General features: G+C 43.2%; 2 protein-coding genes across 4 annotated transcripts in view; both read right to left on the reverse strand.

The window, feature by feature from the left end:
- Positions 1 to 233: 233 nt before the first annotated feature.
- Positions 234 to 184,640, reverse strand: SPTBN1 (spectrin beta, non-erythrocytic 1). Of its 3 annotated transcripts, none has more exons than XM_031467034.2 (36): positions 184,425 to 184,640; positions 132,675 to 132,869; positions 67,128 to 67,279; positions 56,120 to 56,293; positions 52,313 to 52,404; positions 50,985 to 51,065; positions 50,495 to 50,610; positions 47,151 to 47,263; positions 46,184 to 46,371; positions 45,024 to 45,141; positions 43,857 to 44,015; positions 42,888 to 43,190; positions 40,666 to 40,819; positions 39,120 to 39,990; positions 38,880 to 39,017; positions 37,313 to 38,069; positions 36,300 to 36,502; positions 31,406 to 31,496; positions 26,372 to 26,518; positions 25,261 to 25,524; positions 23,852 to 24,076; positions 23,349 to 23,438; positions 22,907 to 23,188; positions 22,125 to 22,255; positions 20,685 to 20,889; positions 19,923 to 20,297; positions 15,865 to 16,109; positions 14,551 to 14,689; positions 13,690 to 13,774; positions 11,854 to 12,050; positions 10,648 to 10,760; positions 9,858 to 9,921; positions 5,289 to 5,527; positions 3,908 to 4,081; positions 2,385 to 2,427; positions 234 to 1,582 (listed from the first exon to the last, which is right to left on the reverse strand). In XM_031467034.2, the coding sequence occupies exons 2-36, from the start codon at positions 132,820 to 132,822 to the stop codon at positions 1,364 to 1,366; spliced, it is 7,095 nt and encodes a 2,364-aa protein (XP_031322894.1). In that variant the 5' UTR covers positions 132,823 to 132,869; positions 184,425 to 184,640; the 3' UTR covers positions 234 to 1,363. The 3 variants fall into 3 exon arrangements, with proteins under 3 accessions (XP_031322894.1, XP_031322895.1, XP_031322897.1); XM_031467035.2 differs by lacking the exon at positions 184,425 to 184,640 and adding an exon at positions 183,737 to 183,822; XM_031467037.2 differs by lacking the exons at positions 132,675 to 132,869; positions 184,425 to 184,640 and adding an exon at positions 101,971 to 102,389.
- A 92,055-nt stretch (positions 184,641 to 276,695) lies between these two features.
- The window catches only part of C15H2orf73 (chromosome 15 C2orf73 homolog), a 19,461-nt gene continuing 7,798 nt past the window's right edge, over positions 276,696 to 288,358 (reverse strand). Inside the window, exons 3-5 of the mRNA XM_010989736.3 lie at positions 286,440 to 286,593; positions 277,894 to 278,009; positions 276,696 to 277,064 (exon numbers count right to left, since the gene is read on the reverse strand). Coding sequence (XP_010988038.1) covers positions 276,696 to 277,064; positions 277,894 to 278,009; positions 286,440 to 286,593 — 639 coding nt within the window. The remainder of the gene's footprint in view (positions 277,065 to 277,893; positions 278,010 to 286,439; positions 286,594 to 288,358) is intronic.

Raw genomic sequence — 288,358 nt, forward strand, 5'->3', positions numbered from 1 at the left:
TTTAGCAAGCTCTCTGGTAACTTCTTCGTAAGTGAAAGAAAACATCTGGATGTACAGATGTGAAACGTTCCATGTCTGTTACTCAGCTGGCTGTAATTTCCAAAGCTGGTGCACCACACCTGCACGAGAAGGCAAGACAGGAACCGAGATGGACAGTCTAACATTGCCCCTTCGCTGTTTCCCAAACACGGCGTGAACGCGAGGAGAGGAAAAACAACAAGTACCCACTGCGCTAGATTTAAAAGCATTTAATGACATAGCATATATTTAACAGAGAGGGCAGAGGTTGAGAGGTACAGGTCATACGACGGAGCACCGGGCCTGAGTGACCACCTCCCTGCTCAGGCCCAGCCTCTGGAGTTCATTCCTATCAATGCCATTTTGATTGTGCAGTAAGATGAAAATTTGTCATTACAATCATTACAGTGACAGAGAAATGCACACTATGTATCAAAGAGCAAGGTAATGAAGCAAATTATAACACAGTGTGGCAACGCACAAGCAAGTAACCATTAGGGTAACATTACTTTGTCCAGTAAATGCTTCAGTTCCACTTGTACACTTACCAATGATTTAAAGGGTTTATTATACATCTAGTTTTATTATACTTTGTACTAGAATTATCTCAAACATACAATATAATGTATTTCAGCAAAAAAAAAGAAAAATTGAAATTACAGATTATTTAAAACAGTATCAGTTTTCTATTCCTTCTCGTATACCGACATTCTTCACCGTTGTCACAGCTGATGCGGAAAAGCCGCATGTCGCGTGTTAGTAAGTGATGCCAGATACAAACGGTTTGGTCTGCAGAGTTAACAATGGGGCCGCGCGACAGCTGCAGCAAGATCATAATACACAATCTGTTTCATCCAGGTAAACCCATCGCGAGCACTTCTAATAGTCAAGACTCAGGGTAACCACTGGAAGTAAATGGAAGAGAATGGTGTCGGGAAATCGGTACATTTGTCTGTGGTGAGCATGGGAAATATTGTTTGAGCACCGCTGCCTTGCATACCAACAGCACTAGAGGCGGGTTATTTCCAACACAGCCTCACAAAATTGAGGAACAGTTTAAATATTGAGATCTCATCTATATAATTTCATTTAAAAAAAATCTGGTCTTCCCTCTGCACCTCATACTTTTGTAACTTGGAGATAAAGTGTTTAGGTGTATTTTTCCCCACCGCCCCCCCCACCCCAAGAAATGCTCTATAAATTAAAAAAAAAAACAAAAACAAAACCCCAAATCAACCACATTGATGAACATTTAGGCACAGAGAGTACTGTGTTGGTTCTGAGCTTGCATGCTGGAATTTCACTGAAAAGGTAAGAGAAGGGCAGGAGGTGAAGGAAAAGGAGTTCACTTCTTTTTGCCAAAAAGGCTGAACCTCTTTTCTTTGTCTTTCTCTTTGTCCTTCTCCCGTTTGCCGGGACTGGACTCGCTGGTGATGGTGACGACGCTGGTGGGCAAAGTCTGTGCCCGGCTGGATGCTGGCGTGCTCTGGGTGCTGGCAGACACCTCATGTTTGTCAGAGGTGATGGCAGAGGAGATGGCCTGGATCCATGTGTTCATTTCCTCCTGGACGAAGGAGGGGACACAGGTGAGACTCAACCAGGAGGGATGGGCGCGAGATGCTCTCACTCTGCCTGGGGACCATCTGAGCCTCTGTGGGTCAGAATGCTGGGGAACAGTGTGTCTGCCTAATGAGGAAGGGAAGGCAGCTCCCAAATGAACCTCTACTTTGTCACGAGAGCAGTGAATATGGTTCAACTCGCACCAGAATTTGCTTTGTGGTACCTCAAGGTCCTCACTCTAGCACATGGTCCTATAACCATGGAGGAGCTGGAGGACTGGTCTACAGTAGGGTGGCAGGTCCCACCCTAGAACGTGCTTCTTCTTTTCTTTTTTAAATTGAAATATATGTGACATACAACATTAGGTAAGTTTAATAGAAGTTGCTTTTTTTTAATTGAAAGCCCTACACATGGTGTTTTCTCATTGGCGGGCCCCCTCTCCCTTCAAGGAGGAGCCTGGTCATACAATGGTTAGTTAGAGGCAGTGGAGTATAGCGGGGAGGTTCCATGCCCAGTCCTGGGACCACCTCCCTTGGGCTGGGCAGTTTTCCTCTATGGACTTCAAGGGACCCTGTGCTGGCTCTCCTGCCATGGCAGGAGGACAGCGAAATGACATTCACTGAGAGATATGCCTCTGAGAGACATACGAGAACCAAACACCTTCCAGCGTTCGTGACCTTGGAGACTAGAGGACAGAAGCACCACTGATCATCATTTATATGAAGAACATCATAAATAAAGCTCATTGTGGTACAAACACTTGCAAACTTCAAAGTGTTTAAGAGAAATGAATCTTAGAAACTTACATCGTCTTTGGCTTGGAAGAGGTACTCATTGCCATCATTTAGTCTGTAATTTGAAAGAAGAAAGTCAGTCACAATATAACTTAAGAAAAAAAAAATCGTTCAACTCTCTTGTCCTACGTGGGATACAAGCAGCCACAGGAATCACACCTGAAATGCCCATTGGAACTCTGCACACATCACCCACCAGGCCTGGACATCAAGTCGCCACCTAAAAGCCACATACATCGTTGGGCCAATAGACAGAGATAACTTGGGTGTTTCAATCGCTGGAAGGATCAAAAAAGTTCCAAACATACCAACATCTGGATTTTGTTGTGACAAAGACCACTTGGATGACCGGTCACTGCTCTAAGCTGAATTCAAGAGAAAGCTCTTTAAAAATCATGAGCCCTTTTGAAATTCTGCCACTGAGCTTATACCCCCAGTGTTTACAAACACTGGACTTTCTGAAGTGATATGTGGAAGAAGTCTCCTGGGTTTCTCATATGTGTGTCTCAGCATGAGAGAAACTGCTCTTGTGAGGAGGGTGGGGGGAGGGGGCTCCCTCGCTTTCCACTGGGGTCTAGAGGAGGGGGCGGAGGCGGGGCAGAGTTGATAAGTGCCCTCTGCTGATATCCTGACCCTCTGAAGCTGCATCTGGGAAGTACAGAGCGGCAGGCAGCCAGGGAACCATGCTGTCTGCTGCTGGCCTCCCAGTGTGTACAGCGTCTCAGGTCCTGAAGAGTCTGCCTCCAGTGCTAGAAATCACACCATCTGAACCGTTTCTGTGTGCAGTCCTCGGCCTTGTCCAGCTAGCGTGAGACGCACCGGTCACTGAAGACCTGAGCTTTTCGGAGCCCGAAGCAACAGATCAAATTAGTGTTAGACTAAGTATCATCCCAACAACTGACATGTTTACTTTTTTTATTTTTAGAAGAAAAACTGATTTTTCTGCCCTTTTCCAAGTATAAGCAGAACTTCAGACCTTGGATCCACCCTGTGGGGAGGTGTATGTGTTCTCCAGGGTAGAGAGATTTGGAACGAGATGGTTCCAGAGGCATCTGGAACATCCACTGGGTGAGTCAGGGGAGCACAGGGCCCCAGCCCCACCCCCCACTTCCTGTTTGTCTCCATCCAGCCCCAGGATGACTCAGCTTGACCCTTCTCCAGATAAGTCATGAGCAAAGAACAGCATCTCCTGGGTCTGGATAAGCTGTAAAGATGGGGAAACTATTTTTCTAAGCTTCCCTTAAACTACAAAACAGCTCACCTTATCTTAGGAAATGGTAAGCTCTAGCTTACAAAAACGGAAGTGCCCTTTCTTCAATGTTCAACTGCGCCATTAACCACAGGGATGCCAGCGACTGGCCACAGTGCCCAGAGACCCTAACCGAGACTTATGCCTGTCCAGTTTGTCACTTTATCGGTGATTTTCTAAACAGCAGGAGAGGAACTGACTGATCACCACATCTCTGAATCTATCTAAGAAAACCAACTCCCAGAGTGGAAATAAAACACATCCCCGCTACCCCGGCAACTCTCACCTTAGCTTGAACACGTGTTTCTTCTTTTTGTAATCAAGGGCCACTTCACAGATGGCTTCTTTCAAACTCACAGGGACCTCGCTGTGGTAGGGAATTCCAGAAGCAGCTGTCTTTGCATCTTTGTAGAAACCCATTTCTTGGTTATTTATGACACAATAAACATTGTGCCAGGACCTGAGCAGTAAAGAAAGGGAACGTCAAGGTTCTGTTCCACATTCCCTTAAAGAACTAAGAGTTTGATTATTAGGTAAATGATTCTCCCACGACAGAGTGTGATCCCATGTTAAAAGCCCTTCCTAAATTCTGCTAAAAGTAAACAAAGGAACAAAATTCCTCTATGTCCTCCATGTCCCCAAGACAAGGCACATGTTGCTACAGTGGCAGGTTTTGGAGGGCTACTTCTTGCTCTGAATTGGAAGAAAACCACAGTGCCCTCTTCTATTAAATAAGGGTACTCTGCTCTGATGGGAAAGCTTTTTCTTGGTGTTTCCACTCTTTGCTGTAGTGCCTTTTCATGGTAATGGGGTGCAAGCCAGCCTCCTTACTGCAAACATGCCTGTCCTTAAGCAGCATTTCAACCTTAGCTTCATTCTTTGACATGGTCTGGCAACTTGACAGGGAGACAGATCCAGGGCCACTAGCACTTAGGGTACATCTTTGGATGAATGATAAAATGGTAGCCTTTCCCCCATGATATGGCAAACTGTCATAATATACAGATTTTATCAGAACAAGATACTTTATTGTATTAACAAATAAGTCTATATTGTCCTCACTGTGGATGGCAACTCTTAGATGGGATTCCCTTGTACAGTGTACAACCAGCACAACTGTACATGATGGTCCCAGGCAATTTATTTTACTGGTTAAGCACCCAGGCTGTGGAATCAGATGAGTTTCACCCCAGCCATGTCATTTCCTAGGTTACTAAACAGGGTGAGCTTTCTTAACCTCTCAGAGCCTCGATTTCCTCATGTGTAAAACAGAGATAATAGAAGTAGGGCTATTGGGAGATAATGAAAATAAAGACTGCCATAGAGATAAGGTCGGAGAAATGGTGAATGTCTTAAAACATCCCACAAAGAGGAAAACAATAGGGAAATCATTTCATTCCAGGGAGGACTCTTCCAGCTCAACCCCCCTTCTCAGGAGGAACTACTGAAGATTCTTCCTGCTGTTCCCACACACGCTGAACTCTCCCTTCTCCTGCTGAATGAAAAGTACGCTACTCCCACTTCCCGGTGTCGTTCCTGAGAATGTGATGCCTGGGAAGTTCTGGGACAAACCAACCACCTGAGTGCACGCTCCCTGTTCAGCTCAAGGGCAGCCCGCCTCCCCCCTAATGGGCGACTTCCCATCTGACCACCTCTGCTACCCTCACCTGCTTGAGGCTTTCTTATTGTAGGCCTCCCACTCGTGCTTTCGATTCAGAAAGCCTTCCATCTGGGCCGAAGGCGTCTCCTGGGTCCTGGCTGGCAAGGTGGCGGCACTCTGGGCTGGGAGGGCAGTCTTGGCTTTGCGATCGGAGGTCGGGGAAGGGATGGGGCTGGACTCTTTCGAGCTTGTCCTCTGTTCTGCAGCGCCATTGACCATTTCGCTGGTGTCCACCGTTTCTGCCATCTAGGGACAGCGGAGAGGCCATTCAGCAAACCCCGTGGGCCCCGGGGGTGACCACATACGCTCTGACTCGCACACGTGGCTGTGTATAAATGCCTGGCGCAGATCGAGGCAGTACAGTAAAACCATCACACATCCCACAAAGCCAGCGGGACACCAAGGACATTAGAAGGTGGGAGTGGATTAATACCCGCCCATTTACGGGGAGATGAGAAAAGCGAAATGCCAGTATGAGTTTTACTGCACTCTGCTCCTCGGATCACTCCATTTTCTCTAATAGAACTCAGATCGTTTCCTCTCATGGTTACTTTAAAACAAAAGGACAACGGTAACAATCACACGTATTAAGTATGAGAGAGTGGACGTTATACAGCAGCCACCTTACAACCAAGGACGCCACCAGAAGGGCTGGAGGTTTAAGCGAAAGGGCATTCACAAACAGATCTATAGACAACTCTATCAGAACTACACAGCATTCCCCCGAAGTCAGACAAGAAAGACCTTTGGTGTCTGAAATGCTCTCCGGCTCGCCCCACCCCCCGCCCCTGGATACATCGTCATAAACACATGCAGAAATTAGGACGGCAGTCATGCACCTCACATCTACCATCCCCGTTAGACTTGGGAACTTAGGAGCTGGAAAGAAATGAGGCAAGTCAACAAACATCAACTGAACCACATCTGCCGAAGTTGTATCGTGAGTGGGTTGTAGTTTGTGTTAAAGGAGCTGGAAAAGCCAATCACAGTCACTCAACACCACACGGCTATTTACCCCCAAACACAGACAGAACCAGGGCCTTCCCCATCACGTGCTGGTTGATCACGGTGCCTTGCTGCACTGAGACGAGGAAGCCCAGCCAGCCAGGCTTCCAGCGGCTCTGACCCTTCAGGCGGGAGACGTCTTCAGGAGCTGTTCCTTCCCAAGCTCATTTCTATTGTAACCCTCAGGGCTTTCCGGCTTGGGAAATGCGGTAGGGTCTCCATTCATTATCGCTTTCAGCCTGTGTGCCATCAACTGTGTACCATGAACTGTAGCAGCCCCTGGCTGGGACACCCAGGGCGTGGGATTAGCGAGTTACTGAAGCCGGGGGTGGCTGACGCTTTAGTGGATTACAGACAACCTGCACCCCTCGTACACGGACAGACATGGAGGTGTCAATGGCACGCTCGTTAGATACGTCCCCCACCACTGCTGCCCAGAACCAAGTGACGCCAAATCAGCAGCAACAACCTCGACAGGATCAACGGTAGACTGGCCACCTCTGCTTGAACACTCAGATATGTCAACTCGCAGGAACTGGATCTCTCCGTTAGGGCTCATCTAAGTGGCAGGGCGGGAGTCAAGTTTATATCCTGTCTATACGAACTATCACTGTTAGCATCAGGGTTTAGGTTTAGGGCCAGACTAGAGGCTATGCAGTTGAAGGGTGTTTTTGATTAGAACCCTTTATCCACACAGAAATGTGGACAACGATTCTTAGGGCAGAAGAGCTTCGGGGAGGAGATGGGCAGTGATTATCCTGGCCTTGCAGTGACAGCCTGCAGACATGAGCTTATGAGCGATAGGCTACTTAAGTTTTTCTCTCTTCCCTTTCACTTTTAAAGGAGAGATGGAGGGGAAATTAATAACCAAAATGCAAAATCCCAAGTAAGAGAAGGTGGGTGGATTTTAAAGTTGACAAATCTGTTCTAGTGTGAGATTTCAGGAAACTTCTGGTGTGAAGTGTGAGATTGGTCTGGAAGGCCTGTGCCAGGCATGAGTCCAGGGAGACATGGGGTTAGTGTGTATAGAAACCAGATTAAAAAAAAAAAAAATTAGTGCTGCAGCTGTGACTTGAAAACTGTTAGTGACTGCAATGACCTGGATAGGGGAATGTTTAATGGAAAAAGGCTGAAATTTATCATACTTGGTCAGACTTCAAGGTAGCTGAAGGCCAGGGGAAGCCTCTTCTGGGGGAAATTCTGCAGCAAAAATTTTTTTTCTTTAGAGTTAGAAGGAAAGAGAAAACCCCAAACCAGTATGCAGAGATAATTAATGTTTATGCAAATGAATCACTAACCAAGGAAACAAGGAAAATAAAAGGAACAAAATGAATTTTAATGGACATGTACTTAAGCATGCCAACAGACAACACGCCACTAGAGACAAACATCAAAAGCAAATCATAGTGCTGTGACCAAACAGTGGGTACATGTGGATACACCCCCACCCCCACCCACATTGCTTCTCTTTAGCGATTAGTCCAGAGTGCTTTAGTGGCTCGGTACACCTGAGATATTTCAATCAGGAGGTGAACATAAATGCAACGTGACAACTAGTAGCACAAGAAACACCTGATTGGTTTTCTAAGTGTACGAAGCAACACTATTACTTTCAAGTTCATTAACTTGAGTCTCTGCACCGTAACTCAGAAAAAAACAAATGAAAAGAGCTTTTCTTCTTCTGATACAATCCAATCACAATTAAAAATTTTTTTCTGGCAAGCTACAATTTAAAAATCTAGATAAAACAGGCATGAGAACAAATGCCAAAAACATCTTAGCACTCCTTTCCTGTGTGCTCATGTGGCATTTTCTTTTTTTTTGGTCTTCTGAGTATAAAAAGCATAAAATTGGATGTTAATCCTGATGATACAAAATTTAAACATATATATATATGGACACATCACATATATACATATAGACCAATGACACATATAATTTGGAGCCAGAAACACATGCTCCTAAAGACCAAAGATGAAGCAGTAGTTTTGTTCTAAAATGAATTTTGGTGTGTTTTAAGGCAGAGACCCAATAATGGTGCGGACTACCCCCAGAACAGAAGAAGCTTGGCATCTATCTATATACCCATCTACAGTCGCAAGTAGATAGATATGTACATAGAAATAAGGAAAAAACAAACAAGATGCTATATGATGTTATCCTGACAAAAGAAAAAAAAAAAAGACATGCATCATGAAATGAAAAGACAAATTAGACTTAACTCATGGAGAACACATATCAAAACAGGTTTTCTGATTCCACTAACATCTAAATATGGCAAATGAGCAAGTGAATGTCTCCCAAGGCTTTGACATGATACGGATCTGGTTTGGTTTTGCACTTTTCAGTACCAGAAAATCACCTCCTCATTAGCTTCTATTCCTAAGGAACAGAATTTCTGTTAAAACATTTTCGATTCCTGCTGGTGGTCTGATAAATGCCATCCTAGAAGACTCATTAGAGAGCGCCACAAAAAAGTTGTAAGAAAATGAAAAATGAATCAGAAGATCCGTACAAGACGTACAACGGCCTTTCTGTCTACGGAGACACTGAAAGGACTTCTAGAGCTGGGACACACGCAACGGCTCCCGGTTGGTCCACCAAGGGCACGGGTTCAAGTCATCAGGGTGAACCAGAATGGCTTTTGTTCCACTTGTTTGAAAAATTTAAACAGTTTGACACCCTGAAGTCATCAACTGTATGGGGAGGCCAGGAAGTCTGGTAGGCAGGCTTCTGAAACAGGCCGAGAAGTGCTGTCACGCCTGCCCTGACCCGAGGCCGGCTGTGCTCTCTGCCGCAAGTCAGCCTGGAGTTCCCAGCTCGGGACTTGGCAGAAGAAAGTAACAGAGGAACGGGTTTGTAAAAAAGGAACAAATGATCCGAGGATCTTAAAATGTTTCAGATTCTGGGCCTAAAATTAAAATAGCTTCCAAAGTAGATTCAACTGTTGGGTTTTTTTGTTTTGTTTTGTTTTGTTTTCAAAAAATGAATGAATCTTTCATGGAATGTTACACAGCTGACTATAAGTTTTAATCCTAGTACTGAAAGTCTGCTTCCTTATACACCAGTCTTCCTACTTACTGGTAAACTACTGCAGGTTAATAGCGTCTGTAAAGGGGGCTAGGTATAGTGCGGTACTGCGCTCTGTTAGTATAACTGGGTGCGTCATACCTGTCGGATTCTAGTTTTCTTCTTCATTTTGTTGTAATCTCACTTAATTTCAATTACTCACGTAAGGCTTTTGCTGCAAAATCTTAATAAAGTAAAAAGCTCACGATAAATAAACAAAAAATACGTATGCTGCTTTCAGGCAACTGAGCATCCATCAGTTAAAAGACTCAAATAAACATGAATTAAACGCAAACAAATATGAAACCAAGGAAGGCTATGAATTAAGTAAAATTTTAACACTGTGGGTGAAGTGGAAGCCAAAAGGTCAAACCAACAGGATTTGGAAAGAGTGGTTCTTGACAAACGGTAGCGAACTTCACAGTCCAGACCACGGCTGGTCACTGGCTGTCCGTCTATTAAAGTTTTTGTAGTTTTGGTAGGTTTGAGAGCGGTAACTAACCCGTGGAGATCCCTGATCAGCCGGTAAACCATTCTGGGAAACTTGCTCTCCTTTTGAAGTATCCCTGTTGGGAAAAGGGGAGAAGAAGACAGAGGAGTGGAGGGAAGGAGAGGGGGACGGTGGGAGGGGAAGGGAAGGAAGAAGAAGACAAGAGAAAGAGAGGACGAGGAGGACAGGACGGGGGAGAACACAAGTCAACGTTACCACAGGCTTTCTCTCAGAAAACCACACGCAACCCTCTTTTACATAATGAGATTTCTTTTTTAAAAACTTCCCCAAGTGTTTCAAATCCACCCTAGATAGAGAGTAAGCCCACAGGCAGGACCCCTCCCTGCCCATAAAGGTGGCACTAGGGGTTGTCACAGAGCTTGGCCACAGGAAAATAACTGGCCTTTCAGAAATAAGAGTGACTTCTTCTGTCTTTTGTATGAAGTCACTCGATCTTTCAGAAAGCACCACCACACAGTCACTGGCCTGACATCTGGGCGGTCCCCTCCATCCATTTCGTATGGAAACTCTTAATGAGTGTGAACGTGCACACGTGAGTGCACGCATGTGTATGGACACGCATGCACACAGCAGAGGAGCGCTGTCTACGTTCCATGTTTGCTGCCGACGCAGCACCGTGACTGGACAAGTCAGTGTCCCCAAACATGGTCCAGAGGTGACTGTGTGGAGTCTGAACAGTCTACGGACATGATTAACAGGAAGGGCCTAGCGCAGCACGGGCTCAGGAAACGCGCTCCCTAAACCTCCCGTGCCCCGGAAGCTGAGAACGCCCATGACTCACCACTGCTGCTGGGACTCGGTCTCCTCGGAAACCTTCGTGCTCGGCTCGGGAGAAGGCGGCCGCCTCTTCCTCTCCTCTTCCTCTTGCTGTCTGCGCACTTCCAGTAACTCCAACTGAAGGAGAACACAGCGATGCTCAGCAGAGCCCCGAACTCCACCTCTTTTAAGGCAAGGGTTCTGGGTGAGCTCTCCTGTCTGAGTGTGTCACACTGGAGCACAGTGGACAACCAGAAGCTCTGACAACCTCAGCAAAAATCACATGAAGGTCATAGGAACTGCAGCAACAACCCCAAAGCACAGGAAACAAAGGTCTTAGTGATGAGACAGGTCTGTTCTGGGGGCTGGCAGAATCCCTGAGTTTTGTGTGCCCCCTGGGTCGTTGGGTTCAATCTCTGAATGAACTCTGCAGCTCTCAACTTTGCGTAGGAAGACAGCACCTGAGCCTGAGGGTCTGTGCCGGACATCCCATCAGAGCTCAGACAAACCCCACTAAGACAGAGCTGCAATGACTCCCAGGGAGGTTTCCTGTGCCATGGTAGGGACTCAACCCCCTCCTACCCCAAACACATTAAAAAAAAAAAAGCTATGGAAATGAAATACAAGCAATATGCATGTACCAGAAGTATTCCATTTTAACACAAATGTATGCAGGTACATTTTAGATGCCCAGAACTGTAGAAAGCAGAAGGAACACCATTTTTGTACATCGTTAAAGAATCAGCCTTCCACCAGGAGTCAGAGTGTCTTGGGAGAGAACACCAGTGAGCAAGCCCTATTCTCAGGCCTTTATTTTGGCAGAAGAGGTTATTAGGAATGGGGAGAATTTTCAGTGGTCTAGGATCAAGCTGCTGCTATTTGATGGGACTTCTAATTCTGAAATCAGAGAAAACTGTAAGGCTGTACTTCCTAGAAACCACAGCTTCTAGGAGGAAAAGCAGATCAAAAAAGAAAAGCAAACCCTGATCAATCAATCAGTTCCCAGACAGGAAGTGATCACAGATCCAGGGGTCCAGAAGGTGAATGAGGGGGCAGTAGCCCCGGACAGGCTCCCGAGGTCCTGTACCAAGAGAAACACCATCGTCAGGAAGACCCTTCCTGCTGCTATGAACAGAGCCACGAGGTGAACTCCCCAGCCTAGGAAGTGAGCAGGAAGAGGCTGCCCATGGGCACCAGGGGCACAGCGCCCCGGCTCCCAGTGGCCGCTTACCGTTGTCAGCCTCTCCAGGGCGGAGAACCTCTCATCCCAGGTCGCTGCAGACTTTTCAAAAGCCTCGTGGCGCTTGATGAGCTTCTCCACCTCGTCCACGCTCTGGCCTATTTCTCGGCTGGACAAGTACGGCTCCTGTCCGAGCAGCCAGGCCTCGGCCACGCTGGCGTCCCTTGAGAACTGATGGACCTCCAAGACTGCACAGGGAGCCAAGAGTGAGTGTGGAGGGCAGGCGGGGGTGGCACTGCCCTCTGGTGGCAGCTGCGGGGCCCCAATTTACAGTCCGGCCTAGAACAGCGCCGTCCAACACAAGAGCCTTGTGAGCTACGTGCGCAACTTTAACGTTTCCACTAGCCACGTTAAAGATGGGTGAAATTAATTTCAAAAGCCTGTTTTTGGACAACCTGATATAGCGAACCGTTATCATTTCAACATGTAATCCGTATGAAAAAATTACTGAGCTGTGTTATATCTTTTTTCTTCTGTCTTTGAAATCCAATGTGTGTTTCATACTCAGAGCATATCTCAGTTTGGACCAGCCACATTTCAAGCTCTGAAGAGCCCCACGTGGACAGTGGCTACTCTATGATCGTGCAGAACTGGAAGGTATACTCTGCTTATCCAGCCCTGCTTCAGTGAGGTAAGCCCCACAGCCCTGTAGCAATCTGCAATCTATGCACAGCCAGATGATGCTGACGGAGCAGCCACGCATTGGTCACCCTTTCTGGGGTGGAAGTGCTATGTTTTCCTCAGAGGGCGGAGAGGGAGGGGAGGATCTGGGAGCACTGTAGGAAGTGGGGACAGTGCGGGCTAAGGCTTCTGCTTTGTCCACCCTGCCCCCTCCACACGGGAGGAACACAGCATGACCTCCATCCACTGCAGCCGTGAGAAGCAGGTCAAAGCTCAGCTCTGCACTAGGGACATGTTACCTCATCAGGAATGCCCAGCGTACAACCTGGTGCCTAGCTCACAGTGGGGCATCACCTGGGTTTTGCTGAACTGAACTGAACTGAACCTGCCCTGGCCATTGGCAAAATTTATGGACCAAATCCTCATCCAAAGAACGGTCAAAAGTGGGATTTCTTTTTCAAGAGTTGAGGTGCCTCCACCACATCTTTCAGAAAAGGCCCCTTGGATTCTGCTTCTAGAAGGCACCCCTGCTGTTTGACAATGGGGTTACAATGCAAGGACAGAGCCCAGAGCCCCAAACAAGGAATGGCAAAGTGTGGTAAATAGTCATCAGCGGGGCTACTGTCAGTGTTCATACCAGCTATGAATGCTGTTCCCAGTGCTGTGTATTAGGAGCTCTGTGTTAGCTCACATATTCCTTTATAAAATGAGATTAAAAGCAGAATCTACCTGAGAGGGTTACTGCGGGGAGTAAACAGAGAAGAGTGTCTGAAACACTCAGAATAATGTCCAGTCCACTACAAAATCTTTACCATTGTTAGCTTTCGTAAGACCTAATTAAGCCAACTTTCCATCCTCCTGACCCTGCAGTAACGATCCTCCTTCAAGACAAGAACGAGAGGCCTTATTTGCACCTTTCCCGAGGGATGCCACATTCTGTCCTCTCCACACGGTTCCTGAACACCCAAACCCTGCTTACAACATCCAGATCAATCGTGGGATAGAAACATAGTGAATATGCTGCTGGGAACTACTTAAAAATACTTACTAACGTGACATGGTGAAATAGCACATTAAAAAAGAAGCATTTAGAAAAACTCCAAAAATCATTAAGTGATAAACATCGTATCAAGTCAATTAAAATAAACTCGCATGCTTTCAGTGCACCGTAACCAAAAAGAGCAGAGACATTAAGCACGTCCTTACTCAGTCTCAACCACTCCCATCGGTCTTCCCACTTGTCAATCATTTCTTTCCTCTTCTCTGTCAACTGCAGTAACTTCTCCTTGATCTGTGAGAAAAGAAGGACCCCAGGACATCTTAATGGAATGTACCACACCCTCCTAGTCCGCCCTTCGATGGGCCACTTCACAGAAGAAAAACACACGTTGCGTAGAGACAACCACTAAGCCAGGAAACATCTAGAGACCCGCTCAGTCTATCTGCGCACTAGGACAGGAGAGGAAGGTGTGGCGACGTTCCTTCCAGAAGGGGCTGGGAGGAAGGCCAGGCTCCACCTGAAGCTGCTTAATTGCGAGGAGGCTAACAACACACTGAGCCCTCCCCGCCAGACTCAGGGGCTTACTCAGGAAGAGAGGGATGAAGAGACAGGCGAAGCCCCGAGCTCTCCGAGAGCCTGTCCAGACCCTGGGAGGGGCCACACGCTGAGGCACCCCTCACCACTCCATTACCAGCACCCTAACTCGAATTAGCAATTATCCACCAAAGAGCAAACTGATCTGGGGCATGTGTGACAGAGAAGGGGGTGTCACCCAGAGGGAGGATGGATGGAGGAGGTGAGAGAGGATGAACCCTCAACTGGGGGCCCTCAAAAATTGTCTTCTGTGCCACAGATTTATTGGCTCTGCACCTAGAGTCTTGCCCAGCTGTCTGACTCCACACACACAGGAAAAAGGCAAGCAGTTCAGAAGTACCTATCAGTGTGTGTACATGTATATGAGGACAGAGACACGCACAGACACACATACTCACAAAACAGTCATTTTACACCTGCACACCAGCTGCACTCACGCCAGGGACCCCAGGGCAGAGCGGCGTCCATCTTACCTCCTCGGATGCGTAGTGCTTCCTTGCCAGCAGGGATTTCCCAAGTTCAATGCAGGTTGTGAAACTGTCATTACGAGCATCGATTTCAGCTTTGATACCTTGGTGGTTATTCATTAATAGTTCAACAGATGATACATCCCTAAAATTAGACAAATAACACTTCCTTTAGGAAATGAAGCTTTTCAAATAAACGTGTGGGTTTCAAAACATGCAGTTGGTTTGAAGGAAACTGGCGGCACAGAGTGCGTTTCAGGTCTGATTCACAGTCTGGGCTCAGGCTGGGTCACTGAGCTACAGTACAGCGGTGTAATGCAGGACCAGCCATGCAACCTGACACTGAGAATAAAGCTACTTTTATTTATGTGTGTGTGTGTGTGCTCGGAATAATTCAAAATTGTTGCCAGGTGGAGACCAGAAAAACCACTGGATTTCCGTTCACACTTCTACTTTATAACGCAATTCAGACTCTTCAAGAGGTGCAGAGGCTGTAACAGGAGTCCCCAGTCGGACCCCAATAAGTTAGCTGCCAAAGGTTCAGGACATGTATATTTCAGAGAGCAGCAAATACTGTCTCCTGATTTAGACATGAAGACATACAGTGCAGAAACCAGCCAAGAAATGAGCTGTGAGAACTTCTTCCCAATCAAAACCTACTGGCCGTGAAGTGCTGACCTAAGGAAACACAACTACTCTATTGTATATAACAAATACATTTCTCCTCTTGGGGCAGAGTCCATTTCTCAGTTACGCTGGGGGCTGGCAGTGGCGGGGGTGGACAGGGGGGGTTTCTATGTGTCTGCTTGTTCATCTACCAGCTTCTCCTCACTGCTCTGCATGAAATGCAGCCAAAGAGAAGATATAGAACAAATATTAAATAAGAATCCCAAGACACCATTAAAGCAGGTGTTGAGGGTAAGAGGCGCCTTTAGTAATGTGTATAAAAAAGGATACGGTGGTTTTCAATGTAACAGACACAGGAAAGAAAACTCAGAAAAGCCATCTCATTCCCATGGTGAGCGGAGCTAATCATGCCCAAGGTGTGCAGCTGCTGGGAAGCACGAGGCCTGCAGACGAGGACAGGCGGGCCCGGCTAAGCGTGGACCAGGAGGACAGGGCTGGGAGGGGGAAAAAGGGAGGGCTTCACAGCATAGGTGCCTCACTCGCTGACAATCATGTGCAGGAGACAAGTGAAACAGCGGCGGCTCCCCCAGGACTCCTCCCCGCCCCTGTTCTGGCCTCAAAGCTCTCAGGCTGGGGCCCCAGGGTCAGGGAGCCTGATGTGCTCCCACACGTCCGGGAAGCCGGCAGCATTACCTGGGCTTCTCCTGGGCTTCGATCTGCCGGATGACATCCTCCATCCACAGCATGAGGTCGCGGACCATGCTGAAGAAGCGGAACTTGTCCCCCGTGTCCACCAGCCGCACCCTGCGTCCCTCACAGGCGTCCAGCAGGGCCTTCCAGGCTTCCAGGACCTCGTTCTCCCGCTTCTGGATGTCGTCGGCCTTGTCACCCGCGTAGGCTGCCTGGAGGCGGGCCGCATCCTCCTGTAGCTGCCTCACCTGCAAAGCCACGGGGGAGACAAGCCAGGTCAGAGGGCTGGGCCCCTGCTCAGTCGCCTGCCGCCCACTCCCTCTATACTCGCCACACACTGTTCCACCTTTGCACTGATAAAAGCACTGAGTCAAAATGGGGCTCCCCCATCCAGAAGCAGCTCACAGTTTTTTGGGGAAGATCCAAGTCAGAAAAGCCCAGGTTTACTATATTCTGAAGTTCTGCACTAATGCTAAGACAAATAAAATGCTACACAGATGCAGACAGGAGATCTGGGTCAGGAAAGGTCCCTGAAGGTGGCCAGGGGTGTAAAGACTGTATAGAAAAACACAGTACATATCCAGTATGTTTAGAAATAAACGCCCAATCTGTTTCTGCACTTTTTAAAATCATGAATGAGAAACTGCCATGAAGAACACGTTTTGAAAACACCCTTTTGTTGCTATGTGATGTTTTTGCTGAAAACAATACACGATCACCTATAAAAGCTCCCACAATGGGACATTTCAACTTGAAAAACAAAATGCAGCATTTAATGTAACTGATGCCAAAGAAGGTGAAATTTTAACTGGACAAATTTCAATAAAAACTTTGGAGAACAGGAAATGCAAATGAGTCTTAGGAAAAGATGCTACATGGAGATGCTGTAACTTGCCATCACTTAGTCGGCAAAAATTCAAGCTTGATGATTTATCTGCCAGTGGTGCGGCTTCACTGCTGACAGGACAAAAGGCTACAGCTCCTATAGGAGGTGTGGGCAGTATCCACCAAACGTACAAAGGCATGTGCTTTCTGATTTTATGATTCCACTTTGGAGAATTTACCCTATGTATATTGCACTCTTAGGAAATGAAATACACATAAGGTTATTTACTGCAGCAGTGTCTCTAAAAGCAAAAGACTGAAAATAAATTGAACGTCCATCAGTGAGGGGCTGGTTAAATTAGGATAGCACCTCTGCACCGGAGGCTCCCAGGTGGTCACAAAGAAGAACGAGGAAGGGCTCTGCTCTGCGAGCTTACATGGAAAGTGCCCCGGGAGGACGGCTATGGAGAAAAAGCCAAGTGCAGCGATACCTACTTTCCGTGGGAAAAGAGGGAGAAAAGAAGAGACTTTCACCTTTTGTTGGGGGTGTGGCGGGGAGAGACACCTTTACAAAGCAAACTAGTAACCAGGCCTTATTTTATATCTGAACATTTCCTTCTCTTATGTTTTATACAAAGTACATAAAGTATTAGTAGTGCCTTCCACAGATACAGCTTTTAATGAAAAATGTATATACACATATGGGGGAATGTAATGATACTCGGTCTTCATCTACTGATCAGAGTCCAAAGACAACGGCTGTCCTGGACAATAGCAGTCTTTAGATGCCTGTGAGGGGAGGACGTGAAGAAACACCACGAGATGGATGGACAACACTGGGGCTGAGGGAGGTGGACCACTGACCCTGACCACACAAAACGGCTTTAGGTGGTGGTAGGTAAAGAAAACTGCAAATGATGCAAAGAATCAGTGGGGTTTGGTTTCCATGGTGATTTGATTTCCATATCCTAAGAGAATTTTGGAAATACTCCTTAATTATGGCTCAGGTATAACTGAAATTACAATGAGCAAGTTCCTAGGAAATTATCTGAAAAGCTATACAACTAATCAAATCTTTCCAAACAAGTAGAAAAGAGAAGGAAAAAAAAACTCTGCCTCTGGTTGTTTTTAATTTGTTCTCACAACAACAACAACAAAAAAGGTGGAGAAAGGATAGCAAAAGTGGAGATTCTCACAAGAATTAACTACTGCTTTGAGAAGTCACTGAAGATCATCATCAGAGGCACAGGCTGAGTGGTTTCCTCAAACCCCATGGCCCCATGAAGAGAGACTGGGGGCGGGTCAGGCTGGCACAGGAGCATAACGGCCAAGGAGCTGTCAGATGCCACCAGCTTCTGGGAGCCTGCACCACATGTCTTCCCTGCTGCTCTAGCTCTGTTCTAACTGCAGGCTTGCAGAGTTTGTAGCTGAAATAGCCTGGCCTGGCGGGTGCTGTAAGGTGGGCTGTCAGGCCTGATGGAGCAGATTCCTGCCCCGAATATTCCTGGACCCTCAGTGGGCTCCCTCATCTCTCTGAGCCTCACAAAGTGAAGTGGTTTAATGAAAAGATGAGGGAGCAACTCCATCATCTCTAGAGTCTCTTGAAGCTCTAGAAGTAAACGGTTTCAGAGGTGCAGAGGAGAGACCTGCTGCTAATCAGGCTCCCAGGCATTCCAAAAGTTCCCCTGAGCATTTTAAAAATATAACAATAGTTGAGAACATTCAGAGCTCCTGTGATAGCATACGTTCTGCACCCATGTCAGTCCTTAAAGCATCAAGGAACTGAAGCTCAAGGCGGGAAATTAAACTTGCAGCCACACAGGACTGTTGTCCAATTCAGTCCAAGGTCTGCCCGTCTCTGGTGGCCTTGCTCTGAGCGCACGTCAGACTGCATGGTTCAGGCTCCCTGCGTGTTCACACGGTGACATCACGTGCAATGAAAAATGCTGAACAGAAAGCTGACAAGTTTCAGAATGGTGGGTTTCCACAGAGCTGGGGGGTCCACCAGCTCTGAAGGAAAGCCTGGAAACGCTCACAATGCACAATGAGCCCTTTTAAATCCTGCATGATGCAGGCCCTCAGCCACTCTGTGTATCTCTTTTAACTATTCCCTCCACACCTGCCTCCTTGATGGAAAAGCTGAAGCCACCTAAATCTGAACGGAGCCCTAGTTGTGACCTACCTCTGCTGTGAGAAGGGGCAAATTCAGAGGACAATGGCAGTAAAGGTGGTCCCTCCACAGAGCAAACCCCAATGCACACACAAGAGTGGGGCCAAGGCTGACGCACCTCATTGGGGGTGGCCTGCAGCGGAATCTGGGCTGTGTGTTTTTATAAATAAAGATTCGCTGGCACACGGCCACACCCTCACTTCCGGATTGTCTACGGCTGCTGTGTGCTACAACAGCACAGCTGAGCAGTTGCAACAAGGACTGTACGTCCCACAAAGCCGAGAACATACTATCAGGGCATCCACAGAGAAGCCTGCCAACCCCTGCACGAGATCGTCAGTGCACTTCTGACAGATAAGAACAAACCCCCTGACATCCTCAGGGCTGGTATCTCGAAGGAAACTGACTTCTTCTCTAGGACCATGAAATTTTAGGGGAAAAAACAGACACAATTTATTTTTCACCTAACAGACATAAGGCTAAACAAGAAACTACACAGAATGAGTGTGAACTAGGGAGTGGTTATACCACAGATCCTTAATGTCATGTTGTTATCACTTTGTCAGACATCTTTTAAACAAAGTCGTAGTGTTCCCCCTTTATACTGGGGTGGGGGAAGACCAGGCATATTAAAACATTAGAATTTTGCTTTCTCTCTCCTTGGATATATAACTCAGACTCTGGTTGATGGAAAATAGTATGGTATTGTTTCAGAAATTATTCTGGATGGATACACCAACGTAATACAAATTCTTTTTGAGAAAACTTGTAACTTGCAATTCTTTGTGCGTGTACCTACTTTATTTTAATCATGGGGATGTTCATCTAACAATGTCTGCAACTGTGGCAAACTTAGAATTTCATGCACTGGTAAGTTCTCCCAAATGGAACATTACAACAATGTGAGTGTGTTTGTGTGTGAGCATATGCATGTGTGTTTAATGTGGGCAATTTTCTGAGGCAAGTTCTGAGGAGCCAAGGACTGGAGAGAGATGCATCAGAGAAGTACAAAGATGCTGTCTGGCAAGATAACCTCCCAGCACCCCTGTGCGGCGCCCCCACCTACCTGGGTGCCCAGAGCCTGGATGTCGTGCTCAAATGTGGTGTGCATCCTCTGTAAGGTCTCCACTGTGTTCTGATCTCTCCCGAGCTCCTCGGGGAGTTTCTTGTGTTTGTCCTGGATGCGACCGAAGATCTCCTTGGCATCGTGGTAAAACTTGTGCAGTTCATAGGAGGCGGCGAGGATCTGTGTCCTTGTGTCGATGAGCTCCAGGAGGTCAGCCCAGGCTTCATTGAGCCCGTCCTTCCACTCGGCGATGGTGGCGGCATCTGAATGTCCAGAGTTGATGAGTTCGTCCGCCATGTGATTGACCGTGTCCACGCGCTCCTGCCCTATGTTTCCCGTGTCACGGGCAAACTCCCGGAATCGTTCCTGCAGCATCTGAAATGGGGATGAGCGAAAAGAAATCAGTGTGATGATGGTGAACACTTTATTCCTTGATCACATGAATGCCCTTTGGAAAGAAACTCTTGACTTAACAGATTTCAGCTCTAAAGCCTCTTATCAGTCAGGCTTCCGTCTTGTTCTACACTGCAGTCGACTAGGGCACGGGCTCCATCTCCTTTGACCAGTGGAGAAGAGGGAGCACAAGTTAGGCAACCTCCAAGTGGCCAGGAGAGAAAAATGCTGAGTTGAAACGAAACCCTGTGACCTTTGATTCAAGTCGAGTCCGGGGTGTCTTCTCTGCTTGCAGACAAGGAAGGCAAACAGGCTTCCATAATCCACCACACACAGCGCACCCACTGGCACCCTGCCCGTGGTACTTGCCGTGACGTGCTCGTAGTCCTGCCCCAGTTCGTGCGAGCCTGCGACCACCTCTCTCTCGGCGATCCACTGCTCCAGGTCGTCCACCTCCCGGTTGAGCTGGAACAGCCGGTGCCTCTCGTCCAGCTTGCCCCTCCTCTCCTCAGCGAGGTCCTTGAGGCCCGCGTAGAGTTTGTCCACCTTGGACTGCCGCATGCTGATGCGCTCACTGCGGGGAGGGGGTGGGAGAGGGGCCATAATGATACATCTTCTTCAGGGAGACAACAAATGAGGGGGAAGCGCCAAGAGAGCACATTCTGTATAACTTCTCAAAGCAAACTTTAGGTGAACCTATTTAACCTAAAAAACGGAACTCTGAAATTTCACCTCAACTTCAAGTAATAGAGACAACATCTAATAAAACACAGCAATTAAGGACAAAGGCCACCCTGCTTGTGGTGACAGAGGAGGGGGAGAGACGCCTTAACACGGCACTGCTGGCTCTGTACATCAGGATTTCCTCTGATGTTAAAAGTTCACCCAAGATCCGGGGCCGTCCTCTGTTCTCAGGTGCCATTGGGCCAAAGGGAAAATGACATCCCTGTCTGCATGCACCTTGACCTTCTCTGGCTTTGTGCTCCTCCCTGCCAGGAGGGTGGGCCCTGCTGCTCCGTTGCCTGGGGGCACTGCATCCACCCCCACCCTCCAACTTCCCTGAGAATGACTCTTTCAGCAGGAGAGACAAGGACTTGCTGGTGCCTGTCCTTGGCAATGAGGAGGGCGACTTTCCTGGGACTCCTGACCACCAACACCTGAAAGAACCCCTACACCAACACAGCCACTGGCCTTATCTCCAACCTGCCTGGGTTAATGCACAAAGCCAACTCCTGAGTCATAAAAGGCAGTTACAGAGAAAGCCGAAAATGAGGGCCAGGAAAGTGAGCCCAGTCTGTAACAGGGCAGGAGTACCACACACAGCCCTCTTTCTCCCTTATCCCTGAGGCATTCTCAAGCCTTGATGTTTAAGAGTTAGAAGGTGGTATTAACTTTGTTCTTCCCGGGAGTTCTTTTATTTTACAGATCTGTGTCTTCTTATACACCACTCTCTTAAAAATAATAATTACTTTCCTGAACTGGATCACTTTTCAACCCAGGAGTAGGTGTTTTGACAACCTGTTTGTGTGTGCAGGTCAGTCTGTACTTCTGACTCACGACACCAATCAACTCTCAGTAAGTCTTGGCCAACAGGAAGCATGTTAGGAAATACCTCCTGTGGATTAAATAACAGTTCACCCTTCCTATTCAGCACAGGCCTACTGGATCTGCTGTAAAAATGCTTCCCAAAGACCTACATTCCCAGTTACTCACGATGAACGCTGCCATTTTCTTCTCATGGGTCAGAGCAAGAGGCCCTGAGTGGGAGGAACTGCTGGGTGGGTCTCATCTTTACAGGACGGCACTCACCTTTCAGGGTGGCTGTCAGCCACCAGGGCCCGGCTGGTCTTAGAGAGCTGATGCACCGTCTCTGCATAGTCCTCCACGGCTTGTTCCAGGATCTGGTGCTTCTTCAACATGGAGACGGCACTCTGCTCATCCTGCCAACAGAAGGGGCTGTCACAACCACAGCCACGCCCCCCCCACCTGACACCACCTTAAAGAGGGACCTTTGCATGGGGCGGGGCCGGGGCAGGAGGAAGATTCATCAGAAAGAAAAGATCCTCGAGGGGCTGAGGGCAGTGGGACGCAAAGCTCTTCAAGAGCATCAATGTGGACTGGACTGCGAGAGCCTCTGAAAGGCGACCATGAGGATGATGCAGGCTGATGAGGACCCTCTGCAGGACCCTCTGCAGAATGGGGGGAAGCCCAGGCAAACAAGCCAAGGGGCCCGGCTGCCTGAGATGCTTCTCAGTCTAACAGACACATAGACGACGTTCTCGTGGGAATACTGTCACATACTCTGAAACTGTTTCATAAGCACCTTGTATGTTGTCAAAGAAAGACTCCGGCAAATTTCTATTTAGAAAAAAAGGGCAGGATGAACCCAGTCTTAATGACATGCCAGGATTCAGAGAAGAAAATTCTGCATCAACATCAAGGGACAAACAGCCAGGTTCCAGCTACCTCTACGCACCATGCTGCCCCTGTGACCAAGGCAACAGTGCAATGATTCATAGAGATGCCACCAGCAGCAGAGAACAAGTTGGAGTCTGGTCAGTCAGGGCAGGGCTGGGGCTCAGCTTCCTTACCTTGGCCTTCTCCTCTGACATCATGTACAGCTCCTGCTCGCTCATCCACGCCTCGGCCTCAGCCGCATCAAAGTAGTACTGCTGGGCCCGGTGCGCCTCCTCCAGCCGCCGGTGCCGCTTCTCCGTCTCCTCGATGAGGAGGCCCCACAGCTGCGTCAGGTCGGCCAGCCTCTGCCGGATGGCCTCAGCACTGGGGCTGCTGCTGTCGGCGACGATGTTCTGGCTCCTCTCGAAGATGTCGTCGATGCGAGGCTGGTGCCCCTGGATTTCCTTCTGGAGGGTCTGTGGGAGCGGGGACACACTGGGGTTCACCAAACAGCATGCCCCTGTGCCACGCTGTGGAGGCCAGGGCCAACCGCCAGCCCTCAGAGCTCTCACGTTCTCCCCGGTAACCTGGAGCCAGTATCTATTGGACAGAGTAGGCCCTGGTGGAAACGCCTACCTGGTTTTTCTTGATTAACAGCTGCACGGTCTGGAGGTTGTGGCCGTGATCTGTGGAAGTTGCCAAAGGCATCCTCTCTCCAACCCACAACTGGAAGGAATTATAAACAGGTGGTCAGGGCCGCTCAAAAAGAACAAATACTGGATGCAAATGAGAGCAGGAAACGATAGCAGGGAGGCCCGCTTGAGAGACAGAGTGGGTTTAATCCCATAGGGAAGGGTGGCTGCGGGCACCTGCCCTTCTTCTCCGACACAGGGTGGGGCTATAGCCTTCAGCCCTCACTTCACCCTCCATGGCAGACTCTGTGAGTTCTCATTCTCTGTTTTTGCAACTCCTATTCTAGGGGCACCAAAACCCTTGAATTATCTTTAGCAAACCAGACAGAAAAATAAGAGTTGTACTTGGTGTGAATACACAGAGCTCAGCCAACCAACGCGGCCCGAGGTGGGTCGAGCATGGAAGCGGGAATGTGGGCACCAGGCGGGCAGGCAGGGGTCACTCACGATCTCGTCTTCCACATCCCTGTTGAACTGATGGATCTCTTTGGAGGCCAGCAGGTTCTGCTTCCTCTCGTTCAGGGGCTCCAGCAGCTCCATGAACTTGGTCTGCACGGTGAGGCGCTTGCTGTCCACCTCGTCCGTGCTCTTCCCCTCCTGGCTCAGGGCCTGTGCCTGGCTCTGTAGCTCCTCGATCTCCTTCTTCCGCACCTCCATCTGATTCTCCAGCATCTGAGGGCAGGAGACAGACCTACCTTCACACCTGAGTCAGGGGAAACACAGACAGTGCGACATGTGTCCCCCTTTGGCATCAGCCCAAGTGGAAGCTCGAGAAATATTAACACAGTGACAGCCTAAGAAACGGTTCCGCCTCCGCAAACTAGCAATCAGCATGCCACTTTGTCAGCTGACTTTAAAAAAAAAAACCCGTTCTAGGATTTCTAAAACTTGGGAGCAACAGTCAAGTTTATCCAGGAACTTAGGAGGCAAATGATGGGGGAAACAAGAATTAATTATGTGGAAAGGACAGTCTTCATCTGTCTGCTCAGAAGCCATAAGGATGTTGGAAAACAGCTTAACCAGCAGGAAGGTGTCAAGTCTTAGGTTTCCAGTTCTTTTAGGCCAGAAGGACAGCTAATGTTACCATCTCTTGATTTCTTCAATCAGAAAACTGATCATTCTTTTCAAACATGCTGGATAATCAGCTGCAAACAGACTGACTGTGTATTTACATGAGGCAAACAGGCAAAAGCAAAAGCAGAGGTGTTTCATTCAGGAAATATTGCCCTGGCAAGACCAGGTACTGATGGCTTAGAGACAAGGGGATAGCTTCTGGGAGTAAACTGACTCCTTTCTTAAGGTGGGAGAGGACTCGGCCATGCCCTGCAAACCGAGCCCGGGGAGCTCCTGGAAGGTTCTGTCACCAACTTGCTTGTCAACCTCACTGGAGCTATTATCTCCTATATTCGAAGTAAATTCGTTTGCCCTGAGAAGGGCTCTATCATGATGCAATCCCCCATCCCCAAATTTCTTACCTAAAAGGTACCCTGAACAACTCAGGTAACTATCACGTATCTACAGGTTATATAGTGAAGTATGAGAGTATGACTATGTTCTCCACGTAAACTGCGGAACTAAATGAAGTGAATATTTACTCAACTGTTGAAGGGTGATACTACATCAACTGAGATGATAGTGAAAGAAGATTCACGCACGGATGCCCAGTACTCCTAGTGACGCTGTGTCTTTCCACCTGACTCTACAAATGTCCTGGACACTGTCAGAGCCCACTGTGCTGGGTTAAAATCCCTTGCACAGGAAGCAGGTATTTGAGAACCGGGCTGCGAGTTAAGACTATGAGCACAAGGGCAGGGAAACAGCCCCGCCCCGAGAGTGCACTGGCCCCGCCCACTCGCCTGCTGCTTTTTCAGCAGGATGTTGACGCTGGTGAGATCTTTGCCGTAGTCATCAGACTGAATCTGACTCTCCAGGCCATGCAGCCACTTGTCCAGATCTGCGCAGCTCTGGGTGAAGAGCTCAGCCTTGTTTGCATCAAAGAGCCGCTGGGCCTTGGTCTGGGTGGTGGATTCAAGGACTTCCCACATTTTATGTAAACCCGTGAGTTTCTCCTTCACCACGGCTTCTGTCTCAGGCTTTTCTGAAATGAGCTGCATTCCTTCCTGGAAAAACACACATAAACACAGTTTTCAGGAGAATAGATGTCACTGAAAAACAAACCTGAGATATCTGATCTGTGATTTAGTTACTCATTTAACACACACACAGTCTTTCCACACGCAGTTCCGACTCAATAAAACCCACAATGGCCCGGTCTATTATGGCCTTCACAGGAGTGGAGCACCAAGTGACTGCTGGGGCTTTGGGACATTTAATGCTAATAACCTACAACTTCATCCCCTTCACATCACCCCCCAAGAGACCAAATGCATTATTTTAACAGTTAAGAGCCTGAAACAATATAAAGAATGTGGAGAAAGAGAAGGGACGGTGGGGAACGTCGCACGTTCAGTTATGCTACAAAGAACCTGTGCCAAAATCATACATTTTAAATTATTACCGTGTCTACTATACAGGAGTCACCCAGGAAAAATAGAAATATTATGCATTTTAAAGTTTCTCTAAGTTCTGTATCCTTGGGGCTGACCAGTCTCTGTTGCAGCCCAGTACACGTCACACGATCAAACAGTGAGGGCGCCGCCCCGGGCCACGGTCTATGGAGTGCAGCAGACGAGACACGACAGAGATCAAACCCCTGGACTCATTAAAAGATAATGGAGGCGATTTGTGCCACTGGACTGGGTTTCTGCTTTTCTCCCTTCTGCTGGGTTGAAGTCAGGAGTTGGTAAATGGAGGTGGGGCTGCTCCTGGCTGTGTAACTTCTGTTCGTGGTCAGATACGACTCAAATATGCTAAAAATTGTGCTAAATACAAAGAAGCTCATTCCTACCTCGTTCGTTTTCTCACCACAGCTGGACTAGTGGAGCCCCACCAAACATTTTAACTCACCTTCTCAATTTTGTCAAGCCATTCTTTGTTGGATGCGAGTTCTGCCATAAACGCTTGATGTTTTAACCATTTACTGTGCAGATTTCTGGCTTCATCATAAGACATGTCCTGGGCTGTAAGCATCTTTTCATTGATCCAGAGGGACAGCTTAGGAATTAAAAAAAAAAATCAGGAAGGTTTCAGAGATTGTGATCAGAGACATCAGCCTTTTTTCTGCCTGGGAAGAGGTGTTACGTCACACTATGCATACTGCATGTTTCCATGGCAACAGACAACCAAACATTCACTTTACAACTCTGAGCCGTCACAACACATATCTCCACTGTATGGATGCTGTACCTGAGCCCTGCTCCAAACAATGTATCTAATATTAAACCCAGAAGCACAGAAGTGCTCTGAGCCAGCTTTCAAACTGTTTGGCTCTCTTAACCAGCTCTTCCCTCAAAGGCTTGTGTTTAAAATTCTGCCCTGACCAGTCTAAGTCACAACCTTCTCTCTCCTTCAAATATCCATGGCCAGTTATACCACGTTAATCATGATTAACTGTCTTTTATTCCATTTGGTAATCTTTTTACTCTTTTAGTTCTACTGTATAAAAACCAAACCCCTCACTCTTTTATCCCTCCCTCCCTCCCGGGCGTGTCTATGGGAATGCCACAGAGCAGAAGTAACTTGCTCACTGCAGGGGTAAGGTAACAACAGTGTCCTCTCAATGCTCCCTTCAAGTCTGAACCAACTTCACCTTTCCCTCTAAAGCCTGTCACTGTAAAGAGTCTTTCATTCACACCAACAACACTTCACACGACTTGATTTTGAGACCCAACACATCTGCCTGGATCTGAGCTCTGAGGAGCTTCTTCACAGAGCCTGCCGGCCACTGACAGGTCTGAAAGGGGCTTCTCTTCAGCCCAGCCCCAGGCCCTGGACATGTTTCTCTTGCTGGCTCTCATCCCAATTTGTCCAGCTCCGCACTGCCTGCCTGTAGTTGGCCATGCCAGGGTCCCAACTCCTGCCCCATACAAAGCACTAGCCAGGAAGAGCTTCTGTTTGCCCAGGCGGAAGATACGCAAATACACAAAGGGTCAGCCTGGAACCAGAAGCAAGTGTCTTCAGGGGCCATGTCCCTTCTGTGTGACCATGAGAAGCCACTTTTATGCCCGGTGCTGCCACAACAAATGTGCGCCCAAACTGCAGTATGGTGCCGCCACCAAAGGTTTAGAAATGCTGTATAAAACCAAGAGGAACCCTTGAAATCAACAATCCCAAGGCTATTTGCTCGCACTCTGGGCTGCTGCTGGGAAAGGCTTCTCCATAAATTTGCTTCAACAATAGGAAGTCTGTTCTTTGGAAACGATGTCGAGGGGTGTGAGGGTCACAGGAGCACTCCGGCTCTACCTTCCCCAGGACACTCACCCACCAGGCAGGAGGGGCTGGGGGCTGAAAGCAAAAGGTAGCGAGATCTCTTATGTCACTCTTTATTAAGGGGGAAAGCAGCAGTAAATTTCATAAAGCTCTTTGCAGGCAAGGACCACAGATTTGTTCCACAACAACAGAGACACTGAATTTCCTACTTTAAAAGAATTACCTATTTTCCTTACAGTTATCTAAGTCGCTAAGATCTGACATGCTATGGCCATTCAATCTAAGGAGAAAAGAGGTTAAAAGGAAACCAAATGGCCAAATGCTCCCCTGTATTCCATACACACACACTAAACACAATAAAAGGCATTTATCCAAAGTGCAAAGGGCATTCACATATTTGCGCTATTCATAACCACCTACCCGAGAGAGATTTAAAAAAAAGAGCTACATAAAAATCAAAGGCTTATAAACAAATCTGCTCTTTGCTGAACACATCATCCTACAGATAAAGCAGCATGTAGTGCAGCACAATGAAATGGAGCCATGGAACTTGCTAGTTCATCAGCCCTCCATCAGCATTCTGGAATCAGAACCACAGTTATTATCTGTGGGCATTTACAAAGGTCATTTAAGAATATACTCATTCTCTGCAGAAAAGAACACTGTGCAGATTGGGAAAGGATAGGAAAAATGCTTTGATCGCTGAATTAAGCTCAAAGCAAAGCACTGAACTCGCTACCCCTGTGCCACCACATCTAGTTACACTGTTTTCCTGGGGGGGAAATCAGTTTCAAAAAACAGGAGGTATGGTGGGAGAGAATAAAACAGGAAATTAGTACCTTTTAAATCCTTCATTTTTCAGGATATCACCTTAAAATAACACTACAAAAATCACGATGCTCTCTGTAGCACCATGTGTAACTGGGCCTAGATGGCCCCTGCTCATTCCCCCACCACTCCGCACTGCTGCACTAAACTTACCCCTCCAGAAAGAGTCTGCGGAGGGTGGCAACCCCGGGAGGTTTCACTACCCAGCCTCCTCTAGCCCCCAACGCACGAGGAAGGCAGTGTGACAAGGAGGCGACCTGGGCTCCCTAGACCTAGAATGGTACCAGCAATGGTATTAAATCTGACCCCTGGGTGCTCTGTAAATATCTAGCAGCACAATAATAGGAAGGTTTTCAAATGTAGGACTGGTCTACATGCAAGCTCCATTCTTAGAGTCTGGATCTCTGAGAGTCTGGGGCATATTTTAATGAGGCTGAACGACGGGAAGTTTACAGCCAGGGAATAATACCTATCACCCCTTTGCTTGTACTTCTTCACTAAGGGTTTTACAGCCTCCAAACCTGACCTAAATTCCGCCACTATGTGGAAGCAGTCTCTGCTACTGTGGGACAGCTGGGACTCCCAGCAGATCCTAAGGTTGTACTAAATGATATTCAAGGAAAGAAAAGGTAAACCAGGGAGACTGCAGAGCAGTCCCAGAGAGAACTGTGAATCATCTCCGGCACAAAAAGCCCAGCCAAGACCCTTGTGCATACTTTCAGGAGAAATCACGCAGGACTGAACGCTCTGGGCGTGCCTCACAGTCACTGGTGTGTGTTAAGGAGTGAACGCCTTGAACCAAGGATGCTAATTTGGAACAAGCATTAACAAAGATCTAAAGATCTACTGAAACTGACTATTTCCTGTGATTCTACTTGGAAGGACTATCGTTTTATCTACTTACTTTTCCCACACATTTCTATTTATGAATCCACACGTATGTAAAGGGAAAACCGGGGGCTGGAAATTTCAACTGAGCTTCTCTGGCCTCTCACCTTCTGCTCATTTCCTGGCATTCTTCTTCCCAAATGTTTTACCAGGCTCACGTCAAGGAATTACATCTCATCAACTTGCCGTTTAAGCAAGGATATGGAATCCTACTGATTTCCCCAGCACATCCCCTTCTATATGGCCTGAGGTTAAAACAAGTCACCGATGGTGCTTCAAGGGAAACATCCAGGTAGTTTAAAGACCTCCAATTTGGGAAGGCACAGCCCAGGCTGCACACACCTCCTGACAACCTTCACTCCTTCCAAAGCTGAAGGACCACTTGGTATTCACTGCAGCACAGTATCAACTCCGCACAGCTACCAGTGGATCCCATTACACTCCCCGATGCCTTGTCTGGGGACATGAATGCCTCTTTTAAATGGGTATCCTCTTCAAATGGGTTGTTAATGCTGGGTGTCAGTTGAAGGGGTACTCTTGTCCTAAGCCTGTCTGGCTCCAGGCAAATCCTCCAGAGCCCAAGATTTATCAGTATGGCCCTGAAGCCGACAGACCCTGAGCGACATAGTTTAGGGGCTTTCTTTCCTTTGTAAGGTTTAGCTGCTAGAGCATATTGTAAGATTCACAGCAAGACAGCAGTTTCCTGGACATGAAGGATGGCTTCTGTCACCGACGATCTAACACGACTGTTATTAGAGCTGTATTTCTCCTAACACACAGCTGCAACTTTGCACGTGAGGGGTTTGTGATGGCTTCAGTCATGTTCTTAAGCACAGGACCTCGATCCTCTCCACACCTTCTAGCTCCCTCTCCCCAGTGTCCCTGCAGCTTCACTTAGATGCTCTTCATCCCATTTTTGCCTCTGATAGGATTTAATCTAATAAAACAGAGAGGGCTGAGCCTCACCGCTGCTCTCTGGGAGACAGTGAAACGTGATGTCCTCGTGATCTCACACATGTGAAGTCACCTAGATGCTTTCTGCCAACCAGCTTGCAGAGAGATTGTATTTTTCTGGCTGACTTTAGTTTCCCAAGTTTGCTTATTATGCATGTATCAGGGGAGAACGAAATAGTAGGAGAATCACCAGATTAATACCACATGTTAAAACTCGGAGTTTGAAATCAGGGTTACTGCTCTTGGACACGTGCCTGAGGAGCCTGAAAGATGAATAATTTCAAGGTCTTCAGTGAATAAGAAACTCATTTTTTATTTTTTTATTTAGTTGTTTGTTTAAAAATTCTTGTGTGTGGGGTAGGTAATTAGGTTTATTTGTTTCTTTGATTAATGGAGGCACTGGGGATTGAACCCAGGACCCCATGCATGCTAAGCATGCACTCCACCACTGAGCCACAGCCTCCCCAGTTCGTATTTTTTTAAATCTTTCTTACCTGGGTAGTCAAATGCAGTTCCCTTTATTCTTTCCTTTCATACTATTAAATATGTGTTACTTTAAATAGTTAAAACATAGTATTAGATGCTTTCATGTTATAGAATGTGTTAGAATATCACCACCTTTGACAATGGAAATGTCCTACATCTGTGTATCCAATGTGGCAAGCCGTGAATCACAGCTGGCTGCGGAGCACTTCAAACACAGTCAGTGTGACTGAGAAACTACACTCTTAATTTTATTTAATTTAAAATGAGATAGCCACATGTGGCTAGTGTCTTCTGTACTGGACAGCACAGTTCTAGACACGATATTCTAGATTATAATAATCTGGTTACTCTAAGTGGCAGTTTGTAGGTTAGAGAACTGACCGGCCCCACCTGCAAATTATGTAAGTGATATGAATTTCTGGCCTCGGGTAATTTTATAATTGAAAGGGCTCTTCTGCCCAATGCTGGATGGCTCTTGTTACAGAAGAGGAAAGGAGGGGTTAAAGGGAGACATACCTCCTGACAATCTTGCAGGAACTTCTGAAGATCTCTGTTGTCCTTCAGTCTCATCAGGAGCTCACTGGCTGCCTCACGATTCTTCCTATGTCTGTTATAATAAAAATAAGAATTACTTTTAAAAAAGGAAGTAGGGAATCTTGAAAAACAGAATTTATAACTCAATTCTTTCCTGGGTTTCTGTATATGCTGAAAACAGTTTGCCTACGGTTCTCAATTACATCACAGAGACAAGACTAACAAGAGAGTGTAGCATCTTCAAAATGAGTAAGCCATGGTACAATAGACCAAAACACCTGTCCCAGCCAGGCAACAGGCCAGGAAGCAGTCAAATGAGCTTCATAAATCTGGTGCAAGGGGAAGCACCTGAGCACACGCTGTTGCCCATGTTAGGAGCTGTGGGAGAATATGAAATAGATCTTCAAGAAACTCAGACCTGAGTGGCAGGCTGTGTACGCAGCTAAGAAAATATAAAACCACATGACTGGCTTTTAGTGAATGTTTCCTGATAACCAGATTCCCATCTTGAGAAGAACTCACCCAAAACAATAAACCAAGAATGAGAAGTTGTAAACGTGAGATTATCTACCTACTCAATCCCACTCTTTACTAACAGATAAGCGTAACCGAGGTTTAAAGAAGTTAAAGCACAAAACCTTAATCAAAAAAAACTTGCAAGACTTGGAAGGAGCTGCTGAGCTTGGTCAACGACAAGAGACCTGGGTGAATGTTCCCCATCTCGAACGCAGTACACAGGGCTTCTCAGCACACAATGCGGAGGTGCCAGAACTCACCACCACCAGCCTGTGGACAAGAGCCACGCGAATTCCATGAGTGCTGTGGAAAGGGCCACCTTCACATGGTCCTACTGCCACAGGGGAGAGCGGGCCACACTGAGAATCAGAAGCATTGCAGGAACACAGCTCCCCGAGAGTCCCAAGGAACCCAAGCCAGCGGGCCAGCCGAAGTGCAGGGCGTGGAGAGGAGCGAAGGGACAGTGCAAATTGGGAGGTTTGGGGTTTTATATCCAACCCCCAAGGCTGTGGTGCTTGAGCAAGGTCTCTCGACCAGCCCTCCAGCCCCCATGGTGGGGAAGAGGAAGATCATGACCTCTGACTCTGCACAACGCCAAGAAAGGGCAGCTCGGGCAGCACTTGCCACTGACTGGCTTTTAGAGGACCCTATTCCGGACCAAGAAAGATCTTACAGGAATGCCATGTGTCACCCAGGTCCCCAGTGAGCGCTGGCAACAAGTGACAGAGACAGCACCGCACCCGTGGTCTGCCTGGGACCAAAGGGAAATGCTCTCCGCTCCTACAGCTACCAGTGACTACAGAACACAGAAGAAAATAAACACAAGTAATACTGTCAGGGAATTGCGAGACACATACAATGACTTTTCAAATTTTTTTCTTTTTCAGTTGAAAAGGATTCCCTAGTTTTAGGAGAAGAGGTCTTAATAGGTTTATGCCCCTTAGGCAAAGTGCAGAAACAGAAAAATACTTCTTATATAATGCTAAATGAAAAGAGTTCAGGCAGAGCCAATGACGTAAAACTCCAAGGCACAGATGAGAAAGCAGAAACTAAAATGGTGTGTGTGTGATGGGGATGAGATTAAAAGGCAGTTTTCCACTTCCCTCCCGTTTTTTTCTTTATTGTGATTCTGCCCAAATTTTTAACAGTGGCTTTTATAATGACAGAAAACTGAAGGCCAAAGCCCCTCTACTTCACTGCTATCCTTTCTCAGAGACCAAAAATTAAAACAAAATTTTTTTTTCAAAGACTGTTACTGATTTGGGGCTAAAGGAATGAGTCATCTAAAAATGTGGGTGGGGATGGAATGTCAAGAAAAGCTCTTCAAGTTCCCAACCCTCAAATTCCAATCACCACCTGTAGGGGTTTTTAAGAAAATAAAACAAACGTTCAGGAGGAAGGTAACCTGAGTTGGAGTTAAGTCACAAAATGCAGGAATCCTGCCTTTAGTCAAAAGCCTTGAATAAAAGGGCCCGTTCCCTCCTGTGGCGTCAGACGAAGATGCTACCATGGCAGGGAACAATCAGAGACACGGGCAGTTGCATCAGGACGTGCAACCTTGAAGCTCATGGGAATGATGGAAGTAAAAATAACTTCAAACACTATCAGACAACTCACTGAGAGACACATACCACCAGACAGAATCTTGAATGTATCTCTTACATAATCAAGATTTACACGTGCCCAGCAGATTTGTCTGGACAATTTTTCTCTTGCAGTGGGTCCATGGAGGAGGCAAAGGCCTAATGGTAACTTAGGGTCCCGTGTCCAAATGACACAGATCTGCGAGGCATGATGATGGCCTCTGAGTAATGTGCTCTGTGGAGTGAAAGCAGCTGTACTAGCAGCTGAGACCGGTGGCTGCTCAGAAAGCCCCAGAGGGAAGAGAGCGTGGCTGCACTGTGTGCTTGTGGTAACCGACAGTGCTCATGGGAAGTGAGACCGGAAAGGTCTTTCAAGGCTGGATCGTGGATTTACTTACAGGGAAGGACCTTCTAAAAATCGGCTGTAGTTTCCCACAGTCCTAAGAGTGCTCTCTGGGGTGAGGTTAAATCTCTTGCTTTATTTCCATCTCTTACCTACAGTGAGACTCAAAATGAGGTGGATACGGGGTTTAACTCTCCCTCTAGTGAAAAGCGAAGAACTAAACAGGTATCTGTGGCAAAGTGGGATGGTAATTTTAAAGCTTTTTCCCCATGTGAGACAGGGTCTGGCTTTATGAACTGGACACTTTTTCCTTTTTTCACAGGACGGCCTCGGGGCTGGAGTCTTCCTGAGCCAGGAAGCTCATCCGTTCGCATCCCCCGGGCAGGCTTGGATGGCAGGCTCCTTTCCGCCCAGTCACAAGCACTCTGAAGGCCACTCACACCCCACCCACATCTGTTCAGAGCCAGTGTCTTTGTTCTAGTACTTTTTCATTTCAACAGACTCAGTGGTAACAGGCGAGATTTCCAGAATGTAAGCACATTATGATGATTTTGCGTTCTACAAAAATAGCTTCACAGGAGCATCAGAATGTTTCTGGACAGGGATCAGATCTGAAGGATTAGACATTTACTTTAGCTTGTGCTCCAACACCACATGGAACTCAGATTTGTGGGGGTTTTTTTTGTAACAGACCTGTATCCTCTAGAGTCAGTTTCAGATCTTGAGGCCTCTGGGGATGTTAAAGTGAAATCAGAATTCAGTAAACACTGGCCGAGGAAAATAAGAAAACATAGTCCTCCTGAGGGTAGATCAGTGGAAAGCCCCGTCCCCCTTCCATCTTTCCTAGGCTTATGGAGAGAAGAACTCTCCTCCCACTGCCTTTTAGAAATAGGTATCCTAAGGGGACCTTGGAACTTTAGGAGCCCAGGTTCTCCAACAAGGGCAAAAGGAAGGTTAAGCCACAGCTGAGAGATGCTGAAACATTTTCTCATATCCCGGAATCTCTGGTCTTGACAGCATCACCTGCTTCCAAGCCCTCGCAGCTGCAGCACCGGGGACGTATAAATACACTGAAGAAGCTGCCAGGCAGCTGCACGCCTGCCTGAATACAAGTGTCCCCAACGGCCAAGCCCGCTGTCAGGAAACCAGCTGTGTGCACCTAACGTGGAGGAACGTGGGGTATCATGTTTACAAAACAATGAGAATTAACATTAGGAGAAAAGGAAATTCTATTTCCAGGTTAAGAATTCCTTGCCCAATGCTTGTTTCTCACACTCATCTAAGAAAGGCCTGGCAGAGAGATCTTTTCTTCTTATTTTTTCCAGCTATTTAAAAAGCAACAGACACAACATTATCCTAATGTACCTTACACCCTATTTCATAGTACCACACTTAGGGTATATGGATTCGGGTCTAAATCAGCGCAAAAGGCAGGCTGGCTAAAGTCAGGAGTTCAGTCTTTTTTGGGGAAAGAGTAATTCCCTCTCTTCACTGCATATCATAAAAAGTTCATCTGGCCCAGGGTCCCAGGAGACCCTCTCAGACATGTTAAGTAAAGAAACACTCTGAGCAAGGAGTTCTTCCTCTTCACTGCACTTGAAGGTCACAGAAGCCTTGGGGAAGAGCTTGTTTCTCGATGACATCAATCTCACAATGAGCCCTTAAATCCACCCAAACTGGGACCAGAGAAGATCAGCTGGAACAAAGGATAGCGACTGACTGAGATGAGCCACCCTGGGACAGAAGTGGCCGGCCCAGAGCCAGCCCACGCTGGTACATCCAAACCAGATCTGCCCAGACGTAGCACTTCAGTGATAACCAAGGCAGACAGAGAGTTAGGGATGTCCACAGAGAACACTGGCCTTCAGGCAGGGAGAAAAATCTTTTGGAATACAAAGAAAGAAAAAAGTAAAAATAAAAACAAGATCACCTAATCTTGGAGATGCCTTGACAGAAGAGGAAAAGGATCTTTTCTCCTATTATGAAGAACTCACGACAGTATTATCCAAGCCAGTTTTCTAAGAAAGGCCTGATGATGCTCCTTTGTAGCTCTGCCTGCTACTCAGGACCAGCAAACCTTGCCCTCCCTCCCCACTCCCCCCGACAGGCCTCAGAGGAGTCTTGCATGGATGAAGGTGAGTGTGGGTGGAGCTGGGGAAGCGCCTGGTTCTCGGGGTCCCGTTAGGTGACATGCTGGATATCACCTCTCAAAGGGCATGGCTTACACCCTGAGTGCCACTCAGCACAAAGACATCTTTGGTTAAGGATTAGTTTGGCTTCTCAGGCTTTTCTTTTGTAGATTAGATTTTGCTAGGTGCCCATATCCTGCCTGCTGGGAAATTTACACCCACAGCCCCAAGGACTGTGGCCAGTGATTCAGATGTTATAGACTCCCAGGGTGGACAACTCCCTTAAGAACCTCAGGGCACCATACCTGTCATCGATAGAGTCCACCTTCTCCTGGATGCGGTCTGAGTTGATGTTCCCATCGCTCACCAGCCTCCGGCCAGTCTCCACAACTGCGTTGATCTTCTCCTCATTGGCATCCATGGTGGTCATGAAGTCCTCCTGTTTCTTAATAGCTGCTTCAGCTCCTTCCAAAGTGGTGGGCATTTCAGTATGGGCCAAAACATATTCCTTATTTAAAAAGGGGAAAACAAAGTTATAGCAAAATGAGACATCATGAAACACAACTCACTTCCGGAAAGACAAAAGCACTCTTTCCTACACCCTACGTTTTCAACATATGTGGCAACACATTTGCTTTGTTACACTTAAATGAAATTATGGAGTCAGATGACATACAGTTGGGAGGGAAAAAAAATCCTGTGCAATACTGTAAGTGGTTAAATGCTCTAAACTTCTTCCCAAAGTGAGTGAGGGAAGTAAACAAAGGTTTGTGCATCAGCCACAAGAGTTCACTCATGGGCTCATAAGGCAATAGCAACAGGCCCTTCAAACTCCATCTTTTAAGAGAGATTAACCATCAGGATGTTGGTGGTCAACCTCAGCTCTTTTTCTCTCTCTGATCTCTGCCTTGTGTCATTGTCATCAGGAGAAGTCCCTGAGCATGGAAGACAGCCATTCAGGGGGTAAAAAACAAACAAAAAAACCCCCCCAAAAACCACCTCACTGTACGTTTTAGAGGAGATGAATAATGTAACAGAACATTACCAATTGCATGAGCCACTACGTGGACATACTGTGAACTAAAGAGGTCCTCAACAACAGAACTGTACTTCGCAAGGTAAGAAAGCCCCTGCAGGAACCTTCAGCTCCTGACCCCTACACTGTCACTGGTTTCAGTGCCTTAGAAGGAGGGAGAAACTAATGTCTCTCAGTTACTCTTCTGATTGCACATGGTGAAGTTTAAACTGGCGGCCCCGTTGGCAACATTTCCGAAGGCAGGGAGGCTGCTCCCACAGGGAGGTGGCGGGGATGCTTTACCTGGTTGTTAAGAAAGGCTTCAGCCTGCTTCGTGTCCCGCAGGAACTGCTGGTAGGCGTGGGACTGGGAGAGGAGGTTCTGCCTGTTCTCCCACATCTTGTGAAGCTCGTTCCAGCCGGTGTCCAGCGCCTGCAGCCGCTGCCGCAGGAACATGTACTGGGCGTCGGTCTGGCCCTGGGTGACCATCTCACCCATGTCCCTCATCTTCTGGTAGTCCTCCTCGTAGTTGTCGATCTCGTTTTTGATGTTTTCGTGCTGCGTCAGGAGCTTCTCGGCCTCGGTCAGGGTGTTGGGCATGTCCTCCGAGGCAATGGCCGTCTGGGTCCTGGAGAGCCAGGACTGGAAGTCGTCCAGGTCCCGCAGGAACTGCTGCAGCTTGCTGGCCTCGCCCAGGGAGGCCTCGCGGTTCTTCAGCGTGGTCTTCATCTCTTCCCACACGTCGCTGATCTCGGCCAGCCGAGACAGGATGGCTTGGGCCTGGTCGGGGTGCTCGGATTCCAGCTTCTCGGCCTCCTTCTGCAGGTCGCTCAGCTTCGCCTCGATGGCCACCAGGTCCCGCTCCATGCCAGTCAGCTTGCGCTGCAGGGCCATGACACCAGCCAGGTCGTTGCCCAGGTCCTGAGTGGATTCGATAACTTTGGTCTTCTCCCGAATCCAGGATTTGGTTTCGTTGCACTCAAGATGGTAGTTCTGGATGCTCAGGGCAGACAGGAGAGCATCCTTCTTCCGGTCCACCAGCTCCCTGAACTGACTCCACCTGTGGGTGCAGGGGCGGCAGAGAGAGCAGTGTGAGAGAGGCCAGAAGTTCAGAGCCAGACACTGACATTAACAGTGATGGTCAAAGCTGCAATTTTCTCCCCTCCATCTCAACTTTGACTACGTGTCTTTGGAAAATCATCTCCCTCAATGTATGGACACCAAATATCATCACCGAAACTGCTCAGGGACACAATATAATCTGGAAAAGTCTGACACAAAAAGGGACTTGTAAAAGAGCTGCAAAGTGAGCAGTGATAACACATCTTTCCCCCAAAGGGTCCCCTAACTCATTTACATGCATATTTTACTTATCCCTGAGCTGCACCCTTTGAACATACTCCACACCCAAAGGCTGACTGTCACCTTCAGAACCCAGGCCAGCTTGCCACCACGACCTACTCAAATGTGTTTATTCAACAGAAAGATAAGGCCAGGACAAAGGTCTACGTTGATAATCAGGACTTTCATTGGCCAATTACCTCTCTAACAGGCTAAAACCCTGGCCCAGAAATTATTTTAAAAGGGATAGCACAGGTGCCACGCTGATGCTGTGATCCACCAGGGGTCTCACCCAGGCCCTTGCATCCCACGTGGTGAGGGGCTGCCCCAACAATGTCACCCCAGAGGCACTTCTTGTAAAACCAGGGTCCATCAAAAGGCAGATGCCAATGCCATGACATCAGCGCCACGATGCCAGTGACCCTGGGCAGGAAATTCCTGACTGTGAAGCTCAGCAAGTGACATCACCACCCCACCCCTAGCCAGCTGGGTGCACAGGGAGCCGGCATGCCTCTGGCCTCCTGCTCACCTCGTGTTGAGCTTGTCCTGCTGGGCCTTGATCTCCTTCTCGCTCGGGTGGCCACTGTGCATCAGCTGCCGTGCGATCTGGTTCACCACCGCGACCCGGGAAGCCTGGTTGTTCATTTCTGGTTCCAGGCTCTCGAATCTGCAAAGGCAATTCGACAGGGCGGTCACCTCCTCAGTTGCCAGTGGTCACGAGGGGTGGACAGGCCAGCTCCCTGCAGCGTCCCTGTCGCACCCCGCTCACCTGTGCTGGATGACCTCCAGGTCCTCCAGCTTCTCTGGGATCTGCATGTTGTTGAGCCACTGCTCCTTCTCATCGATCCAGAGCTCGCAGGCGTCGGCCTCGCTGAACATCTTGTACAGGGCCAGGGTGTCCTGCAGCGCCTGCTTCCTCAGCCGTGTCAGCTCGGCCACCTCCTTGTAGCGTTCCTCGATGCCTGCCAGACGGCCCTGCACATCGGGAGACTCAGCGTGCTCCTGGGGGAGGGCGCCGGCCTGCTCGTGCAGTGAGTCGATGGTAGGCCGGTAGTTGGTGATCTCCTCAGCCACATCCTTGTGCTTCTTGACCAGAGACTGGGTGGAGTATTCATCGTGGCCCACGTCGTTGCTGGAGACGATCTTGAGGATGTCCAGCATCCAGGCGTCGATGTCATCGGCGTCCGCCTGGAACTGGTGCAGCAGCGAGGCCTCCTCCAGGCGCTTCTTGCGGATGGCCGAGAGCTGCTCCAGGTGGGCCCACTGCTCCCGGATGTAGGCGATCCGCTCCCGGATCTTCTCCGACCCGAAGTGCTCCTCAGCAATCATGTCTTCGCCCTCCTTGATGGCCTGCTCGAAGTGGCCGCTGCGGCCGCTCATCTCGTCCTCGAATGCCCGGTGCTTGCTGAGCAGGCGCACGACGCTGGTGAGGTCCTTGCCATAGTCATCGGAGGACAGGATCTTCTCCTTCTCCCGGATCCAGCCTTCCTCCTCCGCCATCTCCCAGAAGAACTTCCACAGGCGACGGGACTCCTCCAGGCGGGCCCGGCGCTCGGCCGCTAGCTGGCAAAGCTCTTGGTAACAGAACTCCATGTGGGCCACGCGGTCTCGGATCACCTGGGGGTCGCAGGGCTTGTAACCTGTTTAACGCCAAGGCAGGCACATGGGTGATGGTGTTCAGCCCAGGCTCCTGCACGTCTGCAGGCAGTAATCTACACCCCCCCGCTCTTCCTACTAGATTACCAGTTCACTCTAAGTGCAGGGCCACGCTATGGGGTAACGGAGCACCTTCTAGGATTGTGTTTGGAAGAGGAGGGAGGGGTAATGGTAGGTGGTTTTTGTTGTTGTTGTTTTGCCTCAAATATTATTATTTTTTTGGATCACTTAGGAACCAAAAAAACTCACAAACTGTAAGAAAGAAGACAGCTGCGTTTAACTGTTTCTAAAATAGGACAAAACCAAATCCTTTAAAACATCCTTTAAACAAAGATACGTACAACCAGAGGTATGAAAGCCATGAGATGTCTGAGCAACCACACTGGTTGTGGGTGAGCATAGGGTGTGGTCTGGCCAGTTTCACTCCCCAAAACCAAGCCACTCAAACCCAAGCAGCATTCGAGTATTTAAGGTAAAGACAGATTCATTTCAGAAAAGCAAGATAGAGTAAAATCATTCAGAAGACCACCCTACTGCATCTCATTATACCCAGGACATGGCCCTCTGGGAACCCACAGTCTCTTCAAAGGCCCCATCTACTTCTCTCAAACAGATCTCTGGTGATGAGGCTGTTAATATCTCAAACAGTCCATCCTTACCTTCCCCATCTGTTGCAAACTTCTGGGCAGAGGCATTGACACCTCTCACCCGTTCTGCCTGGATGCCAATGTCCGCTTCAACCAGGGCGTGCTTCTGTAACAGGTCTTCCACGCCGAGCAAGTGTTTGCCGTAGTCTTGAGACAGTAATAGCACCTGCACACAAGAGGCAACAGAAAAGGTGCCCATGAATACAACCCTCACTTCAGTGTCTCCTATTCTCTGGATGGGATGGGAGCCAACAACCGACCTGCACCCTCCCTCTGGCCAGACAGCCTCCCCGTATTTTTAGGGGAAGGTGATGGAGAGCAAACCAGGGCAAAACAAACCCCAATGCCGGCAGCAGGAGAGACATAATAAACTAATGATTGTCTACCTTGGAATAAGCAAGACAAACCTATACTAAAAAGTACAAAACGGGGGGAAAAAAAAGGAAGGGGGAACCAGTAAGAAATATAAACTGAGTCTCCAAGAAGAAACTGCTACAGTAACAGCTGTTCCAGAAGATAAGCTATACAAAACAGTAACAGACTCATAGACATAAAACACAAACTTGCAGTTGCCTAGGGGGCGGGGGGTGGGAAGGGACAGACTGGGATTTCAAAATGTGAAATAGATAAACAAAATTATACTGTATAGCACAGGGACATATATTTAAGATTTTGTGGTAGCTCACAGCAAAAAAAAAATGTGACAATGAATATATGTATGTTTATGTATAACTGAAAACTTGTGCTCTACACTGGAATTTGACACAACATTGTAAAATGACTATAACTCAATTTAAAAAAAAAGAGAAGATAAGATAAAGGTAATAGAGCTGTTTCATGTCAAAGTTTAAACAAATCTCAAAGAAGTTGCTGACACCTTAACTGGACGCGCTCCTCACCTGAGAGCTCATTGGTATGCCTCTGCAAAACTTACATAGTCAATGGGAGAAGAAATCTATTTGAAAAGCTTATAAACCACATCTCTAACCAAGTAAGAACAGGGTCAGGTGACTGTCATGTTTAGGGAGTCCTGAGCAACACCTTTGGTGGAAGTTTGAACTCACTAACATTTTCTTTTATTTCTTCCATCGGCCCAGTTTGGAGGTCTCATCATACATCTTCTCCAGATGGAATTTCTACTTTATTTTTATTTCTGAGGAATCTCTGGCCCAATCTGAATTATAAAGTGCATCGTGATTTCTAAAATGAAAAGCAGCTCTCTACTAGATTTTATGAAAATTTCTATTTTAAGAGATCAAGATAGACCATATATGAGAACATCATAAATCTGGGACAATAAGAGGGAAAACTGATGGTATCAGGTGACCTTCCACCTCTGTCTCCTGCCAGGAATGGTTCAAGAGGTAAGCCAAAGACCACGGCTTACATCCCAGGAAGGAAATCTGTTGCATGAGGTCAAGCTTGGGAACATGGTGTGCTGAGATAAAGAAGGCTTCAGGGTGCGGCCTGCAAACTGCCCTGTTCTGTCCTGGCTGCGAGGTTTCCAGCAGGGGAACTGCTGGACACGGGTGAGCTTTCATCAGAGGCCTGCATCAGAGGACGTGGACAGGCTCAGGACTATGGCACCATGCAAGTCTCTTCCTGCAGGGGCTGGAGAAAGCTGGGAACTCTGCGCTCAGAGCTGTCAGGAATGGAATGCACACACCAGCCCCATCCCGTGACATGTGCACACAGCTCACACTTACTCCTCGCTGTAACCAGATGAGGCAGACAGTAGGTACATGCTCCACGTACAGGTGAGGGAGGGAGGCTCACAGAGATTTGGAACCTGGCTGCCTGGTTCCCGGGCTGCGTTCTGTCCAAACTGCCTGCTACTCTTCCATTTCCCCACACCACTTGCCTGGACCCCTCCCCAAAGCAGAGCCACTCACCCAGATCAGTGAGATGGGAAACTAGCTCAACTCTGAAGAATTAAAACCACAGGAAAACCACAATTTGATTGATTTTCCCAGCATGAATTATATCTAAATTAGATCTGCATCACAGCAGCAGACCTCCAGCTATGGAGCTGGTCGTCGTTACAACTTCTTCACGCTTCACATCTCATTTACCTCGTGAGCTAACAACCTTCCTGGCGGGGGACGTGGGTCTTCTCTGGCTGTCAGTGGCAGTTAGACCAGGGGTGCAGATGAATGTTGGGGGGTTAGTGGGTGGGTCCCAGAAAAGAGAGGCCTGACTGGATTAGCTCTGGCCTCCACTCGGCCCAGCTTTACCTTCATTTCATCCATCCAGTCCATGATGTAGAGCATTTCCTGGAATATTTTCTGCAGCCCCAGGTTCATCTCGAGACGCTGCCTGCGGGCCCGGAGCAGCTCCAGCAGGTACTCCCAGAGCCGGATGACGTTGTCCTTCCTTGCTGTGATGCGCTTGATATCGTGGTAGTTCTCCGCCTCCAGCTCCCTGGCCACGGCCACCACGGCCTGCACACGCTCCTCATACGCGGCAATGTCCGTCTCTATGGCCTCATGCTTTTTCGTGGCGGCCTCGACTGCGGGAAGGTCAAATCCAAAGTTGTCCTAAGAGAAAAGGGAATGAAAAGAAGTACAAATTCAGAAGCCATTCAACTGGAACAAAGAAACAGAGAATGGAAGTGGAGCCCCGAGCACACCCCTTAATCTTTGGTAGTCCCAAAGCCAAACATCAACCTCAGAGTCCCAGCTCCCACTGGTCTCTGCCTTCCCTGGGGCCTGAGGACTGTGCCTGAGCTCAGATGTCATCCCCAAAGCAAACCAGCAACTTCTCACTTTGCAGAAGGGCATGGTTCGTATGTAGCATCTGACTTATGAGACAGGAGGAGGTGATGGCTATGTTAAGCCAAACAGGAAAGAAGTCATTTATTTATTTCATGACCAGTCTACCTGCCTTCAAGGGGTAAGCTGGCCAAAGACTTGGGGAAAGAGGGAAATGCTTAAAAGCTACAGAAATGTGAATGTTTTACACACACTCACTGGCTCTAAACAAACTCTGTTTAAGCTACTTCCAGATCTATGAAACATTAGCTAAATAGAAGAGAAAGTATATTGGAAATTATAAACATCCTCTTCATGAGAAGTGGTGAGATGGCTTAACAGCTGCTTCAGAACACTGGGTGTTAACTAACAGCTGCCCTAAGGCCCCTGGGTACGGTCTAGGTTCTAGGCCACCCAGGCAGCAATTTCTCGAATGCTGTTCTAGAGTAGGACCTGAGACACCAGACGCTGGTTCTCGCTCAGCCAGGTCTCTCTCATAGCTGCCTTGCGGTCGAATCTGCGGGCGAGCTGTTCCAGTTTCTCCTGTCTAATGAGCTCGTTCCGCAGGGCCAGTTCTCGCTCGTGCTCCGCTTTTTCCAGTCTTTCCCAGGCCTGTGGAAGTGAAAGAGAACAGTTTCCTGCAGTGTTCAAGGAACCGTCCTTGGCTGCGGTTAACAGCCAGTGCTTCTCAGAACTACCCGAGAACTTAAAAGGGAAATCTCATTTCCATCCTCAGTGACTCAAGCCTTGGGAAAAAACTCCCTTTTCTCTCAGTTGAGTCCCATGGGAACACTCTCCCCAATCTAAATCTAAAGATTCTGTGTTGCATCTGGGAAACAAAATGGTGTGCATATGGAGCAATGTAACTAAGTTACAAATCTCTTACTTTAATTGTGAGGAAACAAAGTATTTTCAATGGTTCTGAGCATAAAAAAAAGATAAATAATCTTTCCGAAGAAATCATATTATGAATCTCTCATCTACATCACCCTGAGTCACTTGTTTTTAATTCAGGAGTATTTTTTTCAAAATTCTCATCAACAAATAAATTCATTCCTATGAAATATATCTTACTTCGTATTAAAAAATTTCCACTGAAAAGAATCTAAATGTGAACAACTGACCACAGTTTTAGATTTTTTAAATTTCTACTTGGGAATAATGCTCACTGTGAAATTTTATAATTGCAGACATAATAAGCATGGTAACAAAAAATTTTTGACAGCTTCTTTAATGGAAGGAGCCCAAATCCTAAACCCCAATCTCTAGGGAGATTCCAGATACATGAAGTAAGACTTTGAGTTCTCCCATCTTCAATTTAAAGATGTTTTGAGTCAAATGCCTCAGACAGATGAGAGGTAAATTGATTGTGTACCTGAGTAACAAGATAAACAGGCTGAACCAAGACAGGTTTGATAAAATCTAACATCCCCCACCAAACCTCTGACAGGCTGGTCCACCACAAGCACTCCCCCGACCCTCCACATTGCCTGAGCAACAGGTGCCACTTATCAATGTGGCAGGACAGGAAGGAGCCTTTCAAAATCACTTAGCAGTCAAGACCCAGTGAAAGAACCTGAAAGTCTGGCCCTCCCGGGACACCAGACGGATCCATTTTACCTTGTTAATATCAGAGATGAGCTTCCCCTCCCGGGGCATGTAGACCTTCTGGTTATTGGCCCTCATCTTGCTCTGAATAGTGAAAAGCAGGACTTCCAAGTTCCCCTTCTCAGTAAATCTAAGCAGAGAAAACCAGCCATTAAGATTATCTACTCTATTTTGTTCCTTCAAAGGGGAAAAATTCATTTGCTTCTGGAGGAAAAAAAAACTTTATGCAGCCACACCGTTTTAAAAGTCATTTATCTCTGGTTTGATTTATGTGGAACGCATGTTAGAGAAACCGCAGTGGGCTAGTTTTGGGGCATTGCTGACCTCAAAATGGGGCCAACTGTGGGATTTTCCTGTGGCTGTTTGCTGTGACTGAGATTTATATTTGGGGGTACAGAATACTATTCTTCTGTTAACCAACTCCATCAAGACTTAGACCCCAAGCCCTGGATGGTGAACTTGTTTCATTCAGAGAGCATAGCTGAATGCATTCAACAAAGATCACTTTAAACTACTACCCGCTGTCACTGTCAATGGGTTGCAGGGACCTCAGCCAGGAATTCACAACTAAGTGGAGCTTTCAGGAAAAGGAGGAATGACTTTTGCTACAATAAGCAAGAGATAAGGTCCACAATCCTTACTGGACAATTATGCATTTTAAAGATATGTGAAAAATCAAACTTTTGAGGGTAGTAAAACCCGATCCGAACTGCTAAGAAACTACTGTCTTTATTCATACATTGTGAATATTAACACAATTTGCTACAGATATGTCGGTGGGCTTGATTATGAGTTACTGCCTCAGACTCACCTGGAATCTTACAGTACACAACATAACATGCATCCCGCTACTTCTCTAAAATCCAAAAACTATGGAACTCTGAAACACATTAGGCCCAAGAATTCTGGATAAGGAATCGGGGACCTGCACCATTTCTTGGGATTCTCATCTATCCCAGGTATCAGTGGCACATTTCTACTGGAAAGGGCTCACAGAGGGTATGACGTGTAACACAACTCAGCAACAGAGGCTCAGGTGAAAAGGAGCAGGACAGGCTGCTGCTGAGAAGCATTCACTGAGAGAGGAGACCACACAAGTCAGAAAACGGGTCTGTGGCTGCCATGATCTCTCTTCCCACGTTAAGGGTAACGTGTTCCAATCTGCATCTTACTTGGGTGGTTTCTCCACAGTGCGGTATGTGTTGAATGCCTGAAGCTGTTGCTGAACCCCAACCAGCGAGTTGGCAAATTTGCGATTGTTCAAAATAATGATGGTTTGTTCAATCCATTCCAGAAGGTCGGAGGCAAGGGATTCATACTTTTCAATCATTTTTTCTGTTTCAATAGCATTGTCAAGCACCTGCAGACAAGAGTTAGAACAATGGAAAAGCAAGATCGTATTGTTACTTAGAGGGAAACATGACTGCAGCCCTATAGGAAGCACACACACACTTAATGACTGGCTTTGAACGGGTCTAGGAGGCTTTGGCACAAGCACTTTTAAACTCCAGGAACCATTTGCTAAAGGCACTCAGATTGTGGATATTACTTGTGAGCAATGACATCTTAACTCAACTGCAACTGGTTTCGTAACCTCCCAACCCCCAGGCAAAGGGTTTAAGATCCTGAATGACTCCTGATGCCTAAACTCCAAAATTCCTAGAGACACAAAAAGGGCTCTATTTTGCTAGGTCCTGTCCTGTGAATCCCTGTGACGTTTCCTTTCTATTGCGCTGGGGAGACAATGTCATCTGGTCTGATGTGTTTTGAAATAATACATGGCAGGGGCAGGAAGATCAGCCAAACGAAAAATACTGAGGCCTTTCCAAGTGGGGTAAGTGGGATTTTCACTCCCATGACGTCAGGCAACTCAGATTCTCAATACTCAATTTTCTGGCAAAGCTGAGGGGAGGGATGTTTCTGGGTCTGAGATTCCCCCTGAAAGCCCTTCCTAAATATTTAGCCACCACTCCTACTTCCTGTTGCTCTTTGGGATGGAGTGGCTTCTGCCCACTTCCCTGCCGTGTGAAGAGTCCACCACGATCTCCTAACAGCTGAGTGCCTGAGTGCGTGGCGGCAGCACATTAAGACATGGCCCTTGATTATGTCCCACGACTTACAGAACTAGTGCGAGCTCACCTTTCCAATTCGTTTTCCTTCAACAGCCAAGGCCTTCATCTTGGAGAAGTAGTGGTAGTAGGTCACCACGTAAGTGATAATGGACTTCTCATCGGGGTGGTCCACACTGATATCTGTAACCCAGAGAAGCCTCTGTTCAGTGCTCTGCTCAGGGTGCCGCCGCCCAGGCAGCAGGAACAACCCAGGACAGCTGCTCAACACTGAACAGGCTCATGTTTTTGTTTTTTGCACTTGAGAGTTCTGCCATCAGTGTGTTAATTGTACAGCTAACTAACTAATGAGGGTGAGACCCCCTCACTGGCTCTTTTACCACACAAATACTCAAAATGCCTTCTACTGCAATAAGGACACAAAAGTCTTAATAGACACAATTCTTTCTCTAGAGGATCCCAGGCCACCAAGATGACAAAATATATGTAAAACTACTATACAGAAATGAAGAACATAGTAAGAATTCACTCAGCATTCTTAGCAATGTGGTTACTACTCAGATACACCAGGTCCACCTCCCTACCTCCCCCATCTACCAAGCTGGTCTGTGCTTCAGTTCTAACTTTTTTCCCTAGTCACTAAGTCTACAGACATTGTTGTCTCCTTGTTACCCATGTCCAGTTAGTCACTAAGTCTGAAAACGAATGACGAAATCATGGTCACTCATGGGGCTGACTCTCATGGTCACACAACCAGGCCTGACACAATGGCTTCCTCACTGGATCTCCCTGTTACTCAATTCACTTTACACACTGTCCCTAGCTGATCTTCCAGAAACACAGCTGTGAACACACCTCCTCCTAGACTGAGTTACTCAAAAGTGCCCTGCAGTCTGAAAAATAAAGTTTAAGCCCCCAAGTTCTCCATGAATTGCTGTAACTTTCCTTCCTTCCATCCAGCTTCAAATATTTACAGGCTTCCTTAAAGTGCCAGAATTCCGTTTCAGGCATTCTACTAGTTCTTCTAAGACACCTTAGATCTGAACCAAACGGGACTATTCATCACTTCCCCCTACACACCACCATCCTCCCACCACCACAACTCCCAAAATTCCCTCTCCTCACTGACAAACACCCTTTGCCTGAAAAGGCTTTCCCCACCCCATCACCGTCTTCCTATCCTTCCAGGTCCAGCTTAGAGGCTACCACTCCTCAGGGCCATTTCTGACCCCTACAGCTGGAGGAACTCTCTCCTCTGGTTCCATAAGGGCTCTGTTTACATGGACACAGAGTTTGCCTTCTGCCAGGAACTATGATTACTTATGCACATTTCACTAGTCTCACAAGACTAAGTCCCCAAGGTAGGAACACAGTCTTGGGGAGCCCTTTGCCACCCTACCTCCCAACCTCTTAAGGGTGCTTATGCAGAGAGGGTGGCCAATGAATGTTTATCGAGGAAGGGAGCAAAAGAACGAAGGTGGCAAGGCTTCCAGGTACGGCAATGTTCAGGGAGGTGCTCAGCTCGGAACAGACTGAGGAGAGAAGCCACAGATGGTTCATAATCAAAAGATTGGGCTCTTTTAAAATGTGCGTTCACATGTGTACCTCACTTCTGGCAGCCTGTGTGAGGCAGGGTTGTTTCTCTTAAAGATGAGACCACCAGGGTGCAGGGCAGGAAAGGTCCCTGCTCAGGGTCACCGAGGCAGCTGGTGGCAGTGGGGGCCACAGCTACTGTTCCCACCCCAGGGCTGCTGAGGCCGACTCCTGTGTCTGCCCGGTCCCATCAAAGTGGGCCCTTCGTAGAGAGAACTGGAGGGAGGCTAGGGGAAAATGACGGCCCTGTACGCAATTTAATAAACACAAAATGTTGACATAACCGGCAACGAGCAAGCAGGCAAAACCTTCCCCTCAACCCCTTTTTAACTTGTTTACAACTGTAATTTAATTGATGATCTCTGGGGCACCGGACAGCTAATAATAGCAGAGGACAACTAATAATCAAGATCAAACCCACAGAGTAAGTGACATCAACTGCCTTTTTTAGCTCCTTGTCTTCAAGTGATCTGGGAAACATCAACCCCCTTTTCACAGTGAGCAGTCATTAGAAAGATTAACTAACAAGTGAGTTATTTTAAAAATTTTGTCTTGGTGATTAAAAAAAAAGGTTCTTTATCAAAGGTTCTTTCCCAAAGCTAGGATTCAGGAAGGATGCCTGTCCACAGTAAGGCAGGGGTTAAGTACAAAGATTTATCATAGCCCAAGGAATTTTAGTTTTTTGTTTACGTTGAGAAATCACTTAATGGGCTAGAGCAAAGATAATTTTATCTCAGCTTCCTGCAGTGAACATATCAGTGAATCTGATGCACTGGAAAATAGCAAGAAGCCTGCCTGCAGCCTCCTGACCTTGAGCTGCCCTTGGGGAGCTCAACTTCCTGTTCTATATTTATAAGAACTTTAAACTTTCACTCTCTAATATTTGCTCACAGTTGAGAGGTTCTAAAAAGCTCCAGCACTACAAACAAATCCTCTTATATTTTAAAGGTTTCTCCATGTTAGAAAAAGTCTCCACAGGAGCTCACACTAAGACAAAGCCTACAACTGGGATTGTGTTAAGCAAGGGAGCTATGACCTACGGGACGGCCCCACACAGGTCAGCTCTGTGTCACCTGCAGCCAGTCTTTGGGTCCCACTGCAGGGATCTGCAGAGCAGAGAGAGGTGGGCTCCATGCAGAGCCTGGGGTGCTGGCCCCAAGCAGCCAGCCGTGAGGAGGGCTGTGAGTGTTATCTTCTGCTACCCACTTGCTCCTGGTGCACCCTCCTCATCTAAGCTCTTCTTGCTCAGGAGCAGACACCAGTCTCCTAGGGAGGCCCCCGCCCCCATCTCCACAGGAGCCAAACCAGGCTCTTGCCACCATGGGCTGAACGTCAGTCAACAAGCATGTGGAGAACCTACAGCATTTCCTTTCCTTGAGAACAGAGGCTAAGAGCCTTCAATGACTCCCTACTGCCTGCTGAACCACATCTGAAAATGTTAACCTATCAGGCCCCCGCCTACCTCTCCAGTTGTATTTTCCCTATTACCACTCTAAACACCATCCCCAATGAACTGCTCATCCCCAAACACAGCCTCCTCTTTCCTGGTCCCTCTGCTCACACAAATCCCTCTGCCTAGCACGTCCTTTCCTTGAGAACATGTTTATTAAATCATACTCATCTTGCAAGGCCTTTTAACATGTAATCTTTTACACAAATTCTCAGGTAACTCCCACACCAAAATTAAGCTCCTCTTCCTGAGAGAATCTCCAAAGCATGCTCACTGAACAAATAAAACTGACACAAAGCAGATTTTATACTTAGCCCTCAGCACTAGAGATGCCCAACCAAGGTCCCACCTCCCACCACCCGAGTCCTCACCTTCGGGATCCAACAGCTTTGTGAGGCCGAGGTGCTGCTCTGCCAGGTTGAATGCATTCTGCAGATTGTAGTGTGCATTGGATTTCTTCAGTTTGTCAAAGTCTATCAGGTCAGGCCTATGAGAAACAAAACACAATAAAAACTGTGGCTTGAAAACACATCGTGTGACCAACAGGACACAATGACTGCTCCAAAGAATCCCCTTAGCGTAGTCAAAGCCTATAGTACTATGTAATCATCAAACAAGGAAAACCGATTTTTGAATAAACACCTCGAAGTTTATTAAGAGAATCGAAGAGAATGGGCGAACTTGTTGCTTTGTTTTGGGAGAATTCACACATTCTCTCCCATTTTCCTCAAGTGGAAGGCAGGAAATTCCACCGTGGTGCAACATCTAAGGCAACGGACTTGTCAAAAGTCACCCGGATCTGCTACAACTGGAGGTCAACATCCTCCCCCAAAACTGTTAGCGCGACTTCCAAGGACTCACCGGTGTTTGTGTATCAGTGCGTTGAAGGCCATGCCATCCCTCCAGCTAGTGGTGAAATTGTGAATGTTGACGTTGGGGTACCTAACACCGACAAGGCACAAGAGAAAGGCAACGCAATTACCAAATAAAGGTCTGTGCTTTTGCAAAATGCAGTGTTTTTTTTTAAAAGTCTGTAAGCAGTGTGAAAACATAAGGCAGTGAATATCAATAAGGACAATCAAGTCCAAGCGAATATTGCCTCAACTTCCACTTGCTGTGAAATAAAAATAAAATACACACCCACGTGGCTTTTCTTCGCTTGGCAATTCAATCTGAGAAAAGATGTGAACTGTGTCCTCGACTGAAAACACCACCCTTACTAAGAAAAAAGCGACCACAACCTAGGTGCCTCTGAGGCCTCCCTGCTTCACTGGCTTTCCTTGCCCCCGAGAGAGGTACCACAACCCTGAAGTCACCAAGACCCAAGTTCACCCAGCACTTCGGGAGAGGAAATGGCTGGGATGACCTGTTTGAACACCCAGCTTTCTTTCTTCCCCATATCACTGAGCTGGATGGGGTTTTGTAAATCAAGTAGCTCCCCAAAAGACCTCCCTATGTTTGAAACTTACCCCTCCCTTATCAATCAGCTACTCTGCACAACACTGACTGAATAATTTTCTATCTGTGGTTGATTAAAAGTTCATTCCTAACTTGATCCTCTTATTAAGCCTGACAACTCTTTATTTTCCATAGTTATCACTGACTGATCCTATTCCCTATAGTTACATCTATCCTCCAAGAAGTCCTGACAGTACCTTCTAATTACCCTGGTACAAAACCAGTTCTCAATAAGTACCTATGAGCTTGGACAGTTTCAGTGAGCAATAAATAAGACGCAGTCCTCTAAAAAAATCATTTCACTGAAATTTCAATAAAAGACTAAAAGAAAGGGAAACTGAGATAATGTGTAAAGATAACCCTGAAGTTTACTGCACAAAGCTTCCCAAAGTAACAGAAATTAGAGAGACAAGAAAACCCACAACTTTTACAAATGTCATGGACGTGATTCTTAAACATGGTTTCAGGGTTTTAAAATTCAAGATAAACTGCTCTCCAGGGCTTCCCTAATAAACAGAGGGAAACTGAGCAGACGACAGGTCCCCAGTATACATCAGAACTCCTTCTGTTCTGAGAACTAGCTGAAATGTTAGTATATCAACAGCTTTCGAGTTAACAAGATGGCTCATTGGAAGCAGTGAAAAGGATACTAGTCAACGCCTTGTTAAGTGATGACCATGGCAGAACCTGGTCCTGGGAGAAGCAGCCCCAGGCCCCGAGTTCACGCTCACCCAGCTGTCTTCATCTGGCACCACAAGAGCAGAGCGTCCTTGGCAGATTTCTTCTCTTTGTTGTCTTCAGTTTCCACACTGATATCCTGGATCTAAGATTTACAAAGAAATTTTAGATGAATAGATGGGTCAGCTTCCTAACGAAAGCCACAGAAGACCAGGTCTGCGTATACATAAAGAGTAAACTTTAGATCAACACCCAGCCCTGCAGACCGGCTACTCTGAGGGTCAGACGAAAACTGGTCTCTGAAGCCAGGGTTCACCTCTTAGAAACACCAACAGAACTCGGTTTTCTACTCTGCACAGGGAGAAGAGTGAAGACTAGTTATCTGCATGACTTCCCAGAAACAATCAGGGGTCACTTCTACCCCCAGCATAACCCACCTTTCTAACTAAAAGCCAGCATGGTGGTTCACATGGTAGACCTCGAACCTCACTGGACTCCAGAAAAATACTAGGTTTGGTTTTTCATAACCAAAGATTTTTCACACCAGGGAGAGCGAGTCCTTTGTGGATGACGACAGTGTGTGCATCATTTCCTGAAAACGGACCCAAACTCTGAGAGAAAGAGCGCACTTAAATGCTGTTTACGTGGTCTGTGCTGTGTGGTCTGAGTGGATGTACCCCCCACAAGTTCTTACGTTGAGATCCTAACCCCCAAAGGCAATGGCATTAAGAGTTGGGGCCTTTGCCGAGGTGCTTAAGTCATGAGAGTGAAACCATCACAAATGGGATCCTCGCCTTATAAAAGAGGCTCCAGAGAGATCCCCAGCACCTTCCACCCGGCGATGACATGATGAGAAGTCTGCAAGCCACCTGACCATGCTGGTCTCAAACCCACAGCCTCCAGAACTGTGAGAGGCAGATTCTGTTGTCTGTAAGCCACCCAGCCTGTGGTTCTTTGTTAAGCGGCCTGAACGGCCCACGGCAGTCTGCATCCATAAGCTACTCACAGGCTGCTCCTCTTCAACATCACGCAGAGCCTGGTCCACTGGCACCAAAGTCAGGCTTCCTGGTCTGAATCCAGGCTCTCCACTGACTGTGCGTCCTTGGGCCAGCTCCCTGGGGTCCCCTCCGAGGAGTGGCTATCTAACAGGGCTGCTGGGCCCTGGAACTCTTGGGGAGGACACCCGAACAGGTGGGCTCTTTGGATCACAGGCTGCCTACCAGTCACACAATTTTAGACAAATGCTCTAAATCACCTTTTGCCTTTAGTTCCTTGGTTATAATAATAAGATACGGGGTGGGAAGTAGAGGAAACAGTGTTGGCCTAGAAGGCCATCCATCCATCCTCTTTCAGCACTAACCAATTCAAGCTTTCCTGTCCTGGCCCCCATCAAAGGTCTTACCATTTAATCTAGAAACACAACCCAGGATTCTTTTTGAAGAAAGAAATAGGAAGAGGATAAAAATATATAAATGTAAGATTAAAAATCAGAAACTTTCAAGTAGGAGTAACACCTAGAAATTGGAATAATCATACTTCTAAAAAAATTCTCCACTTTTAACTGTAGTAAGTAACTCAAGTCAACTATGAGTTTGTGTAAGCTCCAAACTCCAAAGGGTGAATGTGCAAGAATGATTCTCCCTGGAGGGGTGAGACACGGACTCAACAGGCAAGGCAATGGAATTTTACACACTAACTCCTTGCCTTTGTATGAAGGGACTATGCTTCCAGACTTGTTCATTTAGAAACAAAGTCTACCCTTCTGAAATGAACATAGTTCCCTATGTGGACTAGGCAAACTCGAACACTTTCATTCACAGTTTCTCACACCAGCTTTTACTCTCTCTTTCAGGGAAAGAAGCATAAAACCCATCCGTCATCATTGGTATTCAAAGGACACCTGCTACACCCATCAGGGCGAGCTATGTCTTGGAGGCTCTGGGGACACACACACGCTGGAAACATAAGACAAGGCTATACGTTCAGGAGCTGGGGGAAGAGAGATCTTTGTCAACACTTGGGGAAGCTTTATAGGGGAGGCAGAATGTGCACTGGCCCTTGACTGGTGCAGAGTCAATGTGTCTGTGGAGCAGGGGATGATCTGACAAAGCTGCTGGAGGTGGGGGTGAGGAGAGCGTCGTGCCAGACACCAATCCTGCCGGCCATGCAGTAACATCACCGGCCTGTGTTTCTTGCCTCAAAGGAAAGTGAGAAAGTACTTATCAGCATTTACAGGTTCAAGCACAGAAAAAGGCAAGCTGGCAGGAAGCTAATGAGTCAATGACTCAACCCAATTCATGCTGAGAATCCTGGAAAGGGCTGTGTGTGCCAGCTCCCCAGTCCCCATGGGCACCGACCTGCTGTCAAGAGAGGCCACGCTCTGATTACTACAGGCCACAGGCAAGGGAAACAGAACTTTTTACTCTACAGAATGGATATGAGGCTCAAGGAGGGTCCTGCTCATTTCACCTCTGCTGGCCTAAGGCCGAGAGCAATAATTAGTGAATTTAATGGTATTCACTCCATTTTCAAATCCTTCAGGAACTAAATGACATAAGCCTACATAAGCATTCTGTTTGCAAAATAAAGCCGTTGATTGTTGCAATTAACTCCATTAATGATGTCATCTTCAACGGTGGTTCCCACCTCAGACCTACTTAATTAGAAGTGCTGGGGCTGGGAAGGGGAACCTGAATTAGCAGAAAGCTTTCCCAAAGAGGCAGATGATCACTCAAGGCTTAGGAACTACCCATTGGGGGAGTGTCTTTGTTCAGTCCCATCCCTTCACCCACACAGACCACTGAACTACAGCCAGATCCGATCCTGAGGGAAGTGAGAAGGAAAGCGATTGGTTAGAGGTTGAATACAAAGGGAGCTATAATTTGATTTCTGTTTTTGCCCTTTTTGGTGAGATTTTTATTTACCCAGATAAATCAATCAGACTTCATCAAAGGGGCCTAACAGGAAGGAAAGGCACAGAAAACACAGCCACCGAGGAGACAGGACTGCTAGGGCTCTTGTTTATAGAGTAACCTGATGCGACAGTAAGAAGTCTGTCCTGCATTTCAGATTTTAATTGAAAAGCAAGAGCATGAAGCAATATCCTGGAGAAAGAGCCAGTAATCAGGCCGATGGTACTTCAGACAAGGAAGGCTGAGCTCTCTCCTATGGGGTCAGAGGCAGACACAGCAGCCCAGCCTGGCCGTGCGATCCCTGGCAAGGCTCCTCCCTTTCCTCACAAAGTGAAGGAACCGCACAAAATGACCTTGAGAGAGTACTTTCTGGCTTAGAGTATTTCTAGACTTAGAACCTAGTATAACAAACCCATAAAAGCATCATCAATTCAAAAGAGCATAAGGCTTTTGCACATTCCCCCCATTCTCCCTGAAAACTGCTTCCTCACATCCAAAGGAGAATGAGAAGGTGAAAACGGAGCCCACACATGTGTCATAATCCTAAACAGCTTCTCCTAAAAAAATATTCTATGATGCATGCCACAATCTGGTGAAGCTCAGATGTTCTAGAGGTAGTGGCTCTGCCACATCCTTATACCCCTGCACCTGGAAGATGAGCAGCAGACACCAGACATTCAGAGTAGGTACCGATGATGTGGTGAGCTGGGACACAACCCAGAAACCACTTTAAAAGAGCCCAGATTTTCAGGAGCTAGCAAGACTGAAGGAGGATATGGTGGCTGCCACATGCCCACAGGGCCGCCAAATGTGATACACAGCGCCGCATGCCTGACTCGGAGATGCCATTTCAACCTGGTCTTCCTGTCCCTCTGAGATGGGGAGCCAGATTCACAAGGATGCTCGTAGCTGGGAGGAAGGCAGACGTGCCAGGGCCATGTCCCTTACCTGAAAGCGCAGGATGATGGTCCAGATGAGGCCAAGGGTCAGCCGGTGGTTCCCATCCACGATGTCATGGGAGCCCATGTTCTCAAGATGGACTCTCTGCTCCTTCAGGAACTGAAGGGCCTTGTCCACATTTTCCAGACAGTGGATGCGCATTCGTCCCTTGGTAGGTTTAGGCTAGAAACGAATGAGCAAAGGTAGAAACAGGTCATCTGGCAGGGCAGAGACAGGCTCAGAGCTGCTGCCCAGAGCTCACACGTGCCCGTTCATGCAGCACTCTCCCGCCCCCACAAAACAGCAAAACCCTGTGCTTCTTCAGTCCGAGGACAGTATTTATCTAACAGCCTTGGGAGAGAGAAGTTTACTTAGGGGGCGACAACCGATCACTCTTTGGAGGTTTGTTTAGTTGTAGAAGCTACACAATTTATAACGAGTACAGAAGCTGGAAGTTTAGAGAAAAAGGAACCCAATTTTTATAAAGAATTTCAGAAGCTACTGTGGCCATCCACATAATTTTTTTGCAGATGCATGGCAAAACACAGAGGAGTTTCTGGCTCCTTTAAACGTGAAAATAGGTTTGCCACCGACTGGTTTGTGTCGTTTCCTAAAGTTGGCTCAAAATGAAAAGGGGGACACACCGCCAAACCAGAAGCATTCCGAGTGGGGTTTTCGTGAGGAAGATGGGGAGGGGGCTGAGTAAAAGGGTGTGACTTACTGAACAGAAAGGATACAGGAAAAAAAATATGAGGGTAGTCTACTTTCAATATCCCAAATGTCTGTTCCTTTTATTCAGTTATGTTGAAATCCAAAAAAGGCCCTTTGAAGGTGAACATTTTAAATAAACAAAGCAAACGATAAAGAGATATATATATTCACACACACACGAAACTTTCAATGGGTCTGTGTCGTCTCCTGTGTCAAGAGCAAGCTCAGGGCTCTCCCGCTGGCTCCGTCTTTCCTAGCCCCTCTGTCACCCATCACTGCCCTCTAGCAGAGGCTGCGTCTCAGGCTGATCTCACTCTTCCTCACAGCTGCCACCAGGCTGGACACATCCCACTGGCCAGAAGATGTGCTCGGCCTGGCTGCTGTCCTACCTCCTGGGCCACCACCACACCCCACTCATCTTCTGATGTTCGGTTCAAAGCTCATCTTTCCTTCTAGGAGTCACTCCCAACCATTCTCAACCACTCCAGCTCTCTCAAGTCTCCCTCCTCCCAAGACCTGTATATTCATGGTCTGGACCACAGAGTTCAGGAACTACTCATGTATCTTACATTTTTGCTATTATTTCATATGTACCGTTCTTAGTAATTCCAACTAGATTACTGGCTTCTTGAGAGCAGGGGTGATACTTTATAATTGTTATATTCTCAGTGGCCTCTGGTTTGGTTCAGAGTATAAGGCCCACATAGAGTGAACCGAATGCCCACAGATGGACAGGGCACGGTGTGTGCTCTGAGCTGGTGTCCCCCAGGAGAGGCAGCCAGGTGTGTAGCGACCTGAGCACACGCAGGTGAGGGCGCGGCTGGTCCCACGGTAACATCTTGCCTGTTTCCCACTCTCCCCTCTGTAGGTGAGATCCTCTGGTACATGCTAGATGGAAAACATCTGCAGAGAAGACGACTGGGGTAGCAAGTGGCCACTCTAAGTACCAAGCTTCAGAGCACATTATTTTTCTCCCTTGACCTTCTCTTCTCCTACAAAAAAGGACTAGCAGGCACAGAACAATGTGCTTCGACTGAGGAAGTAAGACTACAAACAGAGGCCTTACCACAAGCCGCAGGTTCTATTTTCAAATAACAGCAGTGGAAAAAGAAATCCCTGAAAGTCAGGCTCTTCACACTAGTCGGCCCTGCGTATGTATCCACGGCAGGTCCCGGAACCAAACCCCTTGGGTACCCATCCAGGGAAGTCTGTATTATGGGAGTTTTGCTTACAATCTCCCCACCAGCAAACAAGACATTCTCTCTCAGAAACTCCACAACTAATACATTTCAGGTATATCAGAAATGCTAGGACTTGTTATTCACGTTAAGTCAAGTGATAACATTTACATCAAAATCAAGCAATTCAGCGTGGTAAGAAAAAGGTTAGCTATGAAAAAGAAAGGCGGTGGGACACCATCTAAAATTCCAGGGAGCGTCCAGAAGCCTCCCCCGGGCACCCTGCACCGGGTGTCACCATGCTCCTTCCTCAGAGGGAGAGATGCCTCCGAGAGGTAGGGGTGCCTGCGCTCCCTCGGGGAGGCAGTTGCTGCCTCCGCGTCTGTTTTCATGTGTGAGCTTTCAGTTCTGATTTTCTCTGGATCAGCAGTCATTTCTCAAGGTGACAAAGTGACAACTCACAGTGGTCCCTTGTTTTTCTCATGTCCTGGGGGCTTCTGGACTGAATGAGGTTCCTGCTAAACCTCAATTCAAAGATGAGTGATGGGGATTAACTGCCTGCAGGAGGTGCAGGCACTCTGGTCCCCAGGCTTCTGACATTTCTCACTGCTGTTCCACGTCTCTCTAAGGCTGGAGCCCCTGACTGGAGAGACTGGGGCTGAAACACCCTGTGCCTGGCAGCACATGCCGAGATGGAGGACGGCAGTGATGTTCTCCCCAGCCTACCTCTGCAAGGCCAGAGGAGGTTATCTCCTACCTGAGCGTGAGAGGACAGTGCGGATGGCATTAGAATGGATGAAGGGAACTCAAGTATCAGGACCCACAAAACGGAGGCCGCCCCAGCGGCCCAGCCCATGTCACAAAGCTAAGTCAGCCTGCACGGAAGGAAAATCCCAGGCAAGGAGACCGACCACCACTCACTGCAGCTTTTCACCCAGCTTGGCCAGCTCACCGCACTCCGGAAAACAAGGCCCGCGCCCCCTAAGCTGGTCCCCTCCCTGGTCCCCTGCTGCCTCTCTTAACCTCTGTAAAACCCGCTCTGGCCCAGAATCCCTCAGGAAGACTGCCCCACCGCCTGTGAGGTGCAATCCCCCACCCATGGACTGTGTTCCCTTGAATAAAGGACAGCAAACTCTACTAAATTGTTTCAGTCCTGTCGGTTGACCTGAGCAGGAGGAGAACAAAGAACAGGCTGGGCTGGGGGGCTGTAGGGAGCTTCCCAGGCTCCAGCAGGCACGACCATTGTTCTTTCACACTTTCTCTTGAAAACCTCTATCTCGAACACACAGGAGACAGCTTAAGCCTCTGTTCTCTCTCTGCGAAACTCCAGTGGCTCATGTGTTGGTTTCCACATGAATATAGGGTGCAGTGGTGTGGGAGGGGGAGGGCTGTGGGAGGGTCCAAACCTTTCCCGCAGGGTGGGAAAGTCTAATGCCACACGGCAGGGACCCCATGCAGGTGCTGACTGGTCATACCAGGTGGGAGCTATGGGTGGTTCACTCCAGACCTAGATGCAACTCAAGTCCCCTCAAGCACCAGCCATCAGACACCAGTGCATGGAACACAGAGGAAGGAACTATATTAAAAATGGCAGAAAAACCTCTCCAGGTAAATGATCAGACTCCTTCAAATGGTTAAAAAACAAACCTCACCAATTTCCAAAAGTCAGAGGAAATGGAAAACTTCCAGGAGACCCCCTCACCCTGCTTTGTTTTTCTGCAATTCTCCTAAAAATCAAACCAAGATTTGGGGGAGGGATGACACTCTGCTCTTCTTCCGCTAAAGTTCCCCTTTCTTTTTAATTTTCCTACTGCTCCTGGCCTTGATATCTTTTAAAACATCAAACATGAGCAAACCAAGTCTATGCATATGTTACTGCTGGGCAGTTTTGGTGTAGAAGATGATACTGGTGTTAAAATGTCCACATTTAAGTTACAACTTCCCTTCTTTCTAGCAAATCAGTGCCTTACTTCTCAACTGTTTAATCTATAAAAGGGCGATAAAATCAATAATTATCTCAAAGGGCTGCTACATAAATCGTAAACTAATCATTATGATATTCTTAAACCCAAAGTGTCTCTACCAAGAGGGCACTCTCTTACTTGGGCTTCAAATTGTTTAAAAATACTCCTCTCTGGAGACAATGGGAAACGTTCAGGGTCTGGACAGAACTCTTCCTCTGAGGACCAGAAAAGTTGATATATGTCAACTGAAAGGCAAATTTAAAGCCAGAGGAGAATGTTACTTAAAATAGTGGTGACAATATTACTCTTCTAATCCTGACACCCCTAAATTAAACTCTGGACCGGAATGAAAAGAAAAGGTGGTAGAGAAAATGCATGACTGGTTGGTGTCTGGAGAGGGGGAGATGGGATGAGGGAGGGGGGAGGATGTGAAAATACCCAAACCTCAACCTTTGGGCTTCTATATATATAGTAAGAACTCTAATTCTAAGCTCACTAGAAAACAAGTCAGGAAAGATTTACCGAGATATTTTAAATATTACTACTACTGTTGTGCAGCTAGTAATTAAAACTAGGCTCACTGTTGTGTAGCGAAAGTTGCTTTATCGCCTCGCTATACCTCACTTCTTGTTTTTCAAACACTTCCCCACGTTTCATCTTATTGAAGCTCACTCATTTTCAGTGGCACACGAACCCCCTTTAAACCAAAAGAACAAACCAGATGTGCCAAGGTCAGACGATGTACTGGTGGCACAACGTGAGGGGTGAGAATCAAGACTGAAGCTCAAGAACACCAGCTCCCAAAACTTGTGCTGCATCAGCTTCAGAGACGGATTCGACAATGTCCTCAGGAATGAAACCCGGGCAAGTTTACGGAGCAATCGTTACAGGGAATTAATTTTAAGAAGTGTTAATGATTGCACGGAGCTGTACATCAAAACATGTAGGGTCATATAAACGGCAGAGCTCCCAAGACCTAGAAATTCTTAGCTGTGCAACCATGTTCACCTCTCTGTTAGGTGGTTTACATCTGTTATCACATTTCACTGTTGCAGTAACACTGTACAGTAATAATAACAGTTACTCTTGTTATTTTACAGATGAGGACACACCGGTTCAGAGATGAGGGGTCCGCATGGCTGGGGGGGCATGTGCTGAGCTCGGATCCCGGAGTGTGTGCTCGTCCTGCTACACCGGAAACCAAGATGCTCCCACGTGAATGTAAACAAGGAGACGTGGTTTCCACCTGGCAGAGAGTTTCCATTTTTTCAAAAAAAGAGCTATTTTTATTTTACTCAACTTCCATCTTCTCAAAAGGAAGACGAGATAACAATGGAGAAAGTAAACACAATGGAACAGGGGGAAGGGTGTCTCTCAGTAAGAAGCACTGAAGCGTTTCCCCAAGAGCAGCTTATTCTGCCAAGAAAAGGAGGCTTCTCTGTCTTGTCTCCATTAATTATTTTCAGATTCCCTAGGGTGGCACAGGCCTGTTTCCAGAGCAACACGAGCATCTCTGTCCTCTGTGTCCTTTCTGACAGGGCAGTGTGAAAGGCCATTAATGTGGAGGCAAGGATCGGTACCAGACTTGTGTGCGACTCAGAAACAAGGGGGGCTCTGCAGGCAGGGAGGGTTCCTCTGAGGAAATGCCTGTTTTTACTGATCCTCTTTTAAATCACTCTAACAAGTATCCCTGCTCTTCCCACACCAGGGCCCGTGTTCCTGTGTTTTGCAGGCACTTTTCCTGTTTCCCCTTCCCAAGGTCCCTTCTGTCCCTTCTAGTCCCAAATCTCCAACCACAGCTCCAACCCAGGGCTTGCTCCAGAACCCTCTTCTTTCCAACTTCAAAGGAGGAGTGGGAATTATGGGTCTAAATAACCAACCTCCAGCAGCTGACAGCATAATTCTAATTGCTTATTAGAGCAGCTAGTCCAAGCCCTATCCCCAAGAAGAGATGTGGTCTTGGGCAAACTCGCCGACCTCTCCCGGGTTCGTATCTCTCCCCCAACTGCTGCTCAGACTTGAGTTTGGATCAGTTACACGTGGAGGGCATCAGGATTTGCAGAATTATGGAATAACCACAATGGCAGGGTTCCTGTCAGAGTCCAGAGATGAAAAACAGAAAACAAATGTTCCCTGGAGCTGTTTTTAGTCTCCTTGAATAGAAGAGGAAGACATGAGGGAGGATTCTTGGCAGGGTATTTTGGGAGGCCCGAGGGGGGCTGGACCACTCTGCTCCACCCTGGTAAGCCCCATTCCGTCTGGTTTTCTCCATGGGTGTCCAGAGCCACCTGGAGCCACCTGGAGCAACAGCCCTCCGAGCACTGCAGGGCAGACAGAACACCATTCCTGGGACTTGGGAGAGGCCGACTGCCACATGCCAGCCGGACGGCCTTGCCGGCTGCTTACTCTGAGTTCCAGGACCTATGAGATAAAGGGGTCTAACTTCACTAAGTCACTTCCAGCTACAAAATACAATCTATGTGTAGAAGGGTGAAAGACCACTGGCATGCAAGTGCCTGCTGATCTCCTGTCTGGGTGAAGAAGAGATAGAGAAGACACTACTGGTCTCAGTATACCAGTGTGATGGACACTTGCTCATGTTTTGTCTTTTAATCAAAAAATGTTTCCTACACACACCGCACACAAATGCTTCATTTAATAGAGAGGAGAGGATGGTAAGCACTAATTCCAAAATCCCCTCTGATATACAGCCAAACTCATTTCACTTTAAGTCCCCAACCACCTTCCCTACCCATCACACTTTGAGCTTTAAGCGTATAAAGGATTCCTGCCTGATTAAAATTAAACAACATGCCATGTTCCATGAATTCCTACACATCTCCTTTCTGGTCGAGACCCACCCCCAAGGAGAATCTTCTTTAGCAGGCTCAGCACAAAAGGAGGGGACCAACAGACAGGAGAGTGTGTTGAATTCCAATTATATTAAACAGTAGCAATAACTGGTCTTGGGCAAGACCCTAGTCACTCTGTCTGTTTCTTCTATAAAGTGTAAGTGTCCACTTTATTAGACTGTGAGAACTAAATAGATTACGTATGTGACAGTAAACATGAAAAGTAATGGACCATCACCACTCCTTCCAAAAACAAACCCCGGTTTAGCCAGGATGCTTTGCCTACACCAGCTCCCCGCTGATGTCCACCCTCAAGCGCTCTCTGCACTTATCCTCACGGCTGACCCTCAGCCCTCTGTTCTCTGGCTACCCACACCTGAGCCTCTCCTCCTGGATCCAGTTGGACCCCACCTGCTGGCTAGGGTTTCTAGACACTCCATCCAGAGAAGGTGTGTTTCCCCTTCTGAACTCTAGGGTTGGGGGTCATTCATTAGGTACTTTATCATAAGGTATTACTATTACCTATTACTATTAATTCGTTTTTCATATTTGTGTAATTAGACCTTAATTTAACAGTGGCATTCCTCTGTGGCCGGTTGTTTAGAAAAAAAGCAAATTCTCCCACACAAATGATATTAAAAAATAGGTAGGTTCTGTGGCCAGTTCATAAAACCTCATTTCTACAACAATACATACCAGTATGGTTCTCCTAACAAAGGCTTTATGTGAAACTCACGCAGGGCAGTTCAACGTGGGATTTAAGGCTTAGCAAATCTCATGTAAATCTATCTTCTCCACCTAGCTCAGCCTGTTTTGGAATTAACGGTGGCAAAGAAAAATGAAGTCCTTTTTTTTGGGGGGGGGGTTTGTTTTGTCTTCTTTGAGATTGATTAGTAGAATACGAAGACAGAGTATCAGGAAAATAACAGGCAAGCAAAAACCAGTGATATCTGCTACTGGGAATAGTGGGGGCTGAGGTGAGGGCACAAGTGTTCAGAAAACCTTGTCTTCCCGGTCAGAGGTGGGGGCTCAGTCTGGCAGGAGCAAGGCAGGACACTGTCTTACTCAGAGCCACCTGGAGCAACAAAGCCCCTCTTCACGCTGAGGCCCACGGAGGACAGGGACAGACCCGGGCAAGCTTGTAACCTGGACGAGGACCCGTGGGCTCCATTTCACCACCGAAGCTCACAGGCCCCACTCCCTCCCAATGTCAGTGTTGCCATAGGACAAACCTCTACCCCTCCAGTCCCATTCTAATCTGGCTCTGGGACCTGGGACCGATGACAACATGACCAGCAGAGGTTGTGTTCACCCTTTTAACCTGGTCAGCAGATGTGAATGTCAAGGGTGGGTCTTTATTCTTTATGGAACTTCAAAAAGACATTTATGAAGTTAGAGTTCATGGTAATTCAGAGTAACACATTGGAAATGAACGGTTTTCTCTGTTGTCAACCCAATCCTGGTCAGCAGCAGCTTCCTGGCTCAGCCTCAGTCCCGTCCCCCCCCCTCCCCCCCCCGCTCCCGTTCCCTGAGCTGACACACCTTGAGGCAGAGACAGCAACACTTCTGGACACGGGCTCTGCCCAAGCTGGGACCAGAGGTGGGGGTTCTGCCCTCTGATGTTCCTGAGCACATCAGAATCAAGTGCCTGGATAACCCAAACACCAACCACAAACCTGTGCAAATCTAACTCAAACTTCATTAAGCCGAAATGCAGGGTGGGGTTAGGATAGAACAGTCTTGATCATTAAGCTAATGTGTTTCTCTGAACTTCACTCAGTAAAAATCAGACAAATTTCCTCCTCTGTAAAGAGGGATTAACTGGCTCCAAGAATCTATTAATAAAACAAACTTAGATACTCCAGTCCCTCAAACATTTACCTACTACCTACTGCTGGTGCCAAGTGCTGGAGCTGAAATGCCGATGGAGACATGGCTCCAGATGGAGCACAACTGTTTACGTGACCGAGTTTTGGATCACTGGTGCAGAAAGCTCAGTGCAAACTGAATGTTACCTGACAATACACATTTAGTTGTGGACATTAATCTAACCAATTCTGGAAGCTCTAGCAACCTCATTCGTTTTGGAATCTGAATATGCAAGGATCCTGTGGGGTGAGCCTTTGAGGATGGATGTCCTCTCCTGCAGGGAGGGTCTCTAACATGAGTGTCTGGCAGCCTCTGCAGCCAAGAGCAGAGTGTGGCCTATGTCCCTTCCAGAAGATTCCATGAACCAAATAAACCAGCGGGCCAAAGAGGCCAAAAATCTCCAGTACAAATGAATAAGAGCTCTAGCTCACTCTATCTATGGTATCTTTATTTTTGGAGTAAGAAGATTAATCAGACTGCCCAACCTATAATCAGGGTTGGCTGTGAGAAATTAATAGTAAAAGCAGTCAAGGCACTTGGGGTTTTACAAAGTGGTGGTCACTGCTAAACACAACTTCTGGCACTGACTACCTGAGAGGTTGGAGATGGTGGCCTCTCATGTTCCTGCCCATCCCTACTCTCCCAGGTCTCTGGGATACTGCCAAAGAAAGAAAAAATTATTGCTGGCAGCAAACAAAGAGAGGAGTGGGAGGGATCCACAAACAACCAAGAATTATGCTTTGCTGGTTGCTTTTTTTCCTCCCTACTAATATTTTTGTTGCCCTTCTCAGAATAAAGGGCAAAAGGCCTGATCCCATGTATTATGTGGACATTATCAAGGGCACAATCTTCTTGGTATAAAAGGATTATGGCCCTTCAAAGGTGAACAATTTACTCCCTACAGCCCTGAAGACTGGACACTGCTGGGACAAAAATAAATGTTCAAACTAACTTCTATCCACGTGACCTTTAATGATTTTTTTAAGCTACTTTCAAAACATCATTCCAAAAGAAAAATCAATAGACAATCATACTAGGTTAAACATTAAGAGGAAAAAAAGAGGGGATTGAGAATTAGGGTTGAAAAAGTCTAGTTACCAAAATTATATTTCAAGATGCACATCACAATAAATCTAGCCTAGACTCACCTCAAAACCCAAAATGCAGCAAATGACCGGCCCTCCCAGTGTGGATCCACTGGCCCACTCCCAGCTTACAAACCATCTTCCAGGCAGCCATCAGTCACAGAGGCAGGAGCCTCCTTTGTTTATCTAGTTTGTCTAGCTTGACCCACGACCTCTCAAAGGAAGCGAGGCAACAAGACCTGCATGCTCAGGGATCACAGAGCACAGACAAAACTCACTGAGGATGAGACAGGGCTGCACTCTCTTTTAGGGGAGCCTGTTCTTGAACAGAGGGGCAGGGAGAGAGAAAACCGACTGATTTTACCCAGGCTCAGAGAGGCCCTTTTGTCCTTGGGCTAATGACAGGACAGCGTACCATCTCAGCCCCTTGCCTGTGGTCAGAGGTGTGTGGGTCAGTCTGCGTAAAGACTCATTGTGGCTGTCAAGTTACAGGGTGGAGATCAAGCTAAAAATAGGGCTTTCTGGCAGCCCTGCCAACCACCAGCATCATATTTTCCCAGTGATGTCACTGCAGATGTGGGGCTCTATCCCTGGGCGTCAGCCTTTGGCTCGGCCCCACCACCATCTACGGAACTGCGTGTATTCTGGCAGAAGACAGCATCCATTTTCAAAGCATGGTGAGACAAAACCTGTTGGGTCAGTTACAGAGACTGGTTTAAGAGTCCTTGGTTTCAGGTTCATAAACAAAAATCACATCAGAGATAGCCGTGGTAGCTCTGGGAAACAGAATGGGGATAACATTTTCACTGTAGGCTAACAACTCACATGCCCAAAAAGGCTTGGTGAACTCATCAGAAGCTCCAAGGTTCCAAGGAGACAAAACACCAGCCTCTCCCGCCACTCCTCAAATAAAGAGTGTGCGGAAGAAAGCAAAAAACGCCGGAGACCTCTGAATTGAATTCCTGCCACCTTAAAATGGCAGCTCAGATTTTCCAGAGAATCAATAAAGACACCAATTTAAAATTATTCCATGATCTCAAGGGATACAGATTCATCTTGGAGCCAGCCCCTGAGCCTGGCCCTTAAATTTCCAGCACCGTGCCCTGTTTAACAGGGGACACCAGCCAAGATCTTTCTGACCAAAATGAGGCTGCTTCATTACGGTTCAACAAAATCACCCAGACTCAGAATGTTACACGGGAGCTTTCCCCAGCTTCAGTGCTCATCTAACTTACCAAATGTCTCTTCCTCAAAAATACCATTAATTGCAGAAATCAACAGGAGACGACAAGCCCACACTTGATTTTTAGAAAACACACTCCCACCTGCGGTGCAAGACACTTAGCACCCCCACTTACCAGTCTCTCTCCGGAGAGGACCTCCAGCAGCTTGATGAGCATCCGTCCATCCCGAAGGTCGGTGTACAGGTCTGTGATCCGGCAGGACACCCGGGCGAGGTGGGAGTTGACCCACTTGGTGAAGGTCTTCTTCTGCACAGCTTCACGTTCATCTGCAAGCAGAAGAGAGCTTGTTTTACCACCAACCACAGCCTGGGCAGCAACCGACATGTACTGGTTGGGGTACGAGACCCCAGCCAGAGGAAGAAGAGCAAAACCATACCGTAGGGACATGCAACTCTTCTTCAGCACAGTCAACAACTTGGGAACAGAGGACTCATACAATCCTTGAACACTGGAGCTCTAAGCATAACCACCAGCAGAGTATCCTCTGCTCACATTAATTTCATTTTCTCCCACCTCTGCTGAAGAGGCAACAGGATGCAGAAGGTCACAGTGGGGTCCTCTGCAGCTTGGCCCAGCAGTGTAATTAATATTTGACTGGTGATGCTTCCTAAGGGTATGCCATAGCTATTACTCCTCCAAATGCAAGTGTGGGGGAAGCACAAAGTACACAGAAAGATGTGGGACAGAAAAGCTCAGGAGACAGCAAGAGATTGCTTCCCTTGTGTTCAAAGGATCAGGCAATGCCTGACGATAAGTCACTCGTGACCTTGATCTGCAATGACCCTTTCACCCGCTTAGTTGTGTGTTCAGTGAACAACAAAGAAAAAGGCAAGCAACAGGGTCAAGTACTAAGAGACTCGGCCGGGCACTGGGAGAGCAGGGCCTGGGCCTGAGGTTTCATAAAAAATGTGCTAAGACACTGGGTTCAGTGCCCCTTTCTATGAAGTGAATGGACCACTATCATCTCCAAACTTCAACCATTTGACGAAAAGGCAGCTGCCAGTTAATGCTCTAAAGTGTGGCAATTGTACGTCTAAGTCATCCAGGAAACAGTATCAGTTTTTCAAGCCTCAGTGATCAAGTTCTGTCCAATTCAAAGAACAAAACTGTAGACACTTGTGCTTAGAACCGGCCCTCACATCCCATACAAACAGGCTTCCCATTTCCTTGCTTCTGAAGAATGTTCTCAGTGCAGGCTGCTGAAGACCTTCCACAGAGGCTCACAAAATGTGCCCTGGACCCACAACTCACTCCCCGACTGTTCTCTACAGAGCTGCTGCCCATCAGACACTAATCCTACTTCTAGTTCCATCAGCATGAACTTGTCTCAAAAGGACCCGAGACTTTCTTCTTTCACTGTTAAGCCCAAACCCACCGAGCAGTTTATACACGAGCTTTCAACTCCACTGAGTGGCAACATAAAAGCCATCCTTGCTGATGGGGCGTGTACTTGGTGTCCTTGGTTCCCAGGCTGGCCAGAGCATCCTGGGAATGTCAGCCTGGAAGGCTCCGCTGAGGTCTCCACCCACCGCAGGCAGGGAGCGAGGCAGAGACAACAAGAGATGAGCCTTTACTGCTGCCGACCTGGCAGGTGAGGCTGACGGGGCACCTGCCAACACAGCCACCCACCTGCACAGCCAGCAGCTCCTCCCTGCCCAGCCTTCCCCTAAGGGAACAGCCCGCCAGAGGAAAAGAGGGCCTTTCCCCCTGGACAACCAAAAACAGACAAAGGATCAGAAAGGGCAGGGCTAGGGGAAGAAGAAAGAAGGCAGTGAGGGGAACAGTACAGACTGAAAAGGGAGCTGCACCAATAACATCACGATGGGTCACAGAGAAAAGATCCCATGCATTTTTAACCACCAATCATCCTGATGGAGGGTAACTTTATGACAGTGACATGAGAGCTGTATTTTTTGGCCTAAGGTTGTCTGTTTTGAAAGAGCAGGTCCAGAGCTGAGTACACAGATGTGTGAAGCTTCTCCTAGATACATGTCACAGATGGCAAGGTAATTTGTGGTTCAGATGCATTTAGGGTCAACTTTTTAAAATTATGGTATCTTTTATGCGCTACAATGGAGTTGGAAATGTCTTTAATAAAGCCCTTGATGGGTATCCTAGGCTGTAATTAAAGGGTTTGGGGCTCAAAGTCACTACCACACCCAGCCTATCAAGGCAATAAGATCAAAATGAAAACCTGCTTGGATTAAGTTATTTCTAAACAAACAAGTACCAAATGTGTCCTCCACCAACTATCACTCCTCTGGGTGAATCTCATATTACCTAAACACCCCAGCTTCTTTCAGGCTCTGAATGAACAGGTTCCTTTACAAGGAGATTCCGAGGATTTGCTTCCAGACAGTCGACGTGCACCCCCAGCACCCTGTCCTGAAGAGTCACAGCCCAGGCCTAACCCTCCTCCCAACGAAGATGTCACAGGTGGAGCAGAGAGAACTGAGAGGAAACAGAATGGGCTGAGGGCTCCCTGGGGCTGGTGCTGATCCTCAGGAAATCCAGAAGAAGGGAGGAAAGAAGAGGAGGAAGACAAGTTCAAAAACACAGCTAAAGAAAGGAGTGAGAGCTTGCTTTCTTGCCCCCTCCTCCTTCCCCTTGCTCTATTCTGCTCTTGGCATCAGGAATAGGCTCCAGGGAGCACGTATGTGCTGGAAAAGCAGAGGGTCCATGCTCCTCGGGCTCATACCACCACACTGGAAAAGGCGTGGAAGATTCCATCCAGAGACTGGACCAGAATCAACACCCTCATGACACACTAGGGGCGGGAAATGGGCTCAGTCAAGAGCCACAAAGCCCAGCCAGTGTAGCGTGTCCTCTTACAATGGAGTGCTTGGTGAAGAACAAACCCTTCTGAGGCCGGAAGGAGGGGAAGGGAGGGAAGAAAATCTACCCAGCAGGGGGCCAGCTGAGGATGAGGCTGCCTGGTCCTTGGGGACTCCGTCCTTTGTTCCACCCTTCCTGGGAAGGCGCAATGACATCACCCCTCACTCCCAACCCAGCGAGGCCGGGGCAGATTAGGCCAGATGCTGGCCCGAGGAGGAGCTGGAGGCCCTTGACACAGACAGAGGAAGACAGTCCACAGGCATGCTTCCAACTTCAAGCCAGAGCTGGGTGAGGAGGCGGTGGGAGTTGTAGAGGGAAAGGTACCCACTCCTAGTTCTTCAAGTACGAGCGACTCTGGAGAGGTGAAAAGGGAGCCCTCCCAAGATCCCTTCTGATTTGGTTATTTAGACCAGTGGATCTCAATGGGGAGCGATTCTGCTCCCCAGGGGACATTGGGCAATGTGCAGAGACAGGTCTGACTGTCACAACCGGGGGGCAGGTGCCATGGGCATCTAGTGCATAGAAGCCAGGGATGCCGCTAAACATCTACAGGGCACAGGCAGCCCCCATGACACAGAAGTATCCAGCCCCAAATATCAGTAGAGCTTTGTGTGTGTGTGTGTGAGGGGGGTTGCTGAGAAACCCTAGTTCAGACATTCTGGGCTTACACCAACCCCAGCTGGCATTAGGACACCTGAGTTGGGGTGCTATTCATTCATGACTCCCTTTACTCGCATCAAAGGGTGTTTGATCCTGATGGCGTGCTGGTTGGTTGATGGCAGCAGAAACTCCCTGCCCTCGGGCCTGCTCATCCCACAAAAAGCTGGCTGCTTCCTTGAAAGGCAGAGGGAGAAACACAGGGGTGGGCTTGGCCTGGGTAAGTGTGACATAGGCATTTCTGTCCCCCATGCCACTTCCGCCCTCCTTTCCCCTTCCCGGGCCTTGTACTGCTATTCAAGCCAAATCCTGCCTGCCTTTCCCCAGAACTGACCCGAAGGAGCCCGACGCTCTGGCAGGTCCCACCAGCTGTGCCCCAAACTCCACAGGTTGTGCCTCCAAGGACCAGGTACCCATGGCTGCTCCCTGTGAGCATCTCAGCTGTGCTGCCCTCACTCCGCATTACACTGATGTCGAGATGTCGAGGGACTCACCTAGAGGTTGCTCTGGACATTCAACGAGAGGATGTGAAGTTCACCTCAAAGTGCCCGGCGTGTTATAACTGCTCATACCCTGGTTACCTCTCCCTCTCCCCAGCAAAGCAGCCCTCTCAACAACTCAAACCACTGGAGAAACTTACCAGGGAGCATGGAATCATATTTCCTAAGGGTGGAACAAAGCTTTAGCAGTCATCTGAATTAACTTTCTTTCAAAAGCAAAAACTCCCTTCTACTGCACCTGGACCGGCTAGTTAAAAATTCCAAAAAACGGGGGGAAACTGTATACGTAGCAGGAGATTGTTAATAGTTGTATAGGAAGAAAATGGCTTACTACTTTTTATTAAAATAATAATAGCATTCACTGTGCACTTACTATGTCCCAGGTATTGATCTGTGTGCTCTACACTAACTACTCCATGAGGTAGGATCTAGTAACTCTCCAGGGCAGGCTGGCTCCAAAGATCAGGTTCTCAATCACTATGCAATAATGCCTCTGCCACAACATTAAAAAAAGGAAAAACATGGATCAGTGATACAAGATAAACAATCAAGGATCATCTGTAATCTCACCATCCTAACCCAAGTCCTTATTTTGTGTAAGGGGCCGCTCTATCACTGGTTAGCTCCAATTATTGGGATGCTGTCTCCCTGAAGTCTTGATCTCACTCTGAGCCCATCCAGGCTCACTCTACCTTTGAAGCTACGGAAAATAGGTCTTTTCACTCCTCCACAAAGAGGCCTTCAGGTCCAAACACTCCTCACCGACCCCTCTTTGCATGACTGTCACCATGGGGTGGGCAGAATGGAACCCAAGATGGTACCTGAGGACATGGCCACCTCTTGGTCACCTGAGTATCACTGTATACTACAGATATAAGCCTGGACTCGAGGCAGCTGCAGCACCAGCAGTCCAGAGACAGAAAAAGTGGAGAACCATGTGAAAAAAAAAGGGCAAAAAGAAACCAGCAGCCCTCTGCAGGAGGGAGCCTTGTGAGGCAGCCTGTGCGTCAGTGCAGGGGTGGTGGTCAGGAAGATGCTCTCAAAATAAGTTTGCCAGAACCACAAATTTTACCAACATGCCTCTGGAACCCTGAGAACCTAAGAATCAGAAGCTCTTCTAAGTGCAAAGGTCCAGCCAGCTAAGCCATAGCAACTCCACAGAAGCAAATGGAAAAACTAAATCTTGACTGAGAGGCCACGTCTGCATCAGCTTTTGATTGGAAGGCGCCAATTATGACATTCTAACACGGTGCTCCTTCCTGAAAACAGAATTTTACAAGATGGCGGGCCTGCAGTAACACCATCACACATTTGAACAGCAATTTATACTTTATCAAAGCTTACTAGATCTGCACAGCAACTCTGTCAGGGAGATGGGACATTAGCATCGTGATCTCCAGCAAAGCCCTAGGCTTGGTGAGGTGATGGGGTGCTCAGTGTCACCAGCCAGCCGTGGTGGGGCTGGTGTACGCTGGGTGCCCTTGGGCTGCTCTGTCTCTTCCACTGTTCGGGTTAAAAGGATCAGAGTATTTGGCTACATGTTCTCCTCCAAGTACCAAGATTCACTTTCCTTTGCTCTTGATATGTAACTTAAAATTTCCAGAAGATGATGAGATATTTAGAACAGAGAAACATATTTGCTTAATTTTAACCAAAGGGCTGTGAATATCCTCTCCATCATCCCCTTCTAAAAGCACCTAATCAACTTCCTTTCTTTTCAGGGAATGACTATGATCTATACTGGAAGGTTGAAACACTTCAATAGTTATTTACTCTGGAGAATTGGCTGTAACTGGAAAAACAAACATGGTGTTAACATGAGTTAAGCTACAGGATAGAGAAATAGCCTTGATGAACAGAAGGGCATTGTGTTACAGAAATGACTGTACAGTGTCTTTCTGCAACACACTCTGTACAGAATGCTAAACATAACCATATTCACCATATGCCACAGTCCTAGCTATGGAAAGGGCTGGGAGCCAGGGAGGAAGAAAGACCTGAAGGTAACCATCTCTGGATGGAAAAGAAGGGAAATACAGAAATAAGAACTGACAAATGACCCCATTCATTATTCCCTCAAAGACTGAATTCATACCTGGCTGAGGGGAGCTAATCTTTTTTCTACTTTTCAAACAGTCTGAACCTGCTGGTGTAACCCAATAATATTTTCTATCAGGATATTCCTCAACTGTGCTAAGATAATGGCCTATCTTAAGAGTTGTATGATTTTTTTTTTTTTGCATAGACACATAGCTAAGTTAGGTGTAGACTTGAGTTCATAGGAGGGAAAGTGGTACAAGGATGGAAGCTAGAAAGAAATCAAAAGGAGATAAAGCAATCATAACATGAACACATCCACATAACTGGCTACTGAAATCAACAACACTAGAGAGCTAGCCGAGTAAGGACCGATCTGAAGTTGAGAGTATTAATAAGCTCCAGTATTTACAAAGCGCATACTGCATGCAGAACTCTCTGTATAAGATAAGCTCTCATGCCCTCCACGAACTAGAAGTCTAGCTGGAGAAACTAAACAGAAAGTTAAAAAATAACAAAAGATATTGCAAAGCAGTACAGGATCAGTTGCTAAGAGAATGATTTCAGCAATGTATTTTGGGTGTTTGGAGGGAAAAGCTCACTACAATTAGGATGCTTTCAGGCCCCAACCTCTCCCAGTGACTGAAATCCTCTGCCTTGTGCCTTTCCTTACCCTCCTTAAACATCACCGCCTTTAGTTGTCTTCCCCAAACAGTGGTTTTTCAAAGTTACGCCACTGAACCAAAACCTTCAACGGCCCCCAGCCATCTACAAGAGGGTCCAAATCTGAGCCTGGCTTTCAAGGGTCCTGAGCAACCTCTCCCAGGGAACCTGCTTCCCTGGGATCTTCCGTGACATGCACTCATCTTCATGTTCCATCCAACCCCAGAGATCTTCTTCATCATGTTCTCAGCTCTCATCTCACATAGTCCTCTTTCCCACCTTGGCTTACACCACCCTCCTAACCTGGAAGGTACTTTCTCTTCTCTCACCCTCCTTTTAGCACCCAGGCCAAGATCAGCTCTTCCAAAAGGACTTCACTGACGGGATGAGTTCGTTCTTATCTTTTTATTATGTATCCTGTGTCCTATCTCCTCAATTAGCCTGTATAACTGCCTCCAGGGCAGGGACCCAATTCACATCCATTTAGAGCCTCAGCATGTGCCTGGCAGGGTGGGTGCCCAAAAAACAGTCTTGAATCTTGCTGCTGCTGATGGTCCCAATGAAATTGTTAACGAAGAAAAAAATTCCAAATCACACAGACAGGCCCCAAATAGCTAAATGTTATCTTCTTAGGTCACTAAAAACTTTAACAACTGAACTGTAATAGTAGTTCAGGGTCTGATAAATGATGAATATGCAGTTTTGTGGTACTGTCTTTCAGATTAAAAGGAGTCCAAAGCTAATCTAAAAAGTTTCACAAAATTTTATTTGTTTTCATTTTGTTTTGGGGCAAATGCCACCATATACCCATACAGTAAGAGTGAAGCCGTAAAACACATCAGGTTGTAACTGCAACATTATTTTAATGTGACCCAAACAGGCCAATAGTCACAAGACTTAAAGTATACTAATTTTAACTGATTCATTTAAGCTCAATCCTTGAGCTGTTTAAAAAAAAAAAAAAAAAGTTCTAATTTAAAACAAAAGAATACAGCAGGGTGGAGTCCCTCTGTGTGCCTTGGCTTGAAAAAATAAATAAAACATTTCCCATGAGCAACAGGCAAAATACACCAAGCAGGAAACCGGAAACAGGCAACTGGCTGTACTGATAATAGAGAATCAAACTGTTATCTTGAGGCAGCAAAAGGAAGGAAACTAATCTTTTGACTGAAGGCCCTGTGACGAATTCGTCTGGGGGCCTTTAATTTATGTTTGCTGATTTGTATATAAATAGAACTTGAGTTAAAATACTTTTCCTAACAGTTTAACCCACTTCATGGACAAAACACATGTAAACATCTGTTCTAAATGCATGTGTAGCAAACATGCCATTCTCTGCTAACACTTAACACTCTGATGGCAGACTATAAAACCACCCCAAACTCTCTGTAAGGCACCTACAGCTGACGTCAGAGGAGCAGGCCCTGTTCACAGCTTCCAGAGGGTCTCTCTTCTGGGCGGTCAACATGGACACCAAGGCCCTGCAGGGACCCTCTGGAGGACACCCGCAGTGCTGAACTGAGAAAGCAGGCCAAGCTGCAGGGGTCCTGCCCCCATGTCTACCATGGTTATCACCTCAAGGGGAGCCCCTTAAAGTCGTAAACCACAGAAACCCAGGGGTGGAGGAGGCTGAGGTCACGGTGGGGGCCAGCTCCAGCTCTGAGTGCGAGTGGGCAGAGCAACAGCACAGATTTCTCCGACAGGAGAGCCATGGCGAGAACCAGGGTGAACGAGGCAGCGAAGAAGCCAAAACCAGGAGGGAAAAATATGAGTCTCGGAAAACAGAGACGGGACCTTAGGAAGAAATATTCAGAAACCATTGGCTCAATGTGCCTGAAAATGGGTTGCCTCCACAGACGGGAAGCCATCCATGAGCCTGCCACTCTGCTCCTCCCCCTGCGGGCCTGGGGCGGGCCAGCAGGGAGCAGCCAGGACCACCGCCGGGCAGAACCGGGAGGACCAAGGATGCTGTCGGTCCTGCTAGGCTCCTACGCACTGCTGGACCCGTGTCAGGCTCCTCCTTCACCCTACCTGGTTCGTTAGAAGCCACCAGTTCTAACTAGACAAGGCCGGGAAAGGTTCCGGTGACTCTCCTGAGGGCGCAAGGCTGGTGGAGGCACATCCAGGACCAGAACCTTGAAGGGCCCCTAAGTGCCCCCTCAGAGCGCCGCCACACGCTGCCCGAGGGAAACGAGACGTCACCTCCCCAAACAGCACAAAAATTGCAGCCGTCCACCTCAGCTCAGTTCCTTCGTGACTGAAATTTAAAGCGGGCATCGGCGCACTTGGGCCTTACAGCCTGTTTCTGACAGCCGAGGAGCCAGAAGGGTTCTCCCCTCTTCCGAGGGTCGGGGAGAGGCGCCAGAGGAGGATGAGCAGATTTAACAGAGACTCTCTGTGGCCCGCAAAGCCTCAAAGGGCTCCTGCCTGGCCCTTTACAGAAAAAGTGTGTCAACTCCTGGTTCAAAACATGTGTCACTGGTCGCAGACCCACTTGTCAGCTTCCGCGTTCAAGGACATGTAGCCAGGCTGAGGTGCGGAGGCCACATGCGCTTTTTTTGGAGTTACGTTACTAGGACACGGCGCATGTGCCAGGTCAGTAGAGGGTGAACTTGGGGCCCTCTCAGCCGAGGGGTACTTAACTGTTCCCTCGGCACAACAGGATTCACAGAGCTGCCTAGGCGGTCAGGAGGGGCGACGCGTGGTGAGCGCCTCGGGCTGGAACGCAAGGTCACCTCTCTTCTCGCGAGAGCCAGGAGGCCGCGCCCAGACCGCCCACCCCTCCAGGTGCGCAAGCTTCAGGTCCTCTGTTTCTACTCTGATGGGCATTTTTACTCTTCACCTCTCCTCCCTCAACCCTCCCTGGAAGGAAGACGATGAAACATGAAGTCCAAATTGGACTGGGGGTAACTTCTCATGTCCTCAAAAGATGGACGAGGCTTGTAACTGAACAGACACCGCATCCTTAATTAACTTATACGGCAGAAGGCTAACATTAATACAGACTAACTAGGAGAGAATTAAAGGGCAAAAACCATAGTAGGTCCACTAAAAGCGAGACTTTATGAAGGTAATTCATTTGCGGTATTTGAAGGTGTGTGTCTGTGTGGTATAATTTTCTCTGAGCAACAACTAAAGAAGCAGTAGATAATATATTCTAAACCAGACGATTATGTGGTACACAAATTCACTGGTGAAGATAAAATCCTTTACTTCATTTTCAAGGGCTTAATGGTAGGTTTATATTATAGGAAATCTTGAGATTAACTGGAGGTGGTGAGACAAGTTTACTATGTCTCTTTTTTTCATGCAGAAAGGGCAGCCATTCTGTCCTGTGGACTACATGTAGTTGGTCTAAGCCAGTAAATTAAAAATCAAATAGTGTGCACCCTTAGCCCTTGCTTATGATGTTTTGATCTTCTCCAGTTTTCCAGAATTCTTAAGGTCAACAGTGCAGGGAGGAAAACAGAACTCTTTCTCACACACTAGAGTGCCATTACCGTCAGACATTCAGGATATAAGAGGATACTTACTATAGTGTTTTCAGAAAGGCTGATGCTGCCAACAAGATGACTGCACCAACTCCAGCCACTTGGGATAGTTCCTGATAGCTCATCTCTACAATGAGGATGTCCAAATTAACTGTAATTCCTTGAGTTCAAAAAGCTAAGATCCAAGGGACTCTTTTTTAAACCAGAAAGACTCACAAACAAGAAGGAAGGAGCAAAGACCCAAAGGTAACCCCAAAGCTGTCTGCTTTCCATGGATGGTGAAGCATTTACTAAAATAATCATTTCTGAATGAATTATGGAAGCCCCCATGTAAGAAAACCTAAGATATCATGGAAGTTCTCCAAGTAAGGGTATGTGTGTAAATGTTATCTGCAAAGGACTGGCATTTTGGACAAAAAGCCACAGTGACGGCCAGTTATCACATGGATCTATATAGTGAAGACAAGGTTCCACTTAATGAGAAGAGAACTTATATTTAAAAACAATTGAAACAAATGAATTTTAAAACTGGCTTCTGTCCTAGGGAGCATTATGAATCAGTCACCTAAACCCCTTTTGGCCTATAACCATGATGCACTGCAGAAACTATCAGGGTTGAAATGACAGAATAATAAATTAAGTAAGACTGTCTCAACTTCAATGCCAAACTCCAAAATTAAATAAGCCCAAGCTTTCGTGTGTGTTTGGGGGGAAGGTGTCCAAATTCACTTGGATTTCAGAAATAACGAATGATTGTGCCAAGATTAAAAAACAAAACTCATAATGTTATTAAGATAAGCTTCTCTCTGGGCTGAACTAAATAATTTTAGAGTTTAGCACTGTTTTCTAACTTATATCCCAGGGCATCAAACCAAAATTTCACTTCTAATTGCATATTCTTGATCCAAGAAGTAATTACTGAATGATAAATTCTGTCCCAATTCTCGATTATGTATTTAACTCAGCCAACTCTTCATTGGAAATTTATTCCATGCAGAACAGCAAATGTTACACACACCAGTATCTGACATTCAGCCATACAGGTCTACTATCATTTTTTTTTTCCATCTTGGGTTAATCTATCAACCAATGAGCAACCATTTATGGAGTAAGTGGTATGAAGGCACTGGAAAGGCACCTAACAGCATTAAGAATTCTTACCTTATGATGATCACTTCATAATATATGCAATTATCAAATCATTATGTAGAACACCTGAAACTAATAAATATAATAATGTCTATCAACTGTATTTCTATTGGAAAAAGTTCTCTCCTTAAAAAGTCAAGGAGCAATTTTCAATTCCTTAAGAATTCACAGCACTGGATAATTGATACCCATACTCGACTACCATTTAGTTAGTTTTAAGGTGTCAAAATGAAAAAGAGAAAGTTATCACTCACAGGGTCAGACACTAAAAAACAATTCTGCTAACTTCTTTTGTGGCTTTCCTCAACCCCACATACAGAATAAATGGTTACACAAGATTTCTTACAAGGCCACAGTACAGAGTTTTGGCGGGCAGATTCTATAAGTACACAATGTACGTTATCTTGTTTTAATAAAGGAGGAGAGGAAAAACTGGAGAAGGAAATGACCTCAGATTCAACCCCTATAATGATCCAGTCAACAGGTGGGAGCCCTCTCACTAATCAGAGGGTAGGGCAGTTAACAGTTGACACTGGTTTTGGTCTCCCCCCCCAATCAGTACCTGTTTTCCATTCATAGGAACCCTAATCAAGGCTTTCAGAAGACAATGTACAAGGTGTGATCTGGATCACACTGAACCTTCTTAGCTTAAAACTAGTTATCTCCCTTAATTTAATTTTTTTTCAAGTGAAAAAAGTAACAAAAGGGGGCATAAACAGGGCGATCAGTTTTTCTATTGTTCTATTTGTTTTGGAAAATTAAACCTGTTGCACAGTGTTGCTTAACTTAAATGCAAGTCTCTTCCCACAGAACAGAACGCAGACCTTTATAATGTCCCAAAGTACACACCCACCTGCAGGTCCCCACCTCCCCTTCCCTCCCATCCCTATGAGCAAGGTGGTAACTCTCACTCCACAAAATTGGGGGTTTACAACAGGTGTGGGCAGCTGGCTGCTGTAGCTCTGCCTGTCGGGAGGGGAATGGGGGACAGAAACCAACCCTGTCACAGGAGATGTATTAAGGTTAGGTACCTAGATACGGCCTGGGAAGACCACTACTACAGCCGATTTGTTCTCAGGGACACTTTATTGCTTAATAAAGACCTTGGCTGTTTCTCTGCAACAGCCTCTATAAAGATAATCATCTTGGAACTGGGTGGGGAGGGCTGGAGGCCCAGAGATGTTCCGCTGGGGTGGCAGATAGAAGTTCCACTTCCAGGACCAGATGGAAGGAGGTGAAACGAACTGTTCCCTGAACTTGAAAACCAAACCTTGTCACTTACTGAGGACCTGGGGAAACAGGCACACTAGTATGTAGTTGGTGTGAGGGTAAGTGAGCAGATTCAGACCTTTTAAAATGCACGTTCCTCCATCTATCAATCACACCTGTAGATATTTACTTTCTAGAAATGACTCTCACAGCACATAAAGTACAGGATGTGAAATGCAAATAAAAATAAACAGTTTCAAAAATAACTGTAAAAAAACAGATAGCAGAAACAACATAAGACCAGAAACAAATGAATCAACAGGCTGACTGATTAAAATATGGTGTATTCATATGTAAGAACAGTACGTACACATTAAAAAGAGTAAGGGAAATCTGCAGGCTTAGCAAGGTGGCCATGAATGAAGCTGTTACTTACAAAACAGTATATATTTAGCATGATCTTATGAATATTTACTTATTTAAATATCAATAATTACATTAAAAGGTACAGGATACTTTTCAAACTATTAACTTTGATTATCTCAAGGGAGTAGAACCAGATGCAGAAGGCATTTCTGCTTCTGTATTTCTGCAGCATTTGTTGTTTTTAAATGAGCAGATACCAGTTTTAAAATTACATAAAGGGCATTTCCATTTGATGGGAAAGCACACAATTCATTTTTATTTATAAATCTTTGTAAGGTTCACCAGTGGGTCTGAGATTGATAAGCACAAATTAAAAGGGCACTCACTGGAGGAAAACAAATTCTCACAGGGCACCACAGAAAGGGCATACATGAAATGCTGTCTTCAATGAGTACTTTAAAATAAATAAAATGCCACCTTTAATGTTCATGTCTTTCTTCTGGAGAATACTAAATCAGTACTGAACTCTATACAACACTTATAAGCAGAATAAGGGAAACAAATATTAATACTTCCTTTTAGTACACCGGCAACCAAGGATATTAATACAAAAATAAGTGACATTCCCTGAAGAAACACGTAAGTCTACAGGATGCTAGGCAAGTGGTTTTCAAACCAGGTTCCCGGAGGTCGGGCTCCAAGTACCACGTTTTCACCTGCACTTTGGTCAGAAATGCTCCATTTTATACCCTTTATTTACTGGGGGTTGTGCCTCAGACTTAATCTACAGGAAAGACAAATTTCACTTTTCAAAAGTGGTTGTAATTTGCTGTACTAAGCAATGGGAAATACAGAGAGATGCTGGAGCAGTTTACATTTAATGACACACCAGTCTCAATGGCAGGTAATTATACTGCACGGTAATGAGGAACAGCACGGAAGGATGGAACGACCGGTGGTGAGTCAAGGGGTCAAAGCTTCACAGTTGAGATGAGTCCAGAAGACGTCCCCCATCAGCAGCAGGGAGAAGATAAGAGCCGCCTGGGGCTGGTCCACCAGTACCTCAGCTACAGAGTGGGACGTTCCACAGACATGATCCTAAAATATGGGGATGTCCACTGTCATCTCCCGTACCCACCCCCATCCTTGCTTTACGGAGCACTTACTGTAAGGGCCACACACCCTTCTAAGCACTTCACCCACAATTAATTCTCATAACCACACTGTGAAGCAGGTACTCATACCATCAAACATTGTGCCTCAGAGTAAACTCAGAGAGTAAGGCTCGGAGAGGCTCAGTGGCTTGCCCACAGTCACAAAGCAAGCACAGTCCCAGGAGTTTGACCCAAGCTCTGACAACACAGCCCCCATTGCTCCAGAAACAGAATTCTGCACCAGCACAGACCTTACACTGCAACTGTGATGAAATGGGGTTCAAGCCTGAATGCTGGATTTGTTCTTCCCCCACCTATAGGGAGCACATGGAAGTAAGTCTCTTAAGTTACCCTGCAGCTTAATTCCTAACAATTCCAAAAGTGAGAGTTTTACTCGTAATTCAATGATGGCAGAAGCCCTCATCAGAAAAAATCCTCCGTATTTTCAACTGTTCTTTCAATTCCATCAGGGTCTCTCTTCAGTTCTCATCAAGGGAGGTGTCCCTCTCCCCTGCCTCACATCTGGGACAAGTGTAATTCACCTTGCTCTCAGTCACCACCAATCCAAACCCAAGATCAGCACTTTCCGTCTCACACATCACTTTCAGCCACAGCACAGAAACGTCCATTACTCTCGCCCATCCTAACCACCCTTTAACTTATTTTTCAGACTGTGGAACCAACAAGCCAAGAAAATTAGCTTTGCAATTGTTTTGCTATAACAGATGAGATCATTTAAGATTGTACCTGTTTTTAAAAAAGCATCAATATCAACTGAAGGCTTTGAACAAGCTAGGTTACACACAGCCAGACTTCCAGGTGTGTTTTTCTTTTAACTTTGTTTCCAGAGCCACCCTATTGTTGGCCCTGATAATTACAGGCACCCATGTACCAAACCACAGAGCAGCACCTCTGCAGCCTGGGGAGAGTGAAGTGCCTGTTATCTGGCATGGGGAAAGGTCCCCATTCAGATCTGAAAGCAAGTGGAGCAATTAATTAATAAAAAGTATAGCTCTTAGTAATTAGCGGCAGCAACAAAAATGTTTAGCTGAGTTTCCCCTTTTTATCTTGAGGCAATTCCGATAGACAGATGCTCAGGATTAATGAAGTTTAATAAGACCTGCAACAGCTGGCTAATTAGTTGGTGAAGAGGAAGCAGTAATGACAAGAGAAAAAGGGTTTTATTCTTGTTATGAGCTCAGGCCTTCGGACAGTTTTCTTAAACTGTGGGGCTAATATCCCACCCCCAGAAAATTACTGAAAAGCCTCAAAGTAGTCCCAGGGCAAATAAAATGTAAACAAACAAACAAAAAAAGGCAAAGAAAGCAAAGCATGAATGCTGGCTTCCCCAGGGTTGATTCAGCAACTGGAAAAGAGTAACTGCAGGAGCCCAGAGGCCACCGCAGCTCTGCACCAGCCAGGATGCCCTGAGAGCAACACCAAATTCTGTCAGCATCAAAGGACGACCACGTGCTGGGCAAGCTGGATAGTTACCATCTTGTGTCTCACTAAAGATCTCATTGAGAATTCTCAGTTCAGAGAATCCCTTCCTCCCCAATGCTAAGAATAGCTAAAAGGTTATGAATTATGAAGAAGCACTTAATGACAACAGACAACGCCTCTGCTCTCCATCCTGCATTAATCATTAAATTGGTTATGTGTGCATCTCATCCTGGTAGCCTGGTCTGCTACTTCTGGAACTGCATGGTAGGAACCCAGGTCCTTTCAGAATTAACTAGTTACTGGCAGTAACATTCTCATTCTGTCAAGAAACAATGAGGGAGGCAAGATTTTTTTTGTTAAGCAGCTGATGGCAATACTTTTTTTTTTTAATTTAAGTATAGTTGATTCACAATATTATGTTAAAGGTGTACAGCAAAGTGATTCAGTTATTCATATATACACAACTATATATATTCTTTTTCAGATTCTTTTCCATTATACGTTATTACGTGATACTGAATATAGTTCTCTTTGCTATACAGTAAATCCCTTGTTGTTTATTTTCTATATAATGGTGTGTATCTGTTAATCCCCAATTTATCCCTCCCTCCCCCTTTCCCCTTTGGTAATCATAAGTTTTTTTCTATGTCTGTGAGTCTGTTTGTTTTGTATACAGATTCATTTGTATTATTTCTTAGATTCCACATATAAGTGATATATGATCGGTATGTCTTTCTCTGTCTGACTTCATTTAGTATGGTAATCTCCAGGTTCATCCATGTTGCTACAAAAGGCAATATTTCACTCTTTTTTTTATGGCTGAGTAATATTGCATTGTATACCACATCTTTATCCAGTCATCTACTGATGGGCACTTAGATTGCTTCCACGTCTTGACTACTATAAATACTTGATGGCAATACTATTGATTCTCCCAACTGACAAGGCCTGTACTTCAAAGTGCTTTCCCAATAATGTGAATGTATCTGTCCTTTATGTATTCAAGAAACAGGCTATGAAGAGTCAGTGTGGGCACTGAAAGTGAAAAGTACCCAGCCAAAGTGGGCCAGAAGCCTTTAAATGTTGCTGGTTTCCTAAAAGTTTCAGGTGATTTTTTTTTTAGCTCCACGTATAGTTCTAGCTTTAACCTCCGCCACTCAGCAAACCAGCAAGAAGCAAACTCTACCTGTTATGTAACAATAAAGTCACCTCAGAGTAACCTTCACACTCTCTGGGTTTTACTTCAAAGAAAAACTGCCTTGCAGCCATCACTGCCTTGAAGAGAATATTCTAGGGTTCCATTTGAAAGCCTAAATTATTTCAGCATTAGCTTCCTTCCCTGCAGGGGCCAGAGGCTGTCAGAACTAGCCTGGAAACCACTTTCATATATGGATTTAATGTAAATGAAAATATTCCCCTGTTAATTATTTACAGAAGGAAGGTCATACAGGCTTGTCCCAGCAACACCAGAGAGCTGTTCTTGTCAGCAGCTCTTACTCCGGGAAAGGGGAAATAAAACACTCATTCAAGTCCAGCAGAGATTTGTGTTTATAACCTGTTTCCAAAGTAAAGACAGTTAAAAGTGCTCTAGGCTATTCACCTTTACTGGTTTAGGATCTCTGTCACATTGTACTTTCCAGAAAGACCTGACAAACAATACAATCACTTTAGTCTTCATGCATTGGCCAGAACTGGTTCCGACATTTCTCATCAATCCTCTGAGACTGGCATTGTCTCTAAACCCAAAGGTCAACAATCAGGAGCTATGGGGCCTCACAAAGGTGCTTTTCTTTACAGGGAGACATCTTCCCAATTCAAAAGCGAGACCGCTCGGCAACGCTCAGCGACCCTGATGTGCCCCAGCTAGGTAAGGACCTGGTCTGTCCAGTGTGCTGGCATTAACAGAACAGTAGTTTCTGGCCAACTGTGCTGTTCCTACTGTAACGGGATGAAGCGACCCTCACTGGGTGCTACAGTCCCTACATGCTGAATGTGAAAGATGGGTAGTTAGGTGTTTTCAGAAACATCTGGTGTGTGATATTCTATGCTTTACTCGTGTACTATAGAATATCGAAGACACATCTGGCTGTCAGCTCTACAGAATCAATCTCAAAAAATGGTAACTGATAATAATCCTGTTTTCTGTCTCTTTGGGTGACACTCTTAAAGCCGTGGCGTACCACATATTGAATGGAAACTAATACAATTCATCCTGGTTGCATGCTTGTCATAGCTCCTTCTACCCTTTAAGTACACTGTATCTCAAAGGTAAAAGAGATCACTTAAACTATAAAAATCCGTAAAATAAGCTTTACTCTCCAAAGAGATCAAAATGGAAGTTTACGACATACACACTCACCACATAGGAGGGTTTTCCTACAGCACCCTCAAAGGAAAATTTCTTGGGGCAAAAAAGAACTGTAGCAGGGACATGGCACCTTTCAGTCTAACAATGTCAGACCTCCCCAAGAAAGGCATTCACATGTTTCTGGACAGAGGCGCCAAGGAAGAGAACAACCCTAGTGTTCACCAACCGAACAATCCCATGATGAGTCTTGTGATTCCCAATGCTCAGCAGCAGGATGACCATCACACACACACACACGCACACACATACAAATGACAGTCAGGAGACATTCGCCTAGGCTAAATTAAATCATTTCTTAAACTAGGTGGGGTATGAACAAACATATATTTCTTGCTTCTTTTATGCCAAATTTACAACACAATGGATGGCAAACAAAATCAAGCTTGTGGTTTTAGGGTATAACAAATAAGGATGAACTGGTGCCCCTCTTAAAAACTGGTTTTACAGCTGCTACAGGGAAACTCAAAAGGTGGCCGGGGGTGAGGGGGTGAACAGCAGCTGGAAGTCTTCACTTACACTTGGCAGCAGCCGGACCAGAAATAGGGATTATCTACTTTATTCACACGCTGGAAAACCACAGAACAAAAAGGCAACTCGGCCTAAATAACACCAACAAATGCTCCAGCAGCTGCAAATGTTTAAAGTCCAGAAAAATGAGCAAACTCCAAGCATCTGAACTTACATCGTGGGTTTTGGCCCAGCTCCATGCTCCTAGGTGATGCCGTCACCGCTGAAAACCGCTCCAGGTTTACCTTCTGTAGAGCCGGTACCTTAGGAGCCAACATCAGGCTCCACATTTCTACTTCAGGACTGGGACCCCTCACTCCACATTCTCAAAGTTCCTTCACAAATAACTTTGTATGCTGGCAAAAGGCCAGGCAAATACAAACAAACACACCACCACCAAAGCAAAGCATCTAAATGACAAAATCTCAATAGTGGTAGAATAGAATGGTGGGTTCATGATGCAGTGACAAATAACTTGTACCACCAGGGGAAAAAAATCGAAGAGTCTGCACCGTCAGCTCAGTACCTCCTATTCTGCCAGAATCACCAAAGTGCCATCAAAGAAAAGGAAACAAAGTCTTCCAAGATCAAGCAACACTTGAGTTTTACATGTGTTTATCGTGCTGCCTCTCACTGTCGCTGCCAGTTAGGAGCGAAAGTCAGCAAATCCCTCACAGTTGGAATGGGGCCAGGAATTTCCACCTCTCAGCAATTGCTTTCACCAAAGCAAGGTTTCCCAGGTGCTAATGAAATGCTAATCTGGGACCTACAAGAGCACGGGCCTTGAGCACTATGTGGGAAATGCTCTGGAGAGGCAGTCCGGCAACATGGTCACAGACTCTCAGAGTCCAGGCGCAGCCTGCCGGGGCTGGACCCAGACTCTACCACCTACCAGCTAAGCGTCCCTGGGCAATGTGCCTCCTGTACCTCAGTTTCCTCATCTCTGAAATGGAGATAATTCTTACCTCACAGGAATGCTGTGAGGAGCACAGGAGTCAATACATGCAAAGTACTCTGAACAGCACTGTCCCAGGATTAAGTTACAAGACGTTTTAGCTCTATTACTATTACCGCCACCACCACCTCAGGGCTAGAGTTTAGGTGGGAACCTACTTTCCTTCTCTCTTTGCATGAGGATCTATTTTTCTTTTGCTTTCACTCTCCTTGTTAGCCTGTTAGTTCCACCACAGGACTAAGTCTGTGAGCCTAGAGAACAGAGAAGCCAGAAATGCTTGCGGTATTTTTTTTAGCAGTGGGCATCTATCCAGCAGTCTCGGAGGAGCCTTTGGTGAAATGAAAGTTACCGTGGGATGGCCAGTAGTACCCTCCATGCACCCATTTGCAGAGGCCCTTAAATCTGCATCAGATGATGATCTAACAACCCTTCCTGACAGGTGAGTTGCTTGTGCAAGGTCATTTCACCGACATCAGCTCCTAAGCACCTGATTCCCTATACATGTGCCAATATTAGCTGAATGCTGGCTAACAAAAAGGGTTAGCAAAACCCCTGACTAATAATCATGAGCATTAATAATTGAAATGGAAGGTAAACATATACATCATATCCTAGGCAGAGGCCTAGCCAGTCCCCCAACATGCCTCAGGGTCTGTAGTTCCCTCTGGTCATACCCCATCCACACCCCCAAACACCCATGATCTCATTACCTAATCCTAGTCACATTCAAAGTTGCAGCTCAAATGTCAACTTCTCCAAAAAGCCTCTCTCACACCCCACAACCCAGGGGTGTTACTTGTTTGTCTTAGGATACCTGCCACTTTCTACCTGGTACTCTCTTCTAGAATGTAATTTGAGACCCTGGCTGTCTCTTACCCCTGTTTTTGCAGTGTGCTCAACAGCATTGTAACTTGCTGAACTGTCGAATGAACAGGTGAGATGGATTTGGTGGCTCCTTTAAAGATCTTAGAGCTACAAAGGTGTTCTAAAAACTCATCCTGCCTTCACCCACAGCACTGATTCTTCATTAATTAGGAGTCAGAGGCTACTCTATTCCAACAGTCAGTAGGAACTGGGGAATCGACCAGAACACCTTATAAGTGACTGACTTCCAGATTTTGACAGCTGAGCTCTGAATACAATTTCTGGATATCAATATTTCTATCACCAAAGTAAAGAAACTGGAGCCAACAGCAATTTTCCTGGGCCTAAGTACACCTCTCATCAGTGTTCCAGCTTTAAGTCATTCCTTGAGCCAAGGGAGCAGCAGAAAGAACAGACTGACCTGGGTAATGACAGGGATTAATGCAAACCATCACCATCACCCACCCTTCCCTCTAACTCTGCTGCCATAACCTACACTGAACCAGGTTCTGGAACCTGCCCTGAGCACCAACCCAAGCATGTTTCTTCTGTGCTGCAGGTTAATTCCTGTCTCACCCAGGAGAAAGGAAGAAAGACCAGGTTTCCATGACTGCCTAAGCAGAGGCATGTTGGGACCCAGCTCTCCAAATGTAGGTAAGCACATTTTCCCTCTTTTGGTTCAGAGGTTTGTGGGCAGGTTCAAATGAGTCCTTGGTACCTTAAAGCCGAGCAGTCTGCTTGCTGCTGAGTCCCCACCACATCACTTCATCACAAGAGATGCTTGGCTGCAAGCAGCTCATCTCCAACAACTCAGGATCAGAGCCCTCACAGTATTAGCAGTGGGTCTATATCCATGTCCATGCCCTGAGGCTCAGTATCACCTGAATTTAGGCTGTTACATGGCTCAACATCCCTCCAAACAGCCCAAGTGCATTCACCAGACACTGTATCGACACGTGGGTGACTGTCAGTTCTGCCCTTCAAGGTATGCAGATGTGTTACCCGTTCCTGCAATGCCACGCCCCTTGCAATATCAATGGTAAGCAAATTAGCAGCTTGTGTTGTTTTTAATGCAAGGATTTACTCATCAATTGCAACAGTCTTCATTAGAAATTGACATGTGAGAAACCTACTGGTAAGCCTTCCATTTTCAAGCTGTGCATTTCATTCAATGTTAGGTTAAGTGGTACACCTATGAATTTGGCCAGATGCAAGTAAGAATGATTAAATACACGTTTTAAACAAAATTTGAAACAAAAATTAAAATCAATAAAATTCAGCCATGTGCTGCCAGACACATACACTATGCCCTGCTCTCTGCCTCCACCTATTTAGAAAAAGCGTGTGCTTGAAGTTCAAAGGAATGCTGAAAACAGCCCCCTCTTGCTGCAGAATTTCATGAAGTCACCCAGTTTATCACTTGCTGGGTAAGAACCTGGCCATCTCATTGCGACTTTCTGATCCTCAGGCTCCTGAGTCCACAGAGCAGGTACAATGCCACTTACCTCACAGAACTGCTGGATGGAAAAATTGTATGTAGTTGAAGGTACCTGGTTTATACCTAGTTCAGGCTGATAAGCCCACAAAAACTTCTTTTAAAAAAGTCACATTCAGAGCAAGAGAGAGCAGCTTGTGGTTTAACTTTTACATCACAGGAACCACTAGATTCATGAGCGATGTGGTTGTAAGGGTGTGACCTCCAATTCCAAGCCAGACAGACCACACGGCTCCGGCCCAAGCAGCACCCCAGCTTGCCGCGGGGTGACACGAATGTGACCCATCCTGAGCACAGGTGGGCAGCACAGTAGATCATCAGCAACCCCGGGGGCCACACCCCGGGGGAGAAAAGCTGACCTCCAGCGGCAGGAGGAAGGAAACCACATCATAAATCTCACACCTAGAGGGGAGGATGGTTTCTGAGGAGGCAGCGCTGAGGGAGATGCTTCAAAGCAGACTCAAGAAAATGTGTAGGCTGTTACAAGACCTGGTCCAACCGCTCCCTCCGCACCCAGCCACACCTGGGTCCTCCTGTAAAGACAGCTACCTCCGAGAGGCAGTGCAGTGTGGGGCTCTGGGAACATACAGCCGGGTGTCCCTGCCCGGCCCATCACTTACTGGCTGGCTGGCTCTGAGCAAGTTGCTTCACTTCTCCAAGCCTTGGTTTCCTCATCTGCAAACAGATAACATCTGTGCCCATCTCTAGCGTTCTGGGCGTGCAGTGAAGAAATGCACATAATAAATGGCACAGAGTCTTATTATTGAATAAGAATTTAATAAAATGCTGCCTGTTGTCACTCAAAGTTCTCAGCTTCCTACGTCAGTGGACACCAGACCAGCTGAGTGGACCTGAGCACAAGGACGGCCTCACTGTTTGTTTCCCTACCAAAAACTTCTTAGAATCAATTAGGAGTTTGTGTTTTTCAGCGGGAGTTCACACATTATGTAACTGATTCTCACAGCAACCCCAGGAGAGTGGGGAGGGCTGGCGTTCTCTGCTGCGCAGGTGTATAAAGCATCCCTCTTCCTCACACACATCCATTCAAATCCTATTACAAAAATGCTCTGACTGGTCTGTGAGCTTCCTGAGGACAGGGATTGAAACTGGACCCTAGTGACTAGCAAAGAGCTACAGACAGAGGCCCTCCATAATGCAGAATATGGACCAGGGGTTGTGTAACACCATTCATTATTCTAATGATCGGGCTTCCTACTCCAACAGGAGTTTTGTTTGTGGGTTTTTAAGGCAGGGAGCCTTAGCAGATCAGTTACAGTGTGAATTCCCCCTGGTGGAGGGGGAACAGAAACAGAAGATTCCAAAGCAATTGCTGAATCACAGAGTGACCTGTGCCTCACTTTCCTCTCCCCAAAATCGCTGAGAAGAGAAGAGCGGCTCCTTACCTTATCACACAAAGAGGGCTCGAGGGCCTGGGACACTATGTGTGCAGAGAGCTGTGAGCTCATATGAAAATGAGGTAAGAAAGGTCATCTCAGAATCCCTGGGTGATGACAATGGCTGAGAGGAGCTTCTGGGCCCCTCTCCCAGCTGACGCCCAGCAGGTCTCGGCTCCCCTCCCTCAACTCCAGCCTCTCCCTTCCCAAAAAGCCATCTGAATTTACTACCCTGATGAAGAGCGCATGTGGTCCCGGGGCCAAGAACTCCTAGTCGAGCCTGGCTGCAGTCAAGCCCACTAAGGAACGAGTATGACTTTTAGAAATTGCTTCCTTGTGTTTCAAGGGAAAAAATAACCTCCTGTCTCAAAATTGAAATCATATTTATTTGCAGATGAAAACCATTTTTTTTTTAAGGCGGGAGTAGAGATTGGAAGGCACTGAGGGCTGGGGAGTAGCAGTTCTCGGGCCAAAATTAGTTTTCTTGTGGCTGTTTCTTCAGTTTAAAAGGCTACCCTTGCACATTTCTCTGGTATCTAAAATTGAGGCCCTACCTTTATTTGCTCAGAGTATTATTAACTGCCTGGCTTCTAGAAAGGCATTACTCACACGGCATCACCGTGAGCAAACGCATATTCGCATTAGAGAAGTGGCATTTGTTGTATTTACAGTCACACAATATAAAACTCTGAATGGCTACCACACCTAGAAGAATGGACTGCAGTTTCGCGCACTTTTACCTCTTTTGCTGTGTATTAGCATTACCCTTAAATTCTTCTCCTGGTCCAACTGCTCTTGCTCACATCCCACTCAAAGGAAAAAGAAAACAAAAATGAAGCAATAACCTGATGCCTAATTCATTTGGGGGGAAGAGTTCCTCTCTCCAAATCCGGTAGTCCTGTGGGTTTCCCTCTCCTCTGCTTTCCACCAGAGTTAAGTAAATTCCCCAGTGACCTGCAAAGTACAAGGGCTCTTTGAGGGAGGTCCCTGGGGTCCTATCAAAATTTCATTTTATCAGAAAAGTAGACAGACTGAGATAAGCCCTTCCTAAGTTATAGCTTAGCTACCTCACAGAGCCAAAATCATTATCGTGAGTGATTCATTCCTTCATTCAACACACTATTTACTACATGGCTGGTAAGGCCACCTCCTTCCTCAGGGAATAAGAGGCAACAGGGAAGGAGAGCCGCTAACTCACTTTAAAACAGGTCTGTGTGCATTACTGCTTCATTACTTGACTCATGCATTCATATATTGCTTTGTTTATGGGCCAAGGAAGGGATGCAGGGATGAGCTAACACACAGACATCCTCCTCTGTCCTCCACTCATAGTAACAGGTGCTTTCGTACATCACCCAGCTTGTCTGGGACTCAAGGAGAGTCCCTGGATGTGGAACGCTCAGTGCTAAACTGGGAAAGTCTCTGTCAAACCGGGATGAGCCGGTCACCTGACTTATATAATATCCTAATTCAAGCTTCCCAACCACCCCAAGGGCTCCTTATTCTTCCCAGTTTTTACAGAGGAAGAAAATGGGGCTCAGTGAGGTCACTGGTGGAGCCAAGATTTGAACGCTGCCTTATGTGAATCCACAGCCCACGTGCTTTCCACCACCCTCGTGTTTCTGAAACAAGAGCTAAGATGTTCTAACTCCAACACAGCCTTCTCACCACTGCCAGGTTCTGGCCACTCTCCCCGACTGCTCCCCCAGCCACTGCCGCCTACTCTCTGCCACAGACTCTGCAGCTGGGATCTCATCAGCTTGGCACTTGTTCGCAGATAATACATTATCTCTCTCTACCACTGCAAGACTGATTTTTTTTTTTATAGCAAGTTGTTTAAACCTCTGTAGGAATAAACGTCTCCCTCAATAAAAATCAGGGCACCGTTCGTTTTTAAGCACCAGAAACACACTTTGCACGAGATTTGTATTCACCTCTCAACTACTATATGTTCAAGCTAGCAATCCACAGAATCTCACTGGCATTTAACAGTTCAGACTTTAAAAGACTCCACAAAAACTTTTAAAAGTTTCTCTTTTAAAAAAAATCTAATGCAAAATGCCAAGGCTACATTCCAAAGGATAACCACCATTTGCTTGTCAGTGTCACCAAAATACTGTCAATAGTTTGTGTAAGGATTTCAGGCCAAACACACACACACACACACACACACACACACACACACACACACTCCTGCAACTAGTTGTATACTTAAACTGATAGTTCTCACTCCAAAACTCCATCACAACTGCACTCTCAGTGGGGGGGTAAAATTCACCCAAATAATGACACAGCCTGTGTAACTTCCTTGCCACCAGGGAAGATCAGGGCCTCTGGACTTTTTATGTTTTGCTCACATTCTTCATGAATGAATCGTGCCTCAGTGATCCTCAAATTAACTTTCCACTTGCATCATTTAAGCGTTTAAAAAAAGACTTTAAGGCCAGATCTTTCACAAGGCCTTTGTGAGACCAAATATAGGCCAATCTGTGTCTCCGTGCCACTGTGTGTGATTACTGGATTTGCTACTTAAAGGTCCTGTGCCTCTTGAAAACAAGGTTGGGGGAGAGAGAGAGAGAAAGGCAAAGAAAGGCCTTTCAAAAGCACACACAGTAGAGGCATTCAAGAATCTACAGAGGGCAGTTAAAGTGAGTTTGGCCACGGCCGGCATCTCTGACAACGTGCCGGACGCCCTGGATGCGGCACTAACCGCTTTGCATTCTTTTGATGAACTTGGGAGAGGCACTGCCACCGTGTCCTCAACCTACATCAAAAGTAACCAGACTCAAGTGACTGCCTCCAACCCTGTGTACTTTCTAAAGGGGAACACTAAAAGGGGGTGTTTCAGCTGGGTGCACTTTCGGGCCAACTCAATGCTCTTCTAAACACACTGAAGGAAGCCACACCCAGAACAGGTTTCAGGGGTGGGGTGGGGTGGGGGTTGAAGCCTCAAGTTCAAAAGTCTTGCCCTGCAGGGCACTGCTTGACCTCCCTAGGACCTGTAATAATAAAGCCTGTCCCTGATGACTGGGGGCCAGCTGCGCACCAGGTACTGTGCCTGAAAAATTTCCATGGAGAATCTTGCTTATTCTTCTGACAACCTTATTACATAGAACTCATTTTACCCACCATCCCACAGGAGAGATAGCTGGCTCAGGCTGGTAAATAAATCGTCCTGATTTGGAAAGCAATTTGTCAAGAGGCATAGAAATACCACATAGTAAAAGTTTACAATGTTAAGTAAAAAAAAAAAAAAAAGATACCAAGACAAAACTAAGTCTATATAATGATTATAATAACCATGTTAAATTGTATGTAGAAAAGAACTATCAGAAAGTTAAGATTTGTTGGGGCTACAGGATTTTACATGAATTATTCTTTCATTTGGAGGTAACATAATATGACTGTGAAATAATAAATGTAAAAATATTCTGGAGTAACACAAAGAAGAGCTGGAATGTGACTTTTGTCTATGAATAACCTTCAACCCTGCCTTTGAAGGAACACCGTCTGAGTCACCTCCTGACTGCTGCTTTCACGACCCACGCCCCTTCCCCATCAGAAAGGTTCTGGAGTGGCGCCAGTCCGGAAGAGAAGTCACTCATCTTCCCACCCCTTTTCTTTCTTCTAAGGGGCAAAAGATTTTGGCCGACAAGTTGTAGCAGGTGCTTTTTCTCCCCTACCTAATCAATAACCAGTAATTTTGAAGCTTCACCTGCAGACTCACAGGAAATGAGCACTTACCAAGTAACAGACATCTAATGTATTTCAAATCCACCTTTAACACCAAAACCTGAAGGCACTGCTGGGTAAGTCTGACAAACGTGCAACTGGACTAAAGTCTGACCAACTGCAAGACCAGCAACAGTCATGTAGTTAGGACCATTTTACTAAGATGGAGTGGGGGCAGGAAGGGAGTATTTTTGCTTAAAAAATAGTTTAAAAGTATACAAAAGGTTTAAGTCATGAATCAAGTATGGACTGATAAGCCTCTACTTCCCAGGACACCGTGTTGAAATTCTGGAAGAACATAGATAATGTAGCCCAGAGTATTTCTGTACATTAATACCAAATGGATAGATGAAAAAAAAACCTGTGTTTTTTTTAACCTCACAAATTTCTAGAACTGCAGGATTAGCAAGTAAGAAAATCCTAGCCAAATTCTACAAAGAGTTTCAAAGCTAAGAATTAGCCAACCATGCTTTAAAGCCCTGTAATCTGCTGGGGTAACACTAAACTCCCTTTAATTAACTATTATTCATTTGGATACTAGATTATTTTTATAGTTACTTAAAGGACCCAGTTTACTTTAAAAAAACACACATACAACTCCTTCCTTTAATGCAGACTATAAATGAAACACAAATGTGAAACCTCAGAAAGGTCACAGCCTTTCTAGGACTATTTCCCTCTTGGCCCATGGGGAAGAGGGGCAGGCAGAGATGATTTCCAAGGCAGAGCTTCTTAGACTTGACTGTGCATACAAACCACTTGGGGACCTTGTTAAAATGAAATTATATGAGTCAGGAGGTCTGGAGTGAGCCTGAGACTCTGCATTTCTAACACACTCCCAGGTCACCTAGAGACCCCACTGAGTAATAAGGTTCTAAGTACTTGCAGTTCAAAATTCAAGGAGGGTATGTTGTTTCCAAGTTTCTCACCACAACAATGCCACAGCCTCCTAAAGGACCTCCTGATTCCTCTCTTGACCACCACCCACCCTCCACAACAATCACTGTACTCAGGAATCAGATCAGCCTGTCTTTAAGGGGAAAAAAAAGAGTCCGAACAAGTCACTCTTATATTTAAAATCCTTCAGTAGCCTCCCACCACCTGCCTTACTTTCCAGCTCTGTAACTTGACACATAGGACCATGCATCCTCTGGCATTTGTCTGTTATCCTTCCTCACTCTGCACTCTAAACTCTGGCCACCCTGGCCCAGCTTGAATTCCCCTACCCGGGTCCCTCACCTGGACCAAGTTTACTTCTCCACTTGCTTCTACTCATCAGTCAGCTCGGTCAGCATTTCCAACATAGCTGAAACACGCTCACACACTTCCTAACCAGAGGACAGGTGCTCACTGAAAAGCAGGCAGTCAAAAATATGTGTTAATAAACAAGCAGAACCACAAACGCAAGCCCTATATTGCTTAGATCAGTTTCATTTTATGATCTGATTTCCTAGGAGTCTTCTTGCTTTACATAAAGTAGCCCAGATTGGTGACCAACTAATGTACCTTTACATGGCAAGTCCTTTGCACCCATGATATACAAACAACTGCCAAAGTTGTAATTAAGCCAATCAAGCAAAGAATATTGAAGTCAGAAAAAGGCTTTACAATGCCCCTACCATTTATTTCCCCTGTCATCAGTTTTTCATCACTGGGGCTTCTAAGAGTTGACAGAAACTTGTCAGGCCAAAGGGAGACAAGGCCCTCAGATCTAAAAATGGCTGAGGTCTACCTGTGTATTTTGATAATGTGCACAGGAGTGATTCCAGTTGGAATAGATGAGTGGGTGTGAAGCCATGGTCCCCTGGAAACCTGAAGCTCTGACACAGTGTTAACCTCATTTGGGAGCTGAGGTGGCTGAGGCCCACGGATGTTAGATGGCTTCTCTAATTCAGGAGGGTAGAGTTCATTCCTGACTCACTAAGTTCCTTTTCCACTACTACACAATTTTGTTCTAAAACATACTTTTCCCCAGCTCTTCATTCTTCAATAAGAAATCAGATACAATACTTGCTCCCATCTGGGAGGAATTCCTGCCATGTGTTCCTCCCAAACCTTCCCACCCCCAAATTACAAAAAGTATACAAATGATCTCAAACTTTTAGTGCACCAGTCACCTGGCGGGCTAGCTAAAAACTTATTACTAGGCCCCACCCACAGAGTTTCCGATTCAGAAAGTCAGAAGCGGGGCCTGAGAATATATATTTCTGTCAAGTTCCGGTCATGCTGCTGCTGCTGCTAGTCTCATTTTGAGAACCACTGTGATAAAGCAGTCCATAATACTAACTTCATTCATTTACTCCTTAACAGATACTTAGTGACTGCTATGGGTACATCAGACTTTTTTCTTTATGCTCCCAGACTTTGTAAAATGTAAGGAAAACAAAGAGGCAGAGACTCAAACCGGAAACAAAAGCAAAATCAAAGGAGAATGACCAAGTGCTCAGACTTTAAATCTCAAAGGAAAAGAATCCAAGCAGAGATTCTGATCGCCTCTCCCTCAAGGAATACTGAGAATTTTAATGGCATCTGAACTGAACCTCAAAAAAATGACCCCGACACAAGAACTAATTCCCAGGGGCAGAAACAAGGAGAGCAGGGTCTCAAGGCCAGGAAAACGCAGGGGAGGTCGAGGGCACCATGGGTACCGTGGAGTAAGGAGCAGCTGGAGCTGGAGGTGGGAAGGTCGACTGGAGTCAAATCCCAAGAGATTTTGCAGGAAGGAGATTCCTTATCAGGGCCTGCCCTAGAGAGCTGAGGCAGCTGCATGGGGCAGGGGGGAAACGCTTTAGGAAACCACAGAGAGGCTCACACAGAGGAGGCGGCAGTGGGGCTGTGAACAGATGCCTTCCCAGGCCCAAGGCACGAGAAGAGGTGAAAAATTGGGAACACAGTCATTCAAAAAGCTTCCTCAGTAGAAGGGTATTCAGAGTCCCGTTATTTCAATGCCCTAAGTAAAGTGGTGTCTCCTCCTCAAAAGGTGTTATCTATTACCCTCCCCTTCCTCCTGACTGGTCTCCAAGAGTCCTTTCAGCAGTCCTCCCAAACACTGGACTTAAGCTCAAGGAATCAGTGTTCCTTGTCTGTCAGTGTTCCTAGCTCAACAAAACCCGAGAGCACCGCATGTCCCGAAGCTCTTCTGAGCTCGTTAGTTTTAACGCAGTCACGATAGCTGGGTAACTGTGTCATGGCTCATGCCTAACCCACACTTTGTGGTCCTACAGGAGGAGATCAAATCTGGAGTCAGAAAACCTGGATTCCAGAGATCGCCTCATACTGGTTGATCTCAATCCAATGATTTGTTTATTTATCTACAGAAAGTAATAGAATATCTTTTATTCTAGGATTATTATTAATCTAAGGAAATACCTACTTATTTAGAACTTATTAAGTACTAGATTCCATGCTGGGTACTTTGAATAATCTCATTTAGTTAATTAAGCAAGATGATACATACTAACGTTAAGTACTATACATATTAATAATAACTAGTAGCAGTAGGGGGACATCATTCAAAAAGGATCCCAATTCACAAACCCATTAGGAACCTCTAAATTTTGAGCTGAAACTCAGGTAACTGGTGAAAGGAGGGTTTGTTTTTTTGTTTTTTTTTCAATTGATGGCTTATACTACAAAGTTTTCTGGCCTTAGAAAGTCCACAGTATCATAGTACAGTATTGGAAGCTATCCAAACCAAAACCCCAATCTTTTATGCTTTCAGTAAATCCAGGAATGTTCTTATAAATCCTGCCCTCTCCCCTAAAAAACCAGGGTTATCATTTGTCACCAAACCTTTTCACTGTCACAATGGGACCTATTTGAAGGCTATTACTTTATATCTAAGAACTTTAAGTTTTCCTTATGACAAGCAGGTGTAAACCCAGCAATCTTTCTCTAAGGTTTAAGAAATTACACGAGAAAAACATCTAGGTACCGTAACAATCTGGAAAGTTCTTCTTAAAAACCTAAGAATACATTTTCATCATGATCCATGGGTGTACACCCAGCAATATTCTTTCCCTAGCAGTTAAGAAATCAAAAAATGAAGAAATTAAAGGCAACCCTGAGACAGCATGTAATAAACTCCCTCCCATGGCCTGCAACTCTTCAGTCTCCCTCTATGTCCCCTCCCTCCCAGTAAAAACAGGCCACTTCACAGCTCCTTCTGGACAGTGCGACAAATTCACTGAGCCAGAACAGTTAAGAGAAAGCACCTTCTCCAGAAACGCCAGGTGCTGGAGTCACGGTCAGGCTGCAAAGGAGGCAGAAAAAGTTCATTTTGATGCTGTTACAACTCCACTCGATGGCCAGAACTGACAGAATCAGCGCTCTACAGGGCTGGCAGGCAGGCGAGGGAAGGAGGTTGGGGAAAGCATTTCACAAGGTCACCCTGCCTCTTTTATGGCAGAAATACAATATTAATATCTAGAAGTCTGGGAGTAGAAATTTCGAGAACAACAATAAGCAGCCTGACATCAGCAGTACCTGGGACCCGGGACAAGCTGTTCAACTCCATCTTATCTCTCAAACCTGGGGAGGAGGGGCAATGTGGGGGTAAGGGATTAAGAGGTACAAACTATTACAAATAAACTACAAGGATATATTGTAAAACACAGGGAATACAGCCAAATATAGCCAATATTTATAATACTATAAAGTATAACACAAATAAAAAGTGAATCACTATATTGTACGCCTGTAACATATAAACTGTACATCAACTATAACTAAGAACTTAAATTAAAAACTTTAATTAAAAAACCTCATACATGTGCTGTGAAGACAACATGAGACACCACAGGCAAAGCTCCTACTAACTTGTCTGGTGTGTGGCAAACACCCCAAGAGACCTTTTCCCCACCAACTCAATGAGGAGCCAAGGAGAAGCATTATGGAATAATGGAATGTAAGCACAGTCTTAAACTGCAGGAAGGATTTCTATCAGGAAAAGGGAAGGGCAGGGCCCTTGAGGCAGAAGGCAGACTATGAAGGCAAAACCCAGGGCTGGGTTTCATGAAGAGCTGCAGGCCTGCCCACCTGGAAGATTTATTTGGTTGGGTTGGAATGTAAGAGCTGGAATCGGAATTTCGTGGTCTGGGGCCATTTGGAGGAGGGTCCTGAGTGCCAGGCTGAGGAGCCTGGAATTTAATTTACACAATAGGCAGGAGCCACGGTTTCCGAGGAGAGACGTAGCAGGAGGTCTGCCTCATAAGGAGTGGAGCCAGCTGATGTGAAACTGGAGAAAAGGTATCATCAGGAACCTCTGTTACTACAAACACATTTTTTAAAAAACACATGACGTTGAATTCTGTTGTGTTTCAGCATGCCTCTTTTAAAAAAGAAAAACCAAACAATGACTCCAACTTTATAAGATAGATGAACAGACTCTGAAGAAGGTGGTAACTTAATCTTGCAGGTGAAAAACTTGAAAGAGAGCTTGAGTGCATGTTGGGTGTGCCCATCAGGTGCCTGCTGGGTGTCAGTGGGTAATGTTCAAAGCCATCAGGGGCGGAAAGTCCTGGCTGTGGTCTTCTACAAGGAGTTATCAGTACGCAAGACATGACTCTGCACCTCAATCCCTTACATCAATGAAGTTTATTTTTAATCACACTTGCTTATTACTTACCAATAAATCTAGAAGAAACAATTTTAATCTAAAAGACCAGACTCATTTTAATATCGTATTTCCCTTAGCTAGAACATCAAAACTCAGTCTGATCCCTCCTGAAATTTCTAGAATCCAGTGTGAAAATATTTGAAACCAACAAAAATGCAGAAATAACTCCTACAAAAACTACAGTACTTTCAGACTCTCAGGTGTAGACGCTAAATGAATAAGTTCATATAAGAAGCACTTAAAAAAAAAAAAAACAGTACTGATTCAGATGAGCCGTTTGACAATAGAGGAGTATAAGTACTAGGAAAGATTAAAGAGGAAAAAGGCAGCTTAGTAGGCATGCACAAAATTAAATTGGCAGATAGAATCTATATCAAAGATGTGATGACTGGAAGAACTACAAATACTAAACAGTAAGTAACAAATACCAGACTGTGAGTGGAAGGTGGGGATGGGAAAAGGTTATCAAAAATATTCCTAAAATTGCTTAAAATGCAGTCAATTCCATTTGTTACTAAGGACGATGCCAACTGTTCATAATTCTCCTGGGATCCACCACACTTGAGCGTTAATTCACACTTTCTCAGTTCCTCAACATGGGTGGTTTTCTGTTATAGAAATACCAACACTAAACTTGTGCAACCCTAAAACCACAATATTTAGAAATAAGAAAGTTATCTGGAACTAAGTTAGGGGACAAAGGTCATTAAAACAAAAAAATCACACAAAACGTGAAGCTTGCCCCTTTTGAAATAATTTCCTTGGGAAACACAACGTAAAATATCAGAGGCACCCCACTTTTTTAATTTAAATTTTACTTTTCCAGAGAGGACGGTTTAAGACATTTCCTGTGTGTAAGCTCCACCCTCGTCAGTGAGCAGTTTTACAGCCACACTCCAACCCTTCAGAATAACAGCCTTTTGTTATGGGTGGGCCTGTGGGCACACTCCTCCCCACACCTTCTTCTATTTTCTATTTGGTTTTGCATTTCTTCTGAGACTGCAGGAGGGGGCTGGCTGGACACTGAGGACAGGTCTTCTGATCCAGGATCCTCATGGGTGCGCTCTCAGCAGTGGGACACAATGAAGGAGGGAGCCTGGGTCGTTTGAAGAAGAGGTGCATTCTGAATTCTCAGACTCTCAAACCTCAAACCTCAAACTCTGGGCCTTTGATCACACACCCAGAAGATAACGGACACCCCCCCCCCCAACTCATCCATTTACCACCTACAAGTTCCCCTCACCACCCCTGGCCTCCACTAAGTTTTCCAAAAAGCAAATTCTACCTTCAGAGAGCTCAAGAGGAATGAAGCAAAGATACGGAGCTTCCCCTGAGCTAACTGCCTCAGGAATGCAGCAAGCCCAGCAAATGTTTAAAATCACGTCCTGCTCTGCCTCTTGTTTTCCAGAAAAGTGTCGTTACTGTCAACTATTTCACAAGACAAATAAACCTGTGAATGAAAGATCTCATCCCCCCTCTTCCCAGTGAAAACATTCTAGGACGGAGCTGCTTCCTTCCTTCCTCCTCCTCCTCCTCCTCACAGGAACCACATTTGTGGCACCAAGAGGAGTTAAAATAAGAAACATACAAGGTCTGCAAAGGCTACTTTTCCCACTAGAGCCATTCCCATCCTACCACTTCCAGGGGCTTCCTAACTGAAGGAGTCCTGTCTTCAGTGAGGAATCCTTTCTCATGTATAAGCTCCAAGACGTGGCCGGCCAGGCCCGCTGGCAGGGCCAAAGGCTGCAGGGGCCACTCCCGCTGCAGGCCCTCACCCCACACACCGCTCTCCATAAAAATATGTGAGGTAAAATATTAGAGTCATTCAGTTTGTCTGAGACTCACACAGACTCCAAGTAACCTGTAATTGATCCAACTAATCCAACCCAAAGCATTGGAATGACAATAATGGTTTTTATTATAAATTACACAGCCCACTAAATTGATGGGAAGGCTCTACCCCAACACAATACATCAAAAGAGTTAAAATTAAGCTTCAGAATCAAAACTGTAATTTACCCAAAGCTTAGGAACAAAAAGACCACTCCCTCCTCCCCTTTGCTATTGTTCTACAGGGTGTCCGGTGGTGCACTTTACACCTTTAGGCTTCCGAGAGGTAAGAGGATGGGGGCTGGGAGACGGAGGCTACCGGGAATCAAATACTTGCATGCTAATAGGTTTATTAGCACCGATACGGCAAGATGCAAGACAGCTAAAAGGGCAGAAAATGTGTGTGCAGTGGGCATCAGATACCTGCCAACCAAGAAAGCCAAAGGGAAACTGGAGAGAGAGAGGGAGGGAGGGAGGGAGACTCCAAATGGTGGCTTTTCTGGAGAAGAGAGTGAGAAACTGTCTCCTTTAAGTAGTGAATGGGGTGCTCGCAGCCAACCAGAGGCTTTGCGGCCGGGCGAGCCGCTGGCGGTCTTCATTAGGGTCACGTACCATATGGCACAAATAAAGCCTCAGAACCCCCCGGAGGTACGGCTCCAGGGCAGGCCCAGCCTTTGAGAGGGGGGCTTACCTTGTAGCTGCTTGAATCTCCCTTCCAGCTGGTTGTAGTTGTAAGGCACCTGCCCCGTGTAAGCCGGCGACAGCGGCCCGGAGATGCTAGACGTCCTGTGCAATTCCATTATGCCCGGCGTAACGCCCCGGCGGGCTGCACGGTGGAAATCCCGCTCCGGCCCCCTCCTACCCCCATCCAACACGCAGCAGCTTCCGCAACGCTTGGCTCCCGGCCCGGGCTAAAAGGGCTGGACCTTAGGCAAGCCCCATTCCGGTCTGAAAGTCCAGCGGGGTGATCTGATAGCAAGTTGGCCGCAGGAGAGTCCACCTTAGCCCGGCCACTCACGCATCTAATTCCTTGTTGCTTTCCTTCCTTTCGTGGCCCTCGGCTCTAACCTTGAAATAAATGACTGAGGAGGGGAGGGAGGGCGGAGGGAGGGAGGCGCAAGCCCTACTTTAAATTTTTTGAAAATATGGCCAATCCTAAGCACGCCCTGGTCGCCAAGCCCGGGAGCTCGCGGGCGCAGCGCACACACCTCCTCCCGGCTGCCCGTGGCGGCCGCCGGTTTGTAATTTAATCAGGAGCCACTCGCCGTGCGCCCGGCGGTGATGTCACCTGATTAGCATAACAGCATTGTAGAGGAAACGCAGGCTGTACCACGAGGGGCGCAGGGGAGGCCGGCCGGCCGCGGCCCCCCACCCACCGGCCGCCGCAGAGCCCCGACCCCCTGGCCGGGCTCAGGACGCGCCTGCAGCGGTGGTACCTTCCCAAACAAAGCTGCTGGAATTACGATCTTTTGTTGAGAGCCTCACGTAACGGAAAAGTCTCTGATTACTATCACATGAAAAGGAGGCGGCCGGTGGGGTAAGGAGCCCCGTAGGTCCCCGGACCCGGCGGCTCATCCACTACTTAGCGTCTGCGGAGATCACGCGGCCATGCGAACCGCGCACCTGGGCGCGCGCGGCGTCCCCACCGCGCGGGCGCCAACCACGCGGCGGCGGCCGGGCTGTGCCAGCGGGTGAAAGTAACGCAAAGTCCCCCTGGGCACTGGGCCAGGCCACAGCGAGGGTTGGGGGCGGGACGTGTAAGTTCAGGCTCACGGAAGAATCTTCTCAACAGACTGCTGCTGCCAGCACGAGATGTTAAGCGGACGTTTTCTGGGGTAACTCCGGCCCTGTAATAGTAACTCGATGCAAGATTTATGGGAGCACCGATTTGCAAGGCATTGTGGGAGAAAGGTACACAGGTAAACACCTCCGGAATCCGTGACCGGGATGATTGTGAACCAATGAGGAGATAAAAGAAATTACCCTCAAACCCTACTGTGATTTGTAAAACAAGGCTTTACACTTTTGAGCTCTTCAGAAATTTAAAACTCTCCTCCCTAGCTGCTTCTCCCACCAATCTCAACCAAAAATAAAATCCCCTACATAGAAAATAACAGTGATCAAAATGTGTTCTTGGGAACACATAACTGACCCTAGTTACCCCCTACCCACCCATCCCCTTTCTCAGTAACTACAGGCAGACAACACAATACAAGTTTAGCATTTCCAGCGTGGAGCCATGAAGCCAGCCATACTCACTGAAGAAGGTGATGTCATTCCTAAGGGATTCCAACCTGCACTAAAGAGATGGGCCTCCCTTCACCTCAGGTTTACTTTAGTCCCCAGGGCACTTGTAATTCAAGTAACTGCATCCTGTTCAGGGCTAAAGTTAAAGCAAACCCAGAGTCTAGCTAACTCCCCAACTCAGATCAACCCTACTCCTTCCATCCGCACGAATGTATTTAATTCCTCCAGTGTCAACCTTCAGCTTTCTAAAGCCAGGTCCAGGATTCAAAGACATGTCTGATCATCCAAGATGTAGAGCATTTTCCAAAGCCCCTTTACTGCAATTGAAAATGCTAACAGCAAGGTGGCAAAATGAGGGGTCTTGGAGGAGGCCTTTGGCTAGAATTCCCAAGACCTGACTTCCCAGTCCTGGCCAAGCCTCTTAATCACCTATGACCTTAGAAGGAACACTGGATTCTTTCTAAACCTCCGCTGTCAGACAGGGATGATTAATGCCTGCCTACAAAGTTACTGAGGGGATGACGTGAAAATGCCCTCATACTATTCAAAATTGGGAGTATTTCTTGCAAAATGCACCTTTTCTTGGATTTTCCCCACTATATCACATCAAGGCTACAAAGTGTAGGATAGAGAACTTCCTCATTTGACATATTTTTAACAGGCCCCTCTTCACTTTTAAATACACTGGTGAAGTGGTAAGTCTGTAAGTGTCCAGCTATGGGCACCAAAATGAGACTACAAAGTGCCTGCCAACTGACAACACTTTATTTTTAATCTTTAAGCCACTTAGTGAATAGAGTATGAGTCACCACTCTTAAGAGTCTCCCTTTCAGTTCCCTCTGGTATACGGAAGGAGGTAAATTAAGCTTTCTAATTAGCCAGGTTACATGCAGTGTGATGAAGACAGAAGCTGGGACTAGTGCAGCCACACCCGATACTAAAGAGCAGACAGAACAAGCCAGGAGCATTAGAACACAGGTATGTATTAGAAAGAAAGGTTTTGAGGCTAGGGGAGGGTTTAATAACCCCACAGGGGCAGGAGGTGAGAAGTGGGAACGCTCCGGTGTGATGGGGCCAGGGAAGAAGAGGACCCAACCCTGACAGGTTACATGACCACCTCCGCCTTGGCAGTGTGGAGAAGGTAAAGGCAGACCAGAGGCACTCATTCTTTATTCCATGCAGTATCTACTGGACACCAACTGTGTGCAGGGCACATGGTCCAGTGTTTTGGAGGAGTCAAAGACAACTGCGAGAGTTGCTGGCCAAAGGAGATGGGGCAGATATGCCAAGAGTCCAAAACCAGAAGAACAAGGCAAGGGTTAGGTAGTGGAGCTACAAGAGTTCACAGGACAAGGAGGTCACATCTGCCTAGGAAGGCAGGTAGGAACAACTCCAGGAGGGACTGGCATTTGACCAGACCTGGAAACACAGGTAGACTATCAACAGACTTGACAAGGGGGACGCCTCCTCTTCTAGCTGGGGGAAAGCAGCCCCAGGAAAGGCACCGGCACTGACTGGACTGTCTGGGGAACAGCACCAGTGAGGGCTACTATTTGACTGAAGTATAAGGGACAACGGTCAGGGAGGAGGGAAGCCAAGAGAGGCAGGCTTGGGACCACTGGAGATTTTTGAGCCAGAGGAGGATGGGATCTGGGTTGGGCTTTTGGGACGATTAATCTGGCAGTGGTAGATTAGAATGGGTGGGAAGGACAGACACCGAAGGCAGCAAGGTCCACTTGTCCAGATCAAAGGGCCAGTCAGGGTGTGGAAACAGGAACAAAAAGGAATGCACTGATGCAAGAGTTAATCCATAGGATTCTGGTAACCAGCTAAAGCCCTATGGGACTTCAAAGGCTTTGGGAGGTTCAAAGGCTTAGGCTGAAGAGGACTCTGGGGTTTTAGAACTGGCTGTGGAGTATGGGGAGGATTGAACATTTCCTTCCAGACAGGCTGCAACACCACGGGGGGCATTTCCAGAAATGGTTGGGGACATGGACATAGAGTTCAAGGCTGAAGATACAGCCCATGCACAGTGGGCTGAAGTCTAGGAAGGGACATAAGAGGCAAGGGCCCAAGCAGAGAGCATCTGGGCCAGCATCTGGGAGGGAGAAGACACAAGAGCAGAGAAACCAAGGAGTTATAGAATGAAAATCCAAGAGAGGGGAGAGAGACTTGAGCAGGAAAGGTGGCGCCATGTGCTGCAGAAAGAACATAGAACTAGCAGTCAGAGAAAAAGTGATCCAGTGTGTCAATTAGGAGATCAGGGGGTAAGAAAAGCTGATGTGAAGTCACAGGAGTTGGAGAGTGAGGAGCAAAGGGAAGGTGCAGGACAGGAAGGTGGAGGCGGTAAAGGTAAGACCAGGGAAGGGTTCTGGGGCACATCCTCTGTGCACAGGCTCCAGCCCCGAGTTGGTACAGGCAGGAAAAGGCCAATGGGAGATGGCTCACAGGGGTAGGTGGCCTGTGTTAGCCTCAGCCAAGGAGGTCAGCTTACCTTCAGAGGCAGGAGGGCAAGGACGGAGACATTCTGAGGAGGAAAGTAGGAATGTAAAGGTGCTTGCCCATCTCTAATTTAATAAAGCAAGAGGCCAGGGGTCCAAGTCACAGTTTTATTTATAGTGATCTAGGAAAAAGAACGCTGCGGACATCTCCAGCAGAAACATGCAGCCGATGACTGGGGACAGCAAGGCAGGGAGAGTTTTCAGAATGTTCAGTGGTCAAGCTTCCGGAAGAAACAGACCCTGCAATTTTACCCTATCCTCTCCATCTTTTCTAATCTAAAAAATGACTGTCCCTCACCCACACCACCAAGGATACGGACACACGTGGCCAACTCTGACGAGTGGTTCTGCCTGCCTTCAAGCTGCATGAAGATTCCAAGGCACAATGAAAGATGGCCACGACCGATTGGTAAAGTCAGCTATGGGACTGAAGCAACTGAGCCCAAGTCACACGTATCTGCTGACCTTGTGATGCCAGAAAGGTAAAACCAAGTCATTCCAGTGATCTGCAGACAGCACAAACCAGAAGTGCTGTGGTGTGGTGGAAAGACTCAAGTCCACAGTCAGGCACTCAGGCTCACCCCAACTCCTGAGGGCCACCCAGGAGCCAAGGAATTGCATGTGTGTCCTACCCCGCTGGGCCCTGCAATCCTCACTCATAAGTCAAACAGGCTGGAATCCATGGTCATAAAAATTCCTTCTGGTTCTAAATGTATTTATGAGTTATTCGGGTTCCCCTCTCTTGGAGACTTCCACTGTAGTCCCAATTAACATCAATCTCCACATGAACCGAATGGCCATAATAACATCACAACATTACGGCTATAAAACGGTTTCACGTACATTTTCTTCAGTGAGATAGGTACCGTGTCCATTTTGCAGACAAGGCAACAGAGGTTCAGAGAGAAGCAATGCCTTGCTCAGGGCCCCACAGTTGGTGAAGCAGTCACACCTGGACAGCAGACCTACCAGTCTAGTGCCCCGAGTATATGAGTTTACTAATGGTTTCTACACTTTTCAGAAAACCCCTAAGACTCGATAAATGATCTCAAGGCAAACCTAAAACCCAAGCAAGCCTCCACATGAACCTATAAATACTTAAGTTTGGGTCAGGGCCGGGCACATTCTCTGCTGGTTCACACCAAAGTTACTACTTAGAGGGTTCTCTTGCTGGGAATGGGTTTTGTTTGGTCTTGTTTGGGTTTGGTTTTATTCCTTTTCTCATACTTGGTGGACCTGTAGCTGAGATTCTGTATGACTTAGCATGTAGCATGTGAATGGGAACACTAAGGGGGTGAGATGAAACCTCTGATTGTTCCAAAAGGCTTTATATAGTCTGAGCGGTCAAAAAAAAAAAAAGGAACACTTTTCCTGCATTACAGGGAGCTTGAAAGGGTAAGCCATGAGGTGGTTGATTTCCTGAACATCTAAACATTAACAAGACTGAAAATTTCTGGGAGAGGATGGCCAAAATACTAAGATGTGGTGGGATTTGTACACATTCAAGGACTTGAAAACACCAACCCAAGAGCTGGGAAAAGGTGGTAGGAACAGAGAGGTACAGAAAACAACAAGGTTTCAAATATAAACTTTTCTGCCAAATTCTCTGCTGCTTTCTATCGCTGTTTCCAGATCTGCCTTTTGTTCATTGCTGTCAAATCCCTTGACAGATGGATGACCACAGCCAATTTCTCCTAAGCATTTCTTTACAGGAAACCAAAATACTACCACCAAAATAATCCTCTTCCACCGCTGTGGCCAGACAGAGAAGCCAGCTCCAAATCACGCCACTGCGTTTACGCTCCACACAGCTAAAGCTTACATGATCTTTCTGCCTCATCTCTCCAGTTCTACTTCTGTCTTTCCTCTCGGGCCCAGCTGCTCCATTCTGCGGGAGCCCCCGGCCCACTTCCCCTAGTCTTGAATTCTCAACTGTGATCTTTCTTCTTCTATTTCTACTCTATAATGCCTGGAGAGTCTCCCTCCTGAGAATTACCTAGTTCCCGCATTCCTCACTGTCCAAAGCCTGCCTCAGGATGTGTCTTCTCTTAGAAACCCATCGCTTTCTCAATCGAAATTGCCTTCCTAACCAGAAAACTCAACCAAGCCTACAGCCATGAAACCCAGCCAAAACCAGAAAACAAAAAGTTATCTGAAACCTCTTCTTCCCATCCCAAAGAACAATTTTCACAAAGTCCCACTGGCAGAACACATCTGTGACAATGGCATTTGTGTGCCATTGCTACCTGTCTGCCACCCTTCCAGAACGTCTCCCTTCTCAGGGCCCATGGCCTGGGCAGCTGAAAGCCGTCAGCAGCAACCCTCCTCCGTCACATCCCACACGACTCCTAGGTCAGGACTGAGACCAGCCCTCTCCTTACCCCTGGAGTACCGCCCACTGAGCAGCTGGGTCGGGTTTTGGAAATGCAAAGCTGGAGGAAGAAAGGTGATTAAAAACAAGACTTGGAATCTAGGAAGCTGGCTATGCCACTTCCTAGTTTGTGATTCACTGAGCCTGAAAAATGGGTACAAGAATGGGACCAACCTCATAGAGTTTTTCTACGATTGAGTTAAATGTTCAGAAAGACCTGTCCTAGCAGCTATGATCACTAGTCCTTAAACTCCTTGTAGAGGAAATTTCAAAAACTAATTCCACCCCACCTCTTCACCGAGGAAGCTACCCGCTGGAGGATGCCGTGGGTTCCACGTGGAATCACCGTCCTCAGGCTGGGAACCAGAGTGGTCACCCCTTTGGATCTGGGGACAAGGACAGTTTGGAATAGCAGGACCACTCCTCCTACTGGGAGGGACTGAGAAACCCCTTTCCCTTCTCTTTAACTCACCCCATTACACACTGGGAAAGGCATATTCAAAATCATATTTTAGTCATAAAAGTAGCAGTGTCTCAGAGATAGCAAGAACACAATCCTCACCATGAAATAAGTTATGAGAGGCCTATGTTTTCAGAAAGGCCAATGTCTGTTTGAGGTGGGGCTATCAGATTTGATACTTCAGGACTTAGCAAAACGAGAACAAAGATTAAAGGGAGGGCTAAAGGTATTTTCCACTGACAACAATTGCTAACTCTGTTCCTTGGAGGCCATGGATGGATGAATGGATGGATTTCTCCCTCCCTCCACCTGCCACACTCCATTCCCACAAAATCACCTACTTATATGGTTGAAATACCAGGACAAATCTAATTTTTATTCATATCCTCTTCCTGTTTCTTGTCCCACTGGTCACAGCAGAACTGAATACAAAGCACTGACATCTCTGCTGAGAAGGAGAAAAATGGCAAGTTACACTCAGTGACAAGCACCCAAGGTCCTGGGGAAGGAAGGAATGCAGTTTATTGAATCTTCAGCCCCAGCCAAACCTTATCCTGCATTCTTATCTCATCTGTTATCTGCACACACAAAGCTGCCCTGTACAGGCAAAAGAATGCCCCAGTCCAGAGGCCCCACCTTTGGCAAACAGGTGTTGCTATGCCTGTGAGTATGTAACACCAGCCAGGGCCAAGATCGGGCTCCTCGCTACAGGTAGAGTGGTTCAGAGGAAAGAACAGCTGAGGAATGCAGCGGGCCCAGGCCTGCGCTTGCCCACGATTCTTGGTTCCGCTTCCCACCTCCAGCGTGGAGGGAAGAGGCTGACAGACACAGGTGTTCAGAGCCATTGGGCCAGAGTTTCACAAGGACACAGGTGGGGCAGTGAGAAGACGCCGTTTCTTGGTGGCACTGCTCCTGGGAAAGACATGGGGAAAGAGGAAATACAAATCTAGCCTTTGGGAAAACAGGCCTTTGGACCTTACCCACAGCCATTCATACCCAGGTTATCTTTTCCAGGACCTTAACACAGTCTGGCTGTAATGAGAAAAGGTGAAAAGAGCAGGCTGAACAGCACCTGGAGAGGAGAGGAGGAGGGGAGTGGGGGGATTTAAACCTCATCATCAAGACACAGGCCCCACACTGCCTGGTCTGCAGAGAGCAAACGCCAACCCATCCAACAAGTTCTCAGCCCCACCATGTCCTCAGCACAGGCCATCGGAGGGTCCCCCACATTATAAGAAGTGATTTCTTCTCTGCAGGTACTTCCAGCCTAGCTGAGTAAGCAGGACACACAGGCATGACACACAAAGACATGGTAGAATAGAACAAGTGAGGTTAGTGACAGTTACAGTGAGTACCACTCTGAATGGACCGACAACAGTGTTCTCCTTGGCTGAGAAAAGACCAGAGCAGAATGGGGTTTCTGCCCCCCGAACGCTCTCTGTTGCTCTACCATCATATTCACAATTTTAATGCGGCTTCTAACTAAATCGCTGCCAACAGGCGCCATACTACCACGAGTGTGCAGTGTATTGTATTTATTAATTGGGGTGGAGGGGGCGCTGATTTCTTGCTCTTTGAAAAACAGGCCCTGATTACCCAGGTGCAGGGCCACAGAGCAGCACATGCAGCACTGGCATGTTAAAACGTGAAATGTTTTAAGGGTGCAACCATTCCTTCCTCCTTGGCACCTGAGCTTCTGCCGATCCCTCAATGAGATAGCACAGCCTCCTTCCCACAGGACTTTGCCAGGCAGCGACTGGCTGGGCACAGGCCCTGAATAATTCATGGGCAGCCTGCTCACCCAGGAGCACCAAGGCCCACCAGCTGCCATGCACTGGGAGGCAGGCTCCAGGCTTACGGTGAAAGAATGAATATTATCAACTCCCTTGGAGACCTTCTTTACAGAAATGGACCATCCATCCCTGACCTTTTACTGACTGACTTTCACTCTAAGGTGGACAGGTCCCAGGTATAGATGGGGTGGGGAGAAATTGATGTCCTCAAACAAGCGCTTGGTCAGGATGTCAATCTCCCTCCCAGCATGCTGAGATGATGCAGGTAAAGGGCCAGACACTGTGCCTGACACTAGACAGATGCTCAATAAATGCCAGTCCTCGTCCCCTACCCCTACCTGTCCCTCTGCTCCAGCCAAATCTGATCCAAGCTTCACCACCTGTCTCGGGCTTTCCCACCTCCATGCCTCTGCTCTTGGCGCTCTCCTGCTCTCTCCCTTCCAGTCTAAAGTCCACCTATCATCTAAAGTCCACCCATCCTTCAAGCCCAGCTCAAAACTTCCCTCCTCCAGGAAGGCTTCCCAGATATTCCGGCTGAGACGATTGCTCCTTCTCAGAAACCCGATAGCCATACTGTCAGCCCCCCTCATGTGGCACCTATCCTGTGCTGCCTTATAGTAATGCTTATCTCTTCTTGGGTACCAGTCTTATCTACCTAATTAAAATAATGGAGAGTGCCCCAGTGACAGACTCAAAAGAAGTGAAAAGTGGGCTCCAGTCTCAGCTTTTGACACTGACTAGCCTTGCTGACCCCCAGTCAGTCCCTCGACTTCTCACAATGCTCTCCCTAAAGCCCAAGGGATCTGCAATAGAATATCTCTAAGATCCTCTGGATAGAACGCTCTTGGAAATACACCATTTTCTGTTTTAGGGTGGATACAAACCTTATATAACCTTCACTCCATACCTAGTCCAATATCCTCTAAGAAACAATTGTTCAAAGGCAATTCAGCCATTTCAGAAACCTCAACACTGAACAGAAGCCTGAACAGAGCCACAGGGCCTCCTCCACCTTATAGAAACCTCTGCCCCGACCAAACCTTAATCCTTCACAACGACAAGAGAGCTAGAACTCCTGACAGGTGTCAAGAAGGTCCTTTGCAAAATTCATTCACCTGAACCAACCATCTTATTTATAGAGAAGGGAAATGAGGCAGAGTGGCATGGCCAGAGACAGAATAAGTCACTGTGTACCAGTACCCAGAAAATAGGCCTCCTGAACTCCTGCTGCCTCTTTCATTCCTAGGGAACACCTGAAGGTATCGGGAGCCAAGGACAAAGGACGTGACACCCATTTCTCATGCATTTCAGTCAGTGAAGCAGGCCCAGGGCTTAAAATCAGGGAGCACGAAACCTCATTCACCCCTCTCCCACCTCACCTTCCAGCAACCAACACCAAGTTGGAGCCGGCAGGCTTGTACTAAGACGACCCGAATCTTTCCGTGTTCTCCAACGTCCAACTTGTACCCGCTCAGAGAGGAGGCCCCAGGCTGTGGTCCCGGCCCCTCTGATCTCAGCCTCCCAGCCCAGCAGAGAACCAATACACAGTCAGCCCCAAAGGAACGGAACCCCAGGGTCTGTTGTTCAAATCCCCTTCTCTCGGTCTTCTTCACCGGACTTTTCTCTATTATTATGATGTTCAAAGGGGACAGTTTATTCAGGAGGCATTTTTAAAAAGAATATCTGACAAATGGATTTAGTCATTATAACTAGAACTTTAATGTTAGGTAAAGAATGAAGTTGGAGAAGAGAGAGACTAAGCTCTTTTCTAAAACCCGCCAAGTTCACCCATAACCACCTTTCTACTCACCTTTTTTATTACCATTCCTATCACCCTTTTAATTACCACTTACCAGGAAAAACATGAATTATGACCATGATGGTACCTTTTCTCCACTGCATCTTATCTTAATAACATAATAAAAGCTTCACTAAAGGATGGGGAGAAATTGGAACCCTTGTGCACTGTTGGTGGGAATGTAAAATGGTGCAGCTGCTATGAAAAAGTATGATGGTTTCTCAAAGAATTAAAAATGGAATTACATGTGATCCAGCAATCCCAATTCTGGGTTTCTCCAAAAGAACTGAAAGCAGAATCTCAAAGAGACACTTGCACACCCATGTTCACCACAGCATTGTTCACAAGAGCCAAGAGGTGGAAGTAATCCAAATGAACGAATGGATGAAGAAAACGTGGAACATACGTACAATGGGATATTATTCAGCCTTAAAAGAGAAGGTCATTCTGTCACCTGCTACAACATGGATGAACTTGAGGACACTATGTTAAGTCATTATGAAAAAAGGCAGTCATAAAAAGAAAGGTAACGTACAACTCCACTTACATCAGGTACCTGGAGTAGTCAAACTCAAGGAACCAAAGTAGAATGGAGGTTGCCAGGAGCTGGGAGAAGGGGAACGGGGAGTTGTTATTTAATGGGTATTGAGTTTCAGTTTTGCAAGATGAAAAAGTTCCAGAGATCTGCTACATAACAATGTCAACATAGTTGACACTACTGAACTGTACACTTAAAAATAGTTAATATGGTAAATTTTATGTTTTTTAACCATATTTTAAAAAAATAAAATTTTAAAAGCTTCAGTAAAGACTTGGGGGGAATCCACTCCAGGCATGGGAAAAAAACAGATCTAAAGCCACGTTATGCGTCTATGACTCTGAACTTGAACAAACTGTTCTCAAATGCTATCAACCAACACATTGATTCCTCCAAGTCCTCCAAGTCTACTCTTCAACTCTTAAGGAAGAAAAAAAAAAAACTTCTATGGGAATCCTGCCAGGTCTCATTTTTACAACGAAAGTCCTAATAAATTACTTATTGACTCCAAATTGCCTCCAAGCCTCACATCTGTGTACACGGTGCTGCAGAGTAACCTCCACTGACCACAGTTACCCCTGGTGTCAGGCCTGATCCCTGTTAAGTCCAACCTTCAGACCTGCCGCCCAGCTAAAGAATACTGATATCCTGTCAACGGAGCACATACATAGTTTCCTGCTAAGAATAATTTTAGTGTAATAAGGGCTCGTGAAGCAACAGATCACGGTTCCTGCTGATCAAAATGTCCTTCTATCCCACCTATTTAAGATTATGGAAGTGCAAATGGCAAAAACCATTACACAGGAGAGAAGATTATAAGCCAAGTCTTGTTAACACTCTACAAGCGCCTGTGTTTCTGACTCATCAAACATAAAAAGTTAACAGAAAATTAACAAGAGACTAGGACCTGAGTCAGAGTCACACGGCATTTATTATTTCCCGGAGAAGGACAAAGGTTGTCATCATCCCTAGACTCATACACAGTCTGCATCTCACTGTGTACACAGAAACCACCAGGAAGAGAGGCCCAAACTCACCTCGGTAACCATGGGAAGTCAGCCTTCCTAACTCCTCAGGAGCCCACACACAATCTTACAGGCCTCAGGGACTTGAGTATCTAACCAGCCCGCCCCCTCGTTTTCCAAATGAGGACACTGAGGCTGAGAGAGGTTGGATGATTCAAGTCTCATCTCACCCAGCCCAGCAGGACCCAGTCTCGGGGCTGCAGTAACAGCACTGACCACAGCCTCCTATCTGAAGTCCTTCTGTCAATGCCATAAAAAGCTGTTTGACCTAAGAGAAGTTTTTCCTAGAATTTAACGCCCCTGTTTAATGCCTGGCTTTTCTCTAACAGCAGAATAGCAATGGAATAGGAAGCACGTTAAATAAAGTGCCCAGCTAGTAACTGTCACTCGGTGGGATCTTAGGATATCTTCACTTATTTAATTCCCTCCTTCCTTAAGTAAAAATGTACCCTTTTGCAAAACACATTTTTCACGTTGTTTCTACAACCTACCAACAGTCATATCTAGGATATATTTTATACCTCCATACCTTACAAGGTAATTCACACCACCATACCTTTAGTACACTATTTAACATAAATAAACGTTTGACCTTTTTTAAAAATAGGTCACCAAGACCCCCTTTTTAAACTGGTCACACTTCTTTTGTGCTTGACAATCAGAAGAAAGAATGCTGTAAAATATCTGATTCTTAATTCAGTTTTTCTGTTAAATATAGGTAATGTTTGGCTCTCCTGGGAAAGGTTTCAAAATAAGCTCAGTCACCAATGATGTCCCAAATGAGTATTCATTACTTAAAAAAAAAAACAAAAAAAAAAACGACTTTGCTCTAACTTCTGTTCCTCCAGCAGTTCTAATCTTCTAAGTTTACTCAAGGTATTGCAAAATCTTACTCGTCATTCTCTAAAATGGAGTAATTGAAGGGAGAGGTACAAGATTTCTTTTTCATGAATTAAAGGGCATTCAGAGGCCTACAAATACTTATGCGAAGGAGGGCAATTTCCAAGAGAATTAGAGAAGACAGGTCAAAGATAGGCATCAGAGGTTTGCAATTACTGCCCTGGAAAGCAGGGGCCTCTGATTTGTATTACCACTAACGCAGGCAGGCTGGGGCAAATGACCGACCACATTCAGAAAATCTCAGACGGAAATCTGTGAAATGGGGGCAAATGGCCTCTACCAAAGACTGCTCTGAGTATTACAGTAATATTTTTATAATCTTCCCCAAGATGAAAGCAATACACAAATTTTAAGTATTATAAATAATCCCCCTGAAAATCTAGAAATATTTCTTTTTTATTATCCCCTGATACCAAACTACAGCTGTCTCAACAAGAAAGGACAGAGCACTAAAGCTAGTAACCCCCACCAGGGACCAACCCTCTCCTGGCAAGTGCTGGCTTGGATGTTCTGTGCTGAGCACCGCCCTCTCCCTCCAAGGAACGCAGGTCTCCCATCCCTGTCTCCATCCCACCCTCCGTCCGACCTTGGTGATTTGCAGGGAAAAAAATAAACAAATTTCTCAACCTCCACTCCAAGGAAAGTTCTTATATATTTATTGCACTTTCCCCCAAGTCACTCTCAAGAAATGATCATTTTAATGTGCACTGAGTACAAACCTAAAACAGGAAAATGTAGCAAGAGAAGACGCAAAAGCAAGGAACCTAATTAGGTTTTTTTTAATTAAAAAAAATGAGTCTTTTCCGGTTCTTTTCTCCCCCCACCCCCCAACGAAGAAGGCCTGGAGTCACAAATGCACTCTAAACACCCACAAGCAAAGCCACAGGCCAGCACTGTCTCTAGGCCATTGGACACATGCCCTTTGAATGTTCTTGCTTTTCCACCTTGACTTCTGATCTTCCCATCGTGCATCAATGTAATATTTCTCAGTACGGAGAAGACAGGAGCCCTCTCTTCAGAAGATTTACCTTCCTAATGCAAAGTTATAATTAACACTTCCCACGTGTGCCTATAGAGTGCAGACACTGAGCTAAGCACCTTCCCACATTACAGTTCTCTCAACATCCCACCAGGAGGATGTTTTGATTCTCTTCCTATAGAAGTAACTCTGCCCACTACCTTACAGCTGCTAAGTGGCAGAGCAGGGGTTTAACCTCGGACTCCAGACCTCGAAAGCCACTCTTTTCCTTTCTTTGCATCAGCCCTGAGACAAACGGTCCTGGACGCCTGAATCCAAACGGAGGAAAAACTGGGGGCTTGGGCCCTAGGAGACCTGCACATGGGTGCGTGGAGAGGCAGATGAGAGAGCCTCGGAGCCCATACGGTTTCCAAAGGCTAGAGAGAATGTAGGCAAATGCAAGCAAAGGAAAGCATAATTCTTAAAACTGGAGGCCATGTGATAGAGCCAAACAAAAACAAAAACCGAAAACTGAACAGTGGCCTGCCTTGCAGATTCGTGGCCAAAATACCCACATCAGACCCTCAAGATACCCCAAGCATCTGGCACCCAGAAGGAAAAATTTAGCATGAGGCTTCATATAACCAAACCTAACTCACCTTCCTCCCTGGTCCCTTTTCCATGCCCTCCGCAGCCCACTGAAGAGCAAGTCCTAGGACTCTGATGAACAGTTTAAGCCCTTGCTCTCTCAAACCCCTGGCCACTGCTCCACTTTCCGGACTTCCTCTCTGCTCCTCCCTGGACAGACAGGACCATCTCCCAGAACGGCCTCCCACTCCAGCCGTTCTCCGGAGCCTTCCTCCACGGTGTCCCCAGAGGGTTCCTGCTGAGACCAAGCCCCATCCGACTGGTGCTTCTCAGGCTAAGTCACTAGAAGGCTCAGGACCCCGGGGGGCGGAGATCTAGGCGAGACCACTCTGTTTCACCCAGAGTGGCTCCAAGTTTGCCATTTTACCTACTGAGGTAACAAAATTCTACTTAAAATTAAAAATTCTCCTGAACTCCATGTTGAAAACGACTGGCTAAAAGGATAAAGACTAAACTCCTGGGCAGGGCATTCAAGGACCTCCTCATCCACTTCTCCCTGGCAGAGCTGGGCACCTCAGTGCCGTTCAGGGCACCCCCTGCTCAGCCTGAACTCCCTTCCATCTACTGACACTGCCTCTCCTCTGTGAGAAGTGAACGTCTTTCCCACTGACCACAGGCTTGATTTCACTCAATCACCTATCGCTACACAGATGACCCTTGAACAACACTGATTTGAACCGGGCAGGTCCACTAATCTGCAGATTGTTTTCAATAGTAAGTACTACAGAGCTACACGATCGTGGTTGGCTGAATCGGCAGATGTGAAACCGCAGACACTGAGCACCCATGATACAGAGGGCCGCCTGGGAAGTTAGAGGCGGCTCTGACCGCATGGAGGGTCAGCAGCACGAATCCCCACACTGTTCAAGGGTCAACTGCATTTCTACCATTAATCACTGTGCCTGGCACACAGCAGGTGCTCAAAAAATATCTCTCATTCACTAATGAATGAAACAAAAAAAATCAAATAATCTCTAATAATCATGATTCACATAGCTCAGAAAAAGAGAGGCCACTTAGACATACTTTCAAACGTACCTGCTACCACAGGGCTTTCCAACACTGTTAGTGATAAGCTCTAATTAGCGGATCAATACTAGTGTTAAAAAACGGAACTGAAAATATCAGAGCATCTCATGAAATGCAAGTAAACACTACTTTGTGAAATTTAAATGTGGGTGGATATATTCACACATATACTCATTTACAGACAGTCCCTGACATTGTGGTTCAACTCGACTTTGCAAAAGCAATATGCATTCAGCAGAAACTATACTTTGAATTGTGACTCTTCATCTTTTCCTGGGATAGCGATACGCCGTGCGCTACACAGTACGATGCTGGGCAACAGCACATCAGCCACACGACCACAAGGGTAAAGAAGCAGTATACTTACAACCACTCTGTCTCTCACTTTCAGTGTAGTATAAACAACAAATTACATGAGACAGTCAACACTTTATTATAAAATATGCTTTTGTGTTAGACTCAGGCTACTGTAAGTGGTCTGAGCACATTTAAGGTCGGCTGGGCTAAGCTATCGTTTAGGTAGGTTAGGTGTATTAAATGCATTCTTTTGACTCATGACATTTTCGACTTGCTGATGGGTTTATCAGAACGTAACCTCGTCATAAATCAATGAAGATCTGGACATATGTTTATGTGTGTGCTAGGCTGTCAAGTACAATATATTTCTTACCGATACTTTGCTCAATTTGTTTTCTTTCAAAATCTTAAGTCAGTTCTAGATTAGATCGACGTAATTAAAGTACTCCATTCAGTTTAAAAACCACAGAAACACCATCCTTCATGATAAAAATTCAGTTCAGAGAGTAATGGTGGTGGGTATGCCAATTAAGATGGCTCCCTGAATGAGGGAGTTAAAAAAAAAACCCTGCACGTGGTCACACCTGACGATTACGGCTGATTAAATGCACAAAGAAAGCAGCACAAGCACACCTGTTAATTCAGTGCCGGGGGTTTTGGGTTTCGAATGGGTATCAAGTGCCTCCTCCAGCCTTGCCTCCTCTCCATCCTGCACTTTGCAAGGCAGTCTTGAATACCTCTACATTATTTACAAGCATCCCCTCCACCTCTGGCTTTCTCTCAAATGCTTGGGGACAGCTTCATGGACGGTGTGTGGAGGGGCACAGGGCAAAAGTGAGAGATGCACATTAACCCTCTGCAGGGCCACCAGCTGCAGGTACAAAATTTTGTATTTTTCCGGCAGAGACATATCAAGAGCTAACAGATTTGGTCTGTAAACTTATTTCTCCAAAATCGCATATAACACAGCTTCAGGATTATCAATCCATGGAACTGTCGAGCCCATGTCCTGAGAAAAGGTAAAAACCAACCCGGGGGCCAAGCTGGCTAAATGACGTGCCACTAGCCCCGTGGATTTGCAAAGTTACTAGATTGTTTCTGTTGTTAACCACAGAGGAGAAGGCTTACATTGCACATCAGTCAGGACAACAACCATGACAACAGCACTCCAGTCCCCTTGGAGCCTAGTCCGAGGAACAGACGAACGGCCTTTGGCTACTGCAGCAAAATGGAGGCATTCTAGGAACCATATACAATGAGAACGTTTCCTTCCCTGCCGTGTGCGGCCACCAGTCCCTAGTCACAAATTCCCTACGTCCTGCAAGTCACAGTACAGTATTCCAGGAGGGAAACTGAGGCCAGCTTTTACACATTTCTAATGAACCATTAAATTATCAAACTCAACTGTTGGCACCCACTTGAGGATAATGATAGCACTTAGGAAAACACAGGCTAAACACAAACTGACCTGGGCGTGGGTATCTCTTTAGAGATGCCCCCCTCTGCTAAGCACCTTTAGTATCCTGGGCACATAGAAGGCAAAGAGACAAAGAAGAGGTTCAGAAACACTGCAGTGACCTGAAGAAGGAGTAGACAAATAAAGAAATCTTAAGCTTTAGCTCTTCCAACCAAAAAGCATAAAACCCTCAGATCAAACCCGTGCAGCACAAAAGGAGGCAGGAGCCAAATCGAGAGTTTCGTGGAAGGATGTCTGATCCACCATGTAATGGTTTGTACCAGCTTCCAAACAATGCCCTAAACTTCCAAAAGCATCTCTATCAGTTAACGCTGAAGTAGGGAGACAGGATCCTGCAGGAATGAAAACTGAATGAAAATAACCTTGGTGGCAGAAAGACTCAACTCCAGACTGGAACAATCAGCTGGTCCTGCTACTGTTTACTAGGGCAAATACTTCAAAAGATATGCATCAAACTTTCAAAAGGAATTATCTTTTGGAATGGGGATCAGTTTGGGGAAACGGAAACAATCACTGTCAGCTTCTGCAGTGTTTTTTTTCTCCTTTCCTTTTTTTTCTTTTATTTTTTTACAATGCAATGCATTATTTTATATGTTCTAATGTAAATGTATTTGTAAACATAAAATGTAAATATATTTTAATGTAAAATTCTTAAATACATAGAGCTCATTTTTCAATGGGTATTATAGAAATTAGGGAGAAATTTTCCCTAAATGAGGTGATACTTAGTAGTTCTGACCACGAATGGGTTCTTCAGTCTGACAAAAGTCATAATCGTGATCTGCCTTCCATGAGGTGCTGTAGAGAATGCCGAAAGGAACACTACTCGGTGACACCGTCTTCAAGACGCTTAGCAACCAGCCAGGGAGAGAGTGTGCCTACACTCACCCTGAGCACACACATGAAACTAGTAAGACTCAGGGAGTAGGGCATGGAATAACAAGGGCCAAAGAAGTTTCTTGAGAAGGTCAGTGTGAGCCACACAGGCAAGAAGGCTCCATGGAGCAGCTGGGGCTCAAGCTGGAGACGTGGAGAGGGCTTGGGTTCCCGGAAGACTCACAGGGCAAGCCGACCGGTAACCAGCAATGCAGGGAGGGCCAGGGACCTGGCACATGGCCCAGCATCTCCCTGACTTCAGTCCATCTGTTTCTTACGATGCCTCCAAACACAGTCATGTGGCTAATAAAGCAATTTCACACACACATTTAAGAAATCAAAGGAGTCTGCAGAAATTTAAACCTGGATGGCAAAATTTTTATCAGCCTCACCCAGTAACAAAGGCCCATCACCCAATTATGCCACTACCTTATTCTGAAAATTCACAGGTTTGCAGGAAAGAGATAAAAAATTCCCTTGAAAATTATCCAATGATACTATAGAAGAGATAAAAATTGTGGAAAATGGACCTGTTTATCAACCAGAAAATGAAGAGACTAAGATTCAGGTTTGGGGGAAGTGTCACAGCACTTTTATGTAATACTGTCACCTCCACTGACTATCTTACATATACAATCTATTTCCCCAAAATAGATTACATGCTCCCTTTTTGGGAAGAGCTCCGTGTGGTTCCAGGAGAGCTACCATGTTCTCACATCTCCCTCCACCCACACCACAGTTCACCAGCTCAGGAGTTGCTTCCTGACTAAAGCCTCATAAATTACAGCCTCCTTATCAAATAGCCCCAATGTTTCCAACTGGAACTAGAAACACAGGGCAAGTGGTGGACAGTAAAGTGCTGGGACAGACGGCAACCACAGTCCCCCTTATCTGGAAGACCACCTGCAGGGGCAGAGACAGAAGCTAAAATCAAGAGATTGAGAGACGGAAAACCTTAATTTCTGTTGTTCTGGGGCCTGTCTGCGCTCTGACTTTTCCTCAGATTGGCTGTTCAGCTCTTCCTTTGATCACACAAGATACACCGATATCTTTTCCCGAAAGCCCTAATATAAAGTACCTTTCCACCCAACCACACACAATTCTGCATTATTTCTAGTGGAGGCCAACCACAGATCCAACTGCCAGCTAAATCCCCTCTAAGCCGTGGATGGATGGGCTGGTATGTTTTATATCTATGGCTTTCTGCTCTTCCCCATGTTGTGGCTACCTCTTCTAGAAGTCATCATTTGTAAGTAACCAGTTAGTCGTGACCTGATATAAAAAGATCATCTGGGCCCTCAGAGCCCCATCTCCATACTCAACCTCACAGAGAGCTGAACTAGAAAAAGCCAGGATACTGGGTCAGTTAGCAATGAGGTCAAAAGAGAAACCACTGGCTGGAGGCAGAGTTGGAGCCACAGCACACCTAAGCCAAGTGGGAGCTGAGTTATGACAAGCAGACGCTAGCACTGAGGAGGCACTGCCCCCTCTGAACGGTGAAGAATGCCTCCAGCCCTACAGCAGCCTCCATCACTAATGGATTTCTGGGTCTCAAGTACCTGAAATTTTGCAATAACCTACCCCATGCCCCCACCACACCTGGATCTTTTTCATTCAGATACTCAAGTGAATCTCTGTTCCTGACAACCAGAAAGGACTAACCCCAAATAATTTTGGATGCAGGATTCTTGCCAGAGAAGCCAATCAGTAGACACAGACCAAATGCTTGTTACCTTGCTACCCAGAACCCTCCCACCGGATTACTATTTAATGTGATCATGTCACAACTACTGATGAATACACAGTTTAATAATCAAAACCATCTTCTTTCATCAACTTGGTGTCAAACATCAAAATGTAGTTTAAGAAACTATTTAACATCTACCCAGCATCAATTTCCTCTACAAATTAGAAAATTAAACTGAATAGTACTGCTAAAAATGGTAGTTAAATAAAAACCTTAGCTATCTGAATTGCATTGTTAATGTAAAACCTACTTTGTGACATTTTTAGTTTGCTCTCATTGTGGGACATGTTTATAAAGTCTTTACAAGACTATAAATGACCTGCATAAAAATTACACATTTTATTTTTACCTCCTTATATTTTCTTCTTTACCTGCTCTCACATCCACTTTGGTAGAAAACTGGCAAAAGAGTTAAATTGTATAAGTGAATTTAATAGAGGGAACAAAGATGAATGACCATATGAGACAACCAAACACCCACCAGTAGGCTTTTCTGATGACCACATCCAGGTAAAGGAAAAAGTACTTAACTCTGTAGTACTTTCAGATGCCTACAATGGAGCTGCCATCTGCAACCAACAAATAAAATCACAGTATTATGCTGTTGGAAACTTTCATACAATTTTTTTCTGTTCTTCCTCACTTATCTGCCACTACTCCTTACATAAGAGAACAGAGGGAGAAATGAGGGACTGATACATGTGACAACGTGGATGAACCTAAAAAACATTAAGTGAAAGACACCAGTCACAACAGCCACATACTGTATGATTCCATTTAGATGAAGTGTCCAGAATAGGTGAATCCATCGTTAGAAACTAGATTAGTGGCTGCCTGGAGCTGGGGGGAGGTGGAAATGGGAAGTGACCACAAGTGTGTACGCAATTTCTTGTGGAGGTGATAAAAATGTTCTGGAATTAGTTTTTTTTTTGGAATTAGTTTTGACTGTTGCACAACTTTGAGTATATTAAAAAAAAAAAACCCAAACCAAAAAAACCCACTGAATGTATGCTTTACAGGGATAAATTTTATGGTATGCAAACAGTATCTCAATAAAGCTGATACTTAAGAGACAGACAGATGATGGCAGGAGCTGCAGGGCATACATGCAGAGAGAGCCAGGAAAAGCAGAACTGACAAGGAAAAGCACAAATTTTTCCTCTTTTGTTTACATAGGCAGTCCCCAGCAAAAACAGGTCCTATTCCCTAAGTTCAATTATAAATCAACCATAAAATGTATGGGATTTTCCCATAGACACGGTGATTACAGTTACTCAAAAGTAAGAGAATGACTTAAGGAAACTGTTCTGGTGGGGTGAGGAGTTAAGACAAAGGCTAAGGTGCAGGAAAAGACGAGCAACAGGATGAGGAGGGAGACGTTCTCCTACATGACTGAGGAATGAGACGGGGGGCTCTAGAAAGAAAGCCGAGGGGCAGGAATGGGGGCTGGTTAGGAAGAGGGAATGGTGTGTGGTTAAGAGGTTTAATGAAGGAGAGAACTAGTAGGCTGGTTTTCCCAGCCAGATTACTCATCTCAGCTCCTAGGGGGTTGCAGCCATTGCTGAGGACAGAATTTGAGGACTACAAGGAAGGGTGGCAGGAATCGAAGCAGTAAGGAGACAGAGAGGGGAGAGAAACCTGAGGAAACTGGGCCAAAAAAAGAAAGGATTCCTGCAGTCCTGTGGTCAGGAAATTAATGAAGCCTTATGTATAAGAAAATAAACAGAGGGTATGATCCAGGATGACATGTAATGACCTAAACAGACTCTCTCTTGCACGAACCTCTTTGATATGAAATACTCGTTCAGATTCAGATTTCAAAAATGAGGGGTGGTGCATTCACTGTGCACTAGGGACCATGCCTCTCTCACAAATGAGCCCAAATAATGCTTAATTTAGGCAAAGAGTCTCAAGAGTGGATGAGGGAAAAGATGGGTAGCTATTAAATCTGTTAATCCTGACTATAAAAATCCACTCCATCATGCAAGGAGACTTTCCCTGGGGGCATAAAAGTGTTCCATCTGAACAGGCCAGTGAAGCATGTGAGTAAGAAAAGCTCTAGCTTAATTTTCAAGGAGTGAGTCCAAGCTTCAGGTGGTGTATCATCTTGAGAAGCCAAAAGCACTTTCTGTTTCACTGAAAGGGGTCCTCAGAGACCTGCAGCCTGGCCTCCTCTGTTCTGCTGCAGTGGAACTGGAAGCAGGCGTGCCAAGGTTCAAGCCCCAGTCTCTCTCTCCAAGTTCCAATGGTCTTTACATTACTCGACCCATCCTCTCAAAATGACTGGTTTTTCCCCTTTTGTGATCAATCCTCCCCTCAAAATCACTAAGAGCACTCACTGCCCATACTACTTCCTTGGCACTGGCATACAAGTTTAGTTCATGTTTCATGTAAACAGGTCTCTTCCTCCTAATTAGATCATTCCAGATCATGTTTTATACACCCCTTTGCATATTCAATAGCAAGCTGGCACCATGTTCTCACCAGAAGGAAGTCACATATCTTGCATATATTTATTTCTTCGTGTATTCGCCTTGGCAGAGGGGACTGACTGATTAACAGTCGTATTCTGGGAAGTTTCTAAGTAAAACCATCATATTACAGGAGATCTTAAAAAGTATGAAGCCAATATCTAAACCACCTAATTGAAACTCATGACTATAGGTAGAAAAGACAGTAAGACAGCTCTCAAAAAACGTAAACTGAAAAATCTTTTACAGTTTTAAAATAAGTTTTCCTCCATTTAGGTGTAGGTCCATCTATTTAGGGATTAAGTAAAAAAATTTAGGTATATAATTTTAATACCTTGAAATTTGCAGTCAACTGGCAGAAAGTGATGGCAAGTTCTGTTCTATTTCTCAGTGTATAAAATCCAGTTCTTTTCCTCCTAAGAAAACCCTGGGCCTAAAGTATTTTATCTGTAAGTGCACAATTTTTTTTTTTTAGGATATACTTTTGAAGTGTCCCCACTAATTTTAATTAGCACTAGAGAGCTAACTTAGGCACCCAAGAAATTTTCTGCCCTCCTGGAGGTTACAAATCAAAAGGCCCAAACAAGTATAGGGGCTGGGGCAGGGGGACCTCAATCACCTCCTGGAGAAGGACCCACCCAGACAGGGGCTATAATGACGGCAGGGATTACAGCAAGAATGTGTTCCTCCTGCCAGGAGACAGCTCTAAACTCAGTTCGGGCAGGATTAAGCCTTCTTAGGTGTTGAGATACCAAAACATAACTGTGACCTACCTACTGGGGGAAAGGGCAGACTAATATTTTAAAGGAGAGATGAAAGTTGATTTTCACTTTGGTGAGAATATTCAAGGATAATAAGATCTGAATATCAAGTGAGAACACTCAGGACATGTCTCAGGAAAAGTATTTCTCAAAGTGTATCATATGCATTAAGAAATGCAGATTCGTGTGCTCTCCCACGGTAGTGAATCTCAAACTTCTTGGTGGGGAGGGGATAGATTGGAATATGCATTTTTATACAAGTGCACTATTAAGTCTTCTGCATCCAAAAATAGTGCTTGAGAACAGCACCGAAGTCTTCAGCTGAAAGGGCAGAGTGCAGACGCAGAAGATCTGTCTTTGATGCTACTTTGCATCCATTTAATGAAAGTTTAGTGCCGGAAAGTGCACACACATAAAAAAGTATTTATTTTAAAAATAATGACTCAATTGATGGGTTATTCTTCATTAGAATTTAAACCCACATTTAGCCAAGTGGCCAACTACTACTTCACAACTCTACCCAAGACTAAATCTGTGATGAGTATTTTAAAGCCCACATTTGTTCAGCAGGCTCTATAAAGTTTTAACCAATAAAAACGTCTGTGTGAAGGCTCTAGAGATGCACTGTTCAAACCAGCAGCTACTGGCCACATGGGACTAAAAATGACCACACGAAATACACACTAGATTTTAAAGATTTAGTATAAAATATGTACAGTATCTCATTTATAATAACGTTTCACACTGATTACATGTTGACAGTATTTTAGATAGTCTGATTAACTGATGTACCTTCCTTAGAAAATTTAAAATCACATATGGCTAGTATTATATTTCCTCCAGACAGCACTGATCTGACATTTAAAGTAAATCACTGCTTTAGCTGATTAAATACTCCACCAAAATTCTTGGTCATTCAAGTGCCTATGTTTAAAGGGAATCTGACCTACACATATAGCCACTAATAACTGTTATTTACTGCATCCATGTAATGTAAAAGATACAATTAGGTGCTTTCACCTCATTTTCCTATGTCTCTCAGCTGTCCTTCAATCTCCCATAACCATATAAACTCAAGGTCAATTTCTTTTGCTATGTCCATAGCTTAGCTGAAAGGCTCTTTTGCAAAATTTTAGTTCATAAATGCTGGTGAGTAACAACTCCCACAGTAATTCTGTTTATAATTTCTGTCATTTTTAAATGTTCATTCATACACAGGCTTTCTCCTACCATCTCTAGGCCACTGTTTTGGGGGAAAATTAATCAAAACTTGTGAATGTTAGATGTTAAGAGGTTTTTATGCTTTTTTTCCTAATTACAGAATAGCTCAGATTTATTTCAGGAAAAATTCAAATACAGGTAATAAAAAAGTAAAGCCACTTATAAAGACACTCAGAATATTTTGGTACACAGACTTAATTTTTTAAATTCACTGTGAGTGTTGATATAAAGATATTAATTCTAAATACTTTATCAGTATTTTCAAGCTAAATGTTGCACTTTTTAAAAGACCACTTTTCCTACTTCTCTAATTTGTGTTGATCCCACAAAATATAACCTAAACCATAAATACACATCCCCTGTAAAAAGAAAACGTTTACCTTTTACATTTCTTTAAAAGGTTACAGTTTTTTTAATATGTCAGTTTCAGGTGTAGAGCAACAGAACTCAACAACTGTATACACTACAAAGTGATCACCAGCAAAGGTCTAGTTACCATTCATTCACTACCGGGTCAAGCCCCCTCACCCCTTCACACCCACCCCACCCCCTGCCTCCCTTTGCTTCTGATAACCACTAATCTGATCTCTGTATCTGGGACTTTGTTTCTGGTTTATTTTGTTTGTTCGGTTTTTGTTTTGTTTTGTTTTAGATTCCACATATGAGTAAAATCACATTCTATTTCGTCTTTCCATCTGACTTTTTTCACTTAGCATCATAATACCTTCAAGGACCATCCATGTCATTGAAAAGGACAGGATTTCATTCTTTTTAAGGCTGAGTAGTAAATTCCATTGTGCATGTATATCACATCTTCTAGTTTTGTTAAACTAGAAGTTTAAAAACATTAAAGTTTTATGTTTTGTTTTTATTTTTTACAAAATTCTGGTTTCGAAAAAAAAGTCCAGTTTATCGTGAATCACTGTCTTCACCACCACATGGTCCACACTGCTGCGGCAACGTCGTCAGAGGCCAGGAATGCAGGTATGCCCTCGCAGGATGCAGTAACCAGTTACAGAACGCAAATAGTCACTGCACAGCGCTCTTGCCTTGGGGAATGGGCAGGGTGATCGCTTCACTACACAACATGATGGATCAAAGCTCTTCTCATCTTCGTTTCGAATTGTAAATGGTAGCACATTCAATTTTAGGCATAAATACGTATCTCACCAGCCTTACACACATAAAAATTTTGAATACGTGGCAATAGTCAATATTAACGCTGTTTTTGAAAGTTCAAAGTCTTGAACTTTTCACCAGCTAAAGATTCGAGAGACAGGGATCCCTCTTCACCTAACTTGCATGAGGTGGAACCTTCAGATGAAGGATTTCTCTACTTTGGAAAAAGCTGCTGTTTCCAGTCCCACCAGTCTCCCATGAAGACAGGAGAATTCAGTTCCCTGCGCATCCACCTGTGTTTCCCGCTTATGTTTCTGACCAATAAGGAGCAGAAGGAGTGATGAGTAACAAGACAGGAATCGGGCAAATTTTCAAGCCAAAAAGTTTAAGGAAAATGGAGAGATTCAACACTCACTGGGCAATGGAACTGAACCAACTCCAGACTCTTTCTCGTTTATGATGATAAACTGACACTTGATAAGTGACTACAGGTCAGGTTTCTAGACTTAAAAAAAACAGACACGTCACACACCATACCAGAGAAGCCATCTCCCTCATGAAATAGCCTACTGAGTCTGTTACTCCAACACGAAATGGGTGTCCTAGAATTCAATTCAATTCTGACCCTAACTGACCAGAGTCAGCACAGACTCCACGGCTAAGGGCTCAGCCCCACAAGACTGCTCCCACTTTCAGACACCACGCTCCCGCTCTGGGCTCTGTACTTCTGACTGACTGGCTCTTAATGCAGGCGTTCCCATGACCACCTCGCCTCAGGCTCGATAATTTGCTGCAGCAACTCACAGAACTCAGAAGAACACTTTACTTATGTTTGCCAGTTTATCATAAAGGTTAGAACTCAGGAACGCCAAGAGGTGTGCAGAACTCCCGCACCCTCTCAGGGAGCACCACTCTCCGAGAATACTGATGTGTTCCCCAACCCAGAAGCTCTCAAAATCTTGTTGTTGAGGGGTTTTTATGAAGGTTTCATTTGTAGGCATAACTGATTGAATCATTGGCCATTGGTGATTGAACTTAACCTCCAGTACCACCTGTCTCACCGGAGGTCGATGGGCAGGGCTAAAAGTTCCCACCTTCTAAACCACCTGGTGGGCAGCCCCGTCCTAAGGCTATCTATCTAGACGTCTCACCCTAAGTCACCTCCTTAGCATAAATCCAGGTATGGTGAAGTGGCTTTTTATGAATAACAAAAGACACTTGTTAATTCTAAGGATTTTAGGAACTCTGCCCAGGAACAAGGACAAAGACCAAATTTATTCTTCTTACACCACACTGAGTTAAAAGCAGTTCCCAAAGATGAAGAGAATGAAAGCAAGTAAAACTGAAATTAAGAATGATTTTTACAGTTCACAGGAAGAAAAAAAATGTATATATATATATCAGCCTAGTAATAAAGGATCTATAAATTGGGTAAAAATTAGTAGCAAGTAGTTTACCTAGCCTACTTCCTTAGAGATACAGACATTTAAAGCCACTTAGTAAAGGACACAACACTAAGTGGTGGTTACACTATCAATAAAAGATACACTGCACTGCAAAAAGATGAATTCCTGCATGACAGTCTTTTGTAAATTGCCTCAAAATTCAGGCAGCCGTCTAGGGAAGACTAGACAGGTAGAGCACCCTAGAGGGCCACAGAAAACTTGATGTGTACATTTCTACTGCTCCAACCCATAAGTTCCTGCTTCTAAACATGCTTTTGGAACAGAAACCCTACAACAGCACTCCCTTACGCTGAGCCTATCACTAAACCACTTCCTTATAAGGTAACAGAAGCTATCTCCCTTTCCTCAAAATCAGGTGGCCAGCCTTCCACATCATGCCCACATAAAGTGTATCTTTTAAGCTAACTCTGTTCAGTTTGATATTCTAATTCTCCCTAGACTTTAGCTGGGTCTGGATGAAATGGTCTTAAGACACCCAATGAAGCAGACCTGATGACCATCAACAGACTACACCAGTCTCAAAATGTGATGCCCCAGACCAGCGCATCAGCACCACCTGGGAACCTGTCAGAAACATAAATTATCAAGTACCATCCTGAACCTACTGAATCAGAAACTCAGGGGAAAGGGGGCACCATCTGTGCTTTAACAAAACCTCCAGGTGACTCTGAAGCCCACTCAAATTCTAGAACCATGGTTCTAGACACTGCTGGCTGACCTATTATCAGCATAAAAGGTTTCTTAGCGCAGAGTTTTTGAGTTTTTGGGTTGTTTTTTTTTTTGTCCCACAGAACTGGGAAGTCAGGTAATAAGATAATTTCTTCCACTAAACAGACAGTTTTCCTGCTGTCTTCTGGATTCACTCAAAGCCATTCTTTTTTCTCCCCCACATTATTTATCCTAGAAGCAGCAAGTTTTCTTTACAATAACTTCTCATGGTTACTCATGGCCTTTTCCAGGCCACAGGATGCATTCCTGAGTTCTAAAGATCTTTTTAACATGTCTGAATTACCCATTATCAATACTCTACACCAACGAGCTTTGCATCATTTTATATTTAACTGAATAAATACTTAGTATACACTCTAGACCCGGTCTGCATTCAGCCACTTATCAGCAGTGTGATCTTGGGCAAGCTACTTAATCTCTCTGTGCCTCAGTTTCCTCATCTGTACACTGTAGATAATAATCTCCCCCATACTGTTGTTATGAGATTAACCGTTAATATACACAATGTGTTTAGAACAGTGCCTGGCACTCAGTAAGTACTATATTGAGTATTCACTATTATTATCATACCTACAATTGTTCAGGGACCTGGATAACATAGAGGGAACGGCATCTTAGGAAGCGTAGGGACAACTGATCAATGCTAAGGACAGCTGGAGATCTCCTCCGGAACTACAGAACAGACGCAAAGAGCAGGGAGCTGCTCTGCAGTTCACATGGAAAATTCTCCTTAAAAGGGAGCTAATACAGTTGACCCTTGAACATCATAGGGGTTAGAGACACCAATCCTCTACAGAGTTCAAAGCCATGGTGTTCAAGGGTCAACTGTACCTGGTATTCTGGAACCAGAACGTAAGTGACTCATGACCAAAGATAATCAGCCACTAATACACTGGTCTAAAGGCTCAAGTGAATACTCAAGAAAAAGAGGTAAGAGATTAAAGTACAAGTCAATCCACTAGCACAAGACTGGACCATGGTTTCCATAAAGTTCAATGTTAATGAATAAGCCAGAAAATAAAGCTCCAATTCTGGAGTGACTATCTGGTTAATCATTCATTTATGCCCTCAAATCAGGCAAACTCAAGAAAGATACTTAAAACCACCAGAAACAAATGATCCTCAGGCAGCTGAACAATTTTCCTATGGCATTTAGTTGGCTGCATCCCAATATCCATTTCCTTCTTCCTCCTTCCGGTTAGATTCCAAGTTTTCTAGCCAAGCAAGTTGTTTGGGTGGGACTGACCCCTCACCACCCCCCCTCCCCAAACCCCTGCACTCCAAGATGCATCCTGATTAGCTGGTGTCACTCAGCATAGCCTCTTCCCACTCAGTGCAGAGAGGGTCTGAAAGAGGCATGTAGCCCCAGCACAATCAGTCAAGGCAGTGAGGCTGGTCCCAGGGCCATGGTGGGAGTACAGCACTGGGGAGGTAGAGGTGCTTTTTTCTGCTGGATGTCCTTATGGTCAGATCTGGACCTGGGGCAGCCATCCCGGGACTCCAGGATCCCAGGAGCCTACCTGAGAGTGGAGTCCACACCAGCAAGTAAAGCCCAAAAGTGGAGAGAAAGAAACTGGATCCTTGGCACACCATTTAAGCCCGGAGTAAGTCTGGTTTAAAGGCTGAATTGGTCTACTATTCTGTCATTTCTCTTTGTCATTTAAACCACTTTGGGTTAGGTTTCCTTTTGCTTACAATCAAGAGAACTCTAAACAATGCACGCCTCATCATCAGATTACACTGTAAAGATCACAAAAAAGTGAGCTATCTTCACAATGAACAGTCAACTTACCTGTTTAAGTTACACCCTCAATTTACTTGTCATAATTAAACATAGTAGGGAAAATTTTTTCTTTTCTCACTTGGAAATATTTTATTTGAAATCTCAAAGTACAGAGGCAAGATTTGAATAAATTCCACATTGCCCCTTGGTTTACACAGGTTCAATACTGCTGAGTTTTCACTGAGATGGAATGCCTTCCTGATCTTCAGGGCAATTTCAGGACAAAACACTCCCCAGCCCATCTAGGCCATGGTAAAAGTGTGCTCCAAGTATTCAACGACAACAAGGGAGTAAGAAATCACAATGTAAGAATGCGTTCCTGTTCACTTTATCAATGGCAAATTTACCTGTTATATTGCATTAAATGTGCCCTCACCAGATTAAGCTATTTTCAGATCTAAAACCCTTATATGTGATACTGACCTTGGTCACTCAAAGTAAGTACTGTAACAGGTCGAGTTAATTCATATAACCTAAGTACACAGGTTAATCAGTACACAGTTGACCCTTGAACAACATGAGTTTGAACTGTGCAGGTACACTTTTACATGGATTTTTTTCAATAAATCCATATATGTACAGTAAATGTATTTTCTCTCCCTTACGATTTTTCTTAGTAACATTTTCTTTTCTCTAGCTTACCTTATGGTAAGAATGCCAGTATATAATACATACACATACACCAGTATATAACACATATAACTGACAATACACGTTCATCAACTGTGTATGTTAGAAACAAGGCTTCTGGTCAACAGTAGACTATTAGTAGTTATGTTCTGGGGGAGGGGAGTCAAAAATTATATGTGGATTTTTGACTGTGAGGAGGCTGGCACCCCTAACCCCAGCATAGTCCAAGGGTCAACTATATTTTTGCATAAGGTATAGTACACTTCAATATTCTAAACTGTAACATGTGTCAAAAATAAAAGTATTCTTACAAATCTAGGCCAGCTCTTTCTGAACTGCTATAAAACCACCCTGTACTCTGAATCATTTTGGCCTTGGCACTGACAGTTCCCCCAGTACGGAACTGGCCACCTTATGAAACGGTCAGCTTGCTCTGGTGGGACACGTTCAAGTAGGGGGGAGCTGATCTTACAGTGGGGACAGGGTGGATGATTTTAAGGGGCCTGTAAGGCTCCCCGGGCGTCTGCAGTGGGGCGTGAGGGAGACTGACCGGCCAGAGCCTTGATGCGTGACCGCTCAAAGAGCCGCGCTGAGCTGTTCTCGTTGTCCCAGTCGTCCACGTCCCAGCGGTTGTTGACATCGCTGTACTGCTGCTGGATCTCAATGTTGTCGTAGTCTGTGGCTACTGTGGTCGTCATCTTGGACTGTCTCAGCTGCTCCTCCACATCAGCTCCTTCTTAGAGGTCTGTGAGAAAGAGAAGGAAAACCCTGTTTAGAGGTCTAAGCGTGTAGATTCCCAAGAAACCCATGGGGACAAAGGTGGGCAGAAGGAAACACAATTCCTACATGCCAAGAGAAGGCCTCTGGAGGCAACCACAGCTGGTTTTCAGCTTCAGCACTGCCTCATGACATGTGTGTGACTTTGGCTAAGGGACCTGACATCTCTGAGCCTCAGTTTCCCCAGTCATTAAAGGGGGAAGGTACTCTACAGGTTGTCGACAAGATGGAAGGAGATGATGGGTGCCCAACAAAGGGTGGGTTCCTTCCTTCTTTCTAAAGCTTAAATTATGCAGTTTTAAAGCTTCATTAGAGCTGGATGAATATCTACCTTGGGCTTCCAAATGAACTAATTTATTTCTATTGTATGTCACCATAAACTACAAACCTTTAGCTTCTCCTGGAAATTCATAAAATGTGATATGAGAGAACAGATCATTGTTATCAAAACATCTTATTTACATATCAGAGAACTGATGCCCCAGACTAAATGAATAATAAATGTATGGCACCAAGGACAGGACTGCTGTTTAGCGATGCTAAATAATGACCCAGTAATGACTGCAATTATGTATATGGCTGTTATTGCATATTTCTACTACCAACCCCAATACCCACACCTCAGGGACCCTCCCAGGGCCAGTGTTTTACAGGGATACATGAGAAACTAGAACTTTGGCCTCAACTTTTGGCCCACTGCCATCTTTAGTTGATCACAGTGCCCTCACAGAAGTAAGAGAAATATATTTAGCTTTACATACATAGTTTCTCCCTTCAATACAGCTATTATTTACTCATGGAACCAAAATGTACTGCAGACCTACTACACATTCAGCACTGTTCCAGATGCTCGGGATAACAGTAAATAAGACAAGGACCCAGATCTAGTGAAGCTTACGTCCTAGTAGGAAGAGCTGGACGAAAAGCACACAAAAAAAGGCAAGATAGTTGAAAGAAAATAAAATGAAACTGGCCTGATGTGGTAGTGAGTGATCAGCGATACTGTATTATAACCGTTTTGCTGCACACCTGAAACTAATATTGTAAATCAATCACACTTCAATTAAAAAAAAAATACTGCATTAGACACCTCATAGCTGCGAAGGGGCTAGACTCAATCATCCTCACCATAAAAGAGAAAGGATGACTATGTAAAGTGACGGAGGTGTTGGCTAACACTGCAGTGGCAATCATACTGCAACACTTAAACGTATCAAACCGCATATCCTTAACCCTGAACTTACAAAATACTAGCTGTCGGTTATCTCTCCATTTAAAAACAGAAGAGAAAAGATGAGTGAGTGACTATTTTAGATCTGGTGGTCAGGGAACACCTGATCTCAGTGATCCTGTCATACTTAGATCAAGAGAAATAACATTCCAGGCAAAGGAAACAGCTCGTGTAAAGGCCCCGCGGGGAGAAGAGCAGGGCCTGGGGGAGGAACGAGGAGCTCAGTGTGGCTGGAGTCTGGTGGGCAGGGAGACAGGCAGGAGGAGGCTGGAAAGGCAGGTGGGCCAGACCACGAAGGGCTGTTAGCCTAAGTGTGATGGGAGCCACAGCAGGATTCTGACCTAACAACTGACATCACTGGATGTATATTTTTAAAAGATCAACCCTGGTGCCGTGTGAAAGACAGCTTCAAGAAGGTAAGGAGGTGCGCTGAATTCTTATTGGTGTGGTTAAGTTTCTGCACATTCTATAGACAAAGCTGTCTGAGTAAATTAAAAAGAGGAGAAGGAGGAAAAAGAAAGATGCACACATCCCCCTCAGTGGCAGGACGATGTCCCGAGGGAAAGGATGTTTGTCATCTCCCCTCCCACCCTCTCCCACCTGCTCCATCTTAAGATTCAAAAATTAATGATAAGATTCTGAACGTAGATGCTCATTTCACGAAAACCTCATTCAGCGAGCACAAAGAAGGTGGGCACAGACCAGAGTCAGCAGCCTAATCACTAGAGCTCGTGCACCAACAAGACCAGACACCGTCCAGCAACCACAGAGCGACCACCCAAGCTGACATCTTCCCCTCACCAATGTCACCAAACAAAAAAGCCAACAAAGCCACATACTCAGAAAAGAAACATTTCTCTTAACGTGCTTCAAAATGTAGCTTTTCTCAAGTCCCAGCACAGAACCACACGTGGCACATGGAACCAGGATTCCGTGGTCAGTAAGTTAAGCTGAAACAAACGAGCTGTACCTCAGAGTGTTATAATCAGTGACACCAGCACAGATCTGCCCCCTATTGTCATTAGCTGTTTTCCCATAAGCTATCCGAGAACGCCACCAACACATCCTCTGTGTTCCTGCGGAGGAAGCAGTGCGTCCACCTCACAACTGAGCCACACAGCTGTCTCTCACAAAGTCACCCACTTTGCTCAAACAGGAACATCTTGGATGGGAGTAAAATCCTGGATTTCCACCAGGTGGACATGATAAACATCAACAACATGAAGTTATCAGAAGATTCATTTTAACATCTTCATTAGCAATGTATTTTAGAAATTTTATAATAACACCAAAACAATTCAGACAGCTAAGCCAGTAAGTATATTCTAGTAAAGGATCTTACAGTTGCCTTTTACATTCAGAGTCATAACCCCTTCAGGAAAAAAAAAATCAATATTCCTGTGTACCATTTGACCTTGGAGATGGTTCATTTTTATGACTCTATCAAATCCACAGACTTCTATAACATTCAGCCTTATAAGAGGCCATCTCTAGGGGGAAAGAATGTGAAAATGGTATTAACTCCAAATTGCTGAAAGTACACAAAGTGTGATTTACACCAGCTCAAGGTGAAATCTAAACACCACGTACCTCTTTCCAGATTTGTTCTGGCTATTTGGTGCCACCTGCTGACCAATGAGAACCAGCCACACCACGTCCCGCAGGGCAGCTACCAACCTGTGCTCCAACACCCTCACCCCCGACTCTGCTTAAATAAGCCCAGCTACAACCCCACGAATTTCTCTTCCAACCCTGACTTAGCCCCCAAATCATTGGCTGCTTTCCACAAATTTCTCAACAAGCAAGTGTTAAGTTTAAAATAACTCATTCAGAGAATGTAAGCACATTTTTTCTAAGTATCTTTCTTTAAAGGTGTTCTTTAGTAACATCATTGTTCCTCAAAGTAAAGAGGTGACTGGAAGCTAAAGTTCCTATAAGTCTCTATACAAAAGTAATATCAGCTACAAGCTATTCTTTTTACTTCATTGTTTCACTGGAGTGTCTAGAACTTGCATATCAGGGCCATTTTTTTTCTTCAATAGTCTCTGTCCTAAGCCAATATCCTCACCAAGCAGTGAAGTTTCATAATGATGGAATTACTATTTCTTTAATTTTCAGGGAAATGTCAAAGAAAACACCCCACACCCCACCAGGGCCATAGTGAAAGGGTGCTCCCTAGTTTCAACAGCGATAAGACAGGAACGTGAGGGTGAGGAAACAGTCAGCATCAAGGAACGAGCATGGAGGAGTGTGCCCGAGGCATGGGGATTCCAGAAAGCGCAGGGGCTACAGACATCACTGCCTCTGACCCACTTCCACCAGGGGCCGTGCCAGCTGCCAGGGCAGTTTACATCACACATGCAGCTGCCCCCACGAGGTTATCTGCAAAGGGCTAGATTTCCCCAAGGCGCTATCAGCCCTCGATCCCAAGGGCCAGTGAAGTAATCTGTCCTTAAATGGCTGTGGGAAGACCAGGAGGAGAGAAGAGAGGAGGGCTGGCCATCTTGGAACTTCGCCTTGGTGGGTCCACCATTGGGAAAGCTTGAGAAGCCTTGTACGGCTGGCCTGAGTAAGACGGTCTCCTCTCCAGAGAAGTGTTCGCACTGCCTCCACGTGCTCAGTGAGGACCCGAATTCTCACTTGATCACCACCAGCAGGAAATGATCCTGAATGAACAACAATCAGTCGTATCCCAGATGGGATATGAGTTATACCCATGCTTTCTGTGGCTAGATTCAGGGAAGATGAATAAACGTGCTTCCCTGCCCTTCTCCATCTGAACTATGTGTGCATGTGTCTCAAAATAAGGAATAAGTTAAAAAAAAATAATGATAAAGCCAAGGTGAACCCCCTGCACCACGGTACTCTTCTCTAATCCTCTCTCCTTCTCCAATTCCTATGAACTGGAATTCTCTAAAAATACACAGATACTCCAAAAGCTTTTTCACTTTCTGCTTCATTACAAAGACAATCAAAGACAGAAACAGACGAGGAGACTTCTGTCACAGATCTACAGGGCAGAGAGGTTCCTCCGCTCGGGCATGTGCCTCCAGAAGGTGACAGCGTCAGGAAAGAAACTGAAGCATCACCACCCCCAGTCTGAGGAGTTAGTTCTTAGTTCTCTTCACTGATTAAATTCTGAAAGTCAGTACCCAGCAAAGCCCAGAGGGAAAACACTCCACCCGTCTAATTTCCCTGTCATGCAGGGAGTAGATAAATACACAGGTTTTTGTCCTTTAGAGTTCATCTCCAAGCTTCCTTCCACCGCCCTCTTGTCACTCTATGAAACCTCCCTGGGTCAGGTTCCCCACCACCCTATGCTGACAACAGTCCCTGGACAGCTACGGGCAGGGTCTCTGAAGGATCACCAAGTCGGTGTCTACAACTGAACCCCTAAGTGCCCCCTCCAAACCCTCTTTCTCCCCTGTCACTCCCTCATTTCTCCCAGTCACCTCAGCTAGGAACCTTGAGGTCATCCTTCATTTCTCTCTCCTCCCATATTCAGGCCCCAAGGTTGCTCACACCTCCTGAAAATCTCATAGCTCAACTCAAGCCATAGTTCCTTATTCCAGTGCCCCACCTCTAATTGTAACCCCTCATCCACTTCCCTAAACTGTCGCCGGAGGGACTTTTCTAACATGTAATCCTCATCACTTTATTCCACCCATGCCCATGCCTTCGGAATAATAAATCCCCACGCCTTCAGAATAATGCCCAGAACCCTTTGAAGAGAAGTAAGAACCTTGGCGAGGGGCCCTGCCCAGCTGTCCGGCCTGGTCCCAACATTCTTGTCCTAAACCCTGTAGCTCCTGAAGGAAACTCAAGCGCTGGTCTCACCTCCAAAACTACGACCTAGAACAGCTGTCTGCTCTTCCCACAAGCCCAGCTGAGGTGTCACTTCACCCAGGAAGCCACCCCAATCACTCCACCACCACCTGGTCTGACCTGGACGTGAGACAGCCTGCGTATGCCTCCCTCCTAGACCCCGTATACACCTCTGCCCGACTCCTTACCACAAGGCTGTTTCCTAGTTACAAAACTTCTACTCACTCATCATCAACAGGCCCCATGCTCTTCAGGTGGTGTCCCCATCCACTGTCTTTGTATTTCTCCACTCCTACCGGGGTGTGTGGAAACAGTGGGTGCCCGTGAAATATGTATGGACCGGCTGGGGGGTGGGTGCATGGGAGACTAACAGGTGGAGGACTGGAAGGTGAGGCCGCAGGAGCAATGTCACTTCAAGCTACCACTCTGGTTCCATCTCTGTCAGCCGTGAAATCCAAAACGCATGCCCTTCTGAGCTACAGAGACCTGCTGGGCACTCTGCCTCCCAGGCAGACACACTTTTAGATCAGGCTGCTAATGGACAAGAACATACATTTAATTAGGTGCTTCTCTAAGTACGTATTAGAATGTATTGCTTCCTTTCTAATTTACCTTTTACCCATGAAAACTATGTTTTGTCCAAACTATCAGATATCCAAGAGTAAAGCAAGGAACAGAGAAGAAACAGAATGTTTACTGGCGCTACACACATGCACAAACACAGCCTTCATTAGCACCCAATATTAAATAAAGGCTCAAATACATAAAAAAGGAAAAGGTGACCAACATGCGCCAACCCCTTCTGAGGAGGAAAACCATATGCTAAGAATTACTTCAAGAGAACACTTCTTTGCACCAAAGAACTGGAATTTCATATACCATGGGCCCCACTCATCCTGTCGCTGATACAAAAATTCACACTGGGCTACCCGCCCCTTGCCTTAACGTACGTACTTGAGGGAAACAGTGATGATTTAGCCATCTTCTGCCTGCAACATTCAAACACTAAAAGCACTCATTATAAGCCTTCTGCTACAGGCTGAATGTCCGTGCCCCCCCAAATCCACATGTTAACTCCTAATGCCCAACGTGATGGTACATGCAGAGGGGCCTCTGGGAGGTGATGAGGTCAGGAAGGCAGAGCCCTCATGATGAGGACTAGTGTCCTTACAGAGAAGACCTCAGCGTGTAACCTCACTCCCCCAACCGCGTGAGGACGCAACAGGAAGGCGGCTGTCTGTGAACCAGGAAGCAGGCCCTCACCACACACCAAATCCGCCAGCATCTTGACTGTGGACTTTCCAGCCTCCAGAACTGTGAGAAATAAATGTTGTTTAGACACGACCCAGTCTATGGTATTTTGTAATCGCAGCTCATAGGGACAAAGACACCTTCATTCCCAAGTTTCAGAAATCACCTCTTTCCCACACAGATGAGATGCCACTGGAAGGCCGGTCCTAATTTTCTAAACCAAGTTCTAGGGACAAATTTTATGTCTCAACATGGGCAGGATAAATCAGGCTCTACTACCTGGAGGAGCAAAACTAACCCTTACTACAAAGAAAATTAATTATTTTAAAAGATTCAGTAGTATGAAATACACCGACTATAACTCACTTTATTTTAAAACAACCTATAAAAAGATTCCATCCCTATGGCTTAAGAACATATTGTTATTATACAGTATGACCAAGAATACACTTCTACAAGGAAAAATATAATGTAAGTGGAAAAATAGGGCATCTCCTTGACCCTCCACTTTACAGAGTAAACTGCACAACAAAGAGTGATTTATAAACAGATTTATTATTTGAGTGCCTTAGATGAAAGGAGAACTTGATGCATTGCATAGAATTTTCTCTTCATGTACAATTTGTACATTAAAATTTCAAATAAAGTACCTTCTTTTCCCTGCTTATATATGACACATCTCATACTATCTAGATTCTAAATATAAATTTGCAAGCCCTAAAATTTTTTCAAACTAGCTTTATTTCAAAAATAGATCTAGAGGAGGGTCACCTTTTCCAGTATGTACCTATAAGCCTCAAAATCACCTAATTTGAACCAAACAAAAACATTTAAAAATTATGCCTGTTAAATACAAGACTACCCTTATGTACTTGGCAGATAAAGGAGATTCTTGTTTTTGTTCTACCTACAGAAAAAAGCAATTAAAATTAAAATCATTAACTCAACGCAGACCTAATGCCATGGTTTTATGGCCTATGTGGGGTTTCTCAGCCCCAATAAATAACCACTTTGGTCTTATCTTTCCTTCTAGATAATTTGAAGTTACATTAGGATGTAGATCTAATGGTACTGCTGCAAAAATGCCAATCCTGAATTTCAGTGAGTTTGACATTTCACTGCCTCATTCTTTGTGAAATTTCATAAGGCATGAGCGCCTGAACCACAGAGGAGCAATAATGTGCTATTTGGAAGCTGACTTTTACTCCCAGAACAGTTCAGTGCCAAAATTCTCTTCAAATCTATGAAGTGAAAATGCCTATCTCAATTTCCTGGAACAAGGATCAAATGAAAGGAATATGTAAAATCACGATGAAAAGCAACACTACATGAAATGATGGATCAGGCACACACACAGATACACACACACAGCTCCCCGAGGGCAGAGACCCTCTGTGTTCTGTTCATCTTTATACCACCACCACCAGCCAAGTGCTTAAACCCCAGCACATGCTCAAAAACAAGTGCTAAATAAAATGGCAGGCAGGTAGGAGTGGTGTTACCACAGAGCATTCTAACTGAAACACAATGCTTCTTTCTGCCTAAATAATATGTATCCTAGAGCAGGATAAACTGTAGTTGTTTCGTAAGGGGCAACCGTCCCCTCACCCAGATTCATTAAGCAAAGGATGAATTTTTGTCAGAAATTTATTTTCAACCAGCAAAATAAGAAAGGTCATATCTGGATAGGAATGGAGTAATAATTTCAAATTTCACAATCTCATTTGGGATAAATAAACTATTTTAATATGTAATATTTTGAGAATCACCCCCTTTGCAAAATGACTTAAACCCTAGGCTTATCTAACAATATATGAATTTCCAAAGGTTTAAATATTATTAAATTGTCTCAAAGAGTAGTTCAAACAGCTCTCATTTCTTGGATTTCAACAGCAAGTCCTTCCCTTTTGCAGGGTTGGTAAATGTTTCCCAAACTATTTAGAAATCTGTAACCTTCCAGATAAACAAAATGAGTAGAAGTTGGCCTTTGATACTTGAAAAGAAGTGACATCAATCCCAGAGAAAGCATTCAAATAAGTACCAGTTTAACATGATCAAATCTCTATTACCAAAATCTGTTTAAACCTGATCAATGTGAAAAAAAAACTAAAAAAACAAAAACAAAACCCACAGTTTAACAATATATACACACTGGAATCTATTAGAATTCTGCACATTACTGTTTATAAACCTGATTCCAAAGGTGCTCGGTATTAAACTTGGTAACAATGGTCTGTCAAAGTAAATGTGGAGATTCACTTTGGCTTTCCATAATATTTAGATACTGATACACAAGAAAAATGAGCCACGGTGTTTAAAATACTGCCGTAAGTTTAGGATCAGAGAGGAGCTCTCTGATACAGAACTACGAGCATGCATTCACCATAGGTGACCAGACACTAGCACACACACACCTACCACACGGCTGGACCATAATCCAACCACGCAGACAACCCAACACTCCAAACTTCACAGAAAGACACAGGATCAGGCACGGCCTATCCAAATTTGCTTGGCTCCCACTCCATTGCTCAAATTACTTCAAAATGAAAATAAGGTCTTAGCTGGTGAAGCCCTCATTCAGGTGCAAGAGCAAAGGAGCAACAAGGACATACCGTACAGCACAGGGAATTACAGCCACTATCTTGTGATAACCTATTATGGTGTATAACGTGCAAAGATAACTGAACCAATAGGCTATATACCTGAAACTAACATAATAAACATAACATATACTTCAAAATAATAATTAAAATTTTTTAATTAAAAAAAATAGAGCAAAGGAAGTCAGCAACTTTTCTTGTTCCCTTAACAGGGGGATACAGGTTTAAAAGAATACCAACTAAAGCATCCAGACCACTCTAAATTTCTTTAAAAGCTCCCTGGTGATGTGGTTTTGGAAACTGTATCTTTGAACCCCTTGCTGGACCAAATTCAAGCCTGTACTTTCATCTCCTAGCAGCCTGTTACTATTAATAAACCAGTTTTCTACTTCCCAGAATAGCTACAACATAACATGCGCTTTGTTTTTCCTTCCTCCAAATACTTTCCAAGAAGTTAGCTGCTTCTCTTGTCAAATTCAGCAACAGAATTAAGCAACAGAATTAAGAATGAACAGGATGGTAAGGCAGTTTAGAGAACTGGAGGGGATCAAGTTCGGTTAGCATGCAATAATGCGCAGATTGGGGGCTGAATCTTCAGTGGTGTCCCAGTGAACTCTAACGCTGTGTCTTCCGTGTCATGAAACACCAATTCCAACCCCAAAAGTATTCTGTAATTAGGAGGGCTCTCTAATCTCATTCACAATGGAGCTGCACTCTCTTAATAATCTGTCACTTTAAAGATAGGGACAACAGACAAACAAGAACCAGACTGGCCTAAACATGACTTTCTCCAGGAAGGCTCTTCTGAAGCCCCAGCCGAGGGCCTCCTGTCACATGCTCTTGGAATCTTCTCTTCCCGGCATCTACCAAAAGTGTTTAAATAATTACCTGAGTAATTGTTAAATGACTGTCTCGCCTTATTTGGCATTTCTCTCTTTTTCAGCCATGTATCCTTAGATATAATGCCTAGCACATAATAGACAATAGGTAAGCATTTAACAAATAAAGTTTATACTTAAAAATGTCTAATTTTCCAACGGCTTTTTTTATAAGCACTCTCCCTACCAAAGCAGCTGTATCAAGAAGAAAAATTTTTCCAGTTTATCCACTAGTAAATTTGTTCAAGTGAAAGCTATAAATAGTAAAAATCAAACAAACAAAACTGAAATAAACCCTTAAATGATTAAGAATGATCTACATTTAAAAAAAAATTTTTTTTACTATACTTGCCACATCAGAATTTTTAATTTCCCACAACGGACCAAAGGTGCTGACTTGAAGATGAAAGGTGGTGGGGCAAGTTCACAATCCAGTGCCCAGGCTAGCCAACGCTTTCCTCCTGACCTCAGAAAGCACACTCAGCACCATGGAGCACCCTGGACCACGAAGAGACTCAAAACTGTCCAAGAACACATCGAGTCCCACATTTAGATTTTTTAAGAGGTACCTAAAATTACAGGGAATAATAGCCACTATAATGAATATAGTGGCTATACCGAAGTCAGCTTCTGCAAAGCAATGCAAAGAGAACATGGGAAGCTCAACATGAAGCCCCAGCAGGAGGCAGTGCAATTGTAGGCAGCCTCCTTGTGAGAGATGAAGTCATCACTCAGGGTACAGACTAACTCAAGAGTGTCCGGAAGGGGGCAGCCAGGCTGTAAGCAGCTTGGGAGTCCTGGCCCAGGACTTAGGACCCCCTTAGGGGGAAAAAGTCTTAAAGGCATACCAGACAACAATCTTTAAGTAGCTTCAGGAGCGAGCCCTCCTGTGGGTACTGGCACGAACTCCTTGGCAGGCAGCGAGCAATAAATTCATAGTGATTCAGGGTTAGAAAGAGCTTTCTAGCAACTAGAGCTCTCCAAAAATGCAGAGGGCTGGCTGGAGAGCAAGGGAGCTCACCAGCATCACCAGGGGTTCCCGAACCCAGGGTAGGGAAGGACCATCTGACAGGGCAGCCACAGGGGGATGGAGTGCTGGGTGCAAAGCAGGGCTGCAGGAATTCCAAGATCCCTGCCAACTAACAGGCCTCTGCGATCTGGTTAACCACAACGCGTTCACCACTCTTCTCATCAGCACACCGCAGTAATACTACAGTACTCACAACTTGGTTCCCACTGTATGCACAGTACACCAGAAGAATGGTTTCTCCATTCCCACTCTTAACTAAGTCTCTACTGCTTTCATTATAACCATTCTTTGTTGGAGTGTTTTCATATTAAGAAAATGTTTACATTCTCTTTAAAACGAAGTATCCTTCTGCGAACATTTATAAACATTTTCATTAGGTTTCACAACTGCACTGAAAAAAATTTGCAAAAAGTTTTGAAAACAGCTTTCACATTTTAATGAAAACATTCATTTTAAGTGCACCACTTCATTTATCAGCAAAATAATTATTTCATCTCGTAATTTTACACTTTGTTTAATGTCATAAGATGCCAAGTAAAACATCTATTCATTAAAAACTTTTTCATTAGAAAACACTGCCTATGATGGTATGACATATCATTGGGGGCATATTATTGAGTCTGGGATTTTGTTCTTCACAAAAAGTGAAAACATTCCTGCTATCTAAATAGATATGAAAATGCAAACAGGTTTTATCTAAGAATGTCATAGAAAATCAGAATATAAAACAGTTGATACTTCACAAGTCTTCTGTCTATACTGCTTACATGAAAACTTCTCTTTTATTCTTCAGAGTAGGGGGAGAGAGAGTAAATTTCAGGTTTCCCTAAGAAATTACTCTCTGATCCTCCTGATCAGATTTTTGCTCTAACAGACGGAATTCAAATCATCAGTCCCATCTAGTGCATTATTTAAAAGTCAATGCTCACATATCCAGCATCGGACATTTTACAGTTAAATCCTGACATAATGAGGAAGATACTCAGAGGATGAGCTGGTGACAAACTAAATCAAATAACAAGGTACCACACCTGCGGTCGACTTTATCATGGCTTTTTTAAATGCGTTCCCAGAAGTGTCCTTATCTCACCCGTTTTCTATAGGTAGATTATGATATCACTAAAAGCACTTCTAAAAAAAGTGAACTGATATATTTGGAAGCATCAAGAAAGTACAGAAAAGCCATTCTTTGTAACCATACTTAGTTACAGGATGATGAAGAGTTAGGCACTTAGCAGTTTCCCAGCCAGAAGTTGGTTGGTTTTGCTTTATGGCAATGAACATATATTTTTGACACTGATGTGTGGCTCAAAAAGAACTGACTGGTACGTTCAAAGACTAAAAAGGGAAGATGTGTTTGTAAGACCAGTGATTGAGAACAAGATCAAACTGGCGACCTTCACAGATGGTCATTTTCATGCTTATGGAGATTTCTTGCCTTGGATACTGTTAAATCCCTCAGATCCTCCAGGGGAGGGAGCAGGGGCCAGGGTCAAAGAGCTCTCTCTAAAACGCGTCTTGCCCCACACTGGCCTGCAGAAGGATGACAGGAAGTGCTGGTCTCCTTAGTTTGCTCTGACTGCAAAGGCACCAAGCAGGTGAGCAAAGAGACCCTGCTCGCTACACCTGGTCCTCTGAGAAAAGGAAGGCAGCTGTCAGCTGATGCAGCGTGCTCACAGACTGGCCTCATTCCCGAAAGAGCATTCTCCTATCTCCAGGTGCAAAGAGATGGGGCATAATACATCAGAATGGAGACTCCAGACTTGGGGGCAGGTGAGGCTGGATGATCAGGCTTCAAAATTGTCTTTTTTTCTTTTTTTTAATGAATAAGCTCAACAGAGTAAGCTCCACATGGCAAAAGGATTTTCTTTTTTAAAAGTAGGGACTGCTACCAGAAAACTAAGAAAGTACCCAGTTTTTAAAACCCCTCTTAGTGTAAAATCCAGAGTGACCGCTGTGCCAGGAAAGATGCCAGCTACACGGGCGGGAGCACAGCTCTCTCCTTCCTCATGACCACAGAGGGAACACGAGAGAGAGGTCAAGTGCATTCTCCCGGGGGTGAGCTGGCCACTGTGTTATTAGCTCAGGAGTCTGGGCAGAGCTCCCTTCTGACTCTGACTGAGGGCAAAGCCAACAAGTACTGGCCCTCTTCCACCCCCCTGCTCACCACTCACACTCTCCAGGTTCTCCCTCTACAAGTTCCAGAGAGGTTCTGCTAACCAGCTTGATAGGCTTTCTAAGTGAGGGAGGAGGAGCCCTCTCTCCCTTGCTTTCAGTGTACATTCCAAAAAGAAGAAGAAAAAAGGAAAAAAAAAAACCAGCAAAGCCAGAGCCTGCCCCTGGTTTCGCACTGAGCTAGATTTTTTATCAACACATCTCTGACTGACTTCAAACTAAGTCCGTTAATCTGTAAACCCAGAACCGTGCAGGAAAAGCAGGCAGGGGGCTGTCACCCATGTGTGCCCATGCCGGCCTCAAAACGTATTCTCTAAAGTTATTTATCTGACTTCCTCTAAATGGCAGCAGGCATCTTCCACCTCTGCTGTCTGTTGCCAGAAATCGACAGCGATGTCAGGCCTTCTCAGATGTGAACCAACTCCTCACAGAGCAGGAATGGGCAGGTAAAGCCAGACAATGCCGGCAGCCCAACCTTCCCACAGCCCCAAACTGATGCCATCTGACCATGACATTCCTTAGGTCCTTCTCACACCAGCTCCTGACAAGAGTAAGACACTTTCACCATCAGCTTCCAGATGATAGCAGGGGTGATTCCTTTGGGGCCAGAAAGCAGAAAGTTACCAGCTTTCCCATTTCAGTCAGAGGTTCACTCTGGGTGGGGTGGGGGGGGGTGGAAGGTGGGAGGAAGGGATTCATGTCAGAGGCCAGTGAGCATTTTAAAAAGATGAGTGAATTCTCTGATTGGCAGCCTGAGAAGAAAAATGCACATCTTTCTTTTCCTCATTGTCTTCATTTCTCCAAGTTTCATATTTGGAAATGGATGCTGTCACATTACAAGAATAAACGGCAGCTCTGGAAATGAACCAAAGCCCTTTAATCCAGTCTTGCTTTACAATGCAAATGTTTTTCTATCAAATGTTCCAAAATATGCTAATCATCACCTGCAGCACAAATTTTCAGAGAGCTATAAATACTTACCAAAATGTGATCAAACTTCTCTCAAGAAAAGTCTCGGTGCACACGAACTCCTTCATACCCTGGCTTCCTCTCCTCTCACAACCCCCCAGCCCCCCTTCTCTGTGACCTCCTCACCCAGGTGGGGTGCCCCACAGGTGCCCAGTGCAGGGAGCGGGGTAAGCCAAGTTACCACCCGCCAGGTACCACTGTCCAGTGCGCAGCCACAGCACCGACCTGACCCAGCAGTGACCGGCAGAAGTATGCAGGCAAGGAGGGCATTTCAGGCAAAGCCTCTAACAGGAGAAGGGCTAACAGACCAACTCAGAGTGCATGCCGTCCAGCCCTGCTTTTGGATCCCACAGACCTGCACTATGCTGTCCAGTTAGGTTAGCACTTAATTGGTTTAAATTATCCTTAATGAATATACACAGCATTAGCAATTTGTCAGTTACACCAAACACTGTGCCTAAATAATATGTACTATTTCCCTAAAAGGGGAGAAAAGAGGCTTCTAAGATAGACAGGAGGTGACCAGCTATTCAAAAGGCTCTTTGGTGATAAACAGTAAGTGGTCTGGAAGCTACATCTCATTTAGCTAATTACAAACCTATTTGTTTCTGGGAAAAGAAACAGGAGCACCTGAGGCAGTCTAGCTCCTCTCTCACTGAAGAACGCCACAGCTGTAGCCGAACACAGAGGGCGGTTTCTACTTGGGTGCAAGGGGCAGGGAGATCAACGCTCCATCCTCCTCACTGGGCTCCTGCCTGCCGCAGCCTCCTGGCCGGACTCTCTGCAGGGCAGTCCGCTGGCCTCTGCTGAGATCACAATCGGAGATCACAATCAGGAGATCTGCACTCAGAGACCCTGACATCCCTTCCAGAAACCAATTACCCCACGTGCAGGCCACACCCAGGGAAGGCCTTGGGACCAGTCACCGATAGGCTCTGGGCCTGTGTCCTCGTCTGTAAAGAGAGAGGACTGGACTGGAACAATGAGCAGTTCCTAGCCCTGGACACATGTCACCATCACTTCTGGTGACTCTGTGATTTAATGCGGCTCAGGTGTGGGTGGGTGTTGGGCTCTTTAAAGCTAAGGGTTGACTGAGTACGACTGATCAACTAGAGCCCCTTCTCACTTAAACAAAACACTCCCCAAGCCCCAAGTATCAATTCAATTATCTGCACCCTCCCCCTCTAGTGGCGGTAGATGAGGATAAAAAACTGAGCTTATCAACAAGGAGGGCAAGTATCTCAAAGCCAACCTGGCCCTGAGAAGGCGGATGAACACTGAGGCTGCAGCCTACCTGAATGATCTCGAACTTTCCAGTCAGCCCTAAAATTTGTACACTACATTTGGGATTCAGATATTCTTCCCTCTGCTGCCTAAAACATGAGTCTCACAATAAAGTATCTTGAACGAAAATGTTGTGGTTATTTTAAGTAAGTCTTCCGCTAACAAATGAGACTACTTGCCATTGTTTTTTTAAAACAATGAAAACTGCTTGAACATTTGATCCCTCCCTCACTGTCAGTCGATTAAAGATCACAGAAAAAAACATAAAACAAGTCCGAACAAATAATTAACATAGCAAAACTGAAAAGAATCATAATACTAAGTTGCCAGAAATATGCTTACATTTCGATTACTATTTGCACTTTCATCTGGAAAACATATCCTCCGTTGGAAAGCACCCAGGGAAACAGCTGCATTGTTTTTTCGACTTTCACAAACACGCTAAAAGTTAGCCAGAACTCTGTGCTGGCTGACATCCAGGGTTTTATTATTATGTACTATTAGTTCATAGTGAGAAATGTGGGCTGAGGAAGGAGGAAAGCGAAGTAACAATGGGGGCTTCCTAATTGTGTGCAGATGTGCAGGTTTCTGCAGCTTTATCTGCCAGAGAATGTCTCCCGTTTTACGTCTATTACCTGTAGCCTTTATTAATTAGATATTTACAAATGTCGTGTTCTTAGGACATGATTTAGAGACTTTAACTTGAAACAATTTTTCTTCTGTCAGTGGCTCGGCCATGTGACATTTCAACATTTTTCATATGTAAAGCAAACTGGTCCAGTCTCCCCCTCTCCCCGCACTTCTGAGCAAGGGCAGGAAGCAAATTTAACAGGACAAGTCCCAGTCCCCTTCCTTCATTATGTCCATTTCTCGTCCAAGCAATTATGACTCAAAAGACTCTCACTTCTGGTACTTCATAAATGTTGGGGCTTACATTATTTTCTTTAAAGGTATACACAAGCCAAATGGAGTGGTAGGGTCCAGCACAGACTTTTCAAGATCATGAACCTGCAAAGTTAAACAGAAAACTAGAGGGACCAACATGGGTTTCCAACTTTTATTTAGTTACATAGGAGTAAAAATTAAAACGGGGGCACACAAACACAAAAAAAAACAAGTATCTGATACTGCCGCTATTTTATAAAGAAGACCTCAAAGAGGAGAAGCAACAGCATCACCATCTGAGAACTGAAAGATCAATCCTTTGCAGAAGAGAACAAATGGTGGTCTTACATCAAGGCTCCCGAGGTGGGCAGTGAGCTCCAGAGGCCACACCTGGTACAGAGGCAAGTGTGAGCTAGTCATCAGGGGAGGAAAGCTGAAGTCCCAGCTAGCTGATCAGGAACGGGCACAAAGTTTCTCCAGGCTTCTGCGTCTATACCTGAACCTTGGCCCTACTTCTGAAGTCCCTTCCTGTTTGAAGGTCCCATAACCATTAGATGAGAACACTCTGCTAGACTGCTACCTATTTTATTAGGATGACGGATAAGCACCAAGTCTCTAATGCCCCACAATGTGTATCTCCAGCACCCAGCACAGCCCTGGGCACAAAGTAAGGGCTCAATAAATATTTATTGAATAAATTACTTTTCCGAGCTCCATAGTACTTAAGGGATTTTAAGAAAAACACACTGATGATTGATGCTTCGTAGCTTCCCGAAAGAAAATATAACATGAATCCAGCTTTAATTCTTAACTTTATGAATGGGTGTGTATTTGCATTATTTAACAAACATGCACCTAGTTCTATATGCCAGACCTAAGCCCTTTATAAATATTAATTCATTTAATCCTCCAAATATCGTTTTTGAAGTTGGCACTCTTGTGTTTTACAGATGAGAAAATTGTGACACAGAGGGGTTAAGGAACTTGCCTAAAGTCAGAGGTAAAGCTAGTGGAGTCAGGATTTGGAACCAGGAGGTCTAGTTTCTGAGTCCATCCTGTGCTGTCCCATATGGTTGCCATGAGTCACGTGGGGCTATTTAAATTTAAATGAATTAAAATTAAATAAAAATTAATACTTGGCTCCTCAATGCACTAGCCATATGCACTCAGAAGCCACATACACACAGCTTAGGGCAACAGCACTGAACGAGGCAGGTAGGGAACATTTCCACCCTGGCAGAAAGCCCCACCGGAAACACCAGTCTACACTCTCAGGGGACACTCTACTGCTGCCTCTCCAGACCCTGTAGTCCCATCTCCATGCCGAACCCCGAGCCTAATAAAATGACACAAAGGGGATTTCCAATTGGGACTCTCGAATGCCCATTCTTTCAGCAAAAGTATGTAAAAGCAAGTCAACAGCAGCTTGATTCCCAACAGACAACCTCAACAAGAAAGCTTGGTCTGGTTTCCCCTTCCTTCACTCTGCTGTACTCCTTCTCCCGGCAGGATGTTTGCAGAAATGGTCTCCGGCTGTTAGGTCACTGGTGCACACTTGCACCTGTCCTGCTGTGAAGGGCAGAAACCCTGTTTTATGGATTTTGTGAGTAGAGTTCAGCCAGAGGGTAGCCCTGCCCAGAATTTAGCTCCCAAAATATTTGCAGACGTTTTTCAAAAGATAGAAGGCATATCACACAAGACTCTTTCTGTAAGAGAGAAATAAAGTTCTGGGTATCAAGATAGCCTCTAAATTCTGTCTCAGAGGATGATTTAAGGTGAGCTGCCATTGAGGGGTGGGACAAGGGGGTGTTGTGATTTCTGCATCTCCCCAAATAGCCCCATCTTTGAGAAAGGGTAGTTAAGAGAGTATAATTACCTAAGAAGGGTGACACTTCAAGTCATTGTTCAATCTAAGATCTGAATCCAGAAGGACTTGAGGGAAAATGAGACCCAGGACAGGGAAACTTTGATAGGAAAAAAGTCAAGTCCCAGAACTGAGGGGCAAGAAAATAAAGAGGTAAAGAGGAAAACTTGTTGGGTGGAGCAAGTCTTAAGGGAAGAAGGAAAGCAGGAGGAATGGAAAAGCTGCGGCTGGCCTTCCAAGCTGTAAAATTCTATGTCTAATCTATAACAAAATGTATTCATTCCGTCTCACCCTCTCCCAGTCAAGGCATTTTGATGATGCTTATTTTCAGAGAACCCCAGAGGGTTCCCCATGGAAACTCCAGGGCTTTCTTGACCGGACAGGTTTCTCTGGCATTGCAGTAAACAGAGGAGGAAGCCAGGTCTGCTGGTTTCCCGGTAGGGGGCCGAATACCCACAACCAGGGGGTGCTCAGAGTGTGGACGGAGCTCGGATCTTCTCCATGCTGTGTCTGTCCCCACTTACAGTCAGTCCTCCACATCTGTGAAGATGGAGGCTGCCTGCACTATGCCATTTTATATAAGGGACTGCAGCATCTGCAGACATTTGCATGGGGTGGGAGGGTGTTCCTGGAACCAATTCCTCCCCCCCGCCCCGGATACCAAGAGACAAGAGTACTATTCCCTGAACAACTGTTTCCATGAACAGACGCCCAAAGCATTGTTTTTAATTGCTGAGTGTTGTTCTACAGTATGGTTGTGCCATAAGTTATTGAACCAAGTCCCTTATAAGATACACAGTTGTTCACTATTCTCAATAATACACTCACGAATGTGGTAATATCATTGTAACCTTGTCCATTATTATTTTACTACAGTAAATTTCTAGATGAGAAACCTACTGCCCAAGAGAAATGGATCCTCCCAGTAGTACTGTAGGAGAGGGTTCGTTTCCCCTCCATCCTGATCAACGCCAAGTAGGTGAAGATCACTGCAAGTCTCTAAAGTGACATCTCACTGTTATTTTAATTTGCATGTCTTTGCTTCCTAGTGACATGACCTTGAATATGTTTTCATAACTAAATGGATCACTTATTGGGGCAAATCACTAACCTCTCTGTGCTTCAGTTTATTTATCTGTAAAACAGGAATAATGATTGAACCTGTCTCACAGAACTGCTTTGAGAATTAAATGAATTAATGCATGTAAAATGCTTAAAACAATTCATGGAACATTCAAAGAAATGTCAACTATTAGTTACACTTTTTAACTTATTTCTGATAAGGAAGAACTCTTTCTTTGAAACAACAGCATTCACATTGGTAGTTACTTTTTGAGAACAGCACAGATGAAATAATTATCACTGGGTAACAAAGAAGCACTGTAAGTACCCATGTGTAATTCTAGAATTGGGTCTCCCTCCCCTTTGTTTAGTCATAATATCCACTAGACCAAGGCTATTCTTCTCTAATATAAACAAAAAAAGTTTGAATAAAATTTTAATAAATTGTATATTCTTGGATTTATTTTTAATAAAATTCTGATTTTTCCAGAATTTTAAAAATTTTATAACAAAATTTTATAACAAAAAGGAAATCACCAAACAGAACTTAAATAAATCATGATATATGTAATAGACTTTCACACATCAAATAAAAAGAATGATACTTACTATGTATGTGTAAAACATGGGTCGGTTTGGATGAAACAGCAGGTAACAGAATACGGACATGATGATTCTATTTTTGTTTGAAAACAGACATTTATGTGGAACAATACATATACCAAAATTTTAAAAGTAGTGAGCACTCAATGGTGGTATTAAAGGCAATTTAAATTTTCTTATTTTTCTGAAGAAAACTATATTTTCTTTGGTTTCTACCAAGAGCATTTTATTTTTGAAATGAGGAATTTTAAGTGTTTGTACAGGTGGGATTCCAATGTGGTGTGCAGTTTCTTGGACAGAGCAGAGCTGTCTGGCAAGACAAGTCCCTCTTGGATAACAAGGTTCTCTCCAGCAGGAACATTCTTTGCACAGACTGGGGAGCGGCATGTCATAAGGGCTCCTGGAGCTCAGAACCTGAGATTCCCACCTCTCCATCCTCCCAGATATGCGCGAAGGTCCTGAGCTGATTTTGTCTTCCCCTATTTACCACCCATCAATGATGCCCAGGGCTTGCAAAACAAAGCTTCAAACTACCTGATAGGTACACAAAGCCCCTGCTTTCCCCCAGTCTCATTCCATCACAAACCCACACACCCTCAATTCCTCAACCCTCTTGCAGTTCCCAGACTCTGGACACCCACTGAGATACCCCTCACTCACACTCGCCTCAAGCTCACCTCCTGCAGGGGGCCTTCCCAGTACCCCCGTGCCCATATCTAGCACAGCGTTCTGCACGGTGGACCACAACTGCTGGCCTATTCCCATCCACATCTTGACTGTGAGTGGATCAGGTGGGATACAGCAGAGTAGTGGAGCCAGTGAACAGGTAGGGGAGGACTTACAGAGGTAGAGCTGACATATGGTTACTACAATGAACTGCACATGTATATAAATTACACAAACTGGTAAATCCTGACATGTATACATCTGTGGAGCCATCACCACAATCAAGAAAATGAGCATATCCATCACCCCCAGAAGTGTCCCTCTGTAGTCCATTCCTCCCAGCCCTCCCCCACACACCCCTGGACAACCACAGGTCTGCTCTCTGTAGGACGCATCTTCTATATACACGGAATCATTCAGTATGAATTTTCTGTCAGGCTTCTTCACTCAGCACAATTACGTTGAGATTCACCCATGTTATCTGCATATAGCAACGGCTGATTCTTTTTTTTTTTTTTACTGCTGAGTAGTATTCCGTCGTGTGGATATAACACAGTTTATGTATTCATTTACTTGTGATGGATATTTGAGTTGTCTCCAGTTTAGGGCTACCACAAATAAAGCTGCTATGAACATTTGTGTACAAGTTTCTGTGTGGACAAGTGCTTTCACTTCTCTTGAGTAAATGATTCCGAATGGAACACTTGGGTCATACCATAGGTTATGTGGTAATTTTTTAAGAAACTGCACCACAGAATATTCTAATGAAGTTAAAAAAAAAGCAAAACCAAAAAAAAATGAGCAGACAGGTACCCAAATGCACGAGGGGAATATCCTTTTTAAAGAAAGATAGTAAATCCTTTTATAAGGGATGAGTCATTTTACAATGTGAATAATCAATCATTCTCTGTGACTTTTAAAATTCAGTCTTCACATATGAAGTTTTCTTAACTTCAAATGAGTCATGCCTGTGGTAATTACAGTTACATAAAAATTTGTACTCTGTGCACTGCCCAATTCTCCTGCACTGAGCCGCATTCTTTTCAGGATTTGGATGGCACTGTTCAATTGCTTCTCTCTCTGTAACCGTCTACAGTGGTGCTGTGACAAAGAGCATGATGTGATTCTATCAGTCCTGAAGAAGGATCTTTTCTTTGTATGTGTTCCAAGAGAAGACAGTAACCCGCTCACGTGACTTTGGGGGAGTTACATTAACTTTCTGTGTCTTTGATAGCCACCCTATCAGCACCCAAAATTAGATATGAGATGTAAAAGGCCTTTTGTTTAAGAGGCTATTCAGCAGTAAATACAACATGAGCTGAAAATAGAAAGCAATTCTACATGGAAATAGTCTATCTTGGCACTGAGGCTGGGACCCTCTCCTCTAACTTAAACCTATTTAAATATAGAACACATAAAAGGATACAGTTTGTAGAATATAAAAGTAAGACTAATCTGGAGCATAGAGGAAATTATAAGACAACTGCTCTTCGGTTCTATCTAAACTTCAAAGGATTGGGTTTTCTGGTAAATACTGTATTCAATATTCTGAAGACACATTAAACTGCACAACAATTTTCTAAACATAGTTTTAAATGAATCTGTGTATAAAAAGCATAATAGAGCTAAACAGTGTTTGACAGCTTTTATTATTTCTATTAACTTTTCTGCTCTAGTTTATACAAGCCAATAAAGCTCATTTTCATTCCACATGAAAAGAAAGGAAATCCGCTCAGTAGTCAATTACATTTCTGCTGCCGGCTGGGAGTATCTTTGCTTGAGACATAAGACACAGGTCCATGTGTCTTCAGCGTGAAAACCACTGTGATTTACATAAATGTTCCAGAAGCAAACCTTTTAAGTAACAAAAACCAAGTCCCATATAAAATGTCACCAGCCTGCTTAGGTTTGAAGGCATGGGCCACAGGTGTGAGTCAGTCAATACGAGGGCAGGAGGTAAGATCCCTGCAAGGAGGTCGCTGGGATGTACAGCCTTAGAAACAGGTGGTAAATGAAACTCCTTAGATCCACCAACGCCCTGCTTAGTAATCTATGGGAAAAGGTGAATCTGCATAAAAATTTGAATGCAGTGGTGCTCACATTATTGTACTTTCTATAGTAGCCCCCCCAAAACACCAAAACAAAACAAAACAAAAAAACCTGAAAACAACTTAAATGCTGGGTAATAGGGGACCATATGGGTACTTGACATAGTCAAGAAAATCATTTTCAAAAAAAAACATTTTTAACATGGACACAACACATGATGTAACAAAGTGAGCAAAATTATATAAAAACGACAGGGTAGTGTATGTGTGCGAACAAGTGTAAATACACAAGACCGGGGAGGAGTACACCCAAATGTTCACAAGGGTTAGCCCTGGGACTGCAGGACTGTATTGCTTTCATAATCAAAAGGCTTTTTTTTTTTTCTGAATTACAATATATCCTCAAAACAAATACTTTACCAGTTTTTAAGTTCTTAAAAGTACCACAGTATCTCTCAGGAAACATCTAACGAAATACCTAAGTTCCCCAGCAATGCTGAACGTCCATTTCTTTAAGGCCTACAGGCAAAGGTTAACAGGGAAATCTGGATTTAGACAAGAGAGAAATCAGAAGTAGGTTACATTAAAATGATTCTTCAAACCACAGAAGTTTCAAAAGGATTCATTTAAATGGTACATGGATAGAAGGCATTTAAAATATAATGTTCAGATTTTTACTTCACATGCCAACCCTTCAGGAATATACTGATTCCAAAAAATGATTCTTTGATAACATGACCAACAGTTTCCAATTAGTTCTTCATCAAGAATGTTGACCACCACAAGAGTTTAAATCTTAATATCTAGTAGGTAATGAAAAAATTGTTTCTACCTAACCTTAGAGTAATAAAAAAAAAACCACATTTGAAAATTAAGTTCTGTTAATAATGCGGGCAAATCTTCAACCTGTGAATCTGGATTTGGAGACTCTTTCCCATGTATGACTACGTGGGAGAAAAGGTAAACCCACGCAGTCACGGACCATGACGCCCTGGAGATGCAGTTTTTCCTGTCAATTTCTCTAGACACCCCCAAAATTATGAACTATAACCCTGACTTTGGTTACAGCATTTCTTGACTGAATTACTGCTTACTCTGCCTAATATTATGCACTACTGAAATTCATTCTCTCCCACACTGGAATCCAAGGAGCTTTGTAAAACACAAACTTGCCTGAAATCTTTCAACAACCTCCCCTTTCATCTTTTGGGTAAAACTTCCTTTCAAGGTGCACAAGACCTTCCACCTTGCTTCACTTCCCTTCCTCCTCAACACGTGCCCTGCACTCTGGCCTTCACAGAGCCCTTCCCCCAAAGCACACTACCCCCTCCTCTCTCCCTGACTTTGTGCATGTGGTTCCCTCTGCTTGGGACTCCCCCATGCCCTAATCTTTCCAGCCACCACCACTCATTCTTCAAGAGTCACAGCAGGCATCATTCTTCTGCAGAAAGCTGTCCATATCTCCTCCCATCTGCCACCTACCTGCATAAGATAAACCAGTTCTGTGCCCACAGTTTATACTAATCATGACAGTAACTTGTCACTGGTTCCCTGTTCCCTCCTCTGAACACTCGCCCTGTGAGGGCAGAACTGTCTCATTTCTGTGCCCTGGGGCCAGCACTGCTGAACCCAGCAATGGGAAGTACTCAATATACTGGCTGAAGCTCCACACCCATGATGCTAGTGAGGTAGTGATCCTACTCAATCCAATAAAACACATTCAACTACTGAGGGGAAATTCAGACATGGTAGATTCATCAAAATATCCAGTTATTTTTAAAGTGCTTATTCCCAACCTGAAATTTCTGGAGAAACTGCCTTTTGAAAGAATGCTCTTATCATTTCAGTGGTGATTTCAAGATTGTTCAAATGTCGTATTTTCCTTTTTTTGTGGACCCTACCTGAATTAAAGCACTACCAGAGTTTGGAATTAAAAGATCTGTTTATAAAATCTCCAAAGATCTGATTTAAAATCCCCAAAGATCTGTTTTCTATTCTCTGCATCATCAACCCAGCAAAAAAACAGATTTTGGGATGGCTCTGTGAGATCAGCAGGAATGATTAATGGTAAGGTGCTCTTGTATTCTTAAGGAAACACGGCTAGGATTAAAAATATTTTAGGGTCTATTAAAAAAAAGTGGGCAAACATTATGAATAGCAAATAAAATTTGTAAGTCATTAAATTATCTTGTAAAAAAATATTTTAGGCTCAAGGAATAGATCACAGGTCTTCTCCTTGATCCAGAAAAATCCAAATTAAAAACCACAGTGAAAAGATCATTTCAAAGGATATTTTCTATAAATAACATAGTAATATTTTGCAAAACATTTCCAATTACGAATTTCGAATTTCGGTATGCATGCTCTTTGCAAAAGGCTCTTAATCATCTGAAACATATCAGCTCTCAAGTGAGAATTACGATTTAAAAAAATCTGTATATTGCCATGTATTTTTCAAAATACTTTCAATTACATCATTTTACTTGATTCCATTTTTGGCACTCATTTCTAAACATTAAACCCAAGAATTAAAAGTTCTTGGAAACAGCCTAAATGTCCATCAACAGGTGACTGGATAAAGATGTGGTGTATTTATACAATGGAACACTACTCAGCCATAAAAACCGACAACATAATGCCATTTGCAGCAACATGGATGCTCCTGGAGAATGTCATTCTAAGTGAAGTAAGCCAGAAAGAGAAAGAAAAATACCATATGAGATCGCTCATATGTGGAATCTAAAAAACAAAAACAAAAACAAACAAACAAACAAAAACAAAGCGTAAATACAGGACAGAAATAGACTCACAGACAGAGAATACAGACTTGTGGTTACCAGGGGGGTGGAGGGTGGGAAGAGATAGACTGGGATTTCAAAATTGTAGAATAGATAAACAAGATTACACTGTATAGCACAGGGAAATATACACAAAATGTTATGATAACTCACAGAGAAAAAAATGTGACAATGAGTGTGTATATGTCCATGAATGACTGAAAAATTGTGCTGAACACTGGAATTTGACACAACATTGTAAAATGATTATAAATCAATAAAAAATGTTAAAAAAAGTTCTTTTTCTTAATTTTCTATTTCTAGAAAATTGGGTTGTTATTTTAACATATGATCTTAAAGATGTAGAAGAGTAACAAATGATGTGAACATGTAACATTAACAATATTCTTAATTTTTGCCAGTGGAGTTAAATTTTGTATACAAGTATGTTTGTTCAGTGATTAGTCACTTTACAGAATGAGTCCTTTGTAAGGTTAATAATTTCATTAAAATTGAAAGTAAAAAAATAATTCATGAAAAAGTGTGAAAATTTGTTATTTTTTTTCCCTATACAAAATGTACCATCTGGAGTTAGTCTGTAGCCAGAAATCTATCAGGAGATAAGACTTTTTCTTTTTAATGGTGAGGGAAGAAAAGACATTGTAAATCACAAAGAAGCCACCAGGATGAGATATGCACAATACTGAAATCTGAGATAAAAGCTCCCAGAGATCACCCTCAAAGCTCACACCAGCTTCTGTGACCACGCAGGACGTGTGACATGCCACTCTTTATAATGAAGCAGAAAATAGGATTCTGGGAATGAAATGGAGCAGAATTTAACACACTGCCAAAATTAAAAAAAATAAAAAGTCAATTTCAGAAGACTATAGAGTGAGACATCACATCTAAGGTGAAATCTGAGAGATTACTGGGTGGGGGGAGACTTCGGTCTAGTCCTGGTCTAGTCCTCCCTCTGGCTACCTTTAACTTCAAGGAAATTAGTTCACCTCCCTAGTCCTCAATTTCCTTATCTGAATATTGAAGCAAGTGGTCCTTAAACTTGGCTACTCACCTAAATCATCGTGGAACTTTAAATACAGATTCCCAGGCCCTGGGCCTTAGAAATTCTACTTAACAGGGATGTGATATGGCTGGAACCCATAATTTTTTCAAAATCTGTCAGGTGGTTCTGATGTACATGTCTGGAAATTACCAAAAAAAGATGATTTCTAAGGTACCACTTCATCCTTTGTTTTAATTGCAATTTAACCTCATTGTCAAGAATACCAGTCTATTTATTTCTAGAAGATTTCTCTGTGTACTACACTAAGAACTAAAAGGTTACATATGATATTTCAGAACACAAATTTTCAAAGGCTTGGGGGTAAGTTTTCTACTTGTCCTTTAAAATTCAATTCTGTAAAGACGTCCAAAATCCACAAGCAACAGATAACCAGCTGCACTCTGCAAGTTTCCAGGAAGGCTTCCTACTACACAAGATATTGATGAATCAATTCTTGCTTTCCTATTATTCTTGGCATTTCTTTGTGGTCTTTCCAATCTTCCATTTTCCTGCTTAAAAAAAAAAGGCAACATTTCCTATCTAAGCTCTCTGAGCTTGAGAAAAGAGAATATATAAAATCAGGCAAAATAAAAGTGCTGGACGTAATTCAAAATAAAAGATGAGTGTTAACAATGTATAGAACGACAGACAATAGAAAGAAAAGGAAACATGCCTCTTCTCCAACAGCCACAAGCAGAGTGCAAGTCATGGGGGGGAGGTCACAATCACTTACTCCGCAGGGGAAGGCAGGCATACTATGGCTTATCATTTGCCGAAACAGATATTTAAATATAACCCTGTCAAGAACACCTACCTGGCCAGCATACCAAAGTGAGGGAATGAGGCACTTACACTTCACCCTGGATTAAAAGAGGACAATGACAAAATAGGAAAAACTCAAGTGACTCACAGGCCCGATTAAGCCATTGGACACACACCCCTGGACCACTTGCATGCTTTTGACTCATGCACTGTCAGAGCTCTTCCTCTGCTCTCCCTGCGCCCACGAACACTTGGCATTTTCTTTTTGGTGGGCTCAGGGAAAGCAACAGAAATCTTTTCCTGGAGAGGTGTTAGTGTCCAGTGAAATGCGAGAGAGGCAGGCCAGCAGAGAGCCTGGAGGGTGTAGACTTCAGTGCTGCAGAGGACCTGCCTGCGGAGAGTACCATTTGGAAAACCCACATCTTTAGCATCCTCCACCCTGTCCATTTTCCATGATCCTACCAAACATGGCTGTTTACGTGAGATGTCTAAATAAAAATGATTCCATTTGTCCTATTCTCTCCACCCCTATCTGTGCAACCCCCCAAGAACAAGGGGGCTCACAAAGAACTTTATTTCACTGGAAACATGTGCCTTCTCTCCCACACAGTAGAGATGCACCCAGAGAGGCAAACGACTGAGGCAGGTGTCTCTTCAACAGAAGAGATAAAACCTGTTCTACCTAGTTTTACCCCAAATCCCATGCTTCCGTCCCAAAAGGGCATTCCTCAGCTCTGCAGGAATAGAGCTTAATTCTCCCCTCCCTGGCCCTAGATGCCTCAGGGTTCACATTTTCCTGCCCTCAGTGGTTACCACATCCCCATCAGGCCGGCCGACCTTAAACGGGGCCTTTCAGAAACATGCGACACCTAATCTATTGAGCCAACTGCAGCTTCTGGTGCCAAGAGATCATTGACAAAACGGCTGCTAAAAACGTATGCGGTAACCGGGTCCTGGCAAGTCCTTTTGGATTAACTCTATTCTAAGCCTGTCCTTCCTGTGTAAGATTCTCAAATGTTCACCGCTCCCCCCATCTCGTTGACATCCTACAGACAGCCTAAATCTAGTCTGTCTTCCAGAACTTTCTCCCACATTGCAAATGTTCTGTAGCTGCAGAATCTATACAGTAGCCATGAACCTGATGTGTCTACTAAGTATGTGAAATGTGGCTAATGTGACTCAGGATCTGAGGTTTTTGTTTTCCTTAATTAATTTAAATACAGGCAGCGACATGGGGCTCCCGGGTACCCGACCAAACAGCATAGGCTACAGCCATTAATTCTCAGTAGACCAAGGGATAACACGCAAACTTGGTTAGAATCCCCTGGGTAACTGTTAAAAAAGTTCCAGTGCCCATTTCTGTACCAAATTCTCTGGGGGTAGGACCCAGGTATCTGCATTTTCTAAAAATTGAAGAATAGTCAGTTTACAATGTTGTATTAATTTCTGGTGTACAGCAGAGTGATTCAGTTACACACATATATATTCTTTTTCACTGTTGGCTATTACAAGATATTGAATATGCTTCCCTTTGTTATATAGTAGGACCTTAGTATTTATCTATTTTATATATAGTAGTTAGTATCTGAAAATCCTGAACTCCCAATTTATCCCTCCATCCTCCCCTTTCCCCAATGGTAACCATAAATTTTTTTCTATGTCTGTGAGTCTGTTTCTGTCTCGTAAATAAGTTTATTTGTGTCATTTTTTTTTTGAGATCCCACATATAAGTGAAATCATATAGTATTTTTCTTTCTCTTTCTGGATCACCTCACTTAGAATGATGACCTCCAGTTCCACTCATGTTGCTGCAAATGGCATTGTTTTGTTCTTTTTTGTGGCTGAGTAGTATTCCATTGTGTGTTTTTGTGTGTGTGTATGATTATTTCCACATCTTGGCTATTGTAAATAGTGCTGCTATGAACACTGGGGTGCATGTATCTTTTCCAATTAGAGTTTCCTCCAAATATATGCCCAGGAGTGGGATTGCTGGATCATAGCGTAAGTCTATCTGCATTTTTTAAATCTCTTTGAATGATTCTAATGCGCTGCCAAGATGGAGAATCACTTCTCTAAAAGGTGGAAATTTCTACCATTAAACAGCCAATATTCATCCAACCAGACTCATCCAACCAGACACCTCCAAGTACTAAGCCATTTAAACAGTTACCCAAATTTTCCACCCATCATGCCAATCAATTCTGTAACACTACGATACAACACTATGACACAACATAATGAACACTATCACAAGCCTGAGGAGCAAACCATGTTCAAAGGCAATGGGCCACTGAAGGAAGCAGTGAGGAGTTAAGCAGACAGCTCAGAAAGGGAAGCAGAAGGAGAGGAAAGAGTTTTTCAAAATAACTATCAGCATCCAAAGCCTGGCTAGCATGAGTCTTTACATATGAATAATTCATTTTCTGGAAAGCCACCAGTTAACAACAAAATACACCTCAAAATTGAGTACTCACCAAACAAATCCAGCTCTAATTGGATTTTTTTCCCTCAGCTAATCTACCCACACACAGTCTGTGCCTTACAGTAAGCTTTCACCACTGTGTATTTTTCTGCAAAGGATAACCTGAAATCTGTGCTTTTTCACTGGGTATGTTAAACTTTTTAAAAGGCAGCAGTTAAAAAGGGAGCATTGGTCCAAAACCCGTTCGCTCTGGCTCACCTCTCCAGTACGCACAATTGCAACCTTCACTTGCCGTTACGAATTTCACCAAGTGTATCATTAACCAGGTGAAGCTTTTTCTCCAAGACTTGGCTTAACAGACGCATCATACCCAGAGTGTAAAAAATGCAAACAGACACTCAGGTTTCCACAGCCTCTAATCTTCCAATCAGCATTTCCCAAAGGCATGCAGTGCCCTTCAGGTTGAGTACAGACAGTTCCAATGCTGATGCAAAAACTTCACCAGCATTTTCTAGGCAGCACTACTAAAAATGGGAAAAGTATTTGAAGGTCACTCATCATGACTGTAAAAGCTGTTGCCTCTATGCTGACAAGTGAAATATAAATGAGCCAGAATGAAATTCCCCCTCTTCCAAATTATTACTAAAGTAATTCAGTCACAAACTGAGAGCTCCCTGAGTTAGACAAGACTTCAGTAAGTCACCTTAACCAATGGACTCCCCTCCAAGGAGAAAGAGCTGGCTTGAGTCCATCCAAACTCACAGCCAAGAAGTTCTCACAGAGCAAGTGTAATCCCTGCTGCTGTGGCAAAGGAGGCTGAATGCCTTTTTACGTTGGCCTTAGTGGGTACCCAGCAGCAGCTACTCAATAACAACTTTTCTCAACTGTCCATTCCAAGGGAGGGTGAAAAACAGACTTTTTAAAAGTTAACACAAAACCTACAATAGGAACTGCAATATACTTTTGTATATACATCTGAATGTGGGTTATAGGATTATAAAGTCTCTTTTGACTATATAACTGAATTGCCAGATAAATACAGGATGCCAAGTTAAAGCTGAAATTTCAGATAAACAATGAACTTTCACTAAAAGATGTGCTGTTTATCTGAAATTCAAATTTAACTGGGTATTCTGGTTTCTCTGTTTTCCTAAATCTGGCAACTACATATCAGTGTGCTGAGAAAACATACTTGAGAGAGGCAAGGATGAGGTCTAGTTTTGGGGACTGAGAAAACATACTTGAGAGAGGCAAGGATGAGGTCTAGTTTCGGGGACTGAGAAAACATACTTGAGAGAGGCAAGGATGAGGTCTAGTTTTGGGAATCCCCACCCACTCAACCATCCAACCATCCCTATATCACAAGGTCGACTGTGAAAGCTGTGCTCTCTAGTGTGACTACTAATTAGCTACCACCTGATAAACAAGAACCCCAATGCCCATCCTTCTCTGGACCACAGGTGCTAATTATATAATTCAGTGTCATGGATAGCTGACCAAGTAAATTTTACTTTAAGAGCCTTTATCAGAGCAAAAATAAAGACACAGATAAAGCAAGTAATTGAGTCTGAGCAGGTACCCTAAATGGAAGAAGTCATTAGTAGACGCAAATTCATTCAATAAAACTAAAAGCAAAATTTGCTGTGGAGAAATAATATGAAGATAACAGAAAGTAAACTGACTATGTAAGTGGCTATTATGTGAATTAAGCATCCTGAGTAATATTTTTTACGTAGCTAACTCTGCTGAACACCTACTACGTGCCAAACAACATTCCAAGCACTTCACATGTTTTACTGCACTTAACCTTCACCCCCTGAGTACTATCACCATGCCCATTCTATAACGTGAAGAAACTGAGACACAGAGATTAGGCAATCTGATAAAGCCGGGGGACCCTATCACCTGGTTTGCCTCAGACAGTCCCAGTTTATGCCTGTTGTCCTAGTACAATTTTATTCAAAGTGCCCACTTTCACACTCATGAATTACCCAGTTTGGATGATAAACCACTGTCAGTAACGAGCAGAGGCAGGGTTCCATCCAGAGAGTGCAGCTCCAGAAAGAGACGCCAACCACTGAAACACACTCCCTCCCAAGCCCCACCTACCACGGCAGAGGATTCCAAAGGGAGATGGGATTAACCTTTATACTTTTACCCTCATACTCGCCAGACTTCCTGCATGGTTACAAATCAATGTGGGCTGATGGGGGGGGGGTGTAGGTGAGGGTCATGTTTTTCAGAACCATCCTTTATCTCCCTTTAAATCATTGATAATACACAGTACAAATCATCTGTGAGCAGAGAGAATTCCTCAGTCAACCTATATCCACAACCCTGGGTCTGAAAAATTTTAAACTTAATCAACTTAGAGTAATGTTTAACTAGATCCTTTTCTATTTTGGAATGACCTTCATCTTCCTTCAGCCTAGTCTGGGCAGCCAGGACACAGCTGTTTGCTATTTTTATTAAAACAAAGGTAGGCATGCTGTATGTGCTGGCTTTTAGTTCTATACACGAGCTTTCCTTCTTTCCCTAATAAAATAAGTAAAAATTTTAAATGCTCTCCTTTAAAAAAAAAATCCTTGGTAACACACTATCTATTTTCCCAATAAATATTTCCCCAATAAATGTTAATGATAGTTTGACAGCCTGAAGACAGAGAACATGAGCATTAACTTGTAGGCTCACCTCATACACATAATTTGGAAATGCATCACAAGTGGTCCAAGCAAGCACAGGTGAGCCGCCTTACAAGGTTCAGCACAAGGAAATGGTCACAGGACGGCGTGTTCCCACATACCTGCAAATGCTTCAGAATAAGTGTTGCCGACTTCACGTGGTAACGTCAGCCCTTCACAGTTGACGCTGTGTGACTCCGCCTGGACTCTCTGATCTTATCTGCTCCTTATACAATGGAGTGGATGGACTGAGGTCTACAGGGTCCCAATCAGCTCTCAAACTTCTAACTCTACATATTCCCTCCAGTCTTCCTGCTGTGCCCTGCAGCCTACAATGTGAAAAGTCTGCTCCACCACACACCCTCCTAACATCTGGCTGTTTAGCCGACTGGTCCACAGAGGTGGTCCATGAGGGGACAGCACCATAGATCCCCAAAGGCAAGGAAATCGACATTCCTCTCTCAATAGCAGACCTACACCAAGGCTACCTTTGCTGAAAACCAACACAAGCATCTGAGGTCATCAAACACCTGAAAGACCTTGGACGGACAATAGTCCTATGACCTGGCCTGGGAGCTGCCCTGTGCTCAAGAGGGATGTTCTCATGTCTCACATATTCCTGAATATACTGAGTTTGACTCCTCTCAGCCCCAGGCCACGTGAAAAATGTTTTTTTAACATTTATTTGTGATGGGTCACGAATGCTTTTTTTCTACAATGACACTAAAATCAACAAAAAGGATAAAACTGGGAACCATGGCTCTGAAGATTTTTTCCTGACTCAGATTCTCACCAGTCACCTTCAAAAGGCATGTTTACCACTGGTCAGGTCCTGATTATAACAGCAGGGTGAAAGGGGTGGGATGGGGGCTGCTGAGTTAACCAACAGATTTAAAAGCGTGTTTCCTGTCACGTAACAGCGATGGCCCTTCACATCTCTTCACTCACAGAGGGAAAAAACAGACAAAATAGAAAATGAAAACTGAATTCTTGGCCTGGATTTCACATGATTTCTCACAGAAACTGAATTCATCACATAAAAAAAAAAAGCCATAACTTGGAGGTCTGGGGAGTTACTCATGCACAGTTATGAAACAGAAGGAGCACCTTCTCACCTAAAGTTTTAGTGCATGAAGTTTACAGCCACATTTAAGTGAAAACTTCCATATTGAGATTTGTTACATATGCAGGCATAAAAATCCCTGGCAACAAACATGACGTTAAATCCAAAGCCTCCTGGTAGAGAAATAAGTTATACTTCTTGACAAAAGTTGTCCCTCTGCTTCTTATCAAAGCCCTCATTTTCAGTAAATGTCAAAACTTCTAGAAAATTTGTCATGGAAAGTCAGAGAGAACCAAGAAAAACGCTGAAAGCAATAAACAAAAAAGTGTGTGTGTTTGGGCCACCTGTTCAAACCAATTTAATCTTTTATAACCACTAAGAGTGTGGTCACGGTTTGTTTACCTTTCCCTTTCCAATGGTAAGATTAGAACACAAAAGCTACTAAATGAAGACAAAAACCGATGGATTCAACACAGGCATGAAACCAATAATGACTAAATTTTTAAAACAACACTGCCTGCAATGTGATTCGTAATAGCAGAAACCAGACCCTTCAAATAATCAACACGTTTAGCAAACGATAAAAACAAAGCTTCTTCCCAGCATATGTAGTCATTAAAACACAATCTTAATAGTTTTGCTTTGTATGAGAACAGACTGGACTAGGGCATCTCAAAGCATATCCTATGAAACCCTGGCCTAAGAGAGACTATGAAAAAAACAAAACAAAACAAAACAAAACAAAACAAGAATTTCAAAGTCAGGTAAGTTTGGGAAACAACACTCATCACTCTCTCCCTACAATGCCTGTTGGCTTACAAAGTCTCTGAGAAGTCCTTCTCTAAAGAAATCTATTACATTTTACTTCGCCTAGCATTCTCTTTTTAAATAAGACATGTTAACATACTGCGAAACTAGCACTTCAAAAACTTGGTAAGAAATGCCAAGTTAGACCATATTACCTACACCATTATCTACGTTCCGTCAGAAACTTCTAACGCTCACACATACCCAGTCTCTCCTCTTTCCCATCACATGCGTAGATTATACCTGCCTGTTCCCCTGCAGTTGGGCAAGATCACATGACTAGTTTTGGCCATTGACTTATATGACCCATCAGCCAGAGTTCCTGAGGGCAAAAAACACAGGGAAGAGCCCCCTGCCACCCTTGGATGGACATAAAACATGAATGAAGAATGCATTTCTGTGGGTTTAAGTCACTGAGATGTTGGAGATTTTGTTATTGCAGCACCAGCCTAACCTGCCTGATATGACACAGAGGGAAATTTTCTTAAATAAATCAGTATAAATTGACTGAAGTGACAAAATAGATATAGAGAAAGAAATATCTGAAGGATGGGGAGGTAGATAGGAGAATAAGCGTACAACAAGAACGCGTTTCTTTTAAATTACTAATTTAAGCCACTATATATATAGATAGATTTTTTTTAAGTTTCTGCTGTATAGCACCGGGAACTATGTTCAATATCTTGTGATAACTAATGAAAAAGAACATGAAAATGAATATAGGTATGTATATGCATGACTGGGACATTGTGCTCTACACCAGAAATTGACACATTGACTGTACTTCAATTAAAAAAAAAAAAAAAAAAGACAAGCTAGATATACTATAAGGTAAAAAAAAAAAAAGCATCTTTAAGAAGGCCACTTTGGTCTACAGAATCTTAAAGCAAGCACTAAAGATCAGAGAGCTAAAAGTAAACACCATGGTATGGACTAATGTGAACTGGCCAAGTTCAGTTTGCAGTTTAGTTTGTTGGCAAGGGTGGGCAGTGAGGGTAGTAACATTACTTACCAGGTGCCTATAATGTGCTAGACCCTGAGAAACAAAGTGTACAGACTGCTGCACTAAATCTTGACCCTGTGATAGCTGGTAGGTGGTAACTGCTCGCATCACGTCCCTTTCACATAAAAAAACCAAAACTCCTTAGATATTTTGTCTAAGGTCATATCACTAATAAATGGCATTCATATAACTATATCCTATATTGTCTATGTGTCTATATTCTCCTTATTACACCATTAGTCTGAATTAGTAGAAACACTTAAATTATGAAATTAAGAAAAATACATTTTGGAGTGTCATTACTCTAAGGTACTTTGTAACAATGTGAAAGTACTGGAGAATCGAAAGGAGGGAAACTGGCCAAATGGAAGACTTTGAGCTTTTAAGGAATAAACAGGATGTTCTCACAATCAACATACTATTTGCTTGCAAGGTATAAACTTTTTTTGAAAAGTGCATGTTATTTTTTCAAATTATAAAAGCAAGACATACTCAATGTAAAACCCAAGAAAACACAGAAAAGCACTGAGACAAAAACAAAAATCACAAGTAATTCTACCACTCTCCCCCCAAAACTAATATTTGGGATATTTTCTTTGTATCTCTTTTTCTTTGTTTTTCTACATAGTAGAGATAATACCACTTATAATCCCGTGTTCTGCTTTCTTCTCTTATATTAAAATTTTTTCTATGTTATTAGAAGGTTTTCAACAATATTTTATCAGTATAATAATAACTAATAGTTGTATATTTGCCAGGTATTAGACTAATCACTTATACTAACATATTTAATCCTCACAATCACTCTTTAAGGTCTGTATCATAATTGTCCCCATCTTACAGATGAGGAAACTGAGATAGAGTAGGGTTAATGACTTGCCCAGGGTCACAAAGGGAATCCATGGTGGAGTCGAGATTTAGACCCAGGCATAACCACTATCTTGTACTGCCTCCATAATATTCCTTCCTCTAACTCACTGACGACAGACATTTGGGCTACTACCAATTTTTTTTCTATTATAATAATGTTATAGACATCTTTACAGGCATCTGAAGCAATATTTTCTATAAGCCTATTCAGACAGCAACTCTTACCATTTCAACAAGTTCAAATTATTTTCAGCTAGCTGACAACAGCTGTAGAAACATCTAAGACAGCCACCATTTCATGAACCAACTCATTACTCCACCTATCCCTGGTATGAACTTCCATGTGGTCCTCACCTGTCCACCCCACTGCCATCTGCAGCAGATTTCTGTAATGTTCCCATCTGCCTTCATACGGCATAAAGAGCCAATTAAAACCCTGGGTTGTTATGTGTGTCCTCCAATATATATAAGCAAATTCCATAAATTTTTATGTCTGGAATATTTTAAATGCTAACCTTATTTGTTCCTAGTCTTATGAGCTTGTCCTAACACAAGGCACACACATGTAATATGCATGTATAAAATTAAAATAAATCATCTTCTAAGATAATAACCTGAAAAGGAATATTCAGATAGTTTCTTTTTGCCAGCTTTTCACTGCTTAGACTGAATGCCTGAATTCTCTTGCAAGATTAAAGGAATGGTCTAAGGTGAAAGCTACCCAAAATAGTTTCACAAGAAGATCAGATAATGGTGTTTGAAGTAAAAAGGGAACTGGTTTGTGGCTCTGGCCCACAGTTCACCCCTTCTGAGCTCAACTTACCAATATGGCTATTCAAGAGTATGTTTTTAAAAACAGGGAATGTGTAAAACAAAAGAAGGGAAAGGCAGAAACATAATTAAAAAAATTGAGAAATCATAAAGAAATTTCCCAATATGTCAACAATACCACATAGAGAATTCATTTGCCATTTAAGAATGAAAAAGACCAGTATTTCTGAGAAGCTAAGTATCTCCACATTTTCCATGAAATATTTTTCCATGTTGTAAAAACACAAAATGTTTTTTACAGATTCTGAAAACATACCTAGAAAAATAACCTCAACTCTATTGACCAAAAGCCTAATAATTATAAACTATAAATCTCTGTATAAGGCACTTACATAGAGCCAGAAATGATGTTTCTGCACAAGGAGAGGACCTCTGAAATATACGTAGGATAATGAAAGTGGCAAAACAAAATTCAAAATATTATAAATCTGAAGAGAGCAATATAAAAGAAGCCAAGTCGTTTGCGGGGTACTCTAAAAAGCTTTAAAACTATCGCAATTAGTCTAAGTCCAAACTTCTAATGGACTTTGATTTAGAGGATAATTAAGATATCTGTTAATACTGTCTTTCAGAAAATTCTTAATTGGAAAGGGTTTGTATTTAAGCCCTTCAAGATAAAGTTCGCTCATTGTGTTCATATTATATTCAACATCTAAATCCTCTGTCCTTATTTTATTTCCACTCAATACTCCAAATACTGCATTTTTAAAAACCTCACCTTCACAGCACCCAAACTAACAGGTTGCGTGGATTATCCCTGCAGGCAGCCCCCTCCGACCCAGCAAACTTCCACCCTCCACAGATGCTGCTCATGTTACCCTCAGGCTCCGACCTGCACAGGAGCCTTCCTGAAGAGTATACATACCCATTTCACCTTATTTTTATCATGCTGACTTAAAAAAAAAAAAATCTTTCTATTCAAAAAAAATTTTTGAGAGACCACAGTTAGAAATTAAATCAACCACACATAAGAATCAAGTACTGCACACAAATGGCCAATGAACTCGTTAATACGAAGTCAGAAAGTGAATTATCAAAGGGAAAAATAAGATTCTGCAGGACAATAACCAACGCCTTTCCCTCTGCTTCTACAATGATTCAGTGTCCAAGCATCAATAATTCATATTCACATGACTATCAGACATATAAAATACAGGACTTGTTTGTTTAAACCTTCAGGGCCCAAATTTTCCTTCAGACCACAAAGACTGCATATTTGGCAGGGAGTGGAGTAGGTGGGGCAGGGGAACCTCCGCGTCAAGTTTGCGAGAATGCGTTACTCAGTCCAGGTAAAAGTATACAAGCTGCGTTGTTACACAGAAGGATTTTCCTACATACAGTCGCAAGATTTAAGATTACTGGAACAAAAAGATAAATAAATATAAATAAAGCTTGCTAAACTAAAGAGGAAAGCCACCACTTTTTTGCTCTAGTGAAATGACAAGTTTCAAGATATTTTGTTAAACTGTAGCTATTTTAAGGTAGGACAGGCTGCATCGGTGCTTGTCACACAGCTTGCTCCCAATCTCTTGGCAGCTCTCCAACACATTCCAACTTTTTATGCACAGCCTTGCTGGAATCTCACCCCACTTATCTCTAAAGACACACTAAGTAAGATGTTGCCACATTACTCAACCAACCTGCCATTTATTCCCATCAGTTCACTTTGCACTATGTCTGAGTAAAAAAAAAAAAAAAAAAAAAAAAAAATCAGACCACCATCTGCGCAGATGCAGCTTAGTCCAAATGATCCAGTTCACATGGGTCCCCAAAACAAGTATTAGCATACTGCTCGAACGAACTGGGAGGAAAAGCTGTGTCTCAGTACCCAGAAAAAGGCTGATTACTCACCAACCAAGGAAGGAGAACTGACGTGAAGAGAAAAAAGCAAGATCAAATCCTGACTACAGAGGCTAGACCCTAGTTGTGCCCCAACTGCCTACATTCTGAAGCAGATTATTAATCAGGGTGTATTTTAAAGGTTAATCTCAGTATTTAATGAGGCCCATTACCTCCATGAAAAGAATGATTTAACGTAGCATTAAATCCTCTAAGTCAGTGTACGCTCTAATTGTTAATATTTGGCAAAAAAAAAAAAATCCTCTTCAAAAACAAACTGGATGGTTAACCACATGCTGCTACATTCCATTCTTGCTAAAAAAAAAATAATATATATATATATACACACACACACACGTAAAATTAGCACATTTGAGCCTCATGCTTGCACAGCTGCACAACATTCTAGTGATAGGCTAGCTATCAATATACTCTTTACATTAAACATCTACTTACTTTAAAAGTTGGGGAGGCTAAGAAGCAGTTCTCAAGTATGACCCACTAAAGATATATTTATTTCATGTGAACAAGTTTCCCTTTAACAAGGGTGTAGTCCAAAGGAAATATATACTATAATTAAGAATAAAATATTCATGCAAATATACACTAACAAAACCATTCTTCAGAGCTGGAAAAAAAACATATTTACATAATTCAACTGACAGGTAAGAACAGTCTTCCTCAAGAACAAGGCAATAAATTAGCCTGCTCTCTAAACTTGCACCCTTTCTGAATCAAAGGAGATTTTTAGAACTAAGATGAAAGCTGATGTTCTTAATGTCAGGAATACACACTTGAAAAGCAAAACAAGCCTTTCAAAATGAGGCATCACCCTGATTGTGTTCATATTATATTTAACATCTAAATCCTCTGTCCTTATTTTATTTCTACTTAATACTCCAAATACTGATTACCAGGGAAACTCAGGAATTCCTTTAGCAGTGGGTATTAATTTAAAAACAAGCAAACAGATAAACAAAAAACCTACCTTAAAACAAGGAATAAAACACAGGGTGTGCCCTGGTCTCTCTCCTGCTCAAACGGCACACAAATGTCTGCTCCAGGATCAGGATGCTTCCTCAACTCTGCCCCAGGAGATAAGTTGGGTATTTAAGGACAGCTGGCAGCAGAGAGTTGTCAACCTCACCGTGAGAAGGACCAGGCCCCTCTCATAGAAGTCACTCGACTGACACCTCTGACCACTCGCCTCTTAAAATAGTGAGAGGTGTGCTCATCCAGTCAGAGGTCCAGATAAGGCACATTCCAGCCCCCTACTTTCCCGAACCTGGGATGCTAGGACCACACTCTGGACACTGTCTCATCTCAATGCATCCCCAAGTGCCAAGACCCAACGTTTGCAGCTGCCTGCAGGTCAAGATGAGATCTCTCCCAACTCCAGGCTTCAGTCAGCCTAGGCACATGAACCATCAAGCATTTCCCTTGATGGCTTTTGGCCATCCTCCAAGGGAATGATTCTATCAGGTTGGCAGTTTCTGAATAATCCCTCATTTGGAGAGAGGAAGTACACATAGTGTAGCTAAGCTCTACCACCAACCCTCCTCCATCCACCACCCAGCCCAGCTCAGATTTCCCCTCTAAACTGTGCAAGGTGCTACCATGGCTTTAGTGTTTCAACCCAGGAAGAAGGTCATTTGCCACTTTTCCATGGGGCCCGCCACCCCAAGCAAGACCAGTAACAACCACAAAGCACCTCACAGAAATTGCTGGCAAGGGCTTTCTTTCTCTGCCAGTGAAAGGGTATTTCTCCCCTCTTCCCACTCCCTCTGTCCCTTAGCACATGAAGAAACCATTTTAGCACCTTCTTCAGGAAGAGGCCAAACACTAGAATTCAGGCAACAAAGAAGTGCCAGCAAGTCAACTCCATCCCCTCCACCTATCTGATGTCCCAGGGCTTAAGGAACTGGCTTGCATAATCAGATATGTATATTGCTTTTTCTCCTTGAAATAGACCCCAGATCCAAAGACAGAATTTTAAAGAGTTCAGCTGATAAAAAGATCCCAGAAAAGCGGAGCTCTACTGTATGCTTTCAACAGTCACAACCAAACCCAGCCCAGTAAAATGTATTACATTTAAAACCAAGATTATATAACGACATGCATTCCATTTATGACACTTTATAGGGTAGCTGTTTCAAAGACTCTGAAATCTGGAGACAAAACTAAAATCATATGTTGTCCAAAGCATGGGGAGGTATCTCTCAAGGGAATTCATGCAACTCTGATGAGAATTCCTCTCAAAACAAAACAGAAAGCACACATTATCTAATGAGAACTTAATCTCTGGTACTTTTCCACTGTAAAACAGTTTTTTCAAAGAAGAGAAGTACCTACAATAAACAAATTTTGGACTCTCTCGATCTTTGCCATTTTTCTTTAACACCCCCACCACTAAAAGCAGCTCAGGGAAACCAACAGTACCCATATGCCATAGCTTAAATATGACCAGTAATAGTAAGATTTTATGTTTTGTGATGCTACGTATACAAAGGCAACAAAGAAGTTGTTGGAAGAGTGATAAACAGCAAGAGATTATTTAGACTGTCAAAACTTTACATCTTTAGCTTAAGATTTGAGAATTGACCCTTATTTATAAAATAAACAAATAAGGGGCAGTGGGAAAAAAGGTTTAAAGGACAAACACCAAAATGATAACTGCATGTTTCTGGGGTCACTGAATGGGGTGAGTGACTTTAATTTTCTTCTTTGTATTCATTTGTATTTTCCGGACAGTCTACAGTAAATATTTATTATTTTGGTAATAAACACTATTTTGAAATTCTTGAAATTTTTATGTTATGATGATTTTATGCTAACTTATACCTTTATGAAAATATACATGCTTCATAAATTCATAAAACACTATGCATATTGTATATATTAGCAGACACTTTCAAAAATTCAGGGATTCTAAAAAGGTGAAAAAAATGAGTAACTTTTAAGACTATTGTTCACACTTTAAAGCACTCCTATGTTAAAAAAATACGATGGAAAGGTTTAGACATCAGGGAAAAAATAAGTATTGTTTTAGGCAAGAATCTAGGTTTTCCTTCCGCTTTAAATAAGATAAAAGATGAAAAAAGCCCTAAATCATGATAAAAAAAATATGTATTATCCCACCCCAAAGACTCTGTACAGCTGGTGAAGAACATTCCAGAAAGACGTGTAGCCCTTGAACATTCACCAGGACAAAAAATTATCCCTGAAACAGCCACCCAAGAGGGTAGGGAAACAAGAAATTTCACCCAGAGCCAAAGGCAGTAGCAATTCGTTGGCGGATGCTTGTCAGGCTCCCTTGTGGCCCCGTTTCTACATCTTTTCCCACACTCCGCGGAAACGGCAAGGCTCTAATACAGTGCACATTTAAATGAGGAGTGGAAAAATCTTTTCAAAACTTCAGTGTTCTTTCCACCTTCAGTACTATTAATATTGCACAGAAAGCCTTGGTAGAAAAAAAATCTGAACAGCAGAGGTATATTTGCTGATCAATCATTCCACCTATTAGTTTTTATCCAGCTAAAATGAGGTTTGGTCCGATACGTGTTAAGATATTTTTGATAAAGATCAAGAGTTTTTGTTAAGTATTTTCAAAAAATTTGGAAAATAGGGAGAGATGAAATTAGAATTATTCCACAATCCCATCTCCCAGAGATAACAACTGTTAGGCTAATGAACTTCCTAAGCATAGACATATTTAATTATACAAATTATACACTGAACATATACACTTAAAGAGAATAAACTCTACTTATATATCACTCTAAATCTCATCCTAGTTCATCTGCTGAGTAAAAACCTGTGGTTACATTCTGACACAGATTTTACAGCCTAACTAATGGCTTCAAGTTTTTATGCTAAAGATCAGAACCAGCAAGGAATTCTAGATTCTAGGGCAGAGATGTCACGTGGTTCTAAAAATCATTCAGGTGTTTACTCGTACAGCTTAGAGTTTACCAAGAATGGAATTATGACACCTATAACAAGGGCCAATTTTAAAGCAATCTTGAAATTATTAACATCTTACTTTCATATCTTAAAGCACACATAACCTGAAACCTCCTCAATCGAACATTTAAAGTTCATTGCAGAAAAAATACAAAATTCATGGAAGCAAATTAGTTCATTTTTATAAGCTACACTTTAAAAAGCACCAATCCAATTGAAGATTTGGACCATAAAACAAAAAGTACTATTTCCTCACAAATATTTCCCCTCACAGGTTAAGGACAAAGTGACTCATTCCTGGGATTCACCTTTAAAAATCTCTATAAAATTCCCCACTTAAAAAGCCTTAGAAGTCTTAAAATAGCCCTCTGCCTTCCTTCATGGTGGAGATTACTCAACCACACACATTTCTCTTTCTCATCTATGTGATGGACAGATCACATGCATACATCATATGCATACATAAACATCACATATAACACTAAGAATTTCCTTTCATATGAAAAAAGGAAGGATATCATTAAAATTCATTCCTCCCACACTCAGCCTGAATATTCCCAAACGCTGAGAAATCATTAATTGGAAGTCGTCTAAATCTGGAAACATGTTTATTTTAAAATTTTTACTTGGAATTTTATCTACAATTCTGACCAATTCCAATGAAACCTGATGGTCTAATGGCTACAAAATTAGCCCTAGCAGCTGCGTCGGGGCTTCCGTAAGTGAGAAGAAGTACGCCACAGAAATCCACTGCTCTCTCCGTGCAAGTGTGCAGTTTGGAAATAATAAAGAAACCTGCACTCCCCCACTCCCCACTCTTAAAGCTGACCCAGATTAGCACAGAGTCAAGTTCGCATTCCATTTCGTCTGAATGCTCTTCTCCTTTCTCAGACCCACAACTTTAAGAGGTGACTTACAGATGCTAGTGTTTCCCACAGCTTGTAGCTAAGTGCGGAGGACAGGTACGACAATCCTTTGCAACTGCAAACTATTCCCTCATAATCATCTACAGTTGGCTGGATTTGCTTTTTTCCTCTTCTTTTTTAAAAATTAAAGTGTTGACTGCTTTTTTGATTATTAACAAAATGATCTGCATGGTAGTCTATTATATTATTTACTGCACTCTTCTGTTTGTAAAATATTTCAAAACTCAAAATGAGAAACATTAAGTCAGGAATTTCCTTTCGTAGAAGAAAGGAAATCACCCATCAACCAACAATCCAAAGCAAACCATGAACATTTTAATGTATTTCCTTCCAGTCTTTTATTTAAAATAACGAAACTGGAGTTACACCGTATTACACAGCTTTGCATATGAATATTTCCACTGAATTGTTACTGTATTTTATTGAATTTATTGAATTGTTACTGTATTGTAAGCATTTTCTCTCTTCAGTAATACTCTAAGAAACCATTATTTTAAGCACTATATTGAATGTCATCCTATGCCTGTGCCATAATTTATTTTGATTATGCCACAATTGCTTTCTCACTATTAATAGTGCTAAGTAAATCCTTGTTTAAAAATCTGTCCTTGTTTTTCATTCTTTCTTTAGGTTATAGAACTACAAGGGGAATTTCGGTCCAAAAGCTATAAATATTTATAACAGAAACCTTATATATAAAAGAAACCATATATATAAACATATACTATATATAAATATATATAATTTATATATATTTAAAATTTATGTGTATGTATGTATGTGTGTGTGTGTGTGTGTGTGTGTGTGTGTGTGTATAAAAACCCACTGTTTTCCACTAAGTTTGTATTAATCCAAATATTCTCCCAACAGGTAATGCAGGGGTCACACCTCACAGCATCCCCGAGAGCATTATTCCCGTACCAATTTAAGTGGAAAAATAATCTAATTGTTTTAATTGTGTTTCTTATTACTGGTGAGTTTGAACAATTAATTGAATATGGTTACTGGCTTCTCTGACATACTCTTTTATAAACTGTATTCCTATCCTTTCCCTAAATACTAGAGTTTTAGTGTTTTCTCGTTTGTTAAAAGGTAAATATTAATCAGGTTTGCCTTTCCTATTATTGAGACATAATACACAGGGACAAGTTTCATATAGACAGAACTTAGCATTATTTATCTGAATGATGGTATTGTTTCCTGGAATGTATCTTTTCTGAATAAATCAAATTACTTATTTGAAAAGAAGCACAAAATTGAGATAAACTAAGCAAAACTTCAGGTATATTGTGATGGGTACTGGATTATGTCGATTTATCTTTCATAATCCTTTGTGATAGACATTGTCAATACCACCACTTTGCAGAAGGAGATACTAAAGAACGTAGAGAGGTCAGGGTCACTCAGTCAGTGCATGCACTGACCAGGATGAGGAACTCCAGAGCCTAAAGCTCAAGACCCCTGCACCCAACAGCCTCCCTTCAGTCACATTGGCCTTGACCACTCTCCTTCAACTCTTCAAATGTCATCTCCACAAAGGGTTCTGCTGGAACCTCAAATGTGACATGTTTTAAGACAAAACTTATTCTCTTCCCAACTAGATATCCACTCTTCCCCTTGTCTATTTCTCTCATCATGGTGACAACCATGCGTCTCTTTGTCATTATTTGAATTTGAATCCTTTATTTCAGCTCTGCATCCACTCAGGTCCACTCCCATACAGTCACCCTACTAACAGTCAGCAAAAGATTGGATCTCACAATCTTTCTCCCCCTCCTCCCCTCCCCCTCATCCCCTCGGCGTCCACCACTACTTGCTCCCCTAACCTCTGGACTCCCACCATCACTTCTTTCCTCTCTCCTTGCTTCTAGCCTCTTCCTGTTCCACTGTTTCAAACATTGCCGCAGTGTTGTGTTACTCAAATATCTTACGATCACAGAGTTTAGAGATGTACAGCGTCTTAAAAACTAGTGCCAGATCGAATCAGTTGGTAGTTCCTGCCTAGAACATCGCATTGAGAGCATTCCTGAGGCTCTATCTCAGCTCTGCGGAAAGAGTGCCATGACTGATTTTCTATGCCTGCCAGGGACAGAGGGAGTGGTGCCCATGTGCCAGGTTTTAACCCCCACTATGACTTCATCTAAGTTTTTCATTTTATAAATTTAGATCTGAGACCAGAAGGATTAATGGCCTGCTGAAGTTATACACCTGGTCAGTAAAAGGTCTTCTATCCTCTGTGAACATATATAGAGTATGAATAATATGGTAGGATTATGTAGTCCCTGGATTCAGAAACTAATTCTTACCCAACTCTAAGCCAGCCCACACCACCATCACTCTAACCCGATGTCCAGCCCTGGCAACAGAAGATATCCAGTAATTATTTACTGCATTAAAAACGATATTGCAAAGTAATCTTAGAGTAGCAGCAAAAGAACATTAGTATAAATGCTTCTTAGTAAAAAGAACTATACTTAACACTACTTTCAAGAACAGGAGACTGAACTGATGGAGGGTTTCCACTAAATGGTCTTGTACAGCCTGCGTTAATCAATATAAAAATGCCACTGTTAACACAGTCTTTTAAAAATGAAAGAACAATAGCTCTTTTACATAAAAATGTTAACACAGCTTTGAGAAAGCACTCCAAAATGGGTCAGTGGTTCGTATAGCTTGGGTAGTCAAAAGAGAAAAGAACGGAACTGTTATCAGCTAAACACCTACTACGAGCCTAGCACTGTATACTGTGGTCTCACAATCGTATGAGAAAGTATTATTACTTCAACTTTACTGATAAGGAAACTGTGGTTCCAAGAGTAATGAACTAACCCAAGGACCTAGATGTGACCACATGGCTAGGATCCAACAGCATTAGGATCTGAGCCCATATCAGTTTAACTCTAAAACCCAAGCTCTTTCCAAACTAAGGAAATGTTTTCTACAATAACAAAGTCATCCTCACAATCTTTAAAGGACAAAAACTGATAATGACTCTACTGAAATTATGAGTGATTGTTCATCAAAAGAAACCACAAAGAGTTTTAAAAAACAAACACAAACTGGGAGGTAGTTGTTGCAACACATAATCCACAACAGATTATTAGGCAATCTACATTAAAAACTCCTACAAATCAGTAAGAAAAAGAAATCTAAAAGATAAATAGGCAAAAGACTAAATAAGGACTTCACAAAAGGGACCCAAAAGGCCAATAAAATAAATAGATACTTAATCTCAACAATTAGGCAAATTGCAAATAAAAAGCACAATGAGATAACAGTTCATAAATATGACTGGACAACATTTTGAAGTCTGGCAAGGTTGTGGAACAACATCTACATATTTCTAGTAGGAATACAATCAGTGCAATCACTGAGGCATTATCCAGTAAGGTTGATGATGCACATACCCTATGACCTAGTGATTTCATTTCTGAGAGAAAAACAGCTGTTTCTGTACATGTGCATGCACCCCCACTAATGTAATAAGAGACACATAGAAGACCCACTCATAGTAGCCCTTTTATAGTACCAAAAAAAAAAAGCTAGAATCAACCCAAATCTCCATCTACAGTAGAAGGAATAAAGAAGCCATAGTGGAATACTATAAAGCAGTGAAAATGAATGGACTACAGCAACAAAATGAGTCTCAGGAATACATTAATCAAAATATATAAGTCACAGAAAAATACATAAAGTATAATTTCATTTATATAAAGTTCAGAAACATACAAAATTAAGTAAGAATTTTTAAAAGGATAACCCATAAAGAAGATCAAGGGAACAATAAAGACAAAATCAGGATCGTGGTTGCTTCAGATTGACAGAGGCGCACATAGGGGACTCTGAATGTATGATGAGATTCTTCTTTTTGAACTAGGTGGTGGCTGCCTGGGTATCCACTGGTTTGTGATTCTGTAACAGATCTTTTATGAGCATTATTCTGTATATACACATCACTTAATTAAAAACAACTTTAAGAAAAAAATGGACCAGAAGGGCAGGATATTGAATATACCAGGAAAAATAGCTGATGTAGCTGATGACAGAGAACAAGATGCCAGAGGGGAGCAGAGGGAGTAGAGGGGACCCGGTATTCAGGGGTTTAACTCCCTGGACTCCAGTTCTACTGTCTCAAAGCTAATGCCTTCTTTGGTGGTGGGAGGGGGATTGTTTTTCAGCTTTAGAGGTATTCTAGGAAAAAATCGTAAAAAATTGACTGATCTAAATGAATGATAAATCAAACTCTTCCACCCAAAAATTATAAGAACTTTATAAAATATTTCTATATTCAACAACTTACAGCAAGTGCATCAGTTTCTTGCTGATGCAAGGAGGGAGGGAATGTGATGACACTTTAGCAAGACAAAAGATACTACTAGGAGGAACCTTTAGATATGGAGGTCCCTGAGCTGAAGAAGCAGAGCAGTTTCTTTATTTAATGTGCATACAAACCACTTAGGGGTCTTGTTAAAATGCAGATTTTGATTGGACAGGTCTGGGTTGCCATCTCTAAGGATCTGCATTTATAATAAGCTCCCAAGTAAGTGATCCTGTCTCGATGTTGCTGGTCCATGAATCTCACCTCACTACGACAGCAAGAGACATTGTGAAAATGCCTTCTACAGGGATGTTTAAAAATAGAAGTATAAGGGTATCTAATTGGGATAGTTTCATTTTCCCACCAAAGTAGAGCTTGATAATGTTATTCCTGCACTATAAAAACTTGGATACAGAACAACTGTTACCAGAAAAATCAAGAGTATTAAATTCGGTCTCTTGCAGAGAGAAGGTACTTTGAGAAACAGCAAAGACTGAAAACTTACAAGAGAACTCCATGAGATGTTTTATCACCTCCAAAGACCTACAGAAGTAGCTTTCCAAGCAGGGGTATTGGCCCTTTCCTTATGGAAGAACGGTTTACATTCATTCCCAATAGTCTCAAAGGAAGAAACCAGGACTACCTTAAGGATGTCCACAGAACATTAAGGCCTGATTACAACGCAGATGTTGGTCTGGGCCAACATAATTAAAGGAGCATCGCATCATTGCATGTGAAAAATATATATGTTGGTCTTTAACATTCTAAGAATATGCTCTTAAAATGAAAAGCTTATTATTTTAACAAAAACCACATCAAATAATTTCCACTCATCCTGTTTGTTTGTTTAGTAGCAGTAAAATCCTTCCATCTCTAAATAGTACTTCTACATGTGAAGTCATACTTTCATACAGCAAGACAAAATAACCACTCAAATACTCTTCCAAGGAAACTCTGCCAATGCCAAGTCTCTGCTAAGGATGTGTCACAAGGAGAGTGAGGTCTTCTCACTTGCTCCTACAACATCACAGACTATTATTACTACTCTAGTCCAAGAGATGCCTTTTGCAGAAATCCTGCACAGCAGGGGACGACCCAGTGCCGGCAGTTTCTTCACTGCCCCAATACTTCTCATTCTCTCAGACGAAAGTTTTGGTCAGTCCAGAGCTGACAGAGTTACAAAGAACTTAACCTAACAGAATTCTGCACCTGGTGTGTAAGTCAGAACAGCTAAACCTCCCATGACATCAACACAGGATATTTTCTTACAACATAGTAAATCCAAAATGTCTGGATAATCCATGGGAACAATACTCCCAAACATCTTAATACAACATAATTTTATACAACCAGCACAATGATGAAGCCCAAATTTTAAAAATTCTACATACAATATAGTGGCCCTCTAGTATTGAAACTCAAAATAATGCACAAAAACCACACAATGTGCAGGCAGTTCTACTCTGCAGAGCCACATAAAATCAAATGCCATTAACCTGGATTCACTAGAGATTTAAAAAATAAAAGTGGACACGCCCTTGCTTTGAAACACTGATCTTGCCTTCCTATTAACATAGTGAAATTCCCTTTTTCATCTATACATTCTAGAAGAGCCTGGGGTGACAGCTGAAATGTACCCTATTTGCCATCCCATACTGAATAAATGAATTGTAAAAGTGGCATTTAGAAGGGAAATACCCTATGATTAGCCCAGACTAAACAGATGAGGATACTGGAACCATCTCCCTCTGACCAGATATCAGCCACAGAGTCCTTGGTGGCCTGCCCTTCTCAACCCCCTCCCCAGCCACATCTGCAAAAAATGTGTAATCAACAAATACATATAAACAAACATAAATGCAGTCAGTTAACATCATAATCCCAGTTAAAGACTTAACTTGGCTTTCAAAATCAATCTGAATACCAACTCACCACCAATCCTGACACTCATTCACCGAATAATCCTTAATAAAGAATCCAAATATGTAACTGTATTTGATTTACAGAAAAATCAAACGATGAAAACAAAGCAAATACAGGTTCAAGAAATCATTTGCCACCCATCAAAAATGTACATAAATTCCTTCTAAAACAACCTACAGAATGTTCATATTTTTAAAAACGTCTCAGGGACATATGATCTAGAATACATCAATCGTTTCATTTAAAAAATGGTTTCCTATAGGAAAAATTCATACTTTTAGTATTGACCAAAGACAGAGGTACTGTAATGACATAGCTGTGCTGCTTCAATTAATAAACATCAACTTTTCACATATTAAGAAATTCATGGATAGTTGGGTTGAGGTTTACAGATTACGGGTGATCCACAGAAAGACGCTGCGACTCCCAATACAGACTGCACCACTGCCTCCGCACACCACGGGGCCCCGTCCTCCCTGCAGCCCCTCCCTACCGCTCAGGTCCCTGTGTCGGAGATCAGATTCTGGTCCGCAGCCGCAGGCCCACTCCCTCTGCCCGCATTAGCACTGCAGGGCACCCCTTCATCCCAGCACAGCCCAACAGGCGGGGCGGAGGGGGGCACCCAAAGAGAAAACTCCCCCCTCACAGCTAGGTGACCTGGTCCTCCTGACGCCACATCCAGCTGAAGCAACATGACAAGGTAGAAGCAGCTCCGGGTCTCGGCCAAGGGCAGCCCGGGCCTGGGTGGGGCCGGGCTGGGGCCGCAGGCGCCGAGCGGCCGTGCCAACCCCGCCAGCGAGAACCAGGGGAGGCTGCGATACTGCTGCATTGTGCTGCATCACGGCAAGGGCACCGTGAGCCATCCATCTTGCCAAAAAAAAATCACATCCTCGTCCAGATAAACCCCACCGAGTCCATTTTTCTCCTCCGCCGAAACACCCCCACACTCGCCCTCTCCTCATTTACTATCTGGTTTGACTTTTGACTGGAAAAATAACAGACATGGTTTGTGTTCTGATCCCCACAACACCCACAACACTCCCCCCTCCATCTGATGGCAGGCACTTGGCATCTTTCCTATCACAAAAACAAAGGGAAGGCTCCCCACCAAAAAGAGGGCCGCGGGCGTGGTGTGCGGGCTGATGACGAGAGGGGCTTCCAGCCCACCACCCCAAAGGCAGACCCAGAGGGTCCCCGCGCTGGCACAAACCTGTTGAAGAGAGGGTGGCAGGAGCTGAAGGGCGGGCGCAGCGGCTGCTCCGCGCCCCGAGGCGGCTCCCGCCCAGCCCTGGGAGAGCGAGGACGCCGGGAAGGGCGGAGGGCTGGCGTGAGGATGGGCGGGGGTGGGGGGCGCCGGGCCGCCGCCTCCGGTTCAGCTGCAGCGCGGCGCAGCCGGGACCACGCCTGGCCGCATCCCCGGTACCGTTACGCGCAGAGCCTGGCCCTGTCAACGCCTCCCATGCTCGCCACCAGCCGGGGCTGGAGGGAAGGCACCCGAAAATATACCCTCCCTGCTGCCCACTCCGCAACCACCTCCGCGCCAGGAGGAAGGAGGCGGCGGACTCAGGGAAGAGGAATCCGCGCCGCTGCGCCCAGGGATGAGGCTGGGCGGCCGCGGTGCGCACGGCGGCTCTGCGGCCGCCTCACTGCGGAGCCTGCTGCCCACCGCCCCGCACCGCCCGCGTACTAATAAGCACTGGAGACCTGGCTCCCCGCGCCACCCCCGCCCGGGCTCTGCAGCCTCCCCGCCCCCACGCCGCTCCCCGGGCGCAGGGCAGCGGCGGGGCAGCCGCGTCCTCCCGGCCTGGGCCCGCGCCCCTCCTCCCGCCGCCCCAAAGCCAGCCCAGGAGGCAGCCCCAGTGAGTTGGCATCTTCCTGCTTCAGGGCCCCCTACCTACCTCCCGCGGATAGGGGGTTGGGGGCGCCGGGGTCCCGTCCTCCTCCCGCTCCTCAGCGGCCGGGCGGGTGGGCCGGGAGGCGACTCCGCGGGGCTGTCCGCGGCTGGGGCCGGGGCTCACAGGACGGGACCGGTGGGCGCTGCTGCGCGGGGCTGCGCTGTCGCTCTGGGCGGAGAGGCGGCCGAGGGAGGGACTGGAGGAATCCGCAGCCTGCACGGCAACAGCTGCACTGATTCCGGGGGCTGGGCGGGAGCGCGGGGAGGAGGGGAGGGAGTTGCAGGGAGGGGGCGAGAGGCGGGGAGAGGAAGCGCGCGGGCGCAGGCGGGCGCCGGGAGCGCGCGCGCGCGCGCACGCTCTCTCCCGCACACTCTCCATCCTCCTCTCTCTTGCGCTCCTCCCTCCTCGGTTCCTCCCTTTCGCCGGCCCTCTGCGCTTGCCCGGAGCCCCGCAGCCGCCCACCGGGCCCCTGCTCCGCGCTGTATCCGAACCTCGGGCGCGTCCTCGCTCTCCTCGCCGAGGCTCTGCCCTGGCCCAGCGCCGACCTTGTCCCCTGCCGCGAGGACTGGCCGGGGCTGGCCTGGGCAGGGTGGGCACCGCCGTGCTATCCGAGCCACGGGACAATGGGGGCTTTGTCCCCACAGCGGGCGAGGGCCAATTTCACGTTTAATTTGAGGCTAATTCGATTATCGCCAGGGAAAGGGGCAGCCTAATTTTCTACGTGACTTCTGCAGCCTCTTTTTGCCTGTGATGTTTGCGTTTGGAACGTGATGGAGAGAGCGTGTTGGGGGAGGCTTTAGAACGTCGTTTGATTGGTTTAGTTTTGGATCTAAGTAGTGATGCCTTTTAAGTTCCGCCCAGCCTGATGAGCGATAGTGACTTCTCCGTGGGAAACCGTGGGCCACGGAGGGAGGGCGAAGTCAAGAGGTTTCTCCTTTTGGAGTGCCTTTTCTCTCTTTCCTTCGGGGTAGCTAAGAACAGACCTGACAAGGGTTCGTTCAATTCCTGTCTCTCTTGTCCTAAGGCCGGCTCCCTTTAACCTGATTTGGGTGCCCTTCCCGAGCCCTTCCGTGGGAGAGGGGCGTCCCGGCTGCAGTAGAGGCAATGGCTTCAGGGCTTGAATTCTCCCGCTACCCACATACCCTGAGACCGACACCTGATGATTCCTTGAGTTTTTGTCAAGAGCTGGTGCAGGTTCTCAACCAGCTTACCCACCCCGCCAATCCCCCAGGCTATGTAGAAATTCTGGAATGGCCACTGGTGAGGAGAAACGATGGTGTCATCACCATGACCACGAATAGAAATGCTCTTTAGAAAACAGTCTAGAGAAACTGACTTTCTGCCTGCTCTGTAAGTGCCCACGGCGGCACTGTAAGTCTTCTGAGGGAAGAGGGCCTTTCTCGGTTAGAAAAGCTCTAAGGCTTTCCCCCTAAAGATCTTACCCTCAATCCCTAAATTTAAAAAAAATTAAAAGGTAGTCAAATAGTTTGGATCATGCTTATATCTCAAATCAGTAGACTGGGGGCCTCATGAATTTATATATTCGTGTATATTTTTAAATGAATATTTTAAAAATAAAACTGAATGAAATTGTCCCAGCAAAGTGAAGATGATTCTTCCTTATACGCCTTCACCATCAGTTTGAATGTTTGTACCAATGTTTATTTACATTTGATATATATGAAAAAATTGAGGGAGTCAAATAATTTAACGTTTTTCTCAGAAGGTTGACCGACACAGCCAGGTGAACCCTCTAAGGCAGGTGGAGTTCTTTGTTCACTGTTTGTACATGGCAGGCACTTAAAAGGTGCTAAAAAATGTTTGTTGAATTGAATTTGAACAGAATCAACATGCGGCTGTCCTTATTAGGTAATGCTGGAAATACACTTGTAATAAAAGTTGTTTCCCTTTCACTTATTTTGTGCCAGGGCCCCCAGTGCCTCCCCACCCACAGTGTTAATGAAATACCCAAAACAAAAAAACACTGAACAATGGCAATACTGGGAAATACCTGTTTAAATTCTTCCAATTTTACTCTGAAATGGTGACTCTTAACTGCTTCCTTCATCATAGATAACAGTACTGAATAAATCTTCATATGATGGATGAGTCACCACCTCCCCTACCTCATTCCACTCCCACTTACTTTTTAAATTTTCCCTTCAGAAAGGGAAGCCACACACAACTTTAGTAAGGTACTCCAGTAAAGTGGCAGTTAAGTATTCCAAAAACGTGAAAGACAAGGACTCAGAGTTTCACCATAAATACCTGACTAGAAATTTCAAATTCTTACCCTTCGGTGGAAACAGCAGTATCACCCAGGAAAGCCCAGTGTACCACTGACCAAGACAAAGTAACAGCTGGAAGAAAAGACTGTCTAAAGCTGAAGAGGTTACTGGAGAAGATACATATCCCTGTGGAAGGCAAGAACCCAAAAAAAGATAAAGAGTCTTAGGCAGTAATGATGGTAACTCAACAGGATTATTCTCAAATATCTCAGAAGCAGCTTTGCTAAAGTTTATCCTTGCATTAGAATCAAGGTTGATTTAAAGGAACCCAAAACCCCTTGGTTTCCTCTCTGTAACATTCTACTCTCCATTTTAAAAGCCCTGTGAGTATATACAGCTTTGTCTTCCATAGAAATAGTACTTTTTTACAAAATTTTTGCAGATATGAATGGTTATTTTAACTTTCCATTCAAAATGTAGGGGAAAATCTTGTCAACATGTATATTAGTTGCTACAGACTAGGTTAAGATGTTATAACACCCAGTTCCCAAATCTCAGTATAATATGCAAGTTCTAGATCAACAAAAACTAATTTATTGCTTATGCAAAGTCAGCTGTGGTTCCTAGAAACTCTTTGGGGAAGCTGACTTCCCAGTGTCATCTTAGTATTCTAGAATACTTCAATATTATGGTACCTCCGTGTCAATGGGTACTTCCACAATATCCATTGCAAGAGAAGAATGTGATGGAGGGTTAAGTACCAGTAACTAAATACTTCTGCCCAGAAATGATACAATGGCCATCATCCATGTTGCTGCAAATGATATTATTTCCTTCTTTTTATGGCTAAGTAGTATTCCATGTGTGTGTGTATATATATATGCAAACCAGTTATCTGTTGATGGACATTTAGGTTGTTTCCATGTCTTGGCTATTGTAAATAGTGCTCCTATGAACACTGAGGTGCATATGTCTTTTCAAATTATAGTTTTTTTCCGGATATATTCCCAGGAGTGGGATTGCTGGATCATATGGTAATTCTATTTTATTTTTTTTAAGGAACCTCTATACTGTCCTCCACAGTGACTGCTCCAATTTAGATTCTCACCAACAGTGTAGGAAGGTTCCATTTTCTCCACATCCTCTCCAGCATTTATTATTTGTAGACTTTTTAGTGATGGCCATTGTGACTGGTGTGAGGTGATACCTCATTGTAGTTCTGATTTGCATTTCTCTAACAATGAGCAATACTGAGCATCTTTTCATTTGCCTGTTGGCCATCTGGATGTCTTCTTTAGAGAAATATCTATTTAGGTCTTTATTTTATTTTTCTTTCAAAATGTGCTTCAGTGATCAGGCAATGTATTATTAGATAAGATACCAAAAGCATAAGAAACAACAACAAAAATAGACAAATTGGACTTCATCAAAATTTAAAACTTTTGTGCATCAAAGGCCATTATCAAGAAAGTGAAAAGACAATCTACAGAATAGGAGAAAATATATGCAAATCATATATCTGATAAGGGTCTAATATCCGGATTATGTAAGGTACACTTACGACTCAACAACAAAAAGACAAACAACCGAATTCAAAAATGGGCAAAGGAGTTGAACAGAATTTTCTCCAAAGAAGATATAGAAATGGTCAATAAGCAAGTGAAAATATGTTCAATATCATTAGTCATTAGGGAAATGCAACCCACTAGGATAGCTTTAATTAAAAAAAAAAAGCAAAACAAAAATAGAAGAGATCAAATTTGTGGTTACCAGAGGAGTCGGGTGTTGGGGGTAGGGGGATTGGACGAAGGTAGTTAAAAGGTACAAACTTCCAGTTATAAACAGTTACTAGGGATGTAATATACAACATGATGCCAGTACTTAACACTGCCTTATGATATATATGAAATTTGTTAAGAGAGTAAATCCTAAAAAGTCTCATCATAAGGAAAAAATTTTGTTTTCTTTTTCCTTTATTTTGTGTCTATAGGAGATAGATGTTAACTTATTGTTGTAATCATTTCACAATATATGTAAGTCAAATCATTATGCTGTACACCTTAAACTTATACAGTGCTATATATCAATTATATTTCAATAAAAATGGTGGAGAGGATGGAAAATAACTAGTGTTGGCAAGAATGTGGAGGAATTGAAATCCTCGTGCATCGTTGATGGGAACAGTGCCACTGCGGTGGAAAACAGCTGGGCAGTCCTTCTAAATGTTAAACATAGAACGACCACAGGATGCAGCAATTCTTCTCCTTGCTCTATTCCCAAAAGCATTGAAAACAGGTACTCAAACACGTGTACACAAATGTTCATAGAAACACTATTTACAAGATCCAAAAAGGTGGAAACAACTCAAACGTCCATCAATGGATGAATAGATAAACAAAATGTGGTATATGCATACAGTGGAATACTGTTCACCATGAAAGAAATGAAGTACTGCCATGTCCTACAGTGTGTCGGTACACTTAGCATAGTGTGAAAAAAGCCGGACACAAAAGTAGTGTATTATATGATTCCATTTATATGAAATATCCAGAATAGATAAATCGATAGAGATAGAGATAGAAAACAGATTGGTGGTTGCCAGGGGCTGCAGGGAGAGCGCAAGTGAGGATGGGGTATAATTGCTTATTGGGTATGGGATTTATTTTAGAGCAATGAAAATGTTTTAGCACTATATAGAGGCAGTAGTTGCATAACATAGCGAATATAGTAAGTACCACTGAAATGTTTGCTTTGAAATGGCTAAGTTAATGTTATGTAAATTTCATCTCAATTTAAAAAATGTAATTCAAAAGTAAAATTTTTTTATTAGTTCCCCATTTAACATCATTTTTCCATAACCAACCAACCACTTGTCACATCAGGTAAATGGGCTTCTGCATGTTCTTTAAAACCTTCCTACGTGCTCCTCTTGAGAAAGGGATTTTCACAATTTACCTCGCAGATACAAGTTAATTACTACATTTGCATGTTTTCAGGCAGCTTGATTCTAATTATCCCACTACAGAAATATAAAAGTGATTCTGAGTCCTTATGGTTGGAATCAAACTAGATATTTTAACAAAGAATTTTCTGGAGTCTCCCTTTGGCAAGTAGCAGCTGAGGATGGAGAGGGGAAAAGCTCGGAGCATGATGACTGCATACAACACTGCACTGTTCTTCATCTTCTCTGCCTGCACTGCCCAGTACAGGAGCCACTAACCACGTGTGGCTCGTGAGCACTTGAAATGTGGCTGGAGTGACAATGTTTAAATTTAAACATTGATTCTTGGTCATTATTAGACAACTTTTAAGTATGTTTAGATAATGTGGGTATTTGAATCTACTTGTTCTAACTGTAAATCTTATGAAATCTACATACACACCAAATTCAAAGACTTAGTAAAAACAAAGATTATGAAATATCTCAGTTTTTAAAATACCAATTATATGTTGCAATGATACTATCTTGGATATAATGGATTAAATAAAACATTTAAAATTAATTTCATCATTTATTTTTAATGTTTTTCAAATATAACTGTTGCAAAATTTTAAAATTACATATGTGGCTCACATTATATTTCTCTTGGACAACTCTGTTCCAGACATTGTCAATGGGGACCTCAGTAACTGGCATCCTGACTATTTAGGCTTAGGAAAACTGAAGAAAAGAGACTAGAATTTGGAATATGCCACAAAGCAAGAACTCCAAAATGGGGTGGTTTCCAACTCCCAGGCTTCCGGTAATGCCTCCATCACGATGACTTCGGTATCTGTGGGCAGCAAGCCATGAGGCTTTTTCAGAGCAGAAGGCAGGCATGGCTGATGTTTTCATGACTGATGCCATTCTTTTGGAAGTCCAGTAACAACCTTGGCAATGACATCGTGCCTTTGCCTCAAGAGGAACCACCCACCCACCCCACTTTGACATAGTTTGCCAGCCTATGTAAAGGATTCCAGAAGTGGGCTAGATTCATGCCTAGAATTCATTCAAGAAATTGCAGAAATTCATAGGCTGATGGGTGAGGAACAAAGAGAAACACAGAGAAAAACCGATTCCTCACAGAGATCAGGGAAGTTTAACATGTAGCTGGTCTGAGCAGAAACTCAAAGTGGATCGAGTGACTGGCCCTTGCCTCCTCATGGTACTCGCAGCGTTGCGGTACCCTCACTTCCTATCCTCCGCCCTCAGGTGCTGGCAGGCAGGGATGTGTGGTCACAGCACAAATGCTCCATCTCTTTCTCAGAGGATGACAAAAATCTCTAAGCCTATCTAACCATCTGCCCCAGAGGTGATGAAATTCTGTCCTTGCTTGCTTCTCACGGTTTGCAGGCTGGTCTCTTCTCTTGGGTTCTTTCTTTTACACACGAGTCACAGTTAAAATTGAAGCAAGAGTTCAATTTTAATGATAAACCTTAAAGACTGAAATTGGGGCCCTTGAAGAATCACAAAAATAAGGAAATATCTGCTAAATTTCAGTTAATAAGTATTTTCCCCAAATGAGAAACAAGATACCATAATTTTTGTTATTGTTCTAACTTTATTTTTGCTATATATGTACACAGGCACTCTGCTAAGTACTCTACACATACTTATTTAATCCTCACAACTAAGCTATGCAATGTGTACTATAATTATTGCCATTTTATCCATGAGGAAACTGAGGCACAAAGAAGTTGGGGTAGTTTCCTGAGGTCTTAGAGCTACCAAGTGATGAAAACACAGTTCAAACCCAGATCCCTCCGACACCAAACCTATTTCCAAAAGTCTGAAGAGGGAAATGGGATCTTATTCCTTTCACTACAAGCTTTAAAAGCAAACATAATGGCACAAGATACGTGGTCAAAGGCATTCTTCTTTGTTTTAACTGACATAGAGTTAATGAAACTTTAAAAAGGTATTTTTTAGATGCGTCTGTTTGAAAAAATGTTAAGCACCTGGACTCTAACGTGCTTATGTTTCAAAGGTCACCACCCAACTTGAAAGTCATCCATTCCTTAACAAGTGCGGCCAATATGGAAAAAGGAGGAAAAAAAAAAAACTTTAAACAGAAACCCCTCCTGTGTTTGGTGAACAGAGCGCTATTGTTGTTTGTTTTTGGAAGGGGACAGGAGATGGGGGTAGAGGTGGGAGTGTTTGCTTTTATGAGGTCTGTCTGCTTTGAAGAGCTTTTCTGAGGCCTTCCCAGGAGCAGGCGTGCTGGGGTCTGATACAATGCGTGCTGGGGAAGTCGGGGCCTGTCTCAGCTGCAAGTGATTTACACTCCCAGGATTCTCTCCAAAGAGGACCTTTGAACAAAGCAAGCTGAGAAAATCATATATTGGATTTCCAATTGCTATGGGACTCTGGTAGGAACAAAAATATTTATAGGTCTAAGTTTCTTAAGGCAGTAGGCTAACTGAATTTGAGAAGAACTGGGGATTTTACCCATTTCGTGGGAAGATTTATGCTATCTGAGGGGTAGATTCTCTGGGAAGGCTGGACCAGTTATCCAAAAGCATGTTTTGAATTGTGTCTTAGCTGTTGGAGTATAGGCACTACCGTCTCCCAACCACAGGAGAAGAATCCAGCCTCCTCCAGCCATTCCTCTGTTAATTTGCCCTCCAAGAGGATCTGAGAGTTTACTAGGCTGCCCCGGCCTCCTCCTCAACTGAATTCTCCCAGATCCTCCAGACAGAATAGGGAAGCTGATACTGTAGCCGTGGGCTACACACAATCACCGTGGGTTACATCCCAGATGGTTGGAGGCCTCTGGTTTCTAAGCATCTGCATCTGGTGGCATGAACTGGAGAATCAGTGCAGCTGGCCTGAGAAGAAAACTCCAGGAATGTCTCGACTGAATGTTTCCCCTTTCCAGTGATAAGTCTGCCACAGGGATTCATACCCCAGCACAAAGCTGCAGCAATAAATTAGTAAATCATTCCTTAGTTCTTCCCTAGCCCCGCTGAAAACTGAAAATCAACAAGTAAGTTAAACTTCTGTTTTTGTTAAAAATACTCACTGTCACAATCAGGCATTTCTCTTTTCACTTTAGCTTTTTCTTTGCTTTGGCCTTACATTTACATTCTTAAATAATCAAAATGGCATTAAAAGGTATGAAATTCTCACTCTCACCCTGTCCCCACTCACCTCATGGCCCCATCTCCATTCCCCATAGGTAACCACTTTTAAAATTTCTATGTACTCTAACAGACACCTGCCCAGTATCTCTTTAGTCATGTATAAACAAAATCAAATATAGATTATCACTTCTGTCCCTTTATGATATAATAGGTAGCATACTACAAACACTGTTCTATACTTTACCTTTTTTCACTTAATGCATCCTAGAGACCTTTCCTGCTCAGCACATGGTAAGCTTCCTTACTCTTTGTTGTTGTTGTTACAGCTGCATAGTATTCCATGATATACCATCCTCTATTTATTTGAATTGTTCAGTCTTTCGCTTTTAAAAACAGTGCAATCAAAGGTTTCTGAACAGTCACTTGAAATCCCACAGGCAGCCCAAGGTATGTACACTAGGCTTACAGAAGGGTAGAGATAGAAGAGGCTTCAGAGCTTGTCTAATCCAATGCATTGTTTTAAGAAAGAGGAAACCAAAGCTCCATGAAGTGACTTGCCCAAGATTACAGAGTGGTTGGCCTGGGACCAGAGCCCTGTTTTCCTGGTTCTCAGCCTAAAGCTATCCCTGCTAGATCACACTGCTGGGTGCTGAGTGTGTGTGTATGTGTGTGTGTGTGTATATTGGCTCAAAACTCATCGGATACAAAGTTGAACATGGTAAGAGCCCAGAAAGAGCTACGAAGCCCTGAGGGGATTCCTTTGAGGAGGAAGACATCAGGATAGGGGAAATCTGGACAGGCTTCTTCAAGCAGGTAGCATTCATGGTTGGGCCTGGATGAATGGATAGTACTTTATAGGCAGGACAGGTGGAGTAGGACATTCCAGGTGAAGAGCAAAGACATGGACATGGGAAAGCATCAGGTATCTTTGGGTAACCAAGAACCCAGTGTGTCTGGAGCATAGAGTGTGATTAGAAAATAAAACTACTAGTAGCTTTAATGAGATTATGAAGCACTTATCTTATGCCAGGTGCTATTCTGAGTGCGTTATCAATATTAACTTTTTTTCCCTTTTTGGGGCGGGGTGAAGGTAATTAGGGTTTTCTTTTTAAATTTACTTATCTATCTATTTTTTAATGGAGGTACTAGGGATTGAACCCAGGACCTTGTGCATGCTAAGTACATGCTCTACCACTGAGCTATACCCTCCCCCCAATATTAACCTTTAATCTTCACAACTGTATGAAGCAGTTACCATTATTAGCCCCATTTTATAGGCACTCAGTGCCTGAGTGTCCATAACTGGATTTAAGTCACAAGTCACACAGTTTATATTCTAGAGAGTCTGGCTCTACAACAGTGTTAACACTTCATGTTCCTGGGAGATGGGACTGGAAAAAGAAAGTGGTCGTGATAGAGAGGATATTGGAGCTTATGTTGAGACACAGAAAGACTGATACCACCATGGACTGCCTAGGGAAGGAGGCAAATATTTATTGAGCGTATACTATGTTTTCAAAGATCATGAGAGATAGATATTATTTTCCACATATTGCAGATGAGGAAACTAGGGCTCTCAGAGAGTAAGTAACTTGCCCAGATTCTCAAAGCTATCAAGTGGCAAAAAAGCCTTTGAGGTCCTCATGTTTAAGTGAAAGCTAGTGGTCTTGCTTATCCACAGGTAGCCCACAGAATGCTGGTGCATGGCCTAGAGGGGGAACGGGGTTCTGTGGTCAACCTAGCTTGGGAAATGCTAAGTAATCAAAAATAGACCTTGATGTAATTGCATATTTTCCCAGACTTTAATAGACCACCATGCTTCATAAAATAGATGTCGCATCTCCCATTTCCAAAGCTAATTTTACCACAATCCCCTCCTCTTCCAATACTCTCAAGCCCTTTGTTCAAGTCACGTTCAGTGGAAACAGTGCTGGGAGGGGAACTGTTTGGGAAAACCTACATAGACCACACTGGAGAAAAGAAGGAAAGGTGTGTTTCCTGATCACCTGGGTGTGCGGCCTCCCTTACAGATACATAATGCTAAAACACAAAGGGCACCTGCATCTCACTTCCTGAGAACTGCACAGAAAAGAAGTTATCTAAACCTCCAGAAAGCCGGTGTGTTTTGTTTTTTGTGGGGTTTTTTTCTTTTGTCTTCGTTTAATTGTTTTAGGGATCAAAATGGAAAAACCTGATTTGATTTCTATGGTAGAAATTTCCCAATTCCTCGTCTGGTTCTTTCATACCCTAAGGTAAAGATGTCGGGATATCAGAAACTAAAAATCAGATGTAGGCCCTGCTTGACTGGGTTATGCCTGCGAACTTAATTTCTAATCAGCTGGTGGTTTAATATATAACCCAATGTTGCTATCATTATCACTATAAAAGAGAGTATGTCCAAAAGGAATACCTTCACCCTCTCCCTTCTGACAATCCTCATGAAATGTAAAACTTATACGCAGTGTAACTGAACCAAGTAAAACCTTAGGCATTAAGAAAGGATTCTGTAAATCTTAAACACTGTGTGAAAATAATACTCTTTGACTGACTACAAATTCTACCTGTCAAAGGACATTTTTGTAGGCAGCTTTTTATTGCATTTGGTGAGTTGGATGGGCTTCCTTTTCCATTCTAGTGGTATTTTAAGAATTTTTAGGAGGATTATTGGAATGGCCAGAAATGCCATTGGTGGTGGTTTTACTACCCAATAAGATGACCTAATTGTAAGAATGAGAGGCTACTTAATAATGCTCATTCTTATTTAGAGAGCCAGGGTATGGGTGAAAGCTCCAAATTTTTGCAAAAACTTGTAGAGTCACTTGCAGTAGTTTTATTTCATGGTTTGGGGGCTGTTTGATAGTGATCTCTTCAGATAAAGACAGAATTGACTGTTGGGTGTTTTCCCTGAGAAAATTTTTGTAACGAGTAGCTTGTTGCTGCAGCAGCTGTGGCTAAAATGTAAGTTTAATTCCTCAAGGCTGTGAATGAAGTCCAGGCTCCCTTTTTTACCAACTGCATCATGACTGGATGGTGGAATATTGAGGATTATCATCAGTTCATTTTTTGTCCTTAGTCTATATGGGAAGAGGACCCCAACGAAAAAATATAAATAAAAAAGGAGTGTTCATTCATAATCTTTCTTAGGCAAAGTGAGCAGTATCTAGTGATGCAAATGCTACTGAAGCAGATTGGAAAATAGAACAGTACAGGAAAATTGAGGAGAATGCAAATTACAACAAAATACAGATCTGCGCCTAACCTAATTAATTCCAATCTAACTATCCTCTTTCTTTTGGACAGCCTATGACATGTACATCTACACTGGAATGTTTCTCAAGTATAGGCAATCGGGATCCCCAACCAGAGAAACATAGCAGCCTAGGGAAATGGTTCTTACCTTAGGAATCACAGGAATTGGAATTCTGTACAATTCTGGTGGCTTCTTAGTGATGGAAGCAGGTTGGAATTCTGTGTTCAAGATCTTGGGTGAAAGGAAACTGGAGATGGGCGTCTGAATTGTAACCCTGGCACCACCCCTTCCTGTGAGCTCAGACAGATGACTTCATCTCTTGTGCCTGTTTTTGCATCTCCCAATTTCTATTCTCATTCTTTTGCATCCAGAGGTGCATGTCATCTGAAGCCTTAGGGGCTTTGCATAGGAACAAACCCAGGTGGGAGAATGAGACAGGTACCTGGTTCCTAACACTAAGTCTCAGCATAAACTTTGCACTAGGTTTGATGAACCTGTGGTAATGTATGATGTTTCATGGGCTGCACCATTTCTTCACATTTTCTCCTGGTCCTTGGAAAACTGGTTTCTGTGGAACATTCCATGAATGATCATCAGTGTTATATCCTACTAAAATAACCGGTACCTGTTTATAAACCACAGGAAATTGTTCTTGCTCAGGACACAGTCTGAATAAGTAATTTAGAAAATGGAAAACATTGCCTGTCATCCACATGTTTTCTCCATTGACTATTTTCCAAACTGGCCTTGAGCGTTTCTATCACTATACCTTTGCTCATGCTGGTCTCACAGCCTAGAACACCCTCCCCACTTTTTCACATCCTCTCTTCCCTTAAGGTTCAACTTAAATGCCATTTGAGGGAGATAGAAATTTCGATACCTTTTTGACATGCTCCTTCATCGCCATAACCCGGGAATCTCTTTTTTCTCCCAATTCTGAGTCACTTTTAGCCCCTAACATGTCACTTAGCACCTAAGTGCTACCCTACATTGTTCTCTCCTTTTTGCCATTAGATAAAACTGGGATTTCCAGAGAGATTCAAAACTCCTTCAGAAGAGGGTCCTACGTGAATAACCCAGATAAGCACCCAACACAGAGCCTAGAACATGGACAATACTTAGCGCTCTTTGTACGAGGTGGTGGTTTTTCAAATGATTTAAGCCAAATGAAAGAAAATCACAGAGATCCAATGTGCAAAATAGATGAAGGCTGACCTACTGTGGTAGAAGTTGGGGTAAAGGTAGGTACACTGCATCCCGTCAGCTGGACCCCCCTCTCTGCCCTCCTCTGAGCAGCTCTGGAGCGCCGGAGGGTTCATCCTCCTTTGCTCCCCTGTTGGTGTCCTATGTTCTCAGGCTTTCATGCTGGGAACCTAGGCTTCCCCAGTACCCAAGCTTCCCCATTCTGTTCCCTCCAGATGTAAGCATAAATGTCTCTGAGCTGAACTAGTAAAACTCTTGAATGTCTGCTAATGCAACCCAGCCTCCCCCAAATGAGTGCATTCTTGGAGTTTTCTTGTAGAGCACACCTTGACCTGACCCATGCATCCCCAACCAGTCAGCTGGAGAACTTGGTGTCACTGATCACAGGACAGTCCCTGTGACCATATTCCCCCATTCCTACTGCCCCAGCATATTCCCAGAGGAATTCCTGCACGATTGAAATTCTGGAGTTCCTTTCAGATCAAACTTCCTATCAACACAAGCACACTCTTCCCCATAAGCAAACATTTCCTTTCTCCATACTCCCAGTTGACTACAAGGAAATAGAGTAAACACATTTTCCGGTGGTACTTTTAATGGCACAAGATACTTCCCCTTCAAAGCAGCAGGGACAGAATAAAGAATGGCTGTTCCATCCACCCTTTGACCCTGGCATCACTCCAACCCATCCCACCCCAGCATTGTATGGACTCCTTCAACACTGGCTACCTTGGCTGCCTGCTATCCCTGGCTTCATGTTTGCACTCTTTCTCTGGCCTTGATCTGTCAAACAATTGTAAGAGCAACATGAGTTTGTCCTTGACTTCACATCCTGCGGATCTCCTTGGATGTGGGGATCCAATTTTCATCCCAGGCCCTAATGCAGTCTGGTGCTCTTACCTGTTGTCCACTGACCAGTGGCTCTTCCAGGTCCACCTGATCCTGCTTTCAAGACACTAGACCCTGCACAAATAGTGAGCCACACATGCCAGCTGAATCTAGGACTGTTTTCCAAGAGACCCTCTTGCCTGGCTCTGAATTGTCTGTCCTACTAGCCCATTTCCATTTAGGTCCAAACCCTTGACTTAGCAACCCCAACCTCAGTAGCCTCCTGACTTGACATGGTACACATTCTTCCAGCCATTTGACTTGTGCTTACCTCCACAAACATCAGCCTGGCTCACCTTTGTGCTTCCAGTGCCCTCCAGAACCTTTTGCCTAATCCCCAGTACCTGCCCCACTACAAGAAGTCACACTCTCTGAGGGGAGGGTATAGTTCAGTGGTAGTGTGTGTGCCTAGCATGTATGAGGTCCTGGGTTCAATCCCCAGCACCTCCATATAAATAAATAGAGCCTAATTTACCTCCCCCACCACACACAAAAGTATACAGTGCTATATGTCAACTGTATCTCAATAAAACTGGAAGGAAAAAAATTTTAAGTCGTATTCTCACCATCACTATTGTAGGACATTCCATTGGCCCCAGAGGAGTCATCATGAGCCAGTCAGGAAAATCATTTTACAGAGACAAGCTTTTTGATTTCCTTAAATTCACCGTGTTAGTCAGGAGATTATTCTCAAAAGGAAATATAAAATAGGGGATGTAAACCTGGAGTGTGAGCTCAGTTAAGAAGGAGGTACAAACGTCTTCTAAAGGAAAAATGATTTAATCTCTTTCCTATCTTTCTACCAGATGGGATGAGGCCTTCTGGGAATGTGTGTGAGGGAAATGCTTATTAGGAGGCCACGTAAAGGACTCAGGACTCTTTTGTGATCCACCTTCCATAGCAGTCAGTTGTTTTCTCTTTTGTATTTTTTAGAGAGAAAAAAAAGCATTGGCTTGAACTCTGAGTGCTTTCTTACGTAATAAAAGAGTCAAGCCAAGGGCATGTCTTGGTTGGGCGTGGACTGGGCGGTCTGCCTGCTTTATCACAAGTGCTGGGGTTGAAGGCCCTGTGCTCCTGGAGGAGTGTCACGCAAGTCTTCTCCAAGTGCTAAGCCTCTTTCCAGGCAGAGGGGGCCCATCTCAGGGCAGGCCATTAAAATGCCTGGTCCCTTGGTGATGTTTCAGCAAGGGTTAAATCACTCTTTACGGGCTTATTGTAAGGGTACTAAACTTGAAGGCAAGATTGCCAAAACCAGTTTTCCTTCTAACTGACTCTGGGCACACATCACCTAGCCCGACTGGGTCCCTTTGGCTCATCTGTCAAATCATGAGGTTTGTTCCCATGGAACCTCAAAGACACCTTCCAGCTCGGAAATTCCCCAACTTCATAATAAAGCCTTGTTGGCATCTGGGCACTAACTGGAAATCTGTAAACCAGATAAGACATTCTAGAATTGAATATATTCATATCCCTCAGCAATAATAGTAATAATTAGAGTTTTAGCTTCAATAAGAAGTCATCTTCCTCTCCTATAAAATAGCCAAGATTCAATGAGAATATATCCACGGGACCAGCTGGGGGAGGGTGGATGGGGTGGACAATACAGTTCAGTTAAAGAGGCAATTCCTATAGTAGTATTTCCCAAAATATAATTCTAGAATTCCTATTCTTTCACCTAGATTCACCAAGCCAACTGTGTCCTAAAGGTCCTTTATACTGTTTTTTATGCATTCAGGATCTAGTCAAAGATCTCACATTGCATTCAGTTACTGGCTCTATTTAGTTATTCTTACTTTAGAACAGTCTCTTCCCATTTTCCATAACATTGACAAATTCGAGGAGTCTGGGCTGGTTGTCTTATAGAATATCACGTAATCTGGATTTATGGAATTGTTTCCTCGTGTTGAGATTCAAATTTAACATATTTGACAAAAAACTACTTCAGTGATGTTCCTATTATTTTTTTAAAACTATTTTTATTTTACCTTTACTATGTGATCAAATATTACAGAAATACATACGGCAAAATGGAAGGTGCTCCGAAATGCCACCGCCAGAAATAACCAGTATTTACATTTTAGCATATATGCCCTTAGATTTTTTTCCCCTTTGTATATAACAAAAACGGAACCATTTCTATACCATATTTGTAACTTGGTCTTTTCACTTGTTGTCATATCTTAGAATACCGTCTGTGTGAGCACATATAGATCTACCTCATTATCTTTACTGGTCTGTTTCCAGTTTTTGGCTGTTAGGAACTAGGCTGCAATCATCATCCATGTGCATATGTCTTTGTGTGCCCACGTGAGTGTTTCTAGGTTACATTCCTAGGAGTAAAGTTTCTGGCTCAACTTTGATATTGAAAACTTGCCACTATGAAACATTACATCAATGCGTTCACCAACAATGTATGACAGTGACTGTTTCCTCACATTATATCCTGATATTACCTCTCTTTTCGATCTTTGCCAATTGGAAGTGAAAATTACTATCTCATCATTATTGGAATTTTCAAACTATGAGCAAAGTTGAGTGTATTTTTATATGTCTGTTTCCCATTTGTGTTTCTTTTCCTGAACTGTCTGCATATATCCTTTGCCTATTTTCCAAAAGGATTGTTCATCTTTTATTGATTTGTAAGACTCACTTTTTAAAAAATTATTTCATTTTACTTTTTGAGGAGGTACTGGGGATAATTAGTAATCAATTAATTATTAATTTAATTTTAGAGGAGGTACTGGGGATTGAATCCAGGACCTTGTGTGTGCTCAGGATGCGCTCTACCACTTAAACTATATCCTCCCCACTAACTCATTTTTATACTAAAAAAATTAGTCATTTGTTTTCTATACGTTCAGCTAATTGGAACACCTAAGTAACATTCCCATGAGACATGTTCCAAAGAATATGCTTAACTTAGGAATAAACCACGTTTACATCCTCCTCTTTGAACTTTCCATATAGCAAAAGGGCCCAGGCACCCATTTGATTTAAATCTCGTGTGAATAAAATATACGTTATGTATTCATGCACATACACGTGTATACTCTATGTATAACTGGAAATTGGCTTTTTAAAAATGTTTTCTCTGTCATCATTTTCTTTCAAAAAAATAAAACTACATTAAGATTCTTTAAAATTGGGCTGTGGTGGGTTATAAGGTAGAAGCAGAAATTGCTCTGAAGCTGGAAACTGGCTGCAGATAATTAAATCCAGTGTCCACAGCTGGCCAGATCTCCCCCCTAACCCCCCGCCCCCTCAACCCCAATGGATGTACACAGTTTGGAGCTCATCACACTAGAAGGTGTCAGGAAGCTCTGATAAGAAGACATCTTCAGAAGGTAGACTGTCCACTTTATTTTCTCCCACCTTGACCTGCTGGGTTCAGTTCCAAGCAGCTGGCTGGCTGCCTGCAGACTGCGCCTTTCGTGCCCTGCAGGCCCAAGTTCAGTCTTGAAAAATCTTTCCTAACATAAAGGACTTGTGGGCCAAAGTTTGGTCGTTTTTGTTTTGTCTTTCCTATCCCAACCAAACTGATTCCTTTTCTCACAATTTGGGTCATGTTCCTGCATTTCCTATGAGTAAGATTGGCAGCTTCAGAGACACCTATATTTGGTGATAATGAATTCTGTTCAGCAGTTTTACAACATTCCCCTTAATCATCTCTCCCAAGCCACTGGATGTGCTGGCTCTGTGCCTGGTACAAAAATTAAAGATTAGTTAACTGAATACACTAGGTACATCGTTGCCAGCTCAATGTAGGGCATGATTAACTTTCTTACCTCTCCTAAGTGCTGCCCTCACCCCTTTGCCCTAAAACTAATGCAGTCTTTCTTGTTCAATACTATTGACTCTCTACAAAAAGAAATAGTGGGGGAAATGTCTCCAACTTTTGAGAGCCCAGAGCTGGATTTGTCTGCAATCTGAAATACATTTGGTCTCCAATAATAAAACATTTTTATATGTTGCTCAGAGGGAGTTAGAATATATTTCCTCGGAATTTGATTTCACACATGTAGATGGTTCATGAGGGCAAAAGTAAGATGTCCATCCCCAGCCCCCAGCATAGCCATGAAATAGGAAATAGAGAAATAAATACACACAGCCAAGAAATAGGAAACAGGAAACAAACAGACTCTGAGAGTTAAACTATGAAATCAACACACAATGGCTCTGGGCAGAGCTCTGTAAAATCTTTAAGGGGCAGAAATCAATTATCTAGTCCATGCCTTTAAGGCTTGACTGCTGTCAACTCAAGCATAAACACATATTCAAAGGAAAAATGCACACTATTTGCAAAAGGAAACATAGAAATGTTACATAGCAGCTTTTTTGGTTGTTATATAATATGGATATATTAATTTTGTCTCGTCACTGCTATACTTTCCATCTGCCTTTTTTCCCATAGGAGATACTCCCTGAATAAAAATATTTTCCCCTTTTATTTTTTTAAGTGCTCTACTTGCTAACATAGCGGATCTGCTTCAGTGCTGTAATTAAACACAGTCATCTGATTTAGTTGGGCTAGAACCTTCAATATCTACTCTATTTAAGCTACAGCTGAAATATTTTGATAAGAAAAAATAGGAAGTCGTTCTACAAATAAACAAAGGTACATTCAAGATGGAATCAAAACTTTTCCTTCATGGAAAATAAACTAACAATATCTCTGTTTTCTTTGGAACAGAAAAGAGCTAGCATAGAATATGGCTTGTATAGCACTGTTAAATTCATTCAAATTAGCACTTATAGATGAAACAAACAAGTTAGGTCTTACAGATGAAACATGACTATCATATCATTTGGTTGGACTTCTCAGCAGCTGTCCAACAAACTAGGCTTCGTAAACAGAACATTGAGAAAAATATTTCTGCTGCTTCATGGACACACCCATAACACACTCATACAATGGTCTTCCCACGCCCTGGACTTACACTCTCTCCATAGTACACAGTGAACAGTCAGTAATCAAATACATGTTGATTCGACTGTATCACAAGCTAATAGCTAATCATTTGTCAAGGATATTAATCTCCGAAAAACTTTTAATTGCTAGAGATTTTGACTGAATTTTTTCAATCAGATTTGATGCTCTCCTACCATCTCACCAGTTAGAAGGAAAAAAACCCCGAAAACGACTGCACTCCTCATCCTTCCGATTTGAGTGATTGTGCCATGATTACTTAATTTGCTTTTCATACTTGGTGGAGGCATTTAAATAGCTCAGATGTTTAACTCCTGAAAAAGTGGTTACTAGTCACACATAGCAACTACTTCCTTTAAGAAATGTCACAAGGATGTGTATAATTTATTGCTGGGCTTGTTCAGCATAGCATGCAAATCGACTTACATATTTACATCCTGCATCAAATAGGATCTTAAAAACAAAGGCACCGGTCGTTGGCAGTACCATGGCTCTGCTTTTCCTCACTTTAGCATTTTTCTAGATGTTAAAATAGTCCCACTCCTATGATGTAGGAGTGCATGTATGTGGTCAGAACCACCAAACACAAGTAAAAGGTGGTCTGGGCACCACTCCATGACTGTCCGTAGACCTCAAAGCCTTCACCAGAAGGTGAAGGGAAGTCCAAAGCAAAGGCCTTACTGGAAACCATGGCAACTGGGATTTAGTGGTTATTTCTCATAAGCCCTGGGGAATAGTTGTATGACTGGCCCCGAACCAGAGTGATGGCAATGACCTTGTGGAGTTGATCCCTAATATCACACCTGAGAGCACAGGTAGAAAAACATCTAGGCTCGATTAATGGATTCTGAGATGAGAAGGATTTCAGAATCAACCTGCCATTCCTCGGGACCATCACCCGGATAAAAACCCTCTCCAACTACTACTAACGGCTGTCTAAAATTGCCTTATTTCTTTGGCTTAGGACTTTTATAAGCCTTTTTTAAAATGAAAATATTTGAGGGAGATGTAATACTGTATGCTGTTGTTAGTTACTCGTGTATGAACAAGACATAGAATGTTCCTAAGATAAAGTGTGTCCATAGAGCTCAGGGATGTAGGAAGAACCTGCCTGCAATGAACCCCTGAGGAGAGGATGCTACTGAAGATGAGGAGCGGGGGCTTGATGCTTGATGTTTTGCTAACAGCCTCCCTGGTACCCTTCCTTTTGTAAGTTTCATTGCCATGGAGAGCACTCCTGTCTACATTGCCTTTTGGTGATCCCTTACAGAGCTGAAGCAAACAGGAGGTGGGGCTGCCTGGGTGCTGAGCAAGAGAAAGAGCTGCTGCTCCACAGAGGCAGTGCTGTGCAGCAGAAAGAAATGGGACTTGTGGCTGAGAAACCCTTTTGTAGCTCTCTGTGGCTTATAGGTTCTTCCTATACAATCGAGTCCCCTCTTATGGAAGACCTGCCCTCTCTAGATCATTTACAGAATTAATATTTTAAGTTAATTCCCAAACCCAGCCCAGCCCTGAGAGCCTGCCAAAGCATAGGGCTGCAGAAACTCTTCTGCAGCAATGGAATGGCAATCGGTGGGTGTCAGGAGAGGGGCCAAAGTCCCTCCCCGCTTCGTCACTCTTGGCCACCACTGCGTCTCTGCCCAGAGATTTAAGATTTGTTTTGCACCTTTCTCAGTGGGTCTCAAGGCCCTTTACAGACAAGAATAAGGGTTATCCCAGGACAGGACTCTTAGTTTGTATTCATCAGGTTACACTTGGCCAAAGCAACAGTCGCAGTTGGAAGCAGGAACAGGCTTCATGCCTCCTAAGAAGTCTGGTAGGGATTTTAAAATCACAGGATGAGTCTGGAGTCCGAGGCAAGTCTCAAAGTAACTAAAAAAATGTGGTAGAGGCGTGCTTCACTGGGACCTACACACTACATATGCTCTTTCCTTTAATCCAATCGGCCAGGTGGTGGTTGTGGGCAGTGGATAATAATAACAAAAGCAACAACTAACACTTACGTAGCATTTACTAGGCACCAGACACTATTCTAAAACTCATTGGTACATTAACTGATAACAACCTATAAGACAGGTATCATTAGTATCCTCCCATTTGCCAGATGAGAAAACTGAGGCACAGAGAGATTAAGCAATCTGCAAAGGGCACATAGCAATAATTGGACTAATTACATTTTAAATTCTCAAAATAGCGTCTACTCTTATTGCCTTCATTTTGCAGATAAGGAAGTTGAGGCTCAGAGGCAAGTAACTCATCTAAGGTCACACAGTGTTAAAGTGGTCGGGGACTTAGAGCAAGAGTACAAATAGAGACCCACATTCCGGCAAATGTTTTACACCAAGATAAAGTTAAATAAAATATATTCTCTTCTCCTGCTTTGAAAAATAAACCTTTAAAAACAACCTGGAAGACCAGATTCAGATTTAGACTTTTCAGACTTCTTGGTCTGGGCTGGAAAGAAGTGATGCCCAGAGTCACACCCCAGCCCCTGGCCCAGGGCTGGTCTTCTCTCACCTGTGAAACTCAAATACAGATACCCCAGCATGCACTGTCCAACTCTAGTTCATACTCTCTACAAACACCTGTCCCTAAGCCACCCTGAAATCTAGGGGATACGCACCCTGGGAGGACACTCCTGGGAAGAGGCTTGCATAGGTCCTGGAAGCAGGCTCGGGGCCACTAGCACAGGGAATTCTGGTGTTTCACTACGGTCTAGAGGGGGTACATGGGCTCTGATAGGCACGTTTCTTATACCTGGTAGGCTCTTCACTCCATGGGGTGGAGCATGCCTTAAGGAGGGCCACAGGAGCACCCTCTAGGGCGCATGGCCCAGGGCAGAGGGCCCTCAGACCTGGGTCTGAGAGTAGCACTGGTCATAATACCAGGCCTTTAAACACGTCTGCCCCACTCCAATGAATGTTCCCGCCCTACTGAACCACCATTAATGTCACCCCTCTGCTTCTGACCCCAGTATGGGACTCAAAGTGGTAAAGGAAGGAGGGTGTCCTCAGAATAGGGGACAAGGGGTGAGGGGGAGGAGCCTCAGAGATTTCCCCTCACCCACACCCACATTTCCCCCTTTCCCCTGGATCCCGCCTCAGGCAGCTGGCCGGGCTGCATAAACACTGCTGGGAGCAAATCCAAGTCCTGACCACACCCTTCCCTTGTTTACAGACACAAAGCAGGGAAAGAATAGGGACCGCCTTGAAAAATGATTCTTTCAAGAACTGTTAATTCTCTCTTCCAGTCTTATCCTGGAAGATAAGACTCCTGAAAAAAAGAACTTACCTAGAGACAGACCTTTTTCTTTCTTCAAACTGTAGGACAGCCAAGAGGCTTGCCGGCCTAGCCAGTCCCTGCTAGTGCAGTTACTTCCTGGCACCTGGCTTGGGCTATTTACATGGATTTAAGAAGGATCCTGTCAATCTGTCCAAGTTTCTAAATTTAGTTTCCATACATAAATGCAATTTCCTGTGTTAGTTATCGTAACTAACATTTTCCACAGGCTTAATTTTGTATTGTTGACGCTCAAATATCATCATTCATGGTGTCATACTGCCTTTTTTAAAGAACCACTTTAACACCCTGACTTAACCAGCAGCTTGCAAGCCCTCAGAGCTAAAACTCCAGCCGGCAGTGGCCGTGGATCCAGACTGTTGCAGGGCAATCCCAGTCGACGGAGGGATGAGTTCATTCGCACTCTCTTTCCTTTTCCGAAGGCACTGGGGGAAATGAAGACAGACCTGCCCAAATACCAGAGCACGTGTGTCCTAGTCCTGGAAACTCAGAAATCCACTCAAAGCAGCATATGAACAAAAACGTCGTGTTCTGTCGTAAAGGGCAGGCCAGACTTCGAGAAAAAAATGTATCAGATCTTTCTGGAGGGTTGGAAACAGAATTAGGAAAGGTGTCAGGAACCGATCTTTTCCTCTCGGCAACCCCTATGCCGCCACGATGGTTTATTGTGTCTCTTTTCTCCCTCCGATCCACTTTTCTCTGCTTCCCCACCCCTCTGCACCCCAAATCGCTGGGCAGGAAGCTCTGCAAGGCCGCTGGTTAGGAGCACTGGCTTAACTGACGCGCAAGTCCAAATCCAGAGCATCTGACTGGTCCAGCCTGAGTCAGGTGTCCATGTCTTGTCCAATCAGCGTGGCTCAAGAGGGTGGCGCGTGGAGGCAGGGACGCTGCGAATAGGCCTGCGGGTCAGCTCCTCGCGGTGGAGTGGGTGACGTCCTCGTGGAAGACGGGGTGGGCAGATGCCTTAAAGGTAAGCCGAGGTTCACTACCTAGATTATACCCGTGTTTAAAACAGTTCGACTACTGCCTCTTCACGTTTGCCTTAACTATTTTGGACTTTTAGCAGTTTGCGGTCAGGTTTCGCGTCCGTGCTTGTTCTGTGGCACCTTGTGCACCCTTATTTACCACGAATCATCATCATGGCAATATCCTCCTCATCACACCTCTCACCATTAATATCTTTTCTGACGTTAAATTATGGAGTCATGCCTGACGCCCACTCTCAAAAGTAGGAAGAAATACTGTTCAGAATCCAGTATAATGACTACTTAGCATTGTGCCTGGTTTAAGCCCGTTTGAAACTTGCACAGAAAATGACTATTGTCAACTCGGTTCATTTTTTAGGCCCTGAGCCCAATCATAGCTTTCACTGCCTTTAGTTGACTTGTCTAATACGTAAAACAATAGCCTTTTCTACAATCTAAAATATCATAAACCTCTCAGTCCATAAATCTCAGACTGGGATATCTGAGGAATTTTTGGCAGATCCACCAAGAAACATGGCCAATCTAGATGTTAGAGGAATTTCTTGAGTTTCAAGCCAACCAAGAACATTAACACTTCACCCATATTCCAGAGGAATGCAATAATTTTGTACAGTTGGACTGTCCTTAAGGAATGGGCAATATTACTGTTATATATTTTAAGAAATGTGTATTTGGTTTCCCTGACATTAATGTTCAGGGGGAACAAAGCACTCATTGCAAACTGAATTTTGAGCAATATATAATCTGTGCTGCCAGATTAGTTTCTTTCTTTCTTAACTTTTTCTTTTTTTTTGCTGGAATAACTAAAGAAAAATTCTGAACCAAAATCAAGATGTAAGCTAAATTTCATTAATCCCTGTATTAATTCACTTGCTGTTCTTTGGGTATTTGCTATGAGCTGGGCACTGCACCAGATGCTGTGTATGCAGAGATAAAGGACACAGTCCTTGTCCTCATCACACTGCAGTCCAGCAGTGAAGACAGATGTATAGACCAAAAAATGACAGTGCCACGTACCAAAGGTATAAGTACATAGAATGTGAAGTGAGGACAGAGCAGGGACTCCAAACTCAGCTTGGGTTGAGGAGGGTGAGGAAAAGATTCCTGGTGGAGAATGAGGTCTAAGCTGACTTTTAAAGTTGAGAAAAGAGCTAACCAGGTAGATGAAGTGAGAAGGGTATTCAGGCAGGGGAGATGGTGAAAGAGTAATATGCATTGTGGGTATTGGTGATGGCTTGGTTTGGCTGGAGTTTAGGCCAGGAGTAGTACTCTTAGGACTGGAAAGGTGGGCCTGGGACCCGGTCACAAAGGGCTTTAGGCCAGACTAAAGTATTGGAACTTTATCCTGGGTTGATAGGGAGTCTTCAGACTATTTGTTTTTTAAGAAAAATGTTTTTTGAAGTATAAAATAAATGCAGGAACGTGCACATGTGATAAGTGTTCAGCTGGATGAATTTTTATGAACTGAACACAGCTGTGTAGCCAGAAACTAGGTCATAATGTAACCAGAACCCCTGAAGCCTGCTCTTGTTCCCTTCCAGTCAGTCTCCCTCTCCAAGGGGGACCCCTGGCCCGACTTCTAACGTGATAGATTTGTTTTGCTTGTTTTTGAACATTTTTTAAGTGGAATTTTAAAGTGTGTAGCCTTCTGTGTCTTCTACCAGCCAGCACTGTTTCTGAGCATCATCCATTCTGTCATATGGAAAGACGGTTCGTTCAATCTTACTGGTGTACAGTATTCCATTTTTTGAATTTGCTGTAATTTATTTATCCTTTCTATTATGTATCAATATTTGAATACTTCCCAGTTTGAAAAGTGCTGCTCTGAACATTCTTGTACATGTCTTTCAGTGAGTATATGTGTGCATCTCCACTGGATAAAATACCTAGGAGTGAAATCTCTGGGTCATAAGCTAAGTCTATAGTCAGCTTGATTGGATTCTGCCAGTTTTACAAAGTGATTGGACTAGTTTAAAGCCCCAGCAGCTGTGTATGAGAGTACCAACTGTTCCAGTTTCCAACAATTGATATTGTTTGTCCTTTTCATTTTAGCCATTCCTGTGTGTGTGTAGTTAGTTGTCTGTCATCACTGAATTTTGCCTTCCCCTCAAATTTCTATGTTGAAGCCCTAACCACCCCTCACTCCAAATGTGACTGTATTTGGAGTTAGAACCTTTACAGAGGTAGTGAAGGTAAAATAGGGTCATAAGAGTGGGGCCCAAATCTAATAAGACTGGTGTCCGTATAAAAAGAGGAAGAGACACCAGAGGCCTCTCTCTCCCTGCACAAACATAGAGGAAAGGCCATGTGAAGACACAGTGAAAAGGCAACCAGGAGGAGTCCTCATCAAAACCAACCTTGCTGGCATCTTGATCTTGAGCTTCCAGCCTCCAGAACTGGGAGAAGACAAATGTGTGCTGCGGCAGCCACCCAGTCTGCGGTGTCTTGTTATGGCAGGCCCAGCCGACTAAGAGAGAAATGGAATCACATTCTAGTTGTAATTTGTGCGTTACTCCTCAAAGAGTTTCAAATAAGAGAGGGAAGTTATCAGATTTGTACTTTAGCTGCAGGACTATTAACGGGGAACCGATCAGAAACCTAAAGGAAGAATCTAGGTAAGAGCGTAAGCCTAACAAACTCAGGACCAGCTGGGTTGGTTAGGAGGGGTTAGGTCAGGAAGTGAGAAAGAGGTAGAATTGGCAGTCATTTAGGTGTGGGGAGGAAGCAGAGGGAAGTGCCAATTTTGCATTTTGTCTAAGAATGGCTCTGGAGTCAGACTACCTGAATGCAAACACTGGCCCCATCATTTACTAGCTCTGTGACCTTGAGCTACATATTTGACCATCCTAAACTTCTATTACCTCAATTCTAAATAAAGGAATTAATAAAAATAATAACTTCCTTTTTGAGTTACTATGAGGACTAAATGCGATACTGTAAAATACCTATTTGGGAAAAAGTTATTATAAACCCAAATATATTTGACTTAGCCTTGATTACAATCAAAGTTAAAACCAGAGGCTACAATTTATTTATTATTAAAATGTATTAGTTTATTATTATTTATTAAAATGTATTAGTTTGTTAAAATGTATTAGTTTATTATTATTTAAAATTTTTATTTTTTTTTTAGGGGAGGAGGTAATTAGGTTTATTTATTTACTTATCATTTTTTAAGTGGAGGTACTAGGGATTGAACCCAGGATCTTGTGCATGCTAGGCAGGCACTCTACCACTGAGCTACCCCCTCCCCTTATTATTATTAAATTCACAAGAAAGAGAACATTTTTTAAGTCTGATGAGCACTTGTTTTCTATTATTTGTGAATATATATAATTGTGGAAAACATAAATTTTGTATCCTACTCTAAAGGCATTATTTCAGCAAATATGAAAGTGTAGTTTATTGAAGATGCTGACAAGATTACATCTTTCAGTTTTCTTTGCCCATATTTAGCTGATAAAAATATAGGAGAAAATACCCAGAAAATCTTTAAAGCTGGAATGAGTCCAGTCCGGGGCAAGGGATTAGTAAATAAAAGGTCCATTAAATGACAGAGAATTTGTTTTCATTTAATCCTTGTGAAATAAGTTGATGAAATTTACATGCATTCTATATCATCTCATTATAAAGTTGAGATTTTCTTATAAATAAAATAAAAGGTGATTTTAATGAATAACTTTGAACACAATGCAGGATTTGTCTTTTCCTGGACATTAGCTCAGAGCAAGGAATGTGCTAGGCAGTCAGTAAACATAAGCTACCATCACCACCACCACCACCACTACCACATTATCATTATGGAGACCTCTAGAATTACTTCTGTGGTAGACTGCAAAAATCGTTGCACTTCTCAATCACTGCATATCCGCACCAGTTACAATTTGACTTTGTAGCTTCTTCTATCAAGATCTGTGTGTATTTCTCCATCCCTTGAGCTTGGGCTGCCTTTGTGACTTTTGGCCGATGGAATACAATGAAAGTAATAGTGAGTTCATTTCCATCTTAAGCTTCCAGAAGCCTTGAATGGTTTCTGCTTTCTCTCTTGGACCTCTGCCCATCTACCACATGAATAAACCTAGGCTAATCTGGTGAAGGATGAGAGACCATATGGCCCAGTTAGGCCAGTTGTCCCAGCTGAGGCTCCAGACACAAGGGAGTCCTGCCAGGTTCAGCTGAGTCTGGCTCAGGTCAGCAGAAATGCCCAGCTGACCCATGGACTTGTGAGCAATAATAAATGGCTGTTGTGTTAAGCCACTATTTTGGGGATGACATGTTAGGCAGCAGTAAATAACTGATACAACTTCCAAACAGACATAAACTGAGGGAGAGAACATAGGAGGGAAAACCCATCTGAAGGTGGGAGAGCTCTGTTTCAGGCATACGGAGTTTAAGATAACTGAGAGACATAATGTGGAGGTGTTGAGAAGTACAGTCTGATCTGAAGGCAAAGATTTGAGAGAATTCATCATTAGTTGGAAGCAGATGCCCCAGAAATGAGTTTCATTCTCTAGGAAGACAGAAAAGAGAGCTGAGGAAAGAACCTGAGGGAAAATTAACATTGAAGGGATGAGTGGAGGAAGAAGAAAGTGGGAAGGAACAACTAGAGATGTAAGAGGAAAACCGGAAGGGGTATAATGCAAGAAAGACATGAGAGTTTTGGCCTCATTTTTTTTTAATTTTTAAAAATTGAGGTAACATTGGTTTAGAACATCGTATACATTTCATGTGTACAACATTATATTTCTAATTCTATATACACTACAGTGTGTTCACCATCACAGATGAAAAATTTAATTTCCATCTGTCACCGTACGGTTTACCCCTTTCTCCCTCCCCCTCACTTCCCCTTCCCCTCTGGTAACCACTACTCTGTTCTCTGTATCTGCATGTTTGTTTTTGTTTGGTTTGGTTTGTTCATTTATTTTGTTTTGTTTGTTTGTTTTTTATATTCCACATGAGCGAAATCATACAGTAGTTGTCTTTCTCTGTCTGACTTATTTCACTTAGCATAATACCCGCAAGGTCCATCCATGTTGTAACAGATAGGAAGAGTTCATCTTTTTTATGGGATATGTATATACCACATCTTCTTTATCCATTCATCCATTGATGGGCACGGAGGTTGCTTCCATATGTTGGCTATGGTAAATAATGCTGCAGTGAACATAGGGGTGCATAGATCTTTCCAAATGAGTGTTTTGTATTCTTTGGATAAATACCCAGAAGTGAGATAGCTGGATCATATGGTCGTTCTATTCTTAATTTTTTGAGAATCTCCATACTATTTTCTGTATGTAAGTTCCCACCAACAATAAAAGGTACGAGTGCTTTAAATGACATTATCAAGATAAAAGAGAAAGTATGGAAAAGATCTAAAGCATCCTCCCATACACGGATGACTCTGTGTATTGAAAGTGCGAGGGGAGCATAAGATTAGCCCAGAGAGACCATGAAGGATCCCATGTACCATCCTGAGGGGTCTGGATTTCAACCTGAAGGATTTTTCCCAAGGGAGTGTCTTGAAACAAGTTTTTGAAAATCATTCTGTAGCAATGTGGTAGGTGGGCTGATTGGAAGGAGCAAGGCAGAAATTGGGGAGACTAGTTGGGAGGCTCTGGGAGAGATCCACGTGACAAAGGATGAAGGCCTGAAATGAAGGAATGACTGTGAGCATGAAGAGAAAAGATGGATTCAAGAAAATGTGGGTGATGGAACTGACGGCGCTTTGTGACTGAGTATCCATGGTAGGTGAGATAATACAGAATGACTCCTAGTTTTCAGGCTTAAGCGTTGGGGTAAATGGTCTGATTTAGATGGAAATAAATGTAATCCAGAAGGAATACCCTGGCCTCACTGGCCTGTGACTCCAACATAAAGTTATTCTTCCGTAGTTTATCTAAATTCTTAGAGCATGGAGCCTGCACTGGAACTACTTGCTGGAGCCCAGCTCCTGTCAGAATGTCTTGTTTGTTATTTCTGACAGCATCTTAGAGGGCCTCTTGGCTGAGCTACTGAACAAGTCCCTTGGGTTCTTCCTCTCTGACCTGCTAATCTTGCCTCTTCACTGCTGCTGCTTCTGTCAGTGCCCTTCTGAGATCCTTGCTCTTCGGGATCAGATGACTTATGGTCCCTGCTGCCTGTGGACCCTTATTCCAGCCTCGGAAATGGGATGTCCCCTCTAGGGACTGACCACGTCCACATTTGCTGCCTCCATCTGGCGTCTCCAGAAGTTGCCCCTCCCTGTTTTTTCTTTCGGCTTTGCCTTTCCAACCTCCACGTTGCTGCTAGGTCAGAACTTGGTGTTACCTTTCACTACCTCCACATGACAGCAATTCCTCTGCCAGTAGAGCGACTCTAGGCTTCTCTGTATCTGAGTTGGTCTGAGACCCTAGATCTTTCTCTCTTCCAGTTCAAAGCAGTCCCCATTTCCTCTTTCTTGTCCCAAGAGAAACCACTTCTTAGGACGATGGAGCAGAAACATCCATTCTTTGCTGGGAAAAACTCCATATCCACCCACCAATCTGTGGTCTTATTCCATTGCTCAAAAGATGCCTTCACACAATAGTTCAAGGTTACCATGTTTCCTGTTGGCCAGGTAAATCACCCTTATCCTTGGTTACCTTGAGAAGTTGAGAATAAAGGGAAAGGTTTATGGGAAGATGGTGTGTCCATTTTGCCTTTGATGACGTTGAAAAGATGTGACATTCAAATAGATTTGATTTTGGAACAAATGAGAGAGAGAGAAGAGGGTGGGATTTCAGCATGTAGGTGGTAGTGGAGCTGACGGGCATGGTGGCATGCTGGAGCCGGCTTGTACTGCTGGTGAGGGCCGGTTTTGTGCATCAGTTCCCAACTCCACAATGATTGGTGGCTTGAAATCAACAGTGGCGAGAGTATGTACACCACACAAATCAGCAAACACTACAGATCTGGGGCTTTTTACCCCCCTGGAAGAGCTGTTTGTTAACATTTACCACACACTGTTGTGGGTTGAGGGTGAAATCATCCAAAGAAAACAAATACAGTAAGAGAGGAAAGGCTCTGAGAAAGAGCACTAGGGAAGTAACATCTAGGGAGTGGGCAGAGAAGGAGGAGTTGTAAAGTATAACGAGAAGCACCCAGAGTGCAGCAAACACATTGTACTCTCGACACTAAGAGAGGACCGTTTACAAAATAACCCTGTGGGATATGTGTCTCAAGATATCCATAAACAAGGTCACATTATGTGACGGAGACCAAAGGATGGCTATTCTTAATTATAAAAGCTATTTTAGCTATTGTGAAAAGCTCTTTTAAGTAATCAGAAGGACCACTTCATGGTCAAGCCAGTCAGTGATAAGGTTGCCGAAATCATCAGCCAAGTGTTTTTTAATCTGGTTATCTTGGTCATTTCAATAACTGAATGATATAACCAGTTTATTCTTGGGCAGCAGACCTAGTCAAACTTTCCGTCCAATGACACAGAGTTATAAACATCAAATCACGTTATTTTGGAACTAGAAAGGATATTAAAGATCATCAATACCCTAATTATCCAGCCAAGGAAATAAAGTGCAGAGAAAGAATGTGGCACCATGTGACCACCATCCAGGCCTCCCAGCTCTGTCTCTCTCCTCCTGTCCCCACCTCCTCACAGGGATTCTCCCTAGGGGTAAAAGACTAACCTGAGTTCAGCTGAGATAAATCTTGAGGCAAAAATGTTAGAAGCCTTTTCAACCTTTTTTATTAAAATTCAAATAAATCAGGGTCCCTGGGTCTGTTCTCTTCTGCTTGGGAATATATCCCCAACAGCATGCAGGATTCAAGCCCAGCTCTGAATGCTGTAACCAAGGGAGACCAGAGGGTCTGCGAGCCATTTTGTTTCCAAGATGTTTGCAGGAGGAGCCTGTTTGGTGTTCGTTCTCTGGTCCAGGAAGCTTGGTACCAACGTTCTTTGCTTGTCTCGCGTACCAGTGAAAGACTCGCTTGCTTGCTGCATCAAAAGAAAAGATTTTGAACTGAATTCTAAATCACAAACGTTGTTCAGTGTTTATTTAAAATATGACAACTTCTACTGGAACCACGTAAAAAGAATAGCTTTGGTTTTATCGGGAATTCGAATCTATCCACTAGTATTATTTTCCACTTAAGCTCTTCAGGGGACTTGTGGTTCACGGTATCAACTTACTGAACAGCCTCATTTCCTGACTGCTGTTCAGAAGCTCAAAAAACACCCCCATGGCTTAGAGAGTGTGTGGGAGAAAATTCTACGCCTTTCCCTCATCAGAGACAGCTGCTAATTGAGTTTTCTTACTTCTTGACTTGAGTGGATTATGTGGCTGCCCCCTGCAGAGCTGGAGATCCAGATTGGAACCATTATTCCTCTAATGATTGTTCCCTCTTATTATTGTTGTTTGTCTGGAGAGCCAGACGCTGAGTCCGCTTACTGCCCTCCAGGAGCCCGCAGGTCAATGAAATGACCAGAACACTTAGTCCTTATTGTAATTTGCTGTATGTATGACTACAGTCACCCGATGCTCCCCTTGAGCCCTAAATTATTAATTTCTTAAAGTGGCATCTAATGGGCTGTGACACACTTCCCAGCCACCCTGCCTCTTACACATGCAGGCTGGCGGATGCCCCTCAGCCCAGGTCTTTCTCACCTTCTCCCTTTACAGCTGGTTTCTACTCACTGTCATTTTCGTTCTGCATATTCTCTGCAAGCAGATTTCCTCTTTTCATCTGAAGTAAGTCATCTGGGGAAATTATTCACATTTCCATTTTCAAAATATATTCTCCTTCTCATGTGGGTGTCATTGCTGAATAAATGGGTTCAGCAGTGAATGTGAATAACCCTTGCTCTCATCTGTCTTGCATGGTTTTGTTTCTTAATTTCCCCAATGGACTAAACATTTTTTTTTCAATTGTCTCTGTTATTTGTACCTTTTTAGCTTATTCTTTAAAAAATATTGATTTCTAAAACAATGTACAGTAAAAAGAAAGGAAACTCTATTCTGTGTTTTATGTAACAGAACCACGATACTGGGTGTCTTGGTCACTGTTTTCAGTGGGTCCTACCAATCTTTTTTACATGTTACAACTCTACTCACCCACCACCAGTTTCTTTTTTCGTGCATTATACACACACATGCACACTCACACACCCATGAACATGCACATACATGTATTCATTCATTTACTTGTTTCAGATATCTTACTTTTTCTTTTTGAATGCCTGGCCTTATATCTGGTTAATGTATTTGAGAAAAATTCTAAGTAACATTTCAGTGCCAAGTTTCTGAGGCCACTTGCACATCTCAATACCCTGGGAGAGAATATTTATCCGAGAGTTTCACTTGGCTGTAGACAAGTTGAGAAGTACAGACTTGGGAAACTTCCAGTGATGGCCTGTTGACCTTGGACAGTCACTTAAGTCAATGGTTCCCCACAATGTCAGGGGTGACATTTCCAAAGGACCATAGGGCAATGAGAGAAATAAAATCAATAAAGGAAGTTTACAGAAAATTAGGTTTATTCAATTTGAAAAAAATGTGAAGTTTACACCTTTTCTCCTTTTTTGGAAATTAAATGTCCTTTATTTTATGATGGTGGTGACAATAGATGATAACTCTCCCCCCACATATCTTTACTTGGCTAAATAAAAATAAAATGATTAGTGTATGTCAATCTCAGTTATTCTGGACACTTAGGGATTATTGGAATCTCAAAGTCTAAAAAGCGAACAATTTACTTCTTTGTGTTCTCCTGTTTGCTCACCTCCCCCCACACACATCCTCTACTCTCTTCACTGTCCCAGTGGCATTTACTAATCCCGAATCAATTTAAAAATTCAAGGTCATGCCTGCATTGGTGTCTTCTTCCTTCCTAGTCATCATGCATGCTTTTTGTGGTAATTACCCTCTGGTTTTACGGGAAAACAGACCTCCAGAGATGCATCTGTGCATGCCTGTATGCATTCAGTAACAATTTGTTGAGTGCCTAGTTGTTGGTGGACTTGCAGTGACTAAGACATATGAATCCCACCTCTCTCAAGGCGCCTTCTATTGGGGTGAGGGGCAGAACTGTGGGGCGGGGGTGAGAGTCACAGGAAACAAGTCAACACTTAAGTAACAGAATTCCATATAGTGACAAATAGGAGGTTAGCCACTGAAATGACTGGTGGTGGTGCTGGGAGGGAGGGGCTGATTTAGATGGGGGCTCAGGGGCAGCTCCATGAGGGAACTGATGTTTGAACTGAGATCCGAATGACAAAGAGGAGCTCTCCATGAAATGACTGGGAGAAGAGCGCTCCAGGCCCAGGGAAGAGCACGTGCAAAGGCCCTGACCTAGAATTTGCTATTTGGGGGGACAGGGGTGTGGAGTGAGGGGACAGAGTCCCAAACTCTGTTCTGAACATATTAAAGTTAAGTTGATCATTGGCATCTAATGGAGATTTCACATGTGCAGCTGGATATATTAGTTCTAAGTTCAGGCAAGAGGTTGAGGCTGTGGATAAAATTTGGGAAGCAGAGGTGTCTGGATGACTTGTAAATCAGGTAGGGGTGAGAGGATAGGGCCGAGGAATGAATGCCTCTCATGTGAGTTGACATTGAGGAATTAAGGATGAACAATCAGGAGACAGAGAAGGAGCAGCTACAGAAATAGGAGGAAATCCTGGGAAACTCAAAGATGAAAGAATTACACAAATGGGGGCCGACTATGCCAAAATGCAATGTTCGTGGAATTTTTTAAATACCAAAAAAACCCACCTTTGTTTATGTTATTTTAATAAACCCGCAGTTGTAATAAAGGCACGGGTAGCTTCTTTCACTTGATTTGGTCGCTGCTTAAATTAACCCCGGTTCCGTGCTCACCTTCCCTCTCCTCCGCTCTGCTTGCTGCTTCTGTTTTTCCAGAACAGCCTGGACCACTGGATTCCGAGCACCAGGTTAGTTTTGGTTACTTTCCCCGGTAAGGGCCTTCCAGTGAGTTCAGCCCACTGACACAGGGATCACTCTTTATTACCCTCTAATTCTGAAAGCTTACTTTCCTCTCATGCTGAGAAAAGAGAATATAGAGTTTTCAGAGACACTGAGTATGCTCAAATTCCAGGATAGAGTCAACCCAGTCTCCCTCTACCTAATCAATGTAGATTAAATTTATTTTGCATAGAATAGTTTTGATTTCCCATGAACAAGGTTAGTGAACTCTCAGATTCCCCACCCCGTCTCTTTTTTAGAACTTTGATGTCTTTAAAGAGTGGTCTTTTCCTCTATGCCTTTGAAAACCATTTAGAGAAGCAGAACATTTCGAAAGCAGGCTCACGTGGCGTTTCTTGCATTCCCCTTTGTCTGAGTGATGGCTGTGAGGATAGCCTGGAAACCACGGAAGCTGGAGAGAAGAGGAGGCCTTATATTCTTAATTGTTCTGACCCTGTTTTCGAATATCAGTTGGCAAAGGCACAAGATAGAACAAAAGATATGGGACTGGAATTTGAGAAAGCGGAATTCTGCTCCTAACTCTGGGCAAGTCGAAATTTCTTTTCAGAGTTTCAGTCAGAGTTCGTCAGGTGAATGGGGCAGGCCTCCCTGTCCCAGCTAACATGGTATAGTATAAAAGGGTAGAATCATCTCCCTCAGGCAAATATAATATGAATACATGTCAAAGATTGTATTTATTGAGGGGAATATTACGATGTTAAAACTGGTCCAAAGAGCGTTAGAGGTGTGTGTATACAATTTAATTTTAAAAATTGTAAGATTGCCAAGTTAGCTACAAAACTAGTTAATGTTCAACAGGACAGTAAACTGTAATCTTTGTAGGGCTTACCTGCTCAATTGGACAGAAATGATCTACATCTTCACCAGACAAAAATTTTCAAGTTAGCCTCTGCACCTACCGAGGTATAAAGTCAGTAGAAAAGCAATCCCATTTCTGCACTGAAAAGAAGGCTTAGTAATCTCGGCCTATTTTCAAGTGTCAGATAATTTTTCTGAGAAACATGTATAAAACAATAGTTGGCTAGCATTTCTTAAGTGCTAACTCTGTGTTGGTCAGCACTTCACATGTATTATCTATTTGGATGCTCACCACAATCCTATGAGGTAGGCACTTTTATTATCCCATCTGATAGGAAAGAAGATTAAGGCTCAGCATGGTTAATTAATCAGCCCATGGTCACACAGCATGTAAGTGGCAGGGGTCACAATCAAATTGAGGTCTTTTTCCAAAATTTTTGTTTGACCTTGCCCCTATTATTATTGTTATTATATTAAGGGTCAAAAGGAATCATGAATGTGAAAGTGCTTTAAAGATTGTGAATGTGCATGAAATGAGAAGCTTTATTGTTGAATCGACATCACTGTTAAAGAATAAGGCAGTACGAGTTATTGCCAGCCCAGTGCAGAGGGAGACGTGTTAATTATGGAAAAAGCCTATTGTCCCAGGAATGCCTCTGAGACTTTATCTTAAATCTGTTCCCTTGAATTGAATAGGTTTTACTTAACTCAGCCTACTCTTTCCTTCCTCTTTTTTTTTTTTGAGGGTGGATTTCATTGAGTTTCTTAGCCCATTTTTTATTTCGTATGTAAAGAGGTATCTACTCTGAAACCCTTTCTCCTTTGTGTTTTCTTTTCTCAGCCTAGTAGAGTGAAAAGAACATGGGTCTCAGAACTAGATAGACCCGAGTCTGAATTTCAGCATCACGATTAACTCTGTAAGACTTTGGACCAATTACTTAGCCCAGCTTGTCTCAAACCCTGTCCAATTGCATTGGAATCTCAGGGGAGAGAGGGATGGGTACGGCTCATTCAACACACAGGAGAGGGTGCTGAAGAGTCTGAAATTTCAGGTCCTCATTGGAAAGAGCAACATTGGTATCTACGGTGGAGGTGGTTTTGAGAAGTGATATCTAGTAGGACATCAGAAGCATTAGTTCCGTTCTTCCCCTCTTCTTACCAATGAAGTCTGTTCATTTGCCGTTCTCTCCTCCTGTCCCCTCCATATTTCTGTTCCCTCCCCTCCATTCCCTTCCTCTCCCCTCCTGTCCATCCAGTCCCCTTCCTCCTTTCCTTTCTCCTCTCATCCCTGCCTGTCCCCTCCCTTCCCTTCCCTTCTGTCCTTCCCCACCTCCTCTGTCCCCTTCCCCTCCATCACCTCCTGAACTGCCCCTCCCTTCCCCTGTGCCCCTCCTCTCTTGTTTTTCACCCCCTCCTTCCCCTCCCCTCCTCTTCTCTCTCACAAGGACCCTGAGACCAGACAGCACCTAAGCAATGAGACAGACCTGGTCCTCACTTTACTGATTTAGAGAAACTATGGAATTTCAATTTAGTGACAAGTGCTGGGGCCTCTTTCTATTCCGACTCACTTTATCAATGAGGGAACCGGGAACAGAGAGGTTGAAGCCAAACCCACCTGACTCTGGTCAGTGGTCCTCCTAACACCTAGCTCATCAGGCTGCCTCTGCCCTCTGCACTTGAACACGGTGTTATGGGTCACCCCCATCTTCGCTTCACAGTTATCTGGAGACCAGGAGAAACAGGGTGATGAATTATTGCTGTCGTTTGTTTGTGAAGAGTGAGATAAGGAATTCTAACTCCTGAGACCACCAAAGAAAATGTGCTGTGGTGACAAAAAAAAGTCAGACTTCGCCACCAAATATGACCTTAGCTGGTCAGGAAAACATGGCAAACTCAAATTTCAAAGAGACTCATCTGTGGTCATTTCCACTGAAAACCAGAGCTTTTACGTTCAATGTCCCTGGAAGAGAAACAAAGTGGTATCCTGCAGGAGAGGAAGAGAGTTAATGAACTTGGTGAAGGCGGCCAGAGGCCAAGACACCACACAAGCCATGCCTCCTGCCAGCACCGTGGTAGACAAATGAAAACGCAGCCTGGGTTTCCTCTGTGCATGACACCCCCCACCCCCACCCCACGTGCTTCCTGCCCTGCCCTTGCCCTCTCTGCACACTGGTTTTCACTGGTCTCGCTCTCTGGGTATCAAAAAGGGAAGCTGGGAGGTGGGAGCTCAGGTGGTGCTCATCTCAGGGAGTAGCCGCTCAAGTTAGGAGGGTGACCTTGAGAACCCCACAGAGCCAAGCTACCTGCTCCTGAAGCAGAGTCCAGTTTCACTTGAGTGTCTGTTGAATTCTCTTGTGTTACGTCTGAGGCTTTACTAGGTGGTGTTTACATGCATTCTGTCAGCTGCGCTCTGGGGAGGGCCAGTATCACACTGGGGAGACTGGGGAGACTGGGCCAGAGCACTGAATGGGTGTTGCCCCTGCTTACCCAGGCCCGCGAAGGACAGCAGGGGTTCAGGAGGCTTCTCAAAGGTCAAGGTGAGGAATAGGCACGTGCACAGACACGGAAGGTAGATCAGTGGTTGCCAAAGGCTGAAGGAATGGAGAGTGACTGCTAATGGGTTCCTTTTCCAGGTGATGAAAGTATTCTGGAATTGGTGGTGATTTTTGCACAACTTTGTAAATATATTAAAAGCATGGGTTTGTATATGTTGAGTGAATTTTATAGTATGTGACTTTTATTCCAATAAAAAATTGAGGGGAGAAAAGGGGGAAAGGTGAATTTCAGAACAATGCTCAGTGCTGTCAAGGTCAGCTGCTCTCCCCCAGGTATCCTGCCTGCAAATCGTAAATGTTTTTAAGTGTCTTATATACTTTTCATAATTTTCATTCTTATGGTGGAACAGTGGTCCACTGTGTATCGTAGTTCATGAAGGGATAGTTCCAATGTTGGTGGTTTAAGAATGTTCCATTTTTTTTGCTATTATAGATGTCAAACAAGGGCAAGAAGTTTCTATTTCCACACTGCCACAAATCTTGGTTTTCCACAGACTTCCTCCTGGAATCTGTTTCCACAGTGCTGGACCCCTCCTTGTCCCTATTTTAACTCTCTGTGCCTTTTTGACTATAGTTTCACCTTATCCCCTTCATAAGCCTCCTCTCAACCCTGCCACCTGCTCTCTCTCTGCTGACTTCCCCTACTCACCCCCATCATAAAAATCCAGCTCATCTGACTGCGTCTGTTTTTATTGCTGGACTCACTGAACCATTTTGTAATATATTTATTTACCTATGTGACTTCTCTGCCAGACAGTGAGCCCCCTGAGGTCAGATACAGTGTCTTATTAATTTCTGATTCCCTACTGCCTCTGCTTGGCAGGTGGAAGGTGTAAAATATATGCTAATTGAATTTAATTAAATTGTCAAGACTCTGAAGAACAGTGCTGAGTGTGTCTGCTTCCGTTGAATTATTCTCCTTAGCGCTAATTGCAAAAACTGGAATTACTGGGTCAAAAGGCACAAATGTTTCTCCGTGTTTCTCAAAGGCAGTACTAATTTGTAGTGCCACCTGAAATGAATGAGTGTGCCAATATCACTGTCACCTTGCCAGCCCATCATTTTAAAAAATGCTAATTTAGTAGATGTCAAATGACATTTCAAGGTTGCTTTAATTTGCATTTCTTTGATTGCTACCAGGGCTGAACATTTTCTCAGGTGTTTATTCACTGTTTCTTTTTCTCCTTGGGAGAATTGCTAGTTCATATCCTTTGCCCATTTATCTATCAGAGGGAAGAAATACAGCTAATAAATTTAAACCAGCTCCTTTTACATTTTACTTATGACCCGATAGTCTGTCACATATGATATAGGTTTTTTCATATTCTGTACTTTTTTTACACTTTTGCTATTTTTTATTGTACAGAAGTTTGCAGTTTATATATGTATTTACCTATCTTTTTTCTTTCTTTATGGTTCTTTATAAAGTTTTACGAAAAAAAGTTCTTTCTCACAAATTTTCTAAATCTTTTAGTGTTCTGTTCTTTTCTCCTAATAAAAAATTAACTAAGTAATCCATCTGAAGTATATTGAGTACTCAGCTAATTTAAAATTGCTATCACTAATCCAATACCTCTTATCAAATATTTCTTGTATCAGTTATGGTTATATGACCACAACTAACAAAAGTCCAAATAACAGTGGCTTAAACAAATAGAGGTTTATTCTTCTCACTTTGCAAGAAGTCTAGAGGTTGGTAGCTGTCCCGAAGTATACTTGTGAGATTTTAATTTATAGAGGTAACTGAGTGATGATGACACAGATAGATAAATGGCATTGAAAAAAGAATTTATTACTTACATTTCCTGATTGAAGAGGGCATGCCATGCCATGCAGGACCACCGGAGAAAGATTAAGTTTTGTTTTAGAAGCAGGAGCTAGAAAAAGCTTAGGCCAGAGCCTTTACTGGGGCTTCTGTGAGAAAGACAAGGCGGGGCAGAGTGAATGGCTCAAAACTGGCTAGTTTGAATAATTCTGGTTGGCTTTGAGCTGTAAGGGTGGTCTGCAGTTGCCTTGTATGTGGCCCTGAGATGATTTAAGGCAGCAGAAATATTGGCTTGATGTATGAGAGTTAAATAAATAAATGGAGTGGTTGGTTGTATCTGAGAAGAGCACTTCCCAAGCAGCTCATCCTGGGAGGGCAGTCTCTCCCTGGCCACCAAGATTTTCAAGATGTAAAAACATTATAAGATACAGAAAATTTTAAAAATATGATTATTATAGTGGTTTCTGCATCATTTCAGGGTCTCAGTGATGTTGAGGTTGGAGACCAAAATTCTCTTGGCCTTTCCCTCAGGCTAACCCCCTCATGGTTGCAACATGGCTGCCGAACCTCAAGCTATCATATCTGTATTTAAAGCAGGAAGAATGTTGTATTCAAAGCAGGAAGGAAGGACAACAGTGAGAACCACAGCAGTTCATTTTAACAGGAAGGCAAACATTTTCTCAGAAACGTACCTGCAGACTTTCATTTATGTCTCATTAGCCGGAACTGCATCACATGATCACATCTAGCTGTAATGGTGGCTGGGAAAGTATTTAATTCTTCCTGCTTCTGTAGTAGAAGACAGCAAGGGAGAAGGGGATTGAGAAGGACCATTGAACCAGCCAACAGAAGTGTGTGCCACATATCTTCATACTCTCCTTACATTAAAAAAAACTATTTTGTAGTATTATGTATAATATATATAATTTACATAGTTATACTTCAGTTTACACAAATGCTTCTGTAAGTTGTTAGGCCTTTTTAAGTCCGTTTTTGGTTCCATTATTATGATATAGTTAGCATATTATTTTAATCCTTACTCTATTATGTAGTAGGTTTTAATGGCTAGTATTGGTAGAAATTTTTATTGCTTTCCTTTTCTGTACTCCCTGTTGATGGTATTATTATTCTTATACATATATTTTAGAATAGTTTCGTGGATTGAAAAAATTATTGGACTTTAGCTCAGAATAGTATTAAATCTATAAATTCAATTAAACTTAAATTCAATTCTATCAATTGGTACAGACATTTTAATAGTGTTAAGTCTTTTCACCTTAGAACTGGCTCTGTTTCTCCATTTATTTGAATTATCTTATCATTTTCTAAATGTTCTAACAAAGATTTAAAGTTTTCTTTTTAAAAGTCACATTACATAGTTCCTAATTATTTTAAGTTTTGAAACTTGTGAGTGTGATGTGATGTGTATGTAGTTATAAATCAAATCTCTTTTTTCATTGTGTTATCTGCTTATGTTAGTAATTAAAAGTATGTAGGATGTCCTCTATTTTGTGTTTGTCTTGAAAATCAAGCTTCTTCATTGAAGATGAGTAAGTTGTAAGTTGTAGATCTGGGACTTGCCTACCTACTCGTTGAACCAATCTCACCTGTATCAGTTAGGCTGGGTTTGATTTTAGGTAACACAAAACTCCAGCCATGCTGCTCTAGACAAGAGAGGCTCACATCACTGAGGTTAATTCAGCAGCTCTACCAGATAATGAAGGGTTTAATTTCTTTTTAGCTCTTCATTCTGCTGGGTAACATAGCCTTCCTGTGGAGGCTGGTGGTCCTTGTGGTGATCAGAGGGCCCACAGTATTGACTAAGCCTATGCACTTCTTTATTTATGTCCAGTAAAGAAAAGACAGTGTTTCTTTCCTAGACCTTCCCCCATTTCTCTCCATCCCACCCTTTTCCATGTTTTTCAGTTTTATTGGCATAGTTTAGGTCCTTGCTCACTCCTGAACCAATAATTGTGACTAGGGGCATGAAATTCTGCTGTTTAGCTTAGACTTGAATTGAGGGTGTTGAAATTGTTCCCCGCAAAGCATGTGGGCTTCATGGAGGAGGTATGAGTGTCTTTGCACTCCGACATCCCCCACCGAATTAGAGCGATTACCGGGAGCTGAAGTGTGGATGCTGAGATGGCCACCACAACATCCACCACGCTTTGGACGTCACTTTTTCCAGGACACCTGCCTGCTGCCCTAAGTCCCTCGTATGTGATCCTGCAACACAGGGAATCACACCACAGTAGATCTGCCTGTTTACTTATGGGACCAGAAAATAAAAAAGTATTTATAATCCGCTGCCCTTCTTATAAGCAGGGATATCTCGTTAGTGAAAGGATCTTTGTTTGACACCTGAGATGTAAGACTTAAACAGTCTGCATAAGGAGAGAAGAGCCAAAGAGTGGCCTGCAGGGCAGTCCCTGGGCCAGGGGGGCCTGTCCCTGGACTGGGAGACTAGGGGTAGGGTAGGGTCGGGTGAGGAGGTTAAGGATTGATGTGGTGGGAAAAACAAAGATGCTCACGGGAGACTTTTGGAGAGAAATTCTTTGTATCGTGAAGTGTAAACTCCTTCCCCTATGCATTCTTCAGTAAAATAACCTTTCCTTCCTGGCCTTATAGAATGGATTTATTTTAGGAGAATGAAGAGAAGGGCAGAGGTTTGCATTCAATATGGCAGAGCAGGAATGGGGGTGAGCATTGGGACACGATGCATTGGGTTTCACCCGACGGTGCTTCTCCCGGCCCTCCAGGTCCTGTGAGACTGGGGGACGAGGTCTGTCTTGTTCACCTCTTTGCCTGGCTCAGTGCCTAGTACACAGTAGCTTAGCTAGTATTTGTTAATGAATGAATGAATGAATGAATGAATGAACAAACAAGCTTCATAAAGTCAGAGAAACCTTCATCAAATCCCAAGTCTGCCACTTTCTCGTCTGTGGAATGGAGGAAATAGTAATCACCTTGTAAACTTGTGAGATTTAAGTCTAATTTAATAAATGGCAACTATATTCCGATTACTAGCTCTTCCCAAATGCTACCAGCTAACCTATAAATCACTAATAGTAACAACTGCTCACATATGTTGAACATTTTCTTTGAGCAAGACGCTTTGGTAAGCACTTCACATGTGTTACCTCCTTTAATTTTAATCCTTTCAACCACCCTGTAATTATCCAGATGTCAGCTTTTCCTCCAGGATTATTCATATACTCAACATCCAACAATATCTCTCATCACTCATGGCACCAAAATCTAAACAGGCAGAGAAGGAATCCTTTGCTGGTCTGGTATTTGCTATTCCACTCTAGAGATGCACAGCTCAGTTGCTCTAACAAGGCTGGACAGAATGTAAGTGACTGGCAATTTACTTGTAATAGTGAAACATGATGGATTCACGGTTGTTGTAGCAACGAAGACCCAGTGACCTTAGAGGCAGGCAGAGGCTGAGTGTGTGGTCACTAGTGATGGGAAAAGTCAAGGGTGGATTTGTGAACACCAGGAATCAGTGGGCTTTATTTTCTGGCAGGGTCTATTCCTGGAACAGCTGAAAATTCTGAGGGCTAAATTCAGTCTCCTGGGTGAGACACGAAATTGACTAGTGAGCAAGAGAAGGGAGAAGGGGACTTTGTTCCTGGGCACGTTAACATTTGGGGACGTTAGTGTTCTCATTTCTAGAATAGAAATAAGATATCTGACTCCCCCTGTCTCATAGGAGTATTTGGGTGTTTAATGAAGTGGTGTTCAGAATTTCTCTATGGAAAAATGCTACAGATACACAAATTATTTCAATAACTAAATATATACAAACTATGTGTATGCTGAAAAGTTAAAGGAAAGATAACACAGATGCATTTAAGATTAATTTCTTAATGAGTTTCAGATCAGTGTTGTGCACTGAAATCTCCATAACACACAATTCTACATGTGTATATAATATAGATAAATGTACTCATAACCTTGGATGCTTTTATATGCAGAATCACATTGCTTCTTGCTACTCTTAACTCTTTAGATTTCTGTCTTTCCAGAAAATAGCAAGTGATCAATTTGACAATATTGTAATAGTATCATATAAAGTTGTCACTTGCTTTACAAGTCAAAGGGATTGCTCAAAACTTAAAGCATCTGGTAAAGAATGAGGTAAGAAGAAGAGCTGCCTTTAAGGCTTTCAAATCTTCTAGACTGAAGTAACTCCATGGTGCAGGAGAAGATTTTAATCGAGAGTGATAATGATGATGCCAATGATTGTTAGTAGGTTTGGGTGGTTAAAAAGAACATGCCTCAGTTCTCTGAGATAGATCCCCTGGAATGGAATGTTCAATCCTCTAATCATGAGCTTTACTCAATTCTAAAGGATTTGGCATTTGGAGGACCTGTGTTCTGGTCTGAGTCTTGCCACTGGTGACCCTGGGAAGGTCACTTAATCTTGCTGGATCTCTGTTTTCTTATCTGTCAAGGGAAGAGAATGGAGTAATTAATCTCTACAGTCCTCTCAGCTCTAAGGCATTGTGATTACTTTCAATAATTTCCAGAAAACTTGGTGCTTATCTTGGGAACACTGCTAGGCAACAGTCTGAAATGAGAGCTAAAAATTAAATGAGGCCCAGGAAGGTTACAATAACAGCTAATGCTGACATCGATGAGTGACTGCGCTGCCAGTGCCTCATACTTCGCATGTATTGCCCATTTAATTGTCAGGATAACCTCAGAAATACCCGGGCACACATCTCCAACAAGGAATTATAGCAGCTGTGGAACTTCCAGCTCCCAGCCGACTGGTCCTTACTTACATAAAGACAGATCCAGATCCTGTCAACGTCACTTTGGAATAGTCCAGGGAGAGGCGGTTCCTGGGATTGCTTTACATGACTTCTGATCCATTTTAGGTACGTGGGAGTTTACCAAGCGCCAGAGTGTAAGTGCAGATCACATCTTAGTCTTCAGCTCACTAGACTTTTGGGTAGCGTTTGACGTGGAAAATTGAAACTCTTCTTGAAACAATTTCTTCATCTGGCTCCCGGGACCCTGAACCTACCTGGTTCTCTTCCCACCTCTCTGACCTTGGCTGGATCCTTCTCATCTTCCCAGTCCCCACTTGACCACAGCTGCTTCTCTTCTCCCCCATGTACCCACTCCCTTGCTGATCTCATCCAGGCTCTTGGTTTTAAATACTACCTATACCTGAAGATTCTAAAATTAAACCTCCAGTCCCGATTTCTGCCCTGAACTCCAAACAGATATATTCAACATCTTCACTTGAATACCTAATCTCAGACTTAAGAGATCTGAATTTCTGATTTTCTCCTCCAAACCTGCCCCTCCCCATGTGCCAAAATGCAGTGAAAAGCACTATGGAGTCACCTAGCCAAGAACCTAAGTGCCACACTGGATTCCTCCTCTTCTCTTACACACCACACTTAATCGATCGGCAAATTCTGGCAGCTCTATCCTGAAAAATTATCCATCACCTCCACCTTAGTCCAAACCCCCAGCACCTCTCACCTAGACTGCTGCAGTAAGTCTCTTAGCTTTCACTCTTGCCTCCAGTGTTCTCCGCCCCTAGTCTGTTCCCCAAGCAGCAACTTGTGGTTGCTTTAAAATATAAGTCTTTGCAAACCCAACTACTTTCCTCTTACTGGGAACACAATCCCAAATTCTTACCTTGGCCTATGAGAGCCTATGGGATCCAGCTTCTGGGTTTCTCTCTAATCACATCTCTTTCTCCCTCACCCACTGAACTTGCTCTTTTTTCAACACATCCAGGATGCTCAGGTCTTAGGACTTCTTTACTTTTTCTTTTCTCTGTCTGGAAAACCGTTTGCCCAAATATCTGCATATCTCAGTTCCTCGCTTCATCCTGGTCCCGTTCAAATGTCACCTCCTCATCAGAGAAGGCTTCTAGGACCTGCCATACGAGAGAGACCTTCCCTCTTCTCCCAGACGCTCTCCGTGCCCTTACCTTTCTTTTCTTTCCTCAGGACGGTCAGCCCTCCTCTCTGGTTAGGGACTTTGTCTGTTGTGTTTAATGCTGCCTCCCAGTGCTGACAATAATGCTTGGTACATAGGCGGTCCTCAATAAATATTTGGGGAATGAATGAATGAATAAATGTGGTAATTACAGAGGCGTATTTTAGGATGTGAATAGATAATTCACTCCAGAATAAACAATAACAGTAAGAAGACATCTTGGCAGTAATTACAGAAACAATCTGCTCTTCCTTCCGAGTCTAAAGGTCTGGTCTGTCTCCTGCCTTGCTACAGGGGCTCCTGACAAGCAGCTGCCCTCAAGCCCTTATTTCTAGCTTCCTGTCGGCTCGATTGGCCGTCTGCTCCAGTCTCCAGTCTCTGTGGACTCCCCACACCTTGGCTGTAGATCCGTTGTGTATTCTTGTCTCAGGTTCTCCATATTCTTTCTGATGACCTGTTTGGACCCTTTCATTACTTACATTTGCCTGTGCCAGAGCTATCAAAGTTCAACTTATTAAAAGTAAAATAATATGTTGTAATTGCTTTAAACTCATCATCAAATTAATACATATTCAGCTTATAATTAGAAAAAAACTAGGCAGAAAATCAAAATCAGACAAAAATCTCCCTCACATACTTTTCAGAGATACCTTTCAAAAGATTATTAGCATTTTGGTTTAACTTAGCTCTGGGTGAGAAATTATCTTGCCCCAACTATGGTCATAAAAGATCCTTCCTGGCTGGTTCAGTCCTCTGGTCTCTTTGCCAGGAAACAGGAAAATAATGGAAATTAAATATATGTAACATCTTAAAGTTGATAAATCAGCAAACAGACATCTAAATAATGACAATACCATGCTAGTGAGGTTGTGATTAAATTTGCATATATATATAAAATTAGTAATATTTTAAACCACAACAGTCATTCTGATAGTATAAGAATATGACAGTATTTTAAAAGTTATAAAAATAGTCATAGTTCTTTTTGAGGGATACTTGACATATAACATCATATAATTTTCAGGTGTACAACATAATAACTCCACATTTGTATATGTTGTGGAATAATCACCGCAGTAGTCTGGTTAACATCAGTTACCATACATAATTAAAACTTTTTTTCATAGGATGAGAACTTTTAAGATTAACTCTTAACTGGCAACTTTCAAATTTGCAATACGGTATCAACTATAGTCACCATGCTATACCTTATGTTCCCAGGACTTCATAGTTTTTTCGCACTTAAAATAATCTATTAGCAGAAGAAACTTATACACACAAAGATGTTATTATAATATAAACTATTCTAGCCAAAAAATGGAAAATCAACTGAGTTCAATAATAGGGAAATAGTTAAGTAAATTGTGATATATAAATACTAATAAAAATTTATTTTTCCATTTAAGGTTAAGATTATGAACAATACATAGAAAAATAGGAAAATATGTATAGTGTGATATTAAATGAAATAATGCAAAATTAGTTTGTAAATAGGTAAAAAATATTTATGAATATGGACTATGGACAGTGAGAGGAAAACAATACACAAAAATGAAGCCTTTTTAACAGGGATGGAATTATGGGTGATTTCTTTCTTTTTTCAAAGTACTATTTGAATATATTTACTGCTATTATTGTCTTGATTTTTTTTTTGCTTTGTTATAAAAGGACACAAAGCAAATAAAAATATGCAATTGGTGATCATTAAAAATTTATACTCTGTGACAGATGTTGGTGGCCTCTTTGCCTATCTCCCACACACAAGGTTGAAAATGTCATATTAGATTTTCCAGCCCCCTTTGCAGCCAGTGTTTGCCACATGACCCGTTCCTGGCCAATGAAATCCCAGGGGAAGCCTGTTGAGGTGCTGCTGCAGTGTCCTCCTTGATAGAAAAGTGAGACTCATGAAGACAGTCCTTTTTTCCTTTGGCGTTTTGCTTGTGAGGACTGGTTCTGGAAGCTGTGACAGCCATATTGAAGTGTCACCAACTCTTTAAGAGGGGCAGGGTGGAGTGATAGAAAGACCCTTTGTACTAGGCATCATCACCGAGTTACTGAACAAATTCAAGGACAGGTTGCCTCAAGACTTCTTGATAATTAGACAATAAATATCCTTGTGGTTTGAACCACTATTAGGTTTTCTGTTACCTGAAGCTCAATGCATTCTAATTGATACAGCCAGACAAAAATGAGACTCACCAGCACACACAGCTATCCAAGTGTATAGAAACCACAAAGTGACGGGAAACATCACAACAAGTATACAGATTAACGTGAAAAATTACACTGTTACAGAAGGAAGTGAAAAACCAATAACCCAGTGAGTACTTAATTTGTTGCAAGGTTCCCTAGATCTGTTAATATTTCCTGATAGAAAAAATATTGCTTTGCATTTCTGATTAAGATAAAACAAGCATTCAGACACCTTTTGGGGCTTGTAATCTTTTTCAAGTTTGTATGAGTCAGGAAGCAGCCTGTTAGGGGATGATATGGTCGTGGTTTTTCTCCCTCCCTTTATCCTCCGACTGCTTGCATTAGCATAGATACTACTAAATTATGTAAGCTGGAGCTCCCTGGGATTTGAGGATCGCTACCTGGTGGGGTGAGAGTATGACTTCTTTATTGATCTAGTATCAGGAGTCTCTTCAACTCAGTCTCTGTCTCTACTCAGTCCAAATCTGGTTTTGAAGATAACGAGTTTTGGGATTTGCTGAGAAAGGAATTGATTGCCTAAAAGCTGGAGACGTTGGTGACAAGATAGCTTGTTATAATGGACTCTTTTATTTGAAACATAATTCTAATTTATCCTATTTTTTCTAAGTGGTAAATGACATAGCAAGTTAGCTGACCCTTAGGTTAAAGAAGGAGGGCAGGAAAATGGACACTGTGATTATTGTCAGTGAGGTAGTGGCTTTGTATAGGCGGTGAGAGTGGAATTTAAATAGCATGTAAGTGGTAAGAGTGAAGAAATTGGCTCTGCCCTACAGTGTTATTAAATGAGGATGGGGTGGGGGCAACATGGCCACACCATGTGTCATCCCTGTGGTCTCTGGTGTTAGTTTAGGTGCTCTGGCTGGCTGAGGGGTTGGGTGGGGAAGAGAGAGGGTGAGCAGCCTCTTTCATCCTTCACTGCTTCATGAAGTTCCCTCCTGAAGCTGCTTGGGGAAACAGTGGCTATCAGTTCAGATAGCGATTATCTGCAGGTAACAGAAAAGCCATCTCAAAGTGTCTTTATACTCATATCTTTCTATTTTGTTTGTGTTTTCCCACATAACGAGACCCAGAAGTAGGCTGATGCCTGTTTAGCTCAGCTGATGGACAGGACCACCAGGCTCCCAGTCTCTTTGTATATATCTGCTGAACCATCCTTAATGTGCCAGTTTTCATCTTCATCCTGGACTCCTCATGACTGCAAGATGGCTATAAATCCATCATTTCCAAGCCAAGGCAGAAAGAAGGGAGGGGAGGGGAGGCTACTACTAGCTAGATAAATTTTTTAAATCTAAAAAGCAAGATATTTCATTGAAAAATTCATTGGTCCAAATTGTGTCACTTGGCCATCCCTGATACAGAGGGGCTGGGGAAGAAAATAGCTTGTTATTCTGCCAACCTCAGCAAAATTGGGATTCTGTTAGCAAGATGCTGCTGCAAAACTATAAAAAGAGCAGGTACATTCTCTCTCGCTTTGCTAAGTATCATTGGGACACTTTGGGTTCCTTGAGGGCTCCAGGAGCCATGGTGGAGACAGCAGCAGAGCCCAGGAAGGGTAGCAGTGTTCTAGTGGAGGAACATCCCTAGAACAAAATCCTGGCCTCTCTCCCCACCCCTTACTTTCTTTTCCTGGTGAGAGGAGGAGTGACTTCTCTGATGGGGGATTTTGGAGAGAGGAACTGGGCACACTCAGCTCATTCCTTTCCTCCCCCTGCTCCTTTGGGGTCTCCTACTTGTCTGTTCCTGATCATGCAGGAAGCTTAGCGGACAGACCTTGACCCTGGGCATGAGAACTGAGGTTATCCAGCTGTAATTGTGACTTGGACAGCTATCATCCCACAGCGAAGCTTTGTCTTCTAACTTAGCCTTTTTCAGTAATGAAGCTGACCATTTTCATTATCATTTATCTGACACCTATGTCTAGCTCTTAATTTTTATTGAACTCAGATGGGTACAAGCTAGGTAACATGTATGAACACCCTAATATCCTTAAATGCATGAACCCCCGTGTACCCTCAGCCTGGTATGGCCTGAGGACACTCAGGTTGCTTATGCTCCACACTGGTAAACTTGAATTTGGAGCACAGCATCGAAAGGGGTAGTCTCCTTTAATTGGGTAATGTTTGACTTCCATTCCTATGTCCTTTTTCCTGCCAAGATCATGTAGTTGAACACTTGTAGGCCCAGCTGGACTGATTTTAGTCTGTTTTTTCCCAACATCATAGGCCGTTTTATTTATTTATTTAAAATATAGTTGATTTATAATATTATATTAGTTTCAGGTGTACAACATAATGATTTGGTATTTTTGCAGATTATATTCCATTACAGGTTATTACAAGATACTGGCTATAATTCCCTTTGTTATACAGTAGGTCCTTGTTGCTTATCTATTTTGCACAGAGTCATTTGCATCTCTTAGTGTCATACCCCTAATTTGCCCTTCTCCCTCCCCTCTTCCCTTTGGTAACAACTAGTTGTTTTCTATATCTGTGAGTCTGCTTCTGTTTTGCATATAAATTCATTTGTCTTATTTTTTAGATTCCACATATAAGTGATATCATACAGTACTTGTCTTTCTCTGTCTGACTTATTTCATTCAGTATAATATGATTTTAGTCTTTTTGCTTCAACTTAAGCAAAATGAATCCAGCATAATTCAGCTAAGGTGTAAGGTCGATTAAAGCAGTAAAGCCACCCCCAAATTACTTCAAGTTTGGATATTTGGAGTTAACAAAAAATAAGTCTTCATTCTTGTATTGAATGAAAAACAAACTCTAGAGGAAACAAAACAGATTTCTGAAAATATCCTTTCCTTCCCTTCATAAAAAGAATGTTGGCAATCTCCATTGTCAAGCAGCTGTGTTTGGAAACTGCTCTTATTCACCAAGGTTTGGGGTTATTTAAGATCCTATGCAGGTCATGACCCGTATACCTAAGTTGGATCCAAAAGAAACTCTCATGTTCAAAAAAAAAAAAAAAAAAAAAGGCATTATAAACTTTTTTTTTGAGAATTTCCTAAAAAGCTTTCCAGATCCCACCAGCTCTCTGCATAAACATGCATATAACCAAAATGTATTTTTGTGGCTTTTGGGCAACTCTCATAATCTGAAACATATTCTTTACAGTCAACAGACCCACCCATGTAGAAGAGTCAAGTGAATTCTCACTGCTTGGCTACTCAAGGAGATGACTATTTTCCCTAAGAAGGTCTCTTCTTAACACATCCCGTAATGTGGGGAGGCTTTCTGGGCAGATCAGAGGGCCTCAGGATGCCCTGAACCACCCAGCTCCCCTGGAAGACTGGCAGCAGGGCACCCCCTGGCCACTCAGCACTCCACTAACCCATCTGGGGCTTGTTCGTATCAGAGAACCTAAAGTGAAGTTGCTGGAAAAAACCTTAAAATGCTCTGAGTACAGGAATGGAAGCTGATGATAATACTATTGGTTCAAATCCCAGGTGTCTGACCCAAATAGAAATGTTTGGGTAATGTACCGAAATAGAAGTGTGACTGGGGATTTCCCACGCAGGTGAGGCTGAGGGACAGGTAACTTTGACCTTAACAGTTGTAGCTTAAGTCCTTTTTCCTTCATTTGCCAAAATGCACCCAACCAAGGAGAGTTAGCATATACATCAAGGTTTTATCAGAGAAGCACAACCACCAGGTGTGACATCATAATAAGGGATTTATTTTAGGGACTTGACCTTGTTTGATTGTGCAAGCTGGTTACATCATTTCTGTGAGGCTTTACTTCTGCCTCTGCTGCTGGAACTTGAAGTTCGCAGGCAGACAGTCGGGAAGGAAATATGGGTGTGAAGGGAGGTGTAGACACACTGGAATGTGTGAGGATGAGGCAGAAACCACCAGGATGGCTGGGCCTGGAATTGGACTCTCAGCTACCTACATGCCTCCAACTCTAGGATTCAGGTCACTTTGCAGGGTAAGCTAGTGCCTCTCTCCATGGAGAATGGTGGACGTGGCCTTGGAGTCAGAGAAGTTGACACAGGAGACTTGGTGAGACCTGGAGAGCTGTGGGCCAGACCTCTGCCCCACAGCAACCAGTGGAACCATTAAATCTGCAGTGACATGTGTAGGGGCACCCACACCCCATGCCAGTATCAACCTTTTGAAGAACATAGCTGCTTCATTTCTGCCTTCTGAATCTGAAACGCAGTTTCTCTTACGACCCAAGGCAACTGTGTGAGGAGGAGAGTTCTGGGAAATGTAGTCCAAGCTTAGCTAAACTGACACAATACACATTCACCATCGAGAAGGAAAAGGCAGCTGGGCAGACTAAAAATATTACTATCTCTCTCATGTTTCTGGATGGAAACTTGAATGTGCTTTACAGTCAAGTAGCCAGATCAATTAACTGAGGGTGGGAAAATGTGAGCATTTTCACTTTACATGACAAAAGGAGTCTGAGATGGAGCAAATAAACACTAAAACCCAGCATACATTATTCAAAATATAAAAAGATACAGAGAAGATTAATAGATACCCTGAGTAGAATGAAGGCTAAAGGCATATGAACTGCCTTTGGGGGAAAATAAGGTTCCTTGAGGGGTCTCTAGGAGCCAGAGCAATAACAGCTCCAGCTGAAAGGGTACCTGGGTCCTCACTGACATCCCTCTGAGTGAGGAGCATGGATGCAGGAGAGGAGCATGGATGCAGGAGAGAAAACCAGGGAATTTCTCTGCTCTAAAACTCCCTCTGAAGGAAAGTTCCCTGTTGATCAGCACTCCTGGGTCAGTTCTCAATATCTCTAGAGAAGGTGCCTCTGCTAAATTATCCAAAGGATTAGGGCGAGGTAGTGTACCAAGATATGTGATCTGCCAATATTGTCACGTCATTAGCAGCTTGGGGGTCCCGATGGTGGATTTATGCTTGAGTTCCTGGAATTCTTCTCTATGTGTCTGTCTCTCATGCATTTTTCAACCCCCATGATTTTCTCTAATGGGAAACTAGAGCCTTGAGTCACATCCAGATGGGTAGAATAAACCAGCCACTCACTTCTACAAAGGAAAATGGCAGTTCTTTAAAACCATCACTGTGATAACTGCTAATGACAGACATTCTGACATGTTTCAGAGACATTTGGAAGATGTATATTTAGCTAGAGAGGCTTATGTTATTTGCAACTGTCACTTTTTCTATATATCATTAGGCTGTGCATCGTACTAATTGCATAAACACAATCACCCTCAGTGCACTTATCCTTGACCTGCCCACGTTATAAATATTTCAGATCCATGTGCTTCTCTTCTCGTCGGAGATTACTTGTGATTCATCTTTTCCTCTCTGGATTGCAAAGCAGGTTGCTGCTTACGGCTTGAACAGAAAGCTGGGGAGCATTATATTTTGGGTTTTATGAGGGTATTTTAAGGGGAGAAGAATTTTAACTAACATGAATGACATAAAATATAAATAATGACTGCACATTTGAAAGGGAAATTAATGCCTTGAAAATTGAAACTAAAAGAAGAAAATAAATACATGTTTTAATGGGTAAAAAGATAGGCATCTTGTTAACCCCATGAAGGAACAAAATCTCTCCCTGAATATCCTGCCTTATCCTCCGAATGTTATTTTCAATGTTTTACAGAAGCTAGGCCTTGACATTTATGAGGTGTAAGTGCAATTTATATCAACCATATATCAGTTCTGTGGCTTCTGACCAGCGCGAACTGGAAACATCTTGAGAGCACCCAACACAGGTCGATTATGGAACATCCTAGCAGCATTAAAAATATTCAAATAACATTAATACATGGATTTTGTGCTTAACCAAAGTATTCCAAGATCTATATTGTTCAAATCCATTTCTACTGAAAGATCTATATGGTTTGAAAGTTGTGACACTAAAAGCAGTTTTAAATAAGAGCTCGTAAGAAATGGGGCCTTAACTGCTTAAGGTCTCTAAATGGAAAGGGGTGAAACTATGAAATGGAAGGTCCCTGACAAGATCCAAAGAGCCAAAAAGCCTACCATTTGGTACCGCTGGTGCGCTCTTTAAGGACAGCTGCCTTTCAGGGGTTGAATGCTCACAGCCTGATTGGTATGGAGGAGCCTAAAATACAGGTCAGCCTCAGACAGAATTACTGTCCAAAGCCTTCCCTAAAGTCAGTCAGGGGGGACGGGTGAAGGCTGCGGGGAGCGGACGTGGTCAGATGAGGGACTACCCTTTCTCTACAGGTCACTCCCTGGAGACCTTCTTTCTTTAAATGAAAAAAAAAAGGGGGGTTAGAACAGGCATGTCCTCCCTCCCCAGCAACCAAACAACAAAAGAGCCATTTGAATGAGTGCTCCGAACACTTCCTCTCTCACCTTTAGACCCTCCACTACCCTTTGGTCCTTCCCTCTGTCCCTAGCTCCACACTGAGAGAACGTGGATGCAGGTGCTGATAAGTTATTTACTGGGATTCAACTGCCAGCCCTTGGTTTCATAGATTAGAACAGATTCCTCCCAGGGTAAAAGCAAGGCCTAATCTGAGTTTGTGAGGGACTCAGCCCCTTTCTGGCAGCTACACTGAATCAAGGAGGGTGTCTTGGTGCCCCTGTGTGCTGGGATGGCAGTGGAGCCTGGAAAATCCACGCTTGTGGAGCTGATGTTCTCCAACAATCTGCTCTCTCTGCTGCCCTTGGCCTTGAAGGGCTTGACTGGAGAGCCTGGACTATTCCTTGGAGAGCTTGGGCAAGAGCAGGACAAGGTATGAAACATTCCCCCTACCCTGAAGTTTCCCTGGGAGCACCCATTTCTCACTGGCCTAGGCCCCATCTTGGCTCTTGGTGGCTCTGAAATTAACAGGGGTCTCCAATTTCAGAGAGAATCACAACAAAACGGTGTGATACCAGCAACCCGCATCCCCAGGAGAGGACTGCCAGCCACAGAAGCAGATTGCTTAAGCCTCTCAGGTCCCTCTCAAAAGCCCTCAACAGGTAAGCTAGGGCCTCAGAAGTAAGGGGCTGGCAGGGTCGGAGCCAGGTCCCCTACCCCACACCCAATACACCCACAGACACACGCCAAGCCTACCCTGGAGGAAGAGAAAAAAGCTTTGAATCCCTTATGAGATTAGTTTGGACAAATTTTAATAACTAAATGTAACTTGAGAAATGTCAAATCTGTCTAAAATGACATTAGGGATAGAAATGTTACTGAACCAAACTTGAGTCCACTTGCCTGCGCAAAGTGAAGTCAGTCTACTGACACTGGTTGTGCTGTAGGAGAGTACAGCATTTATTGTAGGGCACCGTACAGGAGTCCGGGACAGCTGGTGCTCAAAAAGCCGGAACTCCCCATAGGTTTCAGCAAAGCATTCTTTTTTGTATATATATATTTTTTATTGAAGTATAGTCAGTTAACAATATTGTGCCAATTTCCAGTGTACAGCACAATGCTTCAGTCATATATGAATGCACATATATTCATTTTCATATTCTCTTTCACCATAAGATACTACAAGATATCAAATATAGTTCCCTGTACTATACAGCATGAACTTGTTTATCTATTCTACATATACCAGATAGTATCTGCAAATCTCTAACTCCCAGTTTCTCCCCTCCCACACCCTCTCCACCCTGGTAACCACAAGTTTGTTCTCTATGTCTGAGAGTCTGTTTCTGTTTTGCAAATAAGTTCATTTGTCTTTTTTTTTTAGATTCCACATATAAATGATATTATATGGTATTTTTCTTTCTCTTTCTGGCTTATTTCACTTAGAATGACAATCTCCAGGTCCATCCATGTTGCTGAAAATGACATTATTTTATTATTTTTGTGGCTGAGTAGTCCATTGTATAAATATACTACAACTTTATCCAGTCATCTGTTAATGGAGATTTAGGTTGTTTCCATGTCTTGGCTATTGTAAATAGTGCTGCTGTGAACATGAGGGTGCATGTATCTCTTTGAATTAAGGTTCCCTCTGAATATATGCCTAGGAGTGGGATTGCTGGCTCATATGGTAAGTCTATGTTTAGTCTTTTGAGAAATCTCCATAGTGTTTTCCATAATGGCTGCACCAAACTACATTCCCACCAACAATGTAGGAGGGTTCCCTCTCCAGCATTTATCATTTGTGGACTTTTGAATGATGGCCATTCTGACTGGTGTGAGGTGATATCTCACTGTAGTTTTGATTTGCATTTCTCAGATAATTAGCAATATTGAGCATTTTTTCATGTACCTATTAGGCATTTGTATGTCTTCATTGGAGAATTGCTTGTTTAGGTCTTCTGCCTATTTTTGGATTGGGTTGTTTTTTGTTTTTTTTAAACTTTTTTTTTTTTATTGAGTTATAGTCAGTTTACAATGTTGTGTCAATTTCCAGTGTAGAGCACAATTTTTCAGTTATACATGAACATACATATATTCATTGTCACATTCTTTTTCGCTGTGAGCTACCACAAGATTTTGTATATATTTCCCTGTGCTATACAGTATAATCTTGTTTATCTATTCTACATATTCCTGTCAGTATCTACAAATTTCGAACTCCCAGTCTGTCCCTTCCCACTTCCCTCACTCTTGGAAACCACAAGTTTGTATTCTATGTCTATGAGTCTGTTTCTGTTTTGTATTTATGTTCTTTTTTTTTTTTTTTTTTAAGATTCCACATATGAGTGATCTCATCTGGGATTTTTCTTTCTCTTTCTGGCTTACTTCACAAAGAATGACATTCTCCAGGAACATCCATGTTGCTGTAAATGGCATTATGTTGTTGTTTTTATGGCTGAATAGTATTCCATTGTATAAATATATACCACATCTTCTTTATCCAGTCATCTGTTGATGGACATGTAGGCTGTTTCCATGTCTTGGCTATTGTAAATAGTGCTGCTATGAACATTGGGGTGCAGGTGTCTTTTTGAAGTAGAGTTCCTTCTGGATATATGCCCAGGAGCAGGATGACTGGGTTATATGGTAAGTCTATTCCTAGTCTTTTGAGGAATCTGCATACTGTTTTCCACAGTGGCTGCACCAAAGTGCATTCCCACCAGCAGTGTAGGAGTGTTACCTTTTCTCCACAGCCTCTCCAGCATTTGTCATTTGTGAACTTTTGAATGATGGCCATTCTGGCTGGTGTGAGGTGATACCTCATTGTAGTTTTGATTTGCATTTCTCTGATGATTAGTGATAGTGAACATTTTTTCATGTGCTTATTGATCATTTGTATTTCTTCCTTGGAAAATTGCTTGTTTAGGTCTTCTGCCCATTTTTGGATTGGGTTGTTTGTTTTTTTCTTATTAAGTCTTATGAGCTGTTTACGTATTCTGGAAATTAAGCCCTTGTCAGTCTCATCTCTTGCAAATATTTTCTCCCATTCCGTAGGTTGTCTTTTTGTTTTGCTTAGGGTTTCCTTTGCTGTGCAAAAGCTTATAAGTTTAATTAGGTCCAAATTAAGTTTTAAAGGCCAGGTGAGGGAGGGGCATCCCAGGTTGTGTGATCAGCTTGTGCCCAGTTCTCTGGTTGATGCTGAGGTAACAGGGTAGTGTCACAGGGGTGAACATTATGAGTCCTTAGGTGCCAGTAGGTCTGGGTGCTCCATGCTCATGGTCATTAAGTAGTTAATTTCCTCCATTTTGTGGGGGTCTTAGCAGCTGTGAAACAAGTCAGGAAATGTGCACCAGATACTGTTATCTCCGTGCTTCAGAGAGGAGCTACGGCAGAGGGTGTGGGGGAGGGGTCTGTCCTGGGAAGGCCCCACTGGGTCCTGCCTCGTTCCAGAAAGGATGATTTGACAGGACGTGGTTGAAAGCAATGATAAAAAAATACATATCTAAAGCTATTTTCTTATATTTCCTTCTTCAATTTAAGGCTCTTCCAATAAACCAGCCACCTAAAATGTTTAACAGCATGGCTTCTGTAAATTTTAAGTGTAGAGATAAAACAATACCATGGAGAGAAAAAGGGAAGGCCAAAAAGTTCAACTTTTTCTAGTCTTCTGCTCTGAGGATGTTTCACCTGTCCATAAAAAGGATACCTTGGCAGCCTGGGGTCTCAGAGCACTGTGCAGTGAGTCATGAGCCCGGGGCCCTGGCTCCAGCAGTGGCAAACCTGTAGGCTCTGAGAAGTCCCCTGCCTCTCTAGTTTCAGTTTTCTTGTCCATCAGAGGCTCTGTAGCACTGGTTCCCCAGCTGCTTCCAATATCCCCTGGACTGGCTCATGGATGACTCATAACCTGAGCTCTTGTAGGGACCAGAGTATTTGAAACACAGCAACTGTAGGTTAAATACAGCTCAAATAATTTTCCTATGTGAAACACCAATTGAGTAAGTAAAGAAAGTCCTTCACTCCAGGGTTTGTGTGTTATTCTGGAAGTCAGGTTAAGTCTCTCCGACACTGCAAAGTGGAGTTATTGCAGTATGCATCTAGTGTGGTGGCTGTGGGATGGGCTACCTGGGACCCCTGAAATCTCCACCCTCATCAGCAAGTGGGTCCTGGTAGCCAGCAGCAGGCTTCCCCACCACGGCTGTTTTGCCATCTTAGTATTAAAGGAGGAAGAGGAAATACACCAAAGCCTCTATTGAAGGAGATGCTCCTGGCTTCTTTTTTCCCCCTCAAAAATTTTTTAAAAAGTTAATTGTTAAATATTTCAAGTGTGCAGTAAGATACAGATGAAACTGTAATAGCACACGTTTACCTATGCCTGGGTTTTTACTTTTCTAAAGCTCTTTTTAATTTTTATTTTCCTTAATGGAGGTGCTGGGGATTGAACCCAGAACTCTGTGCACGTGAAGTATGTGCTCTGCTGCTGAGCTATACCCCCGACTCCTGACCCAGGTTTTAAAGTAAACATTTGGCCACATTTACTTCAGATTAATAAACAACAATTTAAAAAAGATAGGAAGGAGGGAGGAAGGAGAACCTTTTAGTTACAGTTGAAATGCCTTCCAAGTCTCAACTGAGGAGATATTACCGCTCCCCAAAGGTAATAACTTTCTTATTGTTCATGCGCGTTTTTCCTGCTCGTGTTTTTATACTTTTTCTACCTATTTGTGCATGAGTATATATATTATTGTTTCTGTGTTTTAATATTTTACACAAAGGGCATCATACTGAAGACGACTTTTTGTAACTCGCACTTTTCACTCAACATTATGTTTTACATTAATCTATGTTGAAATATGTAGATGTTATTTATTCATTTTAATTGAGTATACTGTTTGATTGTATGATGATGAAACCACAATTATCTGTCCACTGTTGGAGGGTGTTAACCCTTCCAGCCTATTCACATGACAGTGGACACCCTCGTGTGTATCTTCTTCTGTGTCTGTCTGAGCAGCAAATACCTGAAGGGAAATCGATTCCTTGAAGGCTATGAGCATCTTCTACATTGTTATTTAGCAGATATGGCAAAACTGCTCTTCTAAATTGTTGTACAAATTTACACCCCCAACAAGTCATACAGCAGAATTCTTGTTCCTCAATATCCCTGCTAACGTTTGGTATTGCCACACTTTTGGATTTCGGTCGTTCTGGTAAGTGTGAGGTGGTACCTATCTCATTTTGGTTATCATTGGCGTTTCCCCGATTACTAAAGAGGTTAACGATGTTTCTTGGTCTTTCAAAGCTTCTCTTTTATTAACTGACTGTTTGTGTCCTTTGCACACTTTTCCATTGGGTTGTTGCTTTTTTCTTATTGAGTTGTATTTCCTTCTATTTCGAGATACTAATCCTTTCTTGGTTGAAAACATGAGTTGCAAATATGTCGTGTTTATTCTGCTTCTTGCTGGTGGATGTGACTGTCCCTCTTGTTGGGGTGGTAACAACTGACATGGGGATGGAGAGCAAGAGTTAGCTCTTCACTTGGCTTTGGGTTTTGGCTCTTCAGCTGCCCACCGGAGCAGTCTCCGTGAGCTCCGGCCTAGCTCACTCCAGTGCTGCAGTCAGATTTGGGGTCCAAGCTCCTGACACAGTGTTCTTGTTTTGCTTTCTTCTCTGCGCCCCTCATAGGGAGGGGGGTGTCGTTTAGAAGGGCTTAGGATCCCAGTGAACGTACACCTGTGTTTCTCATGACTACCTGCACATCCAAGTCACCCGGGGAAGTTCTAAAAAATAATATAGATAACCTAGCCTTACCACAGAGCAGTTAAATCACAATTTCTGAGGATGGATTCCGGGCATCTCCAGGTGATTGTAATGTGCCTCCAGGGAGCCAAGCCACTGCCTTAGACAAACACATTCTTCACTGGGTCCCATCAGTATTTCCAACACTGTGAAGTTTAAGTCAAGACACTTGCCCTCATTAAGAAATATTAATTAGCTACAGGGAGAGGTTGAGTTCCCTATGCAGATATGAAATAACTATTAGCACGTGTATTGTTAAAAGACCTAAGAGACTGATGACTATGCGATCCAACAAAGCTTCCAAATCACACGCAGCATCAAGGTCAGTGAGCTGGGGAGCTCTGTATTCCTGCTTCCACCCCTGGCATTATTTGATCTTGTTTTGATCTCCCTGAAAGACAAAGCTGCGCAGTCTGTAACATTTTGCAGCTGGAAGGGTGGTCCCTGAAGCCTGAAGCCTTCGTTTTATTCTGAGGGTTGCAATGGTGACCCCAAGGGATTTACAGTATTTTTCTGTCCTCATTACTCCCGTCTCTATTTTCCAGTTAATCCCGCAGCTCAAAATCCTCTCTACTATGTTGTGCTGCATTTTAGTTCCACGGAGGATCCTTTGGCTCTGACCGCCTGAGGTCCCATTCTCCAGGGTTACCTAGCTTCCCTCGGCTTCCAAGCCTTCTTGAAGGTCAGGCCAGATGCCTCCTGCATGCATCACTGGGGAGAATGGCGGTTCTTGGAAGATGCCGGGTCTCAGTGGACAAACTGTTTCCAGATTTGCCTTTTAGGCCCTCGATTCCTCTCTCCAGGGAGAGGGACGACATTTCCTTTTTGCATTGGCAGACTGTTCAAATGCAGTCCCAGGGGTCGTTAGGGTATATGAGCAGGAGGTAACTGGATGATATTCAAAAGGACACATGACTAAACTCTTGAAAAGAAATGCCTGCTGGAGGGAAATACCGGGCGCTGTCGCCAGACCATTAGGAACTCCTGGATCAATTATGCAAGTCTTGAAATGCCACATTGTTCCCTCCACCCACCTCTCAGGTCTACTGACATGGTCCATTCTTCAGTATTCCTACCTCAGCAGCACAAATTTACACTTGATCTTAGCCAAAAGGCCGAGAAATGATTCAACAGCACGAATTTAAAAATTCAACCCAGCTATGCTTTTTAGCCTCTTTCCACGCTGGGAATGCACGTCTTTTCCTTGATCGTGTTTTCCACTTCATCTCTCATCAGTTTTTTTTCTTCACTTGAAAGAATGTGATTCTTTATCTCACGCTAATTATTTGCCTTGAGACTTGGGTTTCCTTTAAAAATCCTTTCTTCTTATCCCCTTCAGAAGGCTTCTCCCACGCAGTAACACTGGTGTTACCTCAGAAGGAGGGATCTGGAAGGGGATGATGAGATTATTCACTTGTTCTTCATAAAACTTTTTTATCTTTACTTTTTTAAGATGGACACATGTTACTTCAGCAATGAAACATATTAAAAAAAAAGTCACCAGAAAACTAAAAAAGTACGTCCTTCACTGGAATTTATGCAACCCCATAATATGTACAGTTAATATAAAATAGAAACACATATATAAATATATACATGTATAAATACATACATATAAATACATTCATGTTTATAAAGCACTTAGGACACTGCCCAGCATGTAGCAAATAAACGAAAACAAATATGTGTGCCACCGTGTAACAAAACAAAGGGTTTGCATTAAATCTGTGACAGGAAATTCCGTGTTAAGGGTGAGAATACAGTGCTTAGCCCAGCGTGGAGCCAACTGCACTGCCGATGGATAACTTCTGATGTTTTCTTTGTTCTCATTTGAGAAACTGGAATGAGTTAAAGTCAAGGAACATGCTGAGGTTTAACGCGTTCCATAGTTCCAAAGTGACACAAGGCGTGATTTAAAGCCAGACAGCCTGCCCAGATTTTCAGTTCTTAGTGGAAGTTGTCTGTCTTTGATTGATTACACAGGACCAGGGGTTCTGAACACCCACTGTGACTGACCCAGGGCTGAATGGAGCCGGGCAGATGGTTTGCTGCAGTCCCCATAATTTTTCTGGTTCCAGTCAAAGCCTTTGGAATTGAGTAGCTATGAGGTTGATCTGGGATTCCTTGGCTGGTCCTGGACCCAGCATCTGCTGCAATGGCCTCAAATCATCTGGGCCAGACCAGGGCTTCCTGAACCTTGAGAGGGATGGTACGCAGACCAGGGCTTTGGTTACCTGCAGAACTGGAGTTGGGCTCCGAGCTCAGTTCCGTTGGGGGTGGGAGGCAGGGTCAACCAGTTGCAGCCACAGCCGAGATGGTCTGAAACAGACAGAATCCTACTCAGACTTCTGCCTAGCAGGGAGGTCCGGCTGGACCTGCTCTGACCTCAGCAAAGTGGGTTTAGCCAGCTCTAGGTCAGCTATTGTCTTGGCCCAGTTGAGTTGGTGTCAATGCTGCTCTTAAAGTTTTCTTAGAAGGCAGCCAAAAATGGGAGACAGTTACATTTGCACTATATTTTTTTTGCAAATATAGTCTTCTGATCTTTAATACTTTTTAGTTGCTCTTCTGTTTTATTAGAAATTCTGAATCATAAATAAACATAAAAAAGATCTATTAAGTGGTTACTTTGGTGATTGGAAACAGCCTCTTGGTAAATTAAAAAAAAAAAGTGTAACTTGCTTTCATGAAAAAGGGGAATTCTACAGGGACTTGAGAAAAAGTACAGGGTCTTCTTTTGTATTCTTAGGCACTAATTCAAAGAATTCAATTGTTCATGGATCAATAGTGCTACAACTATTATAACTTCTGAGGGAATTCATTCTACTGGGGTTTCTTTAAGCTTAAGGGAGAATATTTTTATGAGGCTGACTTTGATGGAGGAAAATTCAGTGTGGATTCATGATTGCTTAGGGAGGGATAGTTCGGGAACTTTCCTGATGACTCCATCCAGAGTGAGGAGCCAAGTCCAACCCCTGGCACCACAAGGTCATGTCCTTCCGGCTATTCTGGCTGCAGAGGGAAGTCCAAGAACACCTCCTGTCCTGAGACAACTGGTTAGGGTGGGGACCAGTCAGGATACAAAGCCAAAATACCAGAAGCTCCTGCCCTGTCCACGTCCCAGGCTTACATTCTTCCTTGGCTTTTTTAGCCTCGTTTAGCTCCCTGAATTGGTACTCTTTGAGGATCTGGCTTTCCTAAAGGGATAGGAGTTTATCTGTAATGGCTTCAGGACAAAATCAGCCGTGCTGGAAATTAAGTGTATGCACATTTCATATAGAAGATAACTAAGCATTTCAGTTTCATTCCCAATTCATTTCAGTTCTCCAAAGACATATCCTGGACAAAATATTGATAATGATATTTTGACATGGCCTGGGTACTTCTATTTTTTCTATTAAGAACAAATGTTCCCATAGTTGGAGTGTAATTTCTCTTATAAGCTGTGTCTACCTGGTAGCATAAGAGGCTTAACAAATATTTGTTAAATAAATGATAAATAAATGAATGAAGAATAAAAGTTAGGTTTAATTCTATTTGGAACATTTATCGAGTGCTTTGAACAGACAGAAATAGCTGCCCCTAAATCTGGCCAATCTCAACCTCAGACGTGCTGTGTCATCCAAAAGAGAGATCACCATCCTCCCTGCCCCCAATCTAATCAGCTGTTCTGTGAGCACAGCTTCAGGGTGAATTTCTACACATTATGTAATGGAGTCATCATATTTGTATCACAACGTGAGCTCTATTGGCATCGTGAACCAGATAATTATTTGTTGTGGGGACTGTCCTGTGCACTGTGGGATGTTAGCAGCCTCCCTGGCCTCTACCCACTAGCTGCTGGTAGGACCCACCCCCCTAGTCATGACAACCAAAAATGTTTCTAGATTGCCAAATGTCCTCTGGAGGAAAATCACCCTGAGTTAGAAACCATGAATCTATATAAAAGAACAGAGGGAGGGTATAGCTCAGTGATGGAGTGCATGCTTAGGATGCACAAGGTCCTGGGTTCAATCCCCAGTACCTCCATGAAAAAAATAAATAAGCCTAATGACCACCCCCCAAATAAATAAATGAATATACATATATTTTAAAAAGAAGACTATGTGGTAACCTTAAGCAATACTAAAATGACAGCAAAACCCAATAACCCACTTTTTTTGTTGTTGTTCAGTAAAGGTATTCTGTAACATTCCGCTGCAAGGAACACACACTCAATGGACTTTTCTCTGAGAAGCAAGTCTTCTATTTACAGAACAATAAGTGTTGTTTTAGGGCAGAGATTTGTAGTTATAAAACTGACCAAAAAAATCATATTTGATTTCCTTTGAAACAAAGTAATAGAAAAATGAAGACCCAAATGGTCACAATCGTAATCTTGATGAACTCGAACGTTAATAAAATAAAATTAACAAGCACAAATGGTAAAAAAAAATGAATACAAGAAGGTAAAAATAAACAAGTATCTCCGTCCTTCTGTTCCAATCTCCCTTTCTCTCCCCAAAGCTCACTGCTTGCAACATTTTTCATTTCAGAAAAAAACAAAACAAAACAAAAAAACCTACAGTAAGGAAAGGTTAAGCTTTGCTTTGGGAGAGCTGGAATCAACATAGGTGTGAACTTGAACTTGAGTGGAAACAGGGTGGTGACTTGAAGCTAATGCCAGTTCCAAACAAACCAGAAAGGAAGGCGTGGGCTGTGCTTTCATGAGAAGAGTCTGAGACTGTTCACAACTCACCTACCCTCCCTGTGTCCCGAGGAAGGGATAGGCTTCTTTTTCTCATGATGCACTGGCTGCATACTTTGGAAATTTAGCTGTTTTTAGTTTAAATCTGATAGCGTTCTCTCTCCTGGAGCAGGCCGACTGAGACCGGGTTTTGGTCGAGAGCTCTGTCCCATCTTTGTGAAGGCTGACCTGTTGTGGTGGTGCCAGGGACTCATTTACTGCCTTTTCTCCTCAGGACACAGGGCACCCACTCTTCCCCTGCACTGTCGCCTTGTTCTAGAGAGAACAATTCGGCCTTTGTCTTGCAGCTGAGGTTCCTGAATGGACACAGGTTTCTGGTGAGCCGGCGCCATCGGTCCACTGGTGACGGTCCTCTCCTGAAGGGGTGCCTGTGGACTCAACAGCCTTCCTTAATGAGCCGGCTCTTCAGAAAAGTCCTGGCTTTACTTGCTGTCCTGAAGCACTTGCGGCTCTTTATCGGAAAATGTAGATGTTATGACGAATCTCTCAGCATTCTCTAAGCACGCTTTTCATCCCGTGAATGAGTCTCTTTATGCGTCCCAGCCACTGGCAGCCTGAAGTTCAGAGGCACACAAGTAAAAAGAGGCATTTGTATGAGGGAAAAAATATTTCGGGACAACAGAATTTTTTGATTATTTGTGAACTTTCATGGCATTTCCCTTCAGCATGTTACCATTTGTTTATTGACTTATTCATGCAGTCGCAGACATTAATTAAACCACAACTGTATGCAAGAGACTTTGTCGGGCTCGGGCTCCGTGTGGGATACAAGGTCACTGGGAGGGGGTGGATCAGAGCGGCTAGAGCTCCAGTTTGGGAAGCAGAACACTTGTCAGCTTCGCCTCTTCTGGGCTATGTGATCTTGAGCAGATCCCTTAACCTCTTTTGGTCTGAGATTCCACATCCGAAAAATCAGAATAATATCAGAATCTACTTTGAAGGGTTATTGTGAGAATTAATTGAGATAGGCTGGCAGAGCACCTTCTAATCGCTCATTTGATACTCATTTAAAAGAGAAAGCAACTCGTGGACTAGAATGGAAAAAAGACATTTATGCAAATAATTATATCATATGTGGTAAAGAACAATAAATGCTAGGAGAAGTAGAAAGGAGGGTGTATTAACAGAATAAACAACACTAGCTACTGTAACACACAAGCCCAAGCCTGTGGTTTAACACGGTAGGGGTGGCTTTCTAGCATACCTCTCCTTTAGGTGACTCAGGGATCCTTCCATCTTGTGGCCTTCTAGAGCTTCAGAATTAGTCACTTCAAGGTACACGTGTAGGAAAAACAAGAGTGTGTATATGAAATACTACTTGGGGTGTTTTGTAGCTGGGCTTGTAAGTTAGTTCCCTATTGTTGTGTGACAACTTGGCCCAAATTTAGCAGCTTAAAACAACTCATAATTTCTGTGGGTCAGGAATTCTAGAGCAGCTTAGCTGGGTGGTTCTAGCTTTGGGTCTCTCCCGAGTCTGAAGCCAGAATTTGGCTGGGTTGCAGTCATTTGAAGGGTTGCAGTCATTTGAAGGGTTGCAGTCATTTGAAGGCTTGCTTGGATGTGGTTGGAGGATCCTCTTCTAAGACAGTTCAGTCACGTGGTTATTGGCAGAAAGTCTCAGTTCTTGGTTGGCTGTTGGCAGGAGGTCTCAGTTCCTCGCCATGTGGACCTCTCCACTGGGCTGTCTGTGTCATTACAACATGGCAGCTGGCCTCCCGGAGAGCCAGTGATCTGAGAGAAGACGAACAAGGAGAAATCTCTACTGCCTGTTATGATCTAGTCTCAGAAGTCACAAGCTGCCATTTTTGTGATATTTATTCATTAGAAGAGAATTGCTAAGTCCAACTCACACTCAGGGGAGAGGAATTAAACTCTAATTCTTGAAATGAGGAATACCAAAGAATTTGAGGACCAAATATATATTGAGCACAGAGCTCCTGAAACCCTTATAATATCCTAAGTGATAAGAGCAGAGCAAAGTGAAAGGAGTCTCTTTTGTTATTGATAAGACCACCCTGAGTTTATTTTAATGAGATATTTCTTTGAAAGCCACTAAGGATTAGGGGCTCATTGCTAGGGGAAGCAAGTTTCAGCCTTACTCCTTGCAGCCTCCAGTGAGGGAAGAAGGGCTAGACGCATTAATCACCAACATGCCTATATGATAAAGCCTTCATAAAAAACACTAAAGTGTGGGGTTCTGAGACCTTCCTGGTTGGTGAACATATCCACCTGCTAGGAGGGTAGGACACCCCAACTCCACAGGGACAGAAACTCCTGCACTTGGGACCCTTCCAGACCTTGCACTATTTATTTCTTCAGCTGGCTATTCATCTATATCCTTTATAATGTAATACACTTCTCAATACAGGTATTTCCCTGAGGTCTATGAGCCATTCTAGCAAATTTTCAAACCTGAGGAGGGGGTCATGAGAACCACAATTTATAGGTAGTCAATCAGAAATGCAAGTGACAACCTAGGACGTGCAATTGGTATCTGAAGTGAAGGGACAGTTTGTGGAATAGAGCCCTTAACTTGTGGGAGCTGAACATTGCTCCAAATGGATCATGTCAGATCTAGTCAAGCTGCAGGATGCCCAGCTGTGCTGTAGAATTGGTTGGTGTGGGGATAAAAACCCACATACCTGGTCACAGAAGTGAGTAAAGCAGAGGAAAACAAGTTTTCCTTTCATAGTTTTTAATTCCTTCTTTGCTCCTCACAAGCTGTGTACCTTTGGACAATTTACTTACCCTCTCTTGGTCTCAGTTTCTTTATCTGTACAATGGGAACAATAATATCCCTTTGAATGGGTGTTAGGATTTGAGAAAACATAAATAAAATATTTAGGGCAGTAAATGGTAGCTCCAGTGATCAATGGAACCTCTTTAAGGTGAAGAAAGAAACAGGCTTAGAGAGTTTTAACCACTTACTCAAAATCATGTAGGGAGTTAGGAAATAGATTAGAACCTCACATTAGAACCTCAGATGAACAAAAGCATAGGGTCTGGACCAGAGGTGGCAGAGGAAGGTTTGGGCAGAGTGGGGCGGGGAAACACCAGCCTTGAAAGCAGGAGAGGAGCTTGAGCTCCTTAATTCTTGGGCAAGGGGTGGTTTATGCAAACATATTCTGAGATTCGGTTGCAAACAGATGAATGATATAGTTAATACAATAGACCTTGAACCAGAAGTAGGAATACAGTCATTTAGCCACCAAGCTCCGTGGAGAAAGATCTGCTAAAAACCACCCAGAGGCTTTTCATCATTCTCAATATGTAGTCAGGGAAACAAGGAGACTGAAAAAGATATCACCAAAGAAACACTGTTTTGAAAATATCTATAAAGGAAAGAAGGGAACCAGCTATGCATTCTGTGCCCACGTTCCCATGGCAGCTCATGTCTGTGTGGGTGACTACACTCATAGGCATGGGTGTAATTGTGTGTGTGTGTGTGTGTGTGTCTGTGCGTGTGTCAGAGCAGGTGTGGAGGACCCACACCCAATTCATATGGTGTTGCAGTTGGGAGAGAGGGTATAAGCACATGGTCCCCTATAGTACCTGCAGGTGGATGAGGAATTCCCAGCAGCTTATTTTTTCTTCTGAAAACTCCCAAATTATACTCAAGCCCAGACTTCTTTTCTGAGCTCCAGACCTACATCTGACCTGCTTAGCAGACATTTTTATTTGAATGTCACATTGACATCTGCAATGTCACATCCAAATCCAAAATCATGATTAAGAATGTTTTCCTGCTCTTGGATTGGAAGAATTAATACTGTTAAAATGGCCATACTACCCAAAGCAATCTACAGATTTAATGAGATCCCTATCAAATTACCCAAGATAGTTTTCACAGGGCTAGAATAAATAATCCTAAAATTTATGTGGACTCACAAAAGACCCAGAGTTGCCAAAGCAATCCTGAGGAAAAAGACCAAAGATGGAGGCATAGCCCTCCCAGACTTCAGACAATACTACAGAGGTACAGTAATCAAAACAATGTGGTACTGTCACAAAAACAGGCATGTGGATCAACAACAGAATACAGAGCCCAAAAGTAAACCCACATACCTATTGTGAATTAATCTTCAACAAAGGAGGCAAGAATATACAATGGAGAAAAGACATTCTCTTCAGCGAGTGGTCTTAGGAAAGCTGGACAGCCACATGTAAATCAAGTTAGAACACTCCCTCACACTATACACAAAAATAAACTCAAAATGGCTTAAAGACTTAACTATAAGACATTGACTCCCCGCAACTCCTAGAAGAGAACAAAGACAAAACAGTCTCTAAATTGTAGCAACATTTTCTTAGGTCAGTCTCCCAAGGCAATAGAAATAAAAGCAAAAATAAACAAATGGGACTTAATCAGACTTCAAAGCTTTTGCACAGCAAAGGAAACTATAAACGAAGTTAAAAGGCAACCCATTATACCTAAATAAAAACAAATAAGCAAAAAAACACAAAACAAACAAACAAAAAACAACCTATGGACTGGGAGAAAATATTTGCAAATGATGTGACCAAACAAAGGCTTAATTTCCAATATACACAACAGCACATGTATGTAATTCAATAACAACAACAACAACAAAAAACACAACCCAATTAAAAAATGGGCAGAAGACCTAAACAGACATTTCTCCAAAGAAGACATACATATGACCAATAGGTGCATGAAAAAATGCTCACTATTGCTAATTATTAGAGAACTATGAATCAAAACTCCAATGAAGTATCACTTCACACCAGTCAGAATGGCCATCATTCAGAAGTCCACAAACAGTAAATGCTGAAGAGGGTGTGGAGAGAAGGGAACCCTCCTACACTGTTGGTGAGAATGTAATTTGGTGCAGCCACAATGGAAAATAGTATGGAGGTTCCTTAAAAAACTAAAAATAGAGTTGCCATATGATCCAGTGATTCCACTGGATATATATCTAGAGAAAACTCTAATTGGAAAAGATACATGCACCCCAATGTTCACAGCAGCCCTATTTACAATAGCCAAGACGTGGAAGCAATCTAAATGTCCAACGACAGATAAATGTATAAAGAAGATGTGGTACACACACACACACACACACACACACACACACACACACACACACACACTGGAATATTACTCAGCCATAAAATGAATGAAATAATGCCATTTGCAGCAACATGGATGGACCTAGAGATTATCATACTAAGTGAAGTAAGTTAGACAGAGAAAGACAAATATTATATGATATCACTTATATGTGGAATCTAAAAAAAAATGATACAAATGAACTTATTTACAAAACAGAAACAGACTCACAGACATAGAAAACAAACTCATGGGTTACCAAAGGGGAAGGGAGGGATAAATTAGGAGTTTAGGATTAGCAGATACAAACTACTATATATAAAATAAACAACAAGGTCCTACTGTATAGCACAGGGAACTATATTTAATATCCTGTAATAAACCACAATGGAAAAGAATCTGAAAAAGAGTATATATATATATCTATTTATCTATATCCAAATCATTATGCTGTACACCAGAAACTAACACAACATTGTAACTCAACTATAATTCAATAAAAAAAGAACTTTTTTCTTTTTAAACTCTTTTTTAATCTAATCTTCAGAATCTTAGTAAGGGACACCACATCCATTCAGGTATTCAGTCTGAAAACTTGGACATCATTTTCTCCCCTCCTTCTGCTTCACCAAGTTTGATTGTTCTCATACCCCTGGATGGAAGCAGCAATCTCTTTATAACCTAACCTCAGATATAGCATTACTTCTGCTGTGTTCTATTTGTTAGAAGTGAGTTGTTAAATCCAGACCCCACTCAGGGAAAGGGTATTCCACATTTGGGGGCCATCTCAGAGGCTGCCCACTGCACTCCCCACTGTTGGAGCAGGCTTGGTGACGATTGCTGGGGTCCTTCTGTGGTGCTCGAAGCCCTGCCAAGGTCTTCTCTCCTTACACTGCCACAGGGCCTGGTTGAAGCAGTTGTCAGTTCTTCTTTTGGATTCCAGTGCTTGGCATAGGCCTAGCAGTGACCTGCTGAACTGAGTTGAATTGCACATCTCTAAGCCATGGTTAGACTGTATCAGTGGTGTTGATGGTTGGGACTAAACTGAGATGCTTTTTGAGCTTTTAGCTCTTAGAGCAAATGACCTATGGAGGAGCATCTCAGGGGTCATTTTTGGTCAATATAGAAAATAGCTGGAATCTGGGATCCCGAATGTGTGCAAATGGAAGGTGCTCTGGGTGGGGGTGGGGTAGGCAGTGTGTTGTTGTGGAAAGAACTGAGGACATGGCGTCAGGTGGACTTGTTTGGAATCTAGCCTTAGTACTAACTCACTGTAGGGTCTTTGGCAGTTTGTTTCATCACTACATTAGTGTCTGACAGTCATCACTGAAAAAAAGGGTAAAATCTACCTTTAGTGGTATTGTGAAAATCAAGAGGCTTCTTAAATATGAGTACCTGGCATGTAGGAGGCAACATATTTATTTCTCTTCTCTCTCTTTTCTTCTCAATAAGAGTCTCAAACTTTATAGTAACATACAAGTCTCCTGGGAGATGCAGCCCTCACCTCACCTCCAAGAATCTGATCCAATAGCCTGCAAATGGGGCCCATAAATCTGCATATTTAACTAGGGCCACAGGTGATCTGATGAGGTCATTCAGCAACCACACATTGAAAGGCATTGTCCTAGAGGAAACTAGAACGAGAGTCAAAAATAGAAGTCAAAGGATAAGATCTCATATGAATAGCATGGGTCCTTTTCTGGCTATTTTATTATCCAGGTAGATGAGGAGGCGTTGTTAGGAGCAGCCAGATCACTTTCCCGAGATGTCAGTCACAGTGACCTAAGGCCAATAAACCACATTTATAGCAAAAGTCTGGTTTTTAAGTTGAATCAATGTAATCTTCTGTACAGCCAGATGAGGAAACTGAGGGCCCCAAAAGTGTGCTTTACCCAAATCCACAGTTGTTCCTTCATTTGTTGCTTCATTGGTTCATTTACTCATTCATGAAATGAATTGCCTGGTACATGAAGTTTACGTAAAAGTATGGCACATGTTCTCTGCCCTCAAAAACAAATGTTAAATATGACCTTTTGAATGTCTACAAAGGGCAACAGTAAAGAAGGTGAGGAAAGTATAAACTGAGCTGTAGAAATAACAAGTTCTCTAGCTGCAAGAATATAGGCCATGGGGGTCCAAAATGATTTACTGGAGCCCTTGTAGGGACTTGAAAAGGAGGGTTGAATTGAATAGAGTGAGGGGAGGGCATTCCAGCTTCCACTTTCATTGAAAACTTCTTTTTTGTTTATTGTTTTGTGAATTATTATACATGCTTTAGTCTGTAGATCTGTTACTAAATTTTGTCATTCAAACCAGTACCTCTGCACTTCGTTGATGATTATAATATGCTCTATTTTCTGGGCAAGCTGGGCACTCTTGTATTTCTTCTTTTCTAGATAATTTATTTTGGTCATCTCACCTGCATATTTTCCCAGGTACATTTTAAAATGAATTTCTGATGTTCTACAAAAAAAATCCATTAGCATTTATAAAGTATCCAATGTGATTAATTAATTAAGGAAGAATGAAAATTGTTACAGTACATACTTTTCCTGTTTAAAAACTTTTTAAACTCCTTTCAGGCGTGTTTAGGTGCAGGTCTAGCACCCTGGATAGGTTTGTGTGGCCACAAAGCATGTGAGGCTGAGATTTTTCTCCAGAATGAGTAGCACTGGTTATCTAACCTTGGTGACCCAGAGGAATATTATCACCCCAAAGCCAGGAGAGTTCTAGCTCTAGAACTTTCCACCCCACAATGACAACCCTAATTGACAGGGTTAAACTGCAGACTGTAGCCAGGCGCCGAAATGATACAGTCAGTGTGTCTCCCAGCCTGATTCCCAAATCAGGTAAAAAGAAAAAGAGAGCCGAGTTCAGTCTGCCTGTGCTCTGACACTGCCTGGCTCTGCAGGTCTTTCTAAATAGCTCTAATCAGTTACCTGGGGGATCTGTGGAGATGCTCGATAAAGAGAAAAATTGCTACTATTTATTTAGCTCCTGTTATGTGCTGAGTTTTGTTTTGTTTTGTTTTGTTTTTTACAAATATCAATCCTTAAACCTCACATCTGCTCTGTATTTAAGTATGTTCTCTACCTCCTCTCTTTCTTCTTACAGCAATCCTATAGGTAATATATTATTAAATTAAGAGTTAAAGATTAATTATTTTTATTAAAGTATAGTCGGTTTACAATGTGTTAATTTCTTGTGTACAGCATTGATTCAGTTATACATATATATATTCCTTTTCATATTCTTTTTCATTATAGGTTATTACAAGTTACTGAATATAGTACCCTGTGCTATATAGTAGGACCTTGTTATTTATCTATTTTATACATAGTAGCTTGTATCCACAAATCCCGAACTCCCAATTTATCCTTCCACCTCCTCCTTCCCCACTAGTAACCACAAATTTGTTTTCTATGTCTGAGTTTGTTTCTGTTTTGTAAATAATTTCATTTGTCTCATTTTTTATATTCAACATATAAGTGTTATCATATGATATTTTTCTTTCTCTTTCTGGCTTACTTCACTTAGAAAGATGATCTCCAGGTCCATCCATGTTGCTGAAAGTGGCATTATCTTGTTCTTTTCATGGCTGAGTATTCTCTATCTATCTATCTATCACAACGTCCTTATCCAGTCATCTTTCGATGGACGTTTAGGTTGCTTCCAGGTCTTGGCTATTGTAAATACTGCTGCTATGAATATTGGGATGCATATATCAAGTTAAAGGTTAATTAAATTGCACATTGACACAGAACAGTGAGTGATCTATTTGACTCCAGCATCCATGCCTTTCTTCATCTACTACACAGTACAGCCCCAACACCAAGCCCAAGGAGGCATGAATACAGACATACCTCCATGTACAGACACCTGTCTACACATAAACAGACATATGTATTCTCCAAAACATTGGGAGGTCTGGGCTTCCATTAAGGAAATTGTCGGAGTCCTAGAGAAAGAAAGCAGAGAGAGACAGAGCTATGGCAGATTCAAGTCTATTTTTGGAAGACCTGCAGAAGGGGTCTGTAATTAAGACTGGAGCCCATGCTCCGCCTACAGGATTTGGGAGAGACCCGCAGAGAAGCCTCTCCAGATGGGACTAGAAACTGTTTTTCTGCTTGCAGGCTTGATTATTTAACCCCATAGGTGTGAGCTGATTGGTGGGTTCTTATGCAAATGAGGGGTTACTGAGAGGTAAGTTTTGATTGGTGGGTATACTGAAAGTGAAAGGGGCTTGTCTAAAAGAGAGAGGGGCGGGGATGAACTTTCCCGCCAGTAGTCCTCAATCAGGGAGGTGGGGGAAGGAAGTTGTTATGCAGATAAGGTAATTGCTGATTGGTGGGTTTTGCAGAAGGTGGAAGTTGTTACTTGCGATAGGCTAGTCCCGAAATAGCGGCGGATCGGTGAAACGAGTGGCAGTCGGAGAAACTGAGGTTCGTCTAGCTATCAGAAATAATGACTGTGAGTTCTTCAGGAGAAAGAATATCCATAACATTTGCAGTGTGGTAGTCTCAGGGTGGTGTGGGAGCTGGCTTATATTTGCAAGAGTCAGTCGTTGAATTTTCCGAACTTTTGTGGGCTAGTTGCTAAACTCAGCCATTGTTAGAAATGTATCTATATAAACTTATAATTAAGTACATTTTAGTAAAACAAATGTCATTCTTACAACTCCGTGCTTCCTAATATTTTATTACACTTTACTTTGCCTCTGCTCTTGCGGTAGAAATACTGTACAATGTGTGCTTTGAATTCATTGCTTCCCTGCTGACATCCAGTGACATTTTGTCAGTAATTTGAATTTGGCCGTGGGAGTTGCAGCCACATAATGGAAATCAGTAAATATCACAAACCAGGGCATAGTTTCTCTACGAGAATCAGTTGTTAAACATTCACCAACACACCACTGGGCAGTTCCCATATAGTTATTGTAGTGAATTCACTTTATAAGGACATAAACAGTCCACAAGCACTAACAAACATCTCCTGTAAGCCCAATAGTGCTCACCACTCAATAGAGACTTGATCAGAAAGTCAGGAAAACAAGAGTCTGTTAGCAAGTTGGTAAGGTGAGTAGTCAAGTTTCCTTACAATGGAAGAACAGTAGTTCATTCACAAAATTGTGGCACAGGCTCTTGTGTGAGCGTGACAGTGATCCTGAAAGGTAGAACCATTGCCCTCAGGGAAAACCAAACCTGATTTGTGCTATGGGGACAGAAACCCTGGAGTGTGGAGTGCTTTTTCCAGAATAGTCTGCTTCCTGGGCCTCAGTGCTGAGGGCCAAGCGAGGGTAGCCCTGGCTCAGGTGTGGGAACACACATTCACAGCAGGTTGTGGGACGTGGTATCTGACTGGCTTTCTTTAATTCACCCTGTACGACTCCTGATTCTGGGCACTGCCAGCCCATTGCCCTGGACCCTGTCTGTTCTGGGAGGCCTTCACTAAAGGTAAGATTTACTTCCATGGGGAGAAGGTATCTGGAAACGAGTAAGACAGAATAATTGGGAAGAGATTCAGAAACGAAACTCATGGCCTCAAATGTGAAATCATGTATCTCTACTCATGCCAAGAGAAGGGGCTGTAATGTAAACTGGAAATTTTAAGGTAAATATGGTCTTAGGGATACTGAAAGCTTGGTAAGTCGATACCCGTGAGAAGAATATAGGTAAGATTTTTTTGGATATTGTTTATCTTCAGTTATTTTCATAAAAAAATTAGAAAGTGATTCATGTCACTATAAAATGTTTAGACAATATGTAAGATTATAAAGCTAAAAAGGGAGTTGCTTCTTTATCGCAGAATCCCACCTTTCTGGGGATAATCCCAATGATGTGTATCCTTCCAGAACTTTACACACACACACACACTTATCTACATGATTTGAAGATTTTTAAGTAAAAAATTGGATCATACTATCTATATAAATAGTTTGGTGACTTGTGCAGTTCACAGTATATCTCTGAGGCTCTAACCCATGCTTTTCATGTACAATAGAGAATTCTACTGTATCAATGAACCATAATGTAAAGAGCTCTCTATTGAAGAGCACTGAAGTTTTCAACTTGCAACTAAAATAACATAGCATATAAACATCCCTATAAATATGCTCTTGCTTACTTGTGTAGTTTCTGTAGGATGGCTACTGAGGCATAAAATTATAGGATAAAAATGTATATGCATCTACAGTTTTGATTTTTGTCAAATTGCCCTTCAAAAGAGTTGTACCTACTTATTCTCCCACAGCATTATAGTAAAGTAATTGATCCTTATTCCCCTTGATCCTTACCAACATTTTGTATGAACAATCTTAAATTTTGGCTCAACTCGGGTGAAAACTTGCATCTTGTTCTTATTTTATAATTATTTGATACTGCTTATATATTTTTTGTATTTCTTCTTTAAATTTCCTGTTCATGCCCTTTTGCCCACTTTCCTATTAATTTGAATGACTTTATTTTACTGATTTGTATGGGTTCCTTATGTAGAGCATTTTATATCTTTATATATTAGGGAATATATTAATATTTTACCATATGCTACAAATGTTTTCTCTCTCTCATTTATCTTTAACTTTATTAAAGGTATATTTTGGGCCATATTAACATTGAACATTCTTTTGTAGAAAAGTCTGATTTGTTCCTTCTGACTTCTGGGCTTGGGGTCGTGTTTTGGATATTTTTTAAAGGCTGATAAAGTAACTGGAAAGCCTTAAGGAGAAGCCTGGAAAATTTGAACTGATTAATGTCATAAAGTGATGGCCAGCATTTACTTAATACTTTACTAGATATTCTATTATGTGGGGAAGCAAAACCAAAAAAACAGTTTTTCCAAGAAGATTAATTAATAAATAGTTTTTTACAGATCAGGGAAGAAAATGCAGAGCAGAGAGCTGCGCTGAGCCTTCTGTGCACTGCAGACATGCAGGGAGCAGAGTGAGGGAGGCAAACAGGAAACGGAAAGGGTGTCCTGATGTGTGCATTTCATTACTTGCTCTAGAGCCAAAATTTAGCACCTGCTTATTCGGTCTTTATTTGCCTTGTAAGAAGAAAAGAAAGGGAATTAGAAATCAGTCAAGTGCTCAGTGTTTGAAAAGTGACCACTGTTTTCAAGGCCAGTGCTGTCTCAGTTTTCTCTTTGTGACCCACGTTTTGGATAACGTGTATGACAGTCGTCTAAAGGGACCAAAATGGAAACTGGCTGATGTTTCAGTTCTTTAAATGGAAACAAACAATGTTGTTATTTTGGGAGGAATTATTCTCGGAGAAACTTAGGGCATATTTATTGGTTCTCTAAGCATTGTTCTGCTTTTACTTAAGATATTAAAATTCTTATGCTCCTTTTGCCCTGAGATAGCTTTTCTTTTAACTTGAAATCCCATCAGTGGCCAAAGTGATTGTCCAAACAGTGATTAAATGTCATTCTTCAACCAGATAACTCAAATCTAATTACTCAAAATACCTTGTTTGAAATAGGACTCCCAGGACATGGGTAATCATTGCTTGGATAATCTCATAATAGAATGAGAAAAAAGAAAAGAAGAAAAGGTTTTCCATTTTCAGCATTTTAGGATCCCATCTGTATGAACTATAGTGTAAAGCAAGAAATGCTCAGACAAAATTGTAAAACCAGTTACTATGGAGAATATTGAGGACATGAGAGATAAGTGCATTGCAGGTGGCATCTTGTGTAGTAAAATGCAGGTTAAGATAATTAAGATAATTGCAAAAACAAAACAAAACAAAACAAAAAAACAAAACCCCAGTACTTCTGATGTCAAATATCTATAAACCGTTGCCTAAGCAACAGGCAGTAAAGAAAGTGAGCTTGCTCTCTGACACCCAGAAAGCAGTATGACCTCATGGGCAGTCCTGAGACTGGATGTAGAGACACCATGACAGGAACGGAAGGTTAGACGTTGAGCAAGAGAAAGAAACTATTAGGAAGATAAATATATGAGTAGAAATTCAAACCCTGAGGACAGTGTCATGCTGGAGATGAGCTGGGTGCAGACAAGGGGAGAGGGGTTCAGGAGCAGCACAGAGGTGGACAACGCCCACCCACCTGATTGGGCAGCTTCAGCTGTTTGGCCATTAAACTAAGTCTCCTTCAGCCCACAGACATGGGTGTTGGTCACAGATGCCATGCTCAGGAGTTCTGTCTTCATTCAGTGGAGAGCCACCGACATTATTGAGGGAAGGTGGCCTGTTGGGGGCTGTATTTGAAGAAGCCACAGTATGTTAGGGTGGAGAGTGTTCCCTGAATTAGAGCAGCAGCAGTGGGAATCCTAGAAGCACTGAGAGAGTGTATATTGTATGCCAAGTGGGCTACACAGTAGGCCCTGGAGATGCAGACAAGTAACAGGTACGTGCTACAGAGTGACACGCAAACTGGGAAACAATGGGATGAACAGGAAGGAACAGTTTGTTCTGCTGGGAGCTTTGGAGACGGTGATATCTGAGTAGGCCTTGGAGGATTGAAAAAATGTTGCAGACGTGGGGGAGGTGTGAAGTCGTGGGCGGTCCAGGCTGAGGCAACAGTATGGATAAAGGCACAGAAGCATGAACGTGTCTGGCATATTCTGGAAAGAGTGAGTAATTCCAGGTGTGAGCACAGGGCATTGGGCTGGGGGTGGCCACCTGGGAGAGGCTGCCTGGCTGTGAAGGACTTGTTAGTCCCTTGGGCAGCAGTGGGGAGCTGTTAGGTTTTCGCAAGGCTGAGACTGATCAGACGTACGTGGATCTGCAAAGACCAAACCCAGCTGCAGTGCAGAGAATGCAGAGGGTGTGAGAAGCTACAGGCAGACAGGTCAGTGAAGAGACTGTGGATGAGTGGCGTGGTCCTGAGCTAAGGAAGGCGGAGGCAATGGAAATAGGAAACAGGAAACAGATGGATGAAGTAGAACTTGGTGACTAACTGGAGATGGAACCTGAAAGTTACCCATCAGGTAACCTATGGTGCCACTAACTTAAAGGCAGAAATAAGGGAGGCAGGGATGAGTCTGGTTTGGGACGTAATGAGTGTTCCAGTATCGATTGTAGTACAATAAGTGACTCCAAACTTAGTGGCAGATGATAATAATCATTTTATTATACAGTGGACATGGCTCATCTCTGCTCCCCAGTCTGGGGCCTCCGCTGGAAAGATGGGGGATGACTCAGATGGCTGGAACAGGAAGAGCTGGAGTTGCAAGAGCTGCTTCCAAGATGAGTTTTTCTCTCATGTATCTGGCACCTTAGTGGAGAAGTCTGGAAGGCTGGGCTCCACCAAGGCTGGTTGGAATGCCTGCATGTGGCCTTCTCTGCATGGCAGCCTTGGGGAAGTCAGAGTCTCACATGGTGGCTTAGTGTGCCAGTGAACAGTTGTCTTTTATGACCTAGCCTGGCAAGTCCGATGTCATCACTTCTGCCTTGGTCTCTTGGTCTGAGCAGTCACACGCCCACTCAGATTCAAGGCGAGGGGGCACAGACTCCTCTGAATAAGAGGAGTGTCAAAAAGTTTTAGGGGAGGGTATAGCTTAGGGGCAGAGTGCATGCTTAGCATACACTAGGTCCTGGCTTCAATCACCAGTACCTCCACTTTAGATAAATAAATAAACCTAACTACCTCCCCAACAAAAAAATTTTTTTTTAATTTTTTTAAAGAATTTCAGCCTGTGTTTTAAAACCAACACAGTAAGTCTGAGAGAATGAAAACAAGAAGACAAATAAGGGACACTCATAGACTCTACAGATCTCAGCACTGATTGACTATTAGGTTAAGGGGGAGGGAAGCCTCCAAGATGAATACACATATCGACATTGCCCACATTATATAACACTACTGCTAGGATAAAAGGGCAGACTTGGTCACACTCCCCGGATCTGAATACCAGCTCCATTGCATATTAACAGTTTGACCAGAAGCGAGTTACTTAATATCTCGTGTGCCTCATTTTCCTTCTCTGTTACCCATTTTAATGGGAGTAATAATAGTAACCTACCTCAAAGGGTTGGTGAGGCGTCCAGGAAGACATGTGAAGTTCATGGAACCCTGGCAGGGTGCACAGCACCCACGCAATACATGTTAGCAGCTATTACTGTTTACAGAGCATTCCACACGGACTGTCTCATTTATTGCTCACGGGGACTGTCTCATTTATTCCTCACGGGGACTGTCTGATGTAGCTGTTCGCATTATCAGCGTTCAACAGATGAAGGGAGGAGAGGGGAGGTGACATTCTCAAGGTCACACAGCTGGAAAGTGACTGCTGGAACTCGGAAAACTGCTTTCCTGCTTCCCTGGACTCGGCTCTTCCCACGGCAGCCAGCGCAGCTGCTTCCCAGGCAGGAGCCTGCCCAGGCCCACTCCCGCGCCCACCCACACTGTGGGATTAGCTTCCTGGCAAAGCGCTGTGTTTCTGGCACTGATGTCGTCCTCCCAGGCGGGAGACGCCGCCGTGGCTGCCTGGGCCCTCACCCACCGCCAGCGTGTCTGAAATTTACTAGAGGCAAGAAGTGACAACTGTGACAGCAGGTGTGACTCCTGCAGGCACCGGGACTCCCTGCTTGACATCTCCAGACTGCTGCATTTGCTCTGGAACAGGGGTGGGATGGAGTTGAGCCCTTTCTCCAAAGCCATAGGAACCCGCGACTGGACACATCAATGCACCCTCTCTCCCTCCCTCGGGATCCGGCACCAGAGCGGATGCCGGGTCCAGATGTTCCTGCCGCCTTTCCCGGCCCAGATGGCTGTGGGGATGGGGGTTGCTGAACAAGACAGGCCTGCCTTTCCCCGAAAAGCTCAACACAAGCCAGCAGCCTGGCGAAGGCTATCAGCCCGAGGGTGGTCCCTGCTGGGTGGCACCTCTCACTCCGTGGGGCACTGGCCCAGCGTAGGGCTCTTCCCAGTCTCACCCCGCCCCATCTTCCTCTCTGGAGGGAGGGTCAAAAGCGAACAAAGAAATATTCAGAACGGTGATGGCTTTTTTCCTTCCTCCCCAAGCAGCCTGAAACATTGATACATTGGTGAAAAAATGACTCTCTCAACCCATCAGAGACCCTGAAACTGTGGAAAGGAATAACAATGTCGGCTGCTTTCTGGTAAAGGTCACCCGCTAGGCCCTGGGGAATTTTTCCTGAATTACAAAGGAGGAACAGATCAAATGCCTGTCATAACACACTTCAGAAAACAAGGAGCAACCAGAAGTTTCCATTCATCTAAGGAATCTTTGAAAATCCTGCCTTGGGTGGAGTGACATTTGGTAACAATAAAAACAGTTCCCTTGGCAGGCGGCCCTGGGTCTGGCCAAAGCTGACCGATGGACTGTGCCTGCAGGGATTGGGCCCCACCTCCCAAGGCTTCCAGGAAGTTCCCAAGAACATTGGGAACCCTGTCTGGTCTTGGTGGGTCCCAGCCCACTCTCCACCCACATCCCAAAGGAGAACGCCTATAAATTTTTTTTGATGGAGGTACTGGGGATTGAACCCAGGACCTTGTGTGATGCTAAGCGTGCACTCTACCACTGAGCTATACCCTCCCCTGGGAGTGGGGCCTTTAAGACAGAACTTTCTTCTAAAGACCTGTGGGGCTACTTCACCTTTCCCCACAGTTTAAGCTGACCTAGGACAAAGTTTAAGCCCGTTTAGGAAGAGTCACCAGGCAGAACTACTCATACATTTGTCTGATTCCAACAAGATATTTGAGTTCCAGCCCAATTCAGATTCTGAGGGGTGGAATCCTGGATGGCAAAACCAAAAAAATCACGTCAGCTGTTCAGCAACAGGTCTGACTTAACAAACTTGCTACTCTTCTATATGTGGTTTTTTTTTTTTTAAGAAAGCACTAAAATAACAACTCATATTTTTTAAAGGAGTATGTAATTTTAAAGGATGATGCCAAATATTTTTTATAATTAACATCTCTTGATTTCTACAGCATTCTTGTAGAGGGAGCAGGGAATTGTACCTTTTTCCCCTCTTCCTTCTCTGAAAATGTAATTTTGACTTTTTTTTTGATAGCTGGCAGCACTGAAATATAATATAGGACTAAAGTAGCATCGTAGAAATACTAAGTGTTTTTGTATTGTGTGAATTTATTGGCAATAATGTTAGAAGCAAGATGAAGAAAGGAACATCCCACTCCAGCATTCTGCAGCTGGACGCCGTGCGTTGCTGTCACTGAATTCTTCTAACGACTCTAGCAACTTCAGTGTGATTGGTGATGAGAAATGTCAGCGTGACACTGAGTTACAAACTACCCTGTGGCCTAAGAAGGAATAATTTCACATACATACATATGAAAATACATGCACTCAGTAGTAGGCTTTCCTCCCTTTGAAGCAGCACTTCGCTGTAACCAAGGAACTTTCCTAGTTATTTAAGCCACCATTTTTATTTGCCTTTTAAAATTTTCATAGTCATGACTTCAAAGATGTGATCTTGAAACCCCACATCTGTCAATTGCTTTACAAATTTTAAAGCACCTTTCCAGCCAGTTTTTGTTTCCAGTTTCGTCCTCAAGATCATCTGTGACTGAGTCAGAGCTGAATCTAATTGCTCTTGCTTGAGGGATTAGAAAACTGATGCTTCTGTAGATGAGATGACCTGCTCCAAGTCCTGCCTTGGTTAGAAACCAGGTTTTTCGGCATTTGGTTCAGGTTTGGGCCAAGCTGCCTTCCCAGCAATTTTCAGGACTTTTTTTTTTTTTTTAAGCCCCGAGAAGGGATTACTGTCAGATGATACTAATCAAAATGTCTGTCTGTGAGTCTAGTGATCATTTCACTTCAGACAGACAGACACACCCCACATAAGTTCTTGAACATCCTGCCTATGTCAACTTTTGTTTGTTTGTTTGTCTGGTAAACTGAGGATGTAAGTGCTTATGATGAGAGGAGTGTTATTCTGTGACCTGGTGTGATGGTGTAAGGTTCTTGTGGCCGGGGAGTGCTTCATGTGCCTGAGGTATGAGGCACCGCAGGTGAATGAGGAACTTTAGAGCGACTGTGCAGCTCCCGAGGAAGCTGGGATTTGGTTTTGAGAGGATTCAAGATTTCCAAGAATGTTGGAAGGACGGTTGGGCTAGACATGATTGAACCTGCCTACTGGAACATGAATCGGGATTCCCAGATTGGGCAAGAGGGCAGCAGAGAAGGGGGTAACGTGGCTGGGGGAACACCCCTGGCTCACTCCCGGTGCTCTCCTGACCTGGTCCCACGTGTGGGAGACAAAGGAGATGAAAGCTAAGAAGTGATAACCCACCTTGGAGAGAAACGCCCTCCCCCTGCTCCTCTTCCCAGTAAGGGGGGCTCTAAGAGGGCTGGTAAGATGATGAGATGAAGACCTTCTTAGAGGGTGCTTCCTTGGGGCTTGAGGTCTGAGTCTGTATATTTTTTTGACGAGCCCTGTATAGTTAAAGTATTTCTGAATTATGATATCTTTAAAGGGGCCTGGACTCCAGAGTTTTCTACAGGTTTAAGCACTGCCTATTGTCTTTTTTGTAATAACGTCATTGAGATGGAATTCACATGCAACAAGAATTCCCCATCTTAAAGTGTAGAATTCAGTGCTGTGCACTGATCACCGGTATCTAATTGTAGCACATTTTCATCACCTCAGAAAGAAACCTCGTGTCTTGCAGTCACTCCTCCTTCCCCTTCTCCCACCCCGAGAGCCCCTGGCAACCACTGATCTCCTTTTGTCTTTATGGATTTACCTATTTTGGGCATTTCCTATAAATGGAATCATACAACTTGAGGCCTTTTGTGTCTGGCTTCTTTCACTAAGAGTAATATTTTCAACATTTATCCGTGTTGTAGCACGTATCAGTACTTTGTTTCTTTTTATGGCTGAAAAATCTTCCATTGTATGCATATACAGACGGTCCCCAACTTAAGTTTTTTTTTTTTTTAACTTTAGATGGTGTGAAATTGTTATTCACTCGGTAGAAACCATCAGCCACATAATCATGAGGGTAAACAACAAATGCACTTAGAACCATTCTGTTTTTCACTTTCAGTACAGTGTTCAATAAATTACTTGAGATATTCAACATTTATTATAAAATAGGCTCAGTGTTAGATGATTTTGCCCAATTATAGGCTAATGTAAGTGTTCTGAGCACATTTAAGGTAGGCTAGGCTAAGCTATGATATTTGGTAGGTTGGGTGTATTTTCAAATGCATTTCGTGTTAAAATATTTTCAACTTACGATGGGTTCATTGGGACGTAACCACACTGTTAAGTTAAGGAAGATCTGTTCTGCATTTTGTTTATTCATAAATTGACAGGCATTTGGATTGTTCCTGCTTTCTGCCTCATAAATAATGCTGCTAGGAACATTTGTGTATGCGTTTTTGTGTGGACATATGTTTTCTGTTTTCTTGGGTATATACCTACGAGCAGGATTGCTGGATTCTATGATAACTCTGTGTTTAACTTTTTGAAGAATTGCCAAACTGTTTTAAAAGTGGCTGCACTGTTTTATAAACCTACCAGTAGTGAATGAGGGTTTCAACTTCTCCACATCCTGGACAACTCTTGTCTTCTTTTTGATTTTGCCATCCTAGAGGGTAGAAAGTGGCTTTTCATTGTAGTTTGTTGTTGTTGTGGTTGTTGGGGGGGAGGTAATTAGATTTATTTACTTTTTTGATGGAAGTATTAGGGATTGAACCAAGGACCTCATGCATGCTAAGCACGCACTCTACCGCTTGAGCCATGCCCTCGCCCCTTCATTGTAGTTTTGATTTGCAATTCCCTAATGACCCAAGAAGTTGAGAATCTTTTCTTGTGTCTATTGGCCATTTATACAGCTTCCTTGAAGAAATGGTTATTCAAATTATTTTCCCCTTTTTAAATTAGGCCTTTTTTATTGTTAAGTTTGAGTTGTTTATATGTTTTGGATACAAGTCTCTTACATGATTTGCAAATATTTTCCCCAGTAGGTTGACTTTTTACTTTTGTAATGGTGTTCTCTGAAGCACAAAAATTTTAAATTTCGATAAAGCCCAACTTGTCTATGTTTCCTTTTGTTTTTTTTTTTTGTTTTTGGTGTCATATCTAAGAAATCATTGCCTAATCCAAGGTAATGATTATAAAGATTTATACCTGTGTTTTATTTTTAAAGATTTATACCTGCGTTTTATAGTTTTTGCTTGTAAAAAAAATTGGCGATCCATTTTGATGTTAATATTTCTTAGATGTAAAGAAGGGGTTCAGCTTTATTCTTCTGCATGTGGTTATCCAGTTGTCTAGCACCATTTGTTGGAAAGATATTTCTTTCCCCATTGAATTGTCTTGGCATCCTTCTTGAAAATCAATTGACCATAGATGTATAAGTTTATTTCTGGAATCTCAGTTCTATTGCATGTGTCTATATGTCTATCCTGGTACCACACTGTCTTGATTTACTGTAGCTTTGCAGTAAATTTTGAAACTGGGAAGTGTGAGTACTCCAACTGTGTTCTTCTTTTTCAAGATTTTTTGACTGTTCTGGGCCCCTCGCATTTCCATATGCTTGTTAGGATCAGCTTCAATTTCTGCAGAAAAGACACCTGGGATTTTGAAAGGTATTGTGCTGACTCTGTAAACCAGGCTGGGAGTATTACCGTTTTTAACAATATCAATTGTTCCAATCCATGAACATGCACTGTCTTTCCACTTATTTAGAGCTTCTTTAATTTCTTTCAATAATATTTTATAGTTTTCAGTTTGAGTCTTACACTTTTTTGTTACACTTATTCCTAAGTGTATATGACAAATATACTTAGAGCTAAACAAATGCAATTTATTTATTTTATTCATTTTGAAAGTGGGATGGGAATAGGGCAAGTTAAAACACTGCAAGGCTCACTGTTTTCATAGAGGTTAGTTCATTTTTACTGAATAAATGCTCTTCCAATTGTTGTAAGCCTTTGGTTAAGTTTCACAGTTTTGAAACAGTTAATTTAGACAACTTTTGCGAGTATTCTCATTTCTTTCATGGAGGAATGGATTTTCTGAAGTCTTTTCTCTGATGCACCAGAAATCAGAACTGTGTATTATTTATACCACTGCCTTAGTTTGGTTACCTGCCTGGCCTCTGAGGACATTTGAGATACAGAGGTAGGTGACTCAAACAAAGACATTTATGATCCAAAAGTTCACTGGGTCACAGGGCATCTTGGCTGTCAAGGTTGTATTAACAGACAGATAGATTGAGCCAAAATTCCTGTTACTGAGGCCACAGATAGAGTGGTGTGACTGAGGAGTGGTAAAACTAGAAGTTGTTCTTAGGGAAATGGAAGTGAGAGAGCAGTGAAGTGTCCAATAATAAGGCATTTTTTCATGTTTCCTGGTAAAGGCTCAGACCAAGAGGAATGTCATCAAGTTCCTAATCTAGGAATGACAAATACATTTCAAGTGTCAACTTTAATCAGTTCACAGTTACAACCTGGAGCTTGGTGATGAGACGGTTCTGTGATCACATGTGGCCTTAGTGCCAATCACTGTATCAGGCAGTTCCAGCTAGAAAATAATGCCCACCCAAATAGGGTGAATGAGGATAAAGGGATTGTTTAGGGAGCTGTGGACAGAGTTAAAGGACGTCAGTAAAGAGGGTCCTATACCATAGGCCAGAAACAGTGATTATCACTTCAAGGCCTAAAGGACCTTTTATAGTATTGATTAAAGAAATGAGAGTTTTACTGACTGATATAGAGTTCTTCTTTTGGTCATTTCTTAGTACCATAACTAAGATAAATTGTAGTAAAATCACTGCTTTGTCCTTAAGTTTTTCAGGATTTCTTGGTTGAAAATGCTTGGGAATATTTTTAGAGCTAAACCAATGCAACTTATTATTAACTTCTATCAAACATTCCAACTCCATCTAATACAGTGAGAGAGTCTACATTACCAAGGAGTTTCACTATAGACTTAATTATCTTGCTTAATCCTCACAACAAATAAATCAGCATTGCAATGTTCAAGATCCCCCAAGACCATCCTCACTTCTGAAATATTGTAGATCATCTTGATATAATTTATCAACCAAAAGCATTCTCTTCATAAATCTTAATAAGTTACCAATGAATTTCTGTGGTGGAAGGGGTTTTTTTCTTGCATTTAAACATTTTGATTTATAGCATGCACTTTGCTGGGCCATGTCTCTAAGAGAACAGTGATTCTCCTTAATGGTTACATGCAGCCAGTCGTCCTTACACCATGAATTCAAATGTCCAACAAAATATCTTATTATCAATAGTATTTTTTATATGATACATTAGCAATTAACCTTGCTAATTTGCTTTTTCAAAAAACAAAACCTTTGTTGCACAAGAGAGTAAACCAGTCGTTTCTAGCCTTTATGACTTCACAGACTGGGAAAATTCCCAAAACTTTTTGGGAAACTGACATAGAATTTTTTTTTTTTTTTTGCCTAATAAAGACACTACAAGGGAAAAAAATTCCCTAGAATCTAGTATCACAATCATTTCACAAAAGAACATTTTTGTAGTTAATATATAAATTAATCAATATGATTTACTGATTTATTTGTCTTATTTTTCTGCTTACATCTTACTTTTTTTTTTTTTTGGTCAGGTTCTCAATGTCAATCTTTTAGTACTAATTTCAATGAAGATCTGTGAGTAACAAACTCCATTGCCTTGTGAGTGATTAAAACCATGGTATCTGGCACAGAATGTCTGCACTTGAATCGCAGTTTGGCCACTTATTAGCTGTGTGTCCTTGGGCAAGTTACTTAACCTCCCTGTGTCTTAGGTTCATCATTTTTAATAAAGTAATACTAATAATATCTCAGAACGTTGTTGTGGGGAATTACTAAGTGAACGTATATAAAGCGCTTAGAATAATACCTTGTAAAATTGTATTATGTAGCACTTACTATTATTATGAATCTGTGTATGTCTGAAAATGTCCGTATTTTGTCCTCTTTCTTGAGCTATAGTTTAGTTAAGCATGGAATTCTATGTTGACCGTATTGCCTTCGGCATTTTCAAGATATTATCCACTCTCTTCTTGCATTTATTGTTGTGGATGAGAAGTCCGTGGCTATTATGATTGTCTTTCCTTTATAGGCAAGAATCTCTTTTCTCTCTGATTTGCTTTTAAGGTTTTTCTCTTTGCATTTGGCATTCTGTGCTTTCACCATTGTGTGTCCATGTGTGAATTTATTTTCGTTTTTCTAGCTCAAAATTTTTTCTCCTTCAAATTGAAGACACATCTTTTTTCAGTCCTAGAAAATTCTCAATCATTGTGTAAATCAGGATGAGGTTCTGCTGCAAGTGATAAAAACAAACAAACAAACAGAAAAGCTCTCAGTCAGAGGGGTTTATACAAGATAAAAGTTTCTCATATAAACTAGGCCTTCCAGGTGGTGTTTGATGATGTCAGGGGCTCAGGGACCCTTCTATTTTATTGTTCCCCCATTCTCAGCAAGTAGATTCTCTACTCAAACTTAAACTATAACTAGCATTCCAGTTACTAGGAAGCAAAAAATACAGAAAAGGGCCTACCTCTTCCCTGTAAGTACATTTCTGGAAGTTGTATCTTCTGTTTTGGTTACATCTCAGAACATAGTCATATGGTCAGTCTCGACACAAGGGAAGCCGGGAGATACTGTCTTTATTCTGGGCAGCCACATTCCCAGCTCAAAATGGGTGATTCCATAAATAAGGCAGAGGGGGAGACTGGTGACTGGAAACAAGTAGTAGCTCTAAAAGCCATTTTTTTTCGTTGCAGATTTCTCCCATATTCCCTCTGTTATGTCCTTCTGGAACTCTTAGCAACGTTCTATTCTCTGTGCCTCTTTCTTTTTAATATATATATTTTTTATCTTTTTGTGTTATATTCTGTGAGATTTCTTCAGCTCTATCTTCCAATTTACTGATTTTCATTTAAGCTATGTTTAGTCTACTAAGTTTTTTTTAAATGATCTATTTTTATTGAAGTATAGCTGATTTACAATATTAGATTCAGGTATACAGCACCATAATTCAGTATATTACAGATTTATCTCCATTAAGTTATTACAAGATAATGGCTATAATTCTCCATGCTATACAATATATCCTTGTTGCTCATCTATTTTACACATAGTAAATTTGTACCTCTTAGTCTTGTACCCCTAATTTGCCCCTCCCCTCTCCCCTTTGGTAACAACTAGTTGTTTTCTATAGCTGTGAGTCTGCTTCTGTTTTGCATATACATTCATTTATCTTATTTTTTAGACTCCACATATAAGTGATATCATACAGTATCTGTCTTTCTCTGTCTGACTTATTTCACTAAGCATAATGTTCTCTAGGTCCATCCACATTATTGCAAAAAATTAGATTTTTTTTATCTTTAGAATTTCTGTAGCTTTTTCCCTGAAATATGCCTGTTATTTTTTTAATGCTATAACATTTTTTTTTCTGTATAGTTTGTATTCTTTTAGATCTCAGATGATTTAAGTACACTTCATAGTCTCTTTTCTCTACTGTCTGTAATTCTTGAGGGAATGAATTTTGCTAACTTCCTCCCATAGAAGAGATATACGCATAGATATAGTGATACATACAGATGTATAAACATATGTGTGTATGTGTGTGTGTGTGTGTGTATATATATATATATATATATATATATATATATATATGTATATACATTTATGTGTGTGTATTTTTTCCATCCCATCCATGATCTCTTTTTCTAGTATCTCATGAATCCAGGATTGCAAAGTGTTATTATGGAGCAGCTTTGTATTGTCTCTACTAGGGTCCTTCAGGTTTCCCTGGTTCAAGCCAGTTTTTCTGTTGCTACTTTAGTTTGGGTTCCCTGCACTATTCATGAATGAACATTTGGCCCCCATTCCTGTGCACAGTTCATGTCATGTGGGTGGTAATCAGTCTGCCTTCTCCCCTAACTGTCAGGCTAATGGGAGAAAGTATTCTAGAACCCTTTTCACAGCAGCAAAGCTCTTCTGGGATCCTGGCTCTGTGCTCAGCTCCAACTCCACTGTACTTGGAACCTTCCAGCTCAGGTATTAAAATCCCAGCCCTTAAGTTCAACTTTCAGTTCCATTTCTCCAGTTGCCTATTTAGTCTCACCTCTTGCTCACTACTTTTTAGTGTTCTCTTCATTTCAGGCATTTGAGGATTTTAATTTCTTGTTTTAGTGCTTAGTTGTGCATTTCAAATGTTTTTAAATTGTATTTCATGTAGCATTTATCTGTGTTAGGAACGATGGGTGCTTTCTACATCAACTTAGTCCATCACAATGATAAAAAGTCTGGAAAGGAGAATTTTCAATCCCTCAAAGCAGTGGAATGAATATCTCTGTATACAAGTGTTGAAATTATTTGCTTTAATACTTCTTATACGATCCTTGTTTATTCATTTGTAATGGGTCAGCATTGCCCTTTGGGTTGACATTTGAGAATTAATGGAAAGAGTATTGAGAAACTTAGGTTCAGGTCCTGGATTTGTTGCTTGCTGATTGCAGACTTGGGGAAATTACTTAAGTTCTCTGAGCCTATGATTAGCTGTAAAATTGGCGTATTATTATTTGCCCTGCTTCACAGGATTATTATAAGGATCAAATGAGATAATGGATTTGAAGATGTTGTAAAGCTTAAAACACATCATACAAATTTATGGTATTATTAATAGCAATGTCAAGGGTTGAAAACCACTAACACATTTATTAAGATAGTCTTAAAATATGAAGAATTGTGGGTTTTTTGGTTTGGTTTTGGTAAATTGAAAAAAAATCCTGTATCCTAGTAAAAGCTATAATTCTATGAAAATACCTAATAAGGGAACTACTTGGAAACATTCAAATATTCTTGTGAAATTTAAGAGCAGCATTTGTACTGACAGGCAGCTACAACTTTAATAGACTATAGAATTCATTGCAGAGAGATACACTCTTAGCAGTTAAAAAACAGAGAATCTGAACCTGGAAGTCATGATTGCTTTTTGTTACTATGTGTTTTCTCAAAAAATGGATATTAAAAGTTCAGTTACTGTTTTATGAGAAATACAAACTTTTAATTTAATGCAGAAAAGATGTCCTCATATTTGAAAATGTTGAGAACTACCAACCTAGCCTATGGAAGTGGTCCACTAACTGGGCAATTGGGTTCCAAATCCTCCATCTCTCTCTAACATATATTCTCTAAAACAGAAGGACTATACCAGTGATTGTCAGTCAACAGTGAGGTCTATTACAGAGTATCTGTGATTTACTAATATTTAAAGTACTAAGTTTGCAAATTATTTACTTAAAAGAAAATCAAAGATTGACTCAAGATGGCACACTGATCTACACCTCTATCATTCACTGTGTACTAAATCACCTTTGTATGATTTGTAATTTTTGTTTGTGACCTTATCTTTACCAGGGACTGTTTTTTCTGTGGATTGTGGAAATACCTCTTTACGGAGCGGGGAGCACATTTGCTTTTGTCAGGAGTATCAGTGGTATCACCAGCAGGATTATTTTTTACATTAATTTAATATCCTATGAGATGATGTGCATGTAAACTCATATCCAAACTGGAATGTGGCGCAAGCTTGAGGTTTTGCTTCCTCGCAGAGGTTTTATTCAGTATCTATAGCTCTAGGCAGAGGCAAACATTCTTGCTGTCTACTCATTAAATGAGTGGAGTTCTAGTCTTCCTTGTACTGAGATGCCAGCTATTCCTGGGTTCCAGCTTTATGCAGGTTTCAATTCCATCTCTCTACTTTGGAGGCCATCAGATTCCGTCTTTGTTTTGATGTGAATTAAAATTCAAATCTGAAGCCTTTTTTTTAAAAAAAAAAAAAAAGAGTATTCTGAATTTTTTTTTCCAAGTCCCTAGCCTTTAAGACCTCTCTCCAAATCTGCTAACAACCTCCACTTCCTTCTCCCCTCACATGAAAGCTTGTGTTCTTGTTGCTCCAATTATATGGTGTATCTACACTATGAAAGACTCTGCTGCTATTAAAATAATGAGGTAGTCTACATGTATTGACAAGGAAAGATCTTCAAGATACATACTGGTGCACCAATAAGCAAGTTCTCTCTTTTGGAACATGAGGGTTTCTCTGTTTTGTGAGCTTGGCTATAAATTTGTTTATTGTTTCATTTTATTCAGCATTTCAAGGTGTTTGTAATGAAAGGGGTTCACTATTAGCCATAATCTGCCACGTTTTAATAATTGGAAGTCCCCAATAAACAAATATTTAATAATGGCATTCATTCATTTGCAGTCCATTAAAATTTCATTAGTGGAGGAATAAAGATACACCTGTAGTCTTACCAGTACTACAGGTAATAGTGTGCAACCATATATTCCCAGGGAAATTTGTTGGGCCTGTAAATATTCTCTTTGGCAGCAGAGGACTACTTCACCTACTTTCACTTGTGTGCAACATAACATAGCTTATAGTAGATATATTTTTGGCACACTAAAATGTACCAAGTAGAATAACTGGTAGAATTAACCATACCAAACTCAGCCAAGAAGTAAAGGTTGAGTTAGTGCTAGAAATAATTTAAGTAAAATAGAAACCAATTTAGGAAATATTTTGATATTCTAAGTACTCATGTCTTAGAATTAAGAGAGAGAAAGAAATGTGTGTGTGTGTATTGTGTGTGTATGTGTTTATTTTGCACTGGGAGAAATGTTTTTAGTTTTCACTCTCTTAATTGTATGTAGAGGAGTTCAAAGTTTTAGAACAAGAGGAAAATTCAAGTTTATAGGAGAATGTCATCCTTAAAGTGAAATTTTAATTATAGTAAAAGTGATGATGTGACTACACTGAGCGCTGATCAATGCGCATGATCTCATGCTCAGTATCCTTAGGAAGTTGCTATTTTCCTAATTTTACAGATGAGGAGACTGAAATCTAGAGAGTTTAAGTAGTTTACCCAGAGTCACACAGCTTATATGTGATGGAGCCAAAATTCTAACCCTAGTTTGATTCTAGAGCCATGACTAATGACTATTTAATAGGGCTTCTCCTCTAAAAGTTTTATAATATTTGTTAATTACATCCATTGTTGTTCAAAACAAAGTTGTTATAGTTACAAATATTATGACATAGAACTATGTATCATATCCATCACTTATTGGAGACCACATGTACATTTTTGGTGTATTTTATTATCTTTTTTTCATTTTCCCATTTATGTAAATCGTAATTTTTGAGGTTATTGATAACAGAAAAAGCAAATGTCAGGGCTTTTACGATGATCTTGAAATTTCTCTACATTCCAAGGATTATGTTTGTATCTGGAAAAGATAATTTATCCTGATTTGTCCTGACTTTTTATTGGTGGACTTAAAGGATCATGCCTGGTGAGAAGAGCATTTACTGCAGTTATTTGAAAGACGCCGGCAGTCCTCTCCCTTCTCTCAGGAGTTCTGGGGCATGCGTTGGCTGCCTCTCTGATGTCTGTTTCTGATAAGTGAGTTGTAGTCTCCAGCAACTCCTGGGAATTTTGTCGGGAGAGACCGGGTGAGATCATTTTGCTTTCCGCTGAGTTTCCTTTCTCTGTTTTTTTGGATTGTTCTGATGAGCATGACCCGAGAGCATTCAGTAATACCTGTGTTCCCTTAGGAACTGTTGGCCTACTCCCTGGTTTTATCTCTGTCTGCACAAAAACTCCATGTCGCTGGAAAGGAAAACAAAGCTGACATTAACCAGGGCTCACAAGTTGCTGGAAGATGCAGCTGTGAACTGAGTTCATGCATTAGCTCAGGTCCTGGTGAGACAGGCACTTATGTCTCTGTCTCTTCATTGGCTGTCACCTTAGTCCAAAACTGAAGACAGCAGCATAATAATTATTAGTGAACCTTTTAAACAAATTATAAACTAGAGTGCACCAGCAAATGGACAGGAAGGGAAAAACAGGAAGTCAGAGGAGCGGCATCTCATTATCTCTCATTCGCAATTTTTCTATCATTTGGATTGTGTAAAGCTATTTATATCAAATTTCATTTCTCTGTAAGTTGCTATGGATACAACAGAAACTACAGTTCATAGACCTAAGGATTTATGATTGCATCACAAATGTTCCAGCAACTAATAGTTGTTGTGAAATGTTATTATTAGCTATAGTGAAATATGAAAACAAACATCTGCAGTCGGAAAAAATCCAGCAATTGACTTACGTTTCTGTTTCAACTTATAAACCTTATGTTCTTCCCCCTGCCACACACATATATAAACATATCAAAAATTTATCAGACTGATCTGATGTTACCTTAAGTGAATGATTTTAATAATTTGAACCAAATTCCAAAGACTGTGATCCAAAATTATGATATCACTCTTTAGTTTTGACCATGATATGTGGTTAAGATTTTATCCTCCTAATAACCATGTTAGTTTGTTTAAATAAACTTTGAGAAAGATGATTACCACTTGAAAAAACTTAAATTTCTACCATAAATCTATCCCATCATAAAGTATTAAATAATTGATTCTAAATACTGCCTCACCTTTCCCCGGATGGGCTCATTGGGTGATTTCCTGGCATCATATTGATGTATAAAAGAGATGCGTTCTATAAAACTCTTTTGAAGTTCTGCTGATGCATCAGGAGAGGCAAGTGGAACTAAAGAAAAAAAAAGAGCTTTTGTGAAGTCAGGATAAAAGTTAGATTTGTATATGGAAATGTAATCAGTATTCATAATATTTCTGCTTTGTCAAAAATGCTAATGAAACTAAAATTCTTTTAGGTATGCAAGGTTACTTAAACACATCTAAATAATATAATGGATTCATCATTCTTTCTCCATGTAAAGAATCAAATCAAAACAACCAAATTAGCTCCACATGTGGAATTGCTAGTAATTTTGAAAACTAACATTAATGCAATAATGGCTTTTAAAAATCTACTGTTCGATATGCTTCTTGTACGTATACCAACCAAAGTATTAGGAAAGGCATAAGTACAATTTATTTGTCAACTTATTTTTTGACTCCTAGAAAGGCTTTGAGAAATGTATGCGCAAGTTGCTCCCAGCAAGCGCTGACAGATGAACTGGAAGACTCCAGGGCTGCTGCACTTAGAGCTGAACACATAATTCTTTTCATTTCCCATTGATGGAGGGTCTGAAAATTTGCAAGAATATTAAACCCCCTAAAATCCACTTTTAAATAATCTTTCAAACCGTGTCATAGGTATATAAGGGTTCACGATACTGGTCTCTCTCAGCTTAAAAATTCGAATCATTTTGAAAACTCACTTTAGTTTTGCTTTGAGCACACAAGGTTATGTAAGAAATCAGAGTAACTTCCAGTTTAGTGATACGAAATTCTGTCAAGGAAAAATTTAAAATGTCTCTCTTTTATAAAAAATGTAAACGTAGTACATTAAGTACACCTACCATATCTGTGGTATGATGACAAGAAACTGATGGCAGTGGTTATCGCAGGGGGAGGGAGTTAGCGGACTGGAGTATAGAGATGGATTCGCTTTCACTGTTTATCCTGTTGTACCATTTGAATTTTGTACCGTATGCACATATTAACTATTAAAAAATTAATTTTTAAAAACCGTGCTTTTAAAATTAGGGAGGATATATAAGAAGGAAAAATGTTACTAAATTCACATTTATTAAGCATTCATGAATTCAATTCAATATTCAGACATTGATATAAACTAATTTTACTGGCAGGAATGATGAGTATTCAAACATTTGTATATTCCATGATAGGAAATGGCAGTCTTTTTCAGTGAGCTGAAAAAAATGCTAATTGATAACATTTTCTGGATTTCTAATTGAGATCAGATACTCAAAACTCATTTTCTACTTGATCATTAACCTGTTAGGATTTGCTAGCACACAAGAGAATGGCAGGTGCCAAAGACTTAACAAAAATTTGTGGACAACTACTACACTGAGAATATTCTAACCGTAACTTGTATTTTTCTACCAATTTGGAAAAGATTACCTGGTTTTGAGTGAAGGCCACCATGGTCCAGCTCACAGAATGTTAGTGTTTTCAGGAAAATAGTTTGATAGCTTTTTGAATAAAATGAAGCGGCTCTAAATTTAGGTGTTAATCAGGTGGGGTTAATGGAGTAACCAAAGCACGGGCTTTGGGATAAGATAGATATGTTTTCAAATTCCAGCTCTACCACATTTCCTAGATGTGTCACTTTGGACAAATCACTTCCTCTTCCTCTCTAAAGTGAGGATAATAGTAATTTGCTTCCAGAACGGTGAGCATTAAAGACAATGTTTATCAAGTCTCCAGGATGCTGGGTCAGATTAGAAAGGGGCTTCCAAGTTAGGCAAGGGGTGGAAGCGCTTTTGTATCCTGACAAAAGGGGAAACCACGGAAGCAGCGTGAAACTAATGAACTATCAAAAAAAACTGAGAAACCCGAAGGGTTTGGTGAACTGATATGAAGGGTTGGTGGCAGCGTGGGCTGGAGGACAGGGAGATCAGATGTAGCCAGTAGAGAACAGGCTGGGGAGAGCTTTTAAAATCTGCTCTCAACTTTTCCCCCACACTGCCTTGGGAAGACCATTGCTTGCCTCAGGGCAGCAGAAACTGGCAGCGATAGTCTAGCCATCTGTGGTCAACTTAGAAATATGGGAGCAGCACAGCAGTGCCTCCAGGGCAAGGAGCTGCTGAAAATGGATGCATGCGGCCCCCCTGGGGATTTCCTCCTCCGCCATTCCCCTAGCAACTGTCAGTGCTAGTGGACTAAAAACATCAAGAGATTGCCTTCTCTCGGTGATGCCTCTTTTTAGGAGTTTAAAAGGGAGAGGAATGGAGCCCTGACCAGAGGACTGGTCTAGAATAGTGACAACAAATGGAGAAGGTCAGAACTGGTTCTGTGGGGCCCGACACTCTCCAGTCTAACGTTTTTTCCTTCCTTAAATTCATTGGGAGGCACCCAGGCCAGACCTTGGTGTTTAGCCTTTGCCCACACAGCGCTGATGATTCCTCTTGGGGAATATGACCTAAGATAAACTAGAGAGACACTGTAAAAGAAAGACAGCAAAGTTTAAAACATACGCTATGTGAAGCAGAGTTCTTAGAACCTGTGCTCCAAGAATTTAAACTAAGTATAACCGATACCTGCAAAGGTAAGATGGTGTTATTCATATAAAGCATGATCCTAGGAGTGAACGCCTCCTTCCATTTTGCACCTAGACCTCTCACTTGCCTCACTCTCCTCCCAATCCTGCATGGTAGAGAAGAAAAAACTCACACCTAAATCACGTTATAGAGAAATTTAAGGTCACCCAAAACAAAGAAAAAATTCTAAATGTTTTCAAAGAGGAGTGATAGATTACTTACAGGGGAGTAAGAAAAAGATTTATATCAACTATCACAGCAACAATAATGGACACGTGATAACTGATGAATTTTTTGTACTGTTAAAGGGAAGAGAACTTGAAGTCTGGAATTTTTATATCCAACCAGATTGTCATTTAACTATGAGGCCAAAATATAAAATATTGGGAGGCAAAGAAGGCCTCAGAGTACTTCCCCATAAAACAAACCTGCTTCAAAAAATTCTTAGAGGAAGAACTCAAGTAAGAATAGAAGTAAATCAAGAAGGGTGCCTAAGGAAGCAAATAACAAAGTTTTTTGTTTTCTTAAAAAGACAAAGACTAAAGAACAGAAAAATAAGTAATATACCTATAGTAATTCAGAACTTAAATTCTACTGTCAACATATTAGTGGAGATTCTGGTGAATATTATAAAGAATGAAAAAAGTAGTATAATGGTTGCAAAGGAAAAGAAAAAACTGTCATTATTTGTAGGTAATATAATTACCTGAATAGAAAAACCACTAGAATCAATAAATGATGAGAACAAAGGTGTGTCAAGACAAGCAGATAAGTGTACAAAAATCAAAAGGATCTCCTATAATGAAAATAACCTTCTAGAAAACAAAATGAAAAATAAGATATAGTCCCTGTAGGAATAAAACTATACAGTACAAAGTTTCTAGAAATTAACGAATTCACAAGCCCTCTATAGAGAAAAAAAATTTAACTCTCTTAAAGACAAAAACAGAGCTGAATAGACTTTCTATTCTCTTAGATAGAATGGGACAGTATGTTACTGTAAAGGAGACAATTTTTCCTAAATTAATCCATAATGTCAACACAACCCAATCAAAATTCTAGCTGGATATTTTGAGAAATGTCATAAATTCCAAAGGTGAAATGGAAAAATAGAGGTCCATAAGTAGAGAGCTTAACTATGAAAAGGAAGCGCAAAGAATGGGGATTTTTTCTGTCAGATATTAAGACAAGCTAAAAATCTATATAATGAAAACATTTTAATTAACAATCCAAGAACTGAAAATTCACCTAAGGAATATCACAGAGAGCTCTGAGACAGACCTATTTATGTAACGATCCCTAACATACAGTTGAGGTGGTTTCCCAAGTCAACAGGGCAAGTGTGGATTGTTTAGTAGATGGTATCCAGAAAACTTCTTCACTTCATGGAGAAAAATGGAACAGGTTCCATAAAGGTGGATTAAAGATATAATTATGCAAGGTAAAATTATAAAATCAAAAGAAAAAAATGTAGAATATTTTTGTCACTGAAGGGTAGGAAAACTCATTTACACTATTTATATGTTTTTTAAGTTTTTGAGAAGGTTTTGATTGTCAAAGTTTTACGTTGTCTTTGTTATTTAAATCATTTAAGAGGAAAACATAATTAAATAGAAAAAACAGTTTAAAATGCTCATGGAATTTAACTGACTCTGTAACCTGAGTTAATCAAAGAACAAGTGAAAGTAATTAATCTAATGTTATACAATACTTAAAAATTAATAAGGCTTAAGTAAAATGTTTTTTAATTTATAATTTTAAAATTACAATATTAATTTAAATCATAAATAACTATAAATAACTTTCTATATACAAAGACCTCCTTAGAACATGAGAAACATATCACCTTCAAAAGATTAACAGCTGGACTGCTTGCAGACTTGACGTAACAATAGAATCCATTTAACAATGGAATGGTATCTTCCAAATGTAAAAGGTTAAGTAAGTATGTATCCAGAATTTCATAGCCAGCTATAGTTTCATTCATTAAAGAGTGAGGGCAACTTCAAAACATTTTCAGACAAAGAAAGCTGAAGAGCTGGCTATTCCTAAACTCTCATGGAAATAACTATTGAAAGACATGGAAGTGGTCTGTTACATTGGTGGCCCGAGTGGCTCAGGCCTCCTAGTCCTCTCCTTGTGAATGTGAACTGGCCTTGTAATTAGCTTTAACCAATAGGATGCGGCACAGGTAACACTGAGCCGGTTCCAGGCATAAACCTTTGCAGGTTCTGTTTTCACACTCTTGGGAGCCCTGAGCTGCCATGTGAGAAGTCCAGCTACCCTGCTGGAGAAACCACATGGAGAGACCACATGAGAGAAGCCCAATCATTTCAGTGTCCTAGCTGAATCTAGTCCTCAGATGACCTGCTAAGTAAATTCAGCCATTCAAGTGCCCACCAGCAAGACCAGCCAAAGAACGACCCAGCTGAGCCCAGCCCAGGTTGCAGAATCATGAGCAAATAAAATGATTGTTGTCTTAAGCAATGAAATTTTGGAGTGGCTTGTTATGCAGATAACAAACAGAAATAGTTTAGAAGGAAGTCAATTAAATCGATTAAAGTGAATCATCTTTTATACAGTGATGTAGAACCTCACAGAACCTTAAAAATAATAACTTAAAAAAATTCTTCATGGAGACTAATAGAGAGGAAAGGTAATCTGAGCTATTATTATATAAAGAAATCCCCTACCCAGACATCATACCTACTAATAGTATAACTACCATGGTCATTTATGCAAATGGATGAGGTTTTTAAAGAAGCCCACAATAGTGAAGATCATCTAAGTGGGAAAACATCAAAGAAGATATTCAAGTTCTTAGTGGTTGCTCTACTTAAGAATTCAAATTGGACCCAAAATAATTACTTAAAAGAAGCCTTGTTAGATGAGGCTTACAAAAAATACGGCAAAGTCCATGAAGAATGTTTGAAATCCACTCTCTGTTTCTTGGAAACTTCATCTAATTAAAATAGGGATTTTCCAAACAAGGATACAACAAACAAGTTGGTGTCTAGCCATCTATATTTTATCAGCAAAGCCAGGATTTATTCAGACACACACTCGCTCCTCGTATTGATGAGAATTCAGCAGCTTTTACTTTGAGAAATTTTCTTAACTTTTTGTGTGTGTCTACTTAAAAAACATTCATCAGTATTATTTTTCTATTAGAAACTCCATTTTCTGAATACTATTTATTTTCATCTTATATGAAAAAGATTATTAATGAAAAAAGTACAGATTTCAAAATACAGTGAAAAAAAGAAACTTGAACATAACTATATAGCAAGAAATCGTTATGTTACACCTTGGTACAAAAGAAGCAACACAAACTGAAACCCATTTTAGAAAAATATTTTTAGCACTGTATCTGAACTCACAATTTGAAAGAAGGTTGAAATATTAAGTAGTTGACAAATAGCCAAAGTTTCATTTGTGTGAGACAGCTCCCTCACAAATTAGATCAGCTTTTCCAATTTTATTATATAAAACCAAAAGTTTTATTATGTAAAACACTTATTCTTACGGGGACTCAGATATGATGGAGCATAGCCATTTGTTGAACTGACCATGGATGGCAGCCAGGAAATTGTGTGGTGGTACAAGACATAAAGGGCACTTTCATTATCAGCACAAGATGACATTGCTGAAATGCCAAAACTCAGGCGTAATTAAGTGGGCTGATGGAACAGAATGACTATGAGATGACTTTTGTTACTAATGCATGATTATATACACATTTTCTACCTCTATATGCATATATAGAGGTATAAAATCTGGCATATACAGACTAGCTTAGATACGTATTTTAATATGTTATATAAAATATTTTCTTTTAAAACTCATTCTCATCTAGTATCCAAACACCATCTAAAATATGAATAAATGGCTGGCCTATATTGTGATTATATATTCATTTAAATTACATTATGACTTTAAAATCTGTTGAATAATATGCAATTATCATTAAATTAATCAATGCACATTTGTTGAATCTGGGCATTGCTGTAGGACCTGGAATATAATAATGATCACGGCAATGAGAAATACCAATAAAAGAACAGAGAGAGAAATGAAGGAGAAAGAGGAGGAGGAGAAAGGGAGAGAGGGAAGGGATAGAAGGGGAGGGAGAAGGGAGACCTCCATGCCAAGTTTCCAAAGCTAGATTCCAACCCAACAACTAACTTAGTACAAGGCAGTAATTAACAATAGAAATAGCTACCATTTGTTGTCTACTATGTATGAAGCATGGTGGTAGGCAACTGACATGTTATTTCATTTGTTTCTCAAAACAATCCTACAAAATAAGAATTATTACTCCCACTTCATAAACTGAGTAAAACAAGATGATGAAATTTAAGTCATGGGCCCAGAATCAAACAACTCTAACTGCTGATCTCATATTAAATTCCAAGGGGAGTTAGTGTTGATGGTGATTTCCAGTTAAACATTGCAAATTCAACATGTGTATTGCCTCAAAGTCTCTCCCCCAGCCCCAGTACAGTGATAGTAAAGAAAGGAAAGGGGCTTAAAGCCTTAAGGGAAAAAGAGAACTAAATGCGAGCAGAGCCGTTAACAAATTTGGAAGCTGGAAAGCTGATGGATGAGCTGCAGCTGACTTGAGTAGAGCACAGAAAACTGGAAGCTAAGTGCTTGTGGAGGAGAAGGTGGGATGGAAATCAAGCCAATTCATGGCAGATCTCAGGGATTGGAGGCATCAGACACCTCTGAGGCAGGGAGCATGGGTTGTGGGACCAGTTGAAGCTGTAAACTGAAGACTGGGAGACTCCCAGATTTTCTGTCTCCCACTCCAGGCAACGGCTTGGAGGATTCCTCTATGGGAAGATTGACAGACCTACAGACACTGATTTGGGGGCTTTCCTTATGAAATGGCTGGGGCCTGCCTGATCATCCTAGAACAAAGTCTTAACTCTCTTGTCTCATCTTCCACCGCTTCCCGTATTGAACTAGAGAAGAAACAACTGCTCCGTATAAGGAAGTACTGGGACTTGATTGGTTAGTTAACAAAAAGTCAGTTAAAGCAAAGAATCATAGAAATTATATATACCAGACTTAGATATTTTAATCAGTTCATTCACCAAATTTTTATTGGAGTGCCAAGCATTTTCCTTGAGGAAGTATCTGTTGGTTGGAATTCCACTTTGTATTTCTTGCACAAACCACATCCCTAAATGCATCCTTTTCAGTTGCTGTGTCTTTGACACAGAATGGAAATTTAAAGATGCGTCTGAAGGAAAATGAGTACAGAGTCCTTCAAGATTTTAAAAAATTCTCTCTAACTCGTCTTTGATAGTTATTTTACCCTCATCTAATCAGCATGTTTAAAGTTAGTGTTTTGTGAGATACCAGTCATGTGAGATGATCTTCTGAAAAAGGGTGAAATTGTGAATATTGGGGAAACAGCATTCTTTATTCTTCTTGGAAATTCATTATGCTTATGCTTAGAATAGGGTTTTAAGAGTTCTGTAGAAAAACACCATTTACCTTTATAGATTCGGTTTTTGCCAAACTTATTTGACTTTCCCTGTTTCTTTGAGCAGTATCTATAATCATCATAAAAACTAGTGTCCCTCAAAGTGCACTTTGAGAAATACTGCCCTACAGTGTGCCTACTATCTTAACAGGAACAGTTTCTAAGGTTTCCTGGCAATAATGAGCAGAATGCTACTAAATTTCTGACTTGGAGGCTGGTGTTATCAATGATTATTACAATTTTTATTATATTCTACAGAACATGTTTGAAACTAAGTTGTCCACCAGGACCTGATAAAGAACAAACTTGACAAGGGCTGCACTTGCTGCATGTATATTTTCAATGCCTGTAGAGGACTAACTTTCTTAGGAGGTGCCAGCACATCTAATACATCTTAATTTGATCGCAGTAACCTGAAACAATGGAGAAGAGGTTTTACCACTGCTAACATTACCTATTCCACAAGAAGGCTTTTGCAACTTGCTGTATTTGATTGGCGAAACCAATGGACATGTTGGTTTTTGAAAGTCACTCCTCTGGGTGCTCTTAGTGTCATAAGGTGTTTGGAAGGGGTTTTCCAGTCCTTTACTATGTGACCACCAGTCACCCTTTATAGGGGAAAAAAAAAAGGAAACAAAATTGGATACGGTAGGACATTTTCATGTGCTGCTTGATCTCTATGAGTGTTCAGTTATTTGATTCAACAAGTTATTGGATTTTCTAGTACTAAAATAGACTTCTGAAATCTAAGAATAAAACATTTTAAAACTATTTCTTAAGAAGTACCTAAAAATGCATTATCATATATTTTTAGCTAAAATACAGCTGCTAAATTGTTAAACTACCTTCTATCAACAGATAGAGTGGTAAAAAATCAACAAAATAGTTATGTTTCTATATTTTGTACTCTAATTTTTATATATATGTATACACACGTATGCATATGTATATAGTATACATGATTTACTCTAAAAATTATGTTATATACTTTTCATTACGGCAATATAAATAATGTGCTATCATCTAAGATGGTGGTTTTCAAAGCTTTTAGTCCGTGACCCACACGATGAAATACATTTTATGTCACCTAAGAGCACACACGCATACACGTATGTGAAACTAGAAGTTTCACCAAACAATACTCTAGACATACAGTGCACTTGGCTATTCTTCTATTCTATTATATTGCTTTTCTCATCTATTTCATTTCATAATACTGATTGCAGCCCACATTGATTTATAATTCACTAATGACTTAGTTTGAAAAACTTTGTTCTAAGCAGAAATATCTCTAATGTTACTGAATTTTTGATAATAAAAGCTGACCTCAGTAGGACTGTTTGGTCTCTTAGAAGTTGAGAAAGCCCTGACGGGAATTGTTACTCGTTTTAATGCTGACTAAATTTTTTTTTTTTTTAATCTGGTTGATTGGGTAGAAGAGAATCTTGGGGGAAAGGCAACTGTGACACCTAGGAGTTCTTGGATATTTTAGAGAATGAAAGTAACCTTGGGTATATTCAAACACCCACCTGGGGCTTTAAGGAAAGAGATCAGCCTTTTTAAAAAGTCAACTATGATTGCACAGTCAGAGACTTTAAAATATGATTCAAAGGGGACAAATATAAGATTCTAATAAGTTAAATACTGGCAGTACAATTGAAGCTACATTGATATAAAAAGGAGGCATTTAAAGAAACATATGTGGTTGCATAGGGAGTTGGCTTTCAAATGAGCTTAGTTTCTAAAGAGACAAGTATGTATAAATGAGGTGCATAATTTAAAAAAAATTATTTAATGGGAGTTAGCTTGTCAGGAGATTGTCTAGAATCTTAGAAGAAATTCATGAAATATACCAACGGCAGCAAAAATAGAGTATTCTGGGGAAAAAAATTCTGTTGTAGCAAGAAATCAAAGAAAGGCTTAGAATTTGGAGAAGTGTACATTGTTTACAGCTGAAAGTCTGAGCTATTCAACTTTTGGTTCTTTGTTAAGGGAAATTATCTTCAAACTGAAAAAGATGAGAAGAACATGGGAAAAAGAAGAAACTAAGTCCTGAATAGTTGAAGACAGAGTCAGACCTCACTTTGCAACTTGAAATGAGAGCCACTTTTCTAGGCAAATGACAAGCTGGAACCAGGGGTAAAAATGAGTAAGTTTGCAGAGGTCAAAGAAATTTAGGAACTAGGGAATTTTGGAGAATAGGAGAGATGGACCAATGCCTCATTTTTCAGAATGGGCTAGAAGGTGAATTGCAAAAGTAAGACTCCTGGATGTAGATCCTAGGAATTCTAGAACAGATCACTAAACAGATGGTGTCTTCTCTCTCTGGCTCAGAATAGTCACGCCTTACTGTTTCAGAGTGCCTGCTTCTTG

This window comes from Camelus dromedarius, chromosome 15 (genome assembly GCF_036321535.1).
Source record: "Camelus dromedarius isolate mCamDro1 chromosome 15, mCamDro1.pat, whole genome shotgun sequence".
NCBI classification, from domain to species: Eukaryota; Metazoa; Chordata; class Mammalia; order Artiodactyla; family Camelidae; genus Camelus; species Camelus dromedarius.

Excerpts from the sequence above, each read along its gene's own strand:
- SPTBN1 (XM_031467034.2), bottom strand. The coding sequence starts at position 132,822 with ATGACGACCACAGTAGCCACAGACTACGACAACATTGAGATCCAGCAG. Across the intron at positions 51,066-52,312 it reads TGCCAGATGAAGACAGCTGG|GTACCCCAACGTCAACATTC; the intron begins GTGAGCGTGAAC and ends TGTCGGTGTTAG. Across the intron at positions 44,016-45,023 it reads TCATCTCTGATATTAACAAG|GCCTGGGAAAGACTGGAAAA; the intron begins GTAAAATGGATC and ends TCACTTCCACAG.